A 288358-nucleotide genomic window follows, 5' to 3' on the forward strand; every position below is an offset into this window, starting at 1 on the left:
TTCCATATTAACCATGTTGCAAATAAAAAAGTATAATATCTGAACTAGCTCTCTGGAGGGCCTCAGGATCAGTCAGAGTCAGGATCAGTCAAAGTCCTTGATCTTTAGGAAGAGAAGAGGCAGACAAACTGCCACGTGGTTCTTCAAAAATAGATCCTGTACTATGGAGTCTGGAGTTGAAGTCTTTCCTCCTGAGTGTGCTGTGGCAGAGAGACTGACCCTCTCCCTTAGCCCTCCAATCCATGCCTCCAATAATCTTACCACAACACATTCAACAACCATGTGAGGAGAGCCATCACCATATCATCTAAGTATATGTATATAGAACCATTATCTCTCATTGAGTAAGTAATCAGCCTTAAGTGGTCTGCTGTCTTAAATTCAAGTACAGCTTTTCAGCGTTCCAGCCCTCTACATCTCCCGCTTTGTGTTTGAATTTCCTGACTTCTCAGGGAAATGAAACCCCAAAAAGGAAGTGATCACACCCTCCCTGACTTCTCAGGAAGAGAGATGAAAAAACACCTAAGGGAAGTGGGGAGTCAAACCAAATATTTTTACCGGGTTTTTGGGCTGAAGGATCTTACTAGAAGCAAGTATACTTAAATCCATCAGCATGGGAGGTATTACACAATCACATAGCAATAAAGCACAAGCTGGTAGTGATGACTCTCCCCACAGCCGGTACAGGCAAAATGCGGTGTAGCAAACATGAATTGTACATGCAAGTAGTGATATAACAAACAATATGAATCAACATGGTATTGTAAAAGATTTCCAGAAGTCCTAGAAGGAGGGTATGTAAATAACAATCACACATATACCTCCTTCAGCAGTCAAGAGATAATTTAAAACCAATCTTTTACTTCACATGTCAGAGAATCCAATGATTCCTGCAGATTTTGAAGTCCTGCAACAGTCTTATCATGTCTCAGGGAATCTAATGATTCCTGAGAGTTTTGAAGTCCTGCATCAGTCTCATTAACAATTTGTGATGTTCTTAAGTCAATTGCCTTAACTGCCATGTTCTTTCATTGGTGGGCACGATCAGCAATGGAACCACCTGATGTTTCTTGGGTTTTCTCCTTTGTTTCAAGGGTCTTCTCCATCTCTCTCTGATGGACAAAGCGAATATGGCTCGTTGGCACCCATCTGTAGAGATTCAATCAAACCCTCTTCCCAATATTTTTACAGTCAAAGGTTCTGATAAAGGCCTCATTTCCAAAATATATAGAGAATTAACTCTAATTTATAAAAAATCAAGCCATTCTCCAATTGAAAAATGGTCAAAGGATATGAACAGACAATTCTCAGATGAAGAAATTGAAACTATTTCTAGTCATATGAAAAGATGCTCCAAGTCATTATTAATCAGAGAAATGCAAATTAAGACAACTCTAAGATACCACTACACACCTGTCAGATTGGCTAAAATGACAGGAAAAAATAATGATGATTGTTGGAGGGGATGTGGGAAAACTGGGACATTGATTCATTGTTGGTGGAGTTGTGAACAGATCCAACCATTTTGGAGTAGTTTGGAACTATGCTCAAAAAGTTATCAAACTATGCATACCCTTTGATCCAGCAGTGTTACTACTGGGATTATATCCCAAAGAGATTATAAAGAAGGGAAAGGGACCTGTATGTGCACGAATGTTTGTGGCAGCCCTTTTTGTAGTGGCTAGAAACTGGAAACTGAATGGATGTCCATCAGTTGGAGAATGGCTGAATAAATTGTGGTATATGAAAATTATGGAATATTACTGTTCTGTAAGAAATGACCAACAGGATGATTTCAGAAAGGTCTGGAGAGACTTACATGAACTGATGCTGAGTGAAATGAGCAGGACCAGGAGATCATTATATACTTCAACAACAATACTAGATGATGACCAGTTCTGATGGATCAGGCCATCCTCAGCAACAAGATCAACCAAATCATTTCTAATGGAGCAGTAATGAACTGAACCAGCTATACCCAGAAAAAGAACTCTGGGGGATGACTAAAAACCATTACATTGAATTCCCAATCCCTATATTTATGCACACCTGCATTTTTGATTTCCTTCACAAGCTAATTGTACAATAATTCAGAGTCTGATTCTTTTTGTACAGCAAAATAATGTTTTGGTCATGTATAATTATTATGTATCTAAGTTATATTTTAATATATTTAACATCTACTGGTCATCCTGCCATTTAGGGGAGGGGGGGGGGGTAAGAGGTGAAAAAATTGGAACAAGAGGTTTGGCAATTGTTAATGCTGTAAAGTTACCCATGTATATATCCTGTAAATAAAAGGCTATTAAATTAAAAAAAAAAAAAAACCCTCTTCCCCAAGCAGGTAACCTATCTGTTCTCTTCCATTCACCACTTTCTGGATCTCTCTACATCACCTGGGGATTATCTAAAGATAGTGGAGCTGCTCGCACTGGACACTGCCCTTCCGGTGGGTTTTAAAACCTGTCTGCTGGAACCAGTGTATCTTTATCAAAAATCAATAAGTTAATTGTATAAAGAGCTAAATTTAGAAGTTCTCCAGGGTTATCAGTGGCTCCCCCACTTTCTTTTGTTTTTGGAGGAATGTGTTAATGTCTCTTTTTCCTCTCTACTATTGCCTATCCTTGAGGATTAAAAGATATGCCGGTGGTGTGTAAAATCTGATACTGTGCACAAAAGGGTGCAAAATGTTTATAAGTATATGTAGGTCCATTATCTATTTTTATTGCTTGTGGCACACCCATAACTGCAAAAGCTTATATAAGGAATTCAATATCACCTGGCTGTCTCTTTTGCTGCTGGTATTACAAAAGTAAATCCTGAAAAGGTACCTACTACAACATGGATAAAAGACAGACGACCAAAAGATTTATAATGGGTCACATCCATTTGCCAAATTTCATTGGGTCTCAAACCATGAGTTTTTTCCCTGGAGAAAGCATAGGCGCGTGGAAAGGAAGGCAACCTATACAGGCTTTTACTATGCTCCTAGCTTCCTCTTTTGTTATCCCAAATTTTAAACGTAAAGCTTGAGCAGCCTGATCATATTTAGAATGAGATTCTTGGGCTGCCAGAAATAAAGGAGTGTTGGCTAACATAGTTAGAAGGTTATCTGCCTTTGAATTTCCATCAAAAATAGGACCCAGAAGTTCACTATGTGAGTGGATATGCAAGATATAAATCTTACCTGGATGCTTTCTCACTTGCTCTTGAAGTTCCTTAAAGAGCTGATATATATTAGAAGCTACAAATTTTATTTGGGCTGTAGCAATTCTTTGTACCACACCTATGGAACAGGCCAAATCAGATATTATATTTACAGCTCCCGGAATAACAAGTAAGAGCTAGAATGATCACATACAATTCATTCTGCTAAGTGGATTGAAAAGGAGTTCTGACTACTCTCTTTATAGTTAAGTCATGAGAGTATACAGCACAAATGTTATGTTTGGATGCACCTATAAAGACAATTGGTTCTTTAAGAGGAACCTTAGAAACCTTTTCTTCAAGAATCCATCACCAATTATGTAATAGTTGGGTTATTTTTAATGGAGACCTATGTATAAAATTTGGAGCTGTAGCCAATAAAATTGCCACTCTGGGATGGTTTCACACCATATATTAATATGTGTATTGGTATAAAAGATGTATATCTTGTAGGTCTTATCCCAGATAATTGTACTCCTAGCTTAATGGCCTTTAATAAAATTCTAGCCACAAGCACTGGGTAAGGAGTAAAACTTTGTTCTGATTGTGCTGGGAGGTTCACCCACTCTATCACACTACCTCCTTGATGAAGGACTGCTGTGGGTGCCTCTTTTGCAGTAACAACTGATATTTCCAAGGGTTTTTGAATAACTCTTTCAACCACATTGGATAAAGTCAGTTCAACTTCTCTCAAAGCGTCTTGAGCTTCTTTTGTAAGCTGGCATGATGAATTTAAAGCACTGTCTCCCCTTAAAATGTCATATAATAGTTGTAATTGATGGGTAGTTAAGCCTAATATTGGACACATCCATTGGATATCTCCTATCAATTTTTGAAAGTCATTTAAGATGCTTAGCTTCTCTGTTCTTAAGGAAAGTTTTTGTACTGTAAGCACCTTAGGATATACTTCATATCCTAAATATTGAAAAGGAGCATGTCTTTGAATTTTTTCTGGAGCTATATGCAATTTGTAGTTTCTTAGTGTTTCTATGGTCTTTTGTAGACATGCTTCTAACATTTGTGCCTCAGGTGCACATCCCAAGATATCATCCATGTAATGTAACAATATAACTTTTGAAAATGCTTTTCTTATTGGAGTAAGAGCAGTAGCAACATACATTTGACACATGGTAGAGCTATTTTTCATTCCCTGTGGCAAAACTGTCCATTCATATCTTTTATAAGACTCAGCTAATTTAATGCTAGGCACTAAAAAGGCAAATCTTTTTTTTTTTTTTTTTTTTTAAATTTAATAGCCTTTTATTTACAGGATATATACATGGGTAACTTTATAGGATTAACAATTGCCAAACCTCTTGTTCCAATTTTTCACCTCTTACCCCCCCCCCCCCCTAGATGGCAGGATGACCAGTAGATGTTAAATATATTAAAATATAACTTAGATACACAATAAGTATACATGACCAAAACATTATTTTGCTGTACAAAAAGAATCAGACTCTGAATTATTGTACAATTAGCTTGTGAAGGAAATCAAAAATGCATGTGTGCATAAATATAGGGATTGGGAATTCAATGTAATGGTTTTTAGTCATCTCCCAGAGTTCTTAAAAAGGCAAATCTTTTCATATCCTCCTTATCTAGAGGGACAGAATAGAAACAATTCTTAATGTCTATAACCCAAAGAGGCCATTCTCTAGGCAATTGAGTAGGAGATGGAAGTCCAGACTGAAGAGTTCCTGTAGTTTCCATCTGTTCATTTACTTTTCTTAAATCAGTTAACATCCTCCATTTTCCAGATTTCTTTTTTACAACAAATACTGGGGAATTCCAAGGACTTAGAAAAGGTTGTAAGTGTCCTTGGTCAATCTAATAAGGCCTGAATTTTTTCACTAGCTAAGGGCCACTATTCTACCCACACTGGTGTATCAGTTTTCCATTGAATAGGAACAGGTGAGAGTATTGGCAGGCCTTCAACAGCAGCCCTGCCTAAAAAGCTGAAGTACTCATTTGTAATGCTAAGTGTTGTAAAATGTCTCTTTCCCACAGTTTCATGGGGGTCTTTTCAACTACAAAAGAAGTAAAAACTCCTGTTTTATCTTCAAATATCCATCTCAAAGGGGTAGTATTAACTTCAGCTGCTATTTATCCTCCTATGCCAGACATATAGGTATCTGCCTTAATCTTTGGCCAATGACTAGGCCGGCTGGAACCTCTAATGACTGTATGATCTGCACTTGTGTCTACTAACCCTTCCGATGGTATGCCATTTACATAGACAGTGAGCATAGGATGGTCAACTGTAACAGCTGCAGTCCAGAATATTACTGGATTCTGTTGCTGGGAGTCAAAATCTGGGCAACTATCATCAGATTGTCCATTAGGAGTCTATATCAGTAAACCTGATGCTACTACTTCTCCTGGTTGATAAGTCACACATTGTCTACCTGTATTAGTGACTGGGATATTATCTACACATTTCCCAGTTTCCCACATCACTATATAGATAGACACTGTTTTGTAAGCACTCTCAGAAGGTGAAATGGTCCAGCCTACTGTGTATGGAGGCAAAGGATCTATAGGCCAGAGAGGAACAGATTTCACCTCTCCAGGGAATATCTCAGTAGTCTCAGCTACATACAACTCTATTCTCCCCAACTGTAATCCCTTTCTCCCATCAGGTTGCTTCTCAGCTGATTGGTCATGTCTGAGTACTGAACTTCTAAAGACTCTCTGGGTGTAGCATTAGTTGCCATCATGTCCCAAGTGTTTTTTGCTTTGGGGCCTGGGGCTGGGCCTCGCATCCTGTTTCCTTGAATCAATCTACATTCTGATGCCCAATGGAAGCATTTGTTGTATTTTGGACATGCGGTTTTGGGTCTTGTTCTACTACTCTGTTTTCTCATTCTATCTTTATGCCAACATTGAGCTTTCAAATGCCCTACTTTACCACATTGAAAGCATTGACGAATCTTTCTGGAAGTCCCTTGCCAAAAGGGACCCATGTTCAGATCTTGAGAAGTCTGCAAGATAGCCTGGGTATAAAAGGTATTTGTGCCACGGTGTCACAGAGACTTATGATCTCCTCTAAAGGAGCATTCTTATATAGTCCTAGTATAATTCTTGTACAAGCCTCATTAGCATTTTCTTTAGCAAATTGTCTTATTATAATTTCTGTTGCTGCATTTTCACCAGTAGTTCATATGACAGTTGTCTGCAGATGTCCCACGAAGTCAGCAAAGGATTCATTTGGACCTTGTGCTATTTTTGTGAAGGCTTCCTCTCTATCTTGTTTTCCTGGGAGGGTGCTCCATGCTTTGATAGTAGCAGCAGCAATTTGCTCATTTGCTGCTATAGGGTAATTAATCTGCGCTAAAGTGTCTGTATAAGGACCTAAACCTGCTAGTTGATCAAAGGTTACCTCCTTTGATACCTATCTATAACTCCAGGTTGCCTATTTCATTGTGCTTGTATTCTACAGAGTTCACTATACTCAGAAAGCCACAACAAGTTTTGTCCAGGTTCTAAACATGTCTTTGCTATAAATTTCCAATCACTAGGGTTAAAATTTCATAAGCCAAATTCTCTAATACCATCCTAACATAAGACAATGTAAACCCATACGGAGTGAAAACTTTTTTCATATCTTTGATAATTTCTAGATTAAAAGGATTCTTTTTTTTCTTGACTTGAAGAATTAAGCTCTTCAATCACAGAATAAGTTTCTATTCTCAAATCATCTGTATCCTGTTCTTCTTCTTTAGTTTTAACTAATGCCTTCTGTAATTGTGTCATAGGGTGGTGGAAAAAACTGCTGCATGGATGGTACTGATTATGTCACTGCCCCTCCCACTCCTCCTCCTCCTCCCTCTGCCCAAGAAAGTGTAATTGAGGGAGGAGGGTTAGCAGATAGGAAATGCCCTAAGAATGCCTGCTTTGATGTAGGAGGAAGTGAAAAAGCTGTGAAAGTGAGAAGCACCACACTCTTTAAGTTCATCAGCCCTGTACTTAACTCCTTTCTTGTCCAACTCTCCATGCCTTTCAGGTGCTTTGTCAATACCATCTCTCTCCTGCTCTTTTTCCTCACTTCCTTGTCTGGCTGTCTACATTAAAATTTTTCCTTTTTTTTTTTTTTTTTTTTTTTTTTTTTTTAGAACTTGTGCGCTCGCGCTCCTTTAGAGCCAGTTGTATTATGTTATACATAAGGAATGTTTCTTCAGGAATTGAATCAGGACCTTTAGTTTCATAATATTCAATTAGTTGCTCTCCCACTAGTTTCCACATTCCTGGCTCTAATTTTTCTTCCTTAGAGAGCCAAGGAGACGTGCACTTTAATATATTTAAAAGTTCAGTGATCTGTTTCCAAGTTACCAACAAACTTTGCTTTTTTAGTAACTTAACTATGCATGCTACACACTCCCTTTGGGGTGGGGAATGCTCTTTTTTTAGTATTTGCCCCATTTCAGCTGAAAAATGAAAGTAACTAATTTAGCCCTTACCAAAGTTTCCTGCTTGTCTATTTTTGTACTCACCCTATTTCTGGGTCACAGGGTCTCCACTGAGCTCAAGAAAGCATCAGTCGAACTGCTGACTGTAGATCCTTATGTCCAGAGTCTCAAAATGTAGTGTGCTTCTTTCAGTGCCCCACGTTGGATGACAAAATGTAGTGTCTGGGTTAGCTTTCTGGAGGATCTCTCTGTAGTCTAGAGTCTGAGCTCCAGCTCACACACATTCAAGTCTCCAGTTCTCTTAGTCCTAAATACCTTAGCACAATTACATCACTACAGCATACGGAGCATGTGCCAACTATAGAACCATTACATCACCATATTACACTAAGTATTTAGTATATGTGAACCAGACAACCATTATCTCATCAATCACCCTGAGTAAGCACACTGCAATAAGTATCTTTGCTTCAAGTATACTTTTGTTAGAGTTTGCAATGAGCAGGTTAGCTTTCTGGAGGATCTCTTGATGGGCCTTGGTCTTTAGGTGGAGAAGTGATGGAAAGCAGGAGAGCCACCACAAGACTGGTCAAAGATGGAGTCTAGAATCTGGAGTCTTGAGTCTTCTCTTGTGTCTGTGTCTCCCAGTCCTCTCAGCCCTTAAATACCTCAGTAGATTATATCACTACAGCAACTGAGCATGTCAACTAGAGTGATTACATTATTACATCACATTAAGTATATGTTTAACTAGAGAACCATTATCTCATCAATCACACTGAGTAGGTGCTTAACTATAAGCACCCTACTGTCCTTGATTCAAGTGTACCTTTCCAGAGTTCTGGCCCTCTACAAGAGTTCCCCAATATCTGTGGTCTTCTACACCTGCACATCCTCCTTTTGATTGGATGTTTCCTTCCACGATACCCACTTGAGGAGGAAAGAAGGAAATAAGCATTTTTAAAAAGCCAAGTATGTGTCAGGCATTGTATTTAAGTGCTTTACCAATATTTTGTATGATCCAAACCTTCTGGAGAGTAATCTGGAACTTTGCCCAAAGGGCTATAAAACTGTGCATATCCTTTGATCCAGCAGTACCACTACTGAGTCTATATCCCAAGGAAATTATAAAGGAAGGAAAAAGACCCACATGTGCAAAAATGTTTGAGGCAGCCCTTTCTGTGGTGGCAAAGAATTGGAAAATGAATGGATGCCCATCAATTGGAGACTGGCTAAAGAAGTTATGATATATGAAAGCAATATTGTATTATTATTCTTAAAAAATGAACAAGCTGATTCTAGAAAGGCTTGGAAAGATTTACATGAACTGACTCTGAATGAAATAAGCAGAATGCACTGTATACACTAACAGGAATAATGTGCAATGATCAACTATGAAAGACTTGGTTCTTCTCAGCAGTTCAGTGATGAGAAGCAATCTCAATAAACTCTGAATAGAAAACATCATTTCATCCAGAGAGAAAACTATGGAGAATGAATGTAAATCAACACATGTTATGTTCACTTTTCTTTTTTTTTTTTTCTCCCATGGTTTTTCCCTTTTGTTCTGATTTTTCTCTTCCACCATGATTCATCAAGAAATGTGTATTAAAAAAATTGATGTACATGTATAACAATAAAAAAGTTAAAAAAAAACCCTGAATATTATTTCATTTACAAACATTATCTCTTTGGCGATAGTTGTTATTATGATCTTCATTTTTCAATTGAAGAAACAGAAAAATTGAGATTAAGTGACTTTCCTGGCCTACAACAGTATTAAGTATCTTAAGTGCAAATTTAAACTTGTGTCTTTATGATTCCAGGACCAGGCTTCATCCACTGTGGCATCTAGTTGCATTTATTCAGTGCCTACAATGGCACTGTGCTAAGCCCTGAGAGTACAAAGAAAGACAAAAACTCACTGACTTTAAAATATAATAGGGGAGATAACAAAGAAACCAGTATGTATAATCAAGTTATAGGCAGAATTAAATGGAAATAATTAACAGAGAGGAAGCTCTAGAATTAGAAGAGATAGAGAAAGTTTCTTATAGAATGTACGCTTTTAGCAGTGACAAGAAGGAAGCCAAGGAAACCAGGAGGCAGAGCGTTCCAGGGATTGGGGATGCTCAGCACCGAGATATGTATTTTATTTGAGGAAACACAAGGAGCTCATTGTTACTGAAGTGAAAAATATATTAGAGGAAATAAAATATAAGAAGACTAGAAAGGGGAAGAATGCAGGTTAGGAAGCATTTTAAATGCCAAGTAAAGGATTTTGTATTTGATCCTAGAGGCAAAAGGGAACCTCTGGAGTATATTGAGAAAGGGAGTGCCATGATTGGACTTGTACTTTAGGAAAAATTACTTTGATGGCTGAGTGGCTGATGGACTGGAATGGGAAGAGATCTGAGGCAGTCAGACCCATCATCAGACTATTGCTCCCTCAGCCTGGAATTTTCTAGTTTAACTCTTGTTCTGGTGCTCAGATGCTTCTGACTTCTTTGATACCGTGATTAATGTATTTTCTGGATTTCTTGATTAATACTCAGTAAAGTGCTCTTTTTTAAAAAATTAATCTTTGTTGGAATATTTGTACAAGAATTGGGCTATTCTGTTTCCATTTATTCTTCCATGTTAGCTAAATGTCCCATATTGTTGACAATAGCTTTCTTTTCTTCTTTTGAGAAATGCCTGTTCATTTCTTTGAATATTTTTCATTGAAGAATACTTTAAATATGTTAAAATGTATGTTAAATCCAATATATGTATACAAATTTATAGAGTTATCTTGCTGCACAAGAAAAATCAGATCAAGAAGGAAGAAAAAAAACTGAGAAAGAAAACTAAATGCAAGCAAACAACAGCAGAAAAAGTGAGACTGCTGTGTTGAAGTCCACACTCAGTTTCCATGGTCCTCTCTCTGGGTGTAGATGGCTATCTTCATCACTGAACAAGTGACACTGGTTTGAATCATCTCATTGTTGAAGAGAGCTGCGCCCATCAGAATTGATCATTGTATAGTTTTGTTGTTGCTGTGTATAGTGATCTCCTGGTTTTGCTAATTTCACTTAGCATCAGTTCATGTAAGTCTCTCTAGGCCTCTCTGAAATCATCCTGATGGTCTTTTCTTATGAACAATAATATTACAAAATTCATATATCATAATTTATTCAGTCATTCTCCAATTGATGGGCATCCATTCAGCTTCCAGTTTCAAGTCACTACAAAAGGGATGCTACAAACACTTTTGCACATGTGGGTCCCTTTCCTTCCTTTAAGGTCTCTTTGGAATATAAGCCCAGTAGAAACACTGCTGGATCAGAAGGTATGCACAGTTTGATAACATTTTGAGCATAGTTCCAAATTGCTCTCCAGAATGGTTGGATCCATTCACATTTCCACCAACAATGAATATACCTATTTTTTAACATCATATGGAAATTTTACAAAAATTGACTGTGTGGATTCTATGCCATTAGGGTACAGAGATATTAGAAACAAATATAAAAAATATAAAAAAGAAATAGTAAACATCCTTTAAAGACCATAATGTAATAAAAATAAGAATCAATTCAGGGACACAATCAAAAACATAGGTCCAAAAGGAACTGAAATCAAATCCTAAATAATGAGTAAAGAACAAGTCATAAAAATGAACTATGTGAAGGAAAATAATTATTAAACAGCATGCCTTACTGCTTTATTTACTTTTTTTTCCAGTTTAGTAATGTTTCATTTCTTTTCATTATTTTACTCTTTTTCTGGAAACTGAATAGGGAGCAGAGCCAAGATGGCCAAGAGGAAACATGGCTTTTTTCTGAGCTTTCCTCAAGTCCCTCAAATTACATTAAATCCAGCCTCTGAATTGGTTTTGGAGGGACAGAACCCACAAATATTTGGAGTATAACAAATTTCCAGCAGAAGATAATTTGGAAGATCTCTAGAAAAGGTCTATTTCAACTGGGCACAGAGGGAGATGGGCTGAGGGCAGGTAGTGTGCAGACCCAGGATGGTATGGTCTCTGCAATGTGGAGAATCTACCAGCAGGAATTTATACCAGTGTTGGCTACTCTGACCTGGTTATAAGTCAGTAGATCAGATTAGCTGTAAGACATCCAGCTCAAATACAAAAGGCAAATAGTGAACCCCTAAAACTTAGAATTTCACAGGATCTGACCATGCCTATCCAGCACCAGAAGTTAGTCAGCACAGACCCCTGTGTAGCCATTGTTGCCTTTAGAGGAAGCCTGGATAATCTCCCCTTTGCCCTAAAAGTAGACCTCAACATTTTAAAAAAATGAGCAAAAAAGCAAAAAGAACTCTGACTATTGACAGTTTTTATGGAGAAAGAAAAGGACAGATTTCATACCCTGAGGAAATTAAAAGCAGATCATCTCCAGATAAAGCCCCAAAGAGTGATATAAATTGGTCCCCATCTTACAAGGGTCTCTTGAAAGAATAAAAAATGATCTTAAAAGAGAAAAGAAAAATGGGGAAAGGAAATGAGAACTTTGCAAGAGGGTTTGGAAAAGAAAACAAAGAAATTATTTGAAGAAAACTCCTTACAAAATAGATTTAGTGACATGGAAAAAGCATATAACTCTTTACAAAATAGATTTGACAAAACAGAAAAAGAAAACAACTCCCTGAAAAACAGAATTTGTGAAATGGAAAATGAAAACAACTCCTTCAAAAACAGAGTTTGTGAAATGGAAATGGTTTGAGTATTGTGGATTCTCTGCAATGCTAATGATGTATTTGGTAATTGGTCTTAAAACAAAGTTTTGAAATAACTTCATAGGCATAAAGGGAGAAATTTGCTATGTTTTTGGGAAATGTTCCAAATAGGGGAAAGGGAAAGGAAAGAAAAGGGAATAACTATGTAGCATTTTCTGTGTGCTCAGTGCTTTTTTACAGATATTATTTCATTTAAACCTTATTGCAACCCTGGGAGGAAGGTGTTGCTAATGATCCCCCTTTACAATTGAAGAGGTCTGTTGTACAAAGGAATACAAAAGCTAAATGACTTTCCCAGGGTCACACAGCTAGTAAATGTCTGAGACTGGATTTGAACTAAGGTCTTTCTGACTCTAGTATCCTTATGCCATTGTGTCACTAGATACCTCTGAAAGTATTGACTCTTTGCATTCTAGGAGGGACTAAGAGTCTCTCATAAGAGACTGAGTAAAGAAATAGTATTGGGAAGAGGTGCCAAGTGTATACAATTTTAGTTAGATTAGAACTTCAGAAAGCAACTAATGCTGTTGTCATGGTCGTTCCATATGCCAGGGACAGAGGGTGGGGAGGAGAGAGACTACTCTAAGAGGCTGGAGCCAACATTTGATGGAGTACTGAGGGCTTACTTTTAATTTCATCTGTGGTTGATCATTTGAATAGAATTGAGTAAGGAGACAGAATTAAGGCCTGGAGTTGGAAGTGAGGTTAGGCTGTGAGGTAGCTAGTTGTCCATCTGGCATTCCAGTGGCTGCCTGAATCATCTCTCCCTGTTGGAACTCCAAAGAGAGAAAACATAAATTGGAGAGACAAAATCAGAAAGGGTGGTTGGCCAAGGTTGGTGTTGAATGTGACTGGACTGTACTATAACCATTATGGCCTTTGTCCACTGGAGCAGATGAAATAGCTAAGGCCAGAGTATGGAATAAAAGCATAGAGCAAGTTAATGGTAAACTTTCTCCTGACTGAGTATGTATATGAAGGGTGAAGTTTCTCTCCCATTTCTGTTTTAAGAGTATGACTATATAATTTATAGTTTTTTCCCTTGGTTCAAGTCTTTACTTGGGGATGGCGTGAGGTAGAGCCAAGATGGTTAAATGAAGGCAGGAACTTACCCAACCTCTCCCCAAACTGCTTCAAATTTTGTGATGACAATGTATTTTAAAATCAGCCAGAGTCAGGAATTCAGGTTAAGGGAAGATCTTTGATCTTTATAGTTAGTGGAGGTGAAGGGGGATGGCGATAGGAATGTGAGCAGCCATGACACGAACCCGGCCAGCAGTCCCTCTGCCTCTCTTCCCGCCTCTCTCTTTCCCCCCACCAAAATCGTCCCTATGTCATTTCCTATACAACAAATCAGAACTTGCACAAAGAGTTGGTGGGGGCCATTCTTTCTCCAAGCATATATTAAAAGAGTATGGTCCAATTACTATTTAGCCTCACATGCTTGGGACCTCAGTGCATCAACTTGAGCTTTAGCCCATTACATCTCCCGCTTTCTTTTGTTTTAGAACACAGGTGGTCATGCCATCCCTGACTTCTCAGGGAGGTCAGAGCCCCCAAGGGAAAGTGATCACACCCTCCCTGACTTCTCAGGAAAGGAGATGAAAGCACAGGAAGGGAAGTGGGAATTGCTAGCGGGTTTGTGGGCTGAAGGGTCTTATTAGAAACAGGTATGCACAAACCCATCAGCATGGGAGGCATTACACAAGCACATAGCAATAACACAGAGGGTATTAGTGATGACTCTCCACACAATCAGTGCAGGCTCGATGTGGTGTAACACACGAATTGTACATGCAAGTAGCGGTATAACAAACAATATAAATCAACATGGTGTTGTAAAAGATTTCCAGAAATCCTAGAAGGAGAGTATGTAAACAACAGTCACATATATGCCTTCTTCAGCAGCCAAGAGATAGTCCAAAACCAATCTATTGTCTATTGCTTCACATGTCAGGGAATCCAATGATCCCCCCAACTTTTTGAAATCCTGCAACAGTCCTTTTATGTGTTAGGGAATCCAATAATTCCAGCAGATTTTGAAGTCCTGCAACGGTCTTATCATTTCTCAGAAAATCCAATGATTCCTGAGGGTTTTCAAGTTCTACAACAGTCTTATGTCTCAGAGAATCCAATGATTCCTGAGGGTTTTCAAGTGCTACGACAGTCCTTTGTCTCAGAGAATCCAATGATTCCTGAGGGTTTTGAAGTCCAACAATTTTTAATGTCCATGAGTCAAACGCCATAACTGCCATGCTCTTTCAGTGGTGAGCACAATCAGCAACAGAACCACCTGATATTTCTTGGGTCTTCTCCTTCGTTTCAAGGGTCTGCTTTATCTCTCTGCAATGGACAAGGCAAATATGGCTCATTGGCACCCATCTGATTCCTTCTCCTCCTGTAGAGATATAAGCAAACCCTCTCCCCCAAGCAGTTAGCCTATCTGGTCCCTTCCATTCACCACTTTCTGGGTCTCTCCACATCACCTGGCGATTATCTAAAGATAGTGGAGCTGCTTGCACTGGACACTGCCCTTCCAGTGGGTTATAAAACCTGTCTGCCGGAGCCAGTGTATCTTTGTCAAAAATCAAGAAGTTAGTAGTATAAAGGGTTAGATTTAGAAGTTCTCTAGGGTTACCTGTGGCTCCCCCTTTCTTTTGTTTTTGGAGGAGCATCTTAATGTCTCTGTTTCCCCTCTCTATTATTGCCTGTCCTTGAGGATTAAAAGGTATGCCAGTGGTGTGTAAAATCTTATACTGTGCACAAAAGTGTGCAAAATGTTTCGAAGTATAAACAGGACCATTGTCTGTTTTTATTGGTTGTGGCACACCCATAATTGCAAATGCTTATATGAGGAATTCAGTGACCACTCGGGCTGTCTCTTTTGCTGCTGGTATTGCAAAAGTGAATCCTAAAAAAGTGTCTACAACAACATGGATAAAAGACAGGCGACCAGAAGATTTATAATGGGTCACATCCATTTGCCAGATTTCACTGGGTCTCAAACTATGAGGATTCTTCCCTGGAGGCAGTGTAGGAGTGTGGAAAGAAAGGGAAGCTGTACAGGCTTTTACTATGCTCCTAGCTTCCTCTCTTGTTATTCCAAATTGTAAACGTAAAGCTCGAGCAGCTTGATGATATTTAGAATGAGATTCCTGAGCTTCTTGGAATAAAGGAGTATTGACCAACATAGGTAGAAGGCTATCTGCCTTTGAATTACCATCAAAAATAGGACCTGGAAGTCCACTATGAGAGTGGACATGCAAAATATAAATCTTACCTGGATGCTTTCTTACTTGCTCTTGACGTTTCTTGAAGAGCTGATATATATTAGAGGCTACAAATTTTATTTGGGCTGTGGCAATTCTTTGTACCACATCTACTGAATAGGTCGAATCAGATATATTTATATCTCCTGGATAATAAGTAAGAGCTAGAATGATTGCATACAATTCATTCTGCTGAGTGGACTGAAAAGGAGTTCTGACTACTCTCTTTATAGTTAAGTCATGAGAATATATAACACAAACATTATGTTTGGATGCATCTGTAAAGATAGTTGGTGCTTTAAGAGGAACTTGAGAAACTTTTTCTTCAAGAATCCATCACCAATTATGTAATAGTCTGGTTATCTTTAATGGAGACCCGTGTGTAAAATTTGAAGGCATGGCCAATAAAATTTCCCACTCTGGCACACATTAATTTGTATATTAGTATAAAAGATGTATATCTTGTCAGGTTTTGTCCCAGAAAATTGTACTGCTCGCTTAATGGCCTTTAATAAAATTCTAGCCACAAACACTGGGTAAGGAGTAAGGCTTTGTTCTGATTGTGCTGGGAAGTTCACCCACTCTATCACACTGTCTCTTTGATGAAGGACTGCTGTGGGTGCCTCTTATTAGCAAAAACTGATATTTCCAAGGGTTTTTGAATGACTCTTTCAACCACATTGGATAAAGCCAGTTCAACTTCTCTCAAAGTCTCTTGAGCTTCTTTTGTAAGCTGGCATGGTGAATTTAAAGCTCTGTCTCCCCTTAAAATATAGTATAACGGTTGCAATTGATAGGTAGTCAAGCCTAACACTGTCGCATCCATTGGATGTCTCCTATCAATTTCTGAAAATCATTTAAGGTGTTTAGCTTCTCTTCTTAAGGACAATTTTTATACTGTAAGAACCTTAGGGTATACTTCGTATCCTAAATATTGAAAAGGAGTATGTCTTTGAATTTTTTCTGGAGCTATGTACAATTTGTAATTCCTTAGTGTTTCTATGGTCTTTTGTAAACATGCTTCTAACATTTGTTCCTCAAGTGCACATCCCAATATATCATCCATATAATGTAATGGCATAACTTTTGGAAATGCTTTCCTTACTGAAGTAAGAACAGCAGCCACATACATTTGACACATATTAGGGCTGTTTTTCATTCCCTGTGGCAAAACTGTCCATTCATATCTTTTATAAGGCTCAGCTAAGTTAGCACTGAAAAGGCAAATCTTTTCATATCCTCCTTATCCAGAGGGATAGAATAGAAACAATCCTTAATGTCTATAACCCAAAGAGGCCATTCTCTAGGCAATTGAGTAGGAGATGGAAGTCTAGGCTGAAGAGTTCCCATAGTTTCCATCTGTTCATTCACCTTTCTTATATCAGTCAACAGCCTCCATTTTCCAGATTTCTTTTTTTACAATAAATACTGGGGAATTCCAAGGACTTAGAGAAGGTTGTAAGTGTCCTTGTCAAGTTGCATCTATATTATGTCTAATAAGGCCTGAATTTTATTGCTACCTAAGGGCCACTGTTCTATACACGGGGGTATCAGTTTTCCATTGGATAGGAACAGGTGAAAGTGTTGGCAGGCCTTCAACAGCAGCCTAAAAACCTAAAGTATTCATTTTTAACCTGATAGTTGTAAAACGTCTCTTCCCCACAAATTGATGGGGATTTTTTCAACTATCAAAGAAGAACTTCTGTTTTTTCTTCAAAATCCATCTCATAGGGGCAGCACTAACTTCAGCTGCTATTAATCCTCCTACGCCAGACATGTAGGTGTCTGCTTTAATCTTTGGCCAGTGACTGAGCCAGTTGGCACCTCTAATAACTGTACGATCTGCACCTGTGTCTACCATTTCTTCCAATGGTAGGCCATTTATATAGATTGTGAACCTAGGTTGGTCAGCTGTTACAGCTGCTGTCCAGTATATTCCTGGATTTTGTGGCTTGGAGTCAGAATCTGGGTGACTCTCACCAGGTTGCTTATTAGGATTCTTTATCAGTAAATCTGATGCTATTATTTTTCCTGGGTGATAAATCACATTGTCTACCTGTATCAGTGACTGGGATATTATCTACACATTCCCCAGTTTCCCACATCAGTGTGTGGATGGACACTGTTTTGTACATACTCTCAGGAGGTGAAATGGTCAAGCCTATTGTGCCTGCAGGCAAGGGATCCACAGGCTGGAGAGGAACAGATTTTACTTCTCCAGGGGATATCTCAGTTGTCCCAGCTGCATCCAACTCTATTCTCCCCAATTGTAATCCCTTTCTCCCATCAGGTTGCTTCCTGGCTGATTGATTGTGTAATCCGTTTCTCCCATCATATGGCTTCCTGGCTGATTGATCATGTCTGGGTATTGGATTTCTAGGCACTCTTTGGGTGTAGCATCGGCTGCCATCATTCCCCAAGTGTTTTTTGTCTTGGGCCCTGGGGTTGGGCTCCTCATCCCGTTTCCCTGAATCAGTCTACATTCTGAGGCCCAATGGAAGCCTCTGTTGCATTTTGTTCATGGGGTATTGGGTCTTGTTCTTCCACCCTGTTTTCTCATTGTCTCTATACCAACACTGAGGTTTCAAATGCCCTACTTTACCACACTGAAAGCATTGATGAGTCTCTCTGGAAGTCCCTTGCCAGAAGGGAACCTGTCTTCCCATGTTGGGATATTGGGATGTCTGCATCATAGCCTGGCTATAAAAGGCATTTGTGCCCACTGTGGCATAGCGTCTTATGAGGTTCTCTAAAGGAGCATCCTTGCATAGTCCTAGTATAATTCTTCTGCAAACCTCATTAGCATTTTCCTTAGCAAGTTGCCTTATCAAAATATCTGTTATTGTATTTTCACCATTAGTTCTTGTGATAGCTATCTGCAAATGTCCCACAAAGTCAACAAAGGGTTCATTTGGCCCTTGTGTTATTTTTGTGTCATCTTTATTGTGGAGAGAAGCCTACGCTTTGATAGCATTAGCAGCAATTTGCTCATATGCTGCTATGGAATAAATTAATCTGTACTGCGATGTCTGCATAGGAACCTACACCTGTTAGTGGTCACAGGTGATTGCAGTATGAACTCTATTTTGATTATTTTATTGGGCTTGTATCCTACAGAGCTCAGTATATTCAAAAAGCCACAACAAGTTTTGTCCAGGTTCTAGGCATACCCTTGCTATATAGGGGTTCCAGTCATTAGGGATTAAGATTTCAAAAGCCAAATTCTGTAATAACATCTTAACATAAGCTGATGTAGCCCCATAAAGAGTGCAAGACTTTTTCAGGTCTTTGAGGATTTCTATATCAAAAGCAGCATATTTTCTACTTTCTTGACTTCTGGTCAAGAAGTTAAATTAAACTGTTAATTTAAATGGAGTTAAACTGTTGAATCACAGGAAACATGTGAGATTGGAGCTCAGTTACATCTGTCCCTTCCACCCTGACTTTAATTAGCCCCCTTTTCAGTCTAGTCATAGGAGCAGTTGGATGCTGGGGGGGAGGTGCTGGTGCTGTCACTGCCCCCTCTACTACCTCTCCTCCTTCCATCCCAGAAGGTGGAGTTGATGAAGGAGAGTCAATTAACTGCTCCTTAGGTGGGATTGAAGCTGCCTCATGGGGTTTAAAGTCACCACACCCTTGAGCCTCACTTAAATCTTCATGCCCTGTGGGGGTATGGTCATTAATCTGTTCATTGTCTTCCTCCTTTTCCTCAGGCTTCCTCATCTAGCTGTTCCTAGAACTTTTTTCTTTTTTCTGTAGCTTATAGGATTTTGTTAAGGCCAACTGTATTATATTGTATACATAGAATGCCTCGATGGAAATTGAACAAGGACCTTTTTCGTTGTAACATTCAGAGAGCTGGTGCCCTATTAATGTCCAGTTATCTGGAGAGATTTGCTCTTCCTCTAAGAACCAAGGGGAGGTGCATTTTAATGTACCCAGAAGTCTAGCTATCTGTTCCCAAGTTATAAGTAGCCCTTGTCCTTCTATCAGCTTAAGCATGCTTTCTATAGTGCCACTCCTGGGTGGGGGTGGGGATGGAGAATTTTTATCTAGCATCTGTCCCATTTCAGCCAAAAAAGGTTACTAGTTTAGTCCTTAAGAAAATAAGTTCCCTGTTTGTCTATTACAATACTCACCTAAGTTCCTGATCACCCAAGACTTCTTCAGTGAAAGTAGGGTCCTTGGTTCCCACGCTTGGGTGCCAAATGTGATGACCGTGTATTTTAAAATCAGCCAGAGTCAGGAATTCAGGTTAAGGGAAGATCTTTGATCTTTATTCTTTGTGGAGGTGAAGAGCGATGGCGATAGGAATGTGAGCAGCCATGACATGAACCCGGCCAGCAGTCCCTCTGCTTCCCAACACTCTCTCTCCCCACCAAAATCATCCCTATGCCATTTCCTATACAACACATCAGAACTTGCACATAGAGTGGGCGGGGGCCATTCTTTCTCCAAGCATATATTAAAAGAGTATGGTCTAATTACTTTTTAGCCTCACGTGCTTGGGACCTCAGTGCATCAACTCGAGCTTCAGTCCATTACACCTTTAAATAATAACTCTAAAAAATTTTGGAGCATCAGAACACTCAAAAAGATGGAGTAGGACATTTTCCAGCCAAAGGCAATTTAGAAGGTCAGCAGAAAAGGTATATGACACAAGAGTGGGAGTCCAGCATGCTGTCCTGGTGCAGGCTGTGCCAGCACAACCCAGATCTGGCCCAGCCCAACTCTGCATTAGCAACCACACTGGTGGTTTTCAGATTTTTCAGCCCAGAGAGACAAATGAGGATCTGGAAGGTCAGCAGAAAAGGTCTGTGGAACCAGGACAGGAGCCCAATACCCAAACCCAGTGCAGACTGGGCCAATATAGCCTGGCCCAGCCCCAGCTTCAGCTCTGTCTGGGACCCCAGACTCAGCAAGAGGAGACCTCTGAAAGTTTTTACTTGTTTTAATTGGTACCAAAGCTGGTTTGATTACGTATTGATCCCAACTATTCCTGGTTTTATGTTTCATTATTTTTGAAGAGCAAATATAAATGTAAAGGAATTATGGAGATAAAAAATTTACCTAAGATTTAAAGTCTAAGTTTCTTCTGAATGCAAAATAGCGAAGTGAAGTAGAAACCCATCTGAGCTCTCATAAATTTCCCTCTAAACAACTTTAGAGTAATTCTTCAAAACCAGTTTCAAAATAGTGAAGTGGTTTTCTACTTTAGGAATAGCTTGAGGGATCAGCAGAAAAAATCTTACAGATTAGAGAGGGGAATCCAGTCCAGCATAGGTGGCATCCAAACAAGCTAATGGAAGCTATTCCCTAGGGAGTCAACAGTAGAGTCCACCCTGAGGACAACTCAGCAGCATGACCTTGGCCCCAATATAAGCCACCACCAAGGCTCTGAGCCCCAGCACATCTTGGAAAGGTACCCTCCACACTCCAAGAGCAGAACTCAACTTTAACACAAAATGAAAGTTCATAAAATATGTTGGGGAAATGAACAGCAACCCCCTGCCCACCAAATATAAAAACCTGACCATAGGAAATTACTATCATGATAGGGAAGATCAAGGCACAGACCTTAAAGAGTACAACAATGTCAACACAACTACATGCACAGGCCCCAAAGACAAATGTGAATTGGGGTTAGGCCCAAAAAGAACTCCTGGAGAAAGCTGAAAAAAGATTTAAAATCAAATAAGTGAGATAGAAGAAATATTGGGAAAAGAAATGAAAGTAATGCAAGAGAATCATGAAAAAAGTAAAAAACTTGGTAAAATAAGTACAAAAAATGGAAAAAATATACAAAAACTTACTGAAGGAAACAACTCTTTAAAAAGTAGAATTGACTAAGTGGGAAAGGGAGTATAAAACTTCACTGAATAAAATAACTGTTTAAAAAAGGAGGTTCAAAAACTCTCTGAAGAAATATTCTGGGAAGATGGTAGAGTAAGTCAGAAAATTTCAAGCTCTCCAGATCTCCCCCTACTTAAGAATAAACATAGAGTGGTAAAAATAAACAACATTTGGGACAAAGGAGTAGTCCTTCTGGACAATCAGAGATCTAAAGAAATATACCAGAATGGAGCTTTGCCCCTAGTGAAATGTAAACACCTCCAGAGTAGTTCTTTGAGAAACATCCAGTGGTGAGGCCTGGGGCTAGTTGGGTTGGGAAGTAGCCTCAGACCTAGCCACAGGCATTTTGACCTTTCAGAATGGGCAAAAAGGAATCAACACATATCCAGATAATTGTAGAAACAGATGCTACTGAATTCAGACATTTACAGGAGAGCAGAGTTCTTGGTTTTCAGTTCTAATCCTGAGGGAGAACCTTTACTTCCATTGAGAGCTGCCATCTTCTCTCCTACCCACCAAATTGAGGATAATAATATGCTGGTATTAAAAAAAAAATAGTGCAGGCAAAGGAGAAAGAATACAATCATAAAAAGTTACTATAGGACTAGGGAAGACCAGAATTCATCTTCAGGGGAAGCTATTGAAGTAAAAATAAAAGCCATTTACCCTAAAGAATAAGGTTAAATAAGTCAGCTGACCAAAAAGAATTCATTGAAGAATTCAGAAAAGATTTTTAAAATCAAATGAGGGAGATTGAGAAAACAAATTTATTAAAGAAAAACAGAAAGATAATGAAAAGAAAATCAACCAAAAAAAAAAGGAGATCCAGAATATTAAAGAAGAAAATGACTCCTTGAAAAGTAAAATTAGGCCAGAGAAAGCTAGCAAAGTTATAATGCCAAGAAATAATAAAACAAAATATAAAGAATGAAAAAAAAAGAAGAAATGTGAGACATGTTATAAGAAAAACAATTGATTTATTTGAACAAGACAAAATATAAAAATAATTGGAATACCTGAAAGCTATAATCAGAAAAAAGAATCTTAATACAATAATACAATAAAATGACTAGACAGTATAAGGTTGGAATATTGCAGTTGGGTAGGAAATGATGACTTGATGGAGTTAGAAAAATGTGGAGAGACTTGGACTTACAAAGGAATACAATCTTGCATAAATGTTTATTTGAAATGGAAATTTATGGGTAGGCATAAAAAAGAATTAAAGAACATTTTGAAATCTAAAATAGATATTTTAAAATATATTAAATCAAAAGGTTTTTGCACAAAAAACTCCAATGCAGCCAAAACATTAGAAAGGAAGTAGAAAGCTGAGAATTTTTTTTTTTTAACAACTAGTGTTTTTGATAAAGGCCTCGTTTAAAAAATATATTGAGAAATGACTCATAAGAATAAAAGCTATTCCCCAATTGAGAAATAATTAAAGGATAGGAACAGACAATTTTCAGGTGAAGAAATTAAAGCCATTTCTGTTATATGAAAAAAATGTTTTAAATCACTATTAATTAAAGAAATGCAAATTAAAATAATTTTGTGGTACTACTTCACACCTCTTAGATTGGCTAAAATGATAAGAAAAGATAATAATGAATGTTGGAGGGGATGTGAGAAAACTGGAACACTAGTATAAGTTGTTGGTGGGGTTGTGAACTAATCCAACTATTCTGGAAAGTAATTTGGAACTATGCCCAAAGGACTATAAAAGGCTATAAAACTACATACCTATGATCCAGCAATGCCTCTACTGGATCTGTTTCCCAAAATGATCATAAATAAGGAAAAAGAACCCACAAGTGCAAAATTTTGTATAATGGTCCTTTTTGTGGTGTCAAGGAATTGGAAACTGATGCCCATCAATTGAGGAATGGTCGGACAAGTTATATTATATGAAAGTAATGGAATATAGTAATATTCTATAGTTCTATAAAAAATGATAAACAGGCTGATTTTAGAGAGACTTGGAAAAATTTACATGAATTGATGATGAGTGAAGCAAGCAGAACCAGAAGAACATTGTACAGATTTGTGCAATGATCAACTATTATAGATTTGGTTCTTCTCAGTAATTCAGTGTTCCAAAACAATCCCAATAAACTTTGGATGGAAAATATCATCCACATTAAGAGAGAGAACTATGGAAACTGAAGATAGATCAACATATACTATTTTCACCTTTTTTTTTCCCTTGTGGTTTTCCCTTTTGTTCTGATTTTTCTCTCCCAACCTGATTCATATGTAAAAACTGAATGTACATGTATAACCAAAAAACTGTTTTTACATGTAACTGGGGAAAATAAAAACAATAATAAAGAAAAAAAATAGAATCAAAATAAAGAATGGAAATTTATTGTTTTATATTTTCAATCCTATTATGTTCTGCTGTGCATAGGGCAATGTTTTTTTCTTTTTCTATTTTGTATTTAAGTTTTAAATAAATTAATTTAAAAAATAAAAGAATTCTTTAAAAATTAATATTGTACAAATGGATGCTAATGACTCCATGACACATTAAGAGAGGATAAAACAAAATCAAAAGAATGAAAAAATAAAGTAAAATATAAAATTTCACATTGGAAAAACAAGTGCTCTGGAAAGATCAATAAAAAACAATTTAAGAATTATTGAATTACCTGAAAGTCACGATCAAAAAAAGAGCCTAGGTAACATCTTTCAAGAAATTGCCATGAAAAACTTCCTTGATATACTTTAATGAGAGGGTAAAATAGAAATTGAAAGAATCCACTGATCACCTCTTGAAAGAGATCCCAAATAAAAACTCTCAGGAATCTATAGACAAATTCTAGAGCTCCCAGATCAAGGAGAAACTTTTGCAAGCAGCCAGAAAGAAACAATTCAAATATCAAGGAGACATTGTCAGGATCACACAATAACAGCTTTTACATTTATTGGATTGGAGGGTTTGGAATATGATTTTCTGGAAGGCAAAAAAAAATTTAACCAAGAATTGCCTCCTCAGGCAAATTGAGTAAAATCCTTCAGAGGGGGGAAAAGGGATATTTAATAAAATAGAGGATTTTCAAACATTTTTTAATGAAAAGACTAGAGCTGAATGGAAAATTTAATCTTCATGCTTGCCATCTGGGAGAGGGGGTAAAGGGAGGGAGGGGAAAATTTGGAACAGAAGTGAGTGCAAGAGATAATGTTGTAAAAAAATTACCCAGGCATGGGCTCTATCAATAAAAAGTTATAATAAAAAAAAAAGAAAATTTAATCTTCAAATGCAAGTCTGAAGACAATCACAAAAAGGTAAATAGGAAAAAGAAAACACCATTCAGCAAGTTTTAAACTGTTTATTTTACTGCAAAGGAAGGTGTTACTTGTAACTTTTAAGACCTTTACCACAAGGGGCAGCTAGGTGGTATAGTGCATAGAGCACTAGCCCTGAGTCAGGAGGAACCTCAGTTCAAATTTGACCTCAGACACCTCTTAGCTGTGTAACCCGTGCAAGTCACTTAACCCCAAATGTGGGTTGAGCTGTGAGTCGATTATGATGAGATGATATTTAAAAAAAAAAAAAAAAAAAAAAAAAAAAACCAAGGGGTGAAAAAGAGCATTGTAGTGAGAAAAGAAAGAAATAGAATGGAGTATATTATCTCATGTAAAAGAGGCAAGTGGAGGGAAAGATAGAAAGGGATGGAAGCAATACCTGAATTTTAACTCTGATCAAAACTAACTAAAAGAGGGAATAACATACACACTCATTTGGGTATAGAAATCTATCTTATGCTTTGGGTAATTGAAAGAGGCAGAGATAAGAGAAAAAGCTGAGGACTGATAGGCAGGAAGGTGAATTGGGGGCAATGGTGGTTAGAAATAAAACAGTTATGAGGAGGGACAAGGAGAAAGATGAGCAGATGAATAAATGGGGGAAACAGGTTGGAGAGAAATACACAGTTTTTGTAATTGTAAATATAAATGGGATGAAAACAGAATAAATTTAAAACCAAAATCCTAAAATATGTTATTCTAAGAAACACATCTGAAGCTCAGAGACATACAGAGTAAAGGTTGGAGAAGAAACTATTATGCTTCAGCTGAAATAAAAGCGAGGGTTGCAATCATATCAATTAAAGCAAAAGCAGAAATAGATTCAATTAAAAGAAAAAAAGGAAAATGTACCATAGACAATGAAGTAATATCAATACTAAACATATATGCAACAAATAGTATAGCATTCAAATTTCTAGACGAAATTAAATGTTATAGGAGAAAATAGAGAATAAAACTATACAAGTAAGAGACCTCAGTTTTCAGAACTAGATAAATATAATAAAAAATAAACAAGAAGTGAAAAAAGAGATGAATAAAATTTAGAAAAGCTGGATTTGAATGACTTCTGGAGAAAATTGAATGAGACTAGAAAGAAATAAACCTTTTTCTTAGTGGTGTATGGCATCTATACAATAATTGATCAAGCATTAGAGCATAAAGACCAAAATGAGGAAAAGCATAAAAATGAAATGCATCATTTTCAGATCATAATGCAATAAAAATCACATTCAATAAAGGTCCATGTTAACATAGATTAAAAATTAATTGGAAAGTAACCTAATCCTAAAGAATAAGTGGGTCAAAGAACAAATCAAAGAATAATCAGCAATTTCATTAAAGAGAATGATAACAATCAAATAACATAACAAAGTTTATGGGAGGCAGCCAAAGCAATATTTAGAGGGAATTTAATACTCTAAACTCTTACATCAACTAAATTAGAGAAAGGGCATTTCAATGAATCAGACATTCAACTAAAAAAACTAGAAATAGAACAAATTTTAAAATCCCCCCCCCCAATCCAATATCAAATTGGAAATCCTGAAAAAAAGAGGAAAGATTAATAAAATTAAAAGTTAATAAAACCAAAAAATGTTTTTAATGGAAAAAGCAATAAAATAATAACTACTAGTTAATTTGATTTAAAAAAAGGAAAGAAGAAAAACCAAATTAGCAATATCAAAAATGAAAGAGTGAACTTGTGACCAGTGAAGAGGAAATTAAAACAATTATTAGGAATTATTTTGCCCAATTATGTGTCAATAAATCTGATAATTTAGCTGAAATGGATGAATATGTACATATATAAAATCCCCAATTAACAAAGGAATAGGTAGAATACTTAAATAACCTTACCTTAGAAAAGGAAATTGAACAATTCATCAACGAGCTCCCTAAGAAAATAATCTCCAGGGTCAGATGAAATCAGAAATGAATTCTACCAAATATTTAAAGAACAATTAATATGAATTATTAATTAACTATTTGGAAAAATAGGCAAAGAAGGAGTCTTACTAAATTTCTTTTATGACACAAATATGGTGTTGATACCTAAACCTGGAAGAGCAATAACAAAGAAAACTAAAAATCAATTTTCCTAATGAATGTTGATGCAAAAATTTAAAATAAAATATTAGCAAGGAGATTACTGTAAGGTTCTTGGTAGTTTTTTAGAGGTCTGGAGCAGCCTTCTTTTCAGCAGTGTAATCACTATAAGAATAGCCAGGTGTTAAAGTCCAAATCCTTTATTATCTCCTCCACAGTCTAATTTCCTTGCCTGGGCTAGCTTTCTTAAAGGCCTTCTGGAGTCTTGGCTTCAGTGAAGAAGCTAAGTAGGACAGGCCTGCCACCATGGTGGTATGAAATGGAGTGAATGAATCTGTCTCTCAGTCCCTGCTGGCTGTTATCTACTCTATTATAATTACATCATTATAAGTGTAAATCTTGTAGAACTATACATGTATTGAACTAGAGAACTATTAATCACCATGCTAGATAACCATTGTCTCATCAATTCCATTGACTTAACACCTTGTAAGAATCCTTATTTTAAGTACAGAGTTCTGGCCCATAACTGATTACACTAATACATCACAATAATCATACACTATAATCAGGTGGGATTTTTATCAGGAATGCAAGGCTGATTCAATATTAGGAAAATTTTCATCATAATTAACCATTTCAATAAGAAAGCCCACAGAAGTGATATCATTTTATCAGTAGATGTGAAAAAGCCTTTGACAAAATACAACACTCATTCTACTAAAGACACTAGAGAGCCCATAAATGATGTTATATTTATCTAAAAACATCAAGTATTATCTATAATAAAGAAGACGAATCCTTCCTAGCAAGATCAAGGATGAAGCAAAAACAGAAAAAAAAAAAAAAAATTGAAGAAATTAGAAGAGGCAAAGAGGAAACAAAATTATCACTCTTTGCAGATGATATGATGTTATTCTCTTTTTTTAAAACTTTAGCACTGATTTTATTAAATACTAAAAAAATGATCAAGATTGTTACCATACTTAAATATTATTTATGCATGTTATAAAAATAAGAATTCTCTTTTTATTATTATTTTTTTATTATAATAACTTTTATTGACAGAACCCATGCCAGGGTAATTTTTTTTACAACATTATCCCTTGCACTTACTTCTGTTTCAATTTTTCCCTCCCACCCTCTACCCCCTCCCCTAGATGGCAAGCAGTCCTATATATGTTGAATATGTCGTAGTATATCCTAGATACAATGTATGTGTGCAAATCCAAACAGTTTTCTTGTTGCACAGGGAGAATTGGATTTAGAAGGTAAAAATAACCCGGGAGAAAATAAGAATTCTCAAAGCACACATAATTGTTGAAGAAAAAACACTATTATTAGAAAATTAGTACAAACCTACGTAATTAAAATTTTAAATGATCAAATGTTTGCATAGATACATATTTCTTAAATATTTAAAATGTCAAAATTATCTCAAATCTTATGTTAAGCAATTTGTTATATTTTCTGGATAATGATTCATCTTAATAAGATCTACTAACAGTGGATGTAACGATTTTTTAATATAGCTTTTTATTTACAAGATATATGCATGGGTAATTTTTCAGCATTGACAATTGCAAAACTTTTTGTTCCAGCTTTTCCCCTCCTTCCTCCTACCCCTTCCCCCAGATGGCAAGTTGACCAATACATGTTAAATATGTTAAAGTGATATGATGGTATTCTTAGAGAATCCTAAAGAATAAAATAAAAAACCAGTTGAAATAATAATTTTAGCAAAATTGCAGGATATAAAATAAATGCATGAAATCTTTGGCATTTCTATGTATTACTAACAAAGCCCAGCAGCATGTGATAGAGAAATTCCATTTAGAATAAATGTAGACAATATAAATATTTAGGGGTCTATCTGCCAAGGGAAATCCAGAACTATATAAAGACAATTGTCAGCTTTAAAGAACTGGAAAAATATTAATTGCTCCTGGGTAAGTTGAGTTAACATGATAAAATGACAATTCTATCTAAATTAATTTACTTATTCAGTGCCAAACCAATTAAACTACCAAAAAATTATTTTATAGAGCTAGAAAATAATAGTAACAAATTCATCTGGAAGAACAAAAGGTCAAGAATATCAATATAAAAATGAAAAAAAAATGCAAAATAAGATGGCCTATTGTACCATATCTAAATAAAGCAGCGATCATCAAAAACATTTGGTATTTGCTAAGAAATAGAGTAGTGGATCAGTGGACTAAGTTAGATACAGAAGACACAATATTCAATGATTATAGTAATCTACTGTTTGATAAGCCCAAAGACTCCAACTTCTGGGATAAGAACTCACTATTTGACAAAAATTGCTGGGGAAACTAGAAAATAGTATGGCAGAAACTAAGCATTGACCAACATCTCATACTCTATATCAACATAAGGTCAAAATGGGTTCATGACTTAGACATAAAGGGTCTATAAACAAATTAGGAGAGCAAGGAATAATTTATTTCTCAGATTTAGGGAGAAGAGAATTTATGGCAAAACAGCAGATAGAGAAAATTATGAAGTACAAAATGGAAAATTTGGATTACATTAAATTAAAAAGATTTTGCACAATCAAAGCCAATGCAGCCAAGATTAGAAGGGAAGCAGAAAACTGGGAAACAAAATTTTCAGGTAGTGTTCCTTTTTTTCTTTTTCTTTCTTTCTTTCTTTGCTGAGGCAATTGGGATTAAGTGACTTGCCCAGGGTCACACAGCTAGGAAATGTTAAATGTTAGACCAGACTTGAACTCAAGTCCTCCTGACTTCAGGGCTGGTGCTCTATCCATTTTGCCACCTAGCTGCCCACAGGTAGTGTTTCTGATAAAGATCTCATTTCCAAAATATATAGAGAACTGGGTTAAATTTATAAGAATACAGGGCATACTCCAATTGCTAAATTGTCAATAGAAAGTTTCCTCATTACCTACTCTAATTCCTTTAATTTTTTTTCCTTCTTTTATTGCTAAAGTTAACATTTCTAATACAATATTAAATAATAATGGTGATAGTGTACAACCTTGTTTCACTCCTGATTTTACTGGGAACCCTTCTAGTTTATCCCCATTACATATAATGCTTGAATGATGATTTTAGAAAGATGCTATTGATCATTTTAAAGAAAATTCCATTCATTCTTATGTTCTCTAATTTTTTATTGGATTTTGTCAAATGCTTATGTATCTATTGAAATAATCATTTAATTTCTATTAGCTTGGTTATTGATGTACTCAATTAAGCTGATAGTTTTCTTAATATTGAACTAGCCTTGCATTCCTGGTATAAATCTTACTTCATCATAGTGTATTATCCTGGTGATAACTTGCTGTAATTTCTTTGCTAATATTTTATTTATGATTTTGGCATCAATATTTATTAAGGAAATTTGTCTATAATTTTCTTTCTCTGTTTTGACTCTACCTGGTTTAAGTATCAGCACCATATTTGTGTCATAAAAGAAATTTGGTAGGACTCCTTCTTTCCTATTTTTCTAAACTGGAAACTCATTATACTCCAAATATTTGTGGATTCTGTCAGTCCAAAATCCGTTCAGAGGCTGGATCTGGTGTTGATTCTGAGGGAACCCAGGAAATACTCAGGTAGGGTCCTGTCCACTCTCCATCTTGACTCTGTTCCTCTGTACTTTTTTCCTCTTCTTCCCCCCTCCTTTTTCTCCTCCTTTTCTACCTTCTTCTCCTTCTCCTTTTTCCCTCTTCTATCCAGCTGTGTGGTGATGTATAGTAGGTGTACTTAACAAATAAAATATCCAAATTGATACCAAAGACCACCAATATTAAGAGCCTACCCAAAGTTATAACAGAGATCTGTGTGGATATTTACAGACTGACTCTTAGGTATGGTTCAGGCCTGAGTCAGATAAATGAGCTTAGAAACCTAGGCAAAGTTCATAGAAGGCAGGGAAGCACTTTCCAGTTCCTTGTGAACTAAGATAATAGAGTATATAGAATATCATATTCTAAACCCTTTGGTCCTTTAACATAGAAGTTGCTAAATATTGTGTTATCCTGACTGTGGCTCCACTATTCTGAAATTGTTTCTTTCTGAATGCTTGCAATATTTTCTCTTTAACCTGGGAGTTCCAGAATTTGGCTATAATATTCCTGGGAGTTTTCATCTTGGGATTTATTTTATGAGGTGATTGGTGGATTCTTTCTATTTCTATTTTTCTCTTGGGTTTTAGAATATCAGGATATTTTTTCCTTGATAATTTCTAGGCTTTTTTTTTTAATCATTGCTTTCAGGCAGTATAATAATTTTCTTTCTTATTTATTTTGTGATTCAATTTAGAGTGAGGTTGAAATTCCCCATTAGTATAGTTACTGTCTATTTCTTCTTGCAGCTCACCTAACTTCTCCTCTAAGAATTTGGATACTATACAACTTGGTAGATATATGTTTAGTATTGATATTACTTCAATCTCTATGATACCATTTAGCAAAATGTAATTTTCTTCCTTATTTCTTTTAGATTTCTTTTTGCTTTTGTTTGATCTGAGATCAGGATTGGCTCCCTGATTTTTTTTTAGTTCAGCTGAAGCATAATAGATTCTGCTATAGCCTTTTACCTTTACTCTATGTGTATTTCTCTGCTTCAATTTTTTTTTTCAATAAAAAACATATTGTAGGATTTTGGCTTTTAAGCCACTCTGTTATCTGCTTCTGTTTTATGAGAGAGTTGATTCCATTCACTGTTAAAATTACTAAGTCGCCATCCTGTTTTTCTCAAGTTATACTTTTCTCTCTTTCACCTTTTCCTCCTCACCAGTGTTTTTCTTCTGACCCTCACCTCTCTCAATTTGCCCTCCCTTTTTTCAGCTTTCTTTTCCCCTTTCCCCTTCTACTTCCCTATAGGGTGAGACAAATTTCTATACCAAACTAGATATGTATATTATTCCTTCTTTGAGCCAAATCCAGTGAGATTAAGGTTCAGACAATGTTCATCTCACTCCTTTCTTTCCCTCAACTTAATAGGTCTTTTGTACCTCCTCATGGTATAGTTTATCCCATTTTACCTCCCCTTTCCTGTTCTCCTAGTACAATTTCTTTTCTATTCCAATTTCTTTTTTTTTTATATCATCACATTAAAGTCAGCTTATATCCATACCCTGTAAGCATACCTCTTCTAACTGCCTTGACAAAGTGTAGTTCTCAAGAGTTACATATATCATCTTCTCATAGTTCAATAATTTAAAAATTATCGTTCCTGGATCTATTTTCTAGGTCGGTTGTTTTTCCAATGACACATTTCCCATTGTTTTCTATTTTTGTCATTCTTTTGGATTTGTTTTATTGTATCTTGATTTTTCATAATATCATTACCTTCCATTTTCTCAATTCTAATTTTTAAGGAGTTTTCTTCCTCATAGACCTTTCATACCTCTTTTTCCATTTGGCCAAATTTGCTTTTTAAGGCATTCTTCTTCTCACTGACTTTTTGTATTCCTTTTACATCACTCTAATTTCTTTCCCCAAGTTTTCTTCTACCTTTCTTACTTGATTTTCAAAATCCGTTTTGAACTCTTCCATGGCTTGGGACCAATTCGTATTTTTCTTGCAGGCATTGGATGTAGGAACTTTGACTTTGTTAACTTCTTCTGAGTATGTGTTTTGATCTTCCTTGTCCCATATCGTCATAATTTTTTTTTCTTCTGTTTGTTCATTTTCCCAGCCTGTACTTGAATTTTTTCCCCCTATTACTTGACTTTTAACTCTTTGTTAAAGTAGGACTCTATTTCCAGGATGGAGGATGCAATGTCCCAAACTTCAGGGGTTTTATGCAGTTATTTTCAGAAATTCTTCTAGGGACCTGTACTGCGAACCAGTATTGCTACTCAGATTGAAAATGGGCAAAGCAACAGACTCCTACCTTAGTTTCAGGAGAAAGAGCCATGCAATATTCCTCTGGGCAACCAGCTCCTGATTTACTGTAAGAGAATTGATAGTGGTGTAAAAGGAAATACAAAAAACTATTGAGGAAAAGAATGCTTTAAAGAGCAAATTTGGCCAAGTGGAAAAGGAAATACAAAAGCTCACTGAGGAAAATAATTTTTAATTTTTTTGCAAGGAACAAGGAAAAAATTCAAATACTTTAAAGTTACAATTAGAATTGCACAGAACTTATTAGCAGCCACAATAAAAGACCACAGGTCCTAGAATAATATATACTGGCAATCAAAAGAACTAGGCTTGAGGTAAAAAAAAATATATCATATGCAGCAAAATTATTGATAACACTAAATGAAAAACAATGGTCATTCAATGAACTTGCAGATTTTCAGGGTGTTTTATAATTATGTTCATGTAATTCTTGAGTTTGCCACAGATATATTCATAGCTATTTTACACTGCCTCTACTTATTTTAAATGGAGTATCTCTTACTATATGTTCTTGAAGGCTTTTTTGGTGATAGTAGCTTTTCAATTGAATCTCTAGGATTTTCCAAGTATATCATCATATTGTCTGCAAAAATAGACAGTTTATTACTTTATTGACTGTTTTGATTTTTCCAATTTCTTTTTCTTCTAAGAGAAGCACTAAGAGTGCTATTGCTAGCATTCCTAGTACAATATTAAATAATATTGGTAATAATGGGCATCCTTGTTTCATTCCTGATCTAATTGGGAAGGCTTCTAGCAATAACAATAATGTTTGGTGATGGTTTTATGTAGTTACTTCTTATTGAAAATACATTTATATCTATGCTTTAGCATTTATAATAGGAATGAGTGCTGTATTTTCTTAGAAGATTTTTCTATATTTATTGATATAATAATTTGATTTTTGTCACTTTTGTTATGACTATAATCAGTTTTGTTAATAGTTTTCCTCATATTAAACCATCTCCACATTCCTGATATTAATCCTATTTGTTATAATGCATAATCTTTGTGATATATTATTTTAGTCTTCTAGCTAGTAAATTTAGGATCTTTTTGCATCCATATTCATTAATGATATTTATCTATAATTTTCTTTCTGTTTTTTCTCTTTCTGATTTAAATATCACTACCATATTTGTTTCATAAAAAAGTCTGATAAGTCTCCTTTACCTATTATTCCAAACAACTTATTTAATATTGAAATTAATTCACCTTTAAATATTTGGTAGAATTCATTTGTAAAAATCTTTCTAGTTCTCATGCTTTTTTCTTAAGAAAGTCACTTATAACTTGTTCAATTCCTTTTTCTAAAATATGTTTATTTGGAAATTCTATTTTCTTTTCTAGGCAGTTCACATTTTTATAAGTATTCTTCTCTCTCACTTAAATTGTTAGATTTATAAGCATTTAACTGAGCAAAAACTCCTCATGATTGCATTGATTTCATCTTCATTAGCAGTATATTCACCCTTTTCTTTTTTGATAAGTCTTGCTTTTCTTCTCTTTTTCAAATATTTTTTATTTTTTTTATTAAGGCTTTTTATTTTATTTTTTATTTCTTTTTTATTAATTAAAGCTTTTTATTTACAAAACAGATGAATGGGTAATTTTTAAACATTGACCCTTGCAAAATCTGTTCAAAATTTTCCCCTCCTTCCACCCCCTTATCTGGATGGAAGGTAATCCAATACATGTTAATTATGTTAAAATATATATCAAATTCAATATATGTATACATATTTAGATAGTTATCTTACTGCACAAAAAAAATGGATCAAGAAGGAAAAAAAATTGATAAAGAAAAAAAAATGCAAGCAAACAACAACAGAAAGAGTGAAATGCTATGTTGCAGCCCACCCTGAGACATCAAGAAACACTCTCTCTGGGTGTAGATGGCTCTCTTCATCACTGAACAACTGGAACTGGCCTGATTTATCTCATTGTTGAAGAGAGCCACGTCCATCAGAATTGATCATTGTAGTATAGCTTTATATTGACAGAACATATGCATGGGTAATTTTTCAACATTGTTCCTTATAATCACTTCTGTTCCAACTTTTCCCTTCCTTCCGTCCACCCTCTTCCCTAGATGGGAGGCAGTCTCATACATGTTACACATGTTAAAGTATATCTTAAATACAACATATGTGTACAAATTTGTACAATTCTCTCTTTGCACAAGAAAAATAGGATTCAAAAAGGTAAAAATAACCTGGGAAGAAAAACAAAAATGCAAGTAGTCTACATTCATTTCCCAGTGTTCTTTCTCTGGGTGTAACTGGTTCTGTTCATCATTGATCAATTGGAACTGAATTGGATATTTTCATTGCTGAAGATATCCACTTCCATCAGAATTTATCCTCATATAGTATTGTTGTTGCAGTATATAATGATTTCCTGGTTTTGCTCATTTCACTTAGCATCAGTTCATGTTAGTCTCTCCAAGCCTCTTGGTATTCATCCTGTTGGTCATTTCTTACAGAACAATAATATTCCATAACATTCATATACCCCAAGCCTCTTTGTATTCATCCTGTTGGTCATTTCTTACAGGACAATAATATTCCATAACATTCATGTACCACAATTTACCCAGCCATTCTCCAATTGATGGGCATCCATTCAGTTTCCAGTTTCTAGCTACTACAAAAAGGGCTGCCACAAACATTTTTGCACATACAGGTCCTTTTCCCTTCTTTAATATCTCTTTGGGATATAAGCCCAGTAATAACACTGCTGGATCAAAGTTCACAGTTGGATAACTTTTTGAGCATAGTTCCAAATTGCTCTCCAGAATGGTTGGATCTGTTCATAACTCCATCAACAATGCATCAGTGTCCCAGTTTTCCCACATCCCCTCCAACATTTGTCATTATCTTTTCCTGTCATTTTAGCCAATCTCACAGGTGTGTTGTAGTATCTCAGAGTTGTCTTAATTTGCATTTCTCTGATCAATTGTGAATTGGAACACCCTTTCATATGGGTAGAAATAGTTTCAATTTCATCCTCTGAAAATTGTCTGTTTATATCATTTGACCATTTATCAATTGGAGAATGGCTTGATTTCTTATAAATTAGAGTCAATTCTCTATGTATTTTGGAAATGAGGCCTTTATCAGAACCTTTAACTGTAAAAATGTTTTCCCAATTTATTGCTTCCCTTCTAATCTTGTTTACATTAGTTTTGTTTGTACAAAAGCTTTTTAACTTGATATAATAAAACTTTTTCATTTTGTGATCAATAATGATCTCTAGTTCTTGTTTAGTCACAAATTCTTTTGTCCTCCACAAGTCTGAGAGATAAACTATTCTATGTTCTTCTAATTTATTTATAATCTCATATAATCTCATGAACCCATTTTTATCTTATCTTGGTGTATGGTGTTAAGTGTGGATCCATGCCTAGTTTCTGCCATATTAATTTCCAGTTTTCCCAGCAGTTTTCATCAAATAGTGAATTCTTATCCCAAAAGTTGGGATCTTTGGGTTTGTCAAACACTAGATTGCTATAGTTATTGATTATTTTGTCCTGTGAATCTAATGTATTCCACTGATTAACTAGTCTATTTTTTAGCCAATAGCAAATGGTTTTGGTGATTGCTGCTTTGTAATATAGTTTTAGATCAGGTACAGTTAGGCCACTTTCATTTGATTTTTTTTTCATTAATTCCCTTGAAAGTCTTGATCTTTTGTTCTTCCAGATGAATTTTGTTGTTTTTTTTTCCAAGACCATTAAAGTAGGAGTCTGAGTGGAATAGCTCTAAATAAATAGATTAGTTTAGATAGTATTGTCATCTTTATTATATTACCTTGGCCTATCTAAGAGCACTTAATATTTTTCCAATTGTTTAGATCTGAATTTATTTGTCTGGAAAATGTTTTGTAGTTTTGGTCATATAGTTCCTGACTTTCCTTTGGCAAATAGATTCCCAAATATTGTATACTATTGACAGTTATTTTAAATGGAATTTCTGAATCTCTTGCTGTTGGATTTTGCTGGTGATGTATAAAAATGCTGTATCCTTCAACTTTTCTAAAGTTGTGGATTATTTCTAATAGCTTTTTAGTAAAATCTCTGGGGTTCTTTAAGTATACCATCATATCATCTGCAAAGTGTAATAATTTGGTTTCCTCATTACCTACTCTAATTCCTATAATCTCTTTCTCAACTCTTTTTGCCTGAAGCTAGCATTTCTAATACAATTTTGAATAGTAATGGTGATAGTGGGCAATCTTGTTTCACTCTTGATCTTATTGGCAATGGTTCCAGTTTATCCCCATTACATATGATGCTTACTGATGGTTTTAAATAGATGCTCCTGACTATTTTAAGGAAAAGTCCATTTATTCCTATCCTCTCAAGTGTTTTTTTATTAAAAATAGATGTTGGATTTTATCAAATGCTTTTTCTGCGTCTATTGAGATGTTGATTTCGTTATTGATATAGTCAGTTATGCTAATAGTTTTCCTAATATTGAACCAGCCCTGCATTCCTGGTATAAATCTTACTTGGTCATAGTGTATTATCCTGGGGATGATTTTCTGTAATCTTTTTGCTAATATTTTATTTAAGATTTTTGCATCAATATTCATTAGGGAGATTGGTCTATAATTTTTTTTCTCTGTTTTCATCTTAACTGGTTAGGTATCAGTACCATATCTGTGTCATAAAAGGAATTTGGTAGTAGTCCTTCATTCCCTATTTTTTCAAATAGTTTATATAGCATTGGAGTTAATTGTTCTTCAAATGTTTGGTAGAATTCACATGTAAATCCATCTGGTCCTGGGGATTTTTTCTTAGGGAGTTGATTAATAGCTTGTTCTATTTCTTTTTCTAAAATGGGACTGTTTAACCAATTTATTTCTTCCTCTGTTAATCTGGGCAAGCTATATTTTTGAAGGTATTCTTCCATTTCATTTAAATTATAGAATTTATTGGTATAAAGTTGGGCAAAGTAACTCCTAATTATTGCTCTATTTTCCTCTTTATTAGTGGCAAATTCTCCCTTTTCATTTTTAAGACTAACGATTTGATTTTCCTCTTTCCTTTTTCTAATCAAATTTACCAAGGATTTATCTATTTTCTTGTTTTTTTTTTCATAGAACCAACTCTTAGTTTTATTTATTAATTCAATAGTTTTTTTTACTTTAAATTTTTTTAATCTTTCCTTTTATTTTTAGAATTTCAAGTTTAGTGTTTGATTGGGGGTTTTTAATTTGCTCCTTTTCTAGCTTTTTTAGTTGCAAGCCCAATTCATTGATCTTCTCTTTTTCTATTTTATGCAAGTAGGCCTCTAGAAATGTAAAATTTCCCCTTATTACCACTTTGGCTGCATCCCACACATTTTGGTATGACATCTCATTATTGTCATTTTCTTGCGTGAAATTATTAATTGTGTCTATGATTTGCTGTTTCACCGAGTCATTCTTTAGAGTGAGATTATTTAGTTTCCAATTATTTTTTGGTCTGTTTTCCCCTGGCTTTTTATTGAATGTAATTTTCATTGCATTATGATCTGAAAAGGATGTGTTTACTATTTCTGCCTTTCTGCATTTGAATTTGTGGTTTTTATGTCATAATATGTGCTCAATTTTTGTGTAGGTTCCATGAACTGCCAAAAGGAAAGTGTACTTATTTCTGTCTCCATTTAGTGTTTTCCAAAGATCTATCATACCTAACTTTTCTAGTAGTGTATTTACCTCTTTAACTTCTTTCTTATTTTGTGGTTTGATTTATCTAATTCTGAGAGTGCAAGGTTGAGATCTCCCACTATTATAGTTTTGCTGTCTATTTCTTCTTGAAGCTCTCTTAACTTCTTTTTTAAGAATTTAGATGCTACACTACTTTGTGCATATATGTTTAATATTGACATTGCTTCTATACTGTCTATATATCTATATCTATATTCTATATATCTATACTGCCCTTTAGCAAGATATAGTTTCCTTCCTTATCTCTTTTAATTAGATCAATTTTTGCTTTTGCTTGATCTGAGATCAGGATAGCTACCCCTGCTTTTTTGACTTCACTTGAAGCATAGGAGATTCTGCTCCAGCCTTTAACCATTACTGCGTATGTATCACCCCGCTTTAAGTGTGTTTCTTGTAAACAACATATTGTAGGATTCTGGTTTTTAATTCAGTCTGCTCTGTTTTATGGGGGAGTTTTCCCCATTCACATTTATGGTTAAAATTACTAATTGTATATTTCCTGCCCTTCCCTCTTACCTCCTTTCCCAGGATTAAACTTGTGTGCACCACTTGCCTCACACAGTCCTCCCTCTGAAGGATCCCTCCCCCCACGTTAGAGTCCCTCCCCTTCTTTTAACCCACTTTCTTCACAATTTCTGTGTTCCTTTCTATTTAGCTACTCCTTCCCTTTTCACTTTTCCCCTCCCACTTTTCAATGAAGTAGGAGAAGTTTCTCTGTAAATCAAATATGTCTAATATTTTTCTTTTTAAGCAAATTCTGACGAGGGTGAAATACACACTATGTTCATCCCCCTCTCTTCTTTCCCTCAGATATAATAGGTTTACTTTGCCTCTTTGTGAAATGTAATATCTCCACTTTTCCGTTTTTCTGGTACAATTTCCTTTCTACCCCTAGCTTCTTTTTTATAACAGTAAAACCAAATTATACATGTATTCTTTATGTATACTCATAATGAAAATATAATTCCCAAGATTTCTTTTTGCCTTTTTATATTTCTCTTGAGTCCTATATTTGGAGATCAAACTTTTTGTTTAGTTCTGGTTTTTCTGTCAAAAATAGATGGAGTTCACCTATTTCATTGAATGTCCATCTTCTTCTCTGGGGGAAAAAAATGCTCATTTTGGCTGGGTAAGTTTTTATTGGCTGCCTACCAAGTTCCTTAGCCTTTCAGAATATCAGATAAAGGAATATCAGGCCCTTCAATCCTTTAATGTTTATGCTGCTAGATCCGAGTAATCCTTATTGTGGCTCCTCTGCATTTGAATTGTTTTTTTATAGCTGCTTGTAGTATTTTTTTCTTGGTCTGATAGTTCTGGAATGTAGCGGCAATATTTCTTGGAATTAAAAATTAAAAAATATATATTTCTTGGAGTTTTGATTTTGGGATCTCTTCCAGTAGGTGATCGATGAATTCTTTCACATCTATTTTATCCTCTGTTTCTATAACAACTGGGCAGTTCTCTTTGATGATTTCCTGAAAAATAGTGTCAAGGCTCTTTTTTTCATCATAATTTTCAGGAAGTCCTATAATTCTCAGATTAACTCTCCTAGATCTATTTTCCAAGTCTGTTGGTTTGCCAAGTAGGTATTTAACTTTTTTTTCTATTTTTAATTTTTTTGGTTTTGCTTGACTGATTCTTGGTGTCTCCTTGAGTCATTCATTTGCATTTGTTCAATTCTGATTTTTAATGAATTATTTTCTTCATTTACTGTTTTATTTCTTTTTGTAATTGTCCAATTGAGTTTTTAAATGAGTTGTTTTGTTCTATAGAATTTTTTCCCATTTCGCCAGTTTTATTTTTTAGAGAGCCATTTTCTTTTTCCAGTTTGCTAATTTTGTTTTTCAGGGAGTTTATTTCTTTATTTGCTGTATCTTTTAATGAATAGGTTGACTTATCCAGACCTTCTTCCCAAGCTTCCCTTTCCTTTGCTTATTTTTCTTCTAGCTCTCTTGTAAGAGCCTTTTTAATTTCTTCTATGAGAGACTTGTATGGTGGGGACCAGATCATAGACCCCTTTGGGGTTTTACGTAGAGACAATCTATTTTTAGTCTCCTCAGGGTTTGAAGTCTGCTCTCTATCAGTATAAAAGGTGTCTATAATTAGAGCCCACTTTAACTTTTTATTCATTTTGATTAAAGGAATAAGAATAGGCAATGAGGAAACCAAATTATCACTCTTTGCTGATGATATGATGGTGTACTTAGAGAACCCCAGAGATTCTACTAAAAAGTTATTAGAAACAATCCACACCTTTAGCAAAGTTGCAGGATTCAAAATAAACCCACAAAAGTCATCAGCATTCTTATATATCACTAACAAAGTCCAACAGTTAGAGTTACAAAGAGAAATTCCATTTAAAGTAACTACTGATTGTATAAAATATTTAGGAATCTATCTGCCAAGGGAAAATCAGAAACTTTATAAGCAAAACTACAAAACACTTTCCACACAAATTAAATCTGATCTAACCAACTGGCAAAAGATTAAATGCTCTTAGATTGAGCGAGCAAATATAATAAAGATGACAATACTTCCTAAACTAATCTATTTATTTAGCGCTATACCAATCAGACTCCCACAAAACTATTTTGATGACCTAGAAAAAATAAAGTTCACATGGAAAACTTTTTACTCATTTTGACAAAAAAGAAACAAAGAAAACAAACAAACAAAACAAAAGAAAAAAACTGTGGTCTGCTTTTGGGGGTGTATGGCATTACCAAGCTTCCTCTACAGATAGCAGGAGGTAGCAGTGCATCAGCAGCGGGACAGCAATGGCTGTGCTGTGTCTGCAGAGTGGTTGCACTCTGAAAGTGTGCCGAGTCATTCCGAGTGTTGGGTGGGTATGGCCAGGTCCTGAGAGACTCTAACCTTTTGGTTATAGTCTTTACCACCTGTGTTTATAGCTTCTCTGCTGATCTACTGGCTTGCTGCCAGAGCAATGTAGCTCACACTGTGGTAAAGTTTTCCCTGCAAATTTTCCACTGGTTGAGACTACACCCCACCCCACCTCAGGTCTGCTCAGCTTGAGCTGCCTCTGTACTTTCACTGCCAACTTGCCTGATGCTGGGCCTGGTCTAATTGTCCCTGCCCAAAAGCAAAAACAGACCTTCTCTGCTGAGTTTTGATGATATCTTCTGTTGGTAATGTGTTGTATTCCCAACATTTGTGGTTTTTTTCAGTCAAGCACTAATTTTGAGGCCTTTCATTAAAAAAATAGTCTGAGGGCAAAGAAGAGCTTAGATAAATGAGTGTGTCCTCTCCACCATCTTGACTCAGCCCCCTCTTCTCTTTTTTGGAATCATATTAACCAATAGTTTATCTATTTTATTGGTTTTTTCATGAAACCTGTTGGTGGTTTTCCTGGTTCCAAGAGATCTTGTAGCTTTGTCCTTGGCTCCTGCCTCTGCTTTTTTCAGCCTCCAGCTCAACTCCATCTCATGGCTTCTCAATCTCCAGTCTGTGGTGAGTAGTCTTTTCTTCCAGAGAGTTCTGTCTCAGAGCCCTGTTGATGTTCAGGAGAATTTCTCTTTCGCTCCAAGAGCTTCCTTCATTTATGTGATCTCCCAAAGGTTGACTCCACCTTCTGGAGGGAGAGGATTCTGGGTTATCTCCCAGAGTGCTCTCTGGTCCTAAGGAAGGTGTGAATTCAGCTCTCATACTAGCCCTGAACTCTCGTGTGAACTCCATTGAGTACTTAGATACTTGAGCTCTCTAAAGGTGTGAACACAAGCATTGTTCAATCAGTTCCACTTAGTATCTTGTTTCAAGTTCTGGCCCAAAATAATTCTTTCTAAGATTAAATTAACTCCAATGTCTTTAACACTTTGTAAAGAAATGTCTTAACACTTTAGTAAAGATTCCAACAGAAACCAACTCCTAATTTTATTAGTTCATTGGTTTTCTCATAATCAATGATATTAATTTCATTTATTTTTAGGATTTCCAATTGGGAATTTTTAATTTGTTCTTTTTCTAGTTTTTAAAATTGCATACCCAAATAATTAGTCTGTTCATTCTCTATTTTATTGATATAAGCATTTAGAGATACATTTTTTTTTTCTCACTACAGCTTTTGCCGCATTCCATAGGTTCTTGTATGTTATCTCAGTGTTGCAATGCTCTTTAATGAAATTATTGTTTTTATGATTTGATATTTAATCCTCTCATTAAGATTTGATTGTTTAGTCTCTAATGAATTTTTAATGTGTTTTCATGGTATTTTATTGAACAACTTTTATTGTATTGTGATCTAAAAAGGATACATTTAATATTACTGCTTTTCTTAATTTAGTTCTAAAGTTTTTATGCCCTAATATGTGGTCAATTTTTGTAAAGATAGTATTTCTGCTGAGCAAAATATATATTCCTTTCATTCCCATACAATTATCTCCAGATATTTATCATATCTAGTTTTTCTGAAATTCTATTCATCTCCTTGATTTCTTTCTTATTTATTTTTTGGTTAGATTTATCTAGTTCTGAGAGGAGAAAGTTGAAGCCTCTCACTATTCTAGTTTGACTATTTCCACTTGTAATTGTAAAAAATAAATAATAAAAAAAATGGATGCTATAGCATTTGGTGCACACAATTTTAATATTGATATTACTTCCTTATCTATGGTAACTTTTCTTTTATCAGTTATTCTCTTTAAATAAAAGATGTAAATGTATTTTAGCTCTAATTTGGGCAAAATGTTTCTTCTTATTTGCTGGTGAGGCCATCCTATTGCTGTAGAAACACTAGATCTTAGACATTGTAATAGAATCTCTAAATTTTGGCCTGAGACTATACTCTGATTGTTAGATAAGTCATTCAAAGTTTGTTATAAAAGACTGCCCATTTGGGAAAAATATTCCCAGAAAAGATTCCACTAAGACTAGAAAAACTGCTTTTTATATTCAGTGAGATAAACAAGCTATACGGGCAGCAGGAGTGGTAAATGGAAATAGATTTGGGAGAGCAAAAAATTATTTTTTAATAATAACTTTTTATTTTCAAAATACATGCAAAAATAGTTTTCAACATTCACCCATGTGCTTGCGTTCCACATTTTTCTCTCTCCTTTTCCCTCACTCCTTACCCCTAGATAGCAAGTAATCCAATATAGATTAAACATATGCAATTCTAACTAGAAAATATTATGAAAGGCAAAATGGACAGCTCTGATTATGTTAAATTAAAAAGGTTTTGCACAAACAAAACCAACAGAAACAAGATTAAAAGGGAAGTAAAAAGCTAGGAAAAAAATCCCTACAGCCAGTGTTTCTGATAAAGGTCTCATTTCTAAAATATATAAAGAACTGTGTCAAATTTATAAGAATACAAGTCACTCTCCGATTGATAAATAGTTAAAGAATATGAACAGGAAATTTTTAGAAGACAAAATTAAAGCCATCTGAAAACCACAACATATGAAAAAATGTTCTAAATCACTGTTGATTAGAGAAATGCAAATTAAAACAACGCTGAATTAAAACTACACACCTCTCAGATTGACTAAGATGACAGGAAAAGATAGTGATAAATGTTGGAGATGTGGAAAAATCAGAACACTAATGCATTATTGGTGGAGTTGTGCAATGATCCAACCATTCAGAAGAGCAATCTGGAACTATGCCAAACAGCAATAAAACTGTACGTATCCTTTGACTCAGGAGTGCCACTATTGAACCTGTATTCCAAGGAAATAATAAAGAAGTGAAAAAAAACCCCACATGTGTAAAAATATTTTTAGCGGCTCTTTTTGTAGTAAGAAAGAATTTGAAAGAGAGTACATGTCCATCAGTTGGGGAATGGCTGAATAAGCTGTGGTACATGAAGGTAATAAAATATTATTGTTCTATAAAAAATGATGAACAAGCTGATTTTAGAAAGGCCTGGAAAGATTTTCATGAACTGATGCTGAGTGAAACAAGCAGAACCAAGAATATGTTGTACACAATAACTGCAAGAATGTGTGATGATCAACTATGAAAGAGTTGGTTCTTTAAGGTGGTTCAGTGATCCAAAGCAATCTCAATAGACTTTGGATGGAAAATGCCATCTACATCCAGAAAAAGAACTAAGGAGATTGAATGAAAATCAACACAAGCTATAGTCACTTCTTTTTTCTGCTTTTTTTTCTCTCCCATGATTTTTCTCTCCCAACATGATTCATAAAACAATGTATATTAAAATAAATAAAATTATTTTAAAAATGTGCAATTCTTCTAAACGTATTTCCACATTTATCATGCTGTCCAAGAAAAATCAGATTAAAAATGAACAAAAGTGAGAAAAAAAGAAAACTAAGCAAACATTAAAAAAGGTGAAAATACTATGTTGCAATCCACATTCAGTCCCCTCTGGATGCAAATAGCTCTCTCCATCACAAGTGTATTGAAATTGGCCTGAATTACTTCAAAGCTGAAAAGAGCCAAGTCCATCACAATGCTCTCAATATATTATAAAAGAATACATTTCAATCAATCTGAAGAAATCAAGTCAGTCAAAGGTTTGCTTTTTTCTTTTTTTTCAACGTGTAAATAGCTACATAGGCTCAAGCAGATACAACAGGAGAAGGCAACCATTCCAAATGAGCAGTTTGCATTTTGGGGTTCACAACTTTTAAAGTCTCAGGAATTGAGCAGCGTGGAGCATGGGGTAGAATCTATAGAGTAAGGGTAGGAATCTAGGAGGAGCCAGGTGGAATTTACCAGACAGACCAGATTCCAGATTTGTCTAAAGATAAGCTAATCAAGATCTCAAAAGGTTGTTGTAAGTCTTTTAAAGAGGCTAAATAGTCTCAAAGGTTGGAAAAACTGAATGGATTGATTTAAGAATTTCACCTCTTTGAGACAATAGAGGCTGAAAGAGAAGAATTTTGGCTGTACTGGATGGCCTGGGAGAATTGACCTGATTGTAATTCTCATTTAACAATTCCTGACAATAAGTTGAGGGCTCCCATCAGGTATGGGATGTGCATTTACAAAGAAATGGGTTCAAAGAATAGTCATGTTTGTTTTCAGGGAGAGACATTAGTTTTACCACTACTCTACAAGAAAAGGTAACCTTTGCCCCAAACTATAGTCCATAATTTTTTATTTACATATTAATCTTTGACCCCAAACACTTTATTTTTCTTATATCTTTGTCTTCCACAATCTCTTTGTCTTTCAGCACTTTGCCAAGCTCTCATTCCTTCTCTGACTTTACTTAATTTTTTAATTAACTAGTTCAACATCTTACCAAGAAAAGAACTCTGTAGCTTCACTGATGCAGCTAAGAAAAGATTTTTATTCATGATCTTGAAAGGCATGCCTTAAAATTGCCAGAGCATGAGTTTTTATCCCCTGTTCCCAAAATACAACTTCTTTACCTGATTCTTCATTGACTGAGTACTACAGAGGTACAGCTTTCCAGAGCACCTAATTCTCCAACATGAGTAAGTCCCTCTAACTCTTACTTTCTTTTACTCTTATTGGGGTGTGTACACATTCTTTCTGCATCTAATAGCATGTTTCTTATTTTAATTTATGGATCCTCTTTATAAGTTTAATTTCCTTTGGCCCACATGAGCCTAATCTTTAGGTTTCATTTCTTAGGTTTTAGTTTCATTTCTCTGATTTTTTTTTTTTTTTTTTTTTTTTTTTTTTTTTTTTTTTTTTTTTTTTTTTTTTTTTTTTTTTTTTTTTGTGTAACTCTGTGGAAACTAAACCCTTATCCATTTCTCACAAATATCACATTATTGGCTACTGTTATAGTCCTGGATGACTCCCACCATCAGCTTCCTCTATCCTTAATTCCAGATTGCTGAACAGAGTTGGAGAAAATCATATAATATAGCAATGATTTTGAGATCCCCTGATTTTACAGGAAGGCTTCTGTTCTAACAATATGTCAGTACTACTAAATCTTCTGGCTTTGAAGTCAGCCTCAGGGACTCTCCTTACTCCCAGTCTAAGAATAACAATCTGATTCTGAATAGAATAGTTCAATAGAACTCAATTCATTGCTGACACATAATATGGTCAGTGAGAAGCAAATTCTGGAGACTACTTCCTGGCCCTACCTATGGGCCATAGAATTGCTACGTCAATGATAGAAAGCTGGATAAATGTCTCTTTGCTTCTGTTGCCTTGCTAATTTTTTTTTTTTTTTTGGAACTTAGCCCACTTGTAATGGTACTCCAATATAATTAAATTTTGCCCCTTGACTGGGATATGGGTTTAAGCCTTCAAATTCTTTTGAGACACCTGGGGACAAAGGGTCTATGACCCCAAACTTTTGGGGTCCCCTTCCCAACCTTAACAAAAATTATGAAATTGCTGCTTGAATCCATTACAAATTTTTGTTTTCTAATATCAAATGAATCCTCACAGCACTAAAGGAATTCTTTTACTTCTCCTAATAGATTCTCTATCCCACTTCCCAAAGATAGTTCCAGATTGTCTCCTCTAATCTCTTACATTCCCTGTCCTAACTTTTACAGATTGGCACCTTGCATTGTATATATTTTACTGAGAATATATAGACCATTTTCTCACTGTGAGTTCTCAATTCTCTTCTTTCCTACATCTTATAAACTCTTGACATCATATCTACTCTCTCTTCATTTGTCCATGTTCTGAGAAAGAGGTAATCCTTTTCCTCCATCCCTTGATTCCATCCCTTCCTATCTTCTCTAGCAAATTATCTATATAATAATCCTCTCTCACCTTCATCTTCTACCTCTTCCTCTTTAGTAATTATGCTCCTGTTACCTACATTTTCAAGTCTTCATCCTTAAGAAAAAAACCAACACCAAAAACAACATTAAAACCCTCTCTAGATTCTCTACCATCTCTACAAGCTACTGTCCAGTAACTTTTTTTTAGTCAGACTTCCAGATAAAGCTGTCTGTTGTTTCCATTCCTTCTCCTTTCATTAGCTTTTCAGTTTTTTGCAGTATAGTTTCTGACCACATCACAAAATAAAACTGTTCTTTCCAAAGTTACTAGTAGTGTCTTTATAACCAAATATGCAGCATTTTTCAGTCTTCAACTTCCTTGATGTTTCTTTAGCATTTGACCTTGTTGACCAACCTCCCATCAAGGTACTTTCTTCTCTCTTGGTTTTTTTTGTGACTGTGTTCTCTTTGAGCTCTCTTCTTGCCAGTTTGACTGCTCCTTTTCATCCACAGTCTAACATTTATTAATACTCTAAGGCCCAGTTCTGGGACTTCACTTCTCTCCTTTTCTTTTTCTTGTTTTCTTTATTAACTCACATAGATTTAATCATCATTTCTAGTTCAAGACTTTCAGATATCCAGTCCTAGTCTTTCTTTTGATCTTCAGTCATGCATCATAAATTGCCTGTTGGACATTTTGTACTGGATGTCCCATAGATATCTCATTCTCTTTTCCCTGCCAAATCCACTATTCCTTTAAACTTCTCTGTCCCTTTTATGGCACCAAATCCTATTAGACACCCAGATTCACAAATTCAATGCCACTTTCTGACTTCTCAATTTCAGATCTTACACATATCCAATCAGTTGCTAAGTATTGCCATTTCTCTCTTCACAACATTTCTTGTAATCTGTTCCCTCTTGTACAATCATATGAATATCATCCTGATTCAAGCCTTTATCATCATTCATTTTTTTTCCAGGACTGTTGCAGAAATTTCCTAACTTATCTCTTTGCATTAAATCAGTTTCCCTTTTAGTTCATCCTTCACATAGCTGACAAAGTATTTTACCCCAAGTTCTGGTCTGACCCTGCCATATATCCAATCAGTAACTCCAGTGGTTACTTATTATCTGTATGATCATATATAAACTCTGTTGTTTGGCTTTTAAAGTCATTCATAACCTGCTGCTACTTGCCTTTCCATGCTTATTACCTATTTACTATCATTATTATTCATATACACTACTGCTGATGCAAACTTGCTTTCTTACTGTTCTTCACACAAGGTATTCCATCTCCCACCTCCATGTCTTTGGGAGAGGAAGAAACTAAGCTGGCAGAGTAGCAGGAAGAAATACAGTGAACTTTCCCTCCTCTTCCCTTCCCCTTCACTTCTACAAACAAAAAAAATATGCCTGACTGAATTTGTATCAGGAAAGCCAAGAAAAAACAAAAGATAGTGAATCATTTTTCTAGCTCAGGTCAGCATAGGGAGTTAGCCAGGGAAGTCTGTAGGGTTGAGCTCTGGCCAGAAGCCATAGAGCATTTCAATTAAAGGATAGAGCATTTCATCTAAGGAAGAGGCCCTTTACCAAGATAAGATGAAATCTCAGATTTAGCAGAAAAAGGAATAAACTTGTGAGGTGTTCCTGAATAGGAGCAAAATGGTAGCTTTGTTGCAAACTACCCAGTTCTGGGTTATGGATCCAGGACAATCAAGGAAGGAATCTAATCCAAGGGAAAGAATTTGAGGGTAAGGTATGGTTATAGGTGTTGGAATCCTTACAAAGTGTTGTCATTAGAATTGATAGAGACAATAATTATCTAATTTAGCATGGTTCAGTATGAGTGATCTGATCCTACAAGGAGGTATTATGGGCCAGATCTTGAAACAAGGTACTAAGTGGAATTGAGGGGACAATGTTTAAATTTTAGACAATGTTTAAAGTAGACAATTCTACTTTAGAATTGATTTAATCCTACAACAAATAATGGTTTCCCAGTGATATAATCATTGGTGTGTACTCAGTGTACAGCATATAAACAAGAAGCTCTCAGGGTCAGACACAGGAGCCCTCTCACGGAGGCAAGACAGATTCACCAACTTTCACCTTGGTGCTGGCTGGAGACATTTGGAAGAAGAGAAGCTGAAGCTGGCAGAGGCAAAAGATCAGCAGCAAGAGCTCTTGGAACCAAGGAGAGATAGGCCTCTAAGAAAGCTAACCGGGCCCCAGGAAGGAGATTCAGAAACCAGAGATAATAAAGGATTTGAACTTTTAACACCTGGCTGCATCTGGAGTGATTATTGATTTGAACTGAAACTAAGGCTACCTCCAGAAAACCTCCCCCAGGAAACCTGCTCTCACAAAGAACCATCATATATTACAGAAAAAGAAAAAGAACACCACAATAGGTCCTAGGCCCATAGGCCTCTGCTTATGGCAGGAGCAGGATCTTTATATGTGAAAACTATAAAAAGGTAGGACCCAACACAGCCATTCTTAGATCTTGAGTAAACTATTTTTACAGTTGGCAAGACAGACTTTTAAAATTAATTAATATTTTTTAAATTTATCTCTTTTTATTTACAAGATATATGCATGGGTAATTTTTCAGCATTAACCCTTGCAAAACATTCTGTTTCAACTTTTCCCCTCCTTCCCTCCACCCCCTTCCCTAGATGGCAAGTAGACCAATACATGTTAAATATGTTAAAGTATATATTAAATACAATATATGTATACATGTCCATACAGTTATTTTGCTGGACAAGAAAAATCAGACTTAGAAATAAAGTAAAATTAACCTAAAAAGGAAATCAAAAATGCAAGTGGACAAAAACAGAAGGAGTAAAAATGCTATGTTGTGGTTCACACTCATTTCCCATAGTTCTTTCCCTGGGTGTAATTGATTCTCTTCATTATTGAACAAATGGAACTGATTTGGTTCATCTCATTGTTGAAGAGAGCCAGGTGGCAAGACAAACATAAACATTCCTTCCAGAAGTGAATGGAACGTGGCCCCCCCAAAAAAATCAAAAGTCAGGAAATACGCTAGAAGAATTAGCAAACCAAAAAGTTATCCCATCATAGTGAGCTGTTATGGTGATCAGGATGATCAAGAAACAAACCCAAAAGAAGAAATTGTCTCCAAAATGTCTATAAGCAATGCCTCAAAGAGAAACAGATCATAAAATAAACTAGAATTCCTGGAAATAATGAAGCAAGAAAGGAATTAGGTTGAAGGAAATTAACTCCTTGACACTAGAGATCAAAAAACCTTTCTAAGAAAAACAAATTCCCTGAAAATTAAAATTGACAAATAAAAACTAATAACTCCATGTGACAGCAAGAAATATTAAAACAAGGTCAAAAGACTGAAAAAATAGAAGAAATGTAAGGTATCTTGTAGCAAAAACAATTGACCTAGAAAACAGATTGAGGAGAGATAATTTTAGAATTACAAACTGCCTAAAAATCGTGACAAAATAAATCTAGATATCTTATTTCAAGAAATCATGAAAAGATCCAGATCTCTTAGAATCAAAAGACAAAGTAAAAATGGAATCTACTGATTACCTCCTGAAAGAAACTCCAAAATGAAAACTCCTACTAATAAAAGTCAGAACTTTCAGCTCCATGAAAAAATATTGCAAGCAGTCAAAATGAGAGAATTTTAGTATCAAGGATCTAAAGTTAAGATCACACAAAATGTATCAGACACCAATATAATATAAATACTTAGAGAACTTGGAATATAGTTTTATAGCTTACTCAGCAAAACTGTACATAATCTTACAGGGTGAAAAATGGAAAAGAGGATTTTAAAGAAATAGAGGACTTTCAAACATTCCTGATAAAAAGACTATAGCTAAATAGGAATTTTGAAGTGCAAATATAAGAATTAAGAGAAACATAAAAAGAATTCACTTGCTGCTCATTTATGCCTTTAGAATCCCTGGTTTATTTTAACTGCTCGCTCAAATGACATTTTTTATTTTTTTTATTTTATTTTATTTTTATTTATTTATTTATTTATTTATTTTGGGAAATTGCAAAGATCTTTTAATGAGTTCAATCCTTCCATGAAAGCGATAGCATTTAGATAGCACTTTAAAGTTTACACAGAGGTTAAGTGACTTATTCAGGGTCACACAATAATTTTTTTTTTTAATAGCCTTTTATTAAAAGATATATGCATGGGTAACTTTACAGCATTAACAATTGCCAAACCTCTTGTTCCAATTTTTCACCTCTTACCCCCCCATCCCCTCCCCTAGATGGCAGGATGACCAGTAGATGTTAAATATATTAAAATATAAATTAGATACACAATAAGTATACATGACCAAAACGTTATTTTGCTGTACAAAAAGAATCAGACTCTGAAATATTGTACAATTAGCTTGTGAAGGAAATCATAAATGCAGGTGGGCATAAATATAGGGATTGGGAATTCAATGTAATGGTTTTTAGTCATCTCCCAGAGTTCTTTTTCTGGGTATAGCTGGTTCAGTCAAATGACACTTTTTTAAAAAAATTGAATTAAAACAATTTTTAAAAAAATAAAATGAATGTTTGCATATTCAAAGTGGAAGGGACAACTTTATGTGAAACTGCAATTATTTATTATATAAAAATTTGATTATTTAAAAATATTTAATAAATATTGTTACTTTCTTTTAAAATATATTTATTTTAACATTCATTTTTTAAAAGTTATGTTTTAAATTCTTTCACTACTTTTACTGCTCCTTCACCCATTGAAAAGGTCAGTAATATATCAATTATGTACGTGAAATTATAAAAAACATTTCCATATTAACCAGCAATATTTTACTTTCAAAACTGTCTTGTCTGTTTCCTTCTCAACTTTTTTTTGTTCTCATCTATGCATTTAAAAAATGCTTCAGTGACCGATAAAGCAAAATGAGGTAGTATGACAGCTTATAAAATGAAAACAATATAATGAAGAACTTTGAATGCAGTGATAAATCATGAGTACTAAAATCCATAGATGACACATTTCCTGAGAGGTGATCTTAAAATGAAGAGAAAGATAATACAATGCAGAAAAAAAATATATGGTCAATATAGGAATTCTTTGTGTTGAACTGAGTTTGTAGTGAAAACTTTGCATAATAATATTTCATCATTTCAACATACTGTAATTTGTTTACAAAAATAAGGATATCCATTTTTCTAGTTTTTTCCCCTTCAATACAAAGTTCTGCCATAAATATTTTTGTACTTTTTTGATATTTTTGGGATATATTTAGTAAATATATCACTAAGTTATGGTGTATAGTATGGTATATATGGCTTTTGGGGGTACGGTTCCAATTGTTTTCCAAAATATTGTGTGTGTATGTATATCTATATATGTATATGTAAATATATCTGTGCTTAATTATAGCCTGCTTGGGGGAAGGAGGGAGATAAAAGGGAGGAAAAAAAGGATCAAGTAAAAAAAAAAAGCACAACAAAGAACAAAAGAACAATCTTTTAAGGAAGCAAAGAAAAGATGAACACTCATGAATATAATTTCTTCTACTATTATATATCCTTTTTTGAACTGGTAATTTATTGTAATTTTTTTGAATCTTCTCTGATGTTCTGCTGGGCATATGACAATATTTTCTTTTGTTTCTTTTTCCTGTTTTTTCTTTTTCTTATTTTTTTTTAAACAAACAGGAAAAAATAACACCCCTTGCATGTCTAATGCTATGATTAAACTAACTTAAATGAAAATATATTGTGGCTGTGGTGAGTAGTTATGGTGACTGAGACATATAATTCTTTTTTTTTTTTTTTTTTTTGGAGAGGTGATTAGGGTTAAGTGACTTGCCTAGGATCACACAGCTAGTAGGTGGTAAGTGTCTAAGGCCAGATTTGAACTCAAGTCCACATGACTCTAGGACTGGTGCTCTACTTACTGTGCCATCTAGCTGCCCTGAGATATATAATTTCTTTCTTTTTTTTTTTTTTTTTAAATAATGTCCCAGTTTTCCCATATCCTCTCCAGCATTTATCATTATCTTTTCCTCTCATAGCCAATCTGAGAGGAATATAATGCTATCTTAGAGTTGGGACATATAATTCTTAAACAAAACCTAAGGAGGAGGAACAGAATAAGACTTGGATTATGGCAGTTGTGTTTTATTAAATTCCTTTTGGATGAGGTTCCTGTCCATTCTTTTGTTTGCTTTCCTTTTGACCTTTCTTCTCTATCTTCTCTATCTCTTCTAGTAGTATCACACAGGAAATACCTAGCATCTCTACATCTGGGAGACACTCATTTAGTATTTGTTAGGTCAATGATGTTGCCACAGAAAACCCATTCTGACATCATCTGGATTGAAATTCCGTAGTTGGCAACCAAACTTGTCATAAGGAGACAACCTCTGGGAGCAGAACAGACCCTTGCTTGCTGTCTAGTATTCTTTCTACGGGCATTTTTCTATATTCTTTAAGGAAAGAAGATAAAATATTCCAAATATCAAACATGTATTCTAAAATTCATAACCCAAAGAAAAGTCCAGAATCTGAAATAGAACCTGAGAAGTCTACAGAAATAACACAAGAAGGGATGGAAATGCCTGACTCAGTAAAGACGGTGTTGTTAAAATTAGAAGATTCTGAACTAAATCGAGACAAAGAGGTAGGTGAAAAATCAGGAAGTTTCTGATTTCAAAAAAAAAAGTATTCAATTAAATAGTCTTGGAATTGTTTATTTTTAATAACATTCAAAAGCTCCTTCATGGGAACAGAAGTATTTGGAGGAGGCAAGAGAGGGGGAAGACTTGTGATGAAGAGAGCTATCCACATGCAGAGAGAGGACTATAGGGACTGAATGTGAATCACAACAAACTATTTTCACCTTTTATATTGTTGTTTGCTTGTTTTTTCTTTCTCATTTTAAAATTTTGATTTGATTTTTCTTGTGCAGCATGATAGGTGAGGAGGGAGAGAGAAAAATTTGGAACACAAGGTTTGACAAGGATGAATGTTGAAAACTATCTTTGTAAATATTTTGTAAAATAAAATGAAATAAAATGCTGCTACAATAAAAAATGTTCCCCTTGCTCATCCTCTACCTCTGGAAATTCCTAGTTCCCTTCAAGTATCAGTTCATGTAATACCCGCTTTGCAAGACTTTTCTTCTTGTTACCTATTGTCACATATCTACTTTCTTCCATCACTTTGTTTATACACAAAACCTTGTATCTGTAGCACATCTTTGTAGATCAGTTCTCCTGAAAAATTGAAATGTCCCAGTGTTTGCCTACTGAAGTCCTTAGGGTTCATTGGATCATAACAGATTAGATGGTCTTCTCCCAGCATTGTGGGAGAAGGAAGGATTGACATCTGAGAGGCAAGAGATGGCCATATAAGGGGGCAATGGCCAGGAGATTTAGAAACAGGGATTGTAGTCAAAATAAGGCAAGAGGCAAGAGGATTGCACTGGCTCCTGCCACTCTCTCTGTACCCATGCAGCTTCAATTCCATTGCTATGTCTGGTGCCAGACACTACCACAGTTTGTCTGGGTGACAAAGGGTGAGGATGCGAGATGAGCCATGCTAGGGACCACTCACTCGAGTGCTGCCACCAGCACTGCTGATCCTGCTAACCAACTGGGAGCAAGATATTGAAAATGGGGGGAAAGGAAAGGAAAAAAAAATTAATTGACTACTTTGTGCCAGGAACTGGTGCTAAGTGCTTTACAAATATTATTTTATTTAATCCTCAACCTGTGAAGTAGAAATTAAAAAAAAAAATACTTTTTTTTTTTTTTTTTTACAGTTGAAGAAACTTGAGGCAGGCAAGAAGTGGGTAAATGACTGTCCCGGGTCACACAATGTTGTATGTGAGGCCAGATTGTGGGTCAGGTCTCCTCAGCTCCAGGCCCAGCACTCTTACTTACTTACTATCAAAAGATAGTAACTAAAGTATATAGAACCCATATAGAGTGGATGCATACTAATTGGAACTCTCTTTGGTGCTGAGAATGAAATAGGTGACATTTTTACTTCCTTATCTCTCAGATCCCTTTGGCTCTAGTGCTTTGCCTATATTCCCTGCATCTTACACACACACACACACACACACACACACATACATACATACACATAGAGAAACATACATATCCACAAACACACACATACACACACATCCACATACACACCCATATCTTAATTTCTCTACCGGGGTCCTCAAATTATGCCCACAGGCATATGTGGCAGCTGAGGACAATTATCCCCCTCACCAAGGGCTATGAACTTTCTTTATTTAAAGGCCCACAAAACAAAGTTTTTATTTTTACTATAGTCCGGCCCTCCAACAGTCTGAGAGACAGTGAACTGGCCCCTTATTTAAAAAGTTTGAGGACCCTTGCAAACGTTTGTTTACTTTCTGTACTTCGTATATGTGTTTGTTTGTTTCTTTGTTTTTTAAAGAAACTAGTTTTTACAAGACATCATTCATTGTGCAGCTAAAGGATTAAATATAAATCAGGTGGGCTGTAATCAGCCAGGAAAAAGAGAAAATAGATTCTCTTTCTAATTACTGGGATTATAAACTGGGGGTTTAAGTGAAACAAAAGATTTCATTGATACTTATTATTACATCTCTCCATAAAGCAAAGAAGAATGAGTAAATACAAATTTCCTTGAACATGCAATGAGTCAGACGACAGGTGAGATAGGCATCTCATGAGAACCATCCCTAATCATTTAAAAGAGCGTATATACATGTGTATATGTACAACATAATATGCATGCAGTACACATATATATGCATTGCAGTGCAATACATAGTGTTGCATATATAGAATATTATAGAAATATGTATGGGCATGTGTTATATACATATATAGTACATATATTTGTTTATTAATTATATACATTTTCCCCCTGATAAAATAACAATCTCCTTGAAGGCAGGAACCATTTCTTTTCTTTTATGCCTTTATATCCTCATGGCTAGTGCAATTCCTTAGTATGCCCTTCAAAACGCTTGTTGAATTGAGTCAGCACTCCCTCAAATCTCTTTTTAAAATCTCATTTCCTATACTTATTGCCCTAGTCTCTTGCTTTTCCTCTTCTCTCATTTTCTTCATTTCTATCATTATCTTCATTGCTTCATTCTTCCCACATTCTACAAATAATTATCCCTTTCTGCACAGTGAGTAAATTTCTATTATGAGTACATTTCCCTAAATCCTCAGTTTTTATCCTGTCTTCTTATTTCGACTGAAACCTGCTTTTTCTTTAGTCAGAAGATCTCAATCTGTGAACCATGGTTCAATTTGTGAACTATGGAGTTATTATTGCAGGAGTCTGGGATTTTTTATAAACACCAAACATTTGTCATTTGGAACATGATTTCATTCCTTAACAAAATATATATGTCAATGTTGTGATTAAGAAATACAAATTCATTTTATAGTCACTACATTCATAATGGCTTTTTTGTGAATATGTGTATATACACATATATACATATATACACATATGCATGTTTGTATACATATTTATGCATATACATACATATTCTCAATGATTAATCTTAGTCTGGTTTCTATAAACTCTTTTAGATTTTAAACAGGAGTTCAAAGGATAGAGTGGTGCTGGACTTGACGTCAGAAAGATTTTTCTTGAGTTCAAATTTGTCATCAGATGCTTATTGACTGTGTGGCCTTGGGCAAGTAACGTAACCCTATTTGCTCAGTTTGCCTCAGCCTGTAAAATGAGAGAAAGAAAGAGCAAAATTCTTATCTTTGGCAAGAAAACCCCAAATGGGATCGTGAAGAGTTGGGTACAACTGAAAAATGAATGAACAACAACCTCATACTTTAAAAGGTTTAGAATCACTGCCTTAGATTATACTTTAGAGCAAAAGGGAAAAACCATGGGAGAGATTAAAAAACAGATCAAAGAAATAAACAGAGCAAGAAACTATAAATGGCTTTAATTTTGTCATCTGAAAATTGTCCATATCCTTTGACCATTTATCAAATGGGGAATGACTTGTATTCTTATAAATTTGAGACAGTTCTTTATGCATTTTAGAAATGAGATCTTTTCAATTCCAATGGATATGGCCATCAGTAATGAATTGAACCAGGTACACCCAGAGAAAGAACTCTGGGAGGTGACTATGAACCACTACATAGAATTCCCAATCCCTCTATTTTTGTCCGCCTGCATTTTTGATTTCCTTCACAGGCTAATTATACACTATTTCAAAGTCCGATTCTTTTTGTACAGCAAAATAACTGTTTGGACATGTATACTTATTTTGTATTTAATTTATACTTTAACATATTTGACATGTATTGGTCAACCTGCCATCTGGGGAAAGGGGTGGGAGGAAGGAGGGGAAAAGTTGGAACAAAAGGTTTTGCAATTGTCATTGCTGAAAAATTACCCATGCATGTATCTTGTAAATAAAAAGCTATAAAAAAAATGAGATCTTTATTAGAAACACTGGCTGTAAAAATTTTTCCCCAGCTTTGTACTTCCATTTTAATCTTAAACAAACAGAAATGATTAAAATTTTTTATTAAAATTTCTTAAAAATTTAACATAATCAAAATTGTCCATTTTGCTTTTCATAATGTTCTCTAGTTCTTCTTTGGTCATAAATTCCTTCCTTCTCCTAAAATCTGATAGATAAATTATTCCTTATTCTCCTAATTTGTTTTATGGCATCATCCTTTATAACCAAATCATGTACCCATTTTGACCTTATTTTGGTATGGGATGTGAGATATAGGTCTATGCCAAGTTTCTGACATTATTTTCCAGTTTTACCATCAATTTTTGTCAAATACTGAGTTCTTATTCCAGAAGCTGAAGTTAGGGGGTTTATCAAATACTCGATTACTATGGGCCTCAATTATTGTGTCATGTGTATCTAATCTATTCTATTGACCCACCTCTCCTTAGTACCAAATGGTTTTGATGACTGCTACTTTATAATATAGTTTTTTTAATATCGCTAAACCATCATCCTTTGTATTTTTTCACTAATTCCTTTCATATTCTTCACCTTTTGTTCTTCCAGATGAATTTTATTATTTTTTCTAGTTTTATAAAATAATTTTTTAGCAGTTTGATTGGTATGGCAATGAACAAGTAGACTAATTTAGGCAGAATTGTCATTTTTATTATATTATCTCAGTCTGCCTAGTGAGCAATTGCTATTTTTCCAATTGTTTAGATCTGACTGTGTGTGAGAAGTGTTTTGTAATTATGTTCATATAATTCTTAGGTTTGTCTTGGCAGGTAGACCCCCAAATATTATATTTTGTGTATAGTAATTTTAAAGGGAATTTCTCTTTCTATCTTTTGTTGATAGGCTTTGTCAGTAATATATAGACATGCTGATGATTTGTGTGGATCAACAACCATTTATTTGAATTATGTGCCAGACACCATGATAAATACCGGGTGTACAAAGGCAAGAATAGTCCGTGCCCTCAAAGAGCTCATAGTTAGCCTCCCCTCCTCTCCCCTTCCCTCATCCCCTCCTCCCCTCTCCTCCTCCTCTCTTGCCCTCCCCTCCTCTTCCTTTCCCCTTCTTTCCTTCTCCTCCCTTTTCCTCCACTCCCTTCCCTTCCCTTTCTCCCCACCCCTTCTCCTCTCTCCTTTTCCCCACCTGCTCTCCTGTGCTGTCTCTACCTCCTGTTTTTCTATCAGTAACCTCTGTGTCTCTACTTCTGTTCCTCTGCTTGTGTCTATGTGTCTCTTGCTCTCTCAAGTTTTGTTACAAAGGATTTCTGGGGGTGAAGAAGAGGGAGTTAATTCTGAAATGAAGGAAATATAAAAATAGATTTCAATAAATACAATAATTTGAATTCAGAGGCAGCAGTGGAATGATGGTGGGGGGGAATTCCTTTGCCAAACTAGAAGCTGCCAGGATATGTCTTACAGCACGGGGATCTAGGGAAGGAATTTCTGAGTAAAACTAAATTTCTGGACCAAGCAAGAGACCAAGTCATGATGCAAAGGAGCTAATCTGAAACTTGCTCCATGTAAGTCTTGTGAATTTTGTGGGCTGTGTCTGAGGTGGTCTGGAAATGGGAAAACCTGTCTAAAGGTTGTGAGTACTTTCCCTGTTTGTGCATATATACATATGGATATTTGGTATTTGGATTTATGTACATATGTATGTGTGCAATGTGGATTGAATATATGTAGAAGTATGCATGTGTATGTGTGTGTGTGTGTGTAATTTCAAATTTCAAGGACTGTATTGGTAACAGAAAGTTACCAGGCTGGCCAGAGATAGCAGAGTTTAGGTGTGATACTAAAAAAAAAAAAAAAAAAAAAAAAAAAAGTTCAATAAAGCCTATGCTATATTCAAAGTACTGTTTTTTTAAAATTCATTTTATTTTAATTATTTCTTTTGTTTTCAACTGACTTTCCCCATTCTAATCCACCTCATCATTGAATAAAAGAAAAAAAGAAAATTTCCATAACAAATATGTATAGTCAACTCAAATTCCTGAATTAGCCCTCTATAAAAACATGTCTTGAATTTGTCATAGGCTAAGCATAGGTTTCACTTCAGTTCTCTGGGATCATGGTCGATCATTACATTAATCAGAGTTCTCAAGTCTTTCAAAGTTGTTTTTCTTTATAATGTTATTGCCTATTTTTTTTCCTGTTCAGTTCATACTGCATCAATTTATATAGGTTTTTTTTTTCCAAAGTCATTACTTTTTCCATTTCTTATGGTTCAATAAAATCCATTATGTTCAGATATCATAATATGTGTGACCCCCCAATGAGAATGTTTGTATGTTTGTTTAGTTTTTCCTTGAGGACCCTCTCTTAGTTTCTAATATTTTGCTAGGATAAAAAACACAGGTATAAAAATATTTTTGCATATATGGGTCCTTTTGCCCTCTCTCTGATCTCTTTGGGAGTATAGATATGGTAGTAATATTGCTGGGTTAAAAGGTATGCATAATTTAGTGATTTAATTTAGTGATTTATTGGGTAGCGTTCCATGTTGCTTTTTAGAATGGTTGACCAATTCAAAGTTCTTAGAATTCTTCTAGTGTATCTGTTTTCCCACAGTCCCAGTTGTTTTCCAATACTTGGTTGTTTGTCTTTTTCCTTTTTTATCATTTTTGCCAATCTGTTCAATGTGAGATGGTTTCTAAAAGTTGTTTTAATTTATATTTCTCTAATTATTAATAATTTGGAGCATTTTTTGATATGGCTGTTGATAGTGCATAATGGTTTTTTGCTTTAAAAACTGCCTGGGCAAATCTTGTGACCATAGACATTTTAATCAATTGCTTATGTAGCTTGGATTTCAGATGAACTTGTTTCCTCCCACACACTTGCCTCCATTCTAATTTTAACTGTACTAGTTTTGTCTGTGCAAAATCCCCTTAAATTCTATATAATCAAAATTGTACATTTTATCTTCTGTGTTCCATTCTGCCTTTTATTTGATCAGGGTTAGGATTATATCAGAAACTGTTCTTCTATTCATAGATCTAAAAGGCAATTTCTTTCTGCTCTTCTAATTTGTTTACAATATCAATGGTAATGCCTAAGTCATGTATCCGTTTGGAGTTTTTCTTGGTATAGAAGGAATATAAGATGTTAGCCTGAACTAAGCGTCAGCCTGTCTACTTTCCAATTTTCCCAGAAAATTTTTTGATCAAATAGTATATTTGTACTCAGTTGCTAAAGTCTGGATTAATCAAACACTGCCAATGGAATTGTATGTATTGTCTCACTGATTGACCTTTTTGTTTTAATCAGTACCAAATAACTTCAATGATAACTGCATTTTTAATAAAAAATTTATTCAAAACTTAAACACTTCCAAAAGAGCATTTGGACACACATAGCAGAACACAGAAATATTTTAAATGAAATAATAAATCTCCATTCTTTATTGCTAGACATGTGAATATATATACATAGTATATACTCATATATGTGTGTATTCTTCATGTTTCTTTAAGAACTTTCTTGCTTGCCTCTGCTTTCTTCTGGATTTCATTTTGTGTGTATTTTGTTTAAAAATTCTGTGTATTTTTTTTTTAATTCTGTGTATTTTGTTTAAAAAAATGATAACTTCCTGAAAAACTTTTTTAGAGAATTATTGGTAACTTCTACTCCTTCAACTCCATCCCTCTTCTCTCCAATTAAAGAACAAAAGAATAAAAGGGAATGCCACTTGTAATAGATGAGTCATGGTCAAGCAAAGATAATTCATAAAGCATGTGTCCACCACCTTTGTGCAGAAGGTGGATAATATGTTTCATCTGTGTACTCTGGAGGCATGATTAGTCATTGCTTGGGTCAATGTTTTTAAGTCTTTAAAAGTTGTTTTCCTTTACAATGTATTGGATTGTTGTGAAGCCCACGTATTTTAAAATCAGCCCGAGTCAGGAATTCAGGTTAGGGGAAAATCATCAGTCTTTATTCTCAGTGAAGAAAGATCGCAGGTGGAAGGGAATCGGCAATAGCAATGTGTGCAGCTGAGTTAAGAAGCTAGCTAGACCAACAGCCACACGACCAGCAGCTACAAGCATGGAACCCAGGCCAATCTCCCCCAGCTTCTCTTCTTGTCTCTTTCTCTGCCTCCACCCACCAAAATCGTCATTTCCTATACAACACATCAGGACTTGCACAGAGACTGGGCAGGGACCATTCTTTATCCAATCATGTATATTAATAGAGTATAGACCAATTACTATTTAGCCTCACATGCTTGGGACCTCAGTGCATCAACTCAAGCCTCAGCCCATTACATTTCTTGCTTTCTTTTGTTTTAGAACACAGGTGGTCATGCCATCCCTGACTCCTCAGGGAGGTCAGAGCCCCTAAGGGGAGGTGATCACACCCTCCCTAACTTCTCAGGGAAGGAGGTGAAAGCAACAAAAAGGAGGTGATCACAGCCTCCCTGACTTCTCAGGAAAGGCGGTGAAAGCACTAGAAAGGAGATGATCACGCCCTCCCTGACATCTCAGGAAGGGAGATGAAAAGCACCAAAGGGAAGTGGGGGTTGCTAGTGGGTTTCTGGGCTGAAGGATCTTATTATGCACAAACCCATCAGCATGGGAGGTATTACACAAGCACATAGCAATAACGCAGAGGCTATTAGGGATGACCCTCCCCTCAGTCAGTGCAGGCTCGATGTGGTGTAACAAACATGAATTGTACACGCAAGTAGCAAAATAGCAAACAATATAAATCAACATGGTGTTATAAGGGATTGCCAGAAATCCTAGAAGGAGGGCATGTAAACAACAGTCACACATACACCTTCTTCAGCAGCCAAGAGGTAGTCCAAAACCAATCTATTGTCCATTGCTTCACATGTCAGGGAATCCAATGATCCCCCTGAGTTTTTGAAGTCCTGCAAAAGTCTTTTTATGTGTTAGGGAATCCAATGATTCCAGCAGATTTTGAAGTTCTGTAACAGTCTTATTTCTCAGAGAATCCAATGATTCCTGAGAGTTTTCAAGTCCTATGTCTCAGAGAATCCAATGAGTCCTGAGGGTTTTCAGGTCCTATGTCTCAGAGAATCCAATGATTCCTGAGGGTTTTCAAGTCCAACAATCTTTGATGTCCATGAGTCAAATGTCATAACTGCCACGCTCTTTCAATGGAGAGCACAATCAGCAACAGAACGACCCGATGTTTCTTGGGTCTTCTCCTTTGTTTCAAGGCTCTGCTCTGTCTCTCTGTGATGGACAAGGCGAATACGGCTCGTTGGCACCCATCTGATTCCTTCACCACCTGTAGAGATACAAGCAAACCCTCTCCCCCAAGCAGTTAGCCTATCTGGTCCTTTCCATTCACCACTTTCTGGGTCTCTCCATATCACCTGGTGATTATCTAAAGATAGTGGAGCTGCTCGCACTGGACACTGACCTTCCGTGGTTATAACTAAAAACCTGTCTGCCGGAGCCAGTCATCTTTGTCAAAATCAAGAAGTTAATAGTATAAAGGGCTAGATTTAGAAGTTCTCTAGGGTTACCTGTGGCTCCCCCTTTCTTTTGTTTTTGGAGGAGCATCTTAATATCTCTGTTTCTTCTCTCTACTATTGCCTGTCCTTGAGGATTAAAAGGTATGCCTGTGGTGTGTAAAATCTTATACTGTGCACAAAAGTGTGCAAAATGTTTCGAAGTATAAGCAGGACCATTGTCTGTTTTTATTGCTTGTGGCACACCCATAATGGCAAATGCTTGTGTGAGAAATTCAGTGACCACTCGGGCTGTCCCTTTTGCTGCTGGTATTGCAAAAGTGAATCCTGAAAAGGTGTCTACCACAACATGGATGAAAGACAGACGACCAAAAGATTTATAATGGGTCACATCCATTTGCCAGATTTCATTGGGTCTCAAACCACGAGGGTTCTTCCCTGGAGGCAGTGTAGGAGCATGGAAAGGAAGGCAAGCTGTACAGGCTTTTACTATGCTCCTAGCTTCCTCTCTTGTTATTCCAAATTGTAAACGTAAAGCTCGAGCAGCCTGATGATATTTAGAATGAGATGCCTGGGTTTCCTGGAATAAAGGAATATTGACCAATATAGTTAAAAGGCTATCTGCCTTTGAATTGCCATCAAAAATGGGACCTGGAAGTCCACTATGAGAGTGGACATGTAATATATAGATCTTACCTGGATGCTTTCTCACTTGCTCTTGAAGTTTCTTAAAGAGCTGATATATATTAGAGGCTAAATTTATTTGGGCTGTGGCAATTCTTGTACCACACCTACTAATAGTCGAATCAGATATTATATTTATGTCTCCTGGATAATAAGTAAGAGCTAAAATGATCACGTACAATTCATTCTGCTGAGTGGACTGAAAAGGAGTTCTGACTACTTCTTTATAGTTAGATCATGAGAGTACACAGCACAAATATTATGTTTGGATGCATCCATGAAGATAGTTGGTCCTTTAAGAGGAACTTTAGAAACTTTTTCTTTAGGAATCCATCGCCAATTATGTAATAGTCTGGTTATCTTTGATGGAGACCCATGTATAAAATTTGGAGCCATGGCTAATAAAATTTGCCACTCTGGGATGGTCTCACAACACACATTAATTTGTGTATTGGTATAAAAGGTGTATATCTTGTACTGCTCACTTAGTGGCCTTTAATAAAATTCTAGCCACAAGCACTGGGTAGGGTGTGAGGTTTTGTTCTGGTTGTGCCGGGAGGTTCACCCACTCTATCACACTGTCTCCTTGATGAAGGACTGCTGTGGGTGCCTCTTGTGTGGCAAAACTGATATTTCCAAGGGTTTTGAGTGACTCTTTTCAACCACATTGGATAAAGCCAGTTCAACTTCTCTCAAAGCCTTCTTGAGCTTCTTTTGTAAGCTGGCTGGTGGAATTTAAAGCACTGTCTCCCCTTAAAATGTCATATAACGGTTGTAACTGATAGGTAGTCAAACCTAGCACTGGTCGCATCCATTGGATATCTCCTATCAATTTCTGAAAATCATTCAATGTGTTTAGCTTTTGTGTTCTTAAGGACAGTTTTTGAATTGTAAGCACCTTAGGGTATACTTCATATCCTAAATATTGAAAAGGAGCATGTCTTTGAATTTTTTTCTGGTGCTATGTATAATTTGTAATTCTTCAGTGTTTCTATGGTCTTTTGTAGACATGAATCTAACATTTGTTCCTCAGGTGCACATCCTAATATATCATCCATATAACGTAATAGCATAACTTTGGGGAATGTTTTTCTTACTGGAGCAAGAGCAGCAGCAACATACATTTGACACATAGTAGGGCTGTTTTTCATTCCCTGTGGCAAAACTGTCCATTCATATCTTTTATAAGGCTCCAGCTAAGTTAAGCTACACTGAAAAGGCAAATCTTTTCATATCCTCCTTATCCAGGGGGATAGAATAGAAATAATCCTTAATATCTATGACCCAAAGAGGCCATTCTCTAGGCAATTGAGTAGGAGATGGAAGTCCAGGCTGAAGAGTTCCCATAGTTTCCATCTGTTCATTCACTTTTCTTAAATCCGTTAACATCCTCCATTTTCCAGATTTCTTTTTCACAACAAACACTGGGAATTCAAGGACTTAGAGAAAGGTTTAAAGTGTCCTTGGTCAAGCTGCTCCTGTCATATCTTTCGTTACCTAAAGGGCCATTTTATCCACACTGGTGTATCAGTTTTTCCATTGTTGGAACGGTGAAATATTGGCAGGCCTTCAACAACCCTACTTAAAAAACCGAAGTACTCATTTTTTAACCCTAATTTCTTAAAACATCTCTTCCCCACAGATTGATGGGGATTTTTCAACTATAAAGGAGTAAAAAAAACTCCTGTTTGCCTTCAAAGTACATCTCATAGGGGCACTAACTTCAGCTTAATCCTCCTATCCGACATGTAGGTGTCTGCTTTAATCTTCGGCCAGTGACTGGAATTGGAATCTAAACTGTCAGATCCCCAGGTCTACCAATCCTTCCAATGAAAGGCCATTTATATAGATCGTGAGCATGGTAGGTCAGTTTTACAGGCTGTCAGTATATTGCGGATTTTGTGATCTGGAATCAGAATCTGGGTGACTATCACCAGGCTGCTTATTAGGATTCTGTATGAGTAAACCTGATGCTACTACTTCTCCTGGGTGATAAGTCACACATTGTCTGCCTGTATTGGTGACTGGGATCTTATCTACACATTCCCCAGTTTCCCACATCAGTGTGTGGATGGACACCGTTTTGTATGTACTCTCAGGAGGTAAAATGGTCAAGCCTACTGTGCCTGGAGGTAAGGGATCCATAGGCTGGAGAGGAACAGATTTCACCTCTCCAGGAGGTATCTCAGTTGTCTCAGCTGCATACAACTCTATTCTCCCTAATTGTAATCCCTTTCTCCCATCAGGTTGCTTCCTGGCTGATTGATCATGTCTGGGTACTGGACTTCTAGGCACTCTTTGGGTGTAGCATCGGCTGCCATCATGCCCCAAGTGTTTTTGTCTTGGGCCCTGGGGCTGGGCTCCTCATCCCATTTCCCTGAATCAGTCTACATTCTGAGGCCCAATGGAAGCCTCTGTTGCATTTTGGACATGGGGTACTGGGTCTTGTTCTCCCACCCTGTTTTCTCACTCTGCCTCTATACCAACATTGAGCTTTCAGATGCCCTACTTTACCATACTGAAAGCATTGACGTGTTTCTCTGGAAGTCCCTTGCCAGAAGGGACTCTGTCTACCCATGTTGGGATCTTGGGAAGTCTGCATCATAGTCTGGCTATAAAAGGCATTTGTGTCCACTGTGGCACAGCGTCTTATGAACTCCTCTAAAGGAGCATCCTTGCGCAATCCTAGTATAATTCTTCTGCACACCTCATTAGCATTTTCCTTAGCAAGTTGCCTTATTAAAACATCTGTTGATGCATTTTCTCCATTAGTTCTTGTGATAGCAGTCTGCAAACGTCCCACAAAGTCAGCAAAGGGTTTATTTGGCCCTTGTGTTATTTTTGTGAAGGCCTCACCTTTGTCATTTTTATTGTGAATCGAAGCCCTGCTTTGATAGCATTAGCAGCAATTTGCTCATATGCTGCTACTGAATAATTAATTTGTACTGTGACATCTGCATCGGGACCTATACCTGTTAGTAGGTCATAGGTGATTGCAGCATGAACTGCATTTTGACTATTTTGTTGGGCTTGTATCCTGCAGAACTCACTATATTCAGAAAGCACATGTAATTTTGTCCAGATTCTAGGCATACCCTTGCTATATATTTCCAATCATTAGGAGTCAAGATTTCAAAAGCCAAATTCTGTAATAGCATCTTAACATAAGCTGATGTAGCCCCATAAAGAGTGCAAGCCTTTTTCAGGTCTTTGAGGACTTCTATGTTAAAAGGAGTGTATCTTCGACTTTCTTGACCTGAGTCAGGAATTAAACTGGGAAATTAAGGGAAAATATGTATTTGGAGCTCTGTGACATCTACACCCTTTTCTTTGGCCTTCATTAAGCCCTGTTGTAATCTAGACATATTATTGGTTGGATGCTGAGGGGGAGGTACTGGTGCTGTCACTGCTCCCCCCTTCCCCCCCACTGCCCTTCCTCCCTTCATCCCAGAGGGTGGAGTTGATGGAGGAGAGTCAATCACTTGCTCCTGAGGTGGGGCTAAAGCTGCCTCCTGAGGTGGAAAGTCACCACATCCTTGCTCACTTAAGTCTCCATGCCCTGTGGGGATATGGTCATTAATCTCTTCATTGTCTTCCTCCTTAATCCTCCTTAATATCAGGCTTCCCTATTTGGCTACTCCAAGAAGGAGCAGCAGCTTTTTTCTTTCTTCTAGGGATAGGGTTTCTTAGTGCTAACTGAATTATATTGTATAAACAGAATGCCTCCATGGAAATTGAATGAAGACCGTTTTCACTGTAATATGCAGACATGTGTTGTCCAACCAGGGACCAGTTATCTCGAGAGATCTGCTCCTCCTCTACGAACCAAGGGGAGATGCGGTTTAATGTACCCACAAGTCTAGCTACCTGTTCCCAAGTTATAAGTAGCCGTGTCCTTCTATCAGCTTAAGCATGCTTTCTATAACACCACTCATGGGTGGGGTTGAAGGTGTTGAAGGGGTTGGGCGTGGGGATGGAGAGTCTTTAGCTAGCATTTGTCCCATTTTAGCCAAAAAAAAAGATTACTGGTTTAGTTTTTAAGAAAATAAGTTCCCTGGTGTCTATTAACAATACTCACCCAAGTTCCTGGTCACTGGAGACTTCTTCAGTCCTTGGTTCCCACCGTTGGGCGCCAAATGTGAAGCCCGGGTATTTTAAAATCAGCCCGAGTCAGGAATTCAGGTTAGGGGAAAATCATCAGTCTTTATTCTCAGTGAAGAAAGATCGGAGGTGGAAGGGAATCGGCGATAGCAATGTGTGCAGCTGAGTTAAGAAGCTAGCTAGACCAACAGCCACACGACCAGCAGCTACAAGCATGGAACCCAGGCCAATCTCCCCCAGCTTCTCTTCTTGTCTCTTTCTCTGCCTCCACCCACCAAAATCGTCATTTCCTGTACAACACATCAGGACTTGCACAGAGAGTGGGCAGGGACCATTCTTTATCCAATCATGTATATTAATAGAGTATAGACCAATTACTATTTAGCCTCACGTGCTTGGGACCTCAGTGCATCAACTCAAGCCTCAGCCCATTACAGATTGTGTTTTACTTTAGTTCTATTTCATTTTATACTAACCAGAATTATTCCTCCCCCCACCACCCCGAGGCAATTGGGGTTAAGTGACTTGCCAGGGTTACACAACTAGGAAGTGTTAAGTGTCTGAGGTCAAATCTGAACTCAGATCCTTATGACTTCAGGGCTGGTGCTCTATCTACTGCACCACCTCATTACCCTAAGCAGAATTTTTAATTCTGTTTGTGGTATGAGGAAGCTTTTTTGCTTATGACTTTCCAATCATTTCTCAGATTTGTATTTCATAGTTCCTACTCAGCTTTAGTCTTTTCATCAGAAATGTTTGAGAGATCTCTTATTTTATAAAATCCATTTCTCCCCTTGTAAGATTAGACATAGATTTACAGAATAATGAGTTTTTTGTTTCAAGCCTCTCTCCTTTGCTTTTGGACTATGTATTTCCTGTTTTTCAATATGTAGTAAAAGCTGCCAGGTCTTGTGTGATCTTAAATGTTCCTTGGTCCTTAAACTATTTCTGTCTGTATCTTTCCAGTATTTTTTCTTTAATGTAGAAACTCTGGAATTTTACTTGTGACATTATTAGGTGTTTTCCTAGTTTTCAATTTCTTTCCAAAGGTGATTAAGTAGTTTCTTCCTCTCTTTACTTTGCCCTTTGGTTCTAACAGATCTAGGAAATTTTCATTTATGATTTTTTTGGCCTAAAATGTCTAGGATGTTTTTTTAAATGACAGCTTTAGAGAAATTCTTAAATTGTTTCTTAAAATTATCTCTCCTTGATCTGTTTTCGGAGTTGTTTTTTAATATCAAATATACTATTTTCTTCCATTTCTTAAATATTTTAATTTTGTTTTTAGCAAGAGTATTTCTTGCTATCTTATGGGGCTATTAATTTCTGTTTAGTTTATTGTGATATAATCTGAAACTCAAGAGTGGCATTTTCATAAGACTCATTTGTGAAGAGAATGGATTTCTCCATAGCTTGTGCCTATGTGAGGGGAAGAATTGGCAAGAACTTGGGAGAGGAGAGATTCTTGGCTCTAGCTTTCGGAGAGGACACATGTAATTCTCTTTAAGGAGAGGTCTCGGGAGGGAAAGAAAGGCTTTGGGAAGAAGCTGACATATATTGTTCTACTGTTCTAGAGAATTCAGGGAGTTTTCTTTTGAGTGAGATTGAGATTGAGAATTTTTCTCTTGGTTGAGTTGAAATACATTGCCCCCAGGTTATTCATTTTGTGGATTGTTTGTGTAAAACCTCTTTTTTCTTTCTTTTTTTATGATTAAAACTTTTTATTTTGAAAACATGCGCATAAATAATTTTCAGTATTCACCCTTGAAAAACCTTGTGTTCCAAATTTTTTCCCTCTTTTCCTCCCATCCCTCTTTTAAATGGCAAATAATCCAATATAAATTAAACGTGTGCAATGCTTCCATACATATTTCCACAATTGTCATGCTGCACAAGAAAAATCAGATCAAAAAAGAAAAAAAAAATGAGAAAGAAAACAAAATGCAAGCAAACAATAACAAAAAGAGTGAAAATATATGTTGTGATCCACATTCAGTTCCCACAGTCCTCTCTCTGGGTGCAGATGACTCTGTCCATCACAAGTCCATTAGAACGGACCTGAATCATATCACTGCTGAAAAGAGCCATGTGCATCAGAACTGATCATCGTATAATGTTGTTGTTGCTGTATACAATGATCTCCTAGTTCTACCCACTTTACTTAGTATCAGTTCATGTAATTCTCCCCAGGTCTCTCTGAAATCATCCTGCTGATTATTTCTTATAGAACAATAATATTCCCTAACATTCATATACCATAAGTTATTCAGTCATTCTCCAACTGATGGGCATTCACTAGTTTCCAGTTTCTTGCCATTACAAAAAGGGCTGCCACAAACGTATTTGCATAGGTCGGTCCCTTTCCCTCCTTTATGATCTTTTTGGTATACACGCCCAGTGGAGACATTGCTGGATCAAAGAGTATGCATAGTTTAATAACCCTTTGGGCATAGTTCAAAATTGCTCTCCAGAATGATTGAATAAGTTCTCAAGTCCACCAACCATGTATTAGTATCTTAGTTTTCCCACATCCCCTCTAACATTGGTCATTATATTTTGCTGTCATCTTAGCCAATCTGAAAGGAATGTAGTGATACCTCAGAATTGTCTTATTTTGTATTTTTCTAACCATAGTGATTTAGAGCACATTTTCATATGACTAGAAAAGTTTTCAATTTCTTAATCTGAAAGTTGTCTGTTCATATCCTTTGACCATTTATTAATTGAAGAATGGCTTGAATTCTTATAAATTTGAATCAATTCTCTATATATTTTAGAAGTGAGGCCTTTATCAGAATCCTTGAATGTAAAAAAATTTTCCCATCTTATTGTTTCTCTTTTCATCTTGTCTGCATTGGTTTTGTTTGTAGAAAACCTTTTTGACTAAATATAACCACATTTTTTATATATATAAACTAAATCTAAATAAGTATATAATTATATTTATATTATATATGTATGTGGTTATATATGTTTATGTATATATATATAAAAACATAATTCTTCTTTGGCCACAATTTCTTTCCTTCCCTACAGTTCTAAGAGGTGTAAACTATCCTTTGTTTTTCTAATTTACTTATAATATCCTTCTTTATGTCTAAATCATTAACCTATTTTGATCGTATCTTGGTATAAGGTGTTAGGTATGAATCAATGCCTAGTTTCTGTCATACTAGTTTACAATTTTCCCAGCAGTTTTTGTCAGATATTGAGTTCTTATCCCAAAAGCTGGGGCCTTTGATTTTATCAAACCCTAGATTACTATAGTCATTTAATTTTGTGTCTTGTTAACCTAACCTATTCCACTGATTGACTGTTCTATTTCTTAGCCAGTCCCAAATGGTTTTGATGACTGTTGCTTTATAATTTAGGTTTTGGTCTGGTAGAGCTAGGCCACCTTCATTGTGCAAAATCTTTTAAATGTAATGTAATCAAAATTTTCCATTTTGCATTTCATAATGTTCTCTAGTTCTTCTTTGGTCATAAGTTCCTCCTTTCTCCAAAGGTCCTCCTGACTTCAGGGTTGTTATTTTATCCACTATACCAACTAGCTGCCCCCATTTCATTTTTAAAGTCTTTTTTGAGTTCTTCTATAAATTCTCTCTGGGTAGAGAGCCATTTAACATTAGTCTTTGGGGTAAAAGGAGCTCTTTTTACTTCCCTGTCCTCCTTCAAAGATGAACTCTGATCTTCCCTGTTCCCATAGTGAGGGTCCTTTCTTCTTAGTTGATTCATTTTTTTTTTTTAAATAAGAAGTAGTATTAGTGCAAACACTTCTAATTGTGGAGTGGGTGGTAATTCCAGCTTCACTTCAGCTCTTCCCTCTGACCTGGAACTCCAAATCAGGAGCTCTCCTCTCCTGCAAGTGCTTGCAGTCATCAGCATCCCTGATCCACTGCTTCTGCTCTCATCTGGTGTGCTGACTGCTTCTTGCCCACAGTTGTATCTCAGCAGCACAGCTGAACCTGGCATTTCTGGTCAGTCAAAATTCCCTCAGTCTTCCAGGACTCAGACTCCTGATTCCACATGCAGTAGAGTAGGTGAAAATTCCTATGGTTCCTGCTGAGGCTCCAGAGGTCCCCACTTTAGTGTTTCTGTGAGCTAGTCTGAATGTTTGTTCTTCACACTGGTGAATCCTGGTTTGGAGTCTTTCTTTGGATCTTTTTGGTTTATTTCAGGATCACCCCTGTTCTACTCCAAGTCTTCTTGCTCTTTCATTAGTCCATGTTTGCCCTAAAGTGTGAATTTGTTCTGTTTGTGGGGGAAATCTGGAGAGTTTGAAATGTACTAACCTGCTCTTCCATTTTCCCAGAATCTTCCCCTATATTCCTGAATTATGTCAGCAAATCTGCTTGTTTTCAAATGTGGTGACTAAGACTAAGTTTTAACCTCTTGCAGGAATTTTTTAACCTTATTTCCTACTATGGTTCCAACTTAGGTTGCTTGGAGGTGGGAGGTGAGGCTTCTCCTTAGGTTCAAGGAACATTCTGTGTGGGGTGCTGCCCAGGGCTTTTCTCCTGCCTGGGTAGTGGTGTGACTGGGCTATTTCACATCATGTTTTCAACCCACCCAGACTTGTTCAAGGATTCCATAGAACTCTGACAATCTTTCGGTGTAGTCCAGACTAGATGCAGTTTATAACTCATTCTCCTTGGTTTTCTTTAAAATTGTTTTAATCAGTATTGTACTTTTAGAATTTTACTGCTAGTATATTATTCAGTCAATAACCCAGAATACAAAGGAAAATAGCACTTCCCTTGTATTCTGGGTTATTGACTAAATAATATAAGCTCCTTTACTTAATCTTAAATTGAGATCTAATAAAAATTTATAAGATCAACACAGCAAGTTCTACTGTTTTCAACTTAAAGAAGGATGCAGTTGTGTCTCAATTTAAATTAAATTAATTATTAACAATAAATTACAAATATATATATTTATGTTTATATTTAAAATTATATGCATAAATTTAAATTTTAAAATATACATAAATATATAAAAGTAATAAATAAATAATGAATAAGATAAAGTTAAATTAATGTCAATAAATTTAAAGATATAATATAAATTACGACAGTAATTAAAAAATAATTTTGTTATCCTTTAAAATTATACTAGGTTTTTTCTAAAGTTTTGCAACTCTTTTTAGTTTCTATATTTATTACATTCTATTGTAAAAAGAAAACCCAAACATTTTTATAATTAACAAAAATAAAACAATAACATTCTTATATTTTACTCAAAGAATTTACCATTTACAAAAATGGGGGCCTACTCAAAAGACAGTTAAGATTAGCTTAATATCTTTGAGGTTTCAGGGTCAGCGTATCACCCTCTAGATCAAAAGTCTTTTAAAATTAGGATCTGTAGATCCAAGTTTGAAGGTCTTGTACAGCAGAAATGTTAATGTTAATGGTTTGAGTGGTGAAGGATTAAACATCATTAGTGCCTTTCCCACCTATCTATGATTAGAAGGAGAATCTAGGCCTGGAACCAAGAATCTTTATTTACAACATTAATATTTTATAACATTTAGTCAATAAGCATTTATTAAATACCTATTAAGTGCAAGACATTGAGCTAAACTCTGGTAATACAAAGAAAGATAAAATATTACAAAAGAATTGAAGGAACCTATTTAGTAGATAGAATTTGAGTTGGGACTTGAAAACAGGGGAACTATAGGTGGAGATAGGGAAGGAGAACCTTTCAGACTTGGGGGGACAGCCCAAGAAAATGCCAGATCTGAGAAATGGAAAGTCTTCCTTGTGGAACAATAAGGGGGGTTAGCATTACTCGATCAAAGAGTACTGGGAGTAAGATGCAAGGAAAATGGAAAGGGGAGAGAATAGTTTTGAACACCAGAGGATTTTGTATTTGATTTTGGAGTTTACAACTGTGTGGGTCAGATTGGTGAATAGTCACCATTTAATAAAAAGCTGGAGAGATCTTGAGGAACAAATCAAAAGTTTATTTATATTCTCGGGAGAAGCAGGTGTCCCTTCAGCAATTGAAAGAGGAAGCACCTTTTGGGACAGGTTTTACACATTAAATAGTGTCTAACACAAACATCCCTCCCACCACTGTCCATCATCCTCATTGACTGAGGGTTTTACATTCTAAACTCAGGAACTACCCAAGAAATTGAACTTGACCAACAAGTACATAGTTGCCCATATCTGATTGAAGTAGGGAGAAAATGATGTCATGGGAGGATAGCAGGAAGGAAACTTAGTTATGCCCTTGACACAATGCTTAAGGACCTACTCTGAAGTAGATGAAGACTTACTCGATTTTCACAGCTGTCCTGAGAGATCTCACCTCATCTCGTTCATAACCAATGGAGTTTATTAAGTAGAAGGTGATAGCAATTAATAAACTTATCATATTTGTGTGGGGTATGAAGACCCTAATCCAACATGACTATTCAGAGATCTCTCAAAGTGAAAGTTGAAAAGTTTTATTAGAATCTTGTGAGAAGCAGGCAGTCCTTACCTCTGGGAAGTCTAGAAAGAGGAGGCCGTATTCACAGAAGGAGAGCTCAGTTAAATAAGCAAGCATTGTCCACCCCCTCCCCCAAATCCCCTTATGCAAAACTTTTAGTCTAGATTGGCTCTTGCAATTACTTTTCCCTTATAGGTGGGTGGGATGATAATGAGCTGATTAGAGATGAGGTAACTACATAAAAAGTTTAATTTCTTCAAGGTCACATGAAAAAAAAGCAAAACTGAGGCCTAAGGCTTCTCTTACTTTAGCAGATATTTTCTGAGAAACCACATTGCTTGCCCACACAATCCTTCCTTTTCTAACCCCTACTTTAGTTTCTCATTTTTCAACATTTTTTCACATTCCTTATCCTCAAATAATCAGAGCATACTTTCACACTGTCTCTCTAAGTCATTGATTCCTTCTGTTTCATCCCCTATGGCAGCAGGTCCTGGTTCCCAAAATGATCCCTCAAATCAAAAAAGCTCGATAGAAATCTGCACACACAGAGTCCATCAATTCCCTCCCAAAGTTAGTGAGTCCTTGTTTTCAAGTGCAATTTCAATTCAATAGGGTCAGGCTCTACAATCCATTCTTTTGGAGCATCCATAGGTCCTTTGAATCTAGTGTGGTAAGTTCAACCGCGTTCCTGGGTCCTTCTAGCAATGTCTGAAGTCAGAAGGACTTAGAAAAGTCCTTTCCAGGTTGGGACTAACTTTTCCTCCTTCCAAGTTCAGATCAGGACCCAAACTCCAAGCCGGTATTTATGCACAGCAAATTCTAAAGGCAGGGTCTGAGCAATAAGTTCTTTTAATTGTAGTTTATGTAAATTCTTAACAAGTTGTAAGACATATTTTCTAATAAACAATTCTTTAGTGTCCCATATAGAGTCTACACCTTTTTTGTCCTGGAACTCCTTGTAAGAGTTCATAAGATGACAATCCAATATCCCTCCGAGGTTTAGTCCTAATTCTAAGCAAGGCAAGGGGAAGACATTTGGTCCAAGGTAACCCAGTTTCTAGGCCCAATTTAGCCACTTGCCTCTTTATCTCTTGGTTCATCCTTTTTACCTTGCCTGAAGAGGGAGGATGCCAAGGGGTATGAAATTCTCAAGAGATCTCCAGGGTCTGCATCAGACTGTGGAGAACTCTTGCTGTGAAATGGGTGCCCTGGTCTGAGTCAATGCGTTCCACCATCCCATACCTGGGGATTATATTTTCCAATAAAATTCTGCTCATTTCAGGAGCAGTTGCTTGGGACAAGGGAAAATCCATGAGGTCAGGTGGTCCACTACAACCAACAGATATTTGAGGCGGCTTACTGTGGGCAACATCTATATACTCTGGAACGGTCTCAATCCTGAGGGTCTCCTTCCAGCTTGCACATGGTGTGAGGCAATCCTATCTGTCCTCCAACAGATTCCTCCACCAATTACCCGGCCAATGTGTATAATCCAAGAGTCACAAACATAGTCAGCACAGCATCACACAGGTTTTGGACATCCTAATGACTGCCTTGATGTAGATAACAAAGAATTTGCCTAATAACTGCTTTGGTCAGTACTTCCCTGCCGTCTGGAAGAAACCATCGCCCCATGTCATCTTTTTGGGCACCCAGATCATGGGCTTTTAATTTTTCCTCCCTGGTAAAGGACAGGGAAGGTGGATTGGGTGGCAGAGCAGAGATTAATACCATTATTCCTTTAGTAACATTTCCTTCATTCCCAGCTTTCCTTGCCTCTTCATCAGCAAGGCAGTTCCTCTGGGCCTCAAATGTGTTCCCCACTTGATGTCCTTTCACATGTACAATAGCAATAGCTTTAGGTAGTGAGGCACATGATTTCCTTAAAGTAGTTTCACTCAGGTAACTGTCCTAATTATTTTTTTTTATTCTTTCTTTATGCATGGATAATTTTACAGCACTGACAATTGCCAAACATTTCGTTCCAATTTTTGCCCTCCTTTCTCCCATCCCCTCCCCCTATGGCAGGTTGACCAATACATGTTAAGTATGTGAAAGTATAAATCAAATATAATATAAGCATACATGTCCTAAAGTTATTTTGCTATACAAAAAGAAAGTTTGAAATAGTGTACTATTAGCCTGTGAAGGAAATAAAAAATGCAGGTGAACAAAAATATAGGAATTGGGAATTCTATGTAATGGTTCATAGTCATCTCCCAGAGTTCTTTCACTGGTTCTAGCTGGTTCAGTTCATTACTGCTCTATTGGAGCCGATTTGGTTCATCTCATTGTTGAAGAGGGTCACGTCCATCAGAATTGATCATAATATAGTGTTGTTGTTAAGGTATATATTTATTTTTTTATATATATTTCACTCAGCATCAGTTCATGCAAATCTTTCCAGGCCTTTCTGAAATCCTCCTGCTGGTCATTTCTTACCGAACAATAATATTCCATAATATTCACATACCACAATTTATTCAGCCATTCTCCAATTGATGGGCATCCACTCAGTTTCCGGTTTCTGGCTACTACAAAGAGACTTGCTCCAAACATTCTTGCACATACAGGTCCCTTTCCCTTCTTTAAGATTTCTTTGGGATATAAGCCCAGTAGAAACACTGATGGATCAAAGGGTATGCACAGTTTGATAACTTTTTGAGCATGGTTCCAAATTGCTCTCCGGAATGGTTGGATACATTTATGACTCCATCAATAATGCATCATTATCCCAGTTTTTCCGCATCCCCTCCAACATTCGTCATTATTTTTTCCTGTCATTTTAGCCAATCTGACAGGTGTGTAGTGGTATCTCAGAGTTGTCTTAATTTGCATTTTTCTGATTAATAATGACTTGGAGCATCTTTTCATATGGCTAGAAATAGTTTCAATTTCTTTGTCTGAGAATTGTTTATTCATATCCTTTAACTGTCCTAATTTTTAAAAATTCCACCTTAAGCTAGACTCAGGAATAATTGGGGGGGAGGGTTTTTCTCATTCAAAAGAACATCACTGGAAAATTAAGTCAGAAGGATCCTACCTCCAGCAGAGGCCAAGATCATCCTTCTAATTCATTCCCAGATCCTAACTTGCACTAGTAACAACTGCTTTTTGAGTAGCTTATGGCATATTCCTTTCAGATGGTGGATCACTGACTAGATGATGTATCCAGACAGTCATACCTAAATTTAAAACTCCAAATATCAGCTACAGTTCTGAGAGATTTTATCTCCTACAGCAATTATCATTAATCAAAGCTTCAGATGAATCTAGCTCTCAAGTATCACAGTAAGAGATTCATCCTAGAAAGTTCACAGGTTATCTTTCATAATCTAAGTAATGGTTCTAAGTTCAACATTAGATAAATATTCAGTCAATTAACACCAAGTAAAAGAAAACTGTCTCTTTAAATAACAAAAATGCTTTTGCCGCAGTGAGCCATCAAGCTTATCTCCATTTCCAAAGAAGCAGCTGAAATCAGGTATGGGTGTGTGCAGAGGTGGGGGAATAGGAGAGGAAAGGAAGGTGAGTTAAATTTTCACCTGGAAGCCAAAATATCCTTTCCCATTCCTCCCTCCCCCACTCAACTTCTCTTTATAATTAACTTTTAGGGTGCCAAATCCTTTTCAGGATTTAGCCAACCAGTATATTTTTCCCTATCCAGACAAATGGCAAGTTCATTAAAAGACCTCCCTCTTTCTTTTTTTCTTTTTCACATCCTCTTTCCCTTTGTGATCTGCTTTTTCCTTCTTTATACTATCCGTCTCCTTTCTCTGGCTTCCTTCCTCCCACTCACACCATTTCTTCCCTTGTCCCATGTCTATCTCCTCTTGATGCCTACATACTCAATCCTTCTCTGACATAACTTTAAACACACTCCCAAACCAATGACCCTTCTAACTAGATGCTTCATTTAAACTATTAATTGCTTTTGCAAATCAATCTTTCTTGTCCTTTGTCTTTAAATCATTTTTTAATTTTAAGATTTGCAATTAAATAACTTTGAACCAAATTTCATAAAACTTATACATATATACAGCAGAGCTGACAAAAGTTAAGGCATATCATAATGTACAAACTACCTAATACTTCTAGAAAGCAACATACCATCTAACTAGGGAGATATAAACATGACCTCCCCTGAGGTAAGCTATAAGCACTTTGTTTTAATAACCTATATTTTAACTTAAAATCCAATCAAATACAGCTTTAAATTCCCAATAATATAAAACTGCTTTAGCTATGGTATCTCAAACAACAAATTTCACTAAAGTAATAAACATAGTTTCCTTCTCTCCCTCTGGCCCCATATGGCCTGCTGCAGTCAGGGAATGAGGAAGGAAAAGAAAGAAACCATCTTTACTCTCTGCACAATCCTCCCCAGTTTAATTTGGAATTTTGAAATGACCAATTCTTCCCAATGGATTTTTCCTAAAGTTTCAACTTTGGCCAGAGTTGGAGCCTACAGGAAAGTCAAACCTTTCTAGCTCACAGAATAAACATGACAAAGACATTCTGCACAGAAATAAACACAGACAAAAATTACATGGAAATTACACTTTCCAACATATAACAAAAATACCCAAGCACACTTTTCTTTTTTTGCTCCCAAGAGCAAGGTCTGACTTCACTGAGTTTCTACCTTGTGCACTTTGCTCAGCAGAGAGGAATAACACCACCCACTCTGGAGATAATAGGAACAAAGTATCCCACAGATCTGCCCCCAAATAAGGATAGTGGTTGTTCTCCGCTGAGCCACATAGTTCCGGCTGAGCTCCCAAAACTTTGTGGGGTCTTCGTACTAACCCAAAATGACTACTCTGAGATCTCTTAAAGTGAAGGTTGAAAGGTTTTATTAGAAAAAAAAAAAGAATCTCAGTGAGAAGCAGGGAGTCCTTACCTAGGGGAAGTCCAGGAGGAGGAGACCAGATTCACAGGGAACTCAGTTAAAAAAGCAAGCACTATCCAATCCCTTTCCAAAATCCCCTTATGCAAAGCTTTTAGTCTAGATTGACTCTTGCAATTATTTCCCCATTATATGATAGGCAGGGTGATAATGAGCTGATTAGAGATGAGGTAACTACATAAAAAGTTTCATTTCTTCAAGGTCACATTAAAAAAAAAAAAAAGCAAAATTCAGGCCTAAGGGTTCTTTTACTTTAGCAGACAGTTTCTGAGAAACCACATTGCTTGCCCCATACATACTCAAGGATATAAAAATTCTCTATTTTGCATTATTCATGTGCTGAATTGCCAGTCTTTTATTGCATTCTAAATATTTAATAGTTCTTCTATTTTTTATTCTTTTGTAGCATTGCTCTAAATTGTTATTTACTCACTACTCCCATTTTGTGCTGCAAAACTGAAAGGTGGGTGGAGGCACTCTTAGATCTTACCTAGAGGACTTGTTGAGACTGGTTCATATTTAAATACTTGAATTTTAAAAATCCAAGTCAGAGTCAATTGCCTAATTTTATGGTCTCTATATTTCAAATTCATAAAGGATTTTCTGGTCTTACATACATTTTTGAAGAAACTGCTATTCTCTTTTTCCTTAATTTAAAAATCTGTGAAATTTTACCGTCTTTCTCACAGATCTGTTGAATAAAGATTCCTGCAAACAGAAATAGATAGGGTTGCATGTTACTAGAAAACCATTTCACAAACTATGAGACTTTCTAATGTTTTATTGTATTTTCACTCAAATTAAGCTAACCCATAATACTCTAGGGAATGCAGATTTAAGCAACTATGAGATTACCATAAAGAGTTTCTTTAGAAGAGGTCTGCCTCACCCTAGAGCATAAAAGACCACAGGCTCCCAACCATAAATTACACCTCAAAGCAGTTTAACAATAATTGCTTTTGTGCCCCACAGATTCCATCCATTCCTATCACAGTGGGTGCTTTTGATGGAAAAGGATCAAGAGCAGGGAGGAAAAGAGAGAGAGTACTCTCTGGTCTGGGTGTATTTTTAACATTAAAATCTCCACTTTAAAAATCCCTGGGTAAGTAGATATAGGAAAACTGCACTAGGAAATTTAACACATAAAGGAATGAAAACTCATTTTCATCACATTTGAAAACTGACAGTAAAAATATTCTGTCTCATTTTGAGTTATACATTTAGTCCTTTTTTATTTTTTAATACAACATATTTTGAGAGTGGAAGATGAAGAAGCCCCTTTTTCATAATTTTTCTCTCTTCTCCCACTTAATTAGAAAAGGAATATAAGAAAACTATTGGAAGTATCCAAGCACTTAAATTCAGAGAAGTTTCCTTACTAAAAGTAAAATTTAAAAAAAAAAACACTTTGTATCTGTACTAATGAGGTGCTATCTCAGTGTTCTCATCATAAGAAACAAAATACTTTACCAAGAATTCCACTGACTCACTGATGAATGCAGTTCTTTGCATTCTTGCAAGAATAGCTGCCTAAGTTAATAGGCACACTTTTGAAACTGCAAAGGCAGTATTTTATTTCCAGTCCTGAAGTGCAAGTTCCACTCCATTAATTGGATATTTTAGAAGTTACAGAATGTAAATCTCCATCCCTGTTCTTACCCTGAAGGAGCTTACATTCTTATGGGGGAAGAAAAAAGGGACAAAGTTCAGAGGGTCCTTGTTCAAATCTAAGATCACCATCATTGATTACAAAAGCTAGTCCCTACTCCCAAGGAATTTACATTCTTATATTCTTTTTGGGGTAAGGTAACCCGAAGAAAGGAAGGGGGAAAGTCCATAGGGTTCCTGTTCAAATCTAAAATCTCCATCCCCGATTATTTTTTGATGTCCTTGTGGGTTTCAGTCTTCTAGCTTAGATTTCACTTCTCCAATTTAATTTTCATATCTGTGGAAACCAAATGCTCATCCATTTCTCACATCACTAAATAAAACAAGTCTAGGTCTCTTTATATACAAAAAGTTCAGAGTATAAGGGAAAGATTTTTGATACCTAAAACTTTTATAGTATCCCCTTTTCTATATAACAAAGATCACTGTAAGAAATAAAATATCTTGGGGCAGCTAGGTGGAAGAACTGAGTTCAAATTTGGCCTCAGACACTTAACACGCCCTGGCTGTGTGACCCTGGGCAAGTAACTTAACCCCAATTACCTCAGCAAAAACAAAAACAAAATATCTTACCAAGGACTCCACTGACTTACTGATGAATGCAGGAAAGATTTATTTATCTTCTTGCAAGAATGGGTACCTAGGTGGATAGATATTTTTGAAACTCCAAAGCAACATTTTATTTCCTCTCCTGAAGCAAAGGTCCCTTTCCTGATTCTCCATTAATTGGATGTTACAGAAGTTGCAGTACATGAATCTCCACCCCTTATTACATAGCCAATCCTGCTCCTAAGGAACTTACATTCTAGAAGGGGGAAGATGATAGAAGAGGGCTAAGGGTAAAGAACAAAAGATTCTTTTTCAAATCTTAAGCCATCATTCCTGATTACAAAAGTCAGTCCTTGTCCCCAAGAAGCTTACATTCTTTTTATGGAAGATAAACTCCACTCTTGATTATTCCTTGCTGTCCTTGTAGGTTTCATTTCTCCAATTTGATTTTCATAACTGGAAAACAAATACCCATCCATTTCTCACAAGTTCAAGAAAAAAGACAATAAATTCTGTTTTAAATATGTTGAGCTTGAGATGTATATGTTGAGTTCATAGTTCATGTCAATAGGATTCAAGAAGCATTCAAACTTGTGGGTTTCAGTTTTCTAATTTGTTTCGTTTTTCCAATTTAATTTTCTGTGGAAACCAAATAAATGTCCACCCACTTCTCACAATCATATAACTAACTTTAAAAACTTCTGTCCTGAGATTTCAGTTTCAGAAATTGGGATTGCTAGGAGAAATAGCAAGTCTCATCATATATGCAGATGACCCTGATGGCAGAAAACAAAGAATTAGGAAAGCCTTAATTAACATGAAAGAGAAGAATGTAAAAACTAGATTGAAAATTAACATTAAAAAACTTAAAATCTTGGCAACTGGTTCTACCACTTCCTGGCTAAAAGGAGAAGAAAAGGAAGCAAGTGCCATTTTATATTCTTGGGGCCAAAGATAGCTACAAATGGTGACAGTGTTGAGGTGTGGGAATAAGGGGGAGAGATCCCCTCTGCTCTAAGATGCAAAAGAATTCACGAATCCTGAAATCTGTTGCATAAGGAAGTTTTATTCACTAAGAAGCTCTCTAAGTGGGCAGATTCCTAATGAATTTTGCAAAGAGTGTGTTAACAGACCCCTGTTTTACAGGTAAATCTTGGCTTGGGGTCTGGGGAGTAGTTTGAGTGAATTATCAGACCAAGATCTCTGATTGAATGATGCCACTTAACTTGGGAAGGGCTTGTCTGGGAAAGTATGCTTTTTCCCATGGGAGAGTCTGAGACCTCGAATCTAGTTTCAGGGTTCACCCCTATCAACAGCAGCCATGAATTTAAAAGATCAGCAGTCCTTGGAAAGAAAATTATGATAAATATGTATAGCATACTAAAAAACAGAGATACCATCTTGCTGATAAAGTTTCACACAATGAAAACTCTGGTTTTTCTGTTAGCAATGTATACCAGTGAGAACTGGGCTGTAAGGGAAGCTGAACATCACAGAATCGATCTTATGAATTATGCTAGGGAAGACTTTTAAGAGTTCCTAGGACAGCAAGGAGATCAAACCAGTCAAAGAATTTAATTCACCAAGAATTTAATTCCAAGAGGATTCTGGAAAGATGGATTAGGTCAGAAAATTTTCAGCTTTTCAAATTTTCTCCATAAAATAAGACAGAACTTTGCCACAGATTGAATGTGGATCAGCAGAAATAAATTGGGGTGGTCTTTCTAAAAGAACTTGAGAACCAGGAGTTTCTGCATGAGTGAAATGCAAACATCTTCAGGGTGACCTCTGAAGAATCAAGAAACAAGCAGTCCTGGGGGCACCTAGAGTTTAGAAGGCAGTCTCAGGAATTTTCACTTCTTGCACAATGTCAGTGACAGAATACAGAAAGAAGGACCTTCTGCTTCCAGTGAGTGACACTAAGAACAGCTATGCTGACCTGATGGGGTCCCAAGCTGCTACTGCCAGTGAGAAGTATTCACTTTCTGAGAGCAATAGTTGATGGGTGAGCATCTTATTGGCTGTAGGCACTTGCAGGAGATCAGAGTCCCCAATCTGTTTCAGAATAGATTAGACAGTTGTAGTTTGAAGCTATCTTGAGAGGAAAAAGAGTGACACGAGTGAACTCTGTAAAAATTGTGTAAAATAATCACTGAAATTATGTCTCCTTTGATCTGCAAAAGAAGAGAGACTGGGGTCTCCCAGGCTCCAGAGAATCTAGAAGCAAGGCACCATCCTCCCAGATTGAGATAAGCAGTATCATTCAAGGGCAAATCAACCCCCATAGATCTTTTGGGGAGTCATATCCTCATTCAGGAAACTAAAGCCTTCAAAGTGATTTTCATTCAGTTGACATATCTGGGCCTGGGGACAGTGGCTTTCTTTCCAGCTGGGAACTTCAGTCTCAGATTTCCTATTATAGGGCAATTTTAAACTTCTTTCTTTGCAGAATGCCCAAAGCAGGTCTATGTCTTGTCAAGGATCTTCTTGGCATAGCTGCCTGTCAGGACTCTAGCCTGCTGTGAAAAGACCCTCTTCTCAGTGAAAAACCTTTTGTTATTTCTCTGCTAGGACCTTGCCACTGAGGAAGTCAGTCTCTTAGCAAAGCTGATCTCTGCAATGCCAATAAATTTCCCTTTGCCACAAACAGATTTTGGTTTCATGAATTCTTTCATGAAGGACCTGCACCTCTGAACAAAAGAGGATTCCCACAACTCTCTACACTGCCACTAGAACAGAGTATTTTCAGGATAGCCAGTTGAGGACCCTACCTATGGTCTAGGGCTGGAGAGGAGTACCCAAGGCTGGGCCCTGGGATAGAGTCCAGAAAATAACACTAAGAACCAACCATCTGAGAGTTGGGGCATCAATTCCCTATACTTTAGGACTAGAATTTAATCATATTAATAACTTCTTAAAAAAAAATAAAAATGAGCAAGCAAAGGAGAAAGAACCTAACCATAGATTACTGTTATGAAGATAGAGAAAATCTGGGTTTCTATTGAGAGGAAGATATTGGAGCTAAAAAAAGCACTCTTTTTTCAATGAGAAATATCAATGGTCCCAAGCACAAAAATAGTTTTTTTTTGGAAGATTTTAAAAAGGAAATAAGAGAGATCAAGGAAAAATTAGGGAAAAAATAAGAGAAATCCAAGGAAATCAAGAAAAAAGTCATGCAAGTGGAAATAGATTCAAAAACTTAAGAAAATAATTCCTTGAAAACTAGAATTGGGTGTGTGGGATGGTTGCTAGATCCCCTTCCCCAAATTAACTAATCAGAGACATCTTCAGGTACAAAGAGAAAGCATTTATTTAGTCCCTGCAGGGAGAGGTCCAAGCACACCTAGGAGACATCTCAGTTCCCAACATGTGCCTGTTGACCTGACCAGCTAGATACAGGAAAAGGGTTAAATAGCAAAAGACCCACGCCTTTTCATTGGATAGACAAAAAGAAGTAACCATCATTGACCAATAAGTCACCAATATTGTCTGCTTCCTGTGGGTCACATCACTTCCTGTCACTGACCTATAATCTTGGCCTTTAGAGACCTCTAGGCCTAGGGATCATGTGACTTAGGCCTAATCTCATGGACTTCTTGAGAAAGCTTCATCTATCTCACTTATGGGCAAAGAGAAGCTAATAACATTATAAGATATCAAGGAATAATAAAACAAAATCAAGAGAATGAAAAGGAAGAGAATGTGAACCATCTCATCAGAAAAAAACAACTGATTTGGAGAATAGATCAAGGAGAGACAATATAAAAATATTTGGGCTACCAGAACGATATGATTAAAAAAAAAATCTTGATAAAATAGGTAAGAAAAAAATATTTTACCCAGAACTCCATGGAATCTGCTGATGAATGCAGGAAAGATTTATTTTATATTCTTGCAGGAATGGGTGTCTAGGTTTGTAGAAATGTTTTTGAAATCACAAAGGCAGTATTTTATTTCCTATCCTGAAGCACAAATCTTTCTTTTTATTCCCCACTAATTAGATGCTACAGAAGTTATAGAATGTAAGTAAATCTCTACTCCTTCATTATAGCCTGAATCTGCCCCCAAGGAGTTTACATTCTTATGGGGGAAGATAAAAGGAGCAAAGTCCAGAGGTTCTCTTTTCAAATTTTAAGACCACTACCCCTGATTACAAAAGTCAGTCCCTGCCACCAAGGAGTTTACATTTTTATATTCTTTTGTGAGGAAGATAACCCAAGCAGAGGAAGAGGGCAAAATCCAGAGGTCTTCTATTCAAATATAAAACCTCCACCTTTGATTATTCTTTGATGTCCTTGTGGGTTTCTATCTTCAACTTTGTTTCATTTTTCCGATTTAATTTTTATAACTGTAGAAATCAAATGTCCTTCCATTTCTCAAAATTTCCCACCTTTTTAAATTCATAATTTGTTTTTCACAGCCTTTTCTAATCCCTCAAATTTGGCTACTATTCTTTTAATCCCACTTCATACAAGTCTATTAGCCTCTGTACAGATTTTACACATGATGGAAAACTAATCCTTGAATTCTGTGTTAATTCTTCTGACAGGGATTAAACTAGGAGTGAAACTAACTCTGTTCATAACACAGGTTTCTCCTTTTTCTGCCAACAACCTGTCCAGAGCCATTCTATTTCCTATGCCATTCATCTAGTGGCCTCTAATTGCTCTGCTATTCCTTTCACTGCCTCTCTGGTGTAATTTATCCAATAATAGTTATCCACCAGAATAGGAATGGCTCAAATACAAAACTAACTTGATTTCTAGCCTTGAATTCATTAGGTACTGCCTTTGACTTAATTCTTTCTGATTCAGTCTTCTTCAAATGCCAGGGTAAAAGGAAGAGCCAATTGGATCAGTGCACAGGTGTCTGTCCAGTCAATTCTCAGGCAAAGCAGATTTGAGAGTGCTGCCTCCATAATACTCAAGGTTTGCTTGGAGCATGCTCATCCCTGAGAGATCACCAGAGCTACCCTGAGTTACATCCCAGACTCAGGTACTTGTCACTATAGTCCCTAGATTTTGGAATCTTTCAACCTGCCATGAGAGGCAAGCTGAGTGATTTCTAGAGCTGGGACATGGGGCTAGCATAGATAGCCTGGTTTATTCCCTCAGAAAAAGAAATAGATAGAACAAAATACTGAAATTCTTTTCCAGGGTGTTATTTTGGGAAAGGACGAGGATCACACATGTGACCTCACTCTCATATTTTTTCATATGGAATGGAAACTACTGGGAATGGAACTATCTGGGCATGGGGTAATCAGAAGCACAGGCATAGAAATTGCTTTTTGTCAGACCCTTTACAGAGGTCTTTACCAATTCTACCCATTCCTTGATTATCTATCATTTGCCTTAAGTCCTTGACTTGATTCCAAATCTTCCTAAGAGATCTATATCTATTACATCTATTCCCAATCCGTATGTTCAATTTATTCTTTGATCTACATTTTGTAAATGTCCAGCCCTTTGTAGCAAACCAGCAATTATTCCAAATTGGACAGGCAGTTCTATAAAATTCTTTTTCTCCATCAGGGCACAAATACTTATTATTACTATTTGTCTGTAGTTAGTCAAGCCTCTACATTCTATAGTTTGACAAATATACAACTGAATTGTTTGTGGGATATCTTTTTCGGTAATATTTACTCAAATCTTAACTCAATGTCCCCCATCCTAAATCCCAAATATCATTATAACAAGAGAATAGCATTAATACTGTATAATCTCCCCCTTCACAGGATCAATGAACTCCTTACAGGAAAACCACTCAGATGCTGATTAGTTTGGACCCATTCACAAATCAGTTTCAGTTCTTTCCCAAACAAATGGGATCCAAAGTCCTTTGGGGTATGGGAATGTGATCTCATCTTCTGAAACTATTTTCTGATGAGAATGGGTGTGGAGCTGGCTCATCCTATAGAGCCCCATTTTGGAGGGGTGCTGAGCTGATTGAAGATCCAGTGAATTGAATCAGATTTCTGAAGTTGGTCGATACAACTGTAATTGAGCAAAATCTAGAAGAAAACAAACCTAATAAGCAGAGATTGGGGGAAAAACTGCCTAATAGTTTCTCCCAGCTTGTGACCAATGAAAAATAAATTTCACAATACTGAAGAGTTTCTTTGTAGACTAGCATAGGCCTAAGAGAAATTTCCTTAGGAAAAAAAGAAAAAAAAAAAAGGAACTTGTCTTTGGACTAAGGAGGCCTGAGGATGTTTAAAATCACCCAGAGGGGAAAGAGTACATCCTCTCTTTGTCAGGGTCTGTTGTAGGATGGACTGGGAGAGGCCAATATAGATGGAACAGCAGTTTTTCATAGCAAAAAACATGTCCCTGCTGCAAGGCACACAGTACAAATAGATATTATTCCCACATTAGGAATAAACTTTCTTATCAAACTGTGCATACCCTTTGATCCAGCAGTGTTACTACTGGGATTATATCCCAAAGAGATTATAAAGAAGGGAAAGGGACCTGTATGTGCACGAATGTTTGTGGCAGCCCTTTTTGTAGTGGCTAAAAACTGGAAACTGAATGGATGTCCATCAGTTGGAGAATGGCTGAATAAATTGTGGTATATGAATATTATGGAATATGACTGTTCTGTAAGAAATGACCAACAGGATAATTTTAGAAAGGCCTGGAGAGACTTACACGAACTAATGCTGAGTGAAATGAGCAGGACCAGGAGATCATTATATACTTCAACAACAATATTATATGATGACCAGTTCTGATGGACCTGGCCATCCTCAGCAAGGAGATCAACCAAATCAGTTCCAATGGAGCAGTAATGAACTGAACCAGCTATGCCCAGAAAAAGAACTCTGGGAGATGACTAAAAACCATTACATTGAATTCCTAATCCCTATATTTATGCACACCTGCATTTTTGATTTCCTTCACAAGCTAATTGTACAATATTTCAGAGTCTGATTCTTTTTGTACAGCAAAATAACGTTTTGGTCATGTATACTTATTGTGTATCTAATTTATATTTTAATATATTTAACATCTACTGGTCATCCTGCCATCTAGGGGAAGGGGTGGGGGGGTAAGAGGTGAAAAATTGGAACAAGAGGTTTGGCAATTGTTAATGCTGTAAAGTTACCCATGCATATATCCTGTAAATAAAAGTCTATTAAATTAAAAAAAAAAAAAAAAAAGGAATAAACTTTCAAACTACACTGAAGATGTTTCAGCTTTACTTTCAATAATCAATAAAAGAACAGCTAGGTTCTACAAACAGTTGCATCAGTAGGAAATGTTCTTATATTTTGAAAAATTTAAAGACTTTATACAAACATTTCTAGTAAGACATATCTCTAGCAACAGGCAGATGACTAGGCCAAATAATCCACTTATCCAGGGATGCAAAATAGTCATTTACTTAATAACTACACATTTTCAGATAGAAAACAGCTAGATTTTATTCTTGAACTTTGCTCATGGCTTTTAAACTGACCACTTGCTCTAAATATAGAAATGCTGGATTCAAACTCGAGAAAAAATGATAGTTATGTTGTCCCAAGAAAATTTTTCTCAAATAGCCAAGGCCCACATCAAAGACTTCTGCTCTAAAAAGAAAGCTTACAAGTTAATGTACATAAATTAAACTATCTCAGGACTGATATGATGGCAGGCATTCTAGGGCACAGTCAAAACTAGGAGTAGGACTGTTAAGATAAAATCCTACTTTTAAGTATTTTAAGAAAACTTTATATATTTGTTATCATATTCATTAAACAATGAGAACATAATGCAATTAACTAAACCTTAAATAATTTGCTGAGAATGGATTTTGAAATAATAGCAGTTTACCAGAAATCTAACAAACTTCTCTTAGAAGTTCCTTGCATTACTAAGCAAGTAGAACTTTCCTTTTTTTTTTCCCTGAGGCAATTGGGGTTAAGTGACTTACTCAGGGTCACACAGCTAGGAAGATTTGAACTCAGGTCCTCCTGACTTCAGGGCTCTATCCAAGCAGTAGAACTCTTGATACAGCATCTTATCTAAATAAATGTTCACCATACTTGAGATAAGAGCTATGGATTTAAATAATGGAAACAGTTTCATTTAACCAGCAGGGGGACCTAGAGGAGAAAAGTGAGCAAAGAATTCAGATATAGTTTTCAATTCTAAATTTAAAAAATTTAAAGGTCAAGAAGTTTCAAAACTGTTTCAATTGAACAAAGGAATTTTATACCTAGTATCAAGCTTTTTTCCCCTAGGGCTAAAGACTTTATTAGCAAACTGGTTTCAAGAAACCTAGTAAGTTTACAAGTTAGGAGAAGAGACCCCAGTCTGCTTCTCCTGCCTGTCCAATTCTACCTTTTCCACCCATGCTGTGGACTTCCCCCCACACATTAATTTTAGGTTTCAATATTATGATAATAACTCCAAATAACTTAACAATCCCACAATTTTCATAAGTAATAGCCAGATAAATAAATTTTCTAATTTTCACACACACACACACACACACACACACACACACACACCCCAATTCCAAAAATTATTTTAAAATAAATCAATACTTTAGTTTGTGAGATTCCCTAAATTGCAATTGGAGTTTTGTCAAAGCTCAATTTTGTTTTGGTTGTTTCCAAATTGATACACTTTTTTATGAGTGAGGACAGGATCAAGTACCCATTTTTTACCTCAAGAATGCAAACCTTTTCACATTGAGATTGTCATCAACATAGCCCCACAAACCTGACTCTTATTAATGCCAATATAAGCTTCTTATTGCTGTTTTATCAATTGCTTTTACAGTCAATCTTTCTTGTCCCTTGTTTTTAACCCCTCCTCCTTTTTTAACTTTCTATAAAATTTTATAAACTATCCTTTAAGTATATTTCTTTGTTAAAGGGATAAAACAAGACAAATCTTAAGATTCAGAATAGAGGTAATATCTAAATTTTGGGCAAAATGTCACAAAACCTATACCATATGTCCTATTGAGATGACAGAATTTTAAAGTATAGTTCATATAATTTTTACAAATTGCACAATATATTAACATGTGACTTCTTTAGATAGGTTACTAGAGAGCTTGTTTTAATACCCATTTTGGAGGCTTAAAATCAAATAGATTTAAATTTCTAATAACAGTCGTTCAATATTCATGCACATGCATTTCTATAATATTATTCCAAAATGCATCAGTTGAAAATAATTCGAATCATATACAATTTAAATTTAAATGTACAGAAATTAAGGTCACATTTTTGGGAGAAAACTACTCTTCCCTCTCAAATACTCCCTTCTCCTAAACTCCTTGAAATTTTTGAAATGGCAGTAAACTATTTGAGATCTGAGATGGAGATACAAGCCCCTGAGAGCAAAATAGCAATGACTCCTATCTCCCCTCAGACTTTGTATTTTTCCCTAAACCCACGTGAATTGCTTGTACTTTGGATTTTCCTAGTAACAGTGAACATAGCCCATGGAGAAAGGGGTATGGTGTCCACATTCTAGGAGAAGGTCTTGACATGTTCAGGACTTAATCTTATGTGTCATTTTAAACATAGAACCAATATGATAGCAATGGGAGACTGCCCTGTCATTGATAAAAGCAGTAAAATGAAGGACTTCTTTATATTACCTAGGAAGGAGATTGGAATGCAAAGCAGGGAGTTAGAAGCTAAAATGTGGGGGCTGGTACTGTACCAGTCAACCACATTTCACTAGTTCACAATAATATTTGGTTTTTATTATTTCTGTTGCTATCATTGTTTCAAGTTTTGAACCATATTATAATATAGCCTCGTCATTGCAAGTAATCTTTTCAGTATGTTGCTAAAACCTTTGTTAATATTTTATTTAATATTTTTACATATCATTGGAGTTTTTGGCTTATAGTTTTTATTTTCTGCTTTCTATCTGCCTACATTAGGTATCTAGACCATATTTGTCTCATAGAAGGAGTTTAGTAGTGTATTATAAAAGCAACATCATCTCTATCTAGTCTAGACTAATTTTTTTTCTATATGATAATCAATTCTGATGGACCTGGGCATCTTCAGCAATGAGATGAACCAAATCAGTTCTAATGGAATAGTAATGAACTGAACCAGCTACACCCAGCAAAAGAACTCTGGGAGATGACTAAGAACCATTACATTGAATTCCCAATCCCTGTATTTTTGTCCGCCTGCATTTTTGATTTTCTTCACAGGCCAGTTGTACAATATTTCAGAGTCTGATTCTTTTTGTACAGCAAAATAGCAGTTTGGACATGTATACTTATTTTGTATTTAATTTATACTTTAATATATTTAACATGTATTGGTCTTTCTGCCATCTAGGGGAGGGGGTGGGGGAAAGGAGGGGAAAAATTGGAACAAAAGGTTTGGCAATTGTCAGCTGTAAAATTACCCATGCATATAACTTGTAAGTAAAAAAGCCATTAACATTTATAAAAAAAAGAAAAAAAACATTCATACACCACAATTTATTCAGCCATTCTCCAATTGATGGGAGAATCCATCTCCCATCCATTCAATTTCCAGTTTCTAGCTACTACAAAAAAGGCTACCACAAACATTTTTGCACTTACAGGTCCCTTTCCATTCTTTAAGATGTCTTTGGGATATAAGCCCAGTAGTAACACTGCTGGATCAAAGGGTATGCACAGTTGAATAACTTTTTGAGCATAGTTCCAAATTGCTCTCTAGAATGGTTAGATCCATTCACAATTCCACCAACAATGTATGAGTGTCCCGGTTTTCCCACATCCCCTCCAACATTCATCATTATCTTTTTCTGTCATCCTAGCCAATCTGAGAGGTATTTCTCTGATTAATAATGACTTGGAGCATCTTTTCATATGGCTAGAAATAGTTTCCATTTCTTCATCCTAAAATTTTCTGTTCATATCCTTTGACCATTTATCAATTGGAGAATGGCTTGATTTCTTACAAATTAGAGTCAATTCTCTATATATTTTGGAAATGAGGCCTTTATCAGAACTTTTGACTGTAAAAATGTTTTCCCAGGTTGTTGCTTCCTTTCTAATCTTGTCTGCATTAGTTTTGATTGTACAAAAGCTTTTTATTTGATATAATCAAAATTTTCTATTTTGTAATCAATAATGCTCTCTAGTTCTTCTTTGGTCACAAATTCCTTCCTCTTCTGTAGGTAAACTGTCCTATGTTCTTCTAATTTATTTATAAGCTCATTCTTTATGCCTAGATCATGAACCCATTTTGACCTTATCTTAGTGTACAGTGTTAAGTGTGGGTCAATGCCTAGTTTCTACCTAATTTCCAATTTTCCTAGCAGTTTTTGTCAAATAGTGAATTCTTATCCCAAAAGCAGGAGTCTTTGGGTTTATCAAATACTAGATTATTAAAGTTATTGACTATTTTGTCCTGTGAACTTAACCTATTCCACTGATCAACTAGTCTATTTCTTAGCACCAAATGGTGTTGGTGACTGCTGCTTTATAATATAGTTTTAGATCTGGTACAGCTCAGCCACCTTCATTTGATTTTTTTTTTCATTAGTTCTCTTGAAAGTCTTGACCTTTTGTTCTTCCAGATGAATTTTGTTATTTTTTGTAGGTCATTAAAATAGTTTTTTTTGGGAGTCTGGTTGGTATAGCACTAAATAAATAGATTAGTTTAGGTAGTATTGTCATCTTTAATATATTTTCTTGATCTAACCAAGAGCACTTAATATTTTTCCAATTGTTTAGATCGATTTTATTGTGTGGAAAGTGTTTTGTAGTTTTGCTCATATAGTTCCTGATTTTCCCTTGGCAATTAGATTCCCAAATATTTTATACTATCAGCAGTTATTTTGAATGGAATTTCTCTTTGTATCTCTAAATGTTGGATTTTGTTAGTGAGATATAAGAATGTTGATGATTTATGTGGGTTTATTTTGTATCTTGCAACTTTGCCAAAGTTGTGGATTATTTCTAATAGCTTTTTAGTAGAATCTCTGGAGTTCTCTAAGTATACCATCATATAATTTGCAAAGAGTGATAATTTAGTTTCCTCATTACCTATTCTAATTCCTTTAATCTCTTTCTCAACTCTTATTGCTGAAGCTAGCATTTCTAATAATTTTTGAATAGTAATGGTGATAGTGGGCAACCTTGTTTCAATCCTGATCTTATTGGGAATGGTCCCAGTTTATCCCCATTACATATGATGCTTACTGATGGTTTTAAATAGATGCTATCTAAACTACAAAACATTTTCCACACAAATTAAGTCTGATCTAACCAATTGGAAAAATATTAAATGCTCTTGGGTAGGGCAAGCAAATATAATAAAGATGACAATACTACCTAAACTAATCTATTTGTTTAGCGCTATACCAATCAGACTCCCAAAAAATTATTTTAATGACCTAGAAAAAATAACAACAAAGTTCATATGGAAAAACAAAAGGTCAAGAATTTCTAGGGAATTAATGAAAAAAAAAATCAAATGAAGGTGGCCTAGCTGCACCAGATCTAAAATTATATTGTAAAGCAGCTGTTACCCAAAACCATTTGGTATTTGCTAAGAAATAGATTAGTTGATCTTTGGAATAGATTAGGTTCAAAGGACAAAATAGTCAATAACCTTAATACTCTAGTGTCTGACAAACCCAAAGACTCCAGCTTTTGGGATAAGAACTCACTGTTTGACAAAAATTACTGAGAAAATTGGAAACTAGTATGGCAGAAACTAGGCATTGACCCACATTTAACACTGTACACCAAAATAAGGTCAAAATGGGTTCATGACCTAGGCATAAAGAATGAGATTATAAATAAATTAGAGGAACATAGGATAGTGATAGTTTACCTCTCAGACCTGTGGAAGAGGAAGAAATTTATGACCAAAGAAGAACTAGAGATCATTACTGATCACAAAATAGAAAATTTTGATTATATCAAATTGAAAAGTTTTTGTACAAACAAAACTAATGCAGACAAGATTAGAAGGGAAACAATAAACGGGGAAAACATTTTTACAGTCAAAGATTCTGATAAAGGCCTCATCTCCAAAATATATAGGGAGTTACTTTGCCCAACTTTATGCCAATAAATTTGATAACCTAAGTGAAATGGATGACTGCCTCCAAAAATATAGGCTTCCCAGATTAACAGAGGAGGAAGCAAATTGCTTAAATAGTCCCATTTCAGAAAAGAAATAGAACAAGCTAGTAATCAACTCCCTAAGAAAAAATCCCCAGAACCAGATGGATTTACACGTGAATTCTACCAAACATTTCAAGAACAATTAGCTTTCTCCAATTGATAAATGGTCAAAGAATATGAACAGACAATTCTCAGACAAAAGAAGCTTGTAACAGGCTAATTGTACAATATTTCAGAGTCTGATTCTTTTTGTACAGCAAAATAACAGTTTGGACATGTAAACTTATTTTGTATTTAACGTATACTTTAATATATATAACACGTACTGGTCATCCTACCATCTAGGAGACGGGGTGGGGGGAAGGAGGGGAAAATTGGAACAAAAGATTTGGCAATTGTCAATGCTGTAAAATTACCCCTGCATATAACTTGTAAATAAAAAAAATTATAATAAAAAAAATAAATAGATGCTATTGACTATTTTAAGGAAAAGTCATTTATTCCTATCCTCTCACGTGTTTTTTAATAGGAATGGATGGATGTTGGACTTTATCAAATGCTTTTTCTGCATTTATTGAGATGATCATAAGGTTTTTGTTAATTTGGTTATTGATATAGTCAATTATGCTAATAGTTTTCCTAATATTGAACCAGCCCTGCATTCCTGGTATAAATCTTACTTGGTCATGGTGTATTATCCTGGGCATGATTTTCTGTAATCTTTTTGCTAATATTTTATTTAAGATTTTTGCATCATGGGAAAACTGGGACATTGATACATTGTTGGTGGAGTTGTGAACGAATCCAACCATTCTGGAGAGTAGTTTGGAACTATGCTCAAAAAGTTATCAAACTGTGCATATCCTTTGATCCAGCAGTGTTACTACTGGGCTTATGTCCCAAAGAGATCATAAAGAAGGGAAAGGGACCTGTATGTGCACGAATGTTTGTGGCAGCCCTCTTTGTAGTGGCTAAAAACTGGAAACTGAGTGGATGCCCATCAGTTGGAGAATGGCTGAATAAATTGTGGTATATGAATATTATGGAATATTATTGTTCCGTAAGAAATGACCAACAGGATGATTTCAGAAAGGCCTGGAGAGACTTACACTAACTGATGCTGAGTGAAATGAGCAGGACCAGGAGATCATTATATACTTCAACAACAATATTATATGATGACCAGTTCTGATGGACCTGGCCATCCTCAGCAATGAGATCAACCAAATCATTTCCAATGGAGCAGTAATGAACTGAACCAGCTACGCCCAGAGAAAGAACTCTGGGTGATGACTAAAAACCATTACATTGAATTCTCAATCCCTATATTTATGCTTACCTGCATTTTTGATTTCCTTCACAAGCTAATTGTACAATATTTCAGAGTCTGATTCTTTTTGTACAGCAAAATAACGGTTTGGTCATGTATACTTATTGTGTATCTAATTTATATTTACATATATTTAACATCTACTGGTCATCCTGCCATCTGGGGGAGGGGGTGGGGGGGTAAGAGGTGAAAAATTGGAACAAGAGGTTTGGCAATTGTTAATGCTGTAAAGTTACTCATACATATAAATTGTAAATAAAAGGCTATTAAATAAAAAAAAAGACTTTTGCATCAATATTCATTAGGGAGATTGGTCTATAATTTTCTTTCTCTGTTTTCATCTTAACTGGTTAGGTATCAGTACCATATCTGTGTCTTAAAAGGAATTTGGTAGTAGTCCTTCATTCCCTATTTTTTCAAATAGTTTATATAGCATTGGGGCTAATTGTTCTTGAAATGTTTGGTAGAATTCACGTGTAAATCCATCTGGTTCTGGGGATTTTTTCTTAGGGAGTTGATTACTAGCTTGTTCTATTTCTTTTTCTGAAATGGGACTATTCAAGCAATTTACTTCCTCCTCTGTTAGTCTGGGAAGTCTATATTTTTGGAGGTAGTCATCCATTTCACTTAGGTTATCAAATTTATTGGCATAAAGTTGGGCAAAGTAACTCATTTCTTTAATTTCCTCTTCATTGGTGGAAAGTTCTCCTTTTCATTTTTAAGACTAACAATTTGATTTTCTTCTTTCCTTTTTCTAATCAGATTTACCAAAGGTTTATCTATTTTATTGTAGTTATCACCGTTTCAAGTGTGTTTCCTGTAAACAATATATTGTATGATTTTGGCTTTTGATCCAGTCTGCTATCCACCTCCATTTTATGGGAGAATTTATCCTATTTACATTTACTGTTAAAACTACTAATTCTGTATTTCCTGCCATCTTATTATGCCCAGATTATGCTTTTCTTTTTCTTTCCCCCTTTGCCTCCCTCCCCAGTATTAAAGTTATGGGCACCACTTGCCTCACATAGCTCTCGCTCTTTGGAATCCCTCCCACCCCTTTTGAGTCCCTTCCCCTTTCTTATACATTTCCCTTATTTTTTCTGTATTCCCTTCTATTTAACCTACTGTTTTTCTTTTCCCTTTTCCTCTGCCACTTTTTAATGAAGTGAGAGAAGTTAATCTGTAAACCAAATATGTCTAATATTTTCTCTTTGAGCCAAATATGATGAGAGTAAAATTCATACAATGTTTCTCCCCTTCCCTTAATTCCTTCAGATATGATAGGTTTCCTTTGCCTCTTGGTGGGATGTAATTTCCCTCTTTTTGTCTCCCCTTTTTGCTTTTTCTGATACAATCCCCTTTCCACTTCTAATTCCCCCCCCCTTTTTGTATTATAACAGTAAAATCAAATTATACATGTGCTCTTTATATATGCCCCATAATAGAAATACAGTTCTTAAGAGTTCTTTTTATCTTTTATGCTTCTCTTGAGACCTATATTTAGAGGTCAAAATTTTTCTTTAGCTCTGGTTTTTTCATTCAGAATAAATGGAATTCATCTGTTGCATTGAATGTCTATCTTCTTTCCTGGAAGAAAATGCTCAGGTTAGTTGAGTAGTTTATTCTTGGTTGCATTCTAAGTTCTTTTGCCTTTTGGCATATCAGATTCCATTAAGTTTAAATTGGAAGCTGCTAGATTCTTATATCCTTATTGTGGCTCCTCCGGTATTTGTGGTGTTATTTTTAAATCAGCAGGAGGCAGGAATTAGTTAGGGAAAATCGTCATCTTTATTCTCAGTGAAGGGATCCGGTTGGAAAAAAGGGTGCGGCAATGTGTGCAGCTAGTCAAAACTGGCTGACCGCAGCCAACCAGCAACTAGGAATTCCCAGGCCCAAAATTCTCCCAGCTTCTTCCCCTCTCTCCCTCCACCACCAAATTCATTTCCCTTCAATACATCAGGACTTGCAAAGACTGGCAGGGACCATTCTTTATCAAAACAATTATTAAGTATAGAAATTACTTTTACCTCATGTACTTGGGACCTCAGTGCATCAACTCAAACCTCAGCCCATTCTCCCCTTTCTTTTATTTTTAGAACACGTGGTCATGCCATCCCTGACTTCTGGGAGGTCAACCCCAAGGGGAGGTGATCACAGCCTCCCTTTCTCCAGGGAAAGGTGAAAGCACAAAGGGGTGATCCGCCTCCTGACTTCTCAGGAAAAGGGCGGTGAAAGCACTGAAAGGGATGATCATCCCTCCCTGACATCTCCCAGGAAGGGGTAAAACACCAAAGGGAAGTGGGGTTGCTGCGGTTTCTGGGCCGAAGGTCTTTTGCAAAACCTCACGGGTATTACCGCAAGCAAAACCAGAGCTATTAGGGATGACTCTCCCCACAATCAGTGCAAAACGATGTGGTGAACAAACATAATTTACAAAGTAGAAAAAAACAATTAAAACCAAATTGTTGGAAAGATCCCAAGAAGTCCTAGAAGGAGGGGAGTAAAACAACGGTCACACAAACACCTCCTTCAGCAACAAATAATTAAAACCAATCTATTGTCCATTCTTCACATGTCAGGGAATCAATGATCCCCAGTTTTTAAATTTAAAAGTATTTTTTGTTTAGGAATCAATATTCCAGATTTTTGAAGTCCTTAACAGTCTTATCATTTCCAGAAATCCAATGATTCCTGGGGTTTTCAAATCCTATGTCCAGAAAATCCAATGATTCCTGAGGGTTTCAAGTCCTAAAAATCTTATCATATCTCCAAGAATCCAATGATTCCTGGGGTTTTTAAATCTCATGTCTTTGATGTCCATGGGTCAAACGCCATAACTTCCCCTTTCAATGGTGAGCCAACCAAAGCAACAAACCGATTTTCTTGGGTCTTCCCTTTGTTTCAAGGGGTCTGCTCCGTCTCTCTTCCCGATGGACAATGGGTTGTTTTTGGACCCATCATTCCTTCCCCCTGTAGGGGAAACCCTCTCCCCAAAACTTGTATCGGTCCCCATTCACCCTTTCGGGTTTCCACTCACCGGCGATTATCAAAAGATGTGGAGCTTCCCTGGCACTGACCTTCCGGTGGGTTAAAAACCTGTCTGCTGGAGCCAATTCATCTTTTAAAAATCAAGGGTTAATAGTATAAAAAGGCTAGATTTGAATTCTTAGGGTTACCTGGGCCCCCTTTCTTTTTGTTTTTGGAGGGGCGTCTTAATATCTTGTTTCCCTCTCTACTATTCCTGTCCTTAAGTTAAAAATAACCCCTGGTGTGTAAAATCTTATACTGTGCAAAAAATTGCAAAAATGTTTAATATAAACAGGACCATTGTTGTTTTTTATTTTTAGCACACCATAATGGAAAGCTTGTATGAGGAATTTGGTGACCACTGGGTTTTTTTGCTGCTGGTTTGCAAAAGTAATCCCGAAAAGGGTTACCACAACATGGATGAAAGACAGATAAAAGATTTATAATGGGTCACATCCATTTCCAGATTTCATTGGGTCTAAACCACTAGGGTTCTTCCCTGGAGGCAGTGTAGGGCTGGAAAGGAAGCCTGCGGCTTTTTACTATCTCCTTCCTCTCTTTTATTCCAAATTTAAACGTAAAGCTCAGCCTATGATTTTAGAATAGGTACCTGGGCTTCCGGAATAAAGGGGTATTGACCAACATAGTTAGAAGGTTATCTGCCTTTGAATTGCCATCAAAATATGGGCCTGGAAGTCGTAAGGTGGACATTAATATAAGATCTTACCTGGATGCTTTCCATTTTTTGAAGTTTCTTAAAGAGCTGATATATATTAGAGCTAAAATTTTATTTGGGCTGTGGCAATTCTTTGTACCACACCTACTGAATAGGCTGAATCAGATAATATTTATGTCTCCTGGGTAATAAGTAAAACTGAATGATTGCGTAAATTCATTCTGTGAGTGGACGAAAAGAGTTCTGCTACTCTCTTTATAGTTAGTCCTTGAAATACACACACAAATATTTGTTTGGATGCATCCAGAAGATAGTTGGTCCTTTAAAGGAACTTTAAAACTTTTTCTTAAATCCATCGAATTATGAATATTATTATCTTTAATGGAGACCCATTAAAAAAACTTTGGAGCCTTAATAAAATTTCCACTCTGGGATGGTCTACAACACACATTAATTTGTGTTTTGGTATAAAGTTATTTCTTTCAGGTCTTGTCCCAGATAATTGTACTGCTTGTAGGGTTTTAAAAATAAAATTCCAAACCACGGGGTTAGAATCAAACTTTGTTCTGGTTTTGCCGGAGGTTCACCCCTTTCATTTCCCTTCATGAAGGACTGCTGTGGGTCCTCTTTTAATGGCAAAACGATTCTAAGGGTTTTTTACCTTTAACCAGGTAAAATTTTCAACTTCTTAACCTTTAGCTTTTTTAATTTGGGGTTGTTTAAAAGCATCCCCTTTAAAATGTTATAACTTTGTAACTATGGTTCAAACCTAAATTACATCCATTGGTTTCCTTTTTTCTAAAACATTTGTTTTAGCCCTTTTTTAAGGGAATTTTTCTATAAGAAGGGTTCTTAAAAATTTTTTGAAAAGATTTTTAATTTTTTTGGTCTATTTTTTTAATTCCTTAAATGTTTCTAGGTCTTTTTAAATGTTCAACATTTTTTTAGAAATTTTTTTCTCCAAAAAGAAACATAATTTTGGGAAACTTTTTCTTTGGGAAAACAAAACCTTTCTTTAAAAGAGGGCTTTTTATTCCTGGTAAAAGGGCCATTCATATCTTTTATAAAAGGTAAATAAGAAAATTTCCTAAAAAATTTTTTCTTCAATAAAGGGATGAATAAAAAAACCCTTAATTCTATACCCAAAAACTATTTCCTAAACCTGGTAGGAAGAAGTACTAAAGAATTCCAGCCTTCTTCCTTTTTCTTAAACTTAACACCTATTTTAGTCCCCTGGTTATTAGTTTTTTGGATAAAAGGGAAAATTTGGCGGCCTTCAAAGCCCCTTAAAAACCAAAGACCATTTTAACCTAATTCTTAAAAGTTCTTCCCCTGATTGATGGGGGATTTTTTTAAAGGGTAAAAACTCCGTTTTAAAAACCTCCAAGGGAGAAATTATTTATTTTGCCCCCGCCAGCTGTAGGTGCTGCTTTAATTTTTTGGGTGACTGGGCCATCTGGACCTTAGCTACCACTAAGGTTCTAAAACCCTTAATGGAACCATTTTAAGTGTAGCAATTCCCGTTGCTTATCCATAAATTAATTTTTTCAAAATCAGTTGGTGCTTAAAGGTGCTTTTAGGATTTGTAAGAAACCTGAGCAAATTTTCCTGGGTGAAAGACAATTTCCCTTTTTAGGGATCTTTCTCACTTCCCCAGTTTCCCCAATTGGTTCCCTTTTGATTACTTCCGGGGTTTTAAAAACCTTTCCCTGGGGCGGGATGGGCGGGGGCAATTTACCTCTCGGGGACCATTGGGCCACTGCCAATTTTTCCCTTTGAAACCCCCCATCTTCTTCCTGGCTGTTGAGGAATTTTCCCTCCCTCATTGGCTTTGGTGTTGGTTTTTTTGGCCTCTCCTCTCTGGGAAACCAGGCTCCAATGCCCCGGGTTTTTTTGCCGGGCCCTGGGGGGGCCCCCTCCTTTCTGAATTTCATTTGGGCCCAAGGGGCCCATTTTGCATGGGGGCGGGTCTTTTCTCCCACCCCTGTCCTTCCTCCCTTAAAACATTCTTTTAGTGCCCTATTACCCCTAAAAATTTTCCTTAAGTCCCTTGGGAAGGGATGTCACCCAAAGTTAACGGGTTCATCCTGCTGGGTTAAACATTTGGCCCACTTGGCAAGGTTTGAATCCTTAAGGGAAACACCTTAATCTAAGTAATTTTCTGAATATTACATTTTTTATTCCTTATTAAAACATTGTTGAATTTTTCCCATGCTTTGACATTGGAAATTCCACAAATCGCAAATTCAGGCCCTTTTTTTTTAAGGGAAGGCCTACCTTTGCTTTTTTTAATCAAAGCCCAGTTTCAAGCAAATTGATGCCTTCTTAATAATAATTTTTAAAAATTTTTTCCTTATAGCATAGGGAATATAACACTTTTTGACCGTTCTTGATCCCAAAACTACTGTCCCAAAACCAAATTTTTGCGGTTCACAACCCCTTGCAGTTTCCATATGGGGTGTTTCGCCTTCCCAATACTCTTCTAATTTGGGGGAAAAATTAAAGGGGGATCAATATTTCTCCTTAAAAGGGGGCGATCTTCGATTTGGCCCAAACGTAAACTAAATTCAGGCTGTGGTTGATTTCCCATTTCCCCCCCTTTTCTTTGGCCTTCATTAAGCCCTCTTGCAGTCTGCTCATAATTGGTGCTGGTGCTGTTGCTGTCACTGCTCCCCCACTACCCCTCCTCCCTCCATCCCGGAGGGTGGAGTTGGTGGAGGAGAGTCAATCACTTGCTCCTTAGGTGGGGCTGAAGCTGCCTCCTGAGGTAGAAAGTCACTACACCCTTGCTCACTTAAGTCTCCATGCCCTGTGGGGATATGGTCATTAATCTCTTCATTGTCTTCCTCCTTAATATCATGGCTACTTTGAGAAGGAGCAGAAGGAGCCACGGGTTTTTTCTTTCTTCTAGGGATAGGGTTTCTTAGTGCTAACTGAATTATATTGTATAAATAAAATGCCTCGATGGAAATTGAATGAGGACCATTTTCTCTGAAATACATGGACATCTCTTGTCCAACCAGGGACCAGTTATCTCGAGAGATCTGCTCCTCCTCTACGAACCAAGGGGAGATGCAGTTTAATGTACCCACAAGTCTAGCTACCTGTTCCCAAGTTATAAAGTGGCCCTTGTCTTTCTATCCAGACTTAAGCATGCTTTCTATAGCACCACTCTTGGGTGGGGTTGGAGGCAGGGATGGAAGTCTTTAGCTAGCATTTGTCCATTTTAGCCAAAAAGATTACTGGTTTAATTTTTAAAAAAATAAGTTCCTTATTTGTCTATTAACAATACTCACCCAAGTTCCTGGTCACTGGAGACTTCTTCAGTCCTTGGTTCCCACCGTTGGGCGCCAAATGTGAAGATCGTGTATTTTTAAATCAGCAGGAGGCAGGAATTCAGGTTAGGGGAAAATCGTCAGTCTTTATTCTCAGTGAAGAAGGATCTGGGTGGAAGAGAATCGGCGATACCAATGTGTGCAGCTGAGTCAAGAAGCTAGCTAGACCAGCAGCCACACGACCAGCAGCTAGGAGTATCGAACCCAGGCCCAATCTCTCCCAGCTTCTCTTCCTGTCTCTCTCTGCCTCCACCCACCAAAATCGTCATTTCCTGTACAACACATCAGGACTTGCACGGAGAGTGGGCACTTTATCCAATCATGTATATTAATAGAGTATAGCCCAATTACTATTTAGCCTCACGTACTTGGGACCTCAGTGCATCAACTCAAACCTCAGCCCATTACAGGTATTTGAATTTTTTTTTGTCTGCTTGTAATATTTTTTCCTTAGTCTGATAGTTCTGAAATTTAGCCACAATATTCCTTGGAGTTTTTATTTTGGGGTCTCTTTCAGAATGTATTCGATTAATTCTTTGAATGCCTGTTTTACCTTCTGATTCTATTACATCTGGGCAGTTCTCTTTGATGATTTCCTGAAAGATAGTGGCTAGGTTGTTTTTTTCATCATAATTTTCAGGAAGTTCAATAATCCTCATATTATCTCTCCTAGATCTATTTTCCAGGTCTATTGTTTTTCCAAGTAAATATTCAACATTTTTTCCTCTTATTTTTTCTTTTTTTTTTTTTTTTTTTGGTTTTGCTTGACTGATTCTTGCTGTCTCAATGAATCATTCATTTCCATTTGTTCAGTTCTGATTTTTAATGAGTTATTTTCTTAATTTTTTTTACTTCTTTTTGAATATGTCCAATTGTTTTTAAGTGAGGGTTTTTTGCTCTATGGAATTTTTTTCCATTTCACAAATTTTTTTAATGAGTTATTTTCTTTTTCCAATTCACAAATCCTACTTTCCTGGGAGTTCTTTATCTTTTCCAATTCACAAATTCTGTTTCCCTGGGAGTTCTTTACCTTTTCCAATTTACATTTCAGGAAGTTGTTTTTTTTTTCCCCCACTTTATCAAATTTTTCTTTTAATGAGTTATATGCTTTTTCCATACTTTCTTGCAGAGCTTCTCTTTCCTTTCCCCATTTTTCTCCTAGCTTTCTTTTAAGATCTTTTATAATTTCTTCTAGGAGGACCTTGTGTGATGGGGACCAGGATATATCCCACTTTGGGATTTTTGTCTGGAGACTCTCTGCTATTAGTCTCTTCGGAGTTGGAAATATGCTCTCTTTCTGTATAGAAGCTATTTATAGTTAGAGTTTGCTTTGTTTTTTTATTCATTTTTTAAAATGCCCTTGGGGACTGCCTGCAGGACAAGGAGATTCTCAGTTTCCTCTACAGAACAGGGGCAGATGGACAATAGCTGTCCTGTGAATGGGCTGCAAAGAGCAGCTGAGGTGTGGAAGGGCTACTGCCCTGGGAAGAGCCCTGTGCAGTTCTCTGGGCAGAGCCCTGCATTGGAAGTGCCACTGCCCTGGGAAGAGCCCCACTGTGCAGAAGTGTGACTGTCCTGGGCAGAGCCCTCCCCCCTTCCTCCGTCCCCGCAGAAGTGTGACTGCCCTGGCAGAGCCTTGCACTGTGCTGCAGAATGGGGCTGCTTCTGCAGTGCAGCTGCACTGTGGTTGTGCTGAGACACTCCCAGTGCTGGGTGGGTATGGCCAGGTCCTGTTAAACTCTGGCGTTTTGGGGTATACTCTACCTTTGCCATTTATGTAACTTCTCTGCTGATCTACTGCTTTGCAGCTAAAGCAGAGCAGTGAACCTGTGGTAGAGTCCTCCTTGCAAATTCTCCACTCACGGAGACTACAACCCACCCCCAGCCACTCAGAGTTCACTAGCCTCCCTTCCTGCACTGGCCTCCTCCCACCCAATCAGGACAAACCTTTTCTGGAGAATATTCCAAATTATCTTTGGCTGGTAATTTTTTGTACTCCCAATATTCGTGGGTTCTACCAGTCAAGCATTATTTCAGAGGCTGAATTTGGTAATCAGTAAGTGAGGGTAGAAGGAGCTCAGAATGAAGTGTGTGTCCTCTCTACCATCTTAGCGTTGCCTCCACCAAAAGCAATTTTAAGAAAAGGGGGAATCAGAATACGAGAGGTATTCACAAAATCCTTCATTAATAGGTCTCATTTACCTGTCAAAAGCAGGATATTGAAACAGAGAGATTAACCCAAACTTCTACATGAGGCATATGTATAAAGCCAGAATTTTTAAAAAAGTTATTCCCTCTCTTTTGCCAAACTTTATTGTAGGGTGGGATAGGAAAGGCCAACATAGATTGGCCAGCAGTTTTTCAATATAAATTATTCAAAGGAAAACATTATATACAACACCATACAAACAAATATTATTCTCACATTAGTTACAAACTTAAATAAAAGTGACTTTTCCATTGATATAACAAAATATTTCATGAGTTATATCCCTCTAAGAAAACTTGAGTACCCTAAAATCCTCTTTTTCTAAACCATGTGAAAGATCAGCTTCAGCTTCAATAATCAATAAAATAACAGGTCTCACATTTAGATGTATCAATTGTTTTTACATTTACATAAAGTCCTTAAGGACCTTTTTTTATACAGACACATACATCTAGCAACAGATAGATGACCAGGCCAAATATTTAACTAATTGTAAGATATGATGACTACATATTTTCAGATTGAAAACAGCAAGACATTACATGCTTAAACTTAACTTATGGCTTCTATTGACTACTTACTCTGATTTTAGAAATTTGTTATAAGGGGAAAAAGCAGGGACTTGATCATAATAGCTAATAATCCCATTTTATAGTCAACTCAGGAATCTGTTTGAGTAGCTTAATGGTATTTCTCTCAAAAGGTGGATTACTAACTTAATTCAGATAATCATTCCCAAATTCAAAACTCAAAACAGTATCAGCATTTCACCTCTATGAATACAGCCAAATATAAATGCAGGGCCATCTTGAGACCACGATGCACTTAATATTAGATAATTTGTTGAATGGATTTTGAAATAACCACTTTCAGAGAATTTGCAGTTAACCAGAAATCTAACAAAGTTCTCTAAGAAGACCCTTGCATTGCTAAGCTGTAGAACCTTTAATATAGCATCACAAATACCTTTGCCTTAAAACAACCACATATTTGAAAAAATGAAAACAAATATTCAGTTATTAATACTATGTAAACATAAGCTATTTCTTTAAACAATAGAAGCAATTAATGTTAAAGGAATTTCATTTAACCAGCAAGGAGGGGCAGAGGTTGGGGGGGTGAGCTTCAGTGAGTGGGTTTGTTTTCTGACTTCTGAGGAGCAGTTCCCCTAGTGAGGGAAGGGTGTAGATTCAGGTTTTTGAATTTTACTTATTATTTTTGCTATGCAAAACATCAATCCTTTTCTTGTAAGGAAATATGTGCAGAATATAAATCCTTATTCATTTTCTCTATTTTTCAGTTTTTGGCCCAACATCAGTAGTTCAGAGCACCGTTTTCTCCAATTTGGGAGTTCAGAGCTTTATAGCTGTTTGCTCAGGCACTAGCCATTTGCAGCACTTGGTGCCTCAGGTTATAGCCTCTGGCATTTTTTTTCAGGACTAGCCAAATTGGCTCTAGTGGCCTAAACAAATATCCACACACTGGATTTTTAGGGTTCTTGTGTGGGGCAATTCAAACTGGCAATTGCTTTTGCAAATCGATATTTCTTGTACTTTGTTTTTAAAATCACCTCTTTAAAAAAAAAAAACTTTTAAGATTCACAATATAGGTAATATCTAAATAAGTTTGGACCAAATTTCACAGAACTTATATATAGATATGTCCAGCAGAGTTGACCAAATTTAAAAGCGTAGCTCATAATTTTTTACAAATTATCCAATATACAATTTAGAAAGCAATACATTTAATCTAATTAGGAGATACAAACATGTGACCTCTTTAGCTAAGTTAATAGAGAACTTTGTTTTAATAACCATTTTTTAACTTAAAATCAAATGAGATGCAGATTTAAACTTCTAGTAACAATACTATACAATATTATTGCACACATATTTCTAAAATCTTACTCCCAAATGCACCAATGGAAAGTAATTCTATCATATATTATTTAAGTTTAAACACACAGTAATTTAGGTCACATTTTTTTGGGAGAAAACTACTCTTTCCCCTCAAAACTCCATTCTTCCAGACTGCTCGAAATCTTTGAAATAAATTATGAGACCTGAGATGGAAACACAGGCCCCTGGGAGCAAAATGGCAATGGCTCCTATCCCCTGCCCTAAATTTTGTATTCTTCTCTGTGTGGATGGCTGTCCCCACACCATATGGAGATAGACTACATCCTTTTACAGAATCCTGAGAAGTTGGGACTCTGGGCATTGAGAAACATAAGGACTCATTTAGAGAGAAACTGAGGCTGATGCCAGAACATGGAGTTTTAGGGAAGCCTACTCTTCTTTGGTGAGGCTGACCTGGACTTAAGTTCACACATAGCATCCCTGGTCATTTCTAGTCTCCTCTAGGGAGAGAAGCTTGAAAACTTAAGAAAAATTCAGGTTACTTTATATCAAGATGCACAAAACAAATGCTCTTCAATTCCAAAATGGCTATTTCCTTTACTTTGTAATTTAGCTGAATGAGAAAAACATAGAAGACAAAACACAGACTCATACTCCCACACAAATACAAACTGCTTTTAAATTTTGGTTTTGCACACATATATTGTATCTAGGATACACTGTGACATATTTAACTTGTATAGGACTGCTTGCTATCTGGGGGAGGGGGTGAAGGGAGGGAGGAGAAAAGTTGGAACAGAAGTGAGTGCAAGGGATAATGTTGTAAAAAAATTACCCAGGCATGGGCTCTGTCAATAAAAAGTTATAAAAATAATTAAAAAAATAAAATGTAATCTTCTCGTGTTGGGGTTTTCTTGGGCTCTCTGGAGGCAGTCTTCCTTTCAGTTCAGTAATCACCACACGAGTAGTTAGGGGTTAAAGTCCAAATCCTTTATTGTCTCTTTCTAAGTCTTGTCTCCTTTCCTGCAGCCCGGTTACCTTTCTTATAGTCCAGATCCTTTATTATCTCCTTTCTGGTGCTGGGCAGCTTTCTAGAGAGCCTTTCATTCTGGCCTTGGTTCTGAGAGCACCTACCTTCTCTGACTTCTGAATCTCCCCGACTGAATCCTGACTGAAGCTCCTAGCTTATATATCCTCTCTTATCAAAGGTTCTCTCTGTTAGTATGTCAGAACTTCTTTTGGTTTCTGTTCTGATGAGTCTGTCTCTTTGGGATCCTACTTCCTCATAGTGGGATCTCCCCCATCAAATCCAAAGACTATTGGGATTGCTCCCCTGACAGGTGCCTGCCTTTGGGAGTGATAAAAGAGAGTTGCCAGTGAGAGAGCACCATTCAGGATGAGCCTCCAGAAAATGGTGTGGGACAGCAATTACTAACCCAAAATAATTAAATTAGAAGTTTCTTAGAGCCATAGCAGAAAGCAGTTTATTCAATTTCTGTAGAAAAAGAGCATTGCCTAGCATATTCTAATGGAGTGAGGCAAAGAACAGGCAACAGAGAAGTTTTTTATACTGTAAAACAACTTTTACCCCATCTTGGACCCCAGCTGTCCCTGATTTATTAGGATTCACAGTCTATCATGGGAATCCACTTTACCCTCAGGGTCTTTTGCAGGATCAGGAGATGAGCTGCCACTCATCTTCAGGTATAAGTTTGGCTCAGAAGTAGTGCTACACAACTAACACTCTTTTAGAGTGAATGAAAAATCTTTATTCCATTTTCTGAGAAGTATAAGTATATATATATATATATGTGTGTGTGTGTATATATATACATATATATGCCCAAGGAGGACACACTGACTACAGAATCAGAAACAAGGTTTATACTGTTAGTTCAGTTCCTTACTCTTCCTTTCAAAGTCCACATTTGTCAGATTTACAATCCAACTCAGGTTTGAGCCTGGGCCCTTTTGTCAGAAACTGTTGTTTAATCAGTTACTTGACTCCCATGGTGGAAATGGGTTTTGTTTAAGCCTGGGTTATAACCTTGAGTCTGCTAGTAAAGTCTCAATGCTGATAGCATGGGGAGATGGGGGAAGCATGCTGAGTGAGTTTAGGATTAATAAATACCAGTTCATAGATTTTGGAATTTTTTTTTTGTCTTTTGGATACTAGGTATACTAGACCAAAAGGTGAAGTTGCTTGATCTTTGGAACATAATTTCTGTTTTGGAGAGGTTTGAGAAGTAATGGGGATCAAGAAAGTGTGTGTATTCCCTTTTGTTGCTCTTGTAAATCAGAAGTAACCTTATCCTTAAACAAACAAAACAAGTACCTCTTTTAGTCTTAAACAAAATAATTTTTAAAAAAGAAATTAGACTGAATAGAACTATCTATCATAATATTTGGCAATTTTTGAAAGGTAATAAAAAGTTATCATATTTCTCAACTATGACATTTTTATAAAAATTGACCATGCATTAGGGAATAAAAACTTCTCAAATTCACAAAAGCAGAAATATTAAACATTTCCTTTATTGACCACAACATGTAATACAAATTATATTCAATGAAGGATCAATACATTAAACAAATAATTAAAATTAATCAGGGACAATCATTTAATCTTAGAGAATTCATGAATCAAAAAAGAAATAATGAAAACTTTAGAAAATTTCATTAAAGAAAATAAGACAATATTTCTGTTAAATACTTTTATCCACAAATAAGAGAAAAACAGGTCAATAAATTAGATAAGCAAGTGAAAAAATCAAATTAAAAACAATTAAACCATAAAACAGAACTTCTGAAAATTAAAGATTAAGAAAATAGATAGCAAAATAACTAAATTGATAATCATAACTAGGTAAATCATCACTGAAAAAGATAGAGAAGAATGAAATTGTCAATATCAAAAACTGAAAAAGAATAAATTACAACAAATACAGAAGAATAAAATAAAATTATTAAAAATCGTTTTGTTTATTATGTGCCAAGAAAACCAACAATTTAAATGAAATAAACAAATATGTGGGAAAATATAAAACATCCAGATGAAAAGAATAAGAAATAAAGGATTTCTAATTCCAGAAATCAAATAGGCCAGAAATGAATCTTCAAAGAAAAAAATAATAAACTCAAAAATCAAATGGATTTACAAGTGAATGCTATTAAAGATACATTCAAAGATGTCATTCTACTCTTATGTAACTAATCACAAAAAGAATAAAAGAAGGATTCCTAACAAATTTCTTTTGTGATCCAAAGATGGTAATATCTAGTGAAAGATGAATCAGAGAAAGAAAATTATAGGCATATATCCCAATTTATATATCAATGCAGAAATTAAAAATAAAATAATTGGAAAAAGGGTACAACAGCAACAACAACAACACACACAGTTTTGTTGTTGTTTTAACCAGATAGGATTTACTTAAGGAATGTGAGGAGGTTTTACTATTAGGGAAACTATAAACCATATTAATAAGAGAAAAAATCATATGATCACATGAATATGTTCAGAAAAAGCTTTTGACAAAATGAAGCACTCGTTTTAAAAAAAAGTGGAAAAATTGAAATAAATGGAACTATTTTTAATATATTAAACAATAACTCTATAAAACTGGACCACATTGGCAGATTAAAAAAGAAATAGTATGGCTCATTCCTATCCTACCATTAAACAACTTGATTATGAAGTAACAAATATGATCTAGATCCCCTTAGAGATCATAGTGAAGGGTTTCAGACTTCAGATAAGAAAATCCTAAAAAGTGAAAGTGAAAGACTTAACCTTCACCTGTCTTGACAAGAAGACATCCCCTAAGAACCTGAGATGAAAGGAACTAAGGTGCTAAGGTAAAACAACAACAACAACAACAATCCTAGATATTAAAGAAACCCATTAGTGTTATGAGCCAGAACTTGAAACAAGGTGATAACTCAAGGGAGATGTTAGAATCCTAGTGTTAACTCAATGGAATAGATACAATGCTTATTGGTTCACACATTAGAGGGAATCCTTACAAAGTGATAAGTCAGTTGCCTAATTTTAGCATGGTACTTAGCAAATCTCTAACTCACTAATGTATTTAAGTACACATTGGAGTTCACAAGTATGGGAGATTCACAAAGTTAACTTTGTAACTTTGTGAATTCACACCTCCCTTAATCCCTCCCTCAGAGGAGGAGTCAACCTTTGGGAGATCATATATAAAGAAGCTCTTAGAGCTTCAGGTGATTTAGTTCAGTTGAAAAGATTGGGAGGGGCATATTAGTTTGGAACATTGCCAGGAGTCAGAGAGGAGCACTCTGAGAGATACAGAAGCCCTCTCTCTCAGAGGCAAGACAGATTCATTCCAACTTTCACCTTGGTCCTAGCTGGAAATATTTAGAAGACTAGAAGCCGAAGCTGGCAGAGGCAAAAGATTAGCAGCAAAAGCACCACACATTAGCATGAAGAAAAGGAATCTTCACCTCAAGACTGTCATCTGATTAAAAAAAAAAAATCCTGCCATCATTCCCCGAGTGTTTTTTTTTTTGTTGTTGTTTTTGTTTTTTTGCCTGAGGCCCTGGAGCTGGGCCCCACTCCCTATTTCCCTGAGTCATTCTACATTCTGATGGGTCTGGTTCATCTCTGACCAACTAACAGGTTTAGGTCATTATGCAGACACATTATTGCAGATTAATTACCCTTTGACAGTATATGAATCAAATTACTTCTGCTATTATCAAAGCATGGGGCACCTTCCCAGGAAGACAAGATAGAGGGGAAGCCTTCATGAAAATAGCGCAAGGTCCAAATGAATTCTTTGCTGATTTCGTGGGATGTTTACAGATAGCTGACATATAAACTATTGGTGAAAATGTAGTAACAGAAATATGATAAGACAATTTGCTAAAGAAAATGCTAATGAGGTTTGTAGAGGAATTATACTAGGACTACACAAGTATGCTTCTTTAGAGGAGATCATAAAACGTTGTGCCACAGTGGGCCCAAATACCTTTTATACCCCAGGCTATGATGCAGACTTTTCAAGATCCAAACATGGGAAGACAGAGTCCTTTTTGGCAAGGGACTTCCAGAGAGATTTGCCAATGCTTTCAATGTAGTAAAGTAGGGCATCTGAAAGCTCAAGGTTGGCATAAAAAATAACGGTTTGGTCATGTATACTTATTGTGTATCTAATTTTTATTTTAATATATTTAACATCTACCGGTCATCCTGCCATCTGGGGGAGGGGGTGAGGGGATGGAGGGGAAAAATTGGAACAAGAGGTTTGGCAATTGTCAATGCTGTAAAGTTACCCATACATATAACCTGTAAATAAAAGGCTATTAAAAATAAATAAAAATAAAAAAAAATAATCAATGTTGGCATAAAAGACGGGGTGGGAGAACAAGAGGCAAAACCCTATGTCCAAAATGCAACAGAAGCTTCCATTGGGCATCAGAATGTAGACTGACTCAGGGAAAAGGGAAGTGGGCCCAGCTCTAGGCCCCAGTGGTCATCTGAATGTAGAATAATTCAGGGAATCGGGAAGGGAGGCCAGCTCCAGGGCCTCAGGCAAAAAAAAAAAAAAAACACTTGGGGCATGATGGCAGTCGATGTTACACCCAGAAAGTCTTTAGAAGTTCAGTACTCAGACATGGTCAATCAGCCAAGAAGCAATCTGATGGGAGAAAGGGATTACATGATCAATCAACTGAGAAGCAATCTCATGGGAGAAAGGGATTACAATTGGAGAGAGTTGTATGCAGTTGGGATTTCTGAGATATCCTCCAGACAAGTGAAATATGTCCCTGTTTGTGTTACGCCCCCATGGACTATTCTAACCTGGTAGCTCCCCTTTGAGCTATTCTTAATGCCCGTCCATTGACGGCACAGCTAGGCCACACTTTTGTACATGTGGATACCTTTTCCTCCTTTAAGATCTCTTTGGGATATAGGTCCAGTGGGACAGCTAGATGGTATAGTGGATAGACCACCAGTCCTGAAGTCAGGAGGACCTGAGTTCAAATGTGACTCAGACACTTAACATTTCCTAGCTGTGTGACAAGTCACTTAACCCCAATTGCCCCAGGAAAAAAAAAAAGAAAAGAAAAGAAAAGGGATATAGCCCAGTGGGAATACTGATAGATCAAGGGGTATAGAGAGTTTGATAACTTTTTGAACATAGTTCCAAATTGTTCTCCAGAATGCTGGATCTATTCACAATATCACCAGCAATGTATTAGTGTCCCAATTTTCCTACGTCCTCTCCAGCATTTGTCCTTGTCTTTTCCTGTCATCTTCGCCAATCTGAGAAGTGTGTAGTGGTATTTCAGCATTGTCTTAATTTGCATTTCTCTGATCAATAGTGATTTGGAGCACCTTTTCATATGACTAGAAATGATTTTAATTTCTTCATCTGATAATTGTCCTTTGACAATTTATCAATTGGAGAATGGCTTGAACTATTATAAATTTGAGTCAATTCTCTATATGTTTTAGAAATGAGGCCTTTATCAGACACTTTAGATGTAAAAATGTTTTCCCAGTTTATTGCTTCTCTTCTAATCTTGTCTGCATTAGTTTTGTTTGTTTGTACAAAAACTTTAAAAAACTTAATGTAAATATAAATATATTATTATATTAATTAATAATATATAATATTAATATAATGAAAACATATAATATTAATATATTATATAATATATGTTATATATATTATAATAAAATAAAATATAATATAAATATAAAAAATGATCTATTTTATGATCAATAATGATCTCTAGTTCTTCCTTGGGTACAAATTCCTTACTCCTACACAAATCTGAGAGGTGAACTATTCTGTTCTTCTCATTTGTTTATAATATCATTCTTTAAATCTAGATCATAAACTCATTTCAACCTTATCTTGGTATACGGTGTTAGATACGGGTCTATGTCTATTTTCTGCCATACTAGTTTCCAATTTTCCCAGCAGTTTTTGTCACATAGTGAGTTCTTATCCCAAAAGCTGGGGTCTTTGGTTTTGCAAACACTAAATTGCTATACTTATTGAGTATTTTGTCTTGTGAACTTAACCTATTCCACTGATCTACTACTCTGTTTCTTAGCCAGTACCAAATGGTTTTGATGACCACTGCCTTATAATATAGTTTTAGATTTGGCAAAACTAGGCCACCTTCATTAGCATTTTTTCCACTAATTTTCTTGAAATTCTCAACCTTTTGTTCTTTCAGATGAACTTTGTTATTACTTTTTTCTAAACCGGTAAAGTAATTTCTTGAGAGTTTGATTGGTATGGCACTAAATAAGTAGATTAATTTAGGTAGTATTGTCATTATCATATTCACTCAGCCTACCCATGAACACCTGATATTTTTCCAACTGGTTAGATCTCACTTTATTTGTATGGAAAGTGTTTTGGCAGATAGATTCCCAAATATTTTATACTATTTACAATTACTTTAAATGGAATTTCTCTTTGCATCTCTTACTGCTGGATTTTGTGGTAATAAATTAAAATACTGATGATTTCTGTGGATTTGTTTTATATCTTACAACCTTGTAAAAATTGTGAATTGTTTTTTAGTAGTTTAGCTGATTATTCTCTAAGAATACCATCATATCTTCTGCAAAGAGTGATAGTTTGGATTCCTCATTACCTACTTTAATTCCTTTAATCTCTTTTTCTTCTCTTATTGCCAAAGCTAACATTTCTAATACAATATGAATAGTAATGATCTTATTGGGAATAGTTCTAGTTTGTTCCTATTGCATATGATGCTTGCTGATGGTTTTAAGTAGATGCTACTGATCATTTGAAGGAAATCCATCTATTCCAAAACTCTCTAGTGTTTTTGATAGGAAAAGATATTGGATTTTATCAAATGTTTTTTCTGTATCTATTGAGATTTTTATTAATTTGATTGTTAATATAGTCAGTTATGCTAATAGTTTTCCTAATATTGAACCAGCCTGAATTTTTGATCATAAACCTTTCTTGGTAATAGTGTGTTATCTTGGAGATGATTTTCTGTAATCTTTTTGCTAATATTTTATTTAAGATTTAAGATTAAGATTTTAAGATATATTAAGATTTAAATGAATAATTTAAGATTTAAGATGCACTATTCATTAGGGAAATTGGTCTATAATTTTCTTTTTCTGTTTTCAACCTACCTGGTTTAGTTATCAGTACCATGTCTGTGTCATAAAAGGAATTTGGTAGGATTCCTTCAACCCCTATTTTTTCAAATAGTTTATATAGCATTGGAGTTAATCTTTAAATGTTTGGTAGAATTCACATGTAAATCCATCTGGTCCTGGGAATTTTTTCTTAGGGAGTTGATTAATAACTTGTTCTATTTCTTTTTCTAAGATGGGAGTATTTAACCAATTAACTTCTTCCTCTATTATTCTGGGCAAGCTATATTTTTAAAGATATTCCTCCATTTCATTGAATTTATCGAATTTATCGGCATAAAGTTGGGCAAAGTAACTCCTAATTATTGCTCTAATTTCCTCTTCATTATTGGCGAGTTCTCCCTTTTCATTTTTAAAACTAACAATTTGATTTTACTCTTTCCTTATTTTAATCAGATTTACTAAGGGTTTGTTTATTTTGTTGTTTTTTTCATAGAACCAACTTTTAGTTTTGTTAATTAATTCAACAGTTTTTTTTTTTTTTACTTTAAGTTTTATTAATCTCTCCTTTTATTTTTTTTGAATTTCAAGTTTAGGGTTTGACTTGGGTTTTTTAATTTGTTCCTTTTCTAACATTTTAGCTGTAAGCCCAATTCATTGACCTTCTATTTTATGCAAGTAGGCTTCTAGAGATGTAAAATTTCCCCTTATTACCACTTTGGCTGCATCCCACACATTTTGGTATGGTGTCTCATTATTGTCATTTTCTTGGTGAAGTTATTATGTCTATGATTTGCTGTTTCACCCAATCATTCTTTAGTATGAGATTATTTAGTTTCCAATTATTTTTGGTCTATTTCCCTCTGGCTTTTTATTGAATGTAATTTTCATTGCATTGTGATTTGAAAAAAATGCATTTACTATTTCTGCCTTTCTGCATTTGATTTTGAGGTCTTTATGTTGGAACATATGGTCAATTTTCACATAGGTTCCATGAACTGCTGAGAAGACAGTGTACTCCTTTCTGTCTCCATTCAATTTTTTCCAAAGATCTATCATATCTAATTTTTCTAGTATTCTATTTGCCTCTTTAACTTCTCTCTTATTTATATTTTGTGGGTTGATTTATCTAGTTCTGAGAGAGCAAGATTGAAATTTCCCACTATTATAGTTTTACCTCCTTTTTCCTCTTTTTTTTTTTTTTTTCAGTACAATCCTCGGCCCATCTCTAGTTTCTTTTTCATATTATGATAATAAAATCAAATTATACTAACACTCTCTAAGTATACCCATAAGAAAAATATAGTTTCCAAGAATTCTTTCCTTTTTACCTTTTTATGCTTCTCTTGAGTTCTGTGTTTGGGGATCAAATATTTGTTTAGCTCTGGTCTTTTCATCAGAAATCCACTTGTATCATTGAATATCCATCTTTTTTTCCTGAAAGATAATGTTCATTTTAATTCGGTAGTCTATTCTTGGCTGTAATCCAAATTCCTTTGACTTTCAGAATATCAGATTCCAGGCTCTTTGATCCTTTAAAACAGAAATGCTAGATCCTGGGTAATACTGGGTATTCTTGGTATTTAAATTTTTTCTTTCTGGTTGCCTGCAATATTTTTTCCTTGATCTGATAGTTCTGAAATTTAGTGTTGATATTCCTTGGAGTTTTCATTTTGGGATCTCTTTCAAGAGGTAATTGGTGAATTCGTTCAATGGCTATTTTACCTTCTGATTCTAAGATATTAGGGCAGTTTTCCTTTATGATTTCCTGAAAGATAATGTCTAGGCTCTATTTTTCATCATGGCTTTCAGGAAGTCCAATAATTCTTAGATTGTTTCTCCTAGATCTATTATCCAAGTCAGTTGTTTTTCTTAGGAGACATTTCATATTTTCTTCTATTTTTTCATTTTTTTGGTTTTGTTAGACTGATTTTTGAAGTCTTATTGAATCATTCACTTTCATTTGTTCAATTCTGATTTTTAGTGTATTATTTCCTTCAGTTACCTTTTTAGCTCCTTTTGTGTTTGGCTAATTTGTTTTATTCATTGCATTTTTTTTTTCTATTTCACCAATTCTGTTTTTCAAAGAATTGCTATCTTTTTCATATCTATTTTGTAATGAGTTATATGCTTTTTCCTTTTCATCAAATCTATTTTGTATGGAGTTATATGCTTTTCCCATTTCATCAAGTCTATTTTTAACAAGTTTTCTTCAGATAATTTGTTTTTCTCTTTCCATATCCTCTTGCAAAGATCTCGTTTCCTTTCCCAATTTTTCTTCATTAAGCATGACAACAATAACATTTCAAAATTTTTTGTTACAGCCAATGCAGTCCTTAGAGGAAATTTTATATCTTTGTCATTGTTTTTTGGTCATTTTAGTTGAGTCTGACTCTTTGTTACCCCATTTGGTTTTTTTGGTGTGGGATTTTTTTGGTGTTTTTGTTTGTTTGTTTTGGTTTTTTTGTGTGTGGTGTTTTTGTTTTGTTTTGTTTTGCAAACTGGAGTGGTTTGCCATTTCCTTCTCTATCTCATTTTACAGAGAAGAAACTTAGACAAATAGGGTTAAGTGACTTGCCAGAGTCACTGTAATTAGTAAGTGTCTGAGGCTAATTTTGAATTCAGGAAGATGAATTTCTAAGCCCAGCACTCTATCCACTGTACTTTTATATATACATATATTTATATATATAATTAATATCTTAATATATAACATGATTTATATATTACATATGATAATTATATATAAACACTTTTATTAATGAAAAATAAAAATAAAAACAGTTCAAGAATTGAACTAAAAATAAAAATAAATATATAATTAAATAAATAGAATATGTCTTTTTCTCCCTCTATAATACATTAAGTAATTTCATCAGCTTCCATGGATGGAATTATCATCTCTATGCTAATGATTCTCATACCTACCCCAACTTCTCTTCTGATCTTTAATCTCACATGTCCAACTGCCTTTCAGCAATCTCACATTGGATATATAGTAGACACCTTAAATTAAACATGTCCAAAACATAACTTCCCAATAAATCTTACCCCTCTCCTGTTTTTCCTTTTACTGTAAATGGAACAACATTCACCCAATCCCTCAGGATCATAAACTAGGATATATCCTTGACTCCTCTCTTACTCCTCTCCCACCCAGTATTCAAGCTGTTGTTAAGACCTGTTGATTTCACATTTGCAGTATCTCTCAAATACCTCTCCTTCTGTCCTCTGACATTGCCACCACTATAGTGCAGAGCCTCCTCACAGAACCTCTAGATTATTGCAATATTGCTTGCTGGTAGTATGCCTGCCTCAGATGCCTCTGCACTCCAATTCTTTTTTCATTCAGTCACCAAATTGATTTTCCTAAACTGAAAAATGAACCTCATCACCCCCTCCTACTCAATGAACTCCCACTAGCCCCATATTGAGTTCAAAGTGGAATATAGAAGGCTCAGTTTGGAATTCATAACCCTTTATAATCTAACCTTCTTTTATCTTCCAAGAGCCTTAAACCTTACCCCCCACCATTTATTTTTCAATTTGGTTATTCTAGCCTTCTGAGTGGTTCATGAATAAGATACTCCATCTCTTGGCTTTGGGCATTTTCTCTGGCTTTCTTCCACACTTGGAAAGTTTTCTTTTCCACTCCACCTACTGACTTCCTTGGCTTCCTTAAAAGTTCCAACTAAAATTCTATCTTTTATAGGAAATCTTTCCTAACTCCTCTTAATTCTGATGCCTTCCCTCTGTTAACTATTTTCTATTTAACCTATAGCATTTTGGTGTATATATATTTGTTTGCCTATTGTTTCCCCATTAGATTGTAAGCTCCTTGAGAGCAGGGACTGTCTTTTATATTTTATTTTTTCCCGGTATACCCAGTGCTCAACACAATGCCTGTTACACAACATGTACTTAATAAATGCTTTTATTGATCGATTGAAAATTGAAATAATAAATATTGATCTCAATCAATATTGATTGAAAATAAATGATCTCTTTGGAATATAGACCCAGTGGTGAGATGGCTAGATCAAAGGGTATGCATAGTTTTATAGCCCTTTGGGCATAGTTCCAAATTGTTCTCCATAGTGGTTGAATCATTTTACAACTACACCAACAATGCATTAGTGTCTCAGTTTTCCCTTATTCCCTCCATCATTCATTATCTTTTCCTTTTAGACAATCTGAAAGGTATGAAGTGGTACCTCAGAGTTGTCTTAAATGTGAATTTCTCTAATCAGTACTGATTTAGAGCATTTTTTCAGATTATTAGGGATAGTTTTAATTTTTTCATCTGAAAATTGTCTATTCATATCCTTTGGCCATTTATCATTTGGGGAATGATTTGTATTCTTATACATTTGACTCAGTTCTCTATATTTTAGAAATGAAATTTTAGAAATTTATCAGAAACACTGACTGTAAAAATTATTTCCCAAATCATTTTTATATTCAAGGGTTCTGATAAAGGCTTCATTTCTAAAATATATAGAGTATTGACTCAAATTGATAAGAATCCAAATCATTCTCCAAATGATAAATGATCAGTGATCAAAGGATATGAACAGACAATTTTTAGATGAAGAAATTAAAACTATTTCTAATCATATGAGAAGGTGCTCTAAATCACTATTTATCAGAGAAATGCAAATTAAGACAACTCTGAAACTCCACTACACACCTCTCAGATTGGCTAAGATGACAGGAAAAGACAAGGACAAATGTTGGAGGGAATGTGGGAAAACTGGGATACTAATACATTGTTGGTGGAGTTGTGAACAGATCCAGACATTCTGGAGAGCAATTTGGAACTATGTTCAAAAAGTTGTCAAACTCTGCATACCCTTTGACCTAGCAGTGTTTCTATTGGGCTTATATCCCAAAGGGATCTTAAAGAAGGGAAAGGGACCTACATGTGCAAAAATGTTTATGGCAGCCCTTTTTGTAGTGGCTAGAAACTGGAAACTGAGTGGATGCCCATCAGTTGGAGAATGGCTGAATAAGTTATGGTATATTATGGAATATTTTTGTTCTATAAGAAATGATCAGGAGGATGATTTTAGAAAGGCCTGGAGAGACTTACATGAGCTCATGTTCATAAGTATTCATAAGTGAAATAAGTGAAATGAACAGAACCAGGAGATCATTGTATACAACATGGATATTATAAGGCGATCAATTCTGATGAATGTGACTCTTTCCAACAATGAGATGATTGATGCTAGTTCCAATGATCTTGTGATGAAGAGAGGCATCCACACCCAGAGAAAGGACTGTAGGAACTGAATGAGGATCACAACATAACATCCTCACTTTTTTTGTTTGTTGTTGACTTGCATTTTGTTTTCTTACTCATTTACTTTCTTTTTTTAATTTGATTTCTCTTGTGCAGCAAGAGAATATGGATAAATGTTTTTATACATATATTTTGACATGTTTAACGTATATTGAATTGTTTGCCATCGGTGGGTGTGGTGTTCTTTTTCCAAAACACAGCCAGGTGATAAAAGAGTTCAGATCTTTTAGTGTGTCCTTCAAGATAGCCCGGTCAGCTCAGAGGCCTATCTTTCCACTTGGGTCTAAGAGTTCCACCAGAATGTCTCAAATCCAAAGGTTTGTCCTTCCGACTCCAGCCAGCACCAAGTTGAAAGATGCAATCTCTCTTGCCTTGAAGATAGGGCTTGTGGGCTTCCTTCCAGAGTGCTCCTCTCCGACCCCAGTGAATGTTCCCAAGAAAACTCTCTCAAGTTCTAAGAGCTTCCTGTATATATATGATCTCCCAAAGGTTAACTCCTCCTTCTGGAAAGAGAGGGATTCTGGGTTATCTCCCAGAGTACTCTCTGGCCCTAAGGGAGATGTGAATTCAGATATCTCATACTAAGCCTGAAATCTCCCAAACGTGTGAACTCCATTGAGTACTTAGATACTTATGAGCTCTCTAAAGGTGTGAACACAAGCAGTTGTACTTAGTACTTTGTTTCAAGTTCTGGCCCAAAATATCTCCTTCCAAGATCAAATCAATCATATTGAACCATACCAAATTAGATAATTATTGTCTCTATCAACTCTAATGGCTTAACAGTTTGTAAAAATTCCAACGGGGTGGGGGAGGGGAGGGAGGTGGCTGTGGAGAATATCTGAAACACAAGGCTATGCAAGGGTCAATGTTGTCAAATTATCCATGCATATGTTTTGAAAATAAAAAATAGACTCCTAAATGTATTATATATAATTCTGTCCATCTGCTAAAAGTACATAGGAACTATGTGAATATAACTTTTAAAAAGCACTCCTTATAGAAGTAAAGACAGACTTAAATAACCACTTATTTATTAATTCTCTTGTTTGGGGCAATAATAGCTTAATAAATAATGACAATACTACCTAAATTAATGTACATATTCTGTACTATACCAGACTACCAAAAGATTACTTTACAGAGCAAGAAAGGTCAAGATTCTCAAAGGAAATAATGAAAAAAAAAAAAGTAGGAAGAAAGGTAGTACCAGTACCAGATCTTACACTATACTAGAAAGAAATAGTCACCAAAACTCTGTTACAGACTAAAAGACAAAAAAGCTAATCAGTGGAACAGATGACAATATATAGAAGTAAACAAACCTAATAACATGTTGCAAAGACAAAGAACAGGAGGGAAAAACATCAATTTTATTTTTTAAATAATAGCTTTTTATTTTTAATATATATATATATATATATATACAAAGATTGTTTTCAATGTTCACCTTTTCAAAATATTTTGTTCCAAATTTTTCTCCCTCCCTTCTTCCATCCCCTTCCCTAGTTAGCAAGTAATCCAAAATATGTTAAACATGTGCAATTCTTCTGTACATATTTCCACGTTTATCATGCTATGCAAGAAAAATGAAAGGGAAAAAATGAGAAGGAAAACAAAAACAAGCAAACAATGACAAAAAAGATGAAAATACTTTGTTGAGATCCACATTCCATCTCCATAATTCTCTTTCTGGATGCAAATGGCTCTTTCCATCACAAGTTTATTGGAACTGAACTGAATCTATGGACATGTATCCGTGTCCATCAGGGTTGATCATCACATAATCTTGTTGCTGTGTACAATGTTCTCTTGGTTCTATTTACTTCACTTGACATCAGTTCATGTAAGTCTCTCCAGACCTTTCTGAATCATCCTACTTATTATTTCTTATAGAACAATAATATTCTATAACATTCATATGCCATAACTTATTCAACCATTCTCCAACTGAGCATTCACGCAGTTTCTAGTTCCTTGCCATTACAAAAACGACTGCTATAAACATTTTTGCCCATGTGGGTCCTAAAAAAAATTAAGAGCCTACTGTGAGCCATTTAATCCTCACAACAATTTTGGGAGATAAATGCTGTATCTTTTTCATTTTACAGTTGAGGAAACTGAGGTAGACAAAGTCACACTAGTAGATGTCATACGCAAGTTTGAACTTGGGTCTTCCTGACTTCAGGACCAGGCAGTAAAGATTCAACATTTAAAAACAAAACAAAACAATCTAATAGGAAAACTTGAAAGTGGTCTAGTAGAAATTTGTCCTTGACTAGCACTCATAATAGGTATCACAATAAACTCTAAAAGGTTACATCTAAATATAAATTATCACATGAAAAACAAATTAGAGTAACAAAGAAGAAAATATTCTTTATAACTTTAGAGAAAGAAAGAATTTATAAGCAGACAAGAGATGAGATAGCTAGGATAATATAAAATAGATTTGATTATATGAAATTAACATTTTTGCACAAACAAAATATAAGGGGAAAATCATTGCAGAAGTTTCTCTGATAAAGGTTTTACATCCAAGAAATATAAGAAGCTTTTTCAAATACATAAGAATAATGGCCATTCCCAAACAGATAAATGATCAAAAATTATGAACAGGTAGTTTTTAAAAGAAGAAACCCAAACTATCAAAAACCATGTTAAAAAGTGCACTAAATTACTAATAAATTAGGGAAATAAAACATTAAAATAATTAAACTAGTAAAAATGGGGAAAACTGGCAAAAAAAGTCAATTGACAATTGCTGAAAGGGCTATAGGAAAAAAGAAACATTAATAATTAATATAAATATTAACAATAATAATGGTCTGTCCATTCTGGAAAGTAATGTGAAATAATGCTTAAAGACTCATAAATTGTGCATAATCTTTCAGTAATATAATTAGTTCTGTACTCCAAAGAGATCAAAGAAAGGAATGTACCTATAGGTTCAAAATATTGGTAGACATACTTTATGTTGAAACAAAGAATGGAGAGAAAGGGAGTGTCCTAATAATTGGGAATTGGCTGAACAAATGATGATATATAAATGTAATAAAATATTGTGACACGAGATGATGAAAGGGTCAGTTCCAAAGAAGTTTGGTTAGACTTATATAACTATTCCAGAGTGATATGTGTAGAATCATGAAATCAGTTTCTATACTAAGAACAGCATTGCAAAGAAAAACACCTGAAATCTTTCACTTTAAGAATTTTGATCAAAGCAGTGACCAATCAGAACTCCTGAGTACTGATGATGAAGTGGTGATGTGACTCCTTGGTGATAGGGAGATAATGAACTCCAAGTACAAAACAATACATTGATTTTGGATATGGTTAATGAGGAAATTTGTCTTGCCTAGATGTTGTCTTTATTACAGTGATAAGATAGTAGAGATAATAGAATCAAATGAAGTGTTTTTTTTTTTAACTTTTTTTTTAAGGATGGAAGATTGATGAGTGTGTTTGTAGACAACAGGGAAGGAGCTAATAGGTAAAAATTAATTGAAGATAAAAGTAAGAATAGAAATTGTTGTCAGGGAAATCTTTTGAAAAAGAAAAAAAGGGAAATGATAAAATAAATATAGACAAATGCCCATGGCAGAGAGAAATGTTATCTTTTCATCTGAGACCAGAGTGTAGGTGAAGATAATAAGAGAGATGTTTTAGTGATATGAGATAAGGAAGTGTGGCGTTATCTTCTTTTTATAATATAATCGTTCTCTCTGGGAGCAAGTTTCTTGGGGAGGTTTTCTGGAGGCAGCCTTAGTTTCAGTTCAGAATAACAATCACTCCAAATACAGCCAGCTGATAAAATCCAAACGTTTATTTCTCCAAGAGCTCTTGCAGCTTTGTCCTTTGCTTTCTTCCGCCTCCAGCCAGCACAAAGGTGGAAGATGCAATGAATCTCTCTTGCCTGGGAGAGAGGGCTTGTGGGCTTCCTCTCAGAGTGTTTATGCTCTGGCTCTATCATTCACAACCTTAATGATGAACAAGATATTTGCAAAATAGGAGGTTTATTCATACTTCTCCCAATCACCTCCTCAGCAATCATCTTAGGTAGCCTCTCTGTCATAGGCATGCTCTTCCTAGCTGGTTTGTGCTCCCCTCTCAATCTTTTCAACTGAACTAACCTGAAGTTCTAAGAGCTTCTTTATATATCATCTCCCAAAGGTTGACTCCTCCTCTGAGGGAGGGATTAATGGAGGTGTGAATTTACAAAGTTACAAGGTTAACTTTGTGAATCTCCCATACTTGTGAACTCCAATGAGTACATAAATACATTAGTGAGTTAGAGAATTTGCTAAGTACCAGGCTAAATTAGGCAACTGACATCACTTTGTAAGGATTTGCTCTAATGTGTGAACCAATAAGCATTGTATCTATTCCATTGAGTTAACACTAGGATTCTAACATCTCCCTTGAATTATCACCTTCTTTCAAGTTCTGGCTCATAACAAGGAAGATAGAAGAAAAGGGAGCTCAGTGAATTCTGGTCCCGGTTTTTTTGGTGTAGAATTTTTCTCAGCACAAAAATAAAGGAAACTAAGAAAAATCAACACACATATGTCAAGGTTAACTATAGATGAGAAGGTTTGGGAATAGTCCTATAGAGAGTGGAATGATGAATCAGTTAAGGCTAGAATGATTTCCTGGCGGCTGGGAGAGACCATTTGAGATTAGATAACATAAATTTGCAATCTAACCAACCTGTTTTTGTGATTTCCTCTAGCTCCATTTAGCAATACATGAATACCTGTACTCTATTAATTGGTTATGATGTTCATACCCAATTGTGGCAAGGTGATCAATAATGGATTTAATATTTCTTTTTTCTGTATTTGCTTATAAGGTTTTTATGGTTAAGCTTTATATTAGTGAAATGGACAAAAGATCGGCCCCTCCTCAGTCCTGGGTGGGGGGGGGGGGGGGGGGGTCTCAGGCTTATAGGAAAATGTTGCTTAAATTAAAGTAAGAGAAGTGTTTTACAAAGTGCTTGCTCAACCATGTTCAGACAGAATGCTTGCCTATCAATGTCAGACATCCTGTAAGCCCCCTATTTTCCCCTTGTAAGTGGAAAGTCGAGTCACTGTAACCGCAAGGCAGAACATGGATGCTTATAAACCTGTCTCTATTTCTGTTCAGGGCAGATCTCTACTGAGAGTTTCAGTCCTGGCCAGTAATAAACGATTTCTAAATTACAAACACCTTGGCTGTCTTGAATTTTATTGCCTGGGCTATCTCATTAATGCCATATATAGTTCAAAAAAATGTATATTTCTTTCTACTGTGGTAGGTAAAAGATGAAATGACTGAGGAAACAAAGGTTTGATCTTCTGATTTATTAAACAATATCTATCAATTGCCCAAGAAATTAAAACCAGACCTCAGCCTAGGCCTGGACCCAGAATAGGTGGGGAACAGACTTTTATACATTAATGCTGATTAATCAAATAAGGCCAACTAATTAAAAGGAAACAATACATTTGGTTATCTGATTTCTAAGTGGAAGAAAGATTTGAAACTTTCCAAGTTGGGAGGGATAAAGTAAAGAGGTACAATTCCCTGGATTCAGGAAAAGGCATACAATTTTCCTTCTCCTGCACATTCCACCCACCTCTACTACCTGCCAAATGTCTGTGAACAAGCAAAGGAACACAGAAACAATAGCTGATAGATCAATATAGGATCCATTTTCAAGACAGACATAAGGGTTGTTTTAGGTGTATAATTGTGAGAAAACGTCATCAATCTTTGGATTTGATTGAATTTCTGGTCAGCATAACCTATGTCCTTAATTAAGGATCTCTAAATAACAAGTAGATGGAGTCCAGTTTTCCCAGCCATGGTGAACTAGGTTTGAACAATAAGATTATCTTCTAATTCCCACAATAAAATATAGTTTTCTTACCAAATGGAAGTTACACAAGCACCACAATTGAATAGGAAGGGAGCTAGCTCCAGAGTTGAATCACCAGGAGTCAGTATTATTCATTCAGTTTCCACAATTAACCACTTGCTGTTCTAATCACCTTCTTAACTTCTTTCTTATTTGTTTTGTCATTAGATTTATCTAGTTGTAAGAATGGAAAGTTGATGTTTCCTTTTAATATTATTTTACTATTTCCTCTTATAAGTCATTTAATTAAAATGTTGGATATTATATCATTTGATGCATATTTAATATTATTACTTCATTATCTGTTGAGGATCATGCCTAAGTGTGAAGGGGTGAGTTGGTTCTCCTGAAAGCCCCCACAACTGTGAATCATAACATCCATGAAGGAAATGCAAATCAGCCTCTACTGATACAGATGTTGTTTGTGAATTTTGAATGAAATAAAGAGGTGGTAAGTGGGAAGAGAAGATAGGTCAGAGAATGCAACTGCCTCTCAGTCTCCTTATATCATGATCCTCTCACATGAAGAGACCTATTCTGCCAGACAGAATTAGAGATCCCCCCCCAGCAGCCACTAGCAGGTGGCTGCAGTAACAATTGTCTAAAGTTCCTTTTAGCAAAATGTAGTTTCTTTTCGTATTTCTTTTCATTAGATTTGTTTTTGCTTTTGCTTTGTCTGAGATCATGATTGCTCCCCCTGCTTTTTAAAAAAAAAATTTAGCTTTGGTGAAGCATGACATTTTTCTCCAGCATTTTACCTTTACTCTGTGTGTGTCTCTCTCTTTCAGATATTTTTCTTCTAAAGTATATATTGTATCATTCTGGTTTAGTCCACTCTGATATCTCTTTCCATTTTATAGATGAATTTGCCCCTTCACATTCAGTTATGATTATTCTGTATTTCCCTCCATCCTATTTTCCCCGTGTTTGTATTTTTTTCCTCCCTCTCCTTGTTCCTTCTCAGTAATGTTTTGCCTCTGATTACCACTTCCCTCAATCTGTTCTCCTTTCTATCAGCTTCTCCCTTTTCTTGTCCCCCTCCCCTCCTACTTCTCTGTAGGGTAAAATAGATTTCTGTATCCAACTGAATGTGTTGAGCCAAATTGGTTGAGAATAAGGTTTGAGCAATGCTTTCTCTTCTTTCTCTCCACTATAATGTCTTTCATGCCTTTTTATGTGATATAGTTTATTCTTTTTTATCTCTCCTTTCCCTCTTCTCCCAATTCAAATCTCTTTTTCACCCCTTAATTTTTCTTATAATATCGTGCCACAGTTCTCTTTTATTATTCTGACTCAGTTTCCCTAAATTGCCCTCCGTTTTCCCTGAATTGTGCTGCCTTAGTTCCCAATTGTTCTGGTCAATCCTGCAACACCATTCCTCCCTCTGCAACGCCAGAATATTTGATAAGGATAAAAGACCTTCTATCTTAGACCTCATGACCCCAGCCCTTCCCTACTTATCAGAATGCCTCTCCCAATCCCAGAATGTCCAGGGCCTCCCCCAACCCTGTCAGAGTCTTGTTCCTGAGTGCTCTTAACACTCAGACTCCGCCCCTGCCTCAGTCTACCACTCTATCTGGGCCGTGTGTGTGTGTGTGTGTTGTGTGTGTGTATGTGTGTGTGTGTGTGTGTATGTGTATGTGTATGTGTGTGTATGTATGTGTGTATATATATATATATATATATATATATGTATGTATGTATATGCCATTGAGAATTCACATTGGCTACTGGATTCTTGGAGACGATAGTCTCATTCAGCCCTGGAACTAAACCATGGATCCATTTGGCCCCAGTAAATCTCTCCCTTTTAAATAAAATATTAAAAACTCTAATCTCTATCTTGCCTTAGTTTCTCTGGCATTACAATATCATCCCATCAAAGTCAACTTATACTCAAATACAGACACAGTTCTTGAGTTATAAGTGTCTTCTCGAGTAGATATGTAAATAGTTTAACTTTATTGAGAAGCTTATGTTTTTTTCCTTTCCTGTTTGCCTTTTTATGCTTCTCTTGAGTGTTGTGTTTGAAGATCAAAATTTCTGTTCAGCTGTGAACTTTCATTAGGAATGTTTGAAAGCTTCCTATTTCATTGAATGTCCATCTTTTCCCTGAAAGATTATGCTAAGTTTTGCTAGATAATTGATTCTTGGTTGTATTTCAAACTCTTTTTGCTTTCCAGAATATCATATTCTAATCTCTTTGATCCTTTAATGTAGAAGCTGCCAAATCTTCTATAAACCTGACTGATTTTTTGATGTTTAAATTGTTTTTTTCTGGCTGCCGGTAGTATTTCTGGGATTTCTGGAATTTGGCTATAATATTCCTGGGAGTTTTTATTTTGAGATCTCTTTTAGGAGGTAATCAATGGATTCTTTCAATTACTAGTTTACTCTCAAGATTTGGGATATCAGGGGCTGGATTCTTTGAGACAATAGTCTCGTTCAGCCCTGGGACCACATGGATCCATTTGGTCCCAGTATCTCTCTCCATTTAATAAACTATTAAATTGGTCTCTAAAAAAAAAAAAAAAGATTTAGTATATCAGGGCAATTTTTCTTGATAATTTCTTGAAAGATGATGTCTAGCTTGTGATGGAAAGAGTCATCTACATCCAGAGAGAGGACTGTGGTGACTGAACGTCAATCACAATATAGTTTTTTCACCTTTGTTGTTGTTGTTTGCTTTTTGTTTTCCTTTTCCTTTATTTCTTTTTGATCAGATTTTTCTTGTGCACATGATAAAATGTGGAAATATGTATAGAAGAATTGCACAAATTTAACATATATTGGATTACTTATTATCTAGGGGAAGGGGTGGGAGGAAGGGAAGGAGAAAAACTTGGAACACAAGGATTTTCAAGGGTGAATGTTGAAAACTATCTTTGTATGTATTTAAAAAATTAAAAGCTATTATTTTAAAAAATGTAATAGCAAAAAAAAAAAGATTATATCTGAGCTCTTTTTTTGTTCATGGCTTTCAGGGAATTCTATAATTCTTAAGTTATCTCACCTGGATCTATTTTCCAAGTTAATTATTCTTCCAATATACTGTGAATGGCTGAGAATAGCTCAGTGATCAATTAGCAGAACTAGGAAAACATTATGATAAAATAACAGCAATATTACATGATGACGAACTGTGAATAACTTAGCTATTCTCAGTAATACAAGGAGCCAAGACAATTCCAAAGGACTCATGATGAAAAATATTTTCCACATCCAGAGAAAGAATTGATGTTTAAATATAGACTGAAACATATTTTTTTCTTTCTTCCTTCCTTCTTTTCCTTCCTTCTTCCTGTTGTCTTCTTGTACAAATGACTAATATGGAAATATTTTACATGTTTGCATATATATAACCTATATCAGATTGCTTATTTTTTAAGGAAAGAGAAGAGGAAGGATAGAATTTGCAATACAAAAGTTAAAAAAGTCAGAAATAGTTAATAGTTTTAATCTGAAATTGGGGGGAAATTATCTGTACGTGAAAATTACTCCAATCTATTTGCCATCTTCCAAGTTTGCTTTTGGTCTTTTCAAGTCTGTATTTTTTTTTCTTGTGCTATTCCTTTTGCCTTTAGAATGGACTGCCTTGCCATCTTTGCTTTCATGGTCAATCATTGTATTCCTTTATGACCATTGCTATATTTATTTTCCTAGTCTTTTCCTTATAGGATTCTAACCAGACTCAATTGATCCCACTTTCTTACCTTCTAAATCCTGGTGTTCACACATCAGGGGAAGAGAAAGTATTAAGAAATAATGCCAGGTGTAGCCATCTATTTAAAATCCTCAACAGTTCTTATCAGACTGTTTGGCCCTATTTTGTCCCATTCATGAGCTTGAACCATGATAATTTCTCTATATGTTTTGACTCTGACCTCCAATGCTCCTAACTTTAGCTTAGAAAATCTGATTCTGTTCTCTTATACTATCCTCTGCTTTCTATTGTTCCTCATCTTATTTCCTATTTGTTGCAGCTGCTTTATTCTAGATCCTTTCTGACACATTTTCAAACCCCAGTAGATCAATCGCTCGGGAAATAGCTGAGGTACAGCAGAAAAAAATACTACACAGGGATTATTTTAATGATAATAAGGGTTCTATTCACCATTCTGTCAATACCTAGATGTGTGATTTTATATAAAACATTCCCTTTCTGGGCCTAAATCTCTACCTCTGCAGAATGAGGGGTTTGACTAGATTTCTGTTAATGATTTTATAATGGTTTTATAAGTTTGAGATTCTGTGATGATTTTGACTAAACGATGATTTTTTTCAATTAACAAGCATTTATTTTGTTCTTTCCCTTTCTTTCTCTTACCCTTCCCAATGAGAGCAAAGAAAAAACCACCCAAAATACTTTTCACAAATATTTATAATCAACTGGACAAGTCCAAAGAGATATGTCTCATTCTGCATCTTGGCTACATCATACCTCTATCAGGAAGCAAATGCATCAGTAGTTCTTTGGAATTGTGGTTGGTCATTGCATTGATCAGAGCATTCCAATGTTTTGTCTTTGCAATGTTGTTATTACAAAAATTGTTTTCCAGGTTCTGCTCATTTTACTTATTTTACTTAGTTTCAATTCACTGAAAAAATCTGAATAGCTCAGTGGAAGATAGATATTATTATTTATTTTTAAATAATATTTTATTTTCCTCAGTCACATGTAAAGACAATTTTTAATATTTATTTAATAAATTCTGAGTTCAGTAAGCACTTTGACATAGATTATACATGCTCAATTGTGAAGACCGTGTATTTTTAAAATCAGCAGGAGTCTGGAGTTCAGGTTAGGGGAAAATCGTCAGTCTTTATTCTCAGTGAAGAAGGATTGGAGGCAGAAGAGAATCGGCGATAGTAATGTGTGAAGCTGAGTCAAGAAGCTAGCTTCTTCTTGTGACCCGCAGCCACACGACCAGCAGCTAGGAGAATGGACCCAGGCCCCATCTCTCCCAGCTTCTCTTCCTGTTCCTCACTCTGCCTCCACCCACCAAAATCGTCATTTCCTGTACAACACATCAGGACTTGCACAGAGAGTGGGCAGGGACCATACTTTTATCCAATCATGTATAGAGTATAGTCCAATTACTATTTAGCCTCATGTACTTGGGACCTCAGTGCATCAACTCAAACCTCAGCCCATTACACTCAATCATCAAAACGTGTTAAAGATAGCTGTAATGTTCTTCTCTAAAGTATATTGTTCTCTGGGAGCAGGTTTCTTGGGGGGCTTCTAGAGGCAGCCTTAGTTTCAGCTCAAAGTAATAATCACTTCAAATGCAGCCAGGAGTTAAAATCCAAGTCCTTTATTGTCTCCTTCAAAGTCTTATCTCCTTCACTTGGGGCTCGTCTAGTTTTCTGGAGGCCTTTTGGATCTTGGTTTCAGTGTTCTCCACAGGACAGCCTGCCACCACTTCTCTGTCTTCCTTCGTTCTGCCCGACTGCCATCGCTGGCTTGTAAATCTCCTCGACTGAATCCTGGCTTGTGAATCTCCTAGAGTCAATCCTGGTTAAGGCTCCTAGCTTATATATGTCCTTTTAAAGGTGTAAATCTTGTGGAACTGTAGTAAATACTAAGTACATCTAGAGAACTGTTAAGCACTCTGCTAAACGACCATTGTCTCTTTCAATTCCACTGACTTAGCACCTTGTAAGAATTCTAACAGATAGCTTATTTTTAATTTATTTCATCTGAATCCCTGCAAAGAAAGGTGTCCAAAGCACCCTGACAATTTGTCCTTTTAAAGTGGTTATTGGTTTACAGTTGTCCATTTCTGCTACCACAGGACTTGAGAATGCAGTTTGATAACATAATGCTGCAAGTGAATGAGATCATAAATCGCTACCAAGGAGATAGTGAACGAAGTGAATTCAAGAAAAGAAAGTTGTTCCCAACTGACAAAGATTTTCAAAAGTGTCGAACCAAAACATTGGATCTAATATACCAGTGTATGCAATCTGCTGATGTTAAGGAAAGGATTCTAAGAGAACTTCTAGCCTGGTTGGAACAATGGCGTAAGTTTACAGTGGATGTTTTAGAAATGAGCCGCAGACCTAACAAATATAGAGACTAGAACAGCTTGAATTTAATTAATAATTTAGTAACTTTAAGTAATATTAAGTAATTAATTAATAAGTAATATTTAAGATCAGAAGAATTTGAGTTAGCTTTATAACCTATTGAAAACTATTTTCTAGGTAATAACTGTTTTCCATGCTAATGAGAGTAAAAACAAATAATAGGAAATGAGTTAAAACTGTAAAAAGAAGTGTTTAAGTTGTAAGGCAGAATTTTTATGTAATCAGAGTGTGATTATTGGATTAAAACTATAATTAAAAAGATAAAATAAAACAAAATTGGCCAGGATGTAGTCCTTTCTTGAATCCAAGGAATGTTCCAAATGAATTTGACTTAACATTTCTAAGATCCTTTCCAAATCTGATTCTCAATTCTAGGATAAGATTACTTACCTTTTTTTAAAAAAAATATATATTATTCTAAATATCCTCTTTCCCTGTTCTATCTTTTTACATGTGGAGAAGTCTTATGCTGGAAGTAAATTCAAAATACCCATGTTCCATTTCAGACTCTTATTTAATGTTGCTAGTCAACAAGATAAACCCATTCTCCCCTAAGATCTTTTGACTGTTTTATTTTGACTCTTCTCAAGATGTCACTTTGTCTGAGACCACCATCTCTGAGGAAGATGAAAACGATTACTACAGCTGTATAGAAGACATGGAAGCCTTGCCAAATGCCCTCAATACTACTCAGCTCAACATCAATTCACTGATTGCTTTTGGCATGTATTTCTTAAAAGACAAAAAAAGATACAAGAAAAAATTAGGTAAGTGCTCCAAGCAGTTGGAATCTTGTAGTATAATTTGATTTTTGTCTTCAATTTATACTTTCTGTGGTGGTGCTCAAATTTGTTTTAAACACAAACTTGGGAATTTCCAAAAAATCTTAACTGCATTAAAGAGAACCTTTAGGAGTCTGTTGTAGTCAGCTTAGCCTTCTACATCATGAGCAGATAACCTGAGGAAGCGACCTGGTGTCCTAAGGGTTGGGAAAGTTCTCAGAGACAGCTGCCTGATAGCACAGTGAGGTGATCCAGTCCCTATATCTGGGGACTGGAATCCAGCCAGGTTCTTGTCTCAGCTTCTATGGATACAGTATCTCTAGAGGTTTATTTTTTTGTTCTTTGAGGGGCATCTAGGTGCACAGTGGATAGAGCACCAGCCCTGAAGTCAGGAGGACCTGAGTTCCAATCTGACTTCAGACACATAACAATTTCTAGCTGTGTGACCCTGGGCAGGTAACTTAACCCCAATTGCCTCAGGGAAAAAATTGTTCTTCATTTAGAAAGGTTTAGTTTATCTTCTACTTGTGGGGCTGATAGTTCTTTAATCCAAGTGCCTTGGAATCTCTTTCTTCCAAAGCTCACAGGGCTCCAGTTTTCATCCCAAGGTCAAGCCAATGTCCCCAATTTGTATTTCAAAAAAGGCAGAATCTGTGAAAACATTTAGGTCATTAATGTTTACTGAGATTCTACTCCTTTTTCATTTTACTTTTTTTTTTTTATGGAAGAGATGAAAGCACTTCAACTTGTTTTCATACTAGATTTGCCCTCTATCCTTAGGCTTAACCCCTAAATAGGTTGTATTAGCAAGGACTAGAGTTCAGTGCTTGAGGGGATGGAAAGACAAAATGAGAAATGAGATCCATTTCCTATTGTTTCTTTGATGTTTCTCAGCATCCAAAGGTACCATGTGGAAAGCCTGGAGAACAAAGTTTCTACAAAAACCTGAAGCAGGAGTTCCATTGAAACCAGAGCAAATGATCAAGGAGGATGCCATTACAAACATCAAGGTTTCTGAGATCCTTGACATGCTACAGGAGCTCATGGACTCTAAGATGTTCAACAAAAGTGAAATTAATGTTATTAAGTACATCTCCTCAACCACAGCAAACCTTCATAAGGCTTTGGCATTCCAAAATCAAGAGCTTAAAAATTTAGTTTTGCAATGTACCAGCATGGGAGAAGAAATAAAAGAGTATTATGGGCTGGAGAAACAGAGCTTACAGCAGGCAATACAAATCCTCAGTAATAAAAATGAGAGACTTGAGATGGAATTGACAAATAGAGAAGAAAAATACTCGCGACTTCTACAGCACCAAGGAAAATTAGAACGCCAGCTGAAATGGCTGAAGGCAGTGGCAGTCTTACCTATGCAGGAAATGATGAAAAAAAAGAAAAAAATGCTACTAAGAGCACAAGAAAAAACCAAGCAGCATTTTGAGGAGCAATCTGAGGAATCATCTTCATCTGAGGAGTCTTTCCAGATGGAAGTACCCTCATTTCCAGAATCTCTGGAAGAACCATCGAGGGAACCTTCAGACAGCAGAAAATTGGAAAAAGGTCCCAGTATCACATGGGAACAAAGCCCAACTAGAGGTGAGCTACCTTCAGATAGTAAACATTCCTTGGTGCCAATGGCCCCTGTCAGTTCTGAGAAAGCCCTCAGATTTTCAGGAGATACCCCAGAAGATTATTCTGGAGCTCCTTTCCCTGAGAGTATCATTCCAACCCAGGAAACCAGAGAGGAATATAAACTTTTGACTGACATATCCAACATGGGCAGACGTCCCGAGCCTTATATGCATAAGGAAATCCAACCCACTCTGGAGGATGAAGTGCAAAGTGTAGCCAGCCTTGGTGAGAGAAAGGAGCCAATGGAAAGTGAGCTGGCTGCTGAGGATTGGGATGGAGAGTTTGATGAGGGAAGTAAATCTGAATGGTCTACTAAACTAGAGACCATCAGAAAGGAATGGAGACAAAAGGAAAAGGCTTTGAGAGAGGCTCCCCAAAATGAATTGCAGGATTTTCAGCATGCCTTAATGTCTTTCCTGCAACAGAAGATTGACAGCCTAGAGAAATCTGACTCCAAGAGTCAACTTAAAGAACTCGAAGAACCAAAGACACCACAGGTTCAAAGGTCATTACAGCAGGTAAGGGAAAAGATGGAGGAATATTTTGAAAAACTGGTAGCGATTCTGACTAATACCTTGAAGAAATACAAAAGAAAAAAACCAGAGAAGTCTGGAGAACCAAAAGGGAAGAAAGGACTACCACATTCAACAAACGTTTTGAGTGAGACCTCTGATCCAACACTGGCCAGTCTGCTCAAAGTGTTCCTGCCTCAAGGCCAGCCCCCAAAGGAAGGAGGAGGAAAGAAGGGGGGGAAGGGGCCTCGCCGCAGACAAAAGGATAAGGAAGACTATCTGGACTTTGACTTAACTAAAGCGCAAAGTCTCTCAAAAGAGCAAGGCTTGAAGTTTATAAAACAATTGCAGGAAGAGAGACGCCTCTGGAAGGAGACCCAAGAAGAGATCCAACACAAATTACAGGAAGAGAATGCATGGTTCGAGAGACAAGACGAAAAGCTGAAATGGGAGATGAAGCAAAGGCAGTGGCAGGCAGAAGAGGACTTATGGACGGAGATGCAGCAGCAGTGGTCGAAGCAGGAGAAGGAGTATGACAAAAAACGGAAACAGTGGGCACTGGACGCTGTTCATCATAAAATGCTGGATATCAAGGAGCTGGAACGATGGAAGGAGCGGATAGCCCAAAAATATCAAAAGCAAGTAGAAATTCAAATGCAGATACTAAGGAAACAAGAGGAGGAGCTTCAAAAGCTGTTTCCGGACAAGTTCAACGAGTGGAGAAGAATAAAGCTTCAAAGGGACAAAAAGCAACATATTGAGAGATTGCTACAACAGTGGAGGCCAGAGATGCAGCAAGAGCAAGAGCAAGAGCTGGGTGAGCTCCTTTCAGAGGTGACTCCAGGATACCCTACTGCCTCTGAGAGGAGGGCTTTTTCACTCCCTGTTGCCCCTGGGGCAATTAAAAAATCATGGAGCTTTGCTGTTCCTGAGGAGCCTCCAGCATTGATTCCACCTTTAGCTCCTGCCACTCCTGGACAGACCCCAGTATCACAGTCCCTTGGTGCTCCTGGGCAACCCTTACCATCTATGATCCCTGAAATCCCCAGTGAGTTGGAAACATTGTTGGGCCCTGCTGCCCCTGAGGAAGCTCCAGGATCCTGGGTCACTCCCGGATCTGAGCCTCCTCAAAAACTACAGGTCCCTGTTCCCCCTGAAAAACCCCAAATGCCATGGGTCCCTCTAGTATCTGGGCAACCCCAAACATTGCAGGACTTTCCAACCACTGAGCAATCCAAAATGTCATGGGCCCCAGCAGTATCTGGGCATCCTCAAACGTCATGGTCCCCTGGGCAGCCCCAAATATCACAGACTACAGAGGGGCCTCAACATGTCTCTGCAACCCCTGTAGCCGGTGGGCAGCCCCAAATAACAAGGGAGCCTGGGCAGTTCCAAGCATCCTGGGATTCCAGAGAACCCTTCCCACCTGTAACTCTTGCTGCCCCTGGGGAGCCTCCCAAACTCGTGACCCCCCCAACACATGTTACCCTTCCTGCCCCTGGGGAGACTCCCACACCTGTGACCTTTCCTGTGCCTGGAGAGCCCCCCACACCTGTGGTCTTTGCTGCCCCTGGGGAAGCCCCCATACCGGTGACCCTTGCTGCTCCTGGAGAGCCCCGCATACCTGTGACCCTTGCTGCCCCTGGGGAGATTCCCACACCCGAGACATTTGCTGTCCCTGGGAAGCCCCCCCCACCCGTGACCCTTGCTGCCCCTGGGGAGCCCCCCCCCCGTGACCTTTGCTGCCCCTGGAGAGCCCCCCACCCGTGACCTTTGCTGCCCCTGGGGAGATTCCCACACCCGAGACATTTGCTGTCCCTGGGAAGCCCCCCCCCACCCGTGACCCTTGCTGCCCCTGGGGAGCCCCCCACACCTGTGACCTTTGCTGCCCCTGGAGAGCCCCCCACACCTGTGACCTTTGCTGCCCCTGGGGAGATTCCCACACCCGAGATATTTGCTGTCCCTGGGAAGCCCCCCCCACCCGTGACCCTTGCTGCCCCTGGGGAGATTCCCACACCTGTGACCCTTGCTGCCCCTGGGGAGATTCCCACACCCATGACCTTTGCTGTCCCTGGGAAGCCCCCCCCACCTGTGACCCTTGCTGCCCCTGGAGAGATTCCCACACCGGAGACATTTGCTATCCCTGGGAAGCCCCCCCCCACCTGTGACCCTTGCTGCCCCTGGGGAGATTCCCACACCTGTGACCCTTGCTGCCCCTGGGGAGATTCCCACACCTGTAACCCTTGCTGCCCCTGGGGAGATTCCCATACCAGTGACCTTTGCTGCTCCTGGGAAGCCCCCCCCACCTGTGACCCTTGCTGCCCCTGGGGAGATTCCCACACCTGTGACCTTTGCTGTCCCTGGGAAGCCCCCCCCACCTGTGACCCTTGCTGCCCCTGGGGAGATTCCCACACCTGTGACCTTTGCTGCCCCTGGGAAGCCCCCTATACCTGTAACCTTTGCTGCCCCTGGGGAAGCCCCCATACCTGTGACCCTTGCTGCCCCTGGGGAAGCCCCCATACCTGTGACCTATGCTATCCCTAGGGAAACCCTCACACCTGTGACCTTTGCTGCCCCTGGGAAGCCCCCCCCACCTGTGACCCTTGCTGCCCCTGGGGAGATTCCCACACCTGTGACCTTTGCTGCCCCTGCAGAGCCCCCCCCACCTGTGACCCTTGCTGCCCCTGGGGAGATTCCCACACCTGTGACCCTTGCTGCCCCTGGGGAGATTCCCACACCTGTGACCCTTGCTGCCCCTGGGGAGATTCCCACACCTGTGACCTATGCTATCCCTAGGGAAACCCTCACACCTGTGACCTTTGCTGCCCCTGGAGAGCCCCGCACACCTGTGACCCTTGCTGCCCCTGGGGAGATTCCCACACCTGTGACCTTTGCTGTCCCTGGGAAGCCCCCCCCACCTGTGACCCTTGCTGCCCCTGCAGAGCCCCCCCCACCTGTGACCTTTGCTGCCCCTGGGAAGCCCCCTATACCTGTAACTTTTGCTGCCCCTGGGGAAGCCCCCACACCCATGACCTTTGCTGTCCCTGGGAAGCCCCCCCCACCTGTGACCCTTGCTGCCCCTGGGGAGATTCCCACACCTGTGACCCTTGCTGCCCCTGCAGAGCCCCCCCCACCTGTGACCTTTGCTGCTCCTGGGAAGCCCCCTATAGCTGCAACTTTGCTGCCCTGGGAAGCCCCACACCCGTGACCTTGCTGTCCTGGAAGCCCCCTCACTGTGACCTGCTGCCCTGGGAGATTCCCACACGTGTAACCCTTGCTGCCCCTGGGGAGCCCCCCACACCCATGACCTTTGCTGTCCCTGGTGAGATTCCCACACGTGTGACCCTTGCTACCCCTGGACAGCCCCCCACACCTGTAACCTTTGCTGCCCCTGGGGAAGTCCCCATACCTGTGACCCTTGGTGCCCCTGGAGAGCCCCCCACACCTGTGACCTCTGCTATCCCTAGGGAAACCCTCACACCTGTGACCTTTGCTACCCCTGGAGAGCCCCCCACACCTGTGACCTTTGCTGTCCCTAGGCCCCCACCTGTGACCTTGCCCGTGGGAGATTCCCACTCGAGACGATTCGCTGTCCCTGGAAGCCCCCACCTGTGACCTTTGCCCTGGGAGATTCCCACACCTTGACCTTGCTGCCCTGGAGCCCCCACCTACTGCTTTGCTGTCCTGACCCTACCTGTAACTTTGCTGCCCTGGGAAGCCCCCACCCGTGACCTTGCTGCCCTGAGGCCACCCCACCCGTGACCCTTGCTGCCCCTGGAGAGATTCCCACACCTGTGACCTTTGCTGCCCCTGGGAAGCCCCCTATACCCGTAACCTTTGCTGCCCCTGGGGAAGCCCCTTCACCTGTGATCTTTGCTGCCCCTGGGAAGCCCCTCCCACCCATGACCCTTGCTACCCCTGGGGAGATTCCCACACCTGTGACCTTTGCTGCCCCTGGGGAGATTCCCACACCTGTGACCCTTGCTGCCCCTGCAGAGCCCCCACCACCTGTTACCTTTGCTGCCCCTGGGGAGATTCCCACACCTGTGACCTTTGCTCCCCTGGAGCCCCTATACCTGTAACCTTTGCCCTTGGAAGCTCCCGACCTGTGACCCTTGCTGCCCTGGGAGATTCCACACCATGACCTTGCTGTCCTGGGCCCCCACACCTGTAACCTTTGCCCTAGAGGAGATTCCACCTGTGACCTTTGCTGTCCCTGGGAGCCCCCACCTGTGACCCTTGCCCCTGGAGAGATTCCCACCTGTGACCTTTGCTCCCTGAGAGATTCCCACCTGTGACCTTTGCTGTCCTGGTAGCCCCCACCTGTGACCCTTGCTGCCCCTGGGGAGATTCCCACACCTGTGACCCTTGCTACCCCGGGAGAGATTCCCACACCTGTGACCCTTGCTGCCTCTGGAGAGATTCCCACACCTGTGACCTTTCCTGTCCCTGGGAAGCCCCCACACTGTGTCCTTTGTACCCCTGGAAGCCCCACCATGGACCCTTGTGCCCTGGAGATTCCCACACCTGTGACCTTTGCTGTCCTGGGAACCCCCACCTGTGACCCTTTGCCCTGGGAGATTCCCACACCTGTGACCCTTGCTACCCCGGGAGAGATTCCCACACCTGTGACCCTTGCTGCCTCTGGAGAGATTCCCACACCTGTGACCTTTGCTGTCCCTGGGAAGCCCCCCACACCTGTGACCCTTGCTGCCCCTGGGGCGATTCCCAAACCTGTGACCTTTTCTGCCCCTGGTGAGCTCCCTACACCTGTGACCTTTGCTGCCCCTGTGGAGATTCCCATACCTGTGACCTTTGCTGTCCCTGGGAAGCCCCCCCCACCTGTGACCCTTGCTGCCCCTGGAGAGACTCCCACACCTGTGACCCTTGCTGCCCCTGGGGAGATTCCCATACCTGTGACCTTTGCCGTCCCTGGGAAGCCCCCCCCACCTGTGACCCTTGCTGCCCCTGGGGAGATTCCCACCACACCTGTGACCCTTGCTGCCCCTGGAGAGATTCCCACACCTGTGACCTTTGCTGTCCCTGGGAAGCCCCCCCCACCTGTGACCCTTGCTGCCCCTGGGGAGATTCCCACACCTGTGACCTTTGCTGCCCCTGGGAAGCCACCCCCACCCGTGACCTTTGCTGCCCCTGGAGAGATTCCCACCTGTGACCCTTGCTGCCCCTGGGGAGATTCCCATACCAGTGACCTTTGCTGCTCCTGGGAAGCCCCCCCCACCTGTGACCCTTGCTGCCCCTGGGGAGATTCCCACACCCGTGACCTTTGCTGCCCTGGAGCCCCCACCTGTGACCCTTGCTGCCCCTGGGGAGATTCCCACACCTGTGACCTTTGCTGTCCCTGGGAAGCCCCCCCCACCTGTGACCCTTGCTGCCCCTGGGGAGTTTCCCATACCTGTGACTTTTGCTGTCCCTGGGGAGATTCCCACACCTGTGACCTTTGCTGCCCCTGGAGAGATTCCCACACCTGTGACCCTTGCTGCCCCTGGGGAGATTCCCACACCCATGACCTTTGCTGTCTCTGGGAAGACCCCCCCACGTGTGACCCTTACTGCCCCTGGAGAGATTCCCACACCTGTGATCTTTGCTGCCCCTGGGAAGCCCCCCCCACCTGTGACCCTTGCTGCCCCTGGGGAGTTTCCCATACCTGTGACTTTTGCTGTCCCTGGGGAGATTCCCACACCTGTGACCTTTGCTGCCCCTGGAGAGATTCCCACACCTGTGACCCTTGCTGCCCCTGGGGAGATTCCCACACCCATGACCTTTGCTGTCCCTGGGAAGCCCCCCCCACGTGTGACCCTTGCTGCCCCTGGAGAGATTCCCACACCTGTGACCTTTGCTGCCCCTGGGAAGCCCCCATACCTGTGACCCCTGCTGCCCCTGGAGAGCCCCCCCAACCTGTGACCTTTGCTCCTTTTAGGGAGACTCCCACACCCATGACCTTTGCTGTCCCTGGGAGCCCCCACCTGTAACCTTGCTGCCCCTGGGGAAGCCCCCATACCTGTGACCCCTGCTGCCCCTGGAGAGCCCCCCCCACCTGTGACCTTTGCTCCTTTTAGGGAGACTCCCCCACCTGTGACCCTTGCTGGCCCTGGAGAGATTCCCACACCTGTGACCTTTCCTGCCCCTGCAGAGCCCCCCCCACCTGTGACCTTTGCTCCCCCTGGGAAGCCCCCTATACCTGTAACTTTTGTTGCCCCTGGGGAAGCCCCCATAGCCTCCATACCTGTGACCTTTGCTGTCCCTGGGGAGATTCCCACACCTGTGACCTTTGCTGCCCCTGGAAAGCCCCCCCCAACTGTGACCCTTGCTGCTCCTGGGGAGATTCCCACACCTGTGACCTTTGCTGTCCCTGGGAAGTCCCCCCAACCTGTGACCCTTGCTGCCCCTGGGGAGATTCCCACACCTGTGACCTTTGCTGTCCCTGGGAAGCTGCCCATACCTGTGACCTTTGCTGTCCCTGGGAAGCCCCCCCCACCTGTGACCCTTGCTGCCCCTGGAGAGACTCCCACACCTGTGACCCTTGCTGCCCCTGGGAAGCCCCCTATACCTGTAACCTTTGCTGCCCCTGGGGAAGCCCCTCACCTGTTACCCTTGCTGCCCCTGGAGAGCCCCCCACACCTGTGACCTTTGTTGCCCCTGCGGAGATTCCCACACCCATGACCTTTGCTGTCCCTGGGAAGCCCCCCCCACCTGTGACCCTTGCTGCCCCTGGGGAGATTCTCACACCCATGGCCTTTGCTGCCCCTGCAGAGCCCCCCCCCACCTTTGACCTTTGCTTCCCCTGGGAAGCCCCCTATACCTGTAACCTTTGCTGCCCCTGGGGAAGCTCCCATACCTGTGACCCTTGCTGCCCCTGGGGAGATTCCCACACCCATGACCTTTGCTGTCCCTGGGAAGCCCCCCATACCTGTGACCTTTGCTGCCCCTGGAAAGCCCCCCCCACCTGTGACCTTTGCTGTTCCTGGGGAGCCCCCTCCACCTGTAACCTTTGCTGTTCCTGAGGAGCCCCCCACATCTGTGACCTTAGCTCCCCCTGGGCAGCCCCTCACACCTATGGCCTTTGCTGCCCCTGGAGAGTTCCCCATACCTATGACCTTTGCTGTCCCTGGGGAACCCCCCCTACCTGTGACTTTTGCTCCCCCCAAGGAGCCTCTCACACCTGTGACCTTTGCTGCCCCTGGGGAACCCCCTCCATCTCTGACCTTTGCTATTCCTAGGGAGCCCCCCACACAGGTGAAGCTTGCTGTCCCTAGGGAACTCCCAACACCTTTGACTTTTGCTGCCCCTCGGGAGCCTCTCACACCTGTAACTTTTACTGCCCCTAGAGAGCCCCCCATAATTTTGACTGCTGCCCCTGGGGAGATCCCAACACCTGTAACCCCTACTGCTCCTGAAGAGCCCCACACACCTCTGAGCTTTGCTGCCTCTAAGGAGACACCCAGACCTATGACCTTTGCTACACCTGGGAAGCCCCTCAGACATGTGATCTTTGCTGCCCCTAGGGAGCCCCCCTTAACTGAGGCTTTTACTGCCTATAGGGAGCTTCCCACAGATATGACCTTTGCTGCCCCTAGGGAGCCCCCCCCACCTGTGCCCTTTACTCCCCCCAGGGAGACTCCCACAGCTGCCCCCAGGGAGCTCCCCACATATGTGACCTTTGCTGAGCCTATGAAGCCCCCCATATCTGGGACCACTGTTCCCCTCAGGCCGCACCCCAAACGTGTGACCACTGCTGCCCTTAGGAAGCCCCCCACACCTGTGACCTTTGCTGTTCCTGGGGAGGCCCCCACAGATGTGACCTTTGCTATTCCTAGGGAGCCCCCCATATCTGTAGCTTTTGGTGCCCCTAAGGAGCCCCAAAGATATGTGACCTTTGCTGCCCCTAGGGAGCCCCCCATATCTGTGACTTTTGCTGTTCCTCAGGAGCCCTCCCCACATGTGCCCTTTGCTGCCCCTAGGGAGTTCCCCCCACCTGTGGCCCCTGCTGGCCCTAGGGAGCCCCTCACACCTGTGGCTTTTGGTGCCCCTAAGGAGCCCAGTAGACGTGTGCCCTTTGCTGCCCCTAGGGAGTTCCCCCCAGCTGTGGCCCCTGCTGGCCCTAGGGAGCCCCTCACACCTGTGGCTTTTGGTGCCCCTAGGGAGCCCAGTAGACATGTGCCCTTTGCTGCCCCTAGGGAGTTCCCCCCACCTGTGGCCCCTGCTGGCCCTAGGGAGCCCCTCACACCTGTGGCTTTTGGTGCCCCTAGGGAGCCCAGTAGACGTGTGCCCTTTGCTGCCCCTAGGAAGTTCCCCCCACCTATGGCCCCTGCTGTTCCTAGGGAGCCCCTCACACCTGTGGCCCCTGCTGGCCCTAGGGAGCCCCTCACACCTGTGGCTTTTGGTGCCCCTAGGGAACCCAGTAGACGTGTGCCCTTTGCTGCCCCTAGGAAGTTCCCCCCACCTGTGGCCCCTGCTGTTCCTAGGGAGCCCCTCTCATCTGTTGCTTTTGGTGCCCCTAGGGAGCCCCTCACATCTGTGCCCTTTGGTGCCCCTAGGGAGTTCCCCCCACCTGTGGCCCCTGCTGGCCCTAGGGAGTTCCCCCTCCCTGTTGGCCCTGGACTGCTCCCCACATCTGAGGCCCCAGAGGCCTCTGTGTCACAGTTCATTCCTTACCCTGGACAGAGACTGGTCTCACCTGGGCCACAGTTACTCAAGCCATCTAACAGTTTTAGGCAGACTCTAACAACGCAGCCACCTTCTGCCTTAGAGAAACTCAGCCCAGGATTGGCTCCTCCTCCGTCTCTGAAGCCATTTCTGGGTGGTCCTCCTCCAAAATTTGAGATGCCACTGTTCCCGCCTACTCCTGGAAAGCCCTCAGGAATCTTGAAGAAAACTCAACCTTATACCCTGGAGGAAGAGATTGCTTACAAGGCCCTATCACCTCAACCATCTTTAGTTGCTGAATATTCTTTTCCTGTTAAGTTTCCAAAGTCACCACCTCCGCCTTCTGCTCAGTTTCTTCAAATATCACCGCTCATGACTTCTGCCCAAATACCACCCAAAGTTCACCTCCCTTCCATAGAGAGCAAACGCCCAACGTCACCTTCTTTTATAGTCGCTGGGAAATCCAAGATGATAGTGCCCCCTTCCTCTCCAAGAGATTTCTTTGTATCTGTTCCTCCCACTGAAGAAACTCGATACTTTATTGATGTTGAGGGTCAAAGGAAGAACCTGGCAATCCTTAGCCAGGCAAAAGAAAGCTTTCAATTGCCCTTGAGGCTGTATAATGCAGCTAAGGAACTCATAAATGAGACACATTATTTGAACCAAATGAGGCTGGGGTACCTGTTCCGCAAGTACATTGCCTATAGACTGATCCAGAGTGCCAGGTAGAGAGTGTATACATCTAGCTTCATTGATGATGGGAGGGAATCCTTCTTTAGAAGGGCAGAGAAGGGTTCAGGGTGGGAGATTAAGTTTGAAGAGCACGAAGAAATGTTAATTTTTTGAGAATTAAGAGATTCTGGGAGTTGGAACCAGTTGTTCTACTACTCCAGAATTTTGTCTGTTACAAAAAAGGGATACTCTACAGAAGATCATGATTACCTTTTATAATCTCAACCTCAAAAGATAGAGATTTTTAAAAAGGTAGAAATAGATCTCAAATATCTCAAACTTCTCTTCATTGATAGAATATGTAACCTGCATATTTCTAAGGGTGTGTGTATGTAAGTATATGTGGTGGGATGGGGTGAGGTTAAGAACGGTTACTGCTACCTCTGATAAGATGAGAGCCAGTTGAAATGAAATGAAGGGACAATATCTTGCTAAGAGGCAGAGTTAGTTAGTGTGCAGAATTAGAATCTGAAAATCCTGGCTTCAAAAACTCCCTCCAAACTCCCATTATATGATCAAAGGTAAAGACATTAACATCTCTTTAAGTTTCAATTTTCCTGTTTGTAAAAATGATAGGGTTGAATTAAGGTCCAATACTAGCCTTAAGTCTCTGATCCTATGATTCTTTTTTTTGAAATTCAAAAATCATTGGGAACCTATCTTATGCTTACTATTCATTTGTATTGTTTCACTGGTGAGTTACATACTTCCACAAAAGATGCTGCTTATATGAGAAACTGGTTTTCTAGTTTAGTGGAAGTGTGAATATGACAGCGGAGGAAGGAAATTTTAAGAAAGAAATGGTGATAATGATCATTTCAAGTTGCTAGCCGAAAACATGGTCTCTCAGTACTAAGGTCAATAATCTACCCTTCCAACATATCTAGCTCTTTTTGAAACTATAAAATGTCATATTCCTTTTCCTTATATCTTATTTTGCATCAAAATGTTTTAGATTATATATATATATATATATACTTTTATATATATAGTTAGAGAGTTATCTTGATTTAATCACAGAATAGCATCATATATGAGCAGGTTACTGTGTTCTCTTTACAATGTGTGAATACCTTTCTCTGATGGAATTGTCCATCATTGGACAATTTAGCACATTTTGGCAGGGCGTTAAGTCCCTAGATTTTAGCTAATCAGAATTTGAGGGAGGGTAGAATCAGAAATGTTTTGTGGAGAATGCCTCTGTATAGGTATTTCTCTCTCCTGCCTTTCCACTCCCAACATCTAATTACTGCTGGATGCCATCAGTCATGCCCAGAAGGAAACTCCCCATCAACAGACAGTTCAAGAGTGTTAGTTCAAGAAAGCTTAAGGAACAATTAAAGGGGCAGCAACACATACTCCACATGGACATAGACACAGAAAGATAGTCAGTGGAGGAAAGGAGTAACTTGGAGGAATGTGGTCCATTGAAGCAGAGAAGAGAAGTGATCGTGAAGAGGAAAAGAAATGTTTGAGATCCAATTGAGCAACCCAACCAGAAAAGACCCTTCACCTAAAGGGGGCTGCTTGAAGATAGTCAGCCCCTGCAATACGAGGAGTTTTGCATTGCTTTTGAAGATAATAACCTACACATGTGCCTCATTAGCATTGCATTCAGTTTAAACTCATTCTTCCTATGAATATCATGTATTTGTGGAAGAACACACCATAGATTTATGGAAGGAATTTTTGTTTGTTTTTAGCGTTTAAGTACTATTTTATTTTTCCCCCCGTTACATGTAAGAAAAATTTTAGCATTCATTTTTACAAGATTTTGATCTCCAAATTTTTCCCTCTTCTTTTCCCTTATTCCAAAGATGGCAGGAAGTTTTGGTATAGTTTACACATGTGCTATGTAAGGCATATTTCCATGTTAGTCACATTTGTGAAGGAAGAAACAGGTGAAAAATAAACAAATTATTAGAATAAAATGAAAAAAATGCTTTAATTCACATTCAGAGTCCCTCAATTCTTTATCTGGATATGGATGGCATTTTTCTAGAGTCCTTTGTACTTGTATTACTAAGAAAGGCTGATAGTTGGTCATCACACAACATTGCTGATGCTGTGTATTGTATTTTCCTGATTCTGTTTTACTATGCATCAGTTTGTACAAGGGAATATTTTGTAATTATTATTCTTATTGTAACATCTTGGCAAATATCTGCTAAGCTAATTGTATCTTGTTCAATTGTTTCAGTTGTGTCCACCTCTTCTTGATCCAATTTAGGGTTTTCTTGACAAAGATTTTAGAGTAGTTTGCCATTTTTTTCTTCCAGCTCATTTTACAAATGAAGAAACTGAGATAAATATGGTTAAGTGACTTGTCCAGGCCACATAGCTAGTAAGGGTCTGAATCTATATTTGAACTCAAGAAAATGAGTCTTCTTGATTCCAGACTCATTTCTCTTAATCAACTTAGTTGCCCCCCAAATTTGTCTACTTTCTATTGATGAATAATTATAATCTCAATTGATAAGAGTTACAAAATAGAGTTACAATTAAACTATAATTTATAATATAAATATAAACTTTATTATGTTAGACTCACAGAGTTACTCCTAGAACCTGAGGTTGTTAACAAACTTTAGGGACCGAGCTTTAGATTCCAAGTATGAATAGGAGTTATAGTTATTTCATCCAGGATGCACTCTGCATTTTCAGTGACCCATTATGGAAAAATATTCTTCATACTCTCCTCCTTGAATATCCTAACAGGAATTCACATCTTTATTTCAGATTAATTGGACAATCAGTTTTTCAGGATGTTTCCTTTTACCAAGTCAGACCAGTTTCTTTTGGATGACTTATGTGTGATTGAATGTTTATATACTAATATATGTTATATTACTACACAATGTGATTATGGAAACTGACATCAACAGTATGAATGTTGCATTCCTAAAATACTGGAACTTAGCAGTTTATTCATGCTGGCTTAAAAAAATCCAACCTTTAAGCAGCCCTAGACTTCTTGACTTACTCTGACATAAGTCCACATAGATTTTTGTCATCCTTTATGAGCTGCAGGTCCATAATATAAGATTTGTATATTAGACTAGAAACTTAGAGAGTAAGCAACTATAACTACTGATCCTTTTTAAAGAATCCCATACCTCTTTGGGACTGGTAAGTTTTTTTTGGTTATTTTTTGTTATTTTTGTTATATTTTTTGTTATTTTGTTATTTATTTTTGTTAGCCCCTTCTTGTCTTAATGAGATGTGAATTCAGACTGTCAGTTGAATTCTTTATATGTTTTAGGGATTCCTGAAGAAATTTGGGGTTCCTTGGGTGCTACAAGGAACCCAAAGAAGGACCCCAAAGAATTTCCATCTCCCCCCCACTCCATCCCATTAAACTTGATTTATGTGTGTCAATCCAGAGCAGAGAAACTCCTTAATAGGAAAAGGTCAGGACAAGCACCTTAGAGCCCACCTTAATTTCCCTTACACTCAATACCATTTTATTGTAGCACATGGTACAGGCCCAGAACAATAGGGTCCACTAGTTAAAGAAGATGAGAGCCTCAAAGCCTTTGGGCTCGGCTTCTCACTTTAAGGAGTTGTTTAAGGACAGTTGCCAAGTGTCAGATCTCAGGAGGAAGGGAGTGCCCCTCATGTTTCAGGAGTGCTGTAAAGACTAAGATTGATTCCCTTTTCTTTTTTTCTTTATTGTCTTTATATTGAGAAAAGCCTTTGCAAGAACCAAGACAAATTGTAGCAAATGAGAACTGTATAAGATAGTATCAGTTTGTTAAAATCATACAGTCCTTAATTGAGGAATGAGTGTAATTTTTAGGCTCGCCAGTTATTATAGGCTTTTATCCTTGTGTAATTATCTATTTCTGAGGTGCTGGTGAAACTGTGTTCCCTGAACTTTGCTAAAAAGCATCCCACTGGATTTTTGGGGATAAGCAAATGTTTAAATTGCCAAGATAGTACAAAGAAGGATGGTCAATGTATAGTCACACATGTTGAAATTTTAATGTTTTAACAAGGTGTGCCATCCTGTTATCTCTTTATGATATTTATATTGGACAAGCAAAAAATTAGATGTTCCTTTTCATGGCTTTAAATTGCTAGATCTTTTGGACAGCTGATCAGAATTTGAGGAATAACAAGATCAGAAATGCCTTATATAAGAATATCTTACAGTGGGAGGAGAGGTGAAGATCTTTTTCCCTTCTCCAAATTGACCATACCATGGCATCCAGTAGCAATTTTCCCAGAGGAAGATATACTACCCAAGAGTTCTTGAGTTCTGCAGTTCAAAAGGGCACAATTAAGGGAGCAAAGATACTTATTCCAGATGGACACAGATACAGGAAGACAGTCAGTGGGGGAAAGGAACAGCTTTGAGGAATGAGACCCCTGGAATTAGAGAAGATACAGAAAGGAGAAAATCTTTGGCATCCAGCTTAGCAACCAACCAGAAAGACACTTTACAAAGGGAACTATCCAAAGTCCATCAAAAAGGACATCCAAGCCCTATATTACCTGGAGTTTTGAGTTGCTTTTGGCTCATGGACATTTTACACATGTGCTTCATTATTATTGTCTTCTTCATTTAAGCCCATTCTTTCCATGATTGCTGTATATTTGTGGAAAAGCATAACACAAATGCTTTGTGGTTATAGTTTGTATTTTGTAGTTACCATGATGTATGACCCTGAGAGCAAGTCACTTAATCTTGTTTGCCTCAGTTTTCTCATCTGTAACATGAGTTGGAGAAGAAAATGGCAAAAACACTCCAGTATCTTCACCACATTGTGAAGCGTTGAGATGACTGAAAAATAATTGAATTTATACATTCTTAACATAATATTTTAAATATCTTGGCTAAAAGCTACTTATTTCTATTGGTTGACAGTTAATGGGCACTTAATGTTTTTAATGGGCTGATTGTTAATGGTGAGGACTTGCAAGCTGTACTTTTAAAAATACAGTCCCACCAGGAATACTGGAACCCTGGAACCTGAGTTCTGGTATAAATCACCCATAAATCCAAGGTTTTTATAGGGGAAATATCCTTAAGAGAGTTCCACATTTAAAAATAGGTTTTATTGATGCCTTTTGTCTTTATATCATAGTCATTTCAAAGTCCTACTCTTGTGACTTTGGATAATTTGAATAACCTCCATGAGCCTCAGTTTCCTCATATAAAATGAAGCTAATACTTGTTCCATCTACCTCACAGGTAGATAGATGATGTAAGGAGCAAAACAGTATAAAAACTTTAAAGTGCCATAGAAATGTGAATTATTGTGATTTCTTTATGGTTTGTAAAGCACTTTATGGCTTTATACATATTATCTCATTTTATTCTCATATCAACACTAGGAGATAGGTGCTATTATTTTACAGATGAAAAAACTAAGGCAGATAGAGGCCAAGTGATTTGCCCAGGCTCACAGAAATAATTTGTCAGGCCAGATTTGTGTTGTTTTTTTAAATTTAAAAAAATGAATAACATATTAAAAATATAATTATAAATAAAGATGTACATGTATATATAATATCATATATATTGTTTTTCCATTTACATGTAAAACAATTTTTGTGCATTTGTTTTTAAAAGTTTGACTTTCAGATTCTCTCCTTCCTCCCTCAACACCCCTCCCTATTGAGAAGACACATAGAAATTATGCAAAACATTTCCATAAAAGTCATGTTGTGAAAGAAAATAGAGATCTCTACATCCCTCCCACCAAAAAAACCTTAAGAAAAATAAACTTTAAAAAAAGGAGTATACTTCAATTTGTATTCAGACACTATCAGTTCTTTTTCTGGGATGGATAGTGTTTTTCATCCTAAGTCCTTCAGAGTAGTCTTAGATCATTGTATTGGTGAGAATAGCAAAGTCATTTCACAACTGATGATCTTACAACATTGCTATTACTTTGAACATAGTACATTTCACTTTGCATGAACTTATGGAAGACTTACCAGGTTTTCCTGAGAGTATCCTGCTCATCATTTCTTATAGAACAATTGTATTCTATCATAATCCCCAATTGATGGGCATCCCATCAATTTCCAATTCTTTGCCCTGAGAAAAGTTGCTGTAAACGTTTCTGTACATATAAGTCCTTTTCTTTCTTTCTTTTTTTAAATCTCTTTTGGGATTCTTGTCAGACCCGACTTGAACTCAGGTTTTTCCAACTCTAAATCCAGCACTCTACTGACTATATTACTGAGGACTATTGTGATTAATGTGTTTTATAAACCTTTAAGTACTCTGGAAATAGAACTGATATCTCCTAACTTAGAGGTAAACCTTGAAGGCAAATGCCAGTGAAGAACAAGCTCCATTAGACTCTACCAAACTAGGAAGGATTAGAGATAATGTCTGACTTTTAATAGACTGTCCTGTAATGTTCTTCTCTAAAATGTAATGTTCTCTGGGAGCAGGTTTCTTGGGGGGGAAGGGGGAGGCTTCTGGGAGCAGCCTTCCTTTCAGTTCAGTGTAATAACCCTGAATGTAGCCAGGAATTAAAGTCCAATCTTTCACTTGGGGCTTGGCTAGTTTTTCTTAGAGGCCTTCTGTAGTCTTGGTTTCGAGAGCTTAAACTGCCTTCTCTGGCTTGTGAATCTCTTCGACTGAATCCTGTCTGAGGTTCCGAGATTCTTGTGGGCTTCTGTTCTAGTGGGCTTGCCTTCAATAGTGGGCTTGTCTGCTAGTGGGTTTGTCCTCTAGAGGGCTTGTCCTTTAGTGGGCTTGTCCTTACTGGCCTTGAGACCTCCTCCTTATATATCCCACACTGATTATACACCAATCATTATATTACTAAGAAATTATTATTTGTTATAGAATTAAATCAATGCTAAACTAGATTTAACCACTGTCTCCTCAGTTCCACTTAGTACCTTGTTTCAAGTTCTGGCCTATAACATCTCCTTGTAGGATCAGATCAACCATGCTAAATTAGATAATTATTGTCTCTATCAATTCCACTGTCTTAGCACCTTGTAAGAATCCTAACATCTCCTGCTTGCTTTTGATTTAGAACATAGGTGGTCATGACCTCCCTGACTTCTCAAGGAGGTGAGAACCCCAAAAAAGGAGGTGATGATGCCTTCCCTGACTGCTCAAAAAAGGAGTGAAAACACCATAAACAGAGGTGATCCCACCCTCCCTGACATCTCAGGAAGGGAGATGGAAACCCAGAGGAAATGGGAAATCAAATCAGATTAGCAGGTTTCTGAAGGGGCTCACTCTTAAAACAGGTATACATAAATCCATCAATACGGGAGGTATTACACATAATTACATAAGCACATAGTAACATAACACAGTCTAGTAATGATGTAACAAATAACATGAATCAACATGAGGATTTATACATGTCCATAAGTCCTAGAAATAGTCCAAAAGGAATCAACTGTCCGTTACTTCATGTGCCAGGAATCCAATAATTCCTGCAAGTTTTGAAGTCCTGCAATAGCCTTATCTTATGTTAGGGAATCCAATGATTCCTGCAGATTTTGTTCTTAGGTCTTCTCCTTTGTTTCGAGGTTTTTCTCTTTTTCTGTCTCTCTCTGATGGACAAGGCGAATAAGGCTAGTTGGCACCCATCTGATTCCTTCTCCATTTGTAGAGATACAAACAAACCCTCTTCCCTAAGCAGTTAACCGATCTAGTCCCTTCTATTTACAACTTTCTAAATCTCTTCTCATCATCTGCAAATTACATTGGAGCTGCTCCCACTGGACACTGCCCTTCTGTTGAGTTAAAAAGCCTGTATTCTCCCCACTTGTAATCCCTTTCTCCCATCTGATTGCTTTTCTTCTGGTTGATCATGTAATCCATTTCTGCCATGTGATTGCTTTTCGGCTGATTGATCACATCAGAGTCCTGACCTTCTAAAGACTCTCTGGGTGTAAACTCAGCTGCCATTATGCCCCACCTGTCTTTTGTATGATATCTTGGAGCTGGGCCCTGCCTCTCATTTCCCTGGGTCAATCTACATTCTGAGACCCAGTGGAAGACCTTGTGGCATTTTGGACATGGGGTTTTGGGTTTTATTCTCTCAAACTGTCCTCTCACTTTATCTCTATATCTACACTGAGCTCTCAAGTGTCCTATTTTTCCACACTAAAAACATCAACAATTTTCTCTAGAAATCCCTTGCCAGGAGGGACCCTGTCTTCCCATCTTCATCATAGTCTGGGTATAATAAGCATTTGTGCCCCCTGTGGCACAGCATCTTATGATCTCCTCTAAAGGAGCATCTTTGTGTAGTCTCATATAATTCTTTTCCAAACCTCATTAGCATTTTCCTTAGCCAGTTGTCTTATCATAATTCTTGTAGCAGCATTTTCTCCAAAAGTTTTTGTGACAGCTGTTTGCAAATACCCCACAAAATCTGCAAAGGGTTCATTGGGACCTTGCTCTATTTTTGTGAAGGCTTTACCTTCATCTTTCCCTGGGAGGGAACCCCAAGTTTTTATTGCATTGGTAGCAATTTGCTCATACACTGTTATGGGATAATTAATCTGTGCTGAATTTTCTGCATATTGACCTTCACCTGCTAGTTGGTCAAAGGTGATTTATACATTAACTCCAGTTTTCTTATTGCCTTGGGCTTGAATCCTACATAATTCATGATACTCTAAAAGCCATAACAAGTTTTGTCCAAGTTCTAAACATGTCCTTGCTATGCATTTCCAATCACTAGGGGTTAGGATTTTATAAGCCAAACTATCTAGTAACATCTTAACATAAGATGATGTAACCCTATAAAGAGTGCAACTCTTTTTCAAATCCTTAATTTTTCCCAGATCAAAAGGAATGTATCTTCTCCTTTTTTGACCTGAAAAGTCAAGCTCTTCAATCACAGGGTATGCATTTATTTTTAAATCAGATATATCCTGTCCTTCATTTTTTGCTTTAACCAGAGCTTTTTGTAATCTTGTCATAGGCTGCTTCATAGGTGGGGATGTTTGTGTTACTGCCTCTCCCCCTCCTCCTTCTCCCTCCACCTATGAAGGGTTAATTGAGGGAGGTAGGTCAGGGGATGGGGAATGACCTAATTTCTTGCACTGTGAAGCTTCACACTCAAAATTGTACTTAACTCCATTCTTATCTGATTCTTCATCCTTTTCACCTAGTTTATTTGGCACCTCCCTTTCCTGCTCTTTCTTCTTTTTCTTTAATCTAACACTTATATAATTTCATAAAGCCAGTTGTATTAAATTATATGTATTAAGTGTGTCTTTGGAAATTGAGTCAGGTCCATTTTCATTGTAGAATTGACATAGTTGCTCTCCTAATTTCCACTTCTCTAGATCCAATTCTTTTTTTCCATAGAGAACCAAGGAGATGTGTAATTCAGTGATCTGTTTCCAAATTATAATCAAACCTTGGCTTTTTATAAGTCTGACAAGGCTCTCTGTACATTTTCCTTGAATTGGAAAAGAAGGCTGTTTTCTAAACATCTGCCCCATTTTAGCTGAAATACTATTTTAGCCCTTTAACAAAGTTTCCTTGTTGTACTTACCCTAATTTCTGGTTCACAGATGAAGGTTCTTGGTCCCACATTTGGGTGCCAAAATGTAATGTTCTTCTCTAAAATTTAATGTTCTCTGAAAGCAGGTTTCTTGGGGGGTTTTCTGGGGGCAGCCTTTGTTTTAGTTCAGTTTAATCACCTCAAATGCAGCCAGGAGTTAAAGTCCAAATTCTTTATTTTCTTTCTTTCTTTGGGCCCGGTTAGCTTTTCTGGAGGACTTCTGCATCTTGGTTTCAGTGTTCTTTACAGGAAAGCCTGCCACCACTTCTCAGTCCTCCTTAGTTCTCCCGACTGCCTTCTCTGGCTTGTGAATCTCCTCGACTGAATCCTGGCTGAGGCTCTGAGAGCTTCTTAGTGGGCTTCTGTTCTAATGGGCTTGTCCTCTAGTGGGCATGTCCTTTAGTGGGCTTGTCCTTCCTGGCCCTGAGACCTCCTCCTTGTATATCCCACACTGAGTATACACCAATCATTATATCACTAGGAAACCATTATTTGTTGTAGGATTAAATCAATGCTAAACTAGATTTAACCATTATCTCCTCAATTCCACTTAGTACCTTGTTTCAAGTTCTGGCCCATAACATCTCCTTGTAGGATCAGATCAACCATGCTAAATTAGATAATTATTGTCTCTATTAATTCCACTGTCTTAGCACCTTGTAAGAATCCTAACACTGTCCACTAATCCATCAAACAAAAAAAAAAGTAATATCCAATGGACCTCAGTCCCAAGTATCTCCTTTCCTTTTCTTCAGTGATGGTAACAGAGTAAGTTAAGAATTATACTGTTTTTAGATTATCATTACAGTTGACAGTTGATACTCTAAATGAGAAAAACTTGTTCAGCACCCAGAAACTGTACTGGAGAAGTTGACTTGAAACTTGAATATTTTGCTGTTATTGAAAATATGAGATGAAGGGAAGTTATAGGAGAGATTCATTACAGGTGCCTCTTAGAGGGGGATAAATAAAGGCATTGGTGGAATTAGTGTTATCACACACATTCAAAGAAAAGATGAAATATCATTTCTTTGAAAGGAAGGGCTTATATTGTGTCCTCTCCTATAACTGTGTAAAGAGTGTGGGTTATATGGGAAAACTGACTTTGGGGAATCATTACCCCTGAACCTTTTCCTTCCCCTCAGAATAAGTGTCACTGAAGATGTTCTAGTATACCAGGATAGCTAGCCCATGGCAGGTATTTCAAAATATAACTCTCCTTGATCCTCTAACTTAGTGGTTTATTCTTTGTAAAAAAAGATTTTAAAAAGGGAGGGGTCCAATAAAACTGATCAACCAAATTCCTTATCTCCATAAAGGTACATTTCCCCCAATATCTTTGTGGTCAACCTCAATTAAATTACATTGAATTTAACTTTCCTTATGCTTTTTAAAAATATTATTTTAATGAACAGCTATGTGATTCAGTAGATAGAGTATCACCCCTGAAGTCAGGAGGACCTGAATTCAAATCTGGCCTCATACACTTAACACTTCCTAGCTGTGTGACGTTGGGCACATCACTTAACCCTAATTGCCTCAGGAAAAAATTAAAATATTGTTTTAGTCATTGTACATATTGTTTTTCTGTTTCTAAATCTTCCAATTTTTCATAATTTATCATGTTTAAAACTCTATAAATTTAATAACATATTTTAATACATGGTGACTTAAGTATAAAGGTTGGCATAGGAAAGGACATCATAAAATATATTGGAAAGCATGGTGAAAACATGAAGGAGACCAAAAGTTCACACATGATACAAAAGATTCATTCTTTTGTAACATGAATTTTTTTAAAAGAAGAGAGAATGTGCTGGATGTGAACACCCATCAAATAACATACAAAAAAAAGAATTTGAACATTTTCTAATAGACAAGAAATAATTGATTTCTGACATAGGTGTGTATATTATATTTCATCATGTGTTCACTCAGAGAATCTTTATTTTTTTAGTGTGATTCATCAAATTTAAGAAACTAAAATTTAACTAAATATTTTTTCATGAGCTAAATTTAAGAAATACAAACTTTAAAAAATAAGACAAAATACCCTCCAAATTTTTGGAAACATTAGTGTATGTTTTGAGTGTATTTATCACAGAAAGTTATTGATATAGGAATTATTTCCAAATTGGTTGTAATTTGATCAAGCTATTACCTTGTTAGTGGAAAGATTAACATAACTTAGAAGAAGGAATAAAAATGAGTAGAGGATTTGTAATAGAAACTACTGATCTATTTGAACAAGTTACTGTTGTAATATAATGAAAAACAGACAAAAGAATAGTCATTGACACAGTTTATCACTTTTTCTCAAGGAAGTTTAACTGATGTGAAGCAGTTGCCACAATGAAAAAAATCAAAAAGAGTTTCAGAAACTGCCATAACCAGAAAACACTTGATTTTTTTGCCAAGTGGAAAGACAGTGACAACCAAGGGCAATACAAATCTGGAATACTAGGTGATTCATGAAAAAAGATGTTGGAAGATTATGAGTATGTACAAAAAACATGAAAAAAATCAGAACAGTAAGTTTACAGAAATCTTGGCAAGGGATCCAAATAAATTAAATTATTCTAATATTTAAGAATGGAACTGGAAAAAGAACAGCAAACTAATGAAAAATAGAAAAGCTTTGTCAAGATTTCCATAAAAACATACTTTTCTCCATTATTGAGAGTAGAACCATTACATTTGGACTCTAATATCTCTTAAGCTCTTAAGCTCTATTTGATAATGGCAATGACCTTCTGGACCCAATTCTCCAGAGATCACTTCACTCTCCCTCCCAAGGATTTGATTTATCCTAATTGGTAGTTGAATGAAAATTGGTAGTTAAATAGACCATCTTTCACATCTTATGTAGTCATCTACTAGAATGTCAGATCATAAACAAAAAAAGGATCTTGCCATTGTACCTTATTACTACATATGTACTCATTTCCTGCTCAGTTTGTACTTTGAGTCTATCATATCTTAGAAGGTACATAGTCTGTTTCATTATAAGGCTACTGGAATTGTGATTGGACACCTCAATTAGGCTCTAATGTGGCAAGGCAATTATACTTTCCTAATTGATTCACTATTTCATTTACACTGATTTTCTGAACCTTATATCTTCTGAAACATTTCTCTTCTCTTTTGTGGCTTAACTCCTTGAGAAAGTTGCCTACAATAATTGACCCTACTTCCTTTCTTTAAAAAAAATTTTTTTTTCCATCAGCAAAAATCTACCATCACGTATGTGTGTAGGAGGAGGCAGGGTGTGTGTGTATGTATGGGTATGTACATGTCTACATCTGTATACATAAATATATCCTTTCTTAACTATAGCCTGCTGTGTAGGGGGGAGTTGGGAAGATGAAAGGGGAGGGGGCAGAAGAATAAAAAGGTGTGCAGTAGAGAACAAAAGAACAATTTACAAGAAAGTAAAGATGGACACGCATGAATATAATTTATTCTACTAATATATATACTTTCTTGAACTGGTAATTTGTTATTATATATTTTGAATCTTCCCTGATGTTTTGCTGGACACATGACAATATTCTCTTTTGTTTTGTATTACTTCTCTGTTTTTTCTTTTTCTTACTCTGTTTTTTTAATAAAATAATTTTTTAAAGAAAAAAATCTACCATCTCACCTTGTCATCCTAACCCTACCCACTACAAAATTGAGAACTAGAGAAAAACAAAACCTATAACACATATAGTCAACCAATTCAAATCTCCACATTGACCATGTTTAAAATAAACTTTATTTCATTCTGTATTTTTATCTCTTGACTTGACATGTTTTGTCTCTTTATTAGGAGGTGGATAACATTTCATCATGAATTTTTTGGAATTGTGTTTGGTTATTGTACTGATAAGTGTTCCTAATTCTGCAAAAATTGTCTCTATAATATTTTTGTTATGTATAAATTATTCTTCTGGTTCTTTTTACTTCATTCTGCATCATTTAAGTCTTCCCAGGTTTCTCTGAAACTATCTTTTTCATGCACACACACACACACACACACACACAATGGTGTTCCATCACATTTATCATAACTTATCATATCATCATATCATATCAATTCCCCCAATTTATTGGCACACCCTAAGATTACCATTTTTGTCAACTCAAAAAGAATTATAAATATTTGTGTGCATCTTTAGTTAGAGATTGTTTTGGTTAGGACTAATCTCTCCCTTTATTTATCATCCTAATTCTTTACTTCTTCCTTTTCCAATTTCTCTGTTGAGTGAAATAAATTTATCAACCCAATTGTGGTATGTATGTTATATGTATATATATTATATATGTGTATGTATATATGTGTGTGTGTGTGTATATATATATATATATATATATATATATATATATATAATTTCTTCTTTAACCAGTTTAGATGAGATTGAAGATGAAGTATCAACTACTCCTACCAACTTACTTTTCCTTCTATTTTGTTCATTTTAAGTTTCAGGGAGTTTATTGCTTGGGCAGTTTTGTACATATTGATTTCTTGTGTTCTATTCAGGATCTCAAGAATAGATTGAATACCTTCAAGCTTTTAGTGCTCTCAAAGTCAACCAACCTAGGGCGTAGTCTGATTATTGAGTTCTGCAACTTTCTGACCTGGGTTTCAGTTTGCAGAATTCAGTCCATATCAGCTATCTGGTTCAGTAAAAGAATTATAGACTTATCTTTGGTCTGTAATTCACATCTGATTATCCTCTTAATGGTGGGCTTGATGCTGGAGCAGACTCCACTTTGCTCCTGGAGCTCTGGAGCCTCCTACCAATTTATTGGTACCCTATCCTATCCTCCTAACCTGGAAATTATGGGAACAGAATGCCATCTCAAATGCAGATAGCTTACTTACTCTGTCCTATATTTGTGTCACAAAACTGGGTAGTAGATGGCCAAGCTGTCATTTGGTACCTGTTTCTGTCACAGTGTCCTGTATGGGTCTGGGACTGTATCTTATCCTGATGAACAGCTTCTCCTTCAGGGATAGAGTGTTCCATTCATGGCATATTCCTGGTCGGATCTCATACCCATTGTCTGCATGTTGACCTGGGCTGGACAAAGGACTCACTGTATCTTTTTCTGGATTTTTCTATCAGAATTCAGTATGATGTATTTTCCACACAACTTCATTTGGAAGAGTTGTACTGCTTCTTGCAACTCTGGCATTTTGGTTCCTCCTCCTGCTTCTCCTGAAATCAGCAAGCTTCACCTTCCTGAGTTCAAATATGGCCTTAGACGCTTACTAGCTGTGTGACCCTGGGCAAAACACTTTAACTCTGTTTGTCTCAGTTTCTTCATCTGTAAAATAAACTGAAGAAGAAATGACAAGTCACTCTTAATAACTTTGTCAAGAAAACCTTCAAAGAGTTGGGCATGATTGAGAAGCAATTTAACAATCTGCTTTTTTTTCCTCCTCACTCTCTTTGTAAATCTCTGGCTTCTACCTTCATCATTCAACTGAAACTACTTTTCAAAAGTTACCAGGGATCTCTTAGTTGTTAAATTGTATGACCTTATTTCCAATTTCATTATTCCTGACCTCTCTGCAAAATTTGGCAATCAATTACCACCTTCTCCTTGATACTTGCTTTTCTCTTAATCAGTGGTCCTCAAACTTTTGTTCTCAATATCTTTATCCAATTAAAAATGATTGAGGATCTGTCCACAGAGTTTTTGTTTATGTAGTTTATAGTTATAGATATTGATCACATTAAAAATAAAAACCAATTATGAATTTGTAGACTCTTTGAAAGGATTTCAGAGATTTCCACGATGCTCTGGACCAGACTTTGAGAACCACTGTCTTAAGTTTTCATAACTACTCTCTATTTGTTTTTTTCTTACTTGGCTATTTCTTTGTCTCCTTTGTGGAATCTTTATCTAGTATGACTGCAAACTATGGATGTCCTGGGTCCTCTTCTCCCCCTCTATTATTTCACCTGGTGATCTCATCACTTCCCACAATTCTAAAGATCATACTTGCAGCTGTCAGATCTACTTCTTTCCTGGTCCCTCATCTCTCAAATGTCTTTTAGACATCTTGAATTGGATGTCCTATAAATATCTTAAATGCAACATGTTCAAAATTAAACTCATGATTTTTCTCCCCAAACTCTTTTCTTTTCTGAATTTCCTTATTACTTTTGAGGGTTCCACCATTCTTACAGTCACCTAGGGTCACAGTTTAGATGTCATTCTCAACTGTCTCTCAAACTCATATCTAATCAGTGATCTAGTCCTGTAAATTTTACCTTTGAAATATCTCTCCTGTATCCTGCCTGCTCTCTTCTGACAATACGATTACTTGGGTATAGTCCCCTATTAGCCTATGTCCGAATTTTACAGTAGCTTTTGGATATCTGTTTCAAGTTTCTTCCTGTCAAATCAGTCCTCCATTCACCTGTCAAATTGACTTTCCACATCTTTCCGTGCCTTTCACCCCAACCCCCCTCCCACACATTTAAAAAACTCGAGGGGCTCTCTATTTCCTCAAATTTGGAGTCTTTTGTTTAGCATTCAAAGCTCTTGATAAACTGCCTGCCTTTTCCAGACTTTTTACATTTTACATCAACCTTACCTCACAACTCATGTACTCTTCAATTCAGTAACATTGGCCTCCTTACTGTTCCTGGAACAGGAAATTGCATCTTCCAACTCTGTGTATTCTTATTGGCTCTCTCCTGTGCCTGGAACTTTCTCTATCTCCATCTGCTAGCTTTTCTGGTTTTCCTCAAGGAAAGTAGATCCATGAATTCCCTTATTTGAGAGATTAATAGAATCTATTTTGATGATCCTGACTTTCCAGATAGTCATTCCAGTGATTATTTAGAGGATCTAGTTCTGTTGAATATCTATTAAAGTATAAAATCTCCTACTTATCTTTCCAGTATGTATTACCGTCCATGGATGCGGACTCTCTTATTGGTTGAATTATACCTTAAAAGTTACACACAGAAAATCAATACCAAAACAAATGGCAATGAGATTTCAGAAGAAAATTCACCTTTCTCTAGGAATAGAACAAGATAGTAGGAAGAAAAAGTGGAGAATATGGGTATAGAGGTCATTGGCGTGTGTCTTCAAAGCTCCATACTAATTATGCCACACTCAGTTCTAATCATCAGTCCTGATATCAATCACATGGTCTTATCATATCACTCTCTGTAACCTATTTGAAGTTGCTTGGTCAGGGGTTTGTACCAGGGAGAGATGATAACCCCCAACTTCTTCTGTAGCATTATGGCAGCACAAAGACTTCTCTTTTATGATGCTGTTCACTTCTTGCCTCTTACAAGATTTCAGCTCTTTCCCTTCTCTTTTTGGACAAGAAGGGGAAACTGTCCTTTGTAGACAACAGTTTTTGGTTTCTATAATGAATTTGTCAAGTTACCATTTACTTCTGCTAAGTAATGGATAGAAACATTTAAAGACATACTTTTCAATGTGTGCAATCAAACTTTAATCAAAGTATGTAAATAATACCTTCCTCTAAAAGCAAAGCACCAACTTGCATCTTGGAGGTTCTGATAACCATCTTTTGTACAGAACTCTTTCTTCAAAGTAGTCATCTAGCAAGTCTCCTCCCCTCAGTATTGCCTTCAAATGAACATGGACTGCTTGAGTTTAAAGTGTGGGGAATGAAGAACCCAATCCTAGTTGAATGCTAGTAAGAGGTTAATGGCTGGACCCTCAGGTGAGTTTTTTATACTTTTAGTGATGGGTGTTTCTAAGTTGTTTTATACATAATTTGGTTACATGAATTTCTTATGAACTTATTTATAGTACTTTTTTGTTGTTGTTCTGTCTTATTAGGGAGTCCACATATGTTTGTCTGTTGTTTAAGAACACATGTTATTTACTATATCATACCACAAAGATATTTATCTTATTAGAGAGCAGCTTAATGAAAAAATTACTCAAAACAACTCAGCCACAAAATGGAGGCTTACAAAAAAAACGTAGTCAGTTGTGCTGAGCTGAAAGACTTATTCCTACTATTTTATTAAGATACAAAAACTTATTGTCATATTTTCCCCTAAAAAGGTTACCACATGTCTTTTCCCTTTGATCTCTTTCAGACAAATGTGTAGTAATGTTATTAATAGCTCAATCACAGGAATACATAGTCATGGTAATGACTTTCTGAATATAGTTCCAAATTACTTTCCAGAATAGTTGGACTAATTCACAACCAAGTGTCAGTGAACTTGTCCTCCAACAAAAACCCTGAAAACTGTAATTTCCCTCTTTTGTTATCTTTGACAATCAGAAGAATGTTTGGTAGAAACTCGGTAGTGTTTTAGTTTACATTTTAATATCTGGAGCACTTTTTTCATAAGGCACTTGATAGTTTCATAAGGGATTTGATAGTTTGCCTTTCTTCTTTTGCAAACTGTGTCCTTATCATTTAATTGTTTATTTATTGGGAAATGATTGTTGTTTCTATATAGTTAGATCAAAGACTGAGGAATATACTGCTCAGATTCACTTCTAATTCTAATTGCATTGGTTTTATTTTGTGAAGAGATTTTAATTTTATATAATCAACATGTTTCATTTTTTCTTCTGTGATCCTTTCTGTCCCTTGTTTGGTCAAGAACGCTTTCTCCAACCCCAGTTGTGAATTTGATCTTCTAATTAGTTTATGATCTGACACTGTTTTTTAGATCATATGACCATTTGGAATTTCTTGTGGGATATGATATCACATCTTTATTTAAACCTAAATTCTCTGAGACTGCCTTAATATCAATTTTTGTCTTATTATAAGTTCTTATTCTTGTAGTTGGAAACTTTACCATGCTACTATGTATGATTGCTTCTAGGTCACATGTATCTAATGTGTTCCACTGAAAAAATTTCCTATTTTTTAACTTGTAATGGATAGTTATGACAGTATATTTGTGATCTGGTACTGCTGGACTCCATTTCTTCCCATTTATTTTCATTAGTTCTCTTGAGATTCTTGACCTTTGTTACTTCATCTTAACTTGAGGTTCAGTTCTGGTGCATTTGCATAAGATTTTCTTCACTTGATGGAGAGAAAGATAACTTGATGCATCATGTATTTGTGTAGGACAGAATTGGTAAAACTTGAGAAAGAAGATAATTTTTTGGTTTCAAGAGAAAATACATGTAAATGAGGGGAAAATATAAGAAGGAACTGATAATCTCAATATTTATTTGAAACCTTGGAAGTTTCAAAGAATTTCCCCTTGTGTAATAATTGAGGGATTACTTGAATGATAAATTTGGGACACATTAAACCTTTCACTTAAATCATGTAAATGCACTAGGGTTGAATCTTGAATTACAATTATTTCTAGTTTCATAAAATATAACCCCTTGGTAATTTATTTGGTATGACACTGAATCTAAATTAATTTAGATTGTGTTATCATTTTTATTATTTTCCATAATCCAACCATGAGAAATTGGTATTTCTCTAATTACTTATGATTTTTTTCTGTAAAGAACTTCTTGTTATTGTAGTCATGAAATACACACAAGTGTTTTAGTAGACAGACTCCCGGATGGCTTATACATTCTATAATTACTTTGAATATAATTATTTTTCTTGCTCTTCCTGCTAGGTTTCATTCCTTATACATAGAAAGGCTGTTATTTCTGTAGGTTTATTTTGAATCTTGCCAATTTTCCTGTTATTGTTCCTTTAAAAATTTTAATTGAATCTCTAGTAATCTTTAAATAAATCACATCATTATAAAAAGCAATAATTTTGTTTCCTTTTTGCCTATGGTTATTCTCTTAATTTCTTTTTCTTATGTTTTTTTTTAGTGCATTTCAAATAATAGTGGTGAAAATGTACATTCTTATTTTACTCCAATCTGATTGGAGGGGTAACTAGGTGATGCAGTGGATAGAGCACCAGCATGGAATTCAGGAGAACTTGAGTTCAATTCTAGTCACACTTACTAGCTATGTGACCCTGGGCAAGTCACTTAACCCCAATTGCCTTACCAAAAAAAAAGACAATCTGATTGGAAAGGTTTCTATCATTTCTCATGATTACTGATGATTATTGATAATTCTAGCTCTTCATTTTAAACTGATACTACTTAACTTACCTATCTTAATTCCATAAATTCTTTTTTTTTCCTTTTTTAAAAAATAATTATAACTTTTTATTGACAGAACCCATGCCAGGGTAATTTTTTACAACATTATCCCTTGCACTCACTTCTGTTCAGATTTTTCCCCTACCTCCCTCCATCCCCTCCCCTAAATGTCAAGCAGTCCTATACATGTTAAATATGTCACAGTACATCCTAGACACAATATATGTATGCAGAACCAAACAGTTCTCTTGTTGCACAGGAAGAATTGGATTCAGAAGGTAAAAATAACCCAGGAAGAAAAAAACAAACATGCAAGCAATTTACATTCATTTCCCAGTGTTCTTTCTTTGGGTGTAGCTGCTTCTGTCCATCATTGATCAATTGAAACCAAGTTAGATCTTCTCTTTGTCAAAGAAATCCACTTCCATCAGAATACATCCTCATACAGTATCGTTGTTGAAGTATATAATGATCTCTTGGTTCTGCTCATTTCAATCAGTTCATGAAAGTCTCTCCAAGCCTCTCTGTATTCATCCTGCTGGTCATTTCTTACAGAACAATAATATTCTATAACATTAATATACCACAATTTACCCAACCATTCTCCAATTGATGGGCATCCATTCCTTTTCCAGTTTCTAGTCACTACAAATAGGGCTGCTACAAACATTTTGGCACATACAGGTTCCTTTCCCTTCTTTAGTATCTCTTTGGGGTATAAGCCCAGTAGTAGCACTACTGGATCAAAGGGTATGCACAGTTTGATAACTTTTTGGGCATAATTCCAAATTGCTCTCCAGAATGGTTGGATTCGTTCACAACTCCACCAATAATGCACCAGTGTCCCAGTTTTCCTCATCCTCAACATTCATCATTTTTTTCCTGTCATTTTAGCCAATTACAGGTGTTATGTATCTAGAGTTGTCTTAATTTGCATTTCTCTGATCAATAGTGATTTGGAACCACCCTTTCATATGAGTGGAAATAGTTTCAGTTTCATCATCTGAAAATTGTCTGTTCATATCCTTTGGCCATTTAACAATTGAAGAATGGCTTGATTTCTTATAAATTAGAGTCAATTTTTATATTTTTGGAAATGAGGCCTTTATCAGAACCTTTAACTGTGAAGATGTTTTCCCAGTTTTTGCTTCCTTCAATCTTGTTTGATTAGTTTGTTTGTAAAAAGGTTTTTAATTTGATGTAATCAAAATTTTCATTTGTGATCAAATGGCCGTTCATTTTGGTCACAAATTTCTTCCCCCCTCCACAAGTCTGGAGATAAATTATCCTATGTTCCTCCAATTTATTTATAATCTCTTCTTTATGCCTAAATCTCCATTTGATCTTATCTTGGATCGGTGTTAAATGTATTTTAATTTCTCCTTAAATTTCCATTTATCCCACAGGGTTTTTTTTTTCCTGAGGAATTGGAGTTAAGGATTGCCCATGGTCACACATCTAGGAAGTGTTAAGTGTCTGAGAACAGATTTGAACTATCCTCCTGACTTCAGGGCTGGGTTCTCTCTACTCACCACCAGCTGCCCCTTTCCACAGTTTTTGTCAAAAAAATTTTATCCCAAAAGTTGGGATCTTTGGGTTTTCTACCCTAGTTGGTAGTTGATATTCTTCTTGTAACCTAACCTATTCCACTGATCAACTAATTTTTTTAGCCAGTACCAAATGGTTTTGGGACTGCTGTTTATAATATAGTTTTGGATCAGGTACAGCTACCATCTTCATTTGATTTTTTTTTCATTGATTCCCTTGAAATTCTTGACCTTTTATTATTCCATATGAATTTTGTTGATATTTTTTCTAGATCAGCTATACCCAGAAAAAGAACTCTGGGAGATGACTAAAAACCATTACATTGAATTCCCAATCCCTATATTCATGCACACCTGCATTTTTGATTTCCTTCCAATTGTACAATAATTCAGGTCTGACTTTTTGTACAGAAAAAATGTTTTGGTCATGTATACTTATTGTGTATCTAAGTTATTTTTAATATATTTAACATCTACTGGCTCCTGCCATTTAGGGAGGGGTGGGGGAAAAGAGGTGAAAAATTGGAACAAGAGGTTTGGCAACTGTTAATGCTGTAAAGTTATCCATGTATATATCCTGTAAATAAAAGGCTATTAAATAAAATAAAAAATAAAAAAAAAGATATTTTTTCTAGATCATTAAAATATTTTCTTGGAAGTCTGATTGGTATAGCACTAAATAAATAGATTATTTTAGGGAGTATTGTCATCTTTATTATATTTTGGGCTTGTCCAAGAGCACTTAATATTTTTCAATTATTTAAGTCTGACTTTATTTGTGAAAGTTTTTTGAATTTTGCTCATATAATTTTGACTTTCCTTTGGTAGATGGATTTCCAAATATTTTTGCTGTCTAAGTTATTTTGAATGGAATTTCTTTTATATCTCTTGTGTTGGATTTTGTTTGGTGATGTATAAAATGGAGGTTTTGGGTTATTTTGTATCCTAACTTTCAAAGTTATGAATTATTTCTTAGCTTTTTAGTAGAATCTCGGGGTTCTCTAAATATACCATTGTATCATCTGCAAAAGTGATAGTTTGGCCTCATTGCCTACTCAATTCCTTTAATCTCTTTCTTGGCTCATTGCCAGGGCGCGTTTCTAATACAATTTGAATAATAATGGTGATATGGGCAACCTTTTCCCCAGATCATACTGGAAAGGTTCAGTGTTTCCCCATTTCATTGTCTTACTGTGGTTTTAAATATATGCTCCTGATATTTTAGGAAAATCCAATTCCATACTCTCAAGTGTTTTATTAGGAATAGATGTTGGATTTTTCAAATTTTTTCTGCATCTATTGAGATGATCATTGGTTTTTTGTTGTTTGGTTATTGATATAATTATTATGCTTAGTTTTCCTAATATTAACCACCCTGCATTCCTGGTATAAATCCTACTTGGTCATAGTGTATTATCCGGGCTGATTTTCGTTTTTTGCTAATTTTTATTTAAGATTTAACATCAATATTGATTAGGGAAAGGGTTAATTTTTTTCTGTTTTCAGCCTACTGGTTTTAGGTATATACCATGTCTGTGTCATAAAAGGTTAGGTGGACTCCTTCAATCCCTATTTTTTTCAAATGTTTATATACATTGGGTTAATTGTTCTTTAAATGTTTGATAAATTTACATTAAATCCATCTGGTCCTGGGGATTTTTTCTTAGGGGAGTTGGTTAATAAGCATTTTTTCCCTTTTTTTTATTTTTTTTTCCGGGGCTTTTTTTCTTTCCATTTCATTTAAGTTGTCGATTTATTGACATAAAGTTGGGCAAAGTAATTCCTAATTATTGTCTAATTTCTTCTTCGTTAGTAAGTTCTCCTTTTCATTTTAAGACTAAAATTTGATTTTTCCTCTTTCCGTTTTTAATCAGTTTACTAAGGGTTTGTCTATTTTGTGATTTTTTCATAGAAAACTCTTAGTTTTTTAATTAATTCAATGTTTTTTTACTTTCAATTTTTTGATCTCCTTTTATTTTTAGAATTTCTTTAGTTTTGATGGGGGTTTTAATTTGTTCCTTTTCTAGCAATTTTAGTTGCCCAAATTCATTACCTTCTTTTCTATTTTTGAAGTAGGCCCAGGAATAAAATTTCCCCATTCTGCTTTCTGATCCACACATTTTGGTATGATGTCTCATTTTTTTATAATTTTCTTGATAAGTTATTAATTATTTCTATATTAGTTTTCACCCAATCATTCTTTACTATGAGATTATTTGTTTTCCATTATTTTTGGTCTACTTTCCCTGGCTTTTTTGTTGAATGTAATTTTCATTGCATTGTGATCTGAAAAGGATGCATTTACTATTTCTGCCTTACCATTTTGAGTTTGGGTTTTATGTCCTGAATATGTTATTTTTTGTATAGCTTCCAGAACTGCTGAAAAGAAATTACTCCTTTCTGTCTCCATTTAGTTTTCTAAGATCTATCATATCTAACTTTTCAGTATTCTATTTTCTTTGCCCTTTCTTTTTTTTTTGGTTTGATTTTTAATTTGAGAGTTCAAGGTTGAGATCTCCCCTTTATAGTTTTGCTTCATTTCTTCTTCAGCCTCTTAATTTCTCTTTTTAAATTTAGGTGCTCTACCATTGGGCAATATTTCAATATTGATTTGTTATTATCATTCCCTTTAAGAATAATCCTTCCTTTCCTTTTAATTGATCAATTTTGCTTTTGTTGTCTGAGATCAGGATGACTACCCTGTTTTTTTTACTTTACCTGAAGTATAGGAATTCCCAAACCTTTCCTTTCTTGGTCTCCCTGCTTCAGGTGTGTTACCTTAAAAAATATTGTGGATTCTGGCTTTTTAATCCATTTGTAACTACTTTCTTTTATGGGGGTTTACCCCATTCACATTTATTTAAAATTACCATTCTGTATTACTTGCTATCTTGTTAACCCCTGTTTGTGCTTTTCTCCTTCCCCCCGCCCTTCCCAGTTTAAACTTTGAGCACCCTTGCTTCTCACAGCCCTCCTTTATATCCCTCCCCCTTGGTTCCTTCCTATCTTCTCCATTCCCTCACAGTTTCCATATTCCTTTCCACTTAGCTTATTCCTTCCCTTTTCACTGTTCCCTTCCCTTTTCAATGAGGTGGGAGAAGTTTCACCATAAATTGAATATGTCTAAAATTTTTCTCTTAAAGCCAAATCTGATGGTAGTAAGATACCCACTATATTCATCCCCCTCCATTCTTTCTCTCAGATATAATAAGTTTCCTTTGCCTCTTCGTGAGATGTAGTACCCCCACTTTACCCTTTTTCTGGTACAATGTCCTTTTCACCTCTAGTTTCTAGAACAAGATATACATGTGTTCTTTATACATCTTTATAGCAGAAATATAGTTCCCAAGATTTCTTTTTACCTTTTTAGGTTTCTCTTGCGTTCTATATTTGTAGATCAAACATTTTGTTAATTTCTGTTTTTTCCATCAAAAATAGGTGAAATTCACTTATTTTGTTGAACGACCATCTTCTTCCCTGGAAAAAGATGCTCATTCTGGCTGGGTATGTTATTTTTGGTTGCATACCAAGTTCCTTAGCCTTTTGGAATAGCATATTCCAGGCCCTTCAGTCTTTTAATGTGGATGCTGCTAGATCCTGGGTAATCCTTATTGTGGCTCCTCTATATTTGAATTGGGTTTTTCTAGCCGCTTGCAGTATTTTTTCCTTCATCTGAGGGTTTTGGCATTTGGCCACTATATTTCTTGGTATTTTGATTTTAGGATCCCTTTCAGTATGTGATCAATGAATTCTTTCAATATCTATTTTACCCTCTGTTTCTATGACTTCTGGGCAGTTCTCTTTGATAATTAACTGGAAAATATTGTCCAGGATCTTTTTTTCATCATATTTTTCTGGGAGTCCAATAATTCTCAGATTGTCTCTCCTGGATCTATTTTCCAGGTCTGTTGTTTTCCCAAGAAGGTATTTCACATTTTTTCCATTGTTTGATTTTTTTGGTTTTGTTTGACTGATTCTTCTTAACTCCTCAAGTCATTCAATTCCATTTGTTCGATTCTGATTTTCAATGAAGTATTTTCTTCACTCACTTTTTAAATATCTTTTTCTAATTGTCCAATTGAGTTGTTTTGTTCTATGGAATTTTTTTCCATTTTGCCAATTTTATTTTTTAGAGAGCTAAAATTTTCTGTTTCCAGTTCACTAATCCTATTTTTCAAGGATTTGATTTCTTTATCCATTCTGTCTTTAAATGAGTGGGATGACTTCTCCAGACTCTCTTGCTAAGCCTCCCTCTCCTTTTCTCATTTTTCTTCTAGCTCTCTTGTGAGAGCCTTTTTAATTTCTTCTATGAGATTCATCTGTGCTGAGGAACAGATGATCTCCTCCTTTGGGGATTCACCTGGCGACAGTCTGTTTTTAGTCTCCTCAGGGTTTAGAGTCTGCTCTCTATCCATATAGAAGCTGTCAGTGGTTAAGGTCCTTTTCAATTTTTTGAGAAGAATCAAAGACAAACTAGCAAAGAAAAAAAAAAACCCCAAATGGATCTGCTTTTTTAGGGGGAGGGGCTGGGTGGTGTTACCGAGCTTCCTCTACATACTGTGGGGGGCAGCAGCGAGGCACTAATAGGACAGCGATGGCTGTGTTGTGCCTGCGCTCTGAGACTCCAAGAGCGTGCTAAGAGACTGTGGGGGAGGGCCAGGTCTCAGAGAGACTCCAGCTGTTTGGAGTTGTATTCTTCACCTCCTGTGTTTTTAGCTTCTCTGCTGGGCTACTGACTTGCTGCCAGGGCTAAGTATCCAATCCTGTAGCAAAGCTCTCCCCACAGAGATGGTCCAGCCCATTTTTTATAAAGGTAATCCCTTATCTTGCACCTATGATTATCATAATAAAAGATCAAAGAGATCAATTAATGCTACTGCAATTCAAAAATTGGTCAACTAAAAATTTTTTTTTAATAACCCAACAAATATTATTGTACCTTCCTCATGCCAAGGCAAATAATGTTGTGAAACTAAGAAAAAGAGAGCAGATACTACTATCTTTAGAATGAGTTAAAATATATTCTAGTGCTAAAGCAAACTCCAAAGCCATATCATTCTAAAGCAATTTCAGAAACTGCTGAAAAACTGTAACTAAAAACAGTTTACCACAAAACTGCCACTCTAAGCCAGTATCTTTAACACTGAGTTCATATATTCTAAAAGGGACTTTTGCTTCTGTGGAATTTAGAACAAAAGTAAAAGGTTTCATTTCTTGTGCCTTGTTGTTGTATCTGTCATCTCCAGAGCAAACAGACCCTACACTCATTCCGGAAGCGTAACTTTCTAGAAGTAGCTGGGAAAGATTTAGTTATGGACATGAGTTTTATTATTACCTAACTTTGAAGCACTAGCTGCTCTTGTTGTGATATACCTTTGCCTACCACAAATGTAATTTTTCAAAGAAACTATTTGATTGATGATGGCTTAAAATGTCAGTAATGATTTATATACATTCATTGATGTCCATGTTATTCTTTACAATGAAATGCATTTGGTGAGATTCTAGTTATATACATATACATAGAGAGGAAGAAGAGTTACATTTTTATATGGTTACATTCCTGGTACTGATGATCTGAGTGGGATAGGCCCATATTGCTAATCTAAAATTGGAAAAGATGACAATTGGTTGTAAATGCAATGCTACATATTCTAAATAACCCGTTTCTCAGTATTGTCGTTGCTTCAAGGGGACAACTGGTCACACTTAGAATCCTGACTAGCACCTGAATATCCATACTGCCTTAGAGAGATAAGCAAGATTTAATTGAATACTACTGGGTTACATACAACTTTCAATCTGGAAAATTCATAAAAGCGTAGGAAGAGATGACTAGTTGGTACAATTAGAAAAGTCACTGTCCTTATTATGGGAACCTCATTGAATCATGGGGTGGGGTTTGAAAAATATCCCTGTCATTTTTGCATAATGCAATCACATACAGTATACTTCTCATAAAAGAAAAGGAGGATGACAGAACATATATTGAAATCCAGAATGTTTTTGATTGAGAAGGCACAAAATGGAGGAATTTGGAAGCATCCTGAATTCCCTTTCTCTCTCCCACCCTCTTTAGATTATTACATAATATAACATTTTAAGAAAATACTTTAGTCTGAAGACTTTAGTGTAATTTGAAAGAGAAACCTTATCAGTACCTTTCTTTAACTAAGAATTCTGAAAGTGTCCTTCATGGAATTTTTAAAATAATATTCTTATTAAAGGTCAATACATTTCTAAAGGGAGAGGCCTGATCAGCCTAGGAAGAACTCCTCCATGAAGTAATGACCAAACTACAAGGGGAAAGTCTGACTAATTTAATTAATAGATAATAATTATTTCTTGGGTTTCTCTGACCAGACTGCAAGGAGAAACTTTAAGGAGAAGTAAATGATATTAGGAAAATGATCCTCCAAGGTGTGTCAAAAAGAATCAAAACTGTTGGCTGAACTTTAACCCAAATTTTGTTGCAGTTTTATATTGTTATGAATCTTTGTCCTCTTTTGGAAATTTGAACTCCACTACTATATTCCCTGTTTCCGGTGAAAAATCTTGTATCTTATATTGAAATAATTTCAGCAATAATCTCATTATGGTCATTCATAGGCATCCTCCTCTCCTCCTCCCCTAAACCCTTTCCAATATATCTTTATGTGTTGTCTTAACCCATTAAGGATGTAAATTTAAGTACAAGGATTGCTTGCTTGCTTTTAATTTTGTCTTCCTTCAGTGCTGGTCTGGTACATAATAAGCACTTAATAAGTGCAATATCTCTCAATTTTCTAAATGTAGGAATGGAGGAGCTAGAGTTGACATGGAGATGGGCCATCTCTACTTCTGAGATCTTAGCAAAAGAAGATAGACTAGGAGATAATGTTGAAATGATCTGAAATGTGAAATTGGAGAAGAGTTCCCAACAGATGCCCTCAGTTTTTTTCAATGAAGTATGAGGCAAGGTCTTTTGCTAAGAGAGAGGGAAGAAGGGCTGGCATAGGTGACTTTAGGAACTAAATAGAGATTTGGATTAGAGTGCGAAGAGAGTTAGAGGGAAGAATGAAAGGAATGGGATCTAAAAACAAGGGTTTAGTTGAGATTTTAGTTTGAAATAAAATCACATAGATTTGTAGTGGAGTTAGCATATTTTTGTGACTTTCTCCAAAAATCTCCTTGTAGTATGGGAGCAAAAATAGAATAGGTAGATGGAAGTTATAGAACTGGGATTTAGAAAACAATTTATATTAATGGCAAAATGTGGCAAACACTCAATGACTTGATAGACAATGTAAACTTGAACTTAAGCTTTAAGTTTATACTTATGTTGTTGTCCCCATGAAATATCCTTACTTCCAATTCATTAACTTTCTCGACTTGCACAATATCTTCACCTACATGCCACCCTAGTCATATATAGGTTCACATAGTAAGTGTCTGAGAGCAAATTTAAACTCCAAGCCTGGTACTCTATCCATTGACCCATCTAGCTGTCCCTATCCGGCCTTTATTACGCATTACTATTTTTCCTACAATCCTCAAACATAGTATTCCAGTTACTGTTTCCCTGCCTTGACGATGGCTGGCTTCCACCCTTAAAATGCTCTCCCTCCCCACGTATACCTTATACTACTTTTTTCCCTTTTTAAAAAATTATTTTTTATTTTATTTTTTTAACCCTTATTCTCTCCTTCCTACTTTTATGTTACTTCATATTTAAAACTTTTTTTCATGCCCAAGTCTTGGTGTCTTCTTGTCCTCCTCTTACATTTATTATATGTACATATATATATGTTGTCTTTCCCTATATAATATCTTCTCCTAAAAGTTCCTTGAGGGCAGGAACTTTTGAATGACCTAGCAAAGGGCCAGACATGTAGTAAATGCTGAATAAAGGCCTATTGTTAAATCTGGCTACTTCTACCATATAAACAAACAAAAAATTTCTCTGTCTTCCTCTTCTCTCAGCTTTCCTATCTTTTCTTTGTCAAGATTCTACAATATAGCTTTTGTTTGCTGTTTATCTTGTTTTTGTATTGTTTTCATTCCTCATAGCCCTTTAACCTTTGAGTTTTTATTTTTAATTGTTAATTAAAGATGTTAAAAATTTATGATACACCTTTGGTTTTCTGGATTCAATTCTGCAAATCTCTTTTTTATTGTCTTTATTTGTGGGATAGGTCTTAAAATTTTCTACTGGGCACAACAACTAGATATTGATGTCTTGTCTTTCTATAGATCTCCAATATATTTCTCAAGTCACTTCTGTCATAGTAGTATCTGGTACCTATTAGAAATATCCTTAGATGGCTCTACTTTCCTCCTATTATCTTTATAGTGACAATAGCTATAGTATATAGTATTCTGTGCATATGCTAAAATGTTTTTCATACTCATCAAATATTAGGGGAAAAAGCATTTATTCATGATTGGTTAAAACAGAAATCAATGATTTAGGATTCCTTTGTTTCAATATAGTTGGTCTATTAGTTGAATTTACACCATAAAACTCAAAAAAGGACTGTGTACAATTCCATTCTAAGAATGCTCATATTTTTTTTCAAAATCATTCAAGATCAAGTCACCATTTTGAGCTGTCTGCTAAGTATAGATTTTTAATACTTTCAAACTTCACAGTTTCCTTCTTCAGATTTAAGTACCTTCTTAACTTCTTTGACTATCTCATCTAATTGAGTTTAAGAATGAAGTAATTCCATACTGTTATTTAGCATTGACCTGCAATAAGTTATTGTTATTCTTCATGTTGAGAATATCATTGAACAAAAGCAGTATAAAGTCCTGGATTATAACTGATAAGATCTGTTCTTATTTTGTTATGATGTAAAACTGGTGTCTAATAAAAACATTCATATTTTCACTTCATTTGCTGCACATTCATGGTTTCTCCATTTTAGTGGCCATTTACCATTTACACTGAAGCATTTCTAGCAAGTTGGGCATTGGTATTTCTAATCTATTCCAATGTGTCCTTTCCTTGTAATATCAGGATAAAAAGTAGTACCATTCATTCTATCAATTGGTTATACTGAGGTCATCTACCTTTCAAGGATGTTGTAAGGATCAAATGAGATAATTGTAAAGTGTTTAGCACAAAGTAATATACAAATGTTAGCTATTATTATTAAAAGGATTTATTAAATAAAGTTCTTTACTTGCTATGAAGCTTTCTATTTCATCTGTTCAATTTTGACTTTCAAGTACTAGTCTAGAAGAATTGATATAAGTTGATCATATTTTTTCACTACTCATATTTGCCAATTATATGATTCAACCTATAAGATAGTATTGGGAGAAAAGCTTTATAAGGGTAAAAACCTTTTAACTCCAGAATAACTACATTAAGTATTGAGATGTACAAAGTAGTACTGGATCAGTATTCTAAATGAACTAGATCAGTGCTGGGCAATCTAAAATTATAATTTTATTGATTTTTAGAAGTTGTCAGTGTTTCACTGCTATGTTTTTCCTGTATGTTTTGTTTCCTAACCTATTTTTTTGGATCATGAAAGAAGTCATTTTAACAAATTAAAATTACAAAAAAAAATTTTTTTTGCAGTACCATTGAGACCTTAATTCATGAAAGGCTAGTGACAGTTTTAGAGGGTAGTAAGATTTTGAGAACTAATCTAAAATTGCTGGAAAATCTTACTCTTGGAGTTTTAATTTACTAATCTATCAAATAAGAAAAATAGTCTCTGTCCTCTACCTCTGAAGGATTTTGTAATAATCAAATGTGATTAAAGACCTGAAAATGTCCTAGAAATACATGTGATTGTTTTCAGTTTATAGAGTCAAAGACTTGAAAATTTATCAACTAAGTTCAATTCTTGTTTTTTCCTTTAAGGCAAAACATCATCAATCGAATAAAAGCCATCAGAAATTCTGGGAAAGGCCAGGAATCCCAGATCCTTCACCTGTTTCTGAATAGAATTGATGCATACCAGAAAAAAGTGATGGAGGCATGGACAATGAAGCAAATGACATTAGAACAGAAGCGCAATAAGTGTTCAGTAAAGATGATAGACTTATATGACCAGGTAGGCTTTCCCTAAGCTATTAAAGTATATACAATTAGAAATGATAAGGGTATGAACACATTAAAAGAATAGTCATGTTGGATTGTGAGACTGAACCAGTAGTGTGTTGATAATTATTTAACAATCAATTCAAAAAAAAAAAAAATCCTGTGGGACAGACTTTAAAGTTTAATTTGCATTATTGACATTTTTTCCCATAACTTTCTCAAGACAAGATGATCAACAAAATAATAAAAAAAAAGATTAGATTCATAACATTTTCTAATTCCAATGTGTAAATACTCACATTGAAAATTTAAAGTTGGCTCCTTTTGAGCTGATTCAAGAATGTACCTGAACTTCTTCTTAAGCTGATAAGCTTATGGGTATATTGGTAAGATTCTTAGAATCTGAAAGAGATTAAGTTAAAGGACATAGTCATGGGATGAATTATTCAATTCAATCCCAAGTGGCCTAGTTTTTGGAAAGTTGAGTTGCCAAAGCTCTTGATGACCTTGTGTTTGAAATGAAACTTGGTAGCAGTATTCAGGGTGGTAACGGTATTTGTCTGCTTCTTCACTTGGTTATTCAAGACTATCACTTTGAGGAGTATGACTTTCATATTCCTTTTCTGTTCTAGTTTACCTCATAGGATACCAGGCCTGGAAATCCACCCTGCCTTGAGGTAGGTGTTGGTGGCCACCTTCTTCTTCTCAATGGAAAGATCAGTCTTTGCCCTACCTCTCTGCTGTGCCTGATAAAATTTCCCTTCATCATAATCATTCTGCTCAAATTCTTTCCGTCTTTTCATACTTATTGAAAGCTAATTTTTTCTCCATCTCTTGACCTCATTTTCAAGGCCAGATGGGAGGCTCCTGTTTGAAAGAGCCTGTTTCTGATAGTTACTACCTATGTACCTTGGGCCAGTCACTCAGTTTCCTGGGGTATTTTATTTTTAAGAGAAAAAAGGAGGGATGAGGTAGACTAGATGGCCTCTAAGATCCTGGATAGTGCTAAATCTATGATCATCTCCTTTTTTTTAATCTCTTGATAATGTAGGGCCAGGAGGAGAAATTCACATAGTGTCTCTTTACTACTTTTAGACCATTCTTTTGCCACCAGTTCTTGGGGTGCTCTCTTCTTTTTTATAATGTATAATAGTTCTCTGGGAGCAGGTTTCTCGGGGAGGTTTTCTGGAGGCAACCTTAGTTTCAGTTCAAATCAGTAATCACTCCAAATACAGCCAGCTGATTAAATCCAAACATTTATTTTCTTCTTCCAAGTCTTGTCTCTTTCCTTGGGCCCTCTTAGCTTTCTTAGAGGCCTCTTTCCCTCCTTGGTTCCAAGAGCTCTTGCAGCTTGTCTTTTGTTGCCTCCACTGACTGACTGACTCTCAATCTCCCAGAGTCCTCTCTGGCCCTAAGAGCTTCTTGTTTATATGCTGTACACTGAGTACACACCAATCATTATATCACTGGGAAACCATTATTTGTTGTAGGATTAAATCAATTCTAAACTAGATTTAAACATTGTCTCAAGTTCTGGCCCATAACATCTCCTTGTAGGATCAGATCAATCATACTGAACCATGCTAAATTAGATAATTATTGTCTCTATCAATTCTAATGACTTAACACTTTGTAAGGATTCCAACATCTCCCACTTTCTTTTGATTTAGAACATAAGGTGGTCATGACCACCTGACTTCTCAAGGAGGTGAGAACCCCAAAAAGAAGGTGATCACACCTTCCCTGACTACTCAAAAAAGAAGTGAAAACACCATAAAAAGAAGGTGGTCACACCCTCCCTGACATCTCAGGAAGGAGATGAAAACACCAAAGGAAATGGGAAATCAAATCAGATTAGCGGGTTTCTGAAGGGGCTCATTTGAAACAGGTATACATAAATCCATCAATATGGGAGGCATTACACATAATTACATAAATTACATAAGTACATGGCAATATAACACAGGCTAGCAGTGATGTAACAAATAACATGAACCAACATGAGAATTTATACATGTCCATAAGTCCTAGAAATAGTCCAAAAGGAATCCATTTTCCATTAGTTCATGTGCTAGGAATCCAATAATTCCTGCAAGCTTTGAAGTACTGCAATAGTCTCATCAACAATTTTTCATCTCAGGAAATCCAATGATTCCTGCTGGTTTTTGTTCATCATGTGTTAGGGAATCCAATGATTCCTGAAGATTTTAAAGTTCTTTTAATAGTCTCATTGTTAGCCATGCTCTTTCAGTGTCAGATGTTTCTTAAATTTTCTCCTTCGTTTTGAGATTTTTCTCTTTTTCTGTTGCTCTTTGATGGACAAGGCAAAGACAACTCATTGGCACCCATCTGATTGCTTCTCCATCTGTGGAAATACAAGCAAACCCTCTCTCCCAGGCAGTTAACCTATCTAATTCCCTTCTATTTACCACTTTGGGGATTTCTCCTCATCACCTGGCAATCACATTGGAGCTGTTTGCACTGGACACTGCCCTGTTGGGTTAAAAGGCCTGTATTCTCCTCAACTGTAATCTCTTTCTGCCATGTGATTAATTTTAGGCTGATTGATCACATCAGAATCCTGACCTTCTAAAGACTCTCTGGGTGTAACTAACCTCAGCTGCTATCATGCCCCACATGTCTTTTGATTGATATCTTGGAGCTGGGCTCTGCCTCTCATTTCCCTGGATCAGTCTACATTCCGAGGCCCAGTGAAAGCCTCAGTTACATTTTGGACACAGGATTTTAGGTTTTATTCTCTCACCCTGTCCTCTCACGCTATTTCCATATCTACAATGAGCTCTCAAATATTTGTCCAACTTTTCCACACTGAAAACATCTATGATTTTCTCTAGAAGTCCCTTGCCAAGAGGGACCCTGTCTTCCCATAGTCATCATAGTTTGGGCATAATAAGCATTTGTGCCCACTGTGGCACAGCGTCTTATGATCTCCTCTAAAGGAGCATCTTTGTCTAGCCTCCATATAATTCTTTTGCAAATCTCATTGGCATTTTCCTTAGCCAGATGTCTGGTCATTATTTCTATAGCTGCATTATCTCCAATGGTTCTTATTATAGCTGTTTGCAAACATCCCACAAAATCTGCAAAAGGTTTATTGGGACCTTACTCTATTTTTGTGAAGGCTTCCCCTCGATCTTTTTGTCCTGGGAGGGAACCCCAAGCTTTTATTGCAGCCTTCGAAATTTGCTCATACACTGGTATGGGATAACAAATATGTTCTGAATTCTCTCCATACTGATCTTCACCAGCTAGTTGGTCAAAAGCTATTTGTACATTAGCTCCTGTTTGCCTATTGCATTGGGCTTGAATCTTACATAATTCATGAAACTCCGAAAGCCACAACAAATTTTGTCCAGGTTCTAAACATGTTATAGCTATGCATTTCCAATCATTTGGGGTTAGGATTTCATAAGACAAATTATCTAGTAACATCTTCACATAAGTTGATGTAGCCCCATAAAGAGTACATAAACATAAAAAATAAAGAGTACATAAAGAGTACATAAAAAGTACATAAACCTTTTTCAAATCCTTAATTTTTTCCAAATTAAAAGGAGTGTATCTTCTCTCTTGTTGACATGAAGAGTCAAGCTCTTCAATCACAAGATATGCATTTATAAAATCAGATATATCTTCTTCATTTTTTGCCTTAATTAATGCCTTTTCTAATCTTGTCACTGGCTCCTTAATAGGTGGTTCTGATTGCATTACTGTGTCTCCCCCTCCTCCTTCTCCCTCCACCCATGAAGGGTTAATTGAGGGGGGAGTGTCATGAGATGTGGAATGATCTAATTTCTCCTGCTGTGAAGTATCACACTCAAAATTGTGCTTAACTCCATTCTTATCTGATTCTTCCTCCTTTTCACCTAGTTTAGTTGGCACCTCCCCCTCCTGCTCCTTCTTCTTTTTTCTTATCTAACACTTATATAATTTCCTAAAGCCAGTTGTATTAAATTATATGTATTAAGTGTGTTTTTGGGAATTGAGTCAGGTCCATTTTTATTGCAGAATTGACAAAGATCCTCTCCTACTAATTTCCACTCCTTTTTTTTATGGAATTTTGCAAATGCTGATGCAGATTGTCTCCCATTTCTTCAATCCTCCGTGTAATTGTAGGTCCTGAAAGACTCACTGTACTAAATAAATTGGTCTTCTCTGGACACATCTCTTTGGCAACAGAAAGAAGGCGTTCTTTAACAAATTCTCCCTCCACAAATGGTCTGCCAGTGCATGCTATTAGCTTGGCAACTTGAAAACTTGCTCGCAGTGATGAAATATTTAGTTGTTTCTGCTTCACAAAAGTATTTTGCTGAGTTGTCAATGTATTTTTCAGTTTTAATATTTTATCTTTTCTCACTTCTCCAACCAAACAATCATATTTATTGTGTTGAGTTTCATAGTGTCGACGCAAATTATATTCTTTGAACACAGAATATAGTGGCTGGCATATCAAACATACAGCTCTTTCCTTGTACTGCATGAAACAGTAATCATAAGTTCATTGTTCTTTGAATATCCTACACTCTGAGTCAAATTTTCTTTTTCTTAACATCATTTCCTAGGGATTCCAAAGTATTATTAGTAAAATACCAATACATATATACAGCACTACATAAATAATATACCAGCAATAACTTTGCCCACACAGAGACATACAGACTGCAATGCCCAACTTCCTCCAAGCTACCTCCATGCTGTGATGCCTCCGTTTCCCGCACTCTCTCTCCTGCTCTTCACACTCCCGCTTCCAACCTTCACTACTGCAGTGAATTCCCCCTGCACTGATATTTTTGGCTATAGACCTAGTTCTTTTGATTGTTGCTGTTTGTGATTCCAGAACCTGCAGTCTTTTATCGTGGCTGCCAAGTCCTGTACAATTCTAATTATAGCTCGAATATATTTGAATATTTTTCTTGTTTCTTGCAAAACTTTCTCTTTGATTTGGGGGTTTTGAAATTGGGCAATAATATTCCTTTGTGATTTCCACAAAGGATCTCTTTGAGATGGTTATTGGTGGATTTTTTTTCCATTTTTACTTTCCCCTCATATTCTATTACTCCGGGACAATTTTCTGTGATTATTTCTTACATTATTGTATCAAGATTCTTTTTTTGGTGACATCTTTCAGGTAGTCCAATTATTCTTAAATTTTCTCTTCTTGGTCTGTTGTTTTTCTTATGTTTCACATTCTGTTCCATTTTTTCATTTTTTGTATTCTGTTTTGTTATTTCTTGGTCTCTTATAGTTTCACTGACTTCTCCTTGCCCAATTCTAATTTTCTCTGTTTTTAAGGTTCTGAATCTCCTTTTCTAATTGGTTAACTTTTATTTCATAATCTTCTTGTTTTTCTTTGATGGTTTTTAGTTTTTCCTCAATGGCTTTCCTTTGGCTTTTAAATTCTTTTTTAAGTTCTTTTATAAATTCTTTCTGAACAGGGAGCCATTTAACATTACTCTTTGGGTAGAAGAAGCCTTTTTAACTTCAGTGTCCTTCTCTAAGATGAACCACAGTCTTCTGTATTCCCATATAGATTTCTGTGGTTGGGTTCTTTTCTTTTTGCCTGTTCATTTTTTTTCTTAGTAAGAAATATTAGTATAAGCCCCTCTAATCATAGGATGAGGAAATAGTGCCTCTAGCTTCACTTCAGCTCTCCTCTTTGACCTGCAACCCCAACCAAAAGCTCCATCCTTCTGCAAGCATCTGCAGCCAGCAGCATCCCTGCCTCATTGCTTCTGTTCTCACTAGGTATGCTGCCTCCTTCTTGTCTAGGGTTGTGGCACAGCAGCATATCTGGAACTGGCATTCCTAATCAGCCAAAGTTCAGTCTGTTTTCCTGGACTCAGACCCCGACTCCTCACAAAATCCAGAGGTAAAAGTTTCTGTGATTTCACTCCAGGGATCCCCACTTGATGTATCTGAGGAGCTATCCTGAAGGTGTTTGTACTCTTTACTGGTTAATTCCCAGGCTAGGATCTTTCTTCAGATCTTCTTGGTTTGTACCCTGTTCTGCCCCAAGTCTTCTTGATTTTTCACCAGTCTATCTTCGTCCTGAGCAGCAAATTTGTTCTGTTTGTAGGGGAAATCTGGAGAGCTCGAAATTTACTGACTTACTCTGCCATCTTCTTAGCATCTTCTTTAAAACAATAATGCTTTAAAATTAAAATATATAGGATGACAAAAGAAACTAATTATATTGAAATACAGTTATAAAACATTTGTAAAAGTTCATGGAGTCCAAGGGCAATTAGATGGTACAGTAGAGAGAACACTGGCCTTGGAATTAGGAGAACCTAAGTTCAAATTCAACCTCAGACACTTGAAATTTATTAACTGTGTGACTCTGGGCAAATTACTTAATCCTGATTGTTTTAGGGATTAAAAAAAATTATTCACACTTTTGGAGAATATAGCTTTTATAGAGCTAGAAAAAATAGCAAAATTAATCCAGAAGAACAAAAGGTCAAAAATATGAAGGAAATCAATGAGGGAAAAAAATTTTAAAGGAAGTTGGCCTAGCTGCACCAAATTTCAAACTGAATTACAAACCAGTAGTCATCAAAACTATCTGGTACTGCTAAGAAATGGAGTGATGGATCAGTTGAACATATTAAGTACACAAGACTTAGTAGTAAGTGACCATGGTAGTCTACTGTTTTTAGGACAAGGACTCATTACTGGACAAAAACCTCTAGAAAAATCAGTAAGCAGTTTGGCAAAAACTAGGCATAAACCAACATCTTATGCCATATACCAAGATAAGGTCAAATAGGATTATAATTTAGCATAAAGAACGATACGACAAGCAAATTAGGAAAACAAGAAAAAGCTTATCTGTCAGCTCTATGTATAACGAAAGATTTTATGACCAAATAAGAGAGAGAAATTACTAGATGTAAAATGAATAAGTTTGATTGCATTAAATTAAAAAGGTTTTCAACAAGTGAAACCAGTGCAGTCAAGATTAGTAGAAAAGCCAAAAACTTTTGCCTTATACTTGATACACAGTGAACTTTGCTTGAAGTTTTCTGTCCTACTTTATTGATTTTTTTTCTGACTTCATCTTTTAGATCCAAAAGAAATATAACCTGAAACTTAAAAGTCCAATACCGTTGGCCATCCATAAAAAAGAGCCAAAACATCCTTTGAAAGATGTCTGCTTCAAACATGAGGTCCAGTGGCCATTCCCAATGAAGATGGAAAAGGAAGAAGAATTTGAAATATTAAAGAAACTTGAGTATGTGACAAATATAGTGTTAAAACATTCTCCAGGGTGACATTATATGGGCATAATGCTTTTCTTCCTTTTTCTTAATATAGCACCAGAATATTTATATCAAGTATCTGACTTAGGTTATATAGGGACATTTCTCCTAAAATCTATATCTATTTATCTATATCTTTGTTTCATTGTTATTGTTGTTTTTAAAAAGCTTTATTCTCTTTCAGAAAGGGTCAGGCTTTTAAAAATTCAAAAGTAAATATTATAAAAGCAACCCCCTTTTTGTGTAGATTTATATGGGGAATAAAAGGGATTGGAAGTAGGAAAGAAATATTTACCTCTACATCCTACAGGGGAAGTTGATAATTCCACAATGAATAATGATTGAGGAAGAACATATAAATGTAGCCTCAAGAACGAATGTTCTTTGGATTTTCTTTTCCAGAAGCCAGACTTCCAGATGGAATCCTAAGTTGGTGGAAGAATTATAACTAAAATAGGATCATAATGCAGAGAAGGGATGGTGGAAAAGTCAGTATAGAGGACATTAGTGGATAGCCCTTTATGAAAACAAAAGTAGAATGGGACTTGGATACAGGATATTTGGGTTAGTTCTACTAACCAAGCAAGAGCTTACTGCTTCCTGATATAGTTCCCTATTTTTTTAGGAAACAGAAGGACAAAGTAGAGTCTCTTTGGCGGGCTGATTTGTCCACCTCCAGTTTCCCAATAGAAGCAAAGACACCTATGAAATTACTCTGGGATCAGGTTGGTGGGTATCCAGATATTCCCAGACTTCTGGAATTAGATGTCCATTCTACTCTCAGCAAATCTCTTGCATCTATTCGATCAAGGTAAGTACCAGGTTAAAGGATATGGATTTGGGCAGTTGAGTGGGTTGGTTGGCACTTGGAATACATTGGGTCTATGTAACGTCATTCCCCTTTACTCTTGTACCCTGAAGCTGCTACTGGAAAGTATTGGAGAGAAGCAGGTAGGGCTCTGATCTGTTGATAATTTTCTCTCCCTGGACTGAGGGGCTATTATTAAGTTCTTCCTGTGTTAGCTGAAAGCTGAATTCAGGACAGTTTTCTGGTATTTCTCTATATTGTCCTGTAGATGTCACAATTTAGCAGTGCAAGATTTAAAAATTCTCCCATTAAAGGCACATCTGGTCACAAATCAAATTTCACTAAAGATCTTTCTTATAGAGTTTTAGTGAAAGTAGCAGAAGGATAGTCACATATGGCTTTCACTGTATTGCCTAACCCAATGCTCTGGAGTCAAGGATTCCAGGTATTCTGTTTTTGAGAGTACCCACAGTACTTTGCTTGATCAGATCTCACATGGATTATTGTATTTAGTTTTGGGTGCCATAATATAGAAAAACACTGAAAAGCTGGGGTGAGTCCAGAGGAGGGCAACCTAGGATGTTGAAAGTCCTATATCATATAAGCATTAGTTAATAAAATTGAAAATGTTTAGAATAGAGAAGTGGAGGGCGGGGTTGGGGGAGGAAAGGGTATGGAGTGATAAGGAATGATATCTGTCTTCAAGTATTTGGAGGGCTATCAAGGGAGGATGCCTTAGACTTGTTCTATTATGTCCCAGAAGGTAGTACCTGGAGCAGTGAGTAGAAGGTGTAAAGAGACAAATATAAGCTTGAAAAACTTCCTAACTAGAGTTGTCTGTAAGTGGAAAAAGTAGTCTTGATAAGTGTTGGTTTCCTTATCCTAGGGATTCTTTAAACAGAGCAGATGATAATCAGACATGATAAAATGAGAAATCTTTTTGAGCTTGGATTGGACTTAATGCTCACTGAGGTCCCTTTCAAGTCAGATTATGATTCTGTAAAGGTCATATTGAGACTTCAGCCTTAAGCAGTCTTAAGCACTTGTTGGTCTTGTTACTTGGCCTAGATTTCATGCTTAGCCCAATTTAAGCTAAACTTTGGGATTGTCTGCCATACTTTAGGATCTTTTGTCAGATTAATTAAGGTGATTATTTCTGAATCATGTTGAAATTATTGTTTTCCCTCAGTCTCCTTACTTCAAAGGAAAGTGAAACCCTTTGGATTCTGCATTAATTCTCCCAAATCAGAGGATTGTTTAACATCTTAAAAATTCTGGTAAATTGAAAAAAGGAAGTTCCTACACATAGAGTCAGATATAGAGTCAATAATTGTTGAACTAGTGTCATAAAGTCCTAGAAGACTTTGATCATTCACAGAATGTGAATGAATATTATCTTATCTTACACCCTCTTTTTAAATATAGGAAAATTGAAGTTCAGAGGGGTGAAGGGAAGGGCTTCAGTGTCACCTAGGGAGTTAGAAGCAAAGCTATGACAAGAACTTGAGTGTTCTGTCTGACTCCCAATCAAATGAGATTTCCAAACATTTATTACCAATTAGTACATTTGATAAAAAGATGAATAAGATATGGTCCCTATCCTCAAGGTACTAAGCTTAATAGGGAAAATAAGATACATAGGCATACTAAACACATATTGTAATGTAGTATTAAAGGTAAGTTAATCAATCACTCAATAAACATTTGCCTATAAACAAAAAACTTTGCCTAGGAAGGCAATGTTCCAGCAAAAAACAGACTTCAGATGATATCTTGCCAAAGATGGAGATCAAATGAAGAGGAATAACAATATTATTTAAAGGATGCTTACTAAAGGGAAGAAGATATCAAAAATCAATAAATATTTATTAAGAATCTCCTATGTGAAAGTTACTATAGATGTCAAAAGAGTAGTTCAGGATAATATGAGAAAGAGCTTTTCTGGCTGAATTATTATAAAAAATTTTACAGAGAGTAGTAGTATTCTAGAAAGAGCAGTCAAAGGACCTGAGTTTAAATCCTAGTTCTGCTGCTTACTCCCAATTTCCACAGATGATTCACTCAAAATATAATTCCAAAAGTCACAAATTCAGTGCCTTATACTCTTAATGACAGAACTCAACCTGCTAATATCATATGAGTGGGAAACTCCTAGTTCACCAGTGGATTGCCATTGACATAACAGGATGTGGATCTTATAAGTTGCATATAAGTTAGTACACAGATACTCCCAGGAAGTAGACTAAAGTATTTCTAAAGTTCCTTTCAGCTAGGTGACATAGTAGATAGAGTGCTGGACCTCAAGTCAGGAAAACTTATCTTCCTGGCTTCAAATCTGGCCTCAGACACTTATTAGTTGTGTAATCTTGGTCAAGTCACTTAAGCTTGTTTACCTCAGTTTCCTCCTCGTTAAAATGAGTGAGAAAAGGAAATGGCAAAGGAAAAGTCTAGTATCTTTGCTCCCTTCCCCCCCAAAAAACCCCAAAACCCAAATGGGATCACCAAAAATTGAACACAACTGAAACAACTGAACAACAGCAACAATATATCTCTAAATCCTATGACTTTAGAAACCAAAAGTGGCCCTCAAGCTAGATGGATAGAATTTCAACAAAGATGGGCTTTACAAAAGAAGAGAATAGCATAAGCTAGAATGATAAAGTTTTCAAAGTACTTTGCATGCATTATCCCATTTGAGTTTCACTGCCATACTCTGAGAGTTAGTTATGGAACAGCAAGCAGTAGTCACTGTCTGGAGCAGAAATATATGGAAAAGAGGTTAGTGTGAGACAATTCTACAAAAGTAGGTTGAAGCCAGGTGGTACAGGGTCCATTCAACTCAACAACCACTTCAATATTTATTACAAATGTACAGTGTGGATGGCACTCTGTGAAGCTCTGAATATACAAAGATGCCTATTGTAATTTAAAATTGTCCCCCACTTTCACCCCTCCAAGGGATAGATAATTTAGGAATGCATTGGATGGCAGGAATTGAAAACATCTCCATGTGTTAGAATGTTAGAGATAAAGATTTTAACTTAGAGTTGTTTTTTTTTTTTTTTTTTTTTAATCAGCATTATAAACATGAGATTGAGGAGGCAGGGCTTGAGCTGTTTATCTGAAAAAGATCTGAGGGCTGGACTACAAATTCAATATAAGTCAGTAAAATGACATGGAAGCCAAAAGAAATTGATGCAATTTCAAATTACATTTAATAAGATAAAATGTAACTTGCCCCTGGTGGACCACATTTATAATTTTAGATTCTGTTCTAGATTCTACTTCTAGAAAGTAACCCAACTATTTAACTCAGAGGAAAATAACTCAGTAAAGAGATAGTCATATGTAAACCAGTAGAAGGAATTGCATATGTCTCACATGGAAGAAGACTTATTGAGATTATAGCTGTCATCAATGACTTGAACATGAACAATGTTATGAGAAAGAGGAATTCAATTTGTCTTAGTTGGGCACAGAGAGTACCCAAGCAATGGTTGAAACCTGCAGTGACGAATAAACTTACCTTAGGGAAGAATTTTCTAACAATTATAGGACTATGAAAATTCCTTGGGACATGTTGTGATGTCAATGGCCATGTATGTATGCTGCTACAGGATTGACTCAGAATGTCTGACCTTTGCCAGGTGAAATCAGATTGAGCTGATTTCTCCACCTATTACTTCTCTTTCATTTGAGTATTGGATTTTGTGCCATCTACATGTGTTTCATGGCTCTTTTTTTATTTTTCATGTTTTTAATTCTATGGTTTTTACAATGGACTTTTGAAGGGCAGCTAGATGATACAGTGGATAGAGCATAGGCCCTGAAATTAGGAAAGCCTGTGTTTAAATCAGCTTCAGACAATTGACACTAGCTCTATGACTGTGGGCAAGGCACTTTTAACTCTTATTGTCTTGCAAAAAAAAAAAATGGATTTAAGGAAAGGAAATGTGAAAAAAAATTGTAGTTATCAAGGAGTACACTTCAATGATTGTTAGAGATATTACAATGACAATTGATGTGAGGAAACCAAGTATTTCAAGGTTCATTCAAGCCCACTGTGAATCTCTCAGTGTACTGAAGAACAAAGAAAATTATCTTCTAAACCAAAAATGTCAAGGCCAATATTTACAGCATGATAATATTGACCACTTAATTAATCCTCAAAAATTAATTCTAAGGGGCAGGTATGTGACACAGTGGATAGAATATCCGGCTTGATGGCAGGAATATATTTTCCTTAGTTCAAATCTGGCCTCAGACATTTACTTGCTGTCTGACTTCTTCATTTGGAAAAACAAGTTGGAGAAGGAAAGTGTCTTTGTCAAGAAAATCCTAAATGGGGTTACAGAGTTAGATATGACTAAAATGACTGGATAACAAGAATAATCCTCAGAAAACAAAGACATTTGGAGGGACCAGCAGCTAAAAAGACTGTCAAAATGTGGAATACCTTGAATATGGAAGATTTAGCTTGGCAACTAGTGAAAAAACAGCTGTTAACCATTACCATGAAGAAGAAAAGCTTGGTGTAGGCAAGACAATAAAAATACAAGACTATTAAAGATTGGGAAATGGTCAGATTTACTGATAGAGTTCATTTTTACATTCAATACTACATCAATCTATCATCAGAAGTATAGATGAATCTGTGTGAGACGACCACCTTCTTCACATTACAAAGCATCCACCCAAAAACTTCTTAGGACTTTTATTTCCAGTGGGCTTGGAAGTCTTATCCATATTGAATGAATAATGATCTTTGACAAATATATGGATCTGCTGAAAAACAGAATTGTTCTAAAATTAGAGGAATTACTAAGTGAAGTTGGAATATTGCGATATAATTTTGTATTATAATATACATCATGCAAAGGTTTTGGAATTTATTCAAGAATAAGAAATTAACATACTTTCATGACCTGGGAACTCAACAAACGTAAATCTGATTGAAAAATCTAATCATTTAGCATGGTCTGCACCTCATACTTCTTAGGCTGGCAAAAGATAATGACTGGAAAAGTCATATGACTGTTATAAGTCAAAAGACTGTCAAAAGTTATGTCTTATGACTGGAAAAGATGATAATAAATGTTGGAAGGAATATGGGAAAACTGGGATACTAATGCATTGTTGGTGGAGTTATGAAATGACCCAATCATTCTGGAGAGCAATTTGGAATTATGCTCAAAGGGCTATAAAATAGTTCATATTCTTTGATCCAACAGTCTTACTACTTTGTCTGTAGCCCAAAAAGATCATAAAAGAAGGAAAAGGACCCACATATGCAAAAATATTCTTAGCAGCTTTTTTTATAGTGGCAAAGAATTGAAAAATTAACAGATGCTCATCAATAGAGGAATGGCTGATGGTATATGAAAGTAATAAAATATTTTCCTATTAAAAAATGATGAACAGGCTGATTTTAGAAAGCCCTGGATTTATTTGAACTGATGCTGAGAGAAACAAGCAGAATCAAGAATACACTGTGCACAGCAACAGCAAGATTCTGTGATGACCAACTTATAATAAACTTGATTCTTCTCAGTGGTTCAGTGATCCAAGGCAATCCTAATAAACTTTGGATAGAAAACACTATCCACATCTAGAGAGAGAACTATGAAGAATGAATGTAAATCAACACATGCTATGTTCATTTTTTTTCCTTTTTGTTCTGTTTTTTTCCTCTCTTGGTTTCTCCTTTTGTTTCGATTTTTCTCTCCAATATGATTCATTGAAAAATATGTAAAAAGTGAATGTACATGTATAACCAAAATTGAAAAATATGTAAAAAGTGAATGTACATGTATAACCAAAAAAAGTTTTTACATGTAACTGGGGAAATTAAAAATAAAAAATAAATAGAGTAGTGCAACAGGAAGAGAATGAACTCTGAATATACATCATTGAAGCATGCTTTTTTTTTTTTAACATTATTTTTATTTTTTTATTTTGTTTGGATTTTCTTTTGGGTTTTATGATGCAGAAAGGAAGAAGGAATATATTTAAGGCATGGAGACTCCTATCAATGTGCTTCTATAATTCTTCTGCATGGGATCCACTCTTGAGTCTCTGACCTTAATACAGGTATACCACATTGATAACCACATCAGATTCAGAGACTCAGAGATGGATCCCTGCATCTATCTGGTATAGTTCCTTCTCAATATCTGAAGAACCTTCCTCTCTTTGCAGTCATCATACATCTTTCTGATATCTTATTTATACTTGCTCAGTGTCTCTCCAAGACCCCTTGAATATTGCTTAATTAAAGCATAATATTGCTTTTTTTGGTATACTGTAGAGTTTCATATAAAATTGAACGACAACTTTTTTTGCTGCCACTCGAGATGTAGATCCAAATTTTAGTGATTTATGTACTTTGTAAATTTGGCCTTTGCAAACTTGTAAACTTTGTCTTATGTACTCTATAAAGTTAGATCTGTAAAGCTAGAGAATATGATCTGAGTAGAAAAACCCCTAATGCACAGATTTCTGGTAATTTCATGAGGTTGCAAGTGATGGAATTTACAGGAGAATCTAATCATTCCTTAATCCAGGGTCTGCTGGCTGCTGTTTTTGCTCAGATCAAATAGTGGCATACATATATAAGGCTAGTAATCATAGAATTTAAAGCTGAAGAGGACCTTAAAGATCAATTAAATCAAGATTCTTAACCTTTTTCTGTGACATGGACTTCCTGGTAAAAACTGGGCTCATTCTCAGAATAATGCTTTTAAGGCCACAAAATAAAATATATAGGGTATGAAGCAAACCAATTATATTGAAATACATTCAGAAATACATTCATCAAGTTATATATATTTTACATTTTTTATTACACCTTTTTATATACAAAACATATGCATGGGTAATTTTTCAATATTGACCCTTGCAAAAACTTCTGTTTCAACTTTTCCCCTCCTTCCCTCCACCCCCTCTCCTTTTCCCCTCCTTCCCTCCACCCCCTCTCCTAGATGGCAGGTAGTCCCATACATGTTAAATATGTTAAAGTTAAATATAATATACTTTATGTATATATATTTATATAATTATCTTGCTGCACAAGAAAAATCAGATTTAGAAAGAAGATGAAAATAACCTGAGAAGAAAAAACAAAAATGCAAGCAAACAATAACAGAAAAAATGTAAATGCTATGTTGTGGTCCATACTCATTTCCCAGTGTTCTTTCTTTGGATGTTGCTGGTTCTGTTCATTACAGATCAATTAGAACTGATTTGGATCCTCTCATTACTGAAGAGAGCCACATCCATCAGAATTGATCATCATATAGTATTGTTGTTGAAGTGTATAATGATCTCCTGGTTCTGTTCATTTCACTTAGTAAGTCTCTCCAAGTCTCTCTGTATTCATACTGCTGGTCAACATTCATATATCACAATTTATTCAGCCATTCTCCAATTGGTGGGCATCCATTCAATTTCCAATTTCTAGCCACTACGAAAAGGGCTGCCACAAACATTTTTGCACATATGGGTCCCTTTCCCTTCTAAAATATATCTTTGGTATAAGCCCAGTAGTAACACTGCTGTATCAAAGAGTATGCACAGTTTGATAACTTTTTAAGTATAGTTCCAAATTGGTCTACAGAATAGTTTCGTTCACAACTCCACCAACAATGCATCGTTCACAACTCCACCAACAATGCATCAGTATCCCAGTTTTCCCTTATCCCCTCCAACATTCGTTGTTATTTTTTCCTGTCATCTTAACCAATCTGATAGATGTGTAGTGGTTCTCAGAAATGCCTTAATTTGCATTTCTTTTATCAATAATGATTTGGAACATCTTTTCATATGACCAGAAAAAGTTTCAATTTCTTCATCTAAAAATTGTTCATATCATTTCACCATTTATCAATTGGAGAATGGCTTGATTGGCTTGATTTCTTATACATTAGAGTCGATTCTCTAAATATTTTGGAGATGAGGCCTTTATAAGAACCTTCCCAGTTTATTACTTCCCTTCTAATCCTGTCTGCATTAGTTTTATTTGTACAAAAGCTTTTTAGCTTAATATAATCGAAATTTTTTATTTTGTGATCAATAATTTTTTTGGTAACAAATTCTTTTCTCCTCCACAAGTCTGAGAGGCAAACTATCTTTTGTTCTTCTAATTTATTTATTATCTCATGCTTTATGCCTAAATCATGAACCCATTTTGATCTTATCTTGGTGTATGGTGTTAAGTGTGGTTCAATGCCTAGTTTCTGCCATATTAATTTCCAATTTTCCCAGTAGTTTTTGTCAAATAATGAATTCTTATCCCAAAAGCTGGGGTCCTTGGGTTTGTCAAACATTAGATTGCTATAGTTATTGACTATTTTGTCCTGTGAACCTAACCTATTCCACTGGTCAATTAGTCTATTTCTTAGCCACTACCAAATGGTTTTGGTGACTGCTGCTTTATAATATAGTTTTAGATCAGGTACAGCTAGGCCACCTTGATTTTTTTTTTCATTAATTCCCTTGAAATTCTAGACCATTTGTTCCATATGAATTTTGTTGTTATTTTTTCTAGGTCATTAAAATAGTTTCTTGGGAGTCTGATGGATATAGCACTAAATAAATAGATTAGTTTAGGAAGTATTTATTATATTCTTTATTATATTCGCCCGGTTTATCCAAGAGCACTTAATATTTTTCCAAAATATTTTGTAATTTTGCTCATATAATTCCTGACTTTTCTTTGGTAGATACATTCCCAAATATTTTATGCCATCGATAGTTATATTGAATGAAATTTCTTTGTATCTCTTGCTGTTAGATTTTGTTGGTGATGTATACAAATGCTGAGGATTTATGTGAATTTATTTTGTATCCTGCAACTTTGCTAAAGTTATGGGTTATTTCTAATAGCTTTTTAGTAGAATCTCTGGGGTTCTCTAAGTATACCACATCATCAGCAAAGAGTGATAATTTGGTAAAGAGTGATAATTTGGTTTCCTCATTATCTACTCTAATTCAACTCTTATTGCCAAAGCTAGCATTTCTAATACAATATTGAATAGTAATAGTGATAGTGCACAACCTTACCTTGTTTCACTCTTGATCTTATTGGGAATGGTTGCAGTTTGTCCCCATTGCATATGATGCTTACTGTTGATTTTAAATAGATGCTACTGATTATTTTAAGGAAAAGTCCATTTATTCTTATACTTTATTTAATTTATTCCTATACTTTTAAGTATTTTTAATAGGAATGGATGTTGGATTTTATCAAATGCTTTTTCTGCATCTATTGAGATGATCATATGGTTTTTGTTAAATTGGTTATTAATATGGCCAATTATACTGATAGTTTTCCTAATATTGAACCACCCCTGAATTCCTGGTATAAATCCTACTTGGTCATAGTATATATTATCCTGGGGATGATTTTCTGTTTTCTGTAATCTTTTTACTAATATTTAAGATTTTAGCATCAATATTCATTAGGGAGATTAGGTTCATAATTTTCTTTCTCTGTTTTCAACCTACCTGGCTAAGGTATCAGTACCATGTCTGTGCCAGAAAAGGAATTTGGTAGGACTCCTTCATTCCCTATTTTTTCAAATAGTTTATATTGCATTGGAGTGAATTGTTCTTTAAATGTTTTATAGAATTCACATGTAAATCCATCTGGTCCTGGGGATTTTTTCTTAGGGAGTTGATTAATAGCTTGTTCTATTTCTTTTTCTAAGATAGAACTGTTTAACCAATTTACTTCTTCCTCTGTTAATCTGGGCAAGCTATATTTTTGAAGGTATTCTTCCATTTCATTTAAGCTATCAAATTTAATGGCATAAGCTATCAAATTTAATGGCATAAAGTTGGGCAAAGTAACTCCTAATTATTGCTGTAATTTCCTCTTCATTAGTGGCAAGTTCTCCCTTTTCATTTTTAAGACTAACAATTTGATTTTCATTTTTCCTTTTTCTAATCAAATTTACCAAGGGTTTATCCATTTTGTTGGGTTTTTTTCATAAAACCAATTCTTAGTTTTATTTATTAATTCAATAGTTTTTTTTTACAATTTTATTAATCTCTCCTTTTATTTTTAGAATTCCAAGTTTAGTGTTTGATTGGGGTTTTTTAATTTGCTCTTTTTCTAGCATTTTTAGTTGCAAGCCTAATTCATTGATTTTCTAATTTTCTCTTTCTCTGTTTTATGCAAGTAAGTCTCTAGAGATATAAAATTTCTCATTATTGTCATTCTCTTGGGCAAAATTATTAATTGTATCTATGATTTGCTGTTTCACCAATCATTATTTAGGATGAGATTATTTAGTTCCCAGTTACTTTTTGGTCTGTTTTCCCCTAGATTTTTATTGAATGTAATTTTTATTGCATTGTGATCTGAAGAGGATGCATTTATTATTTCTGCCTTTCTGCATTTGAATTTGAAGTCTTTATGTCCTAATATATGGTCAATTTTTGTATAGGTTCCATGAACTGTAGGAAACAAAGTGTACTTCTTTGCAAAGATCTAGCATACCTAAATGTTCTATTTACCTCTTTAACTTCTTTCTTATTTTGTGGTTTGATTTATCTAATTCTGAGAGTGCAAGGTTGAGATCTCCCATTATTATAGTTTTGCTGTCTATTTCTTCTTGCAGTTCTCTTAACTTTTCCTTTAGGAATTTAGATGCTATACCATTTAGTGCATAGATATTGAAACAATATCTATGTTACCCTTTAACAAGATATACTGCCCTTAAATCAGTTTTTGCATTTGCTTAATCTGAGATCAAGATGGCTATTCTTGCTTTTTTGACTTCACCTGAAGCATAGTAGATTCTGCTCCAGCCTTTTACCTTTACTCTGTATGTATCACCCTGCTGCAAGTGTGTTTCCTGTAAACAACATATTGTAGGATCCTGTAAACAACATATTGTAGGATTCTGGCTTTTAATCCAGTCTGCTATCTGCCTCCGCTTTATGAGGGAGTTCACCCCATTCACATTTATGGTTAAAACTAATTCTGTATTTCCTGCCATCTTATTATCCCCAAATTATACTTTTCTCTTTTCTTTCCCTCTTATCCCCCTCCCCAGTATTAAACTTATGAGCACCACTTGCTTCATGCAGCCCTCCCTCGTTAGAATCCCTCCCTTCCCTTTAAATTCCCTCCTCTTTTCTTAAACCTTTCACTTACTATTTCTGTATTCCCTTTTATTTAGCCTACTCCTTCCATGTTCACTTTTCCCCTCCCACTTTTCAGTGAGGTGGGAGAAGTTTTTATGTAAACCAAATATGTCTAATATTTTCTCTTTGAGCCAGTTCTGATGAGAATAATATTCACAGCATGTTCATCCCCCTCCCTTCTTTCCTTCAGATATAATAGGTTTCCTTTGTCTCTTCGTGAGATGTAGTTTCCCTCTTTTTACCTCCAATTTTCCCTTTCTCTGGTACAATTTCCTTTGCACCTCTTGTTCCTTTTTTATAACAGTAAAACCAAATTATATATGTACTCTTTATGGATACCCACAACAGAAATACAGTTCTCAAGAGGTTTTTTTTTTGTTTTTTTTTTTGTTTGTTTTTTTACGTTTCTCTATATTTGGAGATCAAACTTTTTGTTTAGCTCTGGTTTTTTCATTCAGAATAAATGGAATTCACCTATTTCATAGAATGTCCATCTTCTTTCCTGGAAGAAAATGCTCAGTTTGGCTGGATATGTTATTATTGGCTGCATACCAAATCCCCTTGCCTTTTAGAATATCAGATTCCAGGCCCTTCAATCCTTTAATATGGATGCTGCTAGATCCTGAGTGATCCTTATTGTGGCTCCTCGATATTTGAATTTTTTTTTCCTGGCTGCTTGTAGTATTTTTTCCTTGGTCTGATAGTTCTGAAATTTAGCCACAATATTTCTTAGAGTTATGATTTTGGGATCTCTTTCAGTAGGTGATCGATGAATTCTTTCAATGTCTATTTTACCTTCTGTTTCTATAACATCTGGGCATTTCTCATTGATGATTTCTGAAAAATAGTGTCTAGGCTCTTTTTTCATCATGATTTTCAGGAAGTCCAATAATCCTTAGATTATCTCTCTTAGATCTATTTTCCAGGTCTGTTGTTTTCCCAAGTAGGTATTTAACATTTTTTTCATTTTTGGGGGGGGGGGGTTCTTAGACTGATTCTTGGTGTCTCCTTGAATCATTCATTTCCATTTGTGCAATTCTTATTTTTAATGAATTATTTTCTTCATTTACTTTTTAAATTTCTTTTTGTATTTGTCCAATTGAGTTTTTAAATGAGTTTTGTTCTATGGAATTTTTTTCCATTTTGCCAAATTTTTTTTTAAAAGAATTATTTTATTTTTCCAATTCACAAATTTTGTCTTTCCTTGGAATTTTTTTACCTTTTCCAATTCCCAAATTCTCTTTTCCTGGGAGTTAAGTTTATCTTTTGCATTTTGCAAATTCTGTTTTTCAGGGAGTTTTTTCTTTTCCCACTCTATCTTTTAATGAGTTATATGCCTTATCCTGACCCTCTTGCAAAGCTTTCCTTTCCTTTCCCAATTTTTCATCTAGCTCTCTTTTAAGATCCTTTTTAATTTCTTCCATGAGAGCCTTATGTGGTGGGTACTAGATCATAACACCTTTGGATCTAGAGACAAACTGTTTTTAGTCTCCTCAGGGTTTGAAGTCTGCTCTCTTTCAGTATAGAAGCTATCTATAGTTAGAGTCCACTTTACTTTTTTGCTCATTAAAAAAAAAAAAAAAAGCTATGGTCTGCTTATGGGGGGCAGTGGAGTATTTCCAAGCTGCCTCTACAGACAACATGAAGTGGCAGTGAAAGGGCAGTGGGACAGCATCCACTGGCTGCGTTGAGATTTGCAGTTGTGCTGCAAAGTGGCAATGGAAAAGGCAGCAACTGCAGCTGTGCTGGGAACAGCAACTGTGGTTGCACAGGGACCAGGGACTCTGGCTGCACTTGGATCATGCTGAGTCACTCCAGGTGTTGGGTGGATGTGACCAGGTCCTGAGATACTCTAGTGTTTGGGGGTTATAGTCTTTACCCTTTATGTTTATAGCTTTTTTGCTGACCTACTGGCTTGCTTCCAGGGTAAAGTAGCTCATACTGTGGTAAAGTCCTCCCTGCAGATTTTCCATCAGCAGAGACCACCCCCCACTCCCCTCTGCTCTACTTAGCATGAGCTGTTTTTCGTGATCTCACTGCCTGCCTGAGTCTGAGCCTGGCCTACCCCATTCTGTCCCCGCATGAGAGCAAAACAGACCTTTTCAGGCGAATTTCAAAATTGCCTTCAGTTGGTAATGTGTTGTACTCCCAATATTCGTGGGTTCTGACAGTCAAGCACCAATTCCAAGGTTGAATTTCGTTAAAATAGCATGAGGGTAAAAGAGAGTTTAGGAAGATGCCTTTGTCCTCTCTGCCATCTTGGTTCCACCCCCAAGTTTTATATTTTTAAAAGCAAGTTTACAGATCCCAGGTTAAAAATCTCTAATCTAGTTTAAGACCTTTATTTTGTGATGAGAAAATAGAAGACAAAAGATATGAAATATCTTGTCTAAGATCACTGAAACAGAGAAGAGCCAGCTTCTCTGATTTCAAACCCAGTGGTCTTCCCACTACATGAATTTTCCTGATTCACCCTTCACTATGTGAAGATTTGAAGGGAAAATGAGGAAAAGAGGGTGAGGAAAAGAGGCTTATATAACTCATATATCCCTGAAAATTAGAGTTTTGTAGCAAGAAGAGGAAGTTTCAAATTACTTTTTTAGAATCTGGTCATTTTTAGGAGTATTATTGTCTTTAAAATTCCTTATACCAGTGAAAAGTCTTGGGAGTCAGGTCTGATAATTGACCTGTTTCCCTGTTAGTATAGGGGCTCTACCATGGATATTAACATATTCAAGCCCCAGATGATTAACCCTTGGGATAAGATGAAAATTAAATCTTTGTGACTCAAATCTCTTAGAGACTATGAGTAATATGTGATTTAACACATTCTAAAAGCACTGGTTCTCTTTGTAAACTCTGGGAAAAAATGTGTTTTTAGAAACCAAAATAAATAGAAACCAGAGAAAATGACTTCTAGTTATGATTTGGCTTTGTGGAAATAAGTGATGCTTGTGAGTAACAGGATTCCTGAGCCTATTCTATTCTCAATCTCTAATCTGGCTCTGTAAATTTATGCCAAATCAGAATTACAAAATGTTAGAGCTGGAAGAAGCTTTAGAGATCACCGAATCCAAATCCCTCATCTGCAAGATGAGGAAACTATGACCCAAAGTTTAGTCACATAGTACCATGTATCCATTTAGGAGAAACTATGAAGGCCTTTTTTTTTTTTTTTTTTTTTTTTTTTTAAGCCTTTACTGTGTGCATTTCAAAAGAAAAAAAAAAGTCTTAAGTTCCTTCTTTCACAGAGTTTATATTTAAAAGAAAGGAAGTGACAGGTACATACACACCCAAATAGCTACATATAACCTGGTAAATGTTTAACAACATTCTTTTGATGCATTCAAATTTAGCCCATGTTTTGTCTTGTTATGTTGATTCCAGAGTTAAAAATAAAAAAAATTATAACATTTCATAATTTCATCAAAATGATTCAGCCCCCCATTTTATTGAGATTCTTATCTGTTTCAAACTGCATTTAACTCAGAAGAGCTACACACTCACATTATAGATTAGAAAGGGGTAAAATAATAAAATACAGTGTTAAAATTGGTGATTGGCCACCCCTGCTTTTAGCAAAGTAAAAATCTCACTCCTCCATAGAGAGCAGTCTGTTAAGATAAGAGGTTTTTGCTGTTGTTGTTGTTTGTCTGTTTATTTTTGTTTTAAGAAAAGAGGGTTTTTTGTTGTTGTTTTTTAGTTTAACCTTTACCAAGGGATCAGAATTGCTCAGAGGTTACCTGTAGAGAAGAGCTAGCAAACATCTCGTCAATATTCAAGGCTAACAGAGGGGATAAAGGAACCAGTCTCCATATGGCTCATGACAATTTCCTACCCTAATTTCTTTTTCAAAGTTTTTCAGTCAGTCAGACATTTAATAAGCACGTGTATAGCTACCAGGCACAGTGCTAGACAGTGGGGCTACAACTATAACAGCAAGACAGTCTATTCACCTGGAGGAACTTGTGTGTTTTATTGGGTGGAGGGTGTTGAAAAAAGGGGAGGGGGAAATGTTGTAAGATAAATAAATGCAGGATACATACAAATAGATACATAGATCACTAAGACAGGGCATTAACCACCAAAGGATTTGGAAGAGGCTTTTTGAAAGATTTGACACTTGAGTCTTCAAAAGACCAAGGTTTCCAAAACGTAGAAGAAGGGAGAGCATTCCAGTCATAGAAGAGTTCCCTAGTTCCCTTAAAGTTGCAACTACAGTCTCCTGCCTTTTCTCTGTTAATTATTTTCTGTTTATTTTGTTCACAGCTTGCTTTGTATATATTTGCTTCCATGTCTTCTTCTTCCTTAGACTGTAAACTCCTTGAGAGCAGGGAATGTCTTTTGTCTCCTTTTTTATTGCCAGCACTTAGTAGGTACTTATTATATGTTTAAGGTTTATTGGTTGAGAAATGGAACTTGGAAAATCATTTATGGAGAATAGCAAGTAGGTTTTTGGCAGAAGTCTAGTGCATGTTGGGGGAAGCAATAACCAGCTTAAAAAGACAGGCTGAAGATAGGCTGAAGTCAGAATGTAAAGGCCTTTGCAGACAAGATTAGAAGGGAAGCAATAAACTGGGAAAATATTTTTACAGTCAAAGGTTCTGATAAAGGCCTCATTTCCAAAATATATAGAGAATTAACTCTAATTTATAAAAAATCAAGCCATTCTCCAATTGAAAAATGGTCAAAGGATATGAACAGACAATTCTCAGATGAAGAAATTGAAACTATTTCTAGTCATATGAAAAGATGCTCCAAGTCATTATTAATCAGAGAAATGCAAATTAAGACAACTCTAAGATACCACTACACACCTGTCAGATTGGCTAAAATGACAGGAAAAAATAATGATGATTGTTGGAGGGGATGTGGGAAAACTGGGACATTGATTCATTGTTGGTGGAGTTGTGAACGAATCCAACCATTTTGGAGAGTAGTTTGGAACTATGCTCAAAAAGTTATCAAACTGTGCATACCCTTTGATCCAGCAGTGTTACTACTGGGATTATATCCCAAAGAGATTATAAAGAAGGGAAAGGGACCTGTATGTGCACGAATGTTTGTGGCAGCCCTTTTTGTAGTGGCTAGAAACTGGAAACTGAATGGATGTCCATCAGTTGGAGAATGGCTGAATAAATTGTGGTATATGAAAATTATGGAATATTACTGTTCTGTAAGAAATGACCAACAGGATGATTTCAGAAAGGCCTGGAGAGACTTACACGAACTGATGCTGAGTGAAATGAGCAGGACCAGGAGATCATTATATACTTCAACAACAATACTAGATGATGACCAGTTCTGATGGATCAGGCCATCCTCAGCAACGAGATCAACCAAATCATTTCTAATGGAGCAGTAATGAACTGAACCAGCTATACCCAGAAAAAGAACTCTGGGAGATGACTAAAAACCATTACATTGAATTCCCAATCCCTATATTTATGCACACCTGCATTTTTGATTTCCTTCACAAGCTAATTGTACAATAATTCAGAGTCTGATTCTTTTTGTACAGCAAAATAATGTTTTGGTCATGTATACTTATTATGTATCTAAGTTATATTTTAATATATTTAACATCTACTGGTCATCCTGCCATTTAGGGGAGGGGGTGGGGGGGTAAGAGGTGAAAAATTGGAACAAGAGGTTTGGCAATTGTTAATGCTGTAAAGTTACCCATGTATATATCCTGTAAATAAAAGGCTATTAAATTAAAAAAAAAAAAAAAAAAAAAAAAAAAAAAAAAAAAAGAATGTAAAGGCCTTTAAATACCAACAAAGAGGTCCTAAAAGCAATGAGGAGCCACTTGAAGCTTTTTGAATAGTGTCACAACTGAGAGATAAAGCTTGTCTTTGCAACATCTTTCAAATTGCCTTCTCAGTCTTTATCCTAATTCAGACCCTCATTACTTCTCACTGGGACTAGTGCAGTGGTCTCCCAATTGTTCTCCTTGTCCCAAATCTTTCTCTGACCTAATGCATCCTCAGCTGCTAAAGAGATTTTCCTGAAGCATAGTGTCAGATCTTGTCACCTTCTTATTCATTAAACTTCAACAGTTTCCTACTAATCTTTAGGATCAAATATAAACCACTCACTACATTTGGTATCTATACTATCTGATCCCTGTCTATTTACTTATGCCAGCAACACTGGTCTACTTGTTCTTTACATACAATCCCTCCATCTCCTATCTCCCTCACTTTGTACTGGCTGTCCTCCATGAATCTTGGAATTTGTGACTTTCTTCAAAACTTAGCTCAAATGTTCCGCTACCTGCAAGAGACCTTTCCTGCTTGATAGATGCTAGAACCTTTCCCTCTATGATTATCTCCCATCTACTCTATATGCATCTTGTATTATGTACCTAATTATTAGTACAGGTCCTGATAAGTCCTTTATAAATGGTTGGTTGATTGATATGCAGTAAGATTATCCCTGTGTTAGTTATAAGTTGTGTCTTGCTTTCTAGATCCTCCAAGTTGGGGTGACAAAACATACCATTGCTTTCTGTAGCCCCCATACCAGAGTGATTAAAATACTGGGCTTTCTAGAATGCCTAAGTTGGGGTGACAAAACATATTGTTGCTTTCCAGAGCTCCGGGGAAGTGATGAGGTAGGACTTCTGAGGATGGTGGAAAAATGGAGTCCATTTATTACAAGGTTTTTCCCCCTTTTATACCTTCATACTTTTATGTAATAAAACACTGTGCAATATATACTGCGCACGTGGGACCACATAAACAACTTGCTACTGTATGTAGTTTGCCAACCGGTATCACTTTTCCACATAGTATCACTCTGCTTCAGTCACAATACAGGTTGAAGGACAAGAGCCCTTAGGGGAGATGGGGAGTCAAACCAGACATTGTTAGCAGGTTTCCTCTGGGCTGAAGGGTCTTATACCTCACCCAGAGTTTCCCCACTGACTGTGACCCTCTACATCTCACCCTTTCTTTTGTTTTAATTGAGGCAGGTATACACCAGTGGTTAAGTCCATCACCATGGGAGGAATCACAAAGGCAAGTTACAATATCATACAAGCAAGTAGTAACATAACAAACAATATGAATAAACAAAATACTATAAAAGATTTCCATGAATCACAGAAGGAAGATATAAAAAATAACTATCAATTCACAACCACATACACCTCCTTCAGCAGCCAAGAGATAATCCAAAACCAATCTATTGTCCATCACTTCATGTGTCAGGGAATCCAATGATTCCTGCAGGTTTTAAAGTCCTTCCTCAGTGTCTTTGAGAATTATTTTTGATGTTCATGAGTCAATGACCATACACAAAGGGTTAACTGCCAGGCTCTTTCAGTGGTGGGCAATCAGCGATAGAACCACCTGATGTTTCTTGGATCTTCTCCTTCATTTCAAGGGTCTGCTCCATCTCTCTCTGATGGACAAGACAAATACGGATCACTGGTACCTTCTTCATCTTTACAGATACAAGCAAACCCTCTCCCCTAAGCAGTTTACCTATCTGGTCCCTTTCATTCACCACTCTCCAGATCTCTCCACATCACCTGGTGATTATCTAATGATATTGGAGCTGCTTGCACTGGACACTGCCCTTCCAGTGGGTTATAAAACCTGTCTGCCAGAGCCAGTGCATCTCCATCAAAAATAAAAAAATTAATGGTATAGAAGGCTAAGTTTAGGAGTTCTCTAAGGTTATCTGTGGCTCCCCTTCTCTGTTGTTTTTGGAGGAGTATCTCGATATCTGTTTCTCCTCTACTATTGCCTGTCCTTGAGGATTGAAAGGTATGCCAGTGGTGTGTAAAATCTGATATTGTGCACAAAAGTGTGCAAAATGTTTGGAAATATATGTAGATCCATTATCTGTTTTTATTGCTTTTGGCACACCCATAATTGCAAAAGCTTGTATAAGGAATTCAGTGACTACACGGGCTGTCTCTTTTGCTGCTGGTATTGCAAAAGTAAATCCTGAAAAGATGTCTACTACAACATGGATAAGAGACAAATGACCAAAAGATTTATAATGGGTCACATCCACTTGCCAAATTTCATTGGATCTCAAACCATCAGGGTTTTTTCCTGGAGGGAGCATAGGAGCATGGAAAGAAAGGCAAGCTGTACAGGCTTTTACTATGCTCCTAGCTTCCTCTTTTGTTATCCCAAACTGCAAACGTAAAGCTCAAGCAGACTGATGATATTTAGAATGAGACACTTGGACTTCCTGAAATAAAGGAGTATTGGCTAACATGTTAGGAGGTGATCTGCCTTTGAATTTCCACTGGAAGTCCACTATGAGAGTGGACATGCAAGATATAAATCTTTCTTGGAGGCTTTCTCACTTGCTCTTGAAGTTCCTTAAAGAGCTTATATATTTTAGAACCTAAAAATTTTATTTGGGCTGTGGCAATTCTTTTTATCACACCTAATGAATAACTTGAATCAAATAATATGTTTACATCTCGATAATAAGAGCTAGCATAATTTCATACAATGCATTCTGCTGAATGGACTGAAAGGAAGTTCTGACAACCTTTTTTATAGCTAGATCAGCAGAAGATACAGCACAAGTGTTATGTTTGGATGCATCTATAAAGATAGTTGGTCCTTTTAGAGGAACCTTAGAAATCTTTTCTTCTAAAATCCATGGCCAATTATGTAATAGCTGCGTTATATTTAATGGAGACCTATGTGTAAAATTTGGAGCCATGACTAATAAAATTTGCCACTTTGAGTTGGTTTCACAGCATACATTAATTTGTGCATGGGTATAAAAGGTATATATCTTGTCAGGTCTTACTGCTTGCTTAATGGTCTTTAACAAAATTCTAGCCACAAGGACTGGGTAAGGAATAAGGTTTTGGTCTGGTTGTGCTGAAAAGTTCACTTATCACATTATCTTCTTGGTGAAGGACTGATGTAGGTACCTCTTTTGTAGCAAAAACTGATATTTCCAAGGGTTTTTGAGTGAGCCTTTCAATCACATTGAATAAAGCCAGTTCAATGTCTCTCTAAGCCCCTTGAGCTGCTTTTGTAAATTGGTGTGGTGAGTTTAAAGCAGTGTCTCCCCTTAAAATGTTATACAATGGTTGTAATTGATAATTAAGCCTGATAGATAGTTAAGCCTAACACTGGACACATCTATTGGATATCTCCTATCAATTTCTGAAAGTCATTTAAGGTGTTCAACTTTTCTGTTCTTAAAGAAAGTTTTTGTGCTCTGAGTACCTTAGAGGATGTACTTCATAGCCTAAATATTGAATTGGAGCATGCCTTGAATTTTTTTGGAGCTATATGCAAGTGGTAGTTTCTTAGTGTTTTTATGGTCTTTTATTTATTTTTTTCTTTTCTTTTTTTTTTTTTTTAATAGCCTTTTATTTACAGGTAACAACTGCCAAACCTCTTGTTCCAATTTTTCACCTCTTACCCCCCCACCCCCTCCCCTAGATGGCAGGATGACCAGTAGATGTTAAATATATTAAAGTATAAATTAGAAACACGATAAGTATACATGACCAAACCGTTATTTTGCTGTACAAAAAGAATCAGACTCTGAAATATTGTACAATTAGCCTGTGAAGGAAATCCAAAATGCAGTCAGACAAAAATATAGTGATTGGGAATTCAATGTAATGGTTCTTAGTCATCTCCCAGAGTTCTTTCACTGGGTGTAGCTAGTTCAGTTCATTATTGCTCCATTGGAACTGATGTGGTTCATCTCATTGCTGAAGATGGCCAGATCCATCAGAATTGATCATCATATAGTATTGTTATTGAAGTATACAATGATCTCCTGGCCCTGCTTGTTTTACTCAGCATCAGTTCGTATAATTCTCTCTGGGACTTTCTGAAATCATCCTGTTGGTCATTTCTTACCGAACAATAATATTCCATAATATTCATATACCACAAGGAAATGGTTTTCTTACAGGAGCAAGAGTAACTGCTACATACATTTAACACATATTAGGGCTATTTTTCACCCCCTGTGGCAAAACTGTCCATTTGAATCTTTTATAAGGCTCAGCTAAATTAATGCTGGGCATTGAAAAGGCAAATCTTTTGATATTTCCTTATCCAGAGGGATAAAATAGAAACAATCCTTAATGTTTATAACCCAAAGAGACTATTCCCTAGGCAATTGAGTAGAAGATAGAAGCCCAGGCTAAAGAGCTCCCATTGTTTCCATTTGTTCATTTACTTTTCTCAAATTGGTCAACATCCTCCATTTTCCAGATTTCTTTTTTACAACAAATGCAGTGGAATTCCAAGGACTTAGAGAACGTTGTAAGTGTCCTTAGTCACGTTGCTTCTGTACTATATCTAATAAGGCCTGAATTTTTTCACTGGTTTAAGGGCCACTGTTCCACCCACATAGATATATCAGTTTTCCATTGAATGGTAACAGGTGAGAGTGCTGGTGGGCTTTCCACAGCAGCTCTGCCTAAAAAGCTGAAGTGCTTAATTGTAATCCTAACTGTTGTAAGTTGTTTCTTCCCCATAGATTGATGGGGATTTATTTTTTTTTCTACAAAGGAGTAAAAACTCCTGTTTTATCTTCAAATTTCCATCTCAAAGAGGTAGCACTAAGTTCAGCTGCTATTGATCCTCCTCTGCCAGACATATGGGTGTTTGCTGTAATCTTTGCCCAATGACTGGGATAATAGCTATACATTCTCCAGTTTCCCAAATCAGTGTATGGATAGACACTGTTTTGTAAGCACCCTCAGGAAGTGAAATGGTCAAGCCTATTGTGTGTGGAGGCAAGGGGTGTATAGGCCAGACAGAAACAGGTTTCAGCTCTCCAAGGGGATATCTCAACAATCCCAGAAGCATACAGCTCTATTCTCCCTAATTGCAATTCCTTCCCCTACAGGCTTGCTTAAAGACTCTCAGGGTATAATGTTGTTGTCATCAAGCCCCTAGTGTTTTTGCTTGGGGCCCTGGAGACAAGCTTGTAATGAGGAGATAGGGGGTGGACAAAACTGCTTCATGGGTGGCATCAAAGGTGTCATTGCCCTTCCCACTCCTTCTCCTCCTCATCCCCCTAACCCCCATGAAAGCGGAGTTGAGGGAGGAAGGTGAAGAGATGGGGAATACCCTAAGGGTACATGCTCAAGTGTAGGCAAAATTGAAAATGAGCTTTGAAGGTGAAAAGCAAGCTCATCAGCAAGGTACTTAAGGTACTTAATTCCTTGTCTGCCCAATAGGCATTTGTACTTAAGATACTAAACTGTTTTCTTACTCAACTGGTAGTACCCTGCAGATCTCCTGGAGCAGTAATAAGCTATATAAATCAGTAAAATGATAAAAACAAAAACAAACTTCTTTCGCTGTCCCAGGTACTGTACTCTCTGGAGCTATGGGTACAAATTCTCTATTTGCTTTTCTCCTCATACTTCCTTGTCTGGCTGTCCAAGTTAAAATCTTTCCTCTTTTTAAAACTCGTAGGATTCATTCATCCATTGTATTCAGCTAATTGCTCTCTTACTAACTTCTACATCTCTGGCTCCAAACTCTCCTTCTTACAAAGCCACAGAGATGTGCACTACAAGAGCATCTGAGAACTGGTAATCTGCTTCTGAGTTACCAAAAAACCTTGCTTTTCTGTTAACCTAACTAAGCATGCTTCATACTTCCCTTGGAGGGGAAGCTCTTTTCTTGGTATTAACCTCATTTTGATTGAAAAACTAAAGTGACAGGAAAGGGACCTGTATGTGCACAAATGTTTGTGGCAGCCCTCTTTGTAGTGGCCAGATACTGGAAACTGAGTGGATGCCCATCAATTGGAGAATGGCTGAATAAATTGTGGTATATGAATATTATGGAATATTATTGTTCTGTAAGAAATGACCAACAGGATGATTTCAGAAAGGCCTGGAGAGACTTACATGAACTGATGCTGAGTGAAACGAGCAGGGCCAAGAGATCATTATCAACAACAATACTATATGATGACCAATTCTGATGGACCTGGCCATCCTCAGCAATGAGATGAACCAAATCAGTTCCAATGGAGCAGTAATTAACTGAACCAGCTACTCCCAGCGAAAGAATTCTGGGAGATGACTAAAAACCATTACATTGAATTCCCAATCCCTATATTTATGCCCACCTGCATTTTTGATTTCCTTCACAGGCTAATTGTACAATACTTCGGAGTCCAATTCTTTATGTACAGCAAAAAACGGTTTGGTCATGTATACTTATTGTGTATCTAATTTATATTTTAATATATTTAACATCTACTGGTCATCCTGCCATCTGGGGGAGGGGGGGAGGGGAAGGAGGGGAAAAATTGGAATAAGAGGTTTGGCAATTGTCAATGCTGTAAAATTACCCATACATATAACCTGTAAATAAAAGGCTATTAAATAAAAAAAAGAAAGAAAAAGAAAAATCATCCATGCATATATTTTGAAAATAAAAAGCTTTAATAAAAAAAAGAAAAACTTGATTATTTCTATATTTACCCTTTTGGGTCACAGGGACTTCTCCACTTAACTCAGCTGATCGTGTCAGTTGAGCTGATTTGTATAGGACCTCATTTAGAGCCCTACATTTGGGCACCAAATGTTGTGTCCTGCTTTCTAGAGCCCCCAAGTTGGAGTGACAAAACATACAGTTGCTTTCTAGAGCCCCCATGCTGGGGTGATTAAAATATACCTTCTTAGAGGAGAATTGATGAGGCAGGACTCCTGAGGATGGTGGGAAAATGTAGTCCATTTATTATAAGGTCTTTCCCCCTTTTATACTCTCATACTCTTATGTAACAAAACACTGAGTATGTGCTAAATATATACTGTGCACATGGGACCACATAAACAATTTGCTATTGTATGTAGTTTGTAGTATCACTTTTCCACTTGGTATCATTCTGCTTCAATCACAACACAGGTTGTCACTGCCCCCTGACTTCTCAGGAAGGATGAGAGCCCTTAGGGAAGATGGAAAGCCAAACCAGACATTGTTAGCAGATTCCTGCTGGGCTGAAAGGTCTTATACCTCACCCAGAGTTTCCCCACTGACTGTGACCCTCTACAGTTACAGGTGTTTATACAAGCAATGATTAGAAAAGGAAGTTAGTGGTTGTCCTGAGTTCAAATAGGAGACATATCTTTATAGCCCAGATGACCAGCAAGTTCCTGTAGTATAGTGGTAATGTAATGCCAGAGAATCTGAGCAAGACAGAGATTAGAGACCAATTCAATAGTTTATTAAATGGAGAGAAATACTGGGACCAATGGATCTATCTTTGGTCCCAGGGGTGGACGAGACTATCATCTCAAAGAGTCCAGCCATTAATTATCAGAGGGCAAGCCTTTTATAGGATAACAACAACAATGACATAATGGGGGAAGTACCTGGGTGGGGATAACCTAATGGGTAAGAGGCCCCTAGGATGACACAATGGAGGGAGGTTGCTGATTCCAATGACATCTAAAATGGATAAACCTTTATCCTGTCAAACGTTAAGAAGGAATGCCTATAACCTAAAGATATAAAACCTTTATCTCATCAACCATTTAAGAGGGAATGATAATAGCCTGGGGTTTGGGGGCAGAGCAACTGAGGTAGACCTTTATCTCCTCAAACATTAAGAGGGAAAGGTTATAACCTGAGACAGAATAACTAAATAGGACAATTGGAGAAACTGGGTCACGACACTAAAAGGGAACTTTGGCAAAACAGTAGGGGTTTAAATGGAACATGGATAGATGTGAGAGATGTGGAAAAGGTAGATTCAACAAGACTTGGCAGCTGATTTGAAATTTTTCCTTTCTCTTCCAATCCCTTTAAGATATTTACTTTCATTCTCCTCTCTTTCACTACCAAAAAGTTACTCCCTACCTCCAAAGAGGAATAGCTACTTCTTGACAATTCATTTCCTTCTTGAATTCATGTTTCCTTCTCAGGCATCCTACTGAAATTGTTCTTTTCAACACTTTGATGGCTAAATCTAATGCTATTTTCTCATACCCTAATCTTTATTATAATCTTCCAAGCATATAATATTGAAACTCTTTTTTCTTTGATTTCAGAGTACTAAAGTATCTTGACTCCCTCCCTCCTTTGTCTTTTCATTCTATAACTCCTTTATTTGTTTTACTATATTTTCCTGCACTCCAAATTTAGGTAATTCCCTAATGTCTGGTCTCCTCTATTACTTCTGTATATAAGGGATGATCTCATTTACTTTCATCGATTCAGTTTTCCATTTTTATTGGCCCTTCTCTTTTCAGTTTTCCATTTTTATCGGCCCTTCTCTTTCCAGTTCTGACCTTTTCCTGAGTAATCCTACATATCCATTGGCCTAGTAGACATTTCTACCAGGATGTCCAGCAATACCTTTAACTAAATATGTTTAAAATTTGACTCCTTATTTTTTCGTGACCAAAATTATATCTCCTGCTTCCCCTTCTGTGAACATATCAATCAATCATTACTTAAGAGAGAATAGAAATCTTCTCTCTCAGCACTCTCTCATTTACTACTAACTCAAATTAATAGTCAAACTAAAACAAATAAAAAACCTATCTAATGTGCCCAATTCACAATTAGATCACATTTGGATTCACATTTCCCTCTCTCTACCCCAACATTTTTATACAACTGAAATCATGCTAGACATCATGCGTCTTTGAGGGATGGATGTAGAAATGGGGAAGGATGGTCACATCCATTTTATTGGCAAACCTGTTTAAGGCACACTATTTTCCTTGATCATTGTTTCTGCTTTATCATCTTCAGAAAATATTTACTATCACCTGAGTCATCACATTAGAAACATAATACAGAAAAGTTTTTAATAAATCATATCCCAAGTCTTCTGAACTGTCTTCTTTTCCTCCCAAAGTCACCCACTTCCTCTAGAAATAAAGGCATAGGGAAGATAATGATTTCCTTACTAAGGTGGAAAATAATGTTTTTAACAGTATTTTCTAATCTTCACACATATTTTTAGAGAATTGCCTAGGGGTATGGAGACATTAAGTGATTTATCCCTCTCAGCTACCAATGCCTTTCCCTCTAAAGTTACATTCCTTCTACTCTATATATATCTTGAATTAGAAGTTTAAGTGCAGGGGAAGATTCTGGGAAGATGGTGGAGTAAATTGTAAATTTCAAGCTCTCCTAATTTCTCCCACCAATAGAACAAATTTGGACTTCAGGGCGAACATAGAATCATGAAAAATCAAGAAGACTTAGGATAGAGCAGGGGTAGTCCTGATACAACCCAAGAAGATTCAAAGAAAGGCTCAGGGCCATATTAACCCATGTGAAATGCAAACACCTCTGGGCTAATTCCACAGAAATACCAAGTGGGGAGCCTCAGGGTGACCTCCCCATGCAACTGGAGCCTTAGCAGAAACCACAGAAACTTTCATCTCCTGGAATGTTTATGGAGTCTGGGTCTGAGTATGGGAAAATTGAATGAACCTCAGATTATTAGTAACACCAGGCCCAGCTATGCTGCTGAGACATGGCTCTGGGCAAAAAGGAGCCAGCAAGTCCTGAGTGCAGAGGCAGTGGGGCAGAGATGCAGTGGACACTTGCTGGAGGGTGGGACTTTTGGTTGAGGATTCCTGGCCAAAAGAGAGAGCTGCACTGAAGCCAGAAATAATTTTGAAGATTGCCAGAAAAGATCTGTTTCAATTGGAAATGGAGGTAGGCAAGCCAAGTGCAAGTAGCTGAACACAGATGCCAATGCAAGCAGCACAGACTCAACTACTCGTGCAGTGTTGGCTACTCTGCCCTGGTTGCAAGTCAGCAGATCAGCAGAGAAGTTATAAAACATCCAAAACAAACACAAAAGGTAACTCTGAAACATCAGAATCTCACAGAACCTGGCCATGCCCATCCAGCACTGAGAGTAAATCAGCACTGACCCAGCACAGCCTCTGCTACTTATAAAGGAAGCTTGGAAAACTTCCCTTGCCCTAAAAGCAGACCTTAACTTTTTAAAACAATGAATAAAATAGCAAAGAAAACTCTGACAATAGATAGTTTTTATGGTGAAAGAGAAGAACAGACTTCAAACCCTGAAGAGACTAGAGGCAGATTGTCTCCAGATGAAGACCCAAAAGGTGATATAACCTGATCCCCATCACACAAGGCTCTCCTAGAAGAAAATAAAAAGGATTTTTAAAAAGAGCTAGAAGAAAAATGGGGAAAGGAAATGAAAACTTTGTAAGAGAGTTTGGAAAAGGCATATAACTAAAAGATAGATTTGATAAAATGGAAAAAGAAAACAACTCAGAGAAAAACAAGATTTGTGAAATAGAAAAAGAAAATAACTCCTTAGAAGTTGTGAAATGGGGGGGAAAAATCCATAGAACAAAACAACTCATTTAAAAATTCAATTGGACAAATAAAAAAGATGGGGGAAAAAAATCCATAGAACAAAACAACTCATTTAAAAATTCAATTGGACAAATAAAAAAGAAGTTTTAAAAAGTAAATGAAGAAAATAATTCACTAAAATTCAGAACTGAACAAATGGAAATGAATGACTCAATGAGACAACAAGAATCAATCAAGCAAAACCAAAAAAATGAAAAAATAGAAAAAATGTTAATTACCTAATTGGGAAAACAACTGACCTGGAAAATAGATCTAGGAGAAACAATTTAAGGATTATTGGACTTCCTGAAAAATCATGATGAAAAAAGGGCCTAGACATTCTCTTTCAGGAAATCATCAAAGAGAACTAACTGGATGTCATAGAATCAGAAGGCAAAATAACCTTTGAAAGAATTCACTGAACACCTCCTTAAAGAGACCCCAAAATTAAAACTCCAAGGAATATCATGGCTAAATTTCAGAACTATTAGACAAAGGAAAAAATATTACAAGCAGCCAGAAAGAAACAATTCAAATACCAAGGAGCCACAATAAGGATTCCCAGGACCTAGTAACTTCCACTTTAAAGGATTGAAAGGCCTGGAATCTGATATTCTGAAAGGCAAAGGAACCTGGAATGCAGCCAAGAATAAATTACCCTGCTAAACTGAACATTTTCTTTCAGGGAAGAAGGTGGACATTCAACGAAACAGGTGAATTCCATTTATTTCTGATGAAAAGACCAGAGTTAACCAAAAAAATCTGACCTCCAAATATAGAACTCAAGAGAAGCATAAAAATGTAAAAAGAAAAGCACTCTTGAGAACTGTATTTCTGTTATGGGTACATTGAGAATACATACATAATCTGATTTTACTGTTATAATATAAAAAAGAAATCAGAGGTGGAAAGAGGATTGTACCAGAAAAAAAGGGGAAAGTGAAAGTAAAATGAGGAAAATTACATTTTAGGAAGAGGCAAAGAAAACCTCTTATAATTGAGAGAAAGAGGGTAAGGTGATAACATTGTGAGAATTTTACTCTCATCAGACTAGGCTCAAAGAAAGAATATTTTCATATATTCATATATAAAGAATATTTTCATTTCTCTCACCTTATAGAGAAGCTGGAGGGGAAAGGAGAAAAGGGAAGGGGTAGGCTAAATAGAAGAGAAAACAGAAATAGTAGGGGAAAGGTATAAGAAAGGGGGAGAGTCTCTAAAAGGTGAGGACTGCTTGAGGGAAGTAGTGCTCATAAGTAATATACTGGGGAGGAGGGAAAGGGAAAAAGGAAAGAGAAAAGTATAATTTGGGGTTAATAATAGTTTTAACTGTAAATGTGAATGAGGTGAACTTTCCCATAAAGCATAAATGGATAGCAGACTGGATTAAAAGCCAGAATCCTACAATATGTTGTTTATAGGAAACACATTTAAAGCCGAGACATACATACAGATTTTGCTAAAGCAAAATCTATTATGCTTCAGGCGAAGTAAAAAAAAAAAAAAAAAGAAAAAGCAGGGGTAACCATCCTGATCTCAGATCAAGCAAAAGCAAAAGTTGATCTAATTAAAAAAGATAAGGAAGGGCACTATAATGAAGCAATATCAGTATTAAACATATATGCACTAAGTGATATAGCATCTAAATTCCTAAAGGAGAAGTTAAGAGAGTTGTAAGAAGAAATAGACAGTAAAACTATAATAGTGGGAAATTTCAATCTTGCTCTCTCAGAACTAGATAAATCAACCCACAAAATAAATAAGAGAAAAGTTAAAGAGGCAAATAGAATACTAGAAAAGTTAGGTATGATAGATCTTTGAAGAAAATTGAATGGAGACAGAAAGGAGTACACTTTCTTCTCAGAAGTTCATGGAACCTATGCAAAAATTGACCATATATTAGGACATAAAGACCTCAAAATCAAATGCAGAAAAGCAGAAATAGTAAATGCATTTTTTTCAAATCACAATGCAATAAAAATTACATTCAATAAAAGGCCAGGGGAAAACAGACCAAAAAGTAATTGTAAACTAAATAATCTCATCCTAAAGAATGAATGGGGGAAACAGCAAATCATAGACACAATCAATTTCATCCAAGAGAATGATAATCATGAGACAATATACCAAAATTTGTGGGATGCAGCCAATTTTCAGAAATTGAAACTATTTTTAATCATATGAAAAGGTCCTCCAAATCACATTAATTAGAGAAATGCAAATTAAAACAACTCTGAGATACTACTACACACCTGTCAGATTGGCTAAGATGACAGGAAATGATAATGACCAATGTTGGAGGGGATGTGGGAAAACTGGGACACTGATACATTGTTGATGGAAATGTGAACACATACAACCATTCTGGAGAGCAGTTTGAAACTATTCTCAAAAAGTTATCAAACTCTGTGTACAACTTTGACCTAGCAGTGTTTCTACTGGCATTATGTCCCAAAGAGATCTTAAAGGAGGGAAAGGGACCCACATGTGCAAAAATGTTTATGGCAGCCCTCTTTGTAGTGGCCAGAAACTGGAAACTGAGTAGATGCCCATCAATTGGGCTTGTGTTTAAGATTGACATGAACAATATAACTGCTCAAAAGAAGGATTGGAGCAGAGTTATGATAAAAATAGTAATTATGTCATACAAATGAGATGCAGAGGAAAAATAGATGCAGAAGCATTAGAGGGGAGAGGCAGGCTTGTAGTTCTGAAAACTACTCAAATCAAGAATGGGTTAAATAGGCAACACTACATATATACCATAAAGGATATAGCACCCTGCAAAACCTATAAAGAAATAAGGAGGGAGGAGGGATGGGTAGACAGAGAAGCAGATGGTGAGGGAAGAAGACAAGGGAGGAATCCATGGCTTGGGGGAGGTTAAGTAATAGCAAGGCAAGTTAGGATCAGAATTAAAGCAAAGGATCAGCAGAGATTGAAAAGATGTATCTATGTGTGGAGGTATGTAGATTGAAGCATACTATCAGAGATAAGACTTGAATCTAGGTTTTACTAACACCAAGGCCATCTCTTTGTGCTAAGAGGCTCCAAAATGAGGCAAGAGCCTCTTGGGGTCCATGGTTTGATCCCAATGAGTATGAGATAAATTAATAAGAGGATGGGGAAATGTCACATCTTATGCTTACATCTAATAAATTCTTTATATACCCCCATTCTTTCACTCTGCCCTTTTTCCTTCTACTCTTGTGCAAGCTCCTAATCTTCTCTCCTTTGAACCAAGGATCAGCTTCTCAGGACACTTATGTTTCTCCATAGTGCTTGCATTCCTAGCTCTTGCTCTCCATATCACTTTACAACAGATGCCTCTTGGAGATCAGACTCTGGTTGGTTGGTTGGTTGTTGTCCTTCATTTTCAAAGAGGACCAAAATGACATCATTATGTTAGAGTTGTGTCTTACTGTGGCTAATTAGACCAATATGAGCTTGGAATACTCTGCCATAGTTTAGATAGAAATTGTCCTTATGAATCTAACTTTGTGCATCTCATATTTTTTCTGAGCTAATTAAATTCTGCTTTGCTCACAGAGCACAGCACCTTCTCTGATGAGGGCATACCATGCTTGGTGGTCCTGTGCCAGTGTCTCCCGTGTCATACAATCACTTTTAATTCTTAAGAGAGACCTTGAGAAGGTCCTTGTATTGCTTTTTCTGACTACCTTGTGTGAGTTCTCCATAAAATAATCTTTTTGTCAAGCATACATTTGGCATTTGAATAATATGGACAGCCCAACAGAGTTGTGCTCTCCGCAGTAGAGTTGGAATATTTGGCCATTTAGTTTGAGAAAGAAACTCAGTATCTGTTATCTTATCCTGCCAGGTGGTCTTCAAAATCTTCCCAAGAAAATTCAAATGGAAGCAATTAAGTTTCCTGGCATGATGTTGGTGTACTGTTCAGGTTTCACAGGCATACGACAATGAGATCAGCACAAAAGCTCTGTAGACCTTCAGTTTGGTAGTCAGTCTAATACCTCTTCTCTCCCACACTTTCCTTTGGAGCCCTCTAAACACTGAACTGGTTCAGGAAATGCATGTGTTCATCTCATTATCAATCTGGACATGCCTGGAAAGTATACTGCCAAGATAAGTGAACTTATCCACAGTATTCAAAACTTCACTGTAATTGATGATTCCACATATGGATGGTGTGGTGTTAACTGATGAGTACATGTTTTTTTTTTAAGTGTTGTTAGGCCAAAATTAGCACAAGCATCAGAGAATTGATCCATAATCTATTGCATCTTAGCTCCAAAGATAGCTAGTGAGTGCGCAATCATTCGCAAACAAAAAATCATGCACCAATACTCCCTGCACTTTAGTTTTGGCTTATATCCTTCAAGTTGAAGAATTTATCATCAGTATGGTAGCAGACTTTGATTCCATGTTTATCCTCATTTAAAGCATTTGACAACATGGCTGAAAAATGTCATTCTAAAAAGCATGGAAGCAAGCTCACAGCTTTGTTTCAATCAACTGGTGACTGGGAAAACTCAAATGAAAATGAGAATTTTCATTTAGCAGCTTCTGAATTTTCCTTTCATTTACATCAAACTAGTCTTGATATTGGTAAATGTTCTGATGCAGATGAGCAAATACAGTACTGCACACCAAATCTCTAAAAGCTGCCCACTCTTCTTCTGCTCTATTGTTTGTCAGCTGTGTGTTGGCTAAACTTACCCTCCAAGTTGGCAAAAAACTGTTCCCTCTCAGAGAAGCCTTCTAATCTATTGACATTAATTCTTCTAGTAGTCATTTTGCTTTGGGGCCCATGCTTCTGCTAAATGTGAATATTCAGCTTGGTTGAAGAGGATAAGTCTATGATCATTCCAATACTGTACATCACACATTTGTCTTTGTCACTCTCACATCCTGTCTCTTTCCCTTACAATCACATAGTTTATCAAATGCTAATGTTTAGCTAATGCTAAACATCCATGAAGTTTTATTGCATTTAGGTAAAAGGATTACAGTGTTGGTGATGAGAAAGTCATAAGATGCACAAGTCTTCAATAGTAAATGATGATTGCTGTTTCTTGTTGGAATCTTTACAGTGTTAAGACATTGGAGTTGATTTGATCTTGGAAGAAGATATTTTGGGCCAGAACTTGAACTAGGTGGAACTGATTGAACAATGCTTGTATTCACACCTTTAGAGAGCTCATAAGTATCTAAGTACTCAATGGAGTTCACACGAGAATTCAGGGCTGGCTTAGTCTGAATTCACACATCCCTTGAAATTCTTAGGACCAGAGAGCACTCTGGGAAGATAACCCATAATCCCTGGCTCGAGAAGGAGTAGTTAACCTTTGGGAGATGATATATATGGAGGAAGCTCTTGGAGCTAGGAAGAATTTCTCTGGAACATCAACAGGGCTCTGAGACAGAACACTCTGGGAGAAAAGCCTACAAGCCCTATCTTCAAGGCAAGAGAGATCCATTGCATCTTCCAACTTGGTGCTAGCTGGAGGCTGAAGAAAGCAGAGGCAGAAGCCAAGAACAAAGCTGCAAGATCTCTTGGAGCCAGGCAGAGAGATAGGCCTCAACTAACCGGGCTAATTTTGGAAGGAGAAATAAACGTTTGCAATTTTTACCAGCTGGCTGAGATATTGGAGTAATTACTTATTTCAACTAAGACTAAGGCTGCCTCCAGGAAAACCTTCACAGTTTCCAGCTCTATTCCTCCCAAGAAATCTCTGCCATGTCCTGTAGTCTGAGCCTATCTAGCATTAAAGTCACCAAGAATTATAAGTTTGTTCTTTTTTGGCACATTGCTGATAAAGGTCTCCCAAGTCTTCATGAAAGTTTTCTTTGACCTCATCAAAGTTTGTCATGGTAGGAGTATGGGCACTGATTGTGGCAATTGAAATTTTCATATGCCTGTCATTCATTCCTTTTGGAAACCTTGCAAGCTTGTTTACTAGATTTGATTTGATTTGCAAAACCTACAGTAGCTTCACAGTGCTCCTTTTCAATGCAGTCACTCCAGAAAAATGTATATCCACATTTCCAGATCAGGCTCTATACTCCAAGACAAAGACCAATAAGTAAGATCTTACTCCCTCCCTTTGGATTTTGGGTGAGATAGATTGAGTTGTACAGGTTAAGCAGGCAGAGATGCAATGTGATAAATTGTCAGTTCCATCTTATTACATTATCTTTCCGTTCAAATCCACCCCTCTTCCAAAATTCTTTCTTACTATTTTTTCTATTCTTAAATTTTCTTAAAATTCTGAACTTAATGCCAAATAAAATGAGCATTTCCACATGAAGCAGAAGAAAAAAAGGATTGTTCATGAAACTGTGATTCTCTAATATCTGTAGTTTGCTTTTCATTTAAATATATAATTCAGCTTGTACTTTTCAAAGTTGTCCTGATTGTGTTTCCTTTGATTTTCTTAACAATCTGCTCATCATTTTATACATTATACAATACAATAATATTCCTTCACAATTATCTACCACAACTTGTTTAGCCATTCCCCAATTGATGTACATCCCCTCATTTTTTGCCATGGGCTGCTATAAATACTTTAGAACCCCAATTTTTTTTTCCCTGATCACCTTGGAAAACAGACCAAATAGAAGTATCTCTGGGTGAAAGGAGATCTATAGTTTTGTAACTCCTTGGAAATAATTCCAGATTGCTCTCCAGAATGGTTGGATTAATTTACAATTCCACCAGCACTGTATTAGTGTCCCAATTTTTCTACATCCCCTCCAACATTTGTTGTTTCTTCCTATCATTTTAGCAAATCTGAGAGGTGTAAGATGATATCTTAAAATTGTTTTAATTTGCACTTCTCTAATTGATAATTCTCTAATTGATAATAATTTAGAGCATTTTTGCATATGACTATATGTAGCTTTGATTTCTTCATTGAAAAACTGCCTTTATATCCTTTCATCATTTATCAATTAGGAAATGTATCTTCTTCCTTTAAATTTGACAACTTTCCATATATTTGAGATATGACACCTTTATCTGAGAAACTGTTTCCCTCAATTTTTCTGCTTTTATTCTATTCTTGGCTTTATTGATTTTATTTTTACAAAATCTATCTTTTGTTTATTCATAAATTCTTCTATTTAGAAATCTGATAGGTCATATGTCCCATGGTCTTGTTGTTTAATTATGATATCTCCCTTTACATCTGGGTTATTTATCCATTTTAACCTTATTTTAGTAAACAGTGTAGAATATTGACCTATACTCAATTTTTGCTAAACTGCTTTCCAGTTTTCCAAGCGATTTTTACCAAATATTATACTTTTATCCCCAAAGCTTAAATCTTTACATTTGTCAAATATGAGATTATTATAATTATTTACAATTGTGTATTGTATATCTACTCTGTTTCACTGATCTATCTTTTTATTTCTTAACCAGATTTAAAATCTGATACAGCTTAAATCTACTTCCTTTACATTTTTTCATTAATTCTTTAGATATTCTTGACCTTTTGTTCCTCCAAATAGTTATTTTTTTCTATCTTAACAAAATACTTTTTTGTTTTTTTAATTGCAATGGCATTAAATAAGTAGATTATGTATGTTCAAAAAATTGAAATTTTTATTAAAATCTGCCCATTCATGAACAATTAATGTTTCTCCGATTATTTTAGTCTGACTTTGTTTGTATAAAAAGTGTTTTATAATTATGTTCATAAAGTTTGCTTGCTAGGTATACTCCCAGGTTATTTGATGCTAGCTTTGGTTAACTTAAATGGATTTTCTCTTATTATCTCTTCTTGGGAGGTTTTGTTGATAATATATAGAAATGCTGATAATTTATGTGGATTTATTTTATATCCTTGAACTTTTCTAGTGGTTAATTAATTAATTTCTCTAAGTTTGCCACCGTATCATCTGCAAAGAGTGATAGTTATGTTCCCTCACTGCCCATTTTTATTTCTTCATTTTTTTTCTTATTGCTATAGATAGCATTTCCTAATACAATATTGAAAAATATTGGTGAGAATAGGTATTTTTGTTTCATTCTTGATCTTACTGAAAAGGTTTCTAGCTTATTCCTATTACAAATAATGCTTGTTGATGGTTTTAGGTAAATGTTTCTTATCATTTTAAGGATCCATGTATACTTATGATTTCAAATATTTTTAATAGGAATAAGTGTTGTGTTCTGTCAGAAGCTTTTTCTGCATCTTTTGATATAAATATATGAGTTTTGTCACTGATATAATCAATTATTCTAATAGGTTTCCTTGTGTCAAACCATCCCTGCATTCACTCAGGAAAGTGAAATCACAATGTTTAATCTTTGTGACATTGTTGTAATCTCCTAGCTCACATTTTATTTATAATTTTTGCATTCACATTCATTAGTGAAACTGGTGTATATTTTCTTTCTCTGTTTTGTCTCTTCCTGGTTTTGGTTATCAGTGCCATATTTGTCTCATAAAAGAAGTTTGATAGGACACTTTCTTTGCTTATTATTCTGAATAATTTATTTAACATTGGAATTAGTTGATAATTCCTTATTATCAATATTTTTTTTATTTATCCAGATTCCAAATTTCAATATCATTATTGACTAATCATTCTATCACTAATCATATATATGCAATATGTTGACAAATCTTCTCAATTCTACCCCCACATTTCTCCCATCTAAACCCCTTTTCTCTATAAGCATAACTGTCACTCTAGTTCAAGTCATAAACACTTATTGTCTGGATTAGTGAAATAGTCTCTAAATTGGTCTTCCTGATACAAACCTCTCTATTTTTCAGCTAATTCTCCACATAATTGCCATAGTAATCTTTACTACCTGCATGATGTTTAGTATCTTTTTGTAATTGATAAATAAGTAAATCAATATATTGTGCCCCAAAATTCTGTACTGATTAGAGTACATAATCAGAAAAGGTTGGAGACTTTTAGAGAAATAATAGAGACAGTTCTAACTAGAAGCATTAAAAAAGCAAATCTGTAAACATGGAGTACTTTTCTAAATGTACAAGAAAGAAAAAAAATACAGGTCAGCCAGTAGTAATTTTAGGGGAAATCATTCAAAAGTTAATTTTTAAAAATTTGACCCAATTCTTCATTTTTGGACTCCTTCCTAAAACATTTACTTTTCACTTGAAACTTTGGAAAACAACATAATATAAAACAAGGAAACATTAATTACTAGAATCTAAGAACCATTGGAGAAAAGATTTCTTTTTTTCTCCTGAAGATTTAAAGTCCTTCTCGTTTATGATTTTGTGATGAAGGAAACCCTATAAGATTTTCAGTGAGAACCAAATCAAGCCAAAGAATTTGTGGGCAAGAAAGATTTGGGTATTTTTTCTCTTGTTTACCCCTTCTAATATTTCTCATTGAAAGACTGCTAAATAATGGTAAAAAACAGATTGACCTGAAGGAATTGAAATCTGGAGGGGAAAAAAATTTAAAGATTAGGAAATGGGGAGAAAAAAGGAAAGAGCCAAGATATAATAAGAAAGGCTTTAAAAGTGGATTACTTTGAAAATGCATAGAAATATTATCATTGCTGCATGATTAAGTAGTTGTAAGATTTGAATAAAGTCTGACCAGAATAGATGTTTGAAAAGCCACAGAAAACAAGGAGGCCTCTGTGGCTTAATTCAGTTTCTTGTGAAGGACTGGTCAGGTGAGTTTGTCTGCCAAAAAACAAACAAACCAAAAAACCCCTTAAGAATCAACTATGATGTTCTGGTGCTGTGTCAATAGGACAGTGATTGAAGGGAAGGAGCTAGATGACTAAACATTTAGTTATATGAGAATTGTGTAAACCTGTTTTTTTCCCAAGATTTTCTAATTGTTTCAAAACTTTACCCAGAGCTAGTTCTGTCCTACAAGCATTTATTTCTACCGAGCTTATATTTTGGGGAAGGAGAGGCACAACCAAAGAAATATAAAATAATCCTTGCCCTAGTTTAAGATTTGGCATTTATTTGTCATGGTGGATAGAGTGTTAGACCTGGAATCAAGAAAATCCAGTCTCAGGTACCAGCTGTGTAATTTGGGGCAAGTCACTTCTGTTTGTCTAAGTTTTTTCATTGGTAAAATGGCGATAATAATAATCCCTACTTCCCAGGTTTATTGTGACAATCTAATGAGGTAATATTTGTAAACTTTAAAGCACTATAAAAATGATGGCTATTATTATTATTGAAGAGAAAAGATTTGCACACACAAAACTGCTAATAATGGAAAAAAGGATGAAGTCAGGTGACTGACTATAGGTTGTGTGATACAAAAGTATAAGAATTTAGAAAAAGAGAGATCAATATGAACAAACTAGTTGAAGAAATTTCTATAATGAGACAGAATCTGATTTGGACTTTAGAATTTACAAAATTAAAGGGAAAGGGAGGAAATACTGGGTTAGGTGAGAATAGCACGAGCAAAAGTATAGAGGCAGGAATGACCTGGAATGTGGCCTGGAATGTGGCCAGATATGTTTGAAAGCATATAAAAAGAAACCTGTGTCCAAGTGGAAGAGTAAAGATGCTAAAGAATGATGTCATTGATGTCGAATCAAAGTCCCTTGGGATTAGGAAGAAAAGAATGACCCATAATGGGACTGCTGAGAAAATCATACTTTGTAAACCTGTATATATGCTTATATACACATAATAGAACCATGTAAAAGGCATTTAAAGTAGTCCAGGTTAAAGGACAAACTTAAAGGGGAAATATATAGTCTCAAAAGTATGAATAGAAATGTGGAAGAGTACTTCCAGGTCTGCTCTGTTGATTATTGATGATTTCATAGATGCTTTTTTGAAGACCCATAAAAAAGCAATATCCTCTTCCCCACACTGCTTTCCACCCTGAGGAATTACCTGACAAATTATTGAGTCAGATTGAACCTTAGAAAGGTAACAGCTAGCACTGAGTCATAAGATTAGCTTTAGAAAAGTTCAACTACTTAGTGCAGTAACAGCCCTTTTTGTTCCTCACTGGTCAACTACAACCCTTGATGCTCCAGCAACTTCATTGAAGGAACCCATAGTAGACAGCAATCTTATACTGCATGGGAGTCTTCCACATGGGGAAATGGACCAAGGAAACAGGACCATCTTATAATACATTGCCTTCACCAACACAGAAGATTTCACTGGTAATGCTGCAAAGAATCAAACTGCAGTCAACCCTACCAATACAACTTTTGATACCATGTCTGATTGGTTACAGATCTGAATATGAAGTTGTATAATCAGAGGTGAAGCATTGTTCTTTCATAGTGGGGAATGATGTAAGCACACTTAAGGTCCAAGTAGAGTACAAAGGGGAGACCACAAGTTTCTATCCAGAACAGCTATCTTCTATGATCTTGACTAAGATGAAAGAAACTGCTGAAGCTTACCTTGAGAAGACCATCACAAATGCTGTCATAACAGTACCAGACGACTTCAATGATTCCTAATGTCAGACCAAGCTGGAACCATCACTGGCCTCAGCTCTAAATCATCAATGAGCCAATTGCTGCTACTGTTGCTTATGTCTTGGACTAAAAGGTTGGTGCTGAGAAAATTTTATTCATCTTTGACCTTAGAGTTGGTATTTTTAATGTCTCCATCCTTCACATTAAACTATAGAATCTTTGAAATAAAACTCAGCTAGAGATGCCCACTTGGATGGAAGCTTTGACAACTGTGGTATAGTGGTAGCTTTGACAACTGTGGTATAGTAGTCTAGGCTGCCAGCATAAATCTGAGAATGTGCAAGACTTGTTGCTATTGGAGGTCACTCCTTTTCCCCTTGGAATTAAAATTGTTGGTAGAGTTCTGACAGATATGATCAAATGCAATACCACCATCCCCACCAAGCGGACACAGACTTTTACCATATACTCAGACAACCAGCCTAGTGTACTTATTCAGATTTATAAAGGTGGGAGAACAATGATAAAGAATAAGAACTGGTTGGCAAGTTTGAACTCACTTTCCAAGGGTGTTTCTCTAATTGAAGTAGCAAGCATTTGATATTGATGTAAATAACATCCTCAATGTTTCTGCCATGGATAAGATTACAGACAAAGAAAACAAAATAACCACAAAGGTTAGATGATAAAGGTCATCTGAGCAAAGAAGACACTAGGCATATGGTCCAGGAGGTTGAGAAATACAAAGCTAAAGATAAGCATTGAGAGACAAAGTGTCTTCCTAGAATTCTCTTAAATCTTATGCTTTCAACATGAAGGTAAAGGTGAGAAACTGCAAGGCTAAATTGGTGACAAAGATAAAGAGAAGATACTTAACAAATGTAATGAAATAATTAGCTGGCTGGATAATGTTTGGGACAAAAAGACCTCCCCAAATTGACTACTACTGAGATCACTCATAGAAAGCAGAATTATTTATTAGAATCTCAAGAAGTGGACCCCACCCTGGTCTGCCAGCAAAATTCCACAGGCAGGATAGGGCCAGAGCCTTGAAAATGCTTACAACTTTTATACATTTCAGTCAAAGAACTTCCAAAATCCCATCTTCTGTATATTGTGATTGGTCACATAAGTCTGTATTCCCCTAGTTGGTCGGTGGAATGCAGTAGACAAGGTGATATACAGCTTCTTCGGCCACTCCTTTCGTGGGACAATGGAATGTAGTCCAGGCCTTATCCAAAATCATGTGACTCTGGAGAAGCGGAAACTGAGGCCTATAGGCTTTAGCTAACATCTCTGATCATATGTGCATTATCTGTAAGTTCTTCACCTTTCCCCACACAATAAGAACCAAATTGTTGCCAAGGAAGAATTTGAAAATCAGCAGAAAGAGTTGGAGAAGGTCTGCAACTCAAATCATTAGTAGGCTGTACCAGGGAATACCTGGTGGGTTTCCGGGGGGCGGACCCACCTCATCTTTTTCTAGACCCATCTTTGAAGAGGTCAACTCAGCACACCAGAAGAAAAAGCATTCTACATAGCTTTCAAAAAGTTTTGAAGGACTCAAAATTTGTAACCAAGACAATAGCATTTTAAAACATTTAAGCTACTATATAAATCTGGGTATTCTGAATGCTTGAGTATGTGCAGAGGGAGAGAAGTGAACAACATTGCTCTAAATTAGTATTATAAATAAGTAGAAATATAATTCTGGTCCTAGAGAATAAAATCTATTTAAAATTGGCACCATTAGAAGGAGGAGGAAGGAGAGGAGGAAGAAATGGAAGAGAAAGAGCAGGAGGAGCAAGAGAAGAAGAAGAACAACAACAACAACATGAAGAACAAGATAAGAACAAGAACTTGGGATGATGAGATGTTGGATTCACTTCAATTAAAAAATATTTATTAAACAATATTTATTAAACATCTATAGCACACAGCTTTCTTGTCCTAACATATGGGCTATCCAAAATCTAAGTTTAAGGCACTTAAACCATTCACTCAAAGCCCATAGTTCTATCACCCCCCATTAGAACATTTCTTTTATTAAATCATAGGCCACATAATTTAAAGCAATAGATTATTACTTAAACATAGCAAAAAAAAAAAAATTCCCCCATATAAACAGGCTCATATTCTCTATGAACCATGTGACCCAGGAACATGCCTGCCTAGGACACATGGCCATGTCAACTCCTACTTTCCATTCTGTAGAGTCACCAGTGCAGGTGATATCATGGGCTACCCTTTGCTGCTGTTCTCTGATGAGCACATTCACAGCCTTCTAAGCAGTATCTATCCTGAGATGCTGCTGCTATTTGCTGGTCTTCAGCTATAATGGGTCTTCTTCCTCAGAACAGAAGTGATTTACCAGCTTAGTCTCAGCAGCTCTCTTTTGGTCTTTTGTGATATAGATTCTAGTCAGTTATCTAGAAAAACGCATACTAGAAAAACGCATACATTTTGTGTTGTCTTTTCTCCCCCTCTTGCCATTGTGGGTCTTACAATTTAAACTGTAGCTTGATTTAGAGTAATAAAGTTCCTTTTTAACTACTTTCTATTCCCATGATGCTTATTATGTCTGTGCAAATAAGAGCAGATGGAAAAGAATTGGAAGCCTTTGTCTTTACTCTATTTTTTTTTTTTTTTTTGTACATTTCTGTCAGCCACAGAATTGCTGTTATCCCAATACACTTGCTACATTGCAAATATTTTGTCTCTGCATTTGCTATTGTCAGTCTCGCCTAATTCCCAGGGCTTCAGAAAACTCTCTGGCCACTGTCTATACCAAGCTTTCTTCTTTCTGAGGTCTTCAGAGGCCTCTGGCTGCCATCTTACATGGACAGCAGTTGGAACGCAACAGAGCACGCGAGAGTAGGATGCAAGCTCAGGATCTTTTATTCACGAGTCTACATCCCACCCTTTGACCTCCTGCACTCTCTTAGCTCCAGGTGAACAAAGAGCGCGCTCCTCCTCCATAGAGCTTAATAGGGTCTATGAGGTTACACGCACAGCCAATTAGAGAAGGAGATACTCCCATTAAGAAGCTACCTCAAGGCGGCTAGAGTTTCCACCCATGATATGGTCTCTTTTTTGCACACATAAGTTACTTCTGGGATTCTCAAGCGTTTCTTGCTCGTTCACTTCCTGTTTGCACTGAGCATGATCTTTGTCCTTTAACCCTTACACTACATATAAGAGATAATGCTAAATATTGGGAATAAAGAGATGACATTTAATATAATTTTTGCTCTCAAGGAATTTACAGTGTAATAGAGGATAAAACATTTGCCCAAATAAATGCAATATAAATTAGACTATAGAAAGTGCTGTGGGGAAAAAAAATCACTCCCAGTTGGGGGATAATAAGGAAAGTCTTATGAAAGCCTTATGGATGGCACCTGGTTGTACCTGAAATAATGGGATGGTGTCAGCAGGAAAATGCTGATGAAATCCATCTCAGGAATATGCGGGGGGTGGGGAGTGGGGAGAGCAAACAAAGCATGGAAATAGGCAAGAAAGAGAGATGATAGTCTTTCATGTTAAGAGTAGGTAAAGATCTACTTGATGGGCAGTAAGCAGCCACTGAAGATTTTTAAGAGGTAAATGATCACAATGATATGTTAGTACACATTCAAACAGCAGTGTGAAAGATGGATTAATACAGAGAGACTATATTAGAGGACCAATTATAGTACCAATTAAATAAGTTTAGGAAAGAGATGAAACCCTATGCTAGAATGTTGGAAGCTGAATCAATTTAATTAAACAACTAATTAGATAGAGGGTATGCTAAGAGAAAACAATTGAACAATTGAACAACTTCAAGTTTTAAGGCTAGGTGAAGTGAAGCAGAATGGTGATGGGTGTGGTTCAGAGGAAAAATATTGCTTCCATTTGGGACATTATGAGTGGAAAGAATTGAGGTAATTGAACATAGAAAACTGGAACTAAGGTTAAAATATACATATTTATTTACAAAAAGATGATAATTGAAGTCAGGGGTGTGGATAAGTTTACAGAAAGAGAGAGAGAGGCAGAGACACACAGAAAGAGAGACACAGAGAGAGAGAGAGACAGAGAGAACAGAAGAGAAGGGAAGGGAAAAGAAAAAAGAGAAGAGAAGAGGAAAAGGGAAAAGAAGAGAAGAGGAGAAAAGGGAAGGGAAGAGAAGGTCAGAACCTTAAAGGATTTCCAAATTTAGGATATGGAAAGATGAGGAAGAGTAAGGGAAAGAGGGAAAGAGGGTATAGTTAGTTAGTAAGGCAGGAAGAGAACAATAAACACAAGGCTATCATGAAAATTTAAGAGGAAAAAGTATTGAGGAGTGAAAGTGAGGGTGAGAGACAGGGAAGGTATATATAGAAACAATTGTAATGTAAAAAACCAGTAGTAGCAATAAAACTTTAGAAGGCAGTGCCCACTTTGAGTTGCACTTTAACTTCCATAGGTGCGACTCCAGATATTCTGAGGGTCCCCAATTCTAAAATTATAGATCACAAGCTCTCATAAATATGTTTACTTTTCAATCAACCAGAGGCACAATCTCAACCATTTAATAAAAATGATATAGCAAGAAATTTAAAATTTTAAGCCTACTCTAGTAGTAAGAGACATGGTATTATGAGGAACCTTAAATTCATTCCCTGTCTCCAACCCTTCATGGTACATGTATAGTTATTATAATATTTCTTTATTTTTCCCACTTTTAGATTCCGGAGAACACCCAGTAAACAAAGAAATGAATACTGATGTACGCAAGTAAATTCTGTTTAAATAAAGTGCCTATTTTTCTTTCTACTGTACTTAATAACCTTCTGCTTTGAGACAGAACTAGACTGAGCATCTTCATGCTGAAGGAGTTCTTTCAGAATTTCCCTGATCCAGTGATGCTCCATGTCAATAATATATCTTTGACTTCAGACATGTCAATAATATATCTTTGACTTCAGACCTTTCAACAATAAGGATTTCATCCAGAAACACAAAGTTCCCAAAAGCAAGTTACTTCCCCATTCTAGACTTCAATTTTCTCATCTGTAAAATGATGAGGTTTGATTAGAAATCTTCATCATTACCTTGGGATTCTAAATCCTTTGTTTACTATGACTCCTTCAAGCAAAGAGTTTAACCCATGAATGTGATACCACTGAAAGTTGGCTCCCATTCCCATTTGCTGAGATCACATGTGTTTTATCTAGCTCATCCTTGTTAGAACATTCATACCTTTGGAATAATCATGTTAGAACAGGGCTTTCGAAGTCACTGGCCACCTCACTCTGGTCTCAACTGGCATCCTCTCACTTATCCATGCCCCATGTCTGACATATAAAAACAAATTGGTCTGGACTGTTTTAGGGAGTTCTTGTGAATGGTACTCACAGAGGGAAAAGGGTTGTATTTTGACTGCAGTGGGGTATATAGGAAAGGACATATGGTTGCCACAGCAAGGGTAGGAAGTGGGGTGTTTCTTGGTCCCACTGCATCCTCTTTGTCCTGGACTATCAAAGATTAATAAATAAATCACTAAATATTTATTAAGTACCTATTGTGTGCCAAGCACTAGAGATCACATTTTCAACTACAAATAATATCAAGGTGCTTAAATTCCCAGGTCAGCCCTAAAACACAAAAAGACATTCTTTAACTTACCTGAAATAGTATAACAATCCAGCCAGTGTCTAATTTATAAATATTTTCCAAAAGTTTGAGTAGCACCTCTTCCCACCAAAAGCCAGGGTTGGTAACTGTAAGTAAGGCATAGAGGAGGTCCAGCAGTAGTAGGGGCAATTGTACAATACTCAAGGACATTAGCCATATTAATCTGTGCTCGAACTAGCTACTGATTCCACATAGAGCTAGTAACCAAGTTCTTATTGGTAATGAGGGACATCATCTTAGAAGTTGATAGAGAGGGACATATAAGGTCACTGATTCTCTGGTAACCATAAAGATCAAGGCAATTCAGCTCTCATGTGCCAAGCATCAGGATGAATATAGGACTCTCCAACAAAAAGCTATTAGTGCTACTTGTTAGACAAATTTTCAGTACATTTTCTCATTGGAAGAATGTTATAAATTGTAATTATCTCTGAGATCAGCCTCAGGAAGCTGTAAATACAGTATGTACCATCATAATGCTGTCAAAATATAGCACCAACTCTGCCTACATGCCTTGATATCAACTTGTTTGTCAGACTAAATACCATAGAATAGCCAGCACATGGAAGGAAGAATAGCAGCAGAGATGTCCCAAAATTCACAGAAGACAAAATCCAAGAAAGAACCTAGTAATACTACCCATGGCCTGTGATTTCCACACATAAATGAATGAAAATGTGGTCAACAATTAGAGATCTTAACTTAAGATAATAAATTTATCTATAGATATTCTGAAATTTGGTCCACTAAGACCCATGACTAGAATTTGTGTCTGGAATGGCATACTATATTTAAAAGAAATTAAATAAGTAAAAAGGGAAGGGAAGATCATTGAATAACAGTGATTTTTAAAAACGTATACTCGTAAGAAGAGATGACTATATTTTAGAATTTTTATTGGGAAAAGAAAGAAAAGCTGATTGTGGTATGTATGATGTGTTCTCTAGATTTGGAGAAGGTATGTTTAAAGGAACTACAGATAAAAGATAGGTAGGAAATTATGGACAATCAGGGAAATCATCCCCAAAAGAATACCAAGATTCAAGGAAGAAAATTCAAAAGCACAAATAGAAAGAATTCTGAAAAGGAGAAAAAGGGGGAACTGCCTAAAAAGATTAATTTGGATCCAAAGAAAATTCCTCAATAATTGTTCTCTGTAAAAAGTATAGCTTCAAACTTCATAGGGAACATTTTTCACATGGGACTCATGTGTGTATATATGTGTGTGTGTCTGTGTCTGTATATCTGTGTGGATACTTGTGATTCATCCTGTGAGGAATTTTTAGTTTGGGAAACTCCCTCTGCTAATATATGTCATCAACTTGTTTGTGATTTATAGTCTATCTGATTATAATCTATGTGATTATAGAATTGCTCGAGGGCACTAAGAATGATTGTCTATGATCATACAGCTAGTATATGTCAGAAGCAAGACTTGAATCCAAATCTTCCTCACTCCAAGGCCCATCTTTTATTCACTCTTCCACCCTGATTGATTATAAAGTATTTCTATATCAGTTTGAGTTCTTGAAGTGTAGTCAGAGTGCTCTAAAGTGAAGGTCTCTTCTAGAAAGTTAGGAATAACTGCTCAAAAATTATATTTGTAAAACATAGACAAAATAAATAAAGCCCCATTAACTCATGATCTGAAAATGCAGGTAACAGTTCAATTCTGCTCTTTGGGGAAAGATTCTACTGGAAAACTTTTAATTTAATTAAACTGTTATAGAAAGAAAGAAACAAATAGAAGAGGAAATAGGTCCCTTGAGATCTACTTATTCATTCATTCATGTTACAAGTGTTTATTACATTCCTGAGTGTAAAGAAATATGCCAGCAACTTGGGAGAAGTATATGAAATTTAACTAAAAATTGGTCCCTTTCTCCACAGAGCTTACAGACTAATCAACACACAGGTAACTAATACATAATATTAAAGTGATGTGTGTAAAATTTTAGGAGAAAAATTGTTTCTAACAGGTATGATTGAGGAAGATTTTCACTAAGCAGAAACAGCAATTCAAATCAGGAAAAGAAAGGAAAAAAGAGGCTTTGCACTAGCATCTTTGGAGACTAGTAACACTCGTGTAGATATAGAGCAGAAATGTGAAAAGAGTATGATATATATATATATAGTTGTAGTACCCAGGAAGAGCCTATTTTAATACAATTGAAAAGTGATGAACAACATTCAGCTCTTGAAGTTGACACTCTTAAAAATCCTAACCTTCTAGGCACCATTTGAACAAATATGCAAATTTTTGAAAAGATACATGTAAAATGACTATTTTTTAAAAAATAGAACTAATGCTCTACTAAGGATGTTAATACCTATGACACTATTTAGGACTTCCCCAATTGCTAGAATCTCTCTCCAAGATTAACAGATGCCATGACAATAACTCTTGTTTCTGTTATTGAAAGAAAAAACTCTAAAAGGTGAGAAATATTTTCTTTTCATCTTTCTTCTCAACATCCAGCATAATATTTGTTATATAATAGATAATTAATGCTTTCAGAATGGAATTTTATTGAAAATGTTAGGAAAGTTAAAGAGGAGTCTCTCCAGGCCTATGTTGGAGTTAGCTTTAATAGAATTTTGAGCAAATTGTTAAAATTTCGGAAATCACAAATTAGGGCTTGATTTATTATTTTTTTGTCTAGATTTAAAAATGTGATGGAAAATATTAATAATACAGATTAAACTTAAAACTGTGGCCTATGCACTTATTTTTGGGGAGAGTCAGTTGTTAAGTATTTATAAACATTTAGGAAATCCCTGATCATGAATTTTCTCCATCCATTATTTCCTTTCATTTTTCAAAGAGATCTGAAGACTTTTGGAAGCTAAGGGGAAGGGAATTACCAGGAAATTTTAAAATATCTCATTTGATCCTTGCAACAGCACAAATTGAGGAAATTAAAGCAGAGAGGGGTTTCATGACTTGGCCAAAGTCATAAAATTAGTAGGTGCCCAATGGCAGATTTTAATTCAGGTCTGCCTGACTCTGGATCCACAACTTTATCCACTATGCCATCTAGCTGCTAAGGGAAATGAGCCAATAGTTATTTGAAGAAGAAATAGTGTCTTCTCAAGTCAAATATCAATGTAGGGGTTCTTAGTATTTTTAAAATGTTGCATACTAGAAATCTATGGAAACTGCTTTTAAAATAAAGATATGTCATATTTTTCAATGAAATTGTTACTCTAATTCAGATAAAAAAATCAATCAGTGTTAGGGTCAAAGAAAGATCAAGTAATGGCAAATAGGATGTAACACAGGCCTAAGTGGGCTTGAGATCCCCGGATGTGATTGGGCTTGAGTAAACAGGGACCACCTTCCTAGGCAGGAACTTGGACCACTCCGGCTTGAACCCTGAACACTCTGAAGTCATGTCAGGAACGGGAAGTGTCTCCGTCTCTGATTGGCTGTGCCTGTGACCTCATGGACTCAATATAAGCTCAGTGGGGAAGGAGCACAACCCTTTTCACCTGGAGCTCTGCTAATAGAAGGAACTAAGAGAGTGTAGAAGGTCTTAGAGAAGGCTGTAACCCACGTGAATAAAGTTCCTGAGCTTGCCTGCAGCCACTCTCCTGTGCTCTGTTGTGTTCTAACTGTGTCCCTACGAGATAGCAGCCAGAGGGTCTTTGATGACCTCAGAAAGAGGTAAGCTTGATATAAATACTTACCAGAGATTTCTCTGAAGCCCTGGGAATTAGGATAGACTGGCAATGGCAAATGCAATGATAGCACGTTGCATATTAGCAAGCCAATTAACTGTGTTAGACATTGGATATGAATTACAAAGAATAAAACAAATAGCATACCTGGAATTGGGTCAGGTATGAACAGAACTGAGAATTGTCCTCTTGGTCAGGGGCAGGATATAAGGTGGCTACTGTTATTTTAGGGCATCAGAGGAACAAGATCAGAACAAGAAGGATATTATGAAGTTTTCCCTCAACTCCCCTATCACTTAATGTCTTATAACAACTATATATATAATCTATCAGATTGTTCTTACAGGCTAAACCATCAATATGTTTCTGAGAAGTCTCCCAGAGTCTGTAGTAAACAGCAAGGATTGTTGGAAAGCAAAACTTAGAGTAGTTGGTTCATATTTGTGGAAGAATTTGACACTGAAAATTTTTGTTGTACTTATGCATTCTAATCTTAAAAAATTAACTTATGAATTCCTAGTCTCTTTGTACTGGTAACATCCAAAATAGATGTCAGTAACATAAATTTGCTTTCCCCAGGGTCATCACTTGTATTCAGTAAGCAGAAGTGGCTCAGACTTCAAAAGTTATCTTGACTTTTAATATAGTGTTAATAAAATCTATGGAGTGGGGTTTATCACCAAATGATGGCAGGCACCAAAAGTTAGGGTTTAGTCATGTGAAGAATTCACAATAGCCATTCTCTTTGGCAAAATGTAGATTTATTTAGGAAATAAGTTTCAGATAAAATGAAAGGATACAGTAGACACCAGAAATGATAAATATGAAATAGAGTGAGAAAGCATATGAAAGACAAGTTCCTCAGTGGACCTTACCATTACCCAGTGGAAATGGAGCACCCCATGAGATTGGGCATGCCCTTAGTGGACAGGCTAAAAAAGGACTTGGCACCCTAAAAGAATTAGTTAGCTGTGGGGTAGGGAAGGATAGTAAAGTTAGGGGAAATACCACATGGCATGGGGAAGAAGGAGGAAGGGAAAGACTTCATGAGGCAGAGTGCCATGGCCGGCTGACCTAAAGGTAAGCAGCAGCCAGGGGATGGCCCATAAGTATATTTTATAGGGAAATTTTAACCTCAGGGACATGACTGGGATTCCTTAGAGGGCATGGCAAAATGAGATTGCTCTATAGAGGGTGGGTCTCAGGAGTCTGACATAATTTGGATTTCAGACTGGACAACCTCCCTAGAGGGTGCGGCCATGAAGCTAAACTGATCTCTAAAAGAACTTTCTGCCTGCTTGCCCCAGAAATCATTTCTTCTACTAACTACACCTAATATTGAAGGTCTAATATTGAAGACCTCACTAGTGTCACCACACACATCAAAGAAATAAATTGAAAGGGTCATGTTTCTCAAACTTGTGTGGAACATGTGCAAAAATGTATGTGGCAGCCCTTTTCGTAGTGGCAAGAAAATGGAAACTGAGTGGATGCCCATCATTTGGAGAATGGCTGAATAAGTTATGGTATATGAATGTTATGGAATATTATGATTCTATAAGAAATGATCAGGAGGATGATTTTAGAGAGGCCTGGAGAGACCTACCTGAACTGATGCTAAGTGAAATGAGTAGAACCATGAGATCATTGTACACGGCAACATCAATATTATAGGATGATCAATTCTGATGGATATGACTCTTTCCAACAATGAGATGACTGATGCTAGTTCCAATAATCTTGTGATCAAGAGAACCATTTGCACCCGGAGTGAGAACTGTGGGAAATGTTCGCTTGCATTTTGTTTTCTTACTCATTTTCTTTCCTTCTTGTACAACAAGAGAATTGTATAAATGTGTTTACACATATTGGATTTAACATATATTTTAACATATATAACATATGTTGGATTACTTGCCATCTAGGGGAGGGGATGGGGAGAAAGAGGGGGAAAGCTGAACCATAAGGCTATACAAAAGTCAATGTTGAAAAATTATCCGTGCATATGTTTTGAAAATAAAAAGTTAAAAAAAAAAAACCAAACAACTTGTGTGGAAGAAGAAAGATCAAAGATAATTTCCCATTCATCCTGCCCTCCAGAGAAGGAACAGGTGAAAGAAGAAAATAGATGAGGTGGGTACACAGAAATGAACCTTCATTCCTCATAGAGATTATAAAGGTGGGGAAGAGGAAATCTCTAAATCAATCTCACCAGCAGACCCTTCTCCTACATCTCAAATGCATGTTGGAAAGCTCTGGAATGTCATTTTCTGATTTCTGCAAATCCCTTTCTCATGCCCTTATTGTTGAGTGATGAGCCTTTAAACATACATACAGCTCAACCAATAATTAGAAAGCTCAGCACAGGAACCTAGCAGGCATGTTTTACCTGTCTCTAATTTCAAGCATTTTTCTTTTTCTTTTTTATTTATTTATTTATTTTTTAAGCATTTTTCATGTTGATCAAATATTAAGTTCCTGTTATGTGTCAGGCATTGTACTAAGCTGTGGAGCAAAAGCTAGTCCCTTCCCTAAGGGAGTTTATAATCTAATTGGGGAGACAATATGCAAACTAATATATACAAAGCAAGCTATATACAGGACAAATAGGAAATAAAAGGAAAAGCAATGAAATTAAGAGGGGATTTGAGGAGACTTCCTGTAGATGATGGAATTTTGGTTGGAACTTACAGGAAGGAAGAGCAGAAGAGGGAGAGCATTCTAGGCATGGACAGCCAGAAAAAAATGCCTGGAGCTGAGAGTTGAAACATTTTATTTATGGAAGATCAAGGAGATCTGTGTTACTGGATCTAAAACTATGCATCAGAAAGTATCATATAAAAAGAATGGAAAGATATGTATGGGATAAACTAAGGGAAAACTCATAAGGATGTGTTTTTGACCTATTCCCTAATTGTGACTGAGACTGCAATAACAAACTGAGCAATAGCTAAAAAGCTGCAGGTGTTGGATTGTCTTGAATGAATATTCCCTCTTTTTTCCCAACCACCTCTTAATTAGCATTTAAGTACTAATTTAAAGGCAATTTATTTTGTTTCTGGAATAGATTTCCTCATTTAGAATGTAAGCCCAGACTCCACCAGACAATGCAAGAAAAGGTCAAGGGGGGAAGAGCTTCTGGTCAATAAAATCTTGTGTTTTACAGTTTACAGAGTTTACAGACTGCTTTATACTCTTTTACTTTTACTCTTGTCTGTTGGGAGTTGCCCTTTCTTGGGAGATAGTAATAGTTCCCTTTTTGCTTTTCTTACTCTGAGAGTCTCAGCTGATACTGTCTCACACAGGAGGGAGCTAGATTATGAAAGCCTTTAAGTACTAAACAGAGCATTTTGTATTTGCTCCTGAGAGCAATAGGGAACCACTGGAGTTTCTTGAGTGGGGACCTGATCAGCTCTGTGCTTTAGGGAAATCACTTTAATGGTTCAATGGAGGATGTATTGGAGTGGGGAGATATGAGATAGGCAGATCCATCAGCAAATTATTACAATAGTCTAGGTGTGAAGTGATAAGGACCTATACAAGAAAGGTGACCATGTTATCAGAGAGAAAAGGGACATAGTTGAGAGATTTGCAAAGGTGAAATTGATAGACTTTGGCAGAGCTTGGTTATAAGAGATGGTAATGTGAGAAATGGATGGGCATTTGGTTTCCACAATTATATAAATTAAGATGAAGAAACAAAACTTAAATTAGACAATTGAAGGATATCAATGAATAATCAGGGGTGGAGGTTTTAGATTTGAACAAGAACCCTCCACACTTTGCCTCCATAAGAATGTAAACTCCTTGGAGGCAGGGGCTGGTTATGTAATGAAGCGTGGAAATGTTATAACTTCTATAACATCTATTCACCTATAACAATAGGGAACTGGAGGAAGGACTTGCACTTCAGGATAGGAAATAAAATACTACCTTTGCAGTTTCAAAAGTGTGTCTACTAACCTGTAATGCTGGAGAAACTGAGGCAGGATAGAGATTAGAGAACAATTTAATTTATTTAAAAGGGAAAGATTTACTAGGACCAAATGGATCCATGGTTTGGTCCCAGGGCTGAATGAGACTATCATCTCCAAGAATCCAGCAGTGAATGTCGGATACAAGATTCTTTTATAGGGTAATAAGAATGATGACATAATGGGGGAGGTACCTGGGATGGGCATGATCTAATGGGGAAGAGACTCCTAGGATGACATAATGGAGGGAGGCATCTAGGATGACATAATGGGAGGTACTAGAGAGGCTCCTGATATTCTAATGATAACTAAAATGGATAAAGATCTTTATCCTCTCAAACATTAAGAGAGAATGGTTATAACCCGAGGCAGAGTAACTGAATAGGACAATTAGGGAAACTGGGTCAGGACATTAAAAGGGAACTGTGGCACAACAACCTAGGAATCCATTCTTGCAAGAATGTAAAATAAATCTTCCCTGCATTCATCAGTGAGTCAGTAGAGTACTTGGTAATATATTTTGTTTCTTATAGATGGGAGCTCATTGGGGATCCAGACATCATGAGTTTGGGCAGCCCCTATCAAAACACAAGAAGACACATCCCATTGATTTCCACAGTTTTGTGGATCAACTCTGGTGTCCCCTGCTCATAGTGTGTCTAAGATCCTAGGACTACATTGATAAGTAAGACCACTGATGAATCCAGAAAATTAGGAAAGATAGTAGAGTGGGTTCCATGGTAACCAGTCAACCCTGTACACAGGCTAAGGGTAAGAAAGTGAACTATCTAGTATTGTCTTTGGTGGTTGGGGCATTTTATGGGGGTACGAGATTTCAGACAAATTAGTAAGATGGGTAATGTAATGGCACTAAAGGATAAAAGGGAACCCCTGTGAACATATCTCTAAATAGTCCTATAAGAGAGGGAATGTCAAGTTAAGTAAATGTTAGTGATCTGGGATCCTTGAGGCATGGAGGGTCTCCACACTGGAGTGTAGGAAGGATCTGCATAAGGATATTTGCAAGAAAATGCAGGGGAGAAGGAGTAAAGAAGTGGATACCCTGGCAAAGAAGAGATGCTCCTCCAAGAGATAGGGAAGGAACAGTTCTGTACCAGACAGAAAGAAAAAGGAATTTAAAAGCAATTTTTGTTGTGTATATCTGTGTTTTGTCCTCACAGGACTCTGAACTTTGGAAAAGGATGTGGTCTATCACCCATGACTTAGGGAAATACAGAGAAACTCAAAATACAAACCATCCACATGGGTTTAAGGAAGAGTACAAAATTTGAGAGGAGATGGGAGCCATTGCCATTTTACTCCGAGGGGCTTATGTCTCAGGTCTCAAATAATTTACTGCCATTTCAAAGATTTTAAGTTTAGGAGAGTGGAGTTTTTGAAGAGGAAGAAGTGTTTTCTCCCTAAAATGTGACCTAAATTTTTGCATGTTTAAATTTAAATTGTATAAATATACAATTAAATTGTATATTATATTTCAACTGCTGTATTTGGGAATAAGATTTTAGAAATATGTGTGTATTAATATTGAAGTACTGCTACTATAAATTAAAATGTGTTTAATTTTTATTTAATTTTAAATTTAAAAAGGGGTATTAAAATTCTCTGGTAATTTTCTGAAGAGGTTACATGTTTGTATCTCCTAATGAGATGAAATATATTTAACATACTATATTGCTTTCTGTAGAGGGCTGAAACTCAGAATCAGACAAGAGAGCACTTAAGGCTACCTATTCAATGTGAGACAATGGCTCTATTAGCATATATTTAGATGATGGCTCTTCTCACCATTGGTGCTTGCTGAATGTTTGGTAGTAAGATAATTGTAGGCAAGAATTGGAGGGTGGAGGGAGAGAAGTGAGAGGCACTTGAGAGGCTGGAAACGTCAGATTCCATAATCTAGGATAAAAGTTTGGCAAGCCGCATGGCAGCTTGCCTGCCTGCTTCACTTCTCCCCCTAAAGACCAAGGACTTTGATTTATCCTAATTCTGGACAACCCTGAGACCCTCCAGGGAGCTAGCCCGTACTTTGTATTTTGGCACCCAATGTGGACCAAGGACCCTAATTTCAGTAGAGAAGTACTGTGACCAGGAAATAGGGTGAGTATTAAAATAGACAAAGAGGGAACTTACTTTGTTAAGGACTAAACCAGTAACTTTCCTTTTTTAGCTGAAATGGGGCAGATATTAGGAAAAGATTCTCCCCCACCCCTACCCCAAGGGATCTTTATAGAAAGCATATTCAGACTAATAAAGAGGCAAGGTTTGCTTGTAACTTGGGAGCAGATTGGTGGCCTCTTGGAAACATTAGAATGTGTGTCCCCTTGGTCCTTCAAAGAAGAAGAAATAGAGGCAGATAATTGCAAACTAGTAGGAGATCAACTATGTGAATATTGCAATGATAAAGGTCCTAATTCAATTTCTAAGGAAACATTCTATATATAGAACATAATACAATTAGCCTTAAAGAATACCACAAGTTCTAGAAAAAAGAAAAGCTCAGAGAAGAACAGCCAAACAAGGAAGCATGAGGAGAAAGAGGAAGAAAAGAGAGAGGGTAATGGAAATATCACTGAAAGGTACTGGGAGTTAAGTGAACTTGAAGGGCGTGGTGATTCATACTCTCACAGCCCATTTTCAACTCTGCCTATACCCAAGCAGGCTCTTGATCCTCCCCCATCAACTTCACCTTCCTGGGTGGATGAAGGAGGAGAAATGGGAGGGATAATGATATTACCAGCACCTCCTTCCCAAGAATCACCTCCTCACCTCCCACCCCATGACTCAGTTGCAAAAGGCACTACTTAAAGCCAAAGAGGAAGGGTAGAATACAGCTGATTTGAGAATAGAAATGTATCCTGTGACTGGACAGCTTAACTCTTCAGGTCAAGAAAGAAAAAGACACTCCTTTTAATCTAATTATTAAAAATCTGAAAAAGGCTTGCACTCTTTATGGGTCCACATCCTATTATGTTAAGATTATTAAAGAATTTGGCTTATGAAATTTTAACCCCTAATGACTGGAAATCTATAGCAGGGACATGCTTAGAACCTGGACAAAACTTGTTGTGGTTTTCTGAATATAGTGAGCTCTGTAGGATACAAGCCCAATGAAACAGGCAACCTAGAGTTAATACTCTAATCACCTATGACCAACTAACAGGTGTAGGTTCTTATGCAGACACTTCAGCACACATTAATTACCCCATAGCAGCATATGAACAAATTGCCTCTGCTGCTATCAAAGCATGGGGCTTTCTTCCAGGTAAACAAGAGAGAGGAGAAGCCTCCATGAAAATAGAGCAAGGTCCAAATAAACTTTTTGCTGAATTTCTGGGATTTCTGCAGACAGCTGTCATACACACTATTGTGAAAATGCAACAACAGAAATTTTGATAAGACAACTTGGTAAAGAAAATGCTAATGAGGTTTATAGAATAATTATACTAGGACTACACAAGGATGATCCTTTAGAGGAGATCATAAGATACTGTGCCACAATGGGCAAAAATACCTTTTATACCCAGGTTATGATGCAGACTTCCCAAGATCCGAACATGGATAATCAGGATCCCTTTTGGCAAGGGACTTCTAGAGAGACTCATCAATGCTTTCAGTGTGATAAAGTAGGGTATTTAAAAGTTTAATGTTGGCATAGAGACAGGGTGATAAAACAGAGTGGGAGAATAAGACCCAAAGCCCCATATCCAAAATGCAACAGAGGCTTCCATTGGGCATCAGAGTGTAGATTGATTTAGGAAAACAGGATAGAGAGCCTAACCCCAGGGCCAAAAGCAAAAAAATACTTGGGGCATGATGGCAGCTGATGCTACACCCAGAGAGTCTTTAGAAGTTCAGTACTCAGACATGACCAATCAGCCAGGAAGGAGCCTGATGGAAGAAAAGGAGAGTAGAGTTGTATGCAGCTGGGACTACTGAGATATCCCCTGGAGAGGTAAAATCTGTTCCTCTGCAGCCTATGGATCCCTTGCCTCCAGGAACAGTAGGCTTGACCATTTCACCTCCTGAGAGCACTTACAAAATAGTGTCCATCCATACAATGATATGGGAAACTGGGGAATGTGTAGATAATATCCCAGTCATTAATACAGGTAGACAATGTGTGACTTATCAACCAAGAGAAGTAGCAGCATCAGGTTTACTGATAGACTCCTAATAGGCAATCTGGTGATAGTTGCCCAGATTCTGACTCCAAGCAACAGAATCCAGGAATATTCTTGATAGCAGCTGTGACAGCTGACTGTCCTATGCTCATTGTTTATATAAATGGCATACCATTAGAAGGATTGGTAGACACAGTACAGATCATACAATCATTAGAGGTGCCAATTGGCCCAGTCACTGGACAAAGATTAAGTCAGACACCTATATGTCTGGTGTAGGAGGATCAATAGCAGCTGAAGTTAGTACTATCCCTTTGAGATGGACATTTGAAGATGAAACAGAAGTTTTTACTCCTTTTATAGATGAAAAAATCCCCATCAATCTGTGGGGAAGAGATATTTTATAAGAGTTATGATTACAAATGAGTACTTAGGTTTTTTAGGCAGGGCTGCTGTTGAAGGCCTGCCAACACTCTCACCTGTTCCTATTCAATGGAAAACTGATACACCAGTGTGGATAGAACAGTGGCCCTTAGCTAGTGAAAAAATTCAGGCCTTATTAAGATATAGTACAAGAGCAACTTGACCAAGGACACTTACAACCTTCTCTAAGTCCTTGGAATTCCCCTGCATTTGTTGTAAGAAAGAAATCTGGAAAATGAAGGATATTGACTTAAGAAAAGTAAATGAACAGATGGAAACTATGGGAACTCTTCAGCCTGGACATCCATCTCCTACTCAGTTGCCTAGAGATTGTTTCTATTCTATCCCTCTAGATAAGGAGGATTTGCTTTTTCAGTGCCCAGACATCACAGAATAATCCAGTGAAGGTTTTAGATTTGAGCAGGAGCTCTAAACCTCCATAAGAATGTAAGCTCATAGGGCTAGGAGATCATTATATACTTCAACAACAATACTATATGATGACCAATTCTGATGGACATCCTCAGCAATGAGATGAACCAGATCAGTTCCAATGGAGCAGTAATGAACTGAACCAGCTACACCCAGCAAAAGAACTCTGGGAGATGACTAAGAACCATTACATTGAATTCCCAATCCCTTTATTTTTGCCTGCCAGAATTTTTGATTTCCTTCACAGGCTAATTGTACAATATTTCAGAGTCCGATTCTTTATGTACAGCAAAATAACGATTTGATCATGTATATTTATTGTGTATCTAATTTATACTTCAATATATTTAACATCTACTGGTCATCCTGCCATCTGGGGGAAGGGGGGAGAAGGAGGGGAAAAATTGGAACAAAAGGTTTGGCAATTGTCAATGCTGTAAAATTACCCATACATATAACTTGGAAATAAAAGGCTATTTAAAAAAAAGAAGAAAAGAATGTAAGCTCATTAAGAGCAGAGATTGGCTTTTGTGATCAAAGATGGTGGCCTGAGATTTGAAAAAAATACTTTGTTCTTTGTCCCAAGTCCTTCACTATTACCTTTCTACTTTCTAAAATGTAAGCTCATTGGGAGCAGGAACTGGCTATGTAATGAGGGGTGGAGATTCACATCCATAACTTCTGTAACATTTAATTAATAGGGAATAGGGATAGACACATGCTTCTGGATAAGAAATAAAACACTGCCTTTTGGTTTCAAAAGTGTGTGTGCTAACCTAAGCAACCATTCTTGCAAAAATGTAAAATCTTTCCTGCATTCATTAGTTGGTCAATAAAGTTCTTGGTAAAATATATATTTTTTCTTACCATGAGATATAGTAAGGAATGCAGGATAATTCCTAGGTTGTGAATCTTAAGGGACTGAGATGATAGTGTTGGCCTTTACAATCATAGAAACGATAGGAGAAGGGGAGAGTTTAGGGGGAGAAATGTGCTTAAAGTACAATATGGGTGAGATGAGAGACAGGACCCTGATGTGTGATACAATCACATGCTCCCTGCAGGGTACTGGGACAGGGTACTCAAGTAGGGCTTGGACTTTGTAAGGTGCAAATTCTTGGCTGGATGGGTCAGTCAGCTACTGGACTGGGTCAGACAGGTTTCTCGGCTGTTCAGATCTGGCCCGACCTGGCTGCCCAGGCCATTAGGTCATTAGGCATGGCTGATGCCAAATCAGGCTAGATAGATCATTTGGTGCTGGACCCCTACAGGACTGAACTAGGTAAGTCACTCTGCCTTTGGGTTGCTAATGTAGGCTATACCATAAAGATTTATTGGCCACTGAGCTCTTCCCAGTATCTGTCACCTCTGCTGGATGGATAAATCTGCTGAATTCACTGGGCTCACTGTAAAATTAACAGCTTCAGTCATTCCCCAAATTTAGACCCTAATTTGTCTAATTGGTACCTTAGTATCTTCTGTTAGAGATTACAGGGTTTTTGTTACTTTTGTTTGCATCTAAAGACCTATTGTGCTTTTTCAACTACAGTAATGTTGTTCCTGTTCTTCATTTTCAAAATTAATCAAAATGACATCACTATGTTAGAAACGAGTTACAGTATGTCCAACTCTGGCTGATCAGACCAATATGAGCTTGGAATGCTCTGCCACAGGTTAGACACAAATAGTCCCTAGGAATATTTGGGGTAGCTTCTCTAATTTTGCATATTTCACGTTTTCTTTGGGCTAATTCAATTCTGCTTTGCTCATAGAGCTCACCACTTTCTCTGCTGAGGGCACACCTGCTAGGTGGTAACCCTATGCCAGTGTCTCCTTCATCATACAATGATAAAAAAAAAATATTCTAAAGTTCTTAAGAGAGACCTTGAGAGTGTCCTTGTATTGCTTTTTCTGACTACATTGTGAGCACTTGCCCTGTGTGAGCTCTCCATAAAATAAAATTTTGGGTAGGTGTGCATTTGGCATTTGAACAATGTGGCCAGGGATGTCCATGCTGATAATGAGATTGACACATGCATTTCCAGAGCCAGCTCTTGTTTGGGAGCCTCCAAAGGAATGTGTGGGACAGGAGAGGTATTAGACTGAAAGTTTACAGAGCATTGTGCTGATCTCATTGTTGTATGCCTGTGAAACTGTTCTGAACAGTAGAGCAGTACACCAGGAAACTGAATCGTTTCCATTTGAATTATCTTAGGGAGCTTCTGAAGATCATCTGGCAGGATAAGATACCAGATAACGAGGTCACGAAGGTCCTTTCTTGAACTAAACAACCAAGCAGAGAGCACAACTCTGGTGGATGAGAAGAGAAAGTATGGAATAAGGAGCTTATGAATGGATGCACCTAGTTTTCTTCACAAAGGGTTGAATTAAGATCATCTATAGAGAGAGTTGTAGAAGTAGTGTTTGATGCTTAAGAGAGAAAAAGTTTTGAAATAACTAGTAACTGGGATAGTCAATTAGAAATGAATAAAAAGTCTTTCTCCTTGTAAGAAGGACAGAGAATAATTTTAGAAGCAATGAGGAAAAATGAAAGAAATTGATGAAGGTTGTGTTCAGAGAAGGAAATTTCTGAGTTCACATTTATGAAAATGATGAATGCACTTTTCTTCATTAAGAGGAATTAAGATCATCCATAGAGTTGTAGAAGTAGTGTTTGCTTGGGAGAGAAAAAGTTTTGAAATAACTGGTGACTGTGATAGTTGATTAGAAATTAATAAAAAGTCTTCCTCCTTGTAGTGAGGACATAGAATAATTTTAGAAGCAGTGGGATAGAGGGAAAGTGAAAGAAATCGATGAAGGTTGTGTTCAGCGAGGGAAATTTCTGAGTTCACATTTATGGAAGTGAAACAATTTTGAATTACAATATTTTATATACAAATATTGTAATAATGTAATACATTATCATCCCTTTAGATAGCAAAGGGATAGTGGAGATGGAAGTTGTTTTAAGTGTTAGGAAACAGATAAACCAGAAGGCCTATGAGTTAATAGTGATTACAAGTATGATAATGTCTTTATGTTTCTTATATTTGTCATTCATAATATTGATAGATCCCTTCATTACAGTACTTTTTTTTCCTGTTCAAGCAATTGGGGTTAAGTGACTTGCCCAGGGTCACACAACTAGGAAGTGTGAAATGTCTGAGATCAAATTTGAACTCAGGTCCTCCTGACTTCAGAGCTGACTTCAGGGCTTTTATCCATAGTGCCATCTAGCTGCTCCCTTCATTATATTCTTAACACCACAGTTTATAACTCCAGTTGTTCCTCTTATCATTTGTTGTTTAGGTTGTTTCCAACTTTTTGATATTATAAAGTAATTATAGGCATCTTCATACAAATAGGCTTTTAAAAGAAAATCATTTAAATTACACCCTTTGATGTATACCTCAGTAATGGGAATTCTATTAGTTTTATGACTTTTGTTATGGATGGCTATATTGTGTCAGTTTGTAATACCATTGTCAATGCATGAATTATGTGTTTTCCTGCAGCCAACATTGTTTTTATTGATTTTATTTTTTTTCTGTCAACTTGGTAAATGTGAAGGGAATCTCATAATTGTTTTAACTTCAATTTCTTTTATTATTAACAAAGTTGAACATTTTAAAAAGATTAATAGTTTATTTCCCCTTTGTGAATTGTCTTTTCATCTATCCATTTCTTCAGTTTGTTCAATAAGTAATAACTTGCCCTCTATTTTGGATTAAATAAATTTTTTCATTTTCTTTTTGGATTTTGTGTTCTTTTATGTTTACATTTAGTGATTTAACTGAAATTTATTATTGTATATGGTATAAAGTATGGATCCAAATTAGTGACCATATTGCTAACCAGTTTTCCCAACAGTACTTAAATAATGATTGTTTTCTCCACTGCTTAATATCTATGGAATTATGAACACTAAATTTTTATATTTATATATACATATATTTGGTTCTATTTTGGGAATACTTTATTCTCATCTGTTGATCTATCTTTCTGTTTTGTCCAATGCTGGTTACATCTTAAAATCTTATAGGACAAATTTCCCTTCTTAAGGGGCTAATTACTTTTTAATATGAATTTCACTATCATTTTATCCAATTTTGTATTGTAAACCATTGGTTAAGTCAATAAATTAGTCTGAGGAGTTTTGATATTTTTAACTATATCCTTCCTTCCCTGAACAAGTGGAACATCTCTAGAGTTATTCAGGCATTTCCTTCTGTCAATTTCTATAAATAGAGCTTTGTAATTTTCTTTAAAAAGATCTCAAACATTAACTTAACTTCAAATATTTTATCTCCCCCTTTCCCCCATTACTTGTAACCCCAAGAGTTAACAGATTAGGATGACGGTCTGGTGAGACAAATTTTAAGTTTCAAGTTCATGGTAATTTGATCCTTTGAGGTATAATTATAAAACATGTAAATGGCTTATGACTATGTTTCAGTTAGAGAAAGAAGACTTTAATCTTGTCCTTAACCTTGTCGCCTGTCAAGGCGATCCCAGCCTTGAGCTAGAAAAAGTCATCTGGAGATGACCTCCAGTATTCAATGTTATCCTATGAGACTGTGATGGCAATAGATAATCCAAGATTATCTGACAATGATTCTGAGAAGGAAGAAATCTCCCAAGATATACCATGGCCCTTGGTGACATTAGAACCACCTCTGACACTAAAAATATTGTCTGGAAATAGAAATGAATGGTGTGGCCATACATGACCAAAAATACCCCTCTCCCTTCCACTCTTGCCAACACATAGAAACTTCTCTGAAATTTCTATTTATATAAATACTACCTTATACTTATGTTTTGTTCATTTTTTTCTTCAGCATCTCATGTGTGTGGAGGAAAAAAAATAGCTGAACTATCCCTAAGCCTAGGTAGCATGGTAGATATATCATGTTACATATTATTTGACCCATTTTTCTGCACATATACCAATGATCACCCTTGAGTTTGATTTATAGGCCTGCTGGTACTGTTAAAGCTAACTAACTAGCTTGGTTTTTTTCTTTACTACTTATTAGTATTTCCTTGGGTACCATAGATTTGCTTATATTCTTGGGGTATTTTGGTGTCTTACATGGAATTTAGACATTTGATTGCTGTCAATTGATGCTATTTATTTTATTGCATTTATTGTGAATGAACTTTTGTTTTCAATACTACAATGGGGATAATTGTTTGATAGATCAGAATAGCCATTCTTGTTTTTTTAAAGAGTTGATGTTTCTTTTTATGCTTGTACTGTATAAATATAGATTATAAATATATTTTGCAAGCAACTGCAAAATTTCTACACTGGGGAATATAGCCCTACTTTCCTAGATTTCTCATCCAGAAACCACAAATCTGGAAAAAAGATACTCAGACACTATTTAAAAGTTCACTCGTTTGTACATCGATTTCTGGAGCTATTTTTGGAAGTTTCTGTGAGAGAAATAATGGAAGCCAAGAGAAGGGAGCCTTTTCTTGTTGTTTGTTTATTTGGTTTTTCCTAGGTCTCCAATCTCTGAATACCAGCCCTCCTTTCCTTTTCTCTGCCACCCCTTAATTTCTGGTGGTGAACAATGGAATCAAGAGTTAAGAAATTTATGAGAAGCTGAGAAATTACTGGTGAGAAAGCTGAACAGCTGGAGGGAACTTGGCTTTCTCCCTCATTCACCTGTTAAAGAAGAATTAACTTGAAACTGATATCTACATTGAGCTGAAAAATGATTTTTCCCCCTCCCTTTGGGAGAGAGCTGAGCTCAGGATAAGCAGCACAGACAGCTGTTTCCTTACAAAACATTTGTTCTTCAATTGTCTACCCTTCTTATCATTTGTGAACTTTTCTCTTTTTTAATATTAAAAAAAATTCAGCAGAAGGTAAGATTAAAATTTTTTTAATATTTTGTTTTCCCCCAGTTACTTTTTTACTTTAATTCTTTTTCCCCTGTTTTATTTATTTTTTTCTCAATAGTATTTTATTTTTCCAATTAAATGTAAAGACAATTGATTTTTGTAAGATATTGAGTTTCAAATTTTTTCTTCCTCATATCTCCTCTCGACAGCAAGCAATCTGATATAGGTTATATATGTACAATCATGTCAAAGATATTTCCATATTTATCAAAAGAGTATGCTTTGATCCACATTCAGTCTCCATTGTTCTCCCTCTGGATGCAGATAACATTATCCCTCATAAGTCTATTGGAGTTGGATCACTGCATTGCTGAGAAGAGCTAAATCTATTATAGTTGATCATCACATAATCTTGCTGTTATTGTGTACAGTGTTCTCCTAGTTCTGTTCATTTCATTCAGCTTCTGTTCATTTAAGTCTTTTCAGGCTTTTCTGAAATTAGCCTTTTCATCATTTCTTATAAAACAACAATATTCCATTACATTCATATACTACAATTTGCTCAGCTATTCCCCTATTGATGGGCAGGCATCCACTCAATTTCCCATTCCTTGACACTATAAAAACAAATGTTACAGATATTTTTGCATATGTGGGTCTTTTATGATCTCTTTAGGATACAGACCCAGTAATGAGATCAAAGGGTATGCACAGTTTTATAACCTTTTGTGCTATAAGAAATGATGAACAGAATAGTATTCTATCATAATCACATACTATAATTTATTTAGTCATTCCCCAGTAGATGAACATCTTCTCAATTTTTAATTCTTTGCCCTGAGAAAAGAGCTACTATGCATAGTTGTAAATATAGATCTTTTTTCTTTTTTTGAAAACCTCTTTTGAGATACATGCCTAGTAGTGGTGTTATTAAGTCAATGAGTATGCATGGATTTATAGCCCTTTGGGCATAGTTTGAAATTGCTCTACAAAATGGTTGAATCAGTTCACAATTCTATCTACAGGGTATTTATATCTCATTTTACCCACATTCCCTCCAATGTTTGTCATCTTCCTTTTCTGCTCTCCTAGCTAATCTAATAGGCATAAGGTAGTTTCTCAGAATTGTTTTAATTTGCATTTCTCCAAGCAATAGTGACTTATAGTATTTTTTCATATGGATTATAAATAACCTGGTTACTTCATCTAAAAATTGTTCGTATCTTTTGGTAATTTATCAGTTGGGGAATGGCTCTTTTTAAATATAGATTTGACTCTGTTTCCTATGTGTTTGATAAATGGGGCCTTTATCAGAGAAATTTGCTTCAAAATTCTTTTCACAATTACTACTGGTAACTATATTCTTCTCCTTTCCTCCTCCCTGTTTATTCTATGTAAGGTCCACTAGAGAGGCCAGGCAAGCGCAGTTAGGATATATGGACCCATGGTCTGGAGGTCCCTGGACGTGATGAGTTTTGAGTACACAGGGACTTCCTTCCTGGGTAGGACCTCCAGCCGCTGGGGGTGAATCCTAAACACTCTGAAATCATCTCAGGAACGGGAAGCATCTCTATCACTGACTGGCTTATGCCTATGACCTCATGGACCCAATATAAGCTCGGTGAGGAGAATCCCAACTTTTTTTCATCCCTTTTCACCTGGATCTCAGCCTTAGGGAGAGATATTAAGAGAGTGCAGAAGGTCATAGAGAGAGGTGTAAACCACGTGAATAAAATCTAAGCTTGTTTGCTAAAACTCTTGGGTGCTCTGTTGGGCTCAAACTGCATCCTTATGAGATAGCAGCCAGAGGACTTCCGAAAGCCTCAGGAAGAGGTAAGATTGATATTAATATTCACCAGAGATTTTTCTGACGCTCTGGGAATTAGAAGTGACTGGCAGTAGCAAATGCAATGATAGCATGTTGCAGTTCTATTCTCTCTGTATCCTTTTACCCTGTTCTTCATCAAAACTGTTTTGCTTCTTATTACCCCCTCTCCCAATGTGCCCTTTCTTCAAATGGGAGTTTGTAAGCAAAGGGAGAAAGAAACACATGCATATTTTTTGGTAGCATGGGCAAACCCTTTGGCAGTCTGTCAAATCCTGTGGACTACTTCTTTGAATGTTTTTTTAAAAGATAAAATAAACCACATAAAGCTGCAAATGATGCCAATAGAGAGTTATCAAAATATTTTAAAAACTAGTTATGCATCACAGGTTAAGAGCCCCTATTCTAGATCTAATGGACAGAAGCCCCTAAGGGGAGCAGGAGAAGCTCCAGACCCAGGAAAGGTAATCTGTGAAACCCATGGGACAACCCTCCTCCCCCCTAATCCCCCTCCTGCCCTTGCCTCACCAAGCCTTCTGATAAAAAGAAAACATTCCTTAAATTCCACAAAGTTCTTATGTACCTTACAAGTGAGATGAGCCTAAACTTATGGTTGGAGTTCCTGTATCCACCCTTCCTCCTTCATACCACACCTTTTATCTTTGTTACCAGTTACCCTAATCATTCTGAAGCTGAGGTCTATGAACTTATTTTAAAATATTTTTATAAAATATTTTAGCATAATTAGTTTCCTTTGTAATCTTGTATATTTTATTTTATCCATTTTAAAAACTTCTGAAATGGATTCATAATCTTCATTCAATTGCCAAAGTGCCCAGAACACACAAAAAAGTGAAATTTCCTACCCTAAATGCTTAAATGGAGACAACCTCACCATATATCTCTTGCAACATTACATGTGAAGGCCTCAACCATGGGAATTAAATTCTGAAATTAAAATTTGTGTTTGGGATTATTAGTGATGACTTTGAGTTTGAGCTGATTGATTCTTGGTTCAGATTTTGTCTTGTTTACTTTTCTTATATTTTTTTTGGTAAAATTTTAATATAATTTAAAAAATCTCTACACTTATTCATTTATATTTTTCCATTCAGATATTTTAAATCTAGATTTGATTTTGTTTCATATTTTGTTTTGGGTCTTGCCAATTTGAACATATACCTCAAGGCATTTAGAGATAATAGCTACATGCTCCAGTAAATGATGGAGAAAGTAATTGGAGACATGATTTACATTATAAAGGACTGAAGAACCATGAAATATTAATTAAGCTTGAGCCATCCTGCTGATAAACTCTGTGAAGTTATTTTTCATTTAGCAGCTTCCCCATCATTTTTACCAAATCAATCCTGATGTTTTCAAGTATTCTTTTACAAAGACTGCTAGAATTCTGCAAGGTGAAAGATATATTTTGTACTATGACCTGATAACCTTGAGTCAAAGGAGAAGCCCAGTTAAGGAAATTAAGCCCAGTAGCTAAGCCCAATTAAAAAGTGAGTGGAGAGGTTAACTGCTCCTTTAAAGCCTATTGAGTGAGAGTAGTTTTTCCTGAATTGATGACTAATAATTTCTATGAATCTTCTTGCTTCTATTGCTGTCAAGAGAACCTAGGAACTTCAGTGGCATTCCAAAGCAATATGTTTTTCAGTATTGAGCCCCACATATTACTCACCACAAGTCTTCTCAGATCCTGTGGTTCGGAGAGTGGAGACGGAGTATAACTTGGCTGGCCCAGGATTTTAGATTGCCTGTCCTTTCTTACTAAAAAGTCTTATCCACTGTGAGATCTCATGCTTGTGGATCTGGGCTTAGTAGAAACAGACTTGAAGGCAACCTCAAGGCAAAGGGAAAGAGAGAGTGATGGACAAAGAAATTATAGACCTAAGAATAAAAGAGTAGTCAGTGATATACCAATACACGATGCAAAGAAACACACTCAAACCTAGTGTTCTTTGGGACTGTGTCATAATGGAACTCTACAGATTTATGGAGGGATAATGACTCTCTGGTAATCTTAAATTCCTTCTTAATCTGGACGGGACCCAGCTCCAAGATGGTACCACATCTTTGGAGGAGGTAGAGCCCACTAGAAAGGAAAGTTTTCTTGATTATTATAGTGCCTTAGCAGCAAGGGCAATGATAGGAAATGCATTTCTTTTTCTTAGTAGGAAGGAGGGACTGAATAATGATGGGAGATAGAAGCTATGGTAAAAGGGGTGAAGCACAGTAACTTTGAAGCTCCCCAGGAATAGCAGAATAGACAGGACATGCAGATGTATTCCAGTGCCACTAGCTAGCCAATTACAAATTAAGGGCACAGTGTTTCCAATATGAATATAATCATGAGTAATTGGATTCTTGTCTGGCTCACTAACTAGCATAAAGAGTGGTCTACTTAAGCAAAATTTTGGGTATTTTCCCTGCTATTCCTACATGCTGAATTTACTTCCTGTTTATTCTCCCCTTCTCCTACCTCAACTGGCCTGGTAAACTGACATTTCTTACCCTTAAATCTTGTGAATATTTTTATGATGCATTTTCCCCTTTTTCAATAGTATTTTTATTTTTCCAAATACATGTAAAGATAGTTTTCAACATTCATTTTTGTAAAACTTTGTGTTCCAAATTTTTCTTCTTCCCTGCCTTCTTAACTGCCTTCTCCCCAAGACATCAAACAATCTGATATAGGTTAAATATGTGCAGACATTTTAAACATTTCCATATTTGTCAAGTGCAAGAAAAATCAGACCAAATGGGAAAAAAAAAAAAAACCACTAGAAAGAAAAAAACAAACAAAAGGTGAAAATACTATACTCTACACATCTCCATAATTCCCTCTCTGGATGCAATTGGCATTTTCCATCCCAAGTCCATTGGAATTACCTTGAATCACCACATTGTTGAGAAGAGCTAAATCCATTATAGTTGTCTATCACACAATTTTATGTAAAATATTTTCCTGGCTCTGTTTACTTCACTCAGCATCAGTTCACACAAGTCTTTGCAGGCTTTTCTGAAATCAACCTACTCACCATTTCTTACAGAACAATAATATTTCATTACATTCATATACCATAACTTATTCAGCCATTCCCCAACTGATGGGATCCACTCAATTTCCAGTTCCTTGTCATTACAAAATGAGCTACTACAAATATTTTTGCATATGAGAGTCCTTTTTCCTTTTATCTCTTTGGGATACAAACCCAATATATGACTGCTAGATCAAAGAGTATGCATAGTTCTATAGCCCTTTGGGCATAGTTCCAAATTGCTCTCCAGAATGACAGGATCATTTACAACTATGATGAGTTTTGTTTCCATATAAAAAATAAGCTTTTTTTATTGCATTGTAAATGAATTTGCTGTGAAGGAGTGGGCCACACTCTAGGAAAGGAGAAAAGGGAATTTCCTCTGGGGAAAGAGATTGAACCATCACTCTATATTGCCTCCACTAAAGACATAAAGAGGGACTTTCCTATCTATGGAATTAGGTATAAAGTTCCAAGACTTGTTAGTTTCATGCTTATCCAGGAATTGATAATACCTATATAATACTTCAAAGTACACCCACTTAGATAGGGGAAAACATGCACTATAGAGATTATTATTGAGAAACCTCCAAGATTGGCTCATATAAGTTCATAGTTTTAGCAATGTATCAGGAGTTAGATTAAAAACAAAACATTTAATTAACCTATTGACTTCTTAATGATATTCTTTCCTCTTTCATGACTCGTCACCCTTATGGTCTCCTTCTTATTCCACTACTTTTTTCTTCCTTCTTCATTCCTTTTTCTGTTTTATTTTAATCTGGTTCTACTTCCTCCTACCTTTCAAAATGTAGGTGTATGATGAGATCATCTGTATGAAAGATGAGTACTTTTTTCCCCCCAGTGGAGGCAGGAATGCTGATCAGCAAGTCAGTCCCTCTTCCTCTAGTGTTAATAAGAGCTTCCTTGAGGCCTGAGAGCTTTAAGTTAGTTGCCTTGCTCTTACTAGCTGCTGAGCAAGAATTGAAAGGGCAAAAGAAAAAGCAGTACATGTGCTTACCTTAAGCCTCAGAAAGACCAACTGAACATTTCAGATTTATGCTAAAGTGGAAAAGAAGTAAAAGGAACTTACTCAACCTGACCCTGTCTATAGATTAGAGAAGGAAAATAGTATACTCATCTTGCTGCCCCTAAGAGTGCAGATTTTGACGTTTTTGTAATGGGTATTAATTAGCACAAAAGCCTTTAATAATCACCCAAATAACACTTTTTCTTGTTGCTAAAGTGCAGAAGAACTGATTTGTGCACAAGATATTGCTGCCTGAGGACAATCTCACAAAAGAGTAAATATTAAGATGGAAGTCACAGTACTTCATGACAATTTCAGAAGATGGGAACATTAGAAACAGAGGATGTCAAAGGGCAATACAATAGCTCCCATTCATAGCCAATTGCCAGGAGATAGAACCATGAAAGGTATTCTGGCCATGACACAACCTTTATGTAGGAGCATGACCATGAAATGTTCCTTTCCTTACAAATGTGGGAGTCTGAGGGAAAGTGTACCTCTGTAACAGTGATATCCTAGCCCCCATTGGAGGCAGGGTTCTAATGTCATAACACTTTGGTTCAGTTTAAACATGGGGACAAAAATGAAGCACTTGTAAGTCATTGGCCATTTAACAAAGGAGATTTACTTTTTTCTACCACTACAAGAATATGCAATAAGGATACAGTGATCCTTAGTTTCTCTGGACATACTCTCCCCACCTCCAACTGGAAATGTACCAGATCAATAGGTAATTAAAGGATGGAGGCTTACATAGTCTTAGACACTGAGAAGACCAGAATCCTTCTGGCTGGTGGTAATGATGAAGGAAGAGGAAGGAAGCTACAATAGCAAAGGCAAGGTCAATCAAATTCTAAGAATAACTTTGGGCCTAAACCATTTTGGTTAGGGATGGGAAGCCTTTGGGAAGAATCTTAGGTTAATAAAGCCCTGAGGCAACTTTGTCTTTTAGATAAATTCTTCCCCAGGTAGTGGGTAGAAGTGAAGAAATTCTTCAGGGAAATCCTGATTCTATCTCACCTCCATAGTCTAAAGGCCAGGTCTGTTACATTTTCACCCCTCTCTCAGGGTCCTCTGGTAGCTTTAGGAGAATTGAAGGTGTCTATTCTATCTGTCATTGGCTCCATTCGCTTACCAAATTCCTTTTATGACACAGACATGGTACTGAAACCTAAACCAGGTAGGTTGAAAACAAAGAAAATTACAGACCAATCTCCCTAATGAATATTGATGCTAAAATCTTAAATTAAGATATTAGTGAAAGACTACAGAAAATCATCCCCAGGATAATACACTATGATCAAGTAGGATTTGTACCAGGAATGCAGGGCTGGTTCAATATTAGGAAAACTATCAGTATAATTGGCCATATTAATAACCAATTTAACAAAAACCATATGATCATCTCAATAGATGCAGAAAAAGCATTTGATAAAATCCAACATCCATTCCTATTAAAAACACTTGAGAGTATAGGAATAAATGGACTTTTCCTTAAAATAATCAGTAGCATCTATTTAAAACCAACAGTAAGCATCATATGCAATGGGGACAAACTGCAACCATTCCCAATAAGATCAGGAGTGAAACAAGGTTGCCCACTATTACTATTACTATTCAATATTGTATTAGAAATGCTAGCTTTGGCAATAAGAGTTGAGAAAGAGATTAAAGGAATTAGAGTAGGTAATGAGGAAACCAAATTATCACTCTTTGCTGATGATATGATGGTATACTTAGAGAACCCCAGAGATTCTATTAAAAAGTAATTAGAAATAATCCATACCTTTAGCAAAGTTGCAGCATACAAAATAAACCCACATAAGTCATCAGCCTTCCTATATATCACTAACACAGTCCAACAGTTAACGTTACAAAGAGAAATTCCATTTAAAGTAATTACTGATAGTATAAAATACTTAGGAATCTATCTGCCAAGGGAAAATCAGAAACTTTATTAGCAAAACTACAAAACACTTTCCACACAAATTAAGTCTGATCTAACCAATTGGAAAAATGTTAAATGCTCTTGGATAGGGTGAGCAAATATAATAAAGATGACAATACTACCTAAACTAATCTATTTATTTAGCGCTATACCAATCAGACTCCCACAAAACTACTTTAATGACCTAGAAAAAATAACAACAAAGTTCATATGGAAAAGCAAAAGGTCAAGAATTTCAAGGGAATTAATGGGAAAAAAAAATCAAATCAAGGTGGCCTATCTATACCAGATCTGAAAATTATTATAAAGCAGCAGTCACCAAAACCATTTGGTATTGGCTAAGAGATAGACTAGTTGATAAGTGGAATAGGTTAGGTTCAAAGGACAAAACAGTCAATAACTTTAATACTCTAGCGTTTGACAAACCCAAAGACCCCAGCTTTTGGGATAAGAACTCACTGTTTGACAAAAATTGCTGGAAAAATTGGAAACTAGTATGGCAGAAACTAGGCATTGACCCATACTTAACACCGTACACCAAGATAAGGTCAAAATGGGTTCATGACCTAGGCATAAAGAATGAGATTATAAATAAATTAGAGGAGCATAGGATAGATAGTTTACCTCTCAGACCTGTGGAAGAGGACAGAATTTATGACCAAAGAAGAACTAGAGATCAATACTGATCACAAAATAGAAAATTTTGATTATATCAAATTGAAAAGTTTTTGTACAAACAAAACTAATGCAGACAAGATTAGAAGAGATGCAATAAACTGTGAAAACATTTTTACAATTAAAGGTTCTGATAAAGGCCTCATTTCCAAAATATATAGAAAATTGATTCTAATTTATAAGAAATCAAGCCATTCTCCAATTGATAAATGGTCAAAGGATATAAATAGACAATTTTCAGATGATGAAATTGTAACTATTTCTAATCATATGAAAAGGTGTTCCAAATCATTATTGATAAAAGAAATGCAAATTAAGACAACTCTAGGATACCACTTCTCACCTGTCAGATTGGCTAAGATGACAGGAAAAAATAATGATGAATGTTGGAGGAGATGTGGGAAAACTGGGACACTGATGCATTGTTGATGGAGTTGTGAATGGATTCAACCATTCTGGAGAGCAATTTGGAACTCTACTCAAAAAGTTATCAATCTGTGCATACCCTTTGATCCAAAAGTGTTACTTGGCTTGTATCCCAAAGAGATATTAAGGAAGGGAAAGGGATCTGTATTTGCAAAGATATTTGTGGCAGCCCTTTTCATAGTGGCTAGAAACTGGAAATTGAATGTATTCCCACCAATTGGAGAATGGCTGAATAAATTGTGATATATGAATGTTATGGAATATTATTGTTCTGTAAGAAATGACCAGCAGGATGAATATAGAGAGGCTTGGAGAGACTTACATGAACTGATGCTAAGTGAAATGAGCAGAACCAGGAGATCATTATATACTTCAACAACAATACTATATGAGGATCAATTCTGATGGAAGTGGCTATCTTCGGCAATGAGAGGATCCAATTCAATTCCAATTGACCAGTGATGAACCAAAGTAGCTACAATCAGCAAAAGAACACTGGAAAATTAATGTGGACCACAACATAGCATTTACACTCTTTCTGTTATTGTTTGCTTGCATTTTTGTTTTTCTTCCCAAGTTATTTTTGCCTTTCTAAATCCGATTTTTCTTGTGTAATAGGAGAACTGTATAAATATGTACACATATATTGTATTTAAAATATACTTTTAACATGTTTAACATGTATGAGACTGCCTGCCTTCTAGGGGAGGGGGTGGAGGTAAGGAAGGGAAAAGTTGGAACAGAAGTGTTTGCAAGGGTCAATGTTGAAAAATTATCCATGCATATAAAAAGCTATAATAATAAAAAATAAAAAAACCCAACAAAGCCAATAGTTTAGAAATGAAAAAAAAAGTAAACCAACTAGAAAAGGTAATACAGCATCTTAAAGATGAAAATAACTCTTTGAAAATAAGAATTGGGAAAGGGGAAGCCAATGAAGTTATAAGAGACTAAGAAATAACAAAACCAAATATAAAGAATGAAAAAAAGAGAACAGAATATGAAACATAAGGAGAACAACATCTCTAGAGAACAAATCAAGAAGAGAAAACATAAGAATAATTGGATTATCTGAAAGTTGTGACCAAAAAAAGAACCTTGACACAATAATGCAAGAAATAATCCTAGAAAATTGTCCTGACGTGATAGAACAGCAGGGGAAAGTAGAAATAGAAAAAATCCACCAATCACCACCTCAAAGAGATCCTTTGTGGAAAACACATAGGAATATTATTGCCAAATTTCAAAACCTCCAGATCAAAGAGAAAATTTTGCAGGAAACAAGGGGAAAAAAAAAACAATTCAAAATATGCTAGAGCTACAATTAAAACTGTATAGGATTTAGCAGCAGCCATAAGAAATCCTGGAATCAAACAATCAAAACAAATCTAACAATCTGACAAATCTAACAATCAAAAGAACTAGGTCTATGGCCACAAATATCATATCCAACAAAATTATCCATGATATTGAATGAAATAAATGCTCATTCAATGCACTTACAGAATTTCAGGTGTTTCTTTCAACTAAACCCAAAACTCAATAGAAAATTTAACATATAAAAGCCAATATCAAAGATCAATATCAAGGAACTTATTAACATGGACAAATTGTTTATGTTTTTTACATGGAAATGTATACCATATGTTTAAAATTGATATCAGTTTTTTGTGCAGTAAGATAATTGTATAAATATGTTTATATATATTAGGTTTAACATATATTTTAACTAGTTTAACATATATTGGATTGTTTGCCATGTAGGGGAGAGGGTGGGGGGAAGGAGGGGAAAATCTGAAACACAAGGCTATGCAAGGATCAGTGTTGTCAAATTATCCATGCATATGTTTTGAAAATAAAAAGTTTTATAAAAAATAAAATAAAATAAATTATATCAGCAATTGGGTAGCTCAAAAGAAAGTTTGGGACAGAGTTGAATATGATCTGACTATTAAAAAGTAAAACCTACTAGGAAAAGGTAAAAATGTAATTATGTTATATATATATATGAGATTCAAAGGAAGAATAGATGCAGAGGCATTAGAGAGGGGAAGAGGGCTCATAGTTCTGAAAACCTACTCACATCAGGAATGAATTAAATAGGCAACACTACATATATACCATGAAAGTTATAGCACCCATCAAAATCAATAAAGAAATAAGAGGGGGAGGGATAGAGAGGGAGGAACAAAGTGTGGGATAAGAAGACAAGGGAGGGATCCATGAGTAGGGGGAGGTAAAGTAATAGTAAGGCAAGGTAAAGAGCAGAATTTAAGCAGAAGAGTTAGCGATAAGAAGGAAAAGATAAAAACTATAAGGATAAAGAGTAGAATCTATTAGGGGAAAAAAGTATCTTAAAGTCAAACTTAAAGATTCATTCAAGAGGGGAATCTACATTATATATCATCCAAAGTAATATTGTTTTAGATACATGTTTATATATGGCTAAATGCATGTGTGTGTGTATATATATGTATGTGTGTCTCAGTATATGTAGATATGTATGCATGTTGCTCTATGTATGTGTAAATATAGATATATGTATATTATATGGGTCTGTGAGTAGATGTGAATTTATATGTAAATATATATGAATGTATGTGTATGTGGGGCAGCAGGTGTGTGTGTGTGTGTGTGTGTGTGTGTGTGTGTAAATATATCTGTGCTTAATTTTAGCTTGCTTGAAGGAAGTAGGGGGGATTAAAAGGAAAAAAAAATTAAGTAAAAGTGTGCAGCAGAGAACAAAATAACAATCTACATGGAAGCAAAGAAAAGATGGATACTCATGAATATAATTTCTTCCACTATTATCCTTTTTCGAACTGGTAATCTATGATTATATATTTTGAATCCTCCTTGATGTTTTATTAGGCACCTGACAGTGTTCTATTCTAATGTGTTTTGTTTTGTTTTTCCTTTTTCTATTTTGCTATAAACATTTTTAAAAAGCTCTTTATAGCTTTTTAACACATCATAGAAACTTTAAGCCAAAACAAATGTCTGTCCTCTTCCATATTCTCCTGTTTTATAAAATTTGTTTTTCTTACTACTTTTTTAACTTTCTAGGAATTCATTTTTTCCAATTTAAAAAATTTGTTTACTTGCATTTTCTAACTTCTTGCCTAGAAAACTAATTTCTTTCTTTCTCCTTGAGTCTCTTAGGCTCCTTGCTTTTTAAGTCTTCTTTATTCACCTTAAACTTGTTTCATCTCTCTACCCTTCTCTCATTCACTCACTCATGAAGTAGAACCTGGATTTTCAAATCATCCTCCTTTAAGTTTTCCTAAATCTCTGTCTCCTAGATTTAGCTTCTGCCCTTCTTCACAAATCCAAGCTTTTTCAAATCACCTTCATAATTTTTTCTTCCTTAATCAACTCTAACTCAGTTTCCCTTACTAGAAGTTTTCAGGTAAAAGCTGGATGACCATGTGAAGGGGATTTTATAGGAAGAATGCTTAAATAAATATTTATTTATTTATTAATAAATAATTTATTTAGTAGAAATATTAGATGGCTTTTTAGCTCCTTCCCAATTTGAATATTCTAAGATTCAGTGAAAAACTTACTTTGCTGTAACTTGAGTAGAAAGAATTAGTGATGTGGGAAAGATTTATTTCTTTGTGACTCCCAACTCCCCCTCCCCCCCCAGTTAATGTAATTACCCTTTAACTCACAAATCCTGGTCCCTTTGTATTCCAATAGAAGATCCGGGCCTGTCCCAGCCCCACCCGGATCTGAGCCAACTTTGGGGCTACACTCAAAAGCCCCTTGAGCTAAATCTCCCATTATAAAAGGGACACGCTGGGACCAAACATGCTAGCCATGTCAGGACTCTCTGTCTACTGGACCCTCTGTCTGGTGTCCTCCTTATCTCTACCTTCACCTATTTCCTTAACTATGCTTTAACTTTGCTTCCAACCCCAATAATAAACCTCTTTTATCAATCTAGCTTTCGGGCCAATAAATATCTTTATTGGGGACTCTCGCCATTACTAGATCTCATTTACCCCAGTATCCTTGCGCTGAATCCAAGGGGGTTGCAGGGGAGTTCTTTTTGACTCCCTGTATCCCAAATCTGCCACTAGATCTCAACTAAACCCTAATTTCATTTAGGTACCCCAAATCTAGACCTCATCATTAGGATCAATGTCTAGAAATTATAGGCAATAGTGATGAGATGTGGGTTTGCATAAGTGTTGAATTCCCAAAAATATATTGGGCCTTCAGGACTCTATTGTATGTTCCACCAAAGGTCGAGAAATGGGAGTTAAACCCCCAAATATACTAGAGTCTTGAGATGGTGTTGTGAGGTATCTCAAAAGATACTTAGGCTTAGACCATTTCCAAATCAAGAGGAAAAGATTTTATTATTACACTATTGATGGGCAAACTAAGTTCTGAAAGTGAGTTTTAGTCATTAACAAAAGGAAGAGCTCAGGCTGAGTTTGCTAGCAGAAGTCTTCATTAACAAGAGGAAAAATGCCATAAAGGCAGGCAAAATTGCTACAGAACTTGCTGCCATAAGGCAGGCAGTTCCTAATGAACTCGCAATGAAGTGGGGTACAAGTAGGTTCTTTTATAGGGGAAAAATAACCTCAGGGATTGACATCATAACTTGGCCTTCTGATTTAAAAAGCTGTGAGGTCATGTGAATGTAAGGAATTAGACAAGGAATATTGTAGGTCTACTACAATGAAAATCCACTTAAGACAACAAAAGACCTACTTAAAAACAAAAGGTGCATTTAAAAGTGAGATAATCCTGTCAGTGCTCCTAGGAACTTGTTTCAAGGAGTAGCTTGGACAGTAAAATTCAGGCCCTTTTCTATAGTTCAAGAAACTACCAAGAACCTGGGCTCTTTTTGTTGGGGTCTTATTTATCCCATAAATTGCATTTATGTTAAAGTCACTATCAGTGGATATGTATGCTTTTTACAGTGTGCAGAATATAAGCTTGGAATGTAGGAGAACTAGTTACACTAGTTACACCACCTTCCACTTTACCCCTCAGGGGAAGGAGTTTATCTGTACATGATTGAAAAGAACAAAAAGCCTTGACCAGAGCCATTGCTTTTAGATGAACTAATACCAGCTGTTTTCCCACTGGAGCATACTATAGGTTCAGGCATTTCTAAATTTCTTTGGTCGAGATTCACTTGATCAGTCTTTGCTTTTAGGAAGTTATAAAATATAAATCAGTAACATCTCTTTTCAACCTAACTTGGAGTTTCTATACTGGGAATGTTCCCAAAAGTTATAAAAATCTATTTCTTTCCTTACGCATATCATCACCATGACTCATTTGCCTTAAGGCTTTGCCTAGCATCATAAATTTAAAGCTAGAAGATTCCTACATTTAATTTTCACATTTTACATACAAGGAAACCCATAAGGATTAAGGAAACTGCCTACAGTGTGTGTGACCTATTAAGTGAACAGATACTGAGTGTGCAGAACCAAATTCAAATCTGACTCCAAATCTAGTGCTCTTTTGCATCACAGTGTGCATAGTGTCTGACACAAAAGTATATCTTTAATAAATGTTATACCTAATTATCTGTCTGTCTGTCTACTCTGTATACATCTCCAACAGCCCCAACCAACCTATGAAAGCCTTTTCTTATAACAAAGATATTAAGCAAAATTAGATCACATAGTAACTACAGATGACTCCAAATTAACTCCAGTAACACAAACACAAATTTGTACAGTAGTAACAGTCATAAGGTATTAGAGAAATCAGTTTCTTTGAGAAGAAATGGAAAAAAGAGAAAAAAAAAAGTCTATCAATGAACAGCGATTGGAAAAGTAGATTTACTTCTGCCTAAAGAGAGAATTAAAAAGGTTGAGGAAAAGAGTATAAAGATATAGATTTCACAGATATCTGGCTTGCACTCATCCCCAATTACATGGTCCCAACATAGAATGACATCATCTTCTTCTCCTTACACTATGTGGCTTCATAACTTAATTCCTTGAGCATGAAGGCTGGGAAGGATATCTTCCCACCATGAGGCAATATTGGTCTTTTTTTCTTTGCAGCATGGAGGACCTGTTGTATCATCTGCTTATTCTCATAAAACTTCAACTTTCCTTTCTCTTCGTGGCTTTGATCCTTGTTGGTTGCCCTTCATTTTTAAAAAGGACCAAAATGGCATCACTATGTTAGAGTTACAGTGTGTCAAGATATGGCTGATGAGACCAATATAAGCACAGAATGCTCTGCCATAGATCAGGTACAAATAGTCCATATGAACATTTGGGGTGGTTTCTGTCACTTTGCACATCTTGCTTTTCTTCTGGGCTAATTCAAGTCCACTTTGCTCATAGAACTCAGCACTTTCTGTGATGGGGGCACACCATGCTGGGAGATCCTGTGCCAGTGTCTCCCACATCATACAATCAATTCTAAAGTTGAGAGACCTTGAGAGTGTCCTTGTGTCATTTTTTTCTGATCATCTTGTGAGTATTTGCCTGTGTGAGTTCTCCATAAAATGATTTTTTTGTTAAGTGTACATTTGGCATTCAAACAATATAACCAGCCCCATGGAGGTGTGCTTTCTGCAGAAGAGCTGGAATGCTTGGCAGTTTACTTCTAGAAAGAACTCTTTGAAAATAAAGGATTAACAACAGAATAAGAAAGACAGACTTCTTTTCAGATACAATTACAACTCCTATACTCTTTGAGTTAGGGTACCCTAAAGATTTCTTCCCTGACTTTCAGAATCCAGTGTCCATTCCAAATCCTTGGCCATGGAAGTTCCACAAATTGATTATCTCTTGCTGTACTTTTTCTCTTTTTTTTCCTTTTCAAATTTAATTGATGCTTTTTGTCTTTATAGTACAGTCATTTCTCTAAACCCTTTCTACATGTTTTCTCCTGGACTACTTTTTTGCTTATTTGTATTCTCAGTACTTGGCACAGTACCAGACACACAGTCAGTGCTTGATAAATGCCTTATCTATCTCCCTATTTACTATGTATTCTATCTAACTCTGTATATATCTTCAATGATTCCAAACAAGCCATGAAGCTTTCTCTTGTAACAAAAATAAATAGGCAAAACTATATTGTACAATGACTGCCTTTCATACCCACATCTTTCCACTCTCCCATCAAAGACATGATAGCTTATATTGTGCTGCAAAGGAGCACTAGATTTGGAGTCAAGTTTGAATTTTGTTCTATCACTATCATTCCCTCTTTCTATATAGATCTATGTCCCCTAACCTCTCCAGATTTTCTTGTATGTAATATAAGAGGATTAGACTAGGTGACCTTTGAGGAACCTTCTAACTTTAAATCTATGATCCTAGATAAATCCTTTAAGATCACAAAATGCATTTTGGAAATATATTTTTTAAATGAAACTTATTGCCTCTGTCTTTAAGCAGAGGCTGAGATGTTTCAGAAGTGAATCCTAGATTGCCTAGGAAACTCACCGAAACAACCTTTAAAAGTCCTATGGTTTTATTATCCCAGAAGTAACAATTCTCTCCCTCCTCTAAATTCTTTTTGTATTTGTCTTGTACCAGTCTTATACAACTCTCTCCCTCCTTGTATTTTGTTATTTCTGTTTATCTTATCTTCACAATTATCCAAGAACAGGAAATGTCCTTGGCCCTTGTCTCCTCTCTCTACATTTTTTCCCTTGTCATCAGCTTGTCAAATCTAAATGGGACTTCATTCAATGACTAGAATTCATTCCCTCTCCACTCCTGCCTCTTAGAATTCCTAGCTCCCTTCAAAGCTCACACCCAACCTCTGTGCCTCTGCATTGACCTCAGCTCAAGTACCAGTCTTTACTGATTTGTGCTAAGCCACTTATACTCTCTGTCCAAAGACTTTATTTACTAAGGACAATTTCCCTGTAAGGAAGGAAAGGATCTAAGATAGAGCACAGTGCCTGGCATATATTAATAAGTTAACATGGGCATATTGATTGAGGCACATTCATTTTTATATGTCTTCACCTCAAGCATCTCTCAAAAACTGGAAACCTACTAATAAATCACACAATGTATCTAGATACATTGATAACACCTCAAACTCCACATGTCCAATGGTGAAATACTAATTTTTCTCTTAAATATTTTCCTGTGCCTTTTTCTCATATCTTCTCTATTTCTAGTAATCTTTCCAGCTATGATTCCCAGAATTATCTTAGTTTCTTTTCATTTTATCCTTTATCCACGTCCTATTGATTCTATCTTCCCAATTATCTTCCCATTCCTTCCTACTCCCACTACAACCAGCCAAATTCAGGCTAGAACCTGTCTATATAAAATAGACTATATCAGTAGTCTATTATGTATTCTTCTTTGCCACCATTCTATCTCCTCGCTAATTACTGCTGGCTTAGCAATCTTCCTTATATAGTGCTCTGATCACCTCATTGATGTGAATCAGTCAGTCAATAAACATTTGCTAAATACCTTCTATGTGGCAGGCACTTTGCTAAGCTCTGGGGATACAAAGAAAGGCAAAAAAAGTAGTCCCTCCAGTATGTGCCAAAATGTTTGTGGCAGCCCTGTTTGTAGTGGCTAGAAGCTGGAAACTGAGTGAATGCCCATCAATTGGAGAATGGTTGGGTAAATTGTGGTATATGAATGTTATGGAATATTATTGTTCTGTAAGAAATGACCAGCAGGATGAATACAGAGAGGGTTGGAGAGAATTACATGAACTGATGCTAAGTGAAATGAGCAGAACCAAGAGATCATTATATACGTTGTTTGATACTGTATGAGGATGTATTCTGATGGAAGTGGATTTCTTTGACAAAGAGATCCAATTCAGTTTCAATTGATCAATGATGGACAGAAGCAGCTACACCCAAAGAAAAAACGCTGGGAAATGAATGTAAACTGTTTGCATTTTTGTTTTTCTTCTCTGGTTATTTTTACCTTCTGAATCCAATTCTCCCTGAGCAACAAGAAAACTGTTTGGATCTGCACACATACATTGTATCTAGGATATACTAGGACATATTCAACATATATAGGACTGCTTGCCATCTAGGGGAGGGGGTGAAGGGTGGGAGGGAAAAATCGAAACAGAAGTGAGTGCAAGGGATAATGTTGTAAAAAATTACCCTGGCATGGATTCTGTCAATAAAAAGTTACTATAATAAAATAAATTTAAAAAAAAAAGTAGTCCCTGCTTTCAAAGTATGCACAGTTTAAGAAGGAAGAATACATCTAAACAACTATGTACAAACAAGCTATGTATACTGGAAAGCATTACTAAAAATGGGAGCTGTTCTTATTATTCAAAATCTTTAGTTCCTCTCCTTGACCAACTGACTATAGTATAAACTATTGATCTTGTTATTCAATGTGCTCTGTAATCTGGAGCTAATTGACATGTTAACTCAATACCTCTTCACCTAGCATTCTAACCGTAGTTGACTACTTAGTGGCAGATCATTCTCTATTCTAATTCTTGTCCTGCCTTCTTCACTACTAGTGTATTTGTTTACCTTGTCCCTAGTGCCTTGAATGTACTACCCTTTTCCCTCATTTTCAGCTTTTGAAGACCTTTCTTGCTTTCAATGGTGACATTTTTCCCCTGTGACATTATTCTATCTCTCTAATGAAATGTGTTCCCTCCCTCCTCAAATTTATTTTTTTATTTTGAATTTAAATGAGAATGAGCAAGCACATTTATATGTATACAACAAAACACAAAAAGAATTATATGTAAAACTATGGCTCTCAATTTCATATCACTTTATTTTTTAAAAGTATATAATACATTTCACATATTCTCCAAACTGTCCAATTTGTCTATGCTTCCTTCTAAGACTCTATTTGTTTTCTTCTTTGTCTTAAAAAAAAAAAATGTTACAATAGTCTTTTTTGGGGGGAGTGGACATCTATATCATAATCTTCTTATTCAATCTAATGGAATAAATAAGAGAGGAAATAATCTTTGTAGAATTCTGTTTTCCCAAAATAAATTATATTAGCTTCAAATAATATAAAGGCAATAACAATGTAATCACCTTAGGGTTGTCTTTTCACAAAAGACAATCTTATTATAATTTTCCCTTACAAATTCAACCATGTACTCTGATCTGTCAAGCAACTTCTTTTCATGAGATACCATTAAAAGTTTTATTGTGTTAATACATTAACTGTACTAACTATAATGAAGGGAATAAGGTGGGGACAGGATTAACTCTCTGAAGTCACCAGCGTATCACTATTACACATTTTGAAGGAAAGATATCTTTAGTATTATGGATTTTGAGGGGGAAGGAGGTGAGATGGTAATGGTTATTCTTATATTACTTGGTTATAGTAAACTTGGAATAGTGAAACCAGACTGTGAAGAGTTGTTTTAAAATCACAGCTTATATAGGGTAAATTAGATCCATTCCTACAACGTTGTATTTGGCTTAGATTAGTTTATATTATTAAATAATGAAGGGGATTATGTTTACTGAAGTTGGAAAAATTTGCTTAACATTTTTGTTTTTAATGTTTGCTTTGAAATTGTTTAACTGTAGAAAAGTAATACTTTAATACTTTAAAAATGAATTATGTTCTGTGAAAAAAAAAAAAAACAAAACCCAAAAAACCTCTTGTAACAAATAACTGTAATCAAGTCACAATAACATGCTTTATCATAGATCCTTTGTAGACATAGTTGATCATTATATCAATAAAAATATTTCAGGTTTTTCTATACAACATTGCTTTCCTTGTTTAAATCATTCTCTTGGCTCTGGACACTATACTAATTCATGCTACTAGGACTCTCTGCAGTACTCTTTTTTTTGGCATTTCTTATGGCCCAATAATATTCTGTTATGTTCATAATAATTTTTTCAATTGCTCAGTCATTCCACAATTATTTGAGACAAGCTCTTTTTTTTTTTTTAAAGAAAGAAATAGCTTTTTTCTTTTCAAAATACATGCAAAGATAGCTTTTAACATTCACCCCTGTGCAAGAGATCTTAAAGGAGGGAAAGGGACCCACGTGTGCAAAAATGTTTATGGCAGCCTTTTTTGTAGTGGCAAGAAACTGAAAACTGAATGGATGCCCATCAGTTGAAGAATGGCTAAATAAATTATGGTATATGAATGTTATAGAATATTACTGTTCTATAAGAAATGACCAACAGAATGATTTCAGAGAGGCCTGGAGAGACTTACATGAACTGATGCTAAGTGAAATGAGCAGAATCAGATCATTATACATGGCAACAACAAGATTATACGATCATCAATTCTGATGAAGAGAGTTGTGGAAACCCCTTCTGGTTGGTGCTGGTCCTTTGTAAAAAAATTTATGAACCCGAGAAGTTATGCTGGCAAAAAAGAAATTTATTGGCACTCCTAGCAAAAGCTGAATTCCAAGTGCCAATAAACTGCCCTGCTTTACTTAAATCTAATTCACTTGCATGTCTGATATCACCGTCCTCTTAGAGACTGAAGAATAAAAATCAACAAAGGTCCCACTCAATAAATTCTGTAGCTCCTTATCATTTTCAGGATCAGATTTAAAATCCTTTGTTCAATATTCAAATCCCTCTAAAACTTGCCTCCACTCAACTTTTTTCAGTTTTCTCATACTTTATACCTGCCACCAACTCTGTGATCCACTTTTACCAGTCTCCTTACTTTTCCTCAAATAAGACACTCTTTCTCTTGATTTGGGGTATTTTCACTGGCTATCCCCACACCTGGATTGTGCTCTCTCCTCATTTCTACCAACTCACTTCTTTTAAGTCCTAGTTAAAATCCTTTTTTTTTCCTTGTTATAGGCAGCCTCTCCAGAGCATCTGTAATTCTAGTGTCTTCCTTCTGTTGGTTATTTCAAATATGTCCTGTTTATAACTTCTTTAAACAAAGTTATTTAGTATGTTGTCTCTCCAATAGGTTGGGAGAGGGACTGTCTTTTGCCCTTTTGTGTGTGTGTATGTATTCTTACCATAGTCCCTGCAGGGTGCATAATCTGACTAGTTAACTCCATCCAGCTTCTTGAACTTGGAAAAACATTGAGACCAGAAAAAAAAATAAATAAAACAACTGCTTAGCAATTCTACAAATAAAACGTACTTGTCATGGACAAGGCAATACAAAGTCTAGAGTCATGAAAATTAGGAGGGGAAATTAGTTTTCACTTATGAAACTTTTTTTTTAATCCCAATTCATAACAACGGTTAGAAGTCCATGTAAATCTGTAAAATCTAGGCATATTCATTATGCCTTAAAACATCCCCCCCTAAAAATATTTTGGGAATATTTTTACTTCCAGTAGTTCTTCTCTCAAAGTCTTGCTATCATTGAAAAAAATGATGAATTTTGATTGAGATACATAGAAGAAAAATTGTCCCAGAATTATAGAATTTTCCAAATTCTATTCACAAGGGAAACTACAATTCAACCTCGCACCATTGTCATACTTCACAAAAGATTAAGAAATCTAAAGGATAGAGATAAGCATACTTCAATGGCCTGTGAACTCACATTTAAATTCCACAGAAATCTTGTTCATCAAGGTTACACTTAAAATCTAAAGTGATGTGTGATTTCACGATGATGAATAAAATAATATATGTCAAAATCCTGTGAACTCAATGCCAAAACACATAAAAACAAGTGATTGTAGCAAAAGGATAAGGTCTACTTGTCAAAAGTTGTTGTTTTTTAAAGATGTAAAAAAAAGAATGGGGAAGTTTATCGTAAGTCAGCAATCTAGTTTTTACTTTACCCCACTTTGTTCACCACTGTATGTGGACTGATAATTGGTCTTTGGTCAACTGATTAACTTCTAATCTGCAACTCCATTTTCCCCTTATCTCCCTCATCCAGGCAGGCTGCCAGATAGAGTATTGGGTCTGGAGTAAAAAAGATTTGAGCTCAAATCTTGATTCAGGTACTTACTAGGCAAAATTCCTTGTATTGTCATGATGTTATGACATCATCAACCTCTGCTTCTAAGAATCTAGACTCTAGGCAAGTCACTCAACTTCAGTTTATCTCAGTTTCCTCAGCTGCAAAATGGAGCTCATACTAGCACCTACCTTCTAGGATTGCTGTGAGAATCAAATGATATTACATTTGTTTTTGAAAAGCCATTTAAAGGCACAGTCACATAATGGCCACTAAATATGCTTTCTCCCTTCTCTTGCCCACACCTCTCCTCCGGCCTTTGCAAAAGCTGTTTTTATCTCATAGAATCCCTATCTTCCTTCATGGTTCAGCTTGAGTGATCGCTCCTCCTACAGAAAATCTATCCTGATACTACCTACTAGTTGCCAATGCCCTCTGCTCTGAAATTACTATGCATATATTAAATATATTTTGTATTTTTACCTTCTGAATCCAATTCTCCCTGAGCAACAAGAGAACTGTTTGGTTCTGCACACATATATTGTATCTAAGATATACTGTAACCTATTTAACATGTATAGGACTTCTTGCCATCTGGGGGAGGGGGTGGAGGGAGGGAGGGAGGGGAAAAATCGGAATTGAATTAAGTGCAAGGAATAATGTTGTAAAAAATTACCCTGACATGGGTTCTGTCAATAAAAAGTTATTAAAAAATTTTTAAAATAAAAAACAAATATATTTTGTATCTAATTTTCTAGGCACATATTATATCTTCTTCATCAATACCCATTTCATAGGCTATAAATTCTTTGAAGGCAGAGAACTTCATTTTTTGCCTTTCTTTCCCTGGTACTTAGCATAATCCAAGACATATTTATGAATAAATGAATGGAATTGAATCTGTCCTTAATGCTTCAATCTTGTCAACTGTACCTAGCGATGTTGAGATACTATACATTCATCTGTGTTCTCTTCCTTATTAGGTAAACTTTTTTAAAGCAAGGCCTGGGTAAAGTTTCTACCCTCTGCCCCCAAGCACTAAAAATCCTTCCTACTTCCAGTGTGAGATTTGGATCATCCCATATCATATTCTACTTTCCCAAGCATAATTTCTTGTATTGTCATGATGTTATGACTTATCATCAACCTCTGCTTCTAAGAATCTTGCTCCAAGCCATATCTGATTAGGAGAAACATTTTTCTTTCTTAGGGAAGGAGACACATGATAACAGCTGATAGAATAGTGAGTGGGGAAGTACTTGTTTTTATTGCATTGCAAAGAGTGAGAGGTCATGGAAAAACCAGGGCTGAGCTCCCTTGCAAACCAAGACTTGTCCCTGAACAGCTGTAACTTGCACTAACCCCACCTCTTCTTCTTGGCTAGCTTTGTTCCCTTTTCTTCAGAATTATTCTGTGTTCTAAGCTTTGGATACTGGCTATGACCTTTAACTGTCTTATGCAATAATAGAAAAATTAAAGGGTCCAAACTTTGGAACCTTCCTCGTTTTTTCTGTGCTTCTGCTGGAACTATAATATAATATAATCCTTAATTATATGCTAGAAAAGCTACTAATTTAGTCACTTTTTTGTTTTTAATGTCCATATATGCTTCAACATAGCACCTACATCCCTTTTCTTATTTGTAGAGAGGCTTTGGTAACAATGTCTCTCATTAACTATCAACTATATGAGAGTAAGATCTTAATCACTTTTTGCTTTTATATCCTCAGTTATTAGCAGTGCATTATTATACACTGTCCATCAGGACATATAGGGAAGCCCTCCATTGATATCATCATCTATAGTTCTATAGAAAGTTTCCTGAGGCTCAAGTATTAGTGACTTAGGTTCACACAGCTAACGAATGTCAGAGACAGGGTTCAAATATAGATTTTCCTGATTCCAAATCCAACACACTACCACTACTTGAGATATCTGTGCCTTTGTCACTTAGTCATATCCACCTCTTAATGACTCCATTTGGGGTTTTCTTGATAAAGACATTGGAGCGATTTGTCATTTCCTTTTCCAATTCATTTTACAGATGAGAAAATTGAGGCAGAGTTAAGTGACTTGCTCACGGTCAAAGAGCTATGAAGTATCTGAGATGGATTTGAACTCACATCTTCTCAGGTCCAGAATACCAAGTCTGGAGTCTAGAAGATTCAGCTTTTACTAGCTATATGAGAATCTTCCTGACTTCAAGTCTAGTACTCTATCCACTGTGCCACCTGGTTGCCCTCCTGCATCTGCAGCTATTAATAATTAAAAGTTTTGTGAACTGAGGTTTTTTTTTTTTTTTTTTTTTTAATGTTCTCTCTTTTTGGTTATTCCTAGGAGCAGTATTTTATAAGCCCATTCTTAAGAGGAATATTTGGTTAACAGAGTCAAAGTAATCTAACCAAGAGCCCAGGTTTCCCTTTCCATTATGGCTTCTGACCTCAGAGTACACTTGTTTTGGTCCGATTAATATCTTTCTCTGCATCCCTAGTAAATAAGATCATTAAATCATAGCACTGGAGAATTAGAAGGGAGTAGAGATGTTTTAATCCAACTGCCCATCCCAATGAAGTAATTCTCTACACAATATCCCTAGTCACCCAGCCTCTAAACCTTTCCAAAGGGGGAAAAAAAATGCCTCTCTAAATAAAAAAACTTTTAAAAAAATACAGATAACTTTATTATTCTATCCCCCTATACCTTGATTCATTCCCTCACATGTACACAAATGACAAAATTTTTAAAAGATAAAGAAAATTATAAATAGAGTGTTACATCATTCAGCAAAATATATTCTCTCATTAACCATATGTAAAACATATGTTTCTTTCTGCATTTTAAGCTCATCATTGTACAATGAATTGAGTGATAAGTTTCATCTTTAGTCTTTTGAACTTGTGGTTTAGCATTTCAAACCACAGTTCTAAAGTTTTTCCAAGTTTTTCTCTTTACTGGTTTCTTTCAATCCTTGTATAAGTTGTTCTAGTTCAGCTCACTTTGTTCTGATCAATTCCTACAGGTTTTCTTATTTTCCTCCAAAATTGTCCATTTCATCAGTTTTTATGGCATATCGCTATTCCATCACATTTATACAACATAATTTGTTTAGCTATTTCCCAAAAGGAAGACATCATTTTAGTATCAAATTTTTGTCTGTCATGAAGAAAAGCTGCTACAAATGTTTATATACATATATAAAGATCCTTTTCCTTTATTTCTTTGAGTAGAAGTGGTTAGTGCGATATCTGGGTCAAAGGGTATGTAGTGGCTCTCTGGGCTTATTCCAGATGGCTTTCCAGAGCTCATTCTTTTTTTTAACAGCTCTGTTAGAAACTTTAGAATAATGACCAAAAAAAGAACTATATACTATATATAAATCAAAGATGACCTTCAGTATCTTATACTCAGAAACCAAAACAAATAAATCAAGTAACTCTGTAATGATAAACCAAATATTTTCTTAAGAAATCTACCTCCACCAAAAAAATCCTACACCTAAAAAAGACAATCCAGTGAACAGTGGGATTGATGTTCAGTTAGTCATACTTTAAGCACCAAAAAATGATCCTGGATAGTGTCTGTAAATCAGAGTTTGGCACTGGCTACACTGCTAAAATCTTCAGAAACCTCCATGACATCTGATATCTTAGAGTAAACAGTTTGTTTTCCAGATGAGATTAAGTTCCCACAGGGCTCTGCCAGGCCAGGGTGTGATCCTGGCCTTTCTCTGACTTCTTGGGCAAACTTCATACAAGTCTCATTTCATCAGGCTAATTTAGCACAACACAAATAGCTATCTAACAATCCTGGTCCTAGATTTTGGAGTGCATTTAATCATTCTGGTCCTATTTTTTTGAGCATGCCTCAAAACTTAACAGCTGGAAAGAGTGAACAATATTTTTGACCATTACAACTTCAAGAACTTTCTGTTCCTTTGTATTTCATTTGTTCCAGAATCATTTCCCAACAACCTAAGAAGATCTATCAAATGTTCTTTTTAGGGGATCAGTTTAAAACATGTTTAGGCTTGAAATAAGGAACAATCAAGTCCCAACTCCATCACTAATTAATTTAATGTCACTTTAAACTTCTCTGACCTCCAATTTCTCAACCTGAAAAACAAAAAGAATACCTATCCTATCTTGCTGAATTGTTGAAAAAAATGAGATATGATGGATGTAATAGCACTTTTTCTTGAAAGTATAAATTTTTCTTTAAAAATTGCATCATATTTCATAGGATTTAAGACTGGAAAGAATTTTAGAGATTATCTAGTCCAAGGACTCTTGACCTGGGGGGTCCCCAAAGGGAGTAGTAAGGTTAATTTCCTATGAATTCAGATATCTTAAATTTTTGTAACAATTTTTCAATATTAGTGGTTTCCTTTGCAATCCTGTGTATTTCATTTAAAAACATTCTGGAAACATAAACATATTATTTTAAACATGGAAACATATTATTAAAAAAAAAAAAAAACATTCTGAGGAGTTCGTGGATTTCACCAGCTAGCCAGAAAAGTCCATGACATGGAAAAGATTTAGGACTGCTGATGTAGCAACTACTCTCTTTTAACAGAGAGGGAAGAGGCCTAGCAAGGTTTGGATACTTGGTCGTACTTTTATTTGGCATATTTATGTCACCCATAAATGGTATAGTTAGGATTCAAGTCCAGGTACCCTGATCCTGAGTTTACTGCTGCTTGAATCATGATGATATTATTAACTGAGCAATACAAGACCCGTGGGACTTTCAAATTGTCATGTAATCGAATTTTACCAAAGTGAATACTTCATTAGAAATCACATTCTCATCTGTATACAAAGCAAACTGATGCCTAATGTCTCTGTATTACAAGGTTGACTAACTTTTCTTTTTCTTATTGAGCTATGGAAGAAAAGGGAATAACTTTCCCCTCAAAAATAAAAAAAGTGCTGGTGCTTTTCCTCAAGTTCATTGACTTGCTACAGTGACCATATAACCTGCCATGAACGCATCAGGGGCTCATGCTGTTTCTAGCATGTAAATCTGTTGGATTTGATCTCCTTTTAGAAGAGAATATAGTCAATATCACTGAGGAGCATTTGTGCAGACAAAAGCATTTTACAAGTTCCTCCCTCTTTGCAGAGATGGGAGATCCAGTTAAACATGTTGCACATACTGTTCAAGATGATTAATAATATATTAAGTGGCTTGGATTTCATTAAAGTACTATTTTTTCTTTTTAAAAATCATTGTTAGGCAAAGTTCTTTATGTTAGAGAGGGATATGCTGGAAATTAAATGGTAGAAAGAGAAGATAATTGATTTTTAAAAATAATAAAAGCTCCAATTTTAGTTGGAGATGATTTTCCCTTAAGCTTAGGATTCTTGTGAAGTGACTATTCAAACATCCAGGGAGAAAGTAAAGATCAATTTCAGGAATAAGATGTCCATGAAATAGATATCAAAGAGATTTGAAACATGTTTAATTTTGGTCCCACTTGTAACTTGAAATGAGTTAATCCTCTGTTTCATTAGGAAAAAACCTTTAGCAAAGTGTGGTTTTATTTTATAAAAATTTGAAGGATAATCCTACAAAAACAGTATTTAAATGACAAATTTATTATCATGATGAAAGTTTGCTTTTAAGGGGCATTAGCAGCTGGACATTGTAGCAATATGTAGTTCAAATGTTGAATCTCAGACACTGTAGTTATGTAATAAAATCCATTTTAAATGTTTCTGTATATCGTCAATTAATGCAACTTGCTTACTGTAAAACTGTTGATAAATGTTTTTTTTAGAAATTTACCAGATTCTAATTATTGAATAAAACTTGTCCATTTAGCTAAAAAAAAAACATGCTGGTACTATTGCTAAGAATTTCCCCAAGTGTAAGACAGACAAATAAACAAACAAAACTCCCATGATATTGAAATTGATCTGTAACAATTTATCTTCTAGAAATTTCTCTTCTATTATTAAGGATACTGTCTAGTATAAAGTGTTATGGTCAATTCCTCCCCATCTAATAAATACAGATATGCTTCTTACTGTAATGACTATATCAGACATGCACGCAAAAATGTTTGTGTGTTTCCCAAAATCTTAGCTTTAAACTGCCCTAAGATTCTATATCCATTAGTCTTAATAGGCTAAAGAATGCACTAGTAGACATAAAATTTCAGAAAGCCACAATCTTCTCTAGGCATCAATTTCTTTACCTCTAAAAAAGAGGAGGAAAGGGTTTTTTCTAGGGTTTCTGCTCATGTGGTGGTAAATGTTTAATAACCAGCTTCCTGAGGATGGGGTAGAGGCAGAATGTACTTATAACATATCTTAAACTTAATCTGCATCATTATCATTTTCTTAAGCCTAAGCAATCAACAGACCAATAAATCAAGCCCTGATTTGTAGGTTCACCAATTTCTGAAGTGAAATGCTCATATTGGAAATTTAACAATCAGTGTTTTAGGGCTTGTTGAGCTCCAGCACACTCCTGCATCTTTTTCCATCTTTAAGACTCTATTATTCTATGAAATTATTGATCATCAAATCAGAAGCTAAAAGCTCCTTGCTTATGCTGCCTTTTATTAAGTGAACAAGTGTACTTTTGAGACAGCTTTAGAAGATAGTTTTTTTTAATCTATTTCTCCCAGTTCCTAAATCATTTTATAAGCTGTTTTGCTTTAATAATAAGTTGGAATTCTGAGGTGAGGAGACAAGAAGGGGAGAGAAACAATATAACAAAAGAACAAGAAAAAAATAGCTACAAAGAGGGAGAGGGACCCACATTCACAAAAATGTTTGTAGCAGTTCTTTTTGCAGTGGCAAAGAATTGGAAATTAAGTGAATGCCCATCAGTTGAGGAATGGCTAAATAAGTTATGGTATACATAAATAAGTTATGGTATACGAATGTAATGGAATGTTATTGTTCTATAATATCAGCAGGATGATTTCAGAAAAGCCTGGGAAGATTTACATGAACTGAAGCTAAATGAAGTGAACAAAAGCAGAACATTATACATAATAACAACAAGATTATGTACTGATCAAATGAAATGGACTTGGCTCTACTTAGCAATGCACTTGGGTTGGAAAATGCCATCCACATCCTGAGGGAGAACTATAGAGACTAAAAGCAAATCTAAGCATACTATTTTCATCTTTTTGTTTGTTTATTTGCTTTTTCTTGTGTTTTTTCCCATTTGTTGTGATTTTTCTTGTACACATAACAAATATGGCAATATGTTTAGAATGATTGTACATATATAATTTATATTAGATTGCTTGTTGTCTTAGGATGAGAATAGGTGAAGGGGGAAGGGAGAAAAAATTGCAACTCAAAATCTTAAAAGAATGAATGTTGAAAACTATCTTTACATGTAATTGGAAAAATAAAATACTATTGAGGAAAAAGAAAAAGAATTCAGCTACATGTCAGCTGTCCTTTTTCCCTTTCACTTCATGCCTACTATGCTATATATTATATCAAGTGGCTAGGAAGAGTAACTAAGTTCAATTCTAGATCTCAGGGAATAGAAACAGTCCACATCTGATTGCTGAATGGTTGCATACATTTAGATACAGTTACTGTTGTATTTTTTGGTTTTTTGTCTTTTGTTTTCCTGGTTTTCTTTGTTACTAAAGAAAGACTCATTTAGTGTGTAAAACAGTATATGTAGAAGGATTTTGAAGAGATTACACTTTCTAACATTGATGTAAAAACAAAAACAAAAAAATCAGTAATACTTTTATTAAGATAGAAAGAAAAAAAGTAGCAGTAGACCCCTTTAAATTTATTTAAAGGGTTTGTGGAAAATAAACAAAGTCTGGTAAACACATGCAAAAACAATACAAGGGTATATCACCTTTTCTGCCCACCTCATTTCTCAACTGTCTGTAATGGTCTCTGATAGACAAATGCACATACTAATTTCAGAAATACCATTCCTTCCCCAAAACATAAGGTGAGTGTCAGTCATCACAAGAATAACCATAGCACTATTTCATATTCAGGTCAAAAGATGCTGAAGCTTATTCCAGGTGCACCAATCCAAATCAAGAAAATTCCAGTTATCTTTTGGATATACTAGTTATGAGCAAGATAGTAAGGATTCTACTAAAGTCATTCTAGCAGTTTCTACATATCTATTCCCCTTCTTTCTGGCTCTATGATAATAGTTCTTTTTTTAAAATTCTCAACAGTATTTTATTTTCCAAATACATGTAAAAATAGTTTTCAACATTCATTTTTATAAGACTTTATGTTCCAAATTTTTTTCTCTCTCTCTCCTTTTATCTCCCCCCTCACCAAGGCAGGAAATAATTTGAAATGTGTAATTATTTTTAAAATATTTCTATATTTGTCATGTTGTGCAAGAAAATATAATGAGTTCTTGACTTATTTTGTGTGTCACAAATTCCTTTGACATTCTAATAAACTCTATGGTCCCTTTCTTTGTGCAATGTTTTCAAATGCCGTAAGATAAAAATACATAGAATTTAAAAGAAATACAATTATATTGAAATACAGTTATAAATTTTTTTTTAATAGTTCAAACTCCAGTTATGAACTTCTAATGTAGGAGACAGGATCCAGTCTGACTAGATGATATCAGGCAAAAAATACATGATTATTCTATTATTTTCTAGGTTCCATTCCTGAAACCATTCTAAGTACTTCTATTTTTATTCCTCATCCCCTAATTTTGAGTGCTTGTCATAGTTTAATGTCTCCCTCTTCTTTTACCTACCCACAGCTGTTCTTCTCCTGCTTCCAACCCTTCCTGGCTCCCTTTAAAATTTCCTGTCAAGTTGGCTGCGTGAGTTATAGTGACTAAGTGCCAAATAAAATGAAAGCATAATTACAAAATAAAGGAAGGGAAAGAAAACTTTCTTGAGAAAGACATCAAATAAAAATGAACAGAAAGACCATAGAAATGAATATCATAAAAAGAGCCCTAGTACAGTAGATCAATCAAAGAAAATGAGAAAGGGGCAGCTAGGTGGCACAGTGGATAGAGTACCAGCCCTGAAGTCAGGAAGGACCTGAATTCAAATCTTGTCTCAGATACTTAACATTTCCTAGCTTTGTGGATCCTGGGCAAGTAACTTAACCCCAATTGGAGGAGGAGGAGGAGGAGGAGGAGGAGGAGGAGAAGGAAGTAGAAGAAGAAGAAATAGAAGAAGAAGAAGAAGAAAGTGAGAAAAAATATCTCAAAAGAAATAAAAAGATTGAAATGACAAATATAGCTCTAGAAGTCAGTGTAGATATAATATTGATTGTTATCCTTGGTTCTTGAAGAAGAACAACATGACATCGCTATGTTGGTGTCAAGATAAATGTGTCTGACTAGGACTTATCAGACCAATATGAATCTAAAGGTTGTATCACAGGCCTAGGCACAGATAGTCCACATGAACATTTGGAGTGGAGATGTTTCTAAATTTATACATTTCATATTTTTTTTGAGCTACTACAATTCTGCTTCACTCATAGAACACAGCACTGTTTTTTGATGAGAGCACATCATACTGGCTGTTTCTTTGCCAACTGTTTCCCATGTCATACAATCAATTCTAAAGTTCTTTAGAGAGATACTAAGAGTATTGTTATATCTCTTCTCCTGACCTCCATGTAAGTATTTGTCTTAGATGAGTTCTCCATAAAATAGTCTTTCAGGCAAATACACATTTGGCATTTGAACAATGTGGCTAGCCCATCAGAATTGTGCTCTGCCATAGAATTTGAATGCTTGGCAATTTAACTCAAGAAAGGACCTCAGTACCATATACCTATTAAACTGGTTAATGGCCCAGAAAAGAGGCTATGTTAGGAAATGAGACATAGATATACTGTTGGTGAAACTGACTCAACCATTCTGTAGAACAATTTGGCCCTGTGCTCAAAGGGCTATAAAATCATGCATCCCCTTTTACCTAACAATACCACTAATAGGCATTTTTCCCAAAAGGGTTTTTTTTAAAAAGGAAATGGACTTATATGTACAAAAATATTTATAACAGTTCTTTTCTCAGGGCAAAGAATTGAAAATTGAGGCGATGCCCCTCAATTGGAAATGGCTGAATAAATTATGGCATATGATTATTATGGAGTACTATTGTTCTAAAAGAAATGAGGAGGAGGATGCTCCCAGAAAAACCTGGAAAGTCCTCCAAGAGCTCATGAAAAGTTAAATGTACTGTGTACAAAGTATTTAATAGCAATGTTGTGGGATAATCAGCTATGAATGACGTTGCTTTTTTTCAGCAGTACTGAAGGACACAATACAACTCTGAAGGACATATGATGAAAAATATCATACCCACAATAATTGTATTGAAATATAGATTAAAACATATTAAAAAAATTTTTTTTTCTTAAGTTTTTTTTTGGGGGGGGGCAGGGATCTGTTTTCTTTCACAAAGGACTTTTAATGGAAATGTTTTGCATGACTTCGCATGGGTCTTCTCAATGGAGGGTGAGATGGGAGGGAGGAAGAGAGAGAATCTGGAACTCAGTTTTTTTTTTTGTTTGTTTGTTTGTTTGTTTTTTTTAAGTTTCTTTTTTATTTAATAGCCTTTTATTTACAGATTATATGTATGGGTAACTTTATAGCATTAACAATTGCCAAACCTCTTGTTCCAATTTTTCACCTCTTACCCCCATCCCCTCCCCCAGATGGCAGGATGACCAGTAGATGTTAAATATATATATATATTATATATTATATATATATTATATATTATATATATATATATTATATAAGGATATATAATATATATATAATATATATATATATATTTTAAATTTAATAGCCTTTTATTTACAGGTTATATGTATGGGTAACTTTATAGCATTAACAATTGCCAAACCTCTTGTTCCAATTTTTCACCTCTTACCCCCATCCCCTCCCCCAGATGGCAGGATGACCAGTAGATGTTAAATATTAAAATATAAATTAGATACACAATAAGTATACATGACCAAAACGTTATTTTGCTGTACAAAAAGAATCAGACTCTGAAATATTGTACAATTAGCTTGTGAAGGAAATCAAAAATGCAGGTGTGCATAAATATAGGGATTGGGAATTCAATGTAATGGTTTTTAGTCATCTCCCAGAGTTCTTTCTCTGGGCGTAGCTGGTTCAGTTCATTACTGCTCCATTGGAAATGATTTGGTTGATCTCGTTGCTGAGGATGGCCAGGTCCATCAGAACTGGTCATCATATAGTATTGTTGTTGAAGTATATAATGATCTCCTGGTCCTGCTCATTTCACTCAGCATCAGTTCGTGTAAGTCTCTCCAGGCCTTTCTGAAATCATCCTGTTGGTCATTTCTTACAGAACAATAATATTCCATAATATTCATATACCACAATTTATTCAGCCATTCTCCAACTGATGGGCATCCCACTCAGTTTCCAGTTTCTGGCCACTACAAAGAGGGCTGCCACAAACATTCGTGCACATACAGGTCCCTTTCCCTTCTTTATGATCTCTTTGGGATATAAGCCCAGTAGTAACGCTGCTGGATCAAAGGGTATGCACAGTTTGATAACTTTTTGAGCATAGGAACTCATAGTTTTAAAAACAAATGCAAAAACCTGTTTTACATGTAAATGGGAAAAACTAAAATATTAAATTAAGAAAGGACCTCAGTGTTCAGTACTTTATCTTTCCAGGTGATCTTCAGACTCTCCCTAAGATAATTTAAGTGAAAGTTTCTATATTCTGTCTTGACACTGGTATAATGTCCAGGTTTCATAGAGATACAATAATGCAGTGAGCAAAATGGCTCTGTAGACCAGGGGTCCTCAAACTTTTTAAATAGGAGGCCAGTTCACTGTCCCTCAGACTGTTGGAGGGCCGGATTATAGTAAAAAAAAAAACTATGAACAAATTCCTATGCATGCTGCATATATCTTATTTTAAAGTAAAGAAACAAAACGGGAACAAATACAATATTTAAAATGAAGTAAAGTTAAATCAACAAATTTACCAGTATTTCAATGGGAACTATGGGCCTGCTTTTGGCTAATGAGCTGGTCAATGTCTGGTTCCATATTTGTCACTGATAGTCGTAACAAGTGATGCAAGTGTGCATCTGTTAGTCTTGATGTGGTTGAAGATTTCAAATGTTTCATTCTAGAAAAAGTCTGTTCACAAACACAAGTGCTGCCAAAGATGGTTGCCATTTTGAATGCATGGTTCCTGAGATGAGGATATTTCTCAGTGGGGAGAGATGCATAGAAATTATGAAGGCTGCTTGACTTGAATGAGTCTTTCAGAGTCACAATTTTGCAGTTCAGCTAGTTCCATTTGGTAAATTGTATCCACATTTTCAATGTCAATAGAAAATGGGTTATAGAAAAGCTGTATGTCCTGTTCATGGAGATGAAGCTCTTTAAATCTAAATTGGAACTTCTTTTGCAATTTTTCCAGTGAATCCACACATGTTTTACTTGGGAATGTAATCAGTGGTTTTTCTGCTAACAGATTTTGAGTTGTGGGGAGATGGCAAAAGTTTTCCTCCTTCACTTGTTTGATAAGGCCTAATTTTACTTCAAATTCTTTGACATGTGATTGCATATCACAGATGAGCTTCCCCTTTCCTTGAAGTTGCATATTGAAATTGTTGAGTAGCTCTGTTCCATCTGTCAGAAAGACAAGGTGCCATTTCCATTCTGCATCATTGAGCTCTGATACTTCTTTGTTTTTTGAAAGCAGAAAAGTTGCAATCTGTGGAAGTTAAGTCATAGAAACATTTCAGAACTCTCCCTCAACTCAGCCAATGGACTTCTGTGTGATACAGAACATCTTCATACTCAACATTTAGCTCAGACAGAAATTCCTGAAATTGTCTGTGATTTAGTGCATTAGCTCTAATGAAGTTAATACAAGATACCACAATTTTCATAACAGAGTCCCACTTCAATGATTTACTACACAGTACTTGTTGGTGGATGAGGCAGCGTATGGCTATTGGATGAGAATGATTATGTTTGTCCATCTCTTGGTTAATGTGAGCAATTACTCCTTTCTTAGACTCCACCATGCCAGGAGCACCATCAGTTATCACACTGGCTAGGTTAGCCCAGTCCAGCTCCAAACTATTCATGGTTTGGCAAACCTTTTCATAGATATCCTCTCCTTAGTTGTTCCTTTGATGCTTTGCAGTGCAACAAGCTCTTCTATGACTTCAAAATAATCATTTGTCCCACAAATAAAAAAAGTTGTGCAGAATCACAAACATCATTGCTTTCGTCGAGTGCCAAGGAAAAATATGAAATATTTTTTATGGAGTTTTGCAAATGCTGATGCAGATTGTCTCTCATTTCTTCAATCCTCCATGTAATTGTAAGCCCGAAAGACTCACTGTACTAAATAAATCGGCCTTCTCTGGACACATCTCTTTGGCAACAGAAAGAAGGCATTCTTTAACAAATTCTCCCTCCACGAATGGTCTGTCAATGCATGCTATTAGCTTATCAACTTGAAAATTTTATCGCAGTGATGAAATATTTAGCTGCTTCTGCTTCACAAAAGTGTTTTGCTGAGTTGTCACTGTATTTTTCAGTTTTAATATTTTATCTTTTCTCACTTCTCCAACCAAACAATCATATTTATTTTTATGTTGAGTTTCATAGTGTCGACACAAATTATATTCTTTGAACACAGAATAGAGTGTCTGGCATATCAGACATACAGCTCTTTCCTTGTACTGCATGAAAAAGTAATCATAAGTCCACTGTTCTTTGAATATCCTACATTCCGAGTCAATCGTTCTTTTTCTTGACATCATTATTTCCTAAGGATTCCAAATTGCTATTAATAAAATACCAATACATATATGCAGAGCTACAAAAACAATATACCAGCAAAAACTTTGCCCACACAGAGAAATACAGACTGCAATGCCCAACTTCCTCCAAGCTGCCTCTGCACTGTGATGCCTCCGTTTCCCACACTATCTCTCCTGCTCTTCGCATTCCCTCTTCCGACCTTCACTGCTGCAGTGAATTCCCCTTGCAGCGGCCATGACATGTGCAGCATGCATTGTACATCCCTCGCGCCTGTCTGTTGTGGTAGCTGCCATTACTGTACAAGGCCGTGGGCCATCAGTTTTCCATCTTCTGCATCTCTCTCCCTTCCCCACACCACACACCCCGGCCTGGGAATTCACCTCATTTCTGTATTGCCTCACACTCTGTCTCCGCCGCCTCAGCCCAATACCGGAAATGTGCGTTGCTAATGCGAATTTAGGTGGAACGGCACTTCCAGTCTGATTTTGCCATAACCCCACGGGCCGCATAAACGTCCTCAGCAGGCCACATCTGGCCCACAGGACGTAATTTGAGGATCCCTGCTGTAGACCTTCATTTTATTAAGCAATCTAATACTTCTTGTTTCCAACATTTTCCTTTGGAACCTCCTAAACACTGAGCTAGCTCTGGCAATGCATGTATAAACCTTATCATCTATGTACATCCCTGACAAGGTAAGTTTAGCATTTAATATTTTTTCATTTGCTATACCAATGGTTCTACATATGGATGATGTAATGCTGACTGATGGAGAACATATGTTTTCTTGATGTTAATTGTTTTGATAATATAGAAATTTATCTTGCTCTATAAAGAAGTAAAAAGGAATAGTGATAACAGAAAGTAGAGCAGAGGGATTAATAAAAGATAGAATATATTGGGGAAGGTAGTGATCTGAAGTAAAACACTTGTGAGGGAGGAAAAATTGGGAGGTAAGAGGTGAATAAATAAGTAAAAAGTAGCATGGAGGGAAATACTGTTAGTTATCATAAGTATAAATGTGATAAGATGATCACATCATAAAACTAAAGTAGATAGAAGAATGTTTTAAAAACTAGAATCCTGCAATATCTTGTTTACAAGGAACACATTCGAAACAGAGAGTCATAAAGGGTAAAGACAAGAACTAGACCAGAATCTATTATACATCAGCTAAAACAAAAAGAGTAGGGGCAACAATCATGATCTCAGACAAAGCAAAAGCAAAAACAGATCTAAGAAAAAAGAAGGAAACTACATCTTGCTGAAAGGACCATAGACAATGAAGTCATATCAGTGCTAAACATATATTCACTAAATGACAGTATCTAAATTTTTGAAGAAGTTGAATGAGTTACAGGAAGAAATAGATAATAAACCTATATCAGTGAGGCAATTTCCCTCTCTCAGAAATAGATATATCTAATAAAAAAACAAAGCAGAACAAAACAAGAAAGAAGTTAAAGAGGTGAACAAAATTCTGGAAAAGTTGAACATAATAGATCTTTGGAGAAAACGAAATAGACATAGAAAGGAATATACCTTTTTTCCTCATCAGTAGATGGTATCCAAAAAAAAACTAACCATGTATTAGGACATGAAAACCTCATAATCAAATGCAAAGAGCACAATTAGTCAATGCATCCTTTTCAGATCATAATGCAATAAAATTACATTCAATAATGTGTTGGAATCCTAGTGTTAACAGAACCTGAAACAAGGTACTAAGTACAACTGATAGAAACAATGCTTGTGTTCACACCTTTAGAGAGCTCATATAAGCAAGAAGTATTTAAGTACTCATTGGAGTTCACACATTTGGAAGATTTCAGGGTTTAGTATGAGATATCTGAATTCACACCTCCCTTGAAGCTCTCAGGGCCAGAGAGCACTCTGGGAGAAACCCATAATCCCACTCTCTCAGAAGAGATCATATATAAGAAACAGACAGAGGCTCTCTAGGGGAGTTGAGCTGAAAACATTGAGATGGGAGTGTCAAGTCAGTTCAGGAAAAGCCCACTCTTGGAGGCTTCCAGATTCACTTCATCTCACAAAGCTGTGATGGCTGGGCTCCTGCACTTCCCCCACTGAGACCAACACTGGTCTTAAAGGCTCTCCAGAAAGCTGCCCAGCCCCAGGCAAGGAGGTGCTGGCTGGAGGCTGAAGAAAGCAGAGGCAGAGAAGCAAGGGACAATCTGCAAGAATTTTTGGAACCAAGCAGAGAGATAGACCTCTGAACTAACCAGACCCAAGGAAAGAGATAAGAAATAAAACATCTGAACTTTTATCACCTGGCTGCGTTTGGAGTAATTATTACTTTTAACTGAAACAAAGGCTGCCTCCAGAAAACCTCCCCAAGAAACCTACTCCCAGAGAGAATCATTATATTTTAAAGAAAAAGAACACTACAATAATGGACAATGAAAAGAGATAAAAAATTAACTACAAATTTAATAATCTAATCCTAAAAAACAAGTGGGTCAAAGAACAAACTATAGAAACAATCAATAATTTCATTAAACAATGAGACAGTATTCCAGAATTTATGGAATGCAGTGAAAAGGGTAATGAGGTAAAAAAAATTATATCACTAATTACTTACATTAATAAAATAGAGAAAAAGCAAATCAATGAATTAGACATGCAACAACAACAACAAAAAACCTAGAAAAAGAACAAATTAAAAATCTCCAATTAAACATCAAATCTAGGAAAACCTGAAATGCAAAGGAGAGAGTAACAAAATTGAGAGAAAATCATTGAACTAATAAATGCAACTAGAAGCTGATTTTATGAAAAAGCCAATACAACAGATAAACCATCAGTTAATTTGATTTGGAAAAAAAAAAAAAGAAAGCAAAATTATCAGTATCAAAAATGAAAGGCGTAAATTCACCAAGGAAAATAATACAATACAATTGTTAGTAGCTATTTTGCCAAAATATATGCCAATAAATTTGACAATCTAAATGAAATTTATTAATATATACAAAAATAAAAATTATCCAACTTAACAGAAAACAAAATAAAATGTTTAAATCTTAGAAATCTTAAGATCTTAGAAAAAGAAGTTGAACAAGCCATCAATGAACTTCCTAAAAAAAAAAAAATCTGCAGGACCAGATGGACAAATTCAATCAAACATTTCAAGAACAATTAATTCATCCTAATATTTAGGGGGAAAAAAATAAAGTCCTACCAAATTTTTTTACAACCCAAATATGACATTGGTACCTAATCCATACAACACCAAAAAAGAAAGAAATTTATAGACTAATTTCCCTAATGAATTTTGATGCAAAAATTTTAAATAAAACACTACAAAGAGATTACAGCAATTTATCATCAGGATTATATAATAAGGTGAGATTGATACCAGTATTGCAGGGCTGGTTCAATATTAGGAAAACTGTGAGCATAATTGAATGTGTCAATAACAAAACTAACAGAAATCATATAATTATCTCAATACATGCAGAAAAAGCATTTGACAAAGTACAACACCCATTCCTATTAAAAATAGCACAGAGTGTAGGAATAAGTGGAGCTTACCTTAAAATGATACATAATATTTATCTAAAATACCAAACATTGTTTGCAGTGGGGATAAGGTAGAAGGCTTCCCAGTATATTCAAGGATGAAGAAAGGATGCCCATTATCACCTCTACTATTTAATATTGTACTAGAAATATTACCTATAGCAATAAGAGAAAAAGAAATTAAAGGATTTAGAATAGATAATGAGGAAACAAAACTATCACTCTTTGCAAATGACATGATGTTATACTTTAGAAAATCCTAAAGAATCAAAAAAATACTTGAAATTATTAACAACTTTAGCAAAGTTGCAGGGTATACAAAATAGACCCATATAAATCTTTGACATTTCTAAATATTACCAATAAAGGCCAGCAGCAAGACCTAAAAAGAGAAAATCCATTTAAAATAATTATAGACAATATAAAATACTTAAGAAGTCTACCTGCCAAGACAAACCCAGAAACTATCTGAACACAATTATAAATCACTTTTCACAAATATAAAATCAGATCTCAGCAATTGGAAGAATATTAATTGTTCATGGGTAAGCTGAACCAATATTATAAAAATGAAATTTCTACCTAAATTAGCCTATTTATTCAGTACTATAGCAACCAAACTACCAAAAATTATTTTTAGACGCTAGAAAAAAAAATAACAGAATTCATCTGGGAAAACAAAAGTTCAAAGATATTAAGGCAATGAAAAAAATGTGAAAGAAGGTGATCTAGCCATGCCAGATATTAAATTGTATTATAAAGTGCTAATTATCAAAAAAAAAAAAAAATCCGGTACTTTCTAAGAAATAGAGAGGTGGATTTGTAGAACTGATTAGCTACAAAATATATTGTAGTAAATGATCGTAATAATTTAGTTATATAATAAACTCAAAGATCCAAGCTTTTTTAACAAAAATTCATCATTTGACAAAAACTGCTGAGAAAACCAGAAAACAACTTGGCGTAAAGTAGTATAACTCAACATCATCTCACACCATATTCCAAGATAAGGTCAAAATGGATACATGATTTACACATAAAGAGTGATGCCATAAGCAAATTTGGAGAGAATGAAATAGTTTATCTGTCAGATTTATGAATAAGGGAAGAATTTAAAACCACAGAAAATATAGAGAGCATTACAAAATGTAAAATAAATAATATATAAATAAAATAATAAATAAAACAAATAAAACCAATGCAACCAAAATTATAAGAAAAGAAGGAAAATGAGGGGAAATTTTTACAATGAGGTTTTTTTTTTTTTTTTTTTTTTGATAAAAGCCTCATTTCTCAAGTATATAGAGAACTGAGTCAAGTTTATAAAATGTAAGTTATTCCCCAGTTGATAAATGTCAAAGACTATGAATAGGTAATGTAAGAAATGGATGGGCATTTGTTTGGTTTCCACAGTGGTAAAAATTGAATTGGAGAAATGGGATTTGAATTGTAGGGTTGAAACCCACTGGGTCATCAGTGGGTGGTTGAAGTGGAGGTTATCTCTCCTAAAAGGATGTAAGAATATAAGCTCCTAAGGGGCAGAGACTGAGTTTTATAATGGGAGAAGGTATAAGGGAAGTCCAAAAAGACGGTTTTGTACTTTGCTCCTAGCTTTCCACTGTTGAAGCCCCCTCTGTACATTCACATTGTTGCACCACACTTCCCCTTGTGACTCAATATAAGGGAAGGGCTAGGCTACAATCCAGCAAAAATCCTGTTTATTCGGACCTTGCTCCTACACTCCCTCCTCCCCTCCCCACTCTGTTCACAATTACATAGAAATGGGAGTACATCCATTCTTGAAAGAATGTAAAATAAATCTGCATTCATCAATGAGTCAGTGGAGTTCTTGGTAAAATATTTTGCTTCTTATACTTCAAATTACTTTTTTATAAACAAGCAATATTAGAAGCAAGGTTTTTAAAACAATATAATAAAATATATCTCCTCTATAAAATCAAAAAATGTATTTTATTTTTCCTGCTGAGAAATCCAGAAAGAATTAGGACCTTCGTCTGATAAATGGACCAGTCAACCAAAACTTAATAACCTGGACCTAGGAGCAACTGAGAAGTAATGAATACATTCTTAACATGCTATAAGAAATTAATAAATATAATAGAGAAGTACACAAAGTTACACCTAATATAAGGGGATTGAAA

The 288358-nt window shown here is 36.4% G+C and overlaps 1 protein-coding gene and 1 long non-coding RNA gene across 3 annotated transcripts in view; one reads left to right on the plus strand and one right to left on the minus strand.

Moving 5' to 3' along the window:
• Window positions 1-53493: 53493 nt before the first annotated feature.
• FAM186A (family with sequence similarity 186 member A) lies at window positions 53494-184021 on the plus strand. Its single transcript, XM_031937913.1, has 10 exons — window positions 53494-53771; window positions 132115-132343; window positions 133000-133176; window positions 134086-136763; window positions 140168-140513; window positions 141571-141929; window positions 142146-144724; window positions 175744-175936; window positions 183012-183178; window positions 183832-184021. The coding sequence occupies exons 1-10, from the start codon at window positions 53616-53618 to the stop codon at window positions 184019-184021; spliced, it is 7074 nt and encodes a 2357-aa protein (XP_031793773.1). The 5' UTR covers window positions 53494-53615.
• Window positions 184022-188589: 4568 nt separating this feature from the next.
• Window positions 188590-288358, minus strand: part of LOC116419211 — a 119117-nt gene continuing 19348 nt past the window's right edge. The window contains exons 3-4 of one of the 2 annotated variants that reach the window (XR_004229459.1): window positions 250582-250743; window positions 188590-188796 (exon numbers count right to left, since the gene is read on the minus strand). This is a non-coding gene — a long non-coding RNA (uncharacterized LOC116419211). Of the gene's footprint in view, window positions 188800-250581; window positions 250744-288358 lie in introns of both variants that reach the window. The other variant, XR_004229458.1, reaches the window with a different exon arrangement.

This window comes from Sarcophilus harrisii, chromosome 5 (genome assembly GCF_902635505.1).
Source record: "Sarcophilus harrisii chromosome 5, mSarHar1.11, whole genome shotgun sequence".
Classification (NCBI taxonomy): Eukaryota; Metazoa; Chordata; class Mammalia; order Dasyuromorphia; family Dasyuridae; genus Sarcophilus; species Sarcophilus harrisii.

Excerpts from the sequence above, each read along its gene's own strand:
- FAM186A (XM_031937913.1), top strand. The coding sequence starts at position 53,616 with ATGTATTCTAAAATTCATAACCCAAAGAAAAGTCCAGAATCTGAAATA. Across the intron at positions 141,930-142,145 it reads CCTTTGCTGCCCCTGGGGAA|CCCCCTATACCTGTAACCTT; the intron begins GCCCCTCACCTG and ends TCCCCTGGGAAG. Across the intron at positions 144,725-175,743 it reads AGACTGATCCAGAGTGCCAG|GCAAAACATCATCAATCGAA; the intron begins GTAGAGAGTGTA and ends TTTTCCTTTAAG.